This window comes from Oncorhynchus gorbuscha, linkage group LG13, assembly GCF_021184085.1.
Source record: "Oncorhynchus gorbuscha isolate QuinsamMale2020 ecotype Even-year linkage group LG13, OgorEven_v1.0, whole genome shotgun sequence".
Classification (NCBI taxonomy): Eukaryota; Metazoa; Chordata; class Actinopteri; order Salmoniformes; family Salmonidae; genus Oncorhynchus; species Oncorhynchus gorbuscha.
Genome location: NC_060185.1, coordinates 59,086,307 through 59,374,664, shown reverse-complemented (window position 1 = coordinate 59,374,664; position 288,358 = coordinate 59,086,307). Strand labels below are relative to the sequence as shown.

Genomic DNA, 288,358 nt, shown 5'->3' with positions numbered 1-288,358 from the left:
AAAAAGAAATGTGGGATAATGTCTAGATGATTTTTATAGTGGAGATGGCTGGGCTGATGAGACAGTGGATTGCTCAGTCAGATGGATCAGAGTAAATAGGCATTTTAACCTCATAGATTTAGCCGGTGGTAACTTGTGGAATAGACACCGGTTGGAAAGCGGTTTTAACCAATCAGCATTCAGGATTAGACCCACCCGTTGTATAAACTATTGTCACGTTCTGACCTTAGTTATTTTATTATGTCTTTGTTTTAGAATGGTCGGGGAGTGAGTTGGGTGGGTTGTCTATGTTCCTTTTTCTATGTTTCGTGATTTCTGTGCTTGGTCTGGTATGGTTCTCAATTAGAGGCAGCTGTTTATCGTTGTCCCTGATTGAGAACCATATTTAGGTAGCCTGGTTTCACTTTTGAGTTGTGGGTGATTATTATTTTCAGTGTTAGTGTTCGTACCACACGGGACCGTTTCGTTTGTTTCACTTTGTTATTTTGTATTTTTGTTGTATTCAGTTTGTACTATTAAAATGGACACTTACGACGTTGCAAATTGGTCCGATCTCTCTTACTCCTCATCAGAGGAAGACGACGAACGTTACAACTATAGTAATTACTGTAGTGTTTTTGCAGACTAGTATACTGTAGTATTGTCACGCCTTGGTCATTGTATCTTGTGTTTTTGTTATATGTTTGGGTAGGCCAGGGGGTGACATGGGTTTATATGTTGTATTTCGTATTGGGGTTTGTATTAATTGGGAGTGTGTATTATTAGGGGTGTGTCTAGTTAGGTTTGGCTGCCTGAGGCGATTCCTAATTGGAGTCAGCTGATTCTAGTTGTCTCGGATTGGGAACCGTATTTAGGTAGCTTGAGTGCGCGTTGTATTTCGTGGGTGATTGTACCTGTCTTAGTGTTAGTCACCAGATAGGCTGTATTAGTTTCACTCGTTTGTTGTTTTTGTATTTTCAGTTATTTCATGTACCGCATTATTCTTCATTAAAAGTCATGAGTAACCTACACGCTGCATTTCGGTCTGACTCTCTTTAAACAGCAGACGAACTACATTACAGAATCACCCACCACCATTCTCAGACCGAGCAGCGTGTTAACTGGCAGGACCAGGTGGACGTTATGGACAACAGAAGCAAGGAGTATACTACGTGGGAAGAAATCGACAGGTGGGCGGCCGACCCAGAGCGAGTGCAGGAGCCCGCCTGGGATTCCCTACAGCAATGCGAAGAGGGCTACAGGCGAATCGAATCAACGAAAAGACACGTCGGGAAAAAAACGGAGAGGCGCTGGTTTAAACAGGCAGCGACAGCTGGAGCAGCAAAGGGAGGATGAATTATTTGGAGAATGGACATGGGAAGACGTGTTGGATGGTAAAGGTTGTTACACTTGGGAGGAGATATTGGCCGGAAGAGATCGCCTCCCATGGGAACAGGTGGAGGCACTAAGGAGAGCAGAGGCAGCGGGAGATAGGAGCCGACGATACGAGGGAACACGGTTGGCAAGGAAACCGGAAAAACAGCCCCAAAAAAATATTGGGGGGGAGCTAGAAGGGAGAATAGTTATGCCAGGTAGGAGACCTGCGCATACTCCTTGTGCTCACCATTGGGCTAGAGAAACCGGGCAGGCACCGTGTTATGCTATGGAGCGCACAGTGTTTTCAGTGCGGGAGCATAGCCCGGTGAGGCACATACCAGCTCTTCCTATTGGCCGGGCTAGAGTGGGCATCGAGCCAGGTAAGCTTGGGCAGGCTCGGTGCTCAAGAGCTACAGTGCGCCTGCACGGTCCGGTCTATCCAGAGCCACCTCTACACACCAGTCCTCCGGTAGCAGCTCCCCGCACCAGGCTTCCTGTGCGTGTCCTCGCGCCAGTACCACCAGTTCCAGCACCACGCACCAGGCCTCCAGTGCGCCTCGCCTGTTCAGCGCAGCCAGTGCTTTTCTCCCCTCCTGCGCTGCCGGAGTCTCCCGCTTGTTTAGCGCAACCAGAGCTGTTCTCCTCTCCTGCGCTATCGGAGTCTCCCGCCTGTTTAGCGCAGCCAGAGCCTTTCTCCTCTCCTGCGCTGCCGGAGTCTCCTGTCTGTCCAGCGCCACCAGTGCTCCCAGTCGGTCCAGCGCGTCCAGTGCGCATCGCCTGTTCAGCACAGCCAGTGCTTTTCTCCCCTCCTGTGCTATCGGAGTCTCCAGCCTGTTTAGCGCAGCCAGAGCCTTTCTCCTCTCCTGCGCTGCCGGAGTCTCCTGTCTGTCCAGCGCCACCAGTGCTACCAGTCGGCCCAGCGCGTCCAGTGCGCCTCGCCTGTTCAGCGCAGCCAGAGCTTTTCTCCTCTCCTGCACTGTTGGAGTCTCCCGCCTGTTCAGCGCAGCCAGAGTCTTTCTCCTCTCCTGCGCTGCCGGAGTCTCTTGTCTGCCCAGCGCCGCCAGTCGGCCCAGCGTCACCAGTCTGCCAGGATCCGCCTGAAGTGCCAGTCTGCCAGGATCCGCCAGAAGTGCCAGTCTGCCAAGATCTTCTAGATCGGCCAGACAACCGGAATCATCCAGTTCTACCAGCCAGCCAGGATTTACCGGAGCCTACTACCTGCCTGAGCTTCCTCTCAGTACTGGGATTCCTCTCAGTACTGGGCTTCCTCTCTGTACTGGGCTGCCTCTCTGTACTAGGCTTCCTCTCTGTACTGGGCTGCCTCTCAGTACCGGGCTTCCCCTCAGTACTGGGCTGCTTCGGTCCCGGGCTGCCCCTCTGTCCCGGGCTGCCCCTCTGTCCTGAGCTGCCCCTCTATCCTGAGCTGCCCCTCTGTCCTGAGCTGCCCCTCTGTCCCGAGCTGCCCCTCTGTCCCGAGCTGCCCCTCTGTCCCGAGCTGCCCCTCTGTCCCGAGCTGCCCCTCTATCCCGAGCTGCCCCTCTATCCCGAGCTGCCCCTCTGTCCCGAGCTGCCCCTCTGTCCCGAGTTGCCCCTCTATCCCGAGTTGCCCCTCTGTCCCGAGTTGCCCCTCTGTCCCGAGTTGCCCCTCTGTCCCGAGTTGCCCCTCTGTCTCGAGCTGCCCCTCTGTCCCGAGCTGCCCCTCTGTCCCGAGCTGCCCCTCTGTCCCGAGCTGCCCCTCTGTCCCGAGCTGCCCCTCGGTCCCGAGCTGCCCCTCGGTCCCGAGCTGCCCCTCAGTTATGTGGGGATCAGGGTGAGGACTATTAGGCCATGGTCGGCGGAGAAGGTGGATTATCCTAGGACGCGAAGGGGAGGAACTAGGACATTTATGGAGTGGGGTCCACGTCCCGAGCCAGAACCGCCACCATGGACAGACGCCCACCCGGACCCTCCCTATGCTCTTGAGGTGCGTCCCGGAGTCCGCACCTTAGGGGGGGGTTCTGTCACGCCTTGGTCATTGTATCTTGTGTTTTTGTTATATGTTTGGGTAGGCCAGGGGGTGACATGGGTTTATATGTTGTATTTCGTATTGGGGTTTGTATTAATTGGGAGTGTGTATTATTAGGGGTGTGTCTAGTTAGGTTTGGCTGCCTGAGGAGATTCCTAATTGGAGTCAGCTGATTCTAGTTGTCTCGGATTGGGAACCGTATTTAGGTTGCTTGAGTGCGCGTTGTATTTCGTGGGTGATTGTACCTGTCTTAGTGTTAGTCACCAGATAGGCTGTATTAGTTTCACTCATTTGTTGTTTTTGTATTTTCAGTTATTTCATGTACCGCATTATTCTTCATTAAAAGTCATGAGTAACCTACACGCTGCATTTCGGTCTGACTCTCTACAAACAACAGACGAAGTTCATTACAAGTATTTACTGTAGTGTTTTTGCAAACTTTAGTATTCTGTAGAATCTACTGTAGTGTTTTTGCAGACATTACTGTAAAATGTGTGGTTGAGGAAACCTTGAGGAAACCTACTATTGGGTATCAAGGTAAGACCCAGATGCAGACCGTGTCGAAGAAACAATGTTTATTACATCAACAAAGGCAAAGGTACAGGACGGCAGGCAGGCTCAGGGTCAGATTAGGCAAAGGTACAGGACGGCAGGCAGGCAGGATCAGGGTCAGGCAGAGTGGTCAGGCAGGTGGGTACAGGGTTAGGAACCAGGAAGACAAGGGTTGGAAAGCATCAAAAACCAGGAAGACAAGAAAAGAGAGACTGGGGAAAAGCAGGAGTTGACACACAAATGCTGGTAGGCTTGACAAACAAGACCAACTGGCAACAGACAAACAGAGAACACAGGTATAAATACACAGGGAATAATGCGGAAGATGGGTGACACCTGGAGGGGGGTGGAGACAATCACAAAGTCAGGTGAAACAGATCAGGGTGTGACACCTACTGGAGAAAAGAGCACATTTTCCATAACCTGTAGGTAGGTAGGCAGGTAGGTAGGTAGGTAGGTAGGTAGGTAGGTAGGTAGGTAGGTAGGTGGGTAGGTAGGTAGGTAGGTAGGTAGGTAGGTAGGTAGGTGGGTAGGTAGGTAGGTAGGTAGGTGGGTAGGTGGGTAGGTGGGTAGGTAGGTAGGTAGGTAGGTAGGTAGGTAGGTAGGTAGGTAGGTAGGTAGGTAGGTAGGTAGGTCTGAGTTCTGAACAGATAGTTCAGAGCTTCTTCTCTTTTCTTTAATCTGTAGGAAACACAATACATGTTTTACACATGGCATGTAGTTTTCTCACCTATAGTGTGCTGTAGTATTTACTCTACAGTATACTATACAATTCTATATAGTAAGTACTGTAGTATTATATCATGTGGGTATGGCCAGCAACCCAGGCTGTCATTGAAAATATGTGGGGAAATGAGGACAAACATAGTGCCAAGGCATCTATTTTTTTCGAATATAAAAATAAACCTGTCAGTGAGAGAGAGAAAAATAGCCCCAATTTTCCACACAATCGCCAGTCGATCCTCTATTTTAAATGACCTTTCCACGTAAGCAGTTGAGTAATCATTTATGATGAATTGAGAGCAGGCCAAGTGCAGGTAAAGTAAAAGTACTTTCTCATGTTTCTAGAGAAGACAGTATTTAACTAGAAGACAATAGCACAACTCCCTCTTAATGAGCCATTGCGTACAGTAGGTGTCACTCCAGCTAATTGTCACTGTGGCAGATTTGCTCATCAGTGCCAATCCAATTTCCCAGCACAACTACAGCAGCCACATGCATGTATAGAGCACTTAGAGCGCTGTTATACCTGTTCTCACCAGACAAGAGCCTCACACACACACACCCAGGTAGGTAGAGAGACTTGTCAGAACACAACATACACTCCTATGTGTGTGTGTGTGTGTGTGTGTGTGTGTGTGTGTGTGTGTGTGTGTGTGTGTGTGTGTGTGTGTGTGTGTGTGTGTGTGTGTGTGTGTGTGTGTGTGTGTGTGTGTGTGTGTGTGTGTGTGTGTGTGTGTGTGTGTGTGTGTGTGTGTGTGTGTGTGTGTGTGTGTGTGTGTGTGCGTGCGCGTGCATGTGGGTGTGGAGTCCTCAAATGATACGTTAAGAGACATAACATACATTGTTGATATAATTAATGCTTAACAAACATGTATCAGTGTTTTGGGTCAAAAGCCATATTTTGGAATTATACACTATCAAGATATTATGCTTGGTTTGACGTCAGTATCTCTTCACTGACTCCTTCCTTTCTCCTTAGCAAGATCTTAGTCTACTTTGACTCTTTCTACTTCTGTGACCTTCCCTAACCCTCTGTGGTCCAGCAGAATGAATTTGGCCCTCATTACACCCCCAGTTATCCTGTGTCGTCTGTCTGTGTTGACTTGGGGCAGTGACCCAGCACCCCTTCATCTGCTGTGTTTTCCTGGCTATGGTCCTGCTTCACTGAGAACAGGTGGGCTTCCTCCTTCCCTCCTTACTTCCTTCCCTCCATTGAGGAAGGAGGCCGCCATTGTCACTGAGTGACCTGAGTCACTGCTAACCTATGATTCAGCCAAAGCAGCGAACACACGACAGGTCACCCATGCAACTACTTGTTACCAGTATCTTTCAAAGTCCCTGGAATTGTTACAGTATACATTACATTAATTGACAACTTTACAGATTGTAAAGTTTTATGAGTAGATACTTCCACATGGTTTAATAGAAACATACCCAAATATTGTCCAAAACACAAAAGGCACCAACACTAAAAGGAATATGTGTCCATGTGAGCGCATGAAGAGAATAAGGTTCCATTGTTGTGGTCATTTAGTGTGCTTCATTAACATAGTGAGGTTGTCCGTTGGTTAATTACGTAACTTTTTAGGAGAAGAGCTCCAGGCAGTCACTTCAGAGGAATTCATTTTCATTCACATTCATATTTCTAAGTTGCGGCAACCTGGACTCAGGGGTAGACGTAACATAGTAAATGTAAATCTGAGACACTCCAAATGGTATGATATGTTACATTTTATGGTATGTATTAATTTGTGGATGTCCATCATCCATTTCATATGATATGTTATGAATTATAATATGTATAATATGTTATGAATTGCAATTTGTACAATATGTTACGAATTTGCAAAATGCATGACATGTTAACGTTAGCTAGGTGGCTAGGTGGCTAATGCTAACGCTAAGGTTAGGGTTCGGAGTTAGGTAAAGGGTTATGGTTAGGGGAAGGGATAGCTAACATGCTAAGTAGTTGCAAAGTAGTAAGTTGTTGCAAAGTTGCTAAAATTCTCAAGTTGTCCGTGATGAGATTCAAACACACAACCTTTGGGTTGCTAAATTTACACCTTATACGTCCACCCATTCTCCCCAACCAACCATACTACTTTAGTTTTTGCCTTAAATAACCTTCTGTCTTATGTAACCTTCTGTTCCAGAAAAGAATGGCGCCAGTGGGGATGGCTGACATTTTATGGGCTCCTAACTAACTCTGCTCTTTTGTCTGATTTTTTTGCATTGTTTGTAACCTATTTTGTACACAATGTTAATGCTACCGTCTCTTATAACCGAAAAGAGCTTCTGATATCAGAACAGCGATTACTCACCTCAAACTGGACAAAGATTTTTTTTTAATGAGTCTGACATGAAGGATATAATGTTGCTCCCAGACAAGGCCTAAATCCTTGTCATTCGCGTGAAGAAAATAAGGAAATACAGGGGGCAGTGTTCAGGGTGCCTTGTAAGATTTTTTTCAGCTAGTGTGTAACTCGTCTTTACCATCCGTTCTACTGGCCAACATACAGTCACTGGAGAATAAACTGGATAAGCTCCGTTTGAGGGTACCCTACCAACGGGATAAAAACTGTAATATCTTATGTTTCACGGAGTCGTGGCTGAACAATGACACAGATAATATACAGTTGACTGGGTTTTCCTTGCATCGGCAGGACAGAGCAGCTATGTCCAGTAAGACGAGGGGAGGGGTGTGTGTCTATTTGTCAATAACAGCTGGTGCGCAATGTCCAATATTAAGGTAGTCTCAAAATTTCTCGCAAGAGGTAGAGTACCTCATGACAAGCTGTAGACCACACTATCTACCGAGAGAGTTTGCATTTATATTTTTCGTAGCCGTCTATTTACCACCACAAACAGATGTTGGCACTAAAACCGCACTCAACGAGCTGTATAAGGCCATTCATCAATTAAAATCCAATTTTATTAAATAAAATCAAATTGTATTAGTCACATGTGCTGAATACAACAGGGACTGGTGTTTTGCGGGTACTATTTAATGAAGCTGCCAGTTGAGGACTTGTGAAGCGTCTGTTTCTCAAACTAGACACTAGTGTACTAGCCCTCTTGCATTTTTTTGAGTCCCCTAAACCTGTGCATATTTGGAAGGTAGCTAGGAGACTGTAGCTGTGAAAATGTAGGAGGGAGAACCTGAAGGAGACAGGAGCTGTGATGAGAGAAGAGCTGAAGTGAGGAGGAGACGAGTTGGATGAGATTTGGAGGAGAAATGAGATAGGAAAAGAGAGGGAAAGGGAGAGCGTTGGAGGATGTAGGAGATGTGATGAGAGAGAAGCTGGAAAAGAGAGGCATGTGGAGCTAGGGGAGAGAGGAGTTGAAGGCGAGAGGAGACTGGTAGTGTAGTAGAAGAAAAGAGAGAGCAGTTTGAAAGTGAAAGAAATGAAAAGAGAAAGGTTGGAGTGAAGATAGGAAAGTGTAGAGGATTTGGGGTGAGGAGAAAGAAAGGGCTCTCTCAGAAGTCTCTGTATGCCCCCAGGCAGAGCCATCTGGACGACCCTGTGAATGCTTCTCTGGTGCATTTATCAGGCAAACACACAGAGAACAAAGCACCTAATAAACTCCATACCAGGGGGGGATAATTAGCCAGGCGAGAACTCTAAACGAGACCAGATTAATGTCAAAGGATTGCCATTAGTTCTACTTACACAAAGAGGAACTGCCTGGTAGTCAGGATATTGCCAAAAGCCAAGACAAGAATGTTAACACAAAGGATGAAAAATGGCTTGGTGAGTGAGCTAGCCCTTTAATAAGGGGTCTGAGGTGGGTGGATGGTTATATTGGCTCTATACATTGAGTCTACAAAACATTTCCATGACATAGACTGACCAGGTAAATCCATTTCAACGCTATGATCCCTAATTGATGTCACTTGTTAAATCCACTTCAATCAGTGTAGACAAAGGGGAGGAGACAGGTTAAAGAATGATTTTTAAACCTTGAGACAATTGAGACATTGACTATGTATGTGTGCCAGCATCCCTGTGGAATGCTTTCGACACATTGTAGAGTACATGCCCCTTACGAAAAGGGGGTAAAAAGGGTGAGTGGGTGTAACTCAATATTAGGAAGGTGTTCTTAATATTTTGAACCCTCAGTGTATATTGGTTGTTTTCTTTTAAACTGTATACAAGACACTTTGGATTTAGAGGTCATTCTGTGGCTGTTTAAAGAGGAGAAATGGTATGCTTAATGTGTAAAAGAGTTGGTTTTTGTGCGTTCGGGCTGATTGGTTTGTCTTTGGCTATCTTCCCTGGTGGTGTTCCGAGTTTGCCATCTGTCCTGTCACATCGTAAACCTGTCACTCTGTTGAGTGGAGGAGGGAGGAGGATATTCACCAAGCAGCAACATCATACTTGTGGTCTTCGCTCTTCTGCTCCCTACATGGAAAAACTCCCATGTAAACGCACACTTACTAATTCCACCGTCTTCCTTCCCTCTCTCCTTCCCTCTACCTCCCTTTCCTTCTCTCTTTTCCATCCCACACCAGATGGTCTGTATCTCAGAGGCATTTTTCAGGGTGTAAATGTATTGATGAGTTGTCCGTGTCTTTTTCCTTGGGAGTCTGGCATGATACAGGTATTAGGGGTTGAAGAGCCTCACCCTGACATAACCAACCAACCCAGATAAACCTCTACAGCTCCTCTCTCCAATGAGACACCAGAGGCGCTGGTTTACTTTCAAACATCTTTGAAGATAACTTGGCCTCTCTATGATGGGGTATTAAAACATGTCTGGTTGATAGCTTAGCGTGCTGACAGCCTGGAAATACCTTTTGAATGTGTGAGGAGGTTAACGTGCTGAGGTTCCATAGGGTTAGCCAGTGAGGATTAAGCAGTGAAGACTACCTGAGCAATATCAGAGTGGTACAATTCTTTGCTACCTTGTCATTTTTTCCAGATCATGTATTGTGCAGATTGTACAGATCATGCTCAGTATAACAAGTAGGGAATGTAACGGACTGGAAAAAATTACAATACCACACCTGTTGTATGGGCACTCATGCAGCTCATAAGCTTACATGGCAAATGCCTGTACTGCCTTAGTTGGTGCATGCTGTATATGAAGGTATACTGTACATACACTGTATGCTATATCGTATCAAGTTGGGCCTGCTCCAGTTATGACTGATGACATCTAGTTGTGATTATACACAGTCGTTTTTCACCTCTCCTTGGTCTTGTCAACAGGAATGCTGTAGGGCAATGTTGTATACTGAACACACAAATTACACTGGGACTCTTGGGGCAGCAGGCAAAGCAGTGGACTGAATCAACTTTGATCTCTTCAACAATTTTTTGGGGGGTGTCCACATCCACATTAATATTCCAACACACAGGTGGTACCCTGGTGAGGTATCAGGAGGGAGTGCCAAAGCAGCGAGCCATCACCCCTGGGCACGCCCGTCATTTGAAGCCTGACTGTTCCATATTGATGGGGGAAGCCAGCAGGTGTGAAGTGCTGCTGTTAACCTGATTAGAGTGTAACACAGGCTTCCTGTTCATGTACACCTGGCCTGGCTTGTCCTGGTGCCAGTGTATTTAGTACATCTGTAGCAGGCCTGGTCTATAGGGTCATTCACAACAAGGCCTTCACGTAATCATAATACTAACGCAGAAAATTTTTAAAAAATCAACATTGATTCCTTAAAAAAAAAAAAAATTATGTATAGATTTCTACCTTATTTGTCAGTGTAAACATATTCACAAGTTCTTAACCAGCCCCAATGGCAGCCAAAAGGATAAGTGTCATTTGATGCGCATGTGCTACTCAGCATGGTCTTTAAACAACACATTTAATTATTATTTTTTTAAACCCGTCTTAATAGATAAACATCATAACCATATGTATGTGGGCTTTGTCTTGGACCATATACTAGTATATCTAATATTACACTCGTTGTGATATTGCTTGTAAAAGGTTTGCAATTCATCTCCTTGGTTGGCACATGTCTTTCTCCCCACATACTCCCTCTTTAATCACACGGGTATCATGTTGGTATCATGGGTAATATGGCATGAGTATCATGTTGGTATCATGTTGGTATCATGGCATGGGTATCATGTTGGTATCATGGCATGGGTATCATGTTTCTGAAATCCCACATTAGTAAGCACAGCTTAATCACAGTCGCAGATTGTTGAGATGGGCCCATTGTACTTTCTCTTGCGAAACTGGAATGCATTAGTATTGATGTACACCAGCGCCCTGAAGACTTCTGCCCTGGCTCCTTGGAGACACTGTTCCCATCAGTGTGGGGTTGGAGGGGGGATGGGAGAGGTGTGCTGGTTATGAGCGGGCACAGTGCTCTGTGCTCTTTGGCAAATGTCTCTCCTACCTGAGGGAGGCCTGCAACTAATGAGGTCAAACACCAGACCAGAGGGGGGAGAGGCGCTGTGACCTCATTCTGTAAGCATGAAACACACAGAGAATCTTACTGCCGATAGACAGCGGATAGGTACTTACCACAGTGGGAGGCCATTCCTTCTCTTGCTAGAACAAAAGCGGTACCTGCTGCGTGCCCGATCTGGTAGCGACAAACCTACCGTTTCTACTTCTAGAATTGCAATGCTCATCAGTGGCCAACAACTTGACTTGGAGCCAATCAGAGAGCACAATTTTTTTTTGCAATTTTCTCCGTACATCCACAGATGAGCCAGTCACAAATCATATGCAATGTAGGCTATGGAATGGTAGTTAGCTAAGTGCACAGATGCATTACACACAACACGAAATACTTCCTCCAAGCTAGCTAACCATTGTAGCTAGTAAAGAAAATATGCTTGATCCCCTCTGTTGAAGACACTTGGAGCTTATTTTTTTATATTTTCAATGGTATTTTTAACAAACACGCCCCCATAAAGAAAATTATTATTAAAAGCAGGTTCAGCCCCTGGTTCGACCGTGATCTTGCAGAGTTACTCCACCTCAAGAGTTGCATTGGTGAAAGGCTCTGCACAACCATACTCAGGCTGACTGGCTCTCGTTCAGGCGAATGAGAAATAAATGCGCTCAGGCTATCCGGAAGGACAAAGTTAGTTACTTTAAGGAGCAGTTCTCCCTCTGTGGGTCTAACCCCAAGAAGTTCTGGAAAACGGTTCAAGACCTGGGGAATAAACCTTCCTCCTCACAGTTGCCCATGTCCCTTAATGTTGATGATGTGGTTGTTACTGACAACAAGCACCAGCACAAGCTCTTTAATCACCACTTCATTAAGTCAGGATTCCTATTTGACTCAGCCATGCCTCCTTGTCCGTTCAACATTTCCTCATCTCCCACCCCTTCTAATGCAACTATCCCCGATGCTTCTCCTTATTTTTTCCCTGCCCCGCTACAAAGTTTCTCACTGCAGGCAGTCACTAAGTCTGAGGTGCTAAAGGAGCTCCTTAAACTTGACCTTAAAAAAACATCTGGGTAAGGTTGCTGCCCCTATCATCGCCAAGCCCATCTCCAACCTTTTTAACCTGTCTCTCCTTTCTGGGGAGGTTCCCACTGCTTGGAAGGCAGCCACAGATCGTCCTTTATTTAAATGGGGAGATCAAGCGGATCCTAACTGTTATAGGCCTATTTCTATTTTGCCTTGTTTATCAAATGTTTTGGAAAAACCTGTCACTAATCAACTGACTGGCTTTCTTGATGTCTATAGTATTCTCTCGGGTATGCAATCTGGTTTCCGCTCAGGTTATGGATGTGTCCTTGCAACCTTAAAGGTCCTCAATGATGTCACCATTGCCCTTGATTCTAAGCAATATTGTACTGCTATTTTTATTGACTTGGCCAAAGCTTTTGATACGGTAGACCATTCCATTCTTGTGGGCTGGCTAAGGAGTATTGATGTCTTCGAGGGGTCTTTGGCCTGGTTTGCTAACTACCTTTCTCAAAGAGTGCAGTGTATAAAGTCACAAAATCTGCTGTCTCAGCCACTGCCTGTCACCAAGGGAGTACCCCAAGGCTCAATCCTAGGCCCCATGCTCTTCTCAATTTACATCAACAACATAGTTCAGGTAGTAGGAAGCTCTCTCATCCATTTAAATGCAGATGATACAGTCTTATACTCAGATGGCCCCTCCCCGGATTTTGTGTTAAATGCTCTACAACAAAGCTTTCTTAGTGTCCAACAAGCTTTCTCTACCCTTAACCTTGTTCTGAACACCTCCAAAACAAAGGTCATGTGGTTTGGTAAGAAGAATGCCTCTCTTCCCACAGGTGTTATTACTACCTCTGAGGGTTTAGAGCTTGAGGTAGTCACCTCATACAGGTACTTGGGAGTATGGCTAGACGGTGCACTGTCCTTCTCTCAGCACATATCAAAGCTGCAGGCTAAAGTAAAATCTAGACTTGGTTTCCTCTATCGTAATTGCTCCTCTTTCACCCCATCTGCCAAATTTACCCTGATTGACCATCCTACCCATGCTATATTACGGAGACATCATTTATAGATCGGCAGGTAAGGGTGCTCTCGAGCGGCTAGATGTTCTTTACCACCAATGCTCCTTTTAGGACACATCACTGCACTCTATACTCATCTGTAAACTATTCATCTCTGTATACCCGTCGCAAGACCCACTGATTGATGCTCATTTATAAAAACCCTCTTTGGACTCACGCCCCCCTATCTGAGATATCTACTGCAGTCCTCATCCTCCACATACAACACTTGTTCTGTCAGTCACATTCTGTTTAAGGTCCCCAAAGCACACACATCCTTGGGTCGCTCCTCTTTTCAGTTTGCTGCAGCTAGAGACTGGAGCGAGCTGCAACAAACACTCAAACTGGACAGTTTTATCTCAATCTCTATATTCAAAGACTCAATCATGGACACTCTTACTGACAGTTGTGGCTGCTTTGTGTGATGTATTGTTGTCTCTACCTTCTTGCCCTTTGTGCTGTTGTCTGTGCCCAATAGTGTTTGTACCATGTTTTGTGCTGCTAACATTTTGTGCTGCTACCATGTTGTTGTTATGTTGTGTTGCTACTGTGCTGTGTTGTCATGTGTTGCTGCCTTGGTATGTTGTTGTCTTAGGTCTCTCTTTATGTAGTGTTTTGTTGTCTTTCTTGTTGCAATGTGTGTTTTGTCCAATATTTATATTGCTTCCCCCCCGAGGCCCCCGTCACTGCAGGAGACCTTTTGCCTTTCGGTAGGCCGTCATTGTAAATAAGAATTTGTTCTTAACTGACTTACCTAGTTAAATAAAGGTTCAATTAAAAATAAAAACATTGTATTGAAATCATAATTACATCACAAGGAATTAGCTAGTTTCCATGAAAGAGCTGTCTGTGTTAGCTTCTGAGTCCTCAGTTAGCATAGTGAATATGCTAACATTAGGTAGCTAGCGCTACAGAGGGTAGTGCGTACGGCCCAGTACATCACTGGAGCCAAACTTCCTGCCATCCAGGACCTAAATAATAGGCAGTGTCAGAGGGAAGCCCATACAATTGTCAGAGACTCCAGTCACCCAAGTCATAGACTATTTTCTCTGCTTCCGCACGGCAAGCAGTACCGGAGTGCCAAGTCTAGGACCAAAAGGCTCCTTAACAGATTCTACTCCCAAGCCATAAGACTGCTGAACAATTAATCAAATGGCCACCAGACGATTAGCATCAGAGCTACTGTACTATCTGGTTTAAAAGTACTCCTGCTCTAGCTGCCCCAAGATAGACTAAAGCCTTTATCCAAATGTAATGCAGTGTGTTTCCCACAACAGTGCTTAGGTGGACTATATAAGGAAGGCGCAAACATGGACGCCCCAAAATAACTTGGAGAACAACAGTAGAACGGGAACTAAAGGTAAGCTGCCAAACAGGCTTTGGACCATCAGTAGTGGAGCAGTCTGGTCTCTGCCTTGTGTGCCAATTTATTTTCAATCAAATATGGAATTTTTATTAAATCTTTAAAGAAATAAATCATTCTGACATGGTCAGAATGTGCAACCAGCAATCAAAGTGTGTTTGAACTAGATTGGAGGGTTGAGGGGAAAGTTTAGCTTAGCCCCGGGGTCTGTAGCCTCACCCTATTGCTGAATACAGTATGTAATTACTTTCAGTACCGTGTTTACAGACTTAACCTCCCGCCTATGTCTAAACACCACTGCTTTAGCCTGGTTCCCTGAAATGACATGTTGCACAACTACCTCTTAGTCAAATAAACAACTCTCCTTTTCCTCCAAACATGCTGAAACATTCCATTTCATGTTCTGAAGGACTGCAGCACAGGCAACAACCAGTCTCATTTCCAATGTACTGTACAGCTGAGGTTCACTCTTCCATGTTATCTAAGTTGAGCATCTCTTTTATACAGAACGTATGAAACATAAGCCTCAGGCACAGCACTGTAAACAACAAAAACAGAATTCCTCTGAACTTGAGGAATGCAACTTTGAAGAAAATCTGTGGGTACATCTGAGTCAGTTACAAAGTAATTATATGGTCAGAATGTTTGATGGAATGGATCGTGAGACATTAGATTACTTATCGTTTTAGGGTGCCAGAAAAGATAGACAATGAGGGTAGAAGATGGCTTTGTTCTTTATAGACTTTACAACAACAAGGGTAAAGTACTTCCAGGTTCATTAATTCTGGCCTAATCAACCGAACATGACATGACAGTATTTTCACAGTATCCAACGCTGGGAACTCGTACCAGCTCAGTTCCCTTTGACAACATAAAGTGCCATTATTTCAAGATCTCCTTTTTCAAGCCAACTCAATTTGGCAGTTGAAAGGGGGCATCAAACACTCCATCAGGCTAGTATACACATCAAGTGGTCCTCTCTGTCAAAGACAGAGTAGTGTCCTTGCTCGAGTGTTGACTTTCGTTTGGTTCATAAACTCATAGCAGTTTATGTCTAGCACAGCTCCAGAAAACACGGGACCAACTTCAACTGCAGCTGTTAACAAACAACAATCCTCAATCCACCCAGATCCACTCAATCCACCCTTGCAGTCAAACAACAACACTGTAGGAAAGAATCTCAAAACAAAGACCACATGGCCTGTGAATGAATGCTATTGCCATCCATCTCAGTAGGGCATACATAGTTCTACATAGATTCTATCAATATCATGTGAGTTGTGATTGTGTCCCATGGGAGCCACTGACGTAGACTCAGATGAAAGGGGAGCTGGGGCCTTTTTGGGAGAAGGAGAGGAGAAGTAAAAGGAAGTGGATGTGGATTTGTTAGGTAAAGGGGCTCAGGACCCAAGAGAGGGATAGGGTACAGGAGAGAGGCTGATGAGCGTGAGAGAGAGAGAGAGAGAGAGAGAGAGAGAGAGAGAGAGAGAGAGAGAGAGAGAGAGAGAGAGAGAGAGAGAGAGAGAGAGAGAGAGAGAGGTAGGGAGGGAGGGATAGAGAGAGGGGTAGAGAGAGAATAAAGGGAAAGAGAGAAACAGAGGCTAGCTCTGTCACCCTGCTCTACTTTTTTCTCCCCATCGTGGTGTGTCGAAGGCAACATTGTCAGACGCCTCATGGCGCCAAACAGACATTAATTAGCCTCATACTGGGGGACAGTAGCTAGGATCCAACCACCTAATAGTGTGCAGGAAGGGGTGGATACACACACCATCACCACCACCACTCTCCTTCAACTCCACCACCACCATCACCCCTCTCTAGATTAATGGAATGTTCTGGTCCCACTCGCTGTATAATTGTGTTGTCAGGGTTTGTCCTACATTATTGTGTTTCAATGCATTCAGAGGCATGTCTCGGCATGTTTATGGTAAACACTGTTACTAGGAGACAAAGAAAGAGTCAGAAAGGTGTCTTTGTGTGTAACATAAAGGTTGTCACAGGTGAAACAGCTTTGAAGTTTGTCGAATACATTTTTCAAATGTGTTTTACATTTGGAAACTTTATTTTCTGACAAAACACAGGAGCAAAAGAACATCCCACGCAGAGTTCAGTCATTTTGGTAGATGAAAAGCAAACTAACTAAAGTCATGGCTCCTTGTATCATCTGTAATCCCAGGTTTACAATATTGGTTTCTTCAATCAAACAGAGGTGGAAGCAATGTTGTTGCACAACAGTGCAGTAAACACAAACACTAACTCCACTAATTGTACACGTTCCCTTTACCCTTTGAATTGTGGGAAGTGGGAACAGACAGAGTACATTATTTGTCTCTGAAAAATTAGCACCCACCCTTTGTATTACTTTTCTGCTGAGCAATTGCAGTTAGACAGCGAAATGTACTTTTTGGTCCCATCCTCTCTGACTGCTCCTCCTCTCTTTTTACTGTAAATGCTGTCCTCTTTGTCTGAGCTCCTTGGAACAATATTTATCCAGGCAAGTAAGTTCAGAACAAATTTGTATTTACAATGACAGCCTAGGAACAGTGGGTTAACTGCCTTGTTCAGGGGCAGAACGACAGATTTTTACCTTGTCAGCTCGGGGATTCAATCTAGCAACCTTTCAGTTACTGGCCCAATACTCTAACCACTAGGCCACCTGCTAGTCCTGTCCACAGCTGTAATAAGATCTTAATTAAGTGGATCAGTGGTGTATCCCCCCTGTTTGCCTAATGATAGCTGTCCTGGACTCAATGCTTCTAGCTAGCCTCTTTTCAAGTGCCTCGTTGACCTTCTCTGTCAAATACTGCTTCCCTCTGATAACACAGACAGACAATAATAAGGTCAAACTAAATGTTGTTTATTCCAGGTGCATGTGGTGGTTTCTTATGTCATCATCAAATGAAATAAAATTTTATTGGTTTATCGGGTGCAACGAAATGCTTATGTTTCTAGCTCCAACAGTGCAGCAATACCTAACAGTACCTAACAATACACACAAATACCCAAAATAGATGGCGCGTTGGGCTTACCAAAAAGAAAAACTAAGTAATTGAAACAATATCAGTCAATTAGTTGTTTAATAGCCAAAAATATATACAAAAATTGGTCACTACCTGACACCCTGGACCCACTACAATTTGCATACTGCCCCAACAGATCCCAATTGACACAATCGCCATCACACTTCATACTTCCCCATCCCATCTGGACAAGAGGAATACCTATTTAAGAATGCTGTTCATCAACTACAGCTCAGCCTTCAAAACCAAACCCACCAAGCTCAACACTAAGCTTGGTGTCCTGGGTCTGAACCCCGCCCTGTGCAACTGGGTCCTGGACTTCCTGAAAAGCCTACCCCAGGTGGTGAAGGTAGGCAACAACACCTTCGTTACTCTGTTCCTCATCACAGGGGCCCTACAAGGGTGTGTTAAGCCCCTTCCTGTACTCCCATGACTGCATGGCTATGGCTAACTCAATCCTCAAGTTTGCAGACAACACAACTGTGGTAGGCCTGAATGCCAACAACGATGAGAGAGCCTACAGGAAGGAGGTGAGGGCCCTGGCGGAGTGGTGCCAGAAAAATAACCTCTCCCTCAATGTCAACAAATAGAAGGAGCTGATCGTGGACTTCAGGAGACGGCAGAGGGAGCACGCCCCCATCCAAGTTGATGGAGCCGCAGTGGAGAGGGCGAAAAGCTTCAAGTATCTCAGAGTGCACATCACTGACAACCAGGTCCATCCACATAGACAGTGTGGGGAAGATGGCGCAGCAGCTCCTCTTCATCCTCAGGAGTGTGAAGAAATTAATCTTGGCACCGAAAACCCTCACAAACTTCTACTGATGCACCATTGAGAGCATCATGTCTGGCTATATCACCCCCTGGTACAGCAACTGTACCGACCGCAACCACAGCGCTCTCCAGAGGGTGGTGTGGTCAGCCCAATGCATCACCGGGGGCACACTGCCTGCCTTCCAGGACATCTACAGCACCCGGTGTCACAGGAAGACCAGGAATTTCTTCAAGGACCTCAGCCAACTGAGCAGCAGGCAGTTCACCATGCTACCATCAAAGTGCAGGTGCATCAAAGCTGGGACCGAGAGACTGAAAAACTACATTTATTGAAAATTAAATACAGAAATGAAATACAGAACCTGGACAGTAAAATATTTGCACATGATTATTTTTGTCAAGTTGTTCATCATTGCTAGACAGCCATTTTCAAGTCTTGCCATAGAGTTTCAAGACGATTTAAGTCAAAACTGTAACTAGGCAACTCAGGGACATTCAATGTCATCTTATTAAGCAACTCCAGTGTATATTTGGCCTTGTGTTTTAGGTTATTGTCTTGCTGAAAGGTGAATATCTCTCACTGGAAACCAGACTGAACCAGATCTTCCTCTAGGATTCTGTCTGTACTTAGCTCTAGTCTTTTTCTTTTTATCCTAAAAAACTCCCTAGTCCTTGCCAATGACAAGCATACCCATAACACGATGCAGACACCACCTTGCTTGGTGGTGAAGAATTGTCATGTGTGCTCCCCCTCCAGCCTCTAGGTCACCAGGCTGCTCGTTATGGCACACACCTGTTACAATCATTACGCGCCCCTGCGTGACATCAGACTCACCTGGACTCCATCACTTCCCTGATTACCTTCTGATATGTCACTCCCTTTGGTTCCTTCCCCAGGCATTATTGTTTCTATTCCTGTGTCATGTCTGTGCGTTGTTTGCATTTATTATTTTGTATTATGTTGTGTTTATTTAAACAATCACTCCCTGAACATGCTTCCCGACTCTCAGTGCACATCGTCACAGAATAACGCCTCACCTAAGGGAAGCATCAGGGAGTGTTTATTTTTTTGGTTTCGGTGGGAATGACGTTGGGTCTGGGAGTTGCTACAGGTTCCCATGCCTCAGACAGATCGCCAGGCTGCCCTGCCTCCGCCGGCTCGTCAGGCTCTCATGCCTCTACCGGATTGATAGTGTCCCCTGCTTCCACCGGCTTGTCAGACTTTCATGCCTTCGCCAGTTCGCCAGGCTCCCTGCCTCAGCCGGTCTGTCAGGTTCCCCCGCTCCAGCCGGCAACAGGTTCCCGCGCATCAGCACGGGTGACCGGTCCGCTCCTGATCCCTGGGATCGTACCTTTGCTTGGAGTCCTGCGACTGGAGCCGACCACACACCTGGGAGGGTGGACCGTCACGTATGCTCTCTCTCTGGCGCTCTAAGTCACCATGCTCCCGCATCTCAGCCAGACTGACAGGTTTCCCGCACCTCAGCAGAGGAGCCCGGTCCGCTCCTGATCCCCGGGATTGTCATTTTGGTCGGTGTCCTATGGCTGGGGCCATGCGTCGGGGATGGGGTACTGTCACTTGTGCTCCCTCTCCGGCCTCTAGGTCACCAGGCTGCTCGTTATGGTGCACACCTGTCACCTGTGTTACGCGCACCTGCACGTCATCAGACTCACCTGGACTCTATATCACTTCCCTGATTACCTTCTCTATATATGTCACTCCCTTTGGTTCCTTCCCCAGGTGTTATTGTTTCTGTTCCTGTGTCATGTCTGTGCGTTGTCCGTGTTTCCTATTTTGTAATATGTTGTGTTTATTTATTAAAACACTCACACCCTGAACTTGCTTCCCGATTCCCAGCACACAACGTTACAAGAATAGTGATGTGTTGTTCTATTTGATCCAAATATAACGCTTTGTATTCAGGACAAAAAGTGTGGGTTTTTTTGCCATTTTTTTTGCTGTATTACTTTAATGCCTTATTGCAAACAGGATGAATGTTTGGACTACTTATATTCTGTACAGGCTTCCTTCGTTTCACTCTGTCATTTATGTTAGTATTGTGGAGTAATTACAATGCTGTTGATCCATCCTCAGTTTTCTCCTCTCACAGCCATTAAACTCTGTTCATGTTTTAATCTCCTGTATCTTTGTAGTGACTGGGTGTAAATCATAACTGCATCATGGTCAAAGGGATATTCAATGTCTGCCTTTAAAAAAAACCTATCTACCATTGGAAAAGCTCCCTGGTCTTTGTGGTTGAATCTGTGCTTGAAATGTACTGCTCGACTGAGGGACCTTACAGATAATTGTATGTGTTGGGCACAAAGATGGTGTAGTCATTTAAAAATCCATGCTCTGTTATCATGTGACTTGTTAAGCACATTTTTACTCCAGAACTTACTTAGGCTTGCCATAACAAAAGGGGTTGAATACTTATTGACTCAAGACATTTCAGCTTTTCATTTTTTATTAAGAAAAAAAGAAAACATATTTCCACTTTCACATTATGGAGTATTGTGTGTAGATCAGTGACAGAACATTTCTGTAACACAACAAAATGTGGAAAAAGGAACTTTCTGAAGGAACTTTGTTTGATTTAATTTGTTTTGGAAAGGTGAGTACAGCAGTAGTTATATAGCCTTGACTAGAATACAGTATATACATATAAAGTGGGTAAAACAGTATGTAAACATTATTAAAGACTATGACTATGTACATAGGGAAACAGTCTCTAAGGTGCAAGGTAGAATACCGGGTGATAGCCACATAGTAACAGTGGCTAAGTTCAGGGCAGGGCAGTGCTTGGTTGTAGCCGGATATTGCCGGAACAGGAACCGGCACCTCTCAGTTTTGGACAGTTATGTTTTGGAACCCATTTGCCAGGCTCCGGTACAAAAAAATTGAAATGTCAAAATTATAATGAAATCAATCCGACTTAATTCAAGTTGCCTCCTCTGTAATTCTCCTGCCCCCTAACAAACGATGTGAAAATGTTCCTGATATTCTAAGAATTGATTTGTGTTGGGCCGGCCCAGGTTTATGGTTTGTGCAACATTGTAGCCTATAGACCAGGGCTATTCAACTATATTCTTAAAGGGGCCATTTTCCACAAGCAATTATTTTTCGGAAGAAGTGTATAAAAAAAAAACGCACACACACACACACACCAATAAAGCACTTTTCTTCAAATAAAATGTTGCTAGAAGTAATTAGGAAAGAAGGGGAGGGTGCTCAACCAACATGCAAAAACATTTACAATCATTGAAAAGGAAAAGGCACAACACTCGCACACCATTTTTTAATATTTTTTTTAATCATCTGAAAACTAAACATCTCAATGAATAACACAAAGATAAGTCAAATCAGGTAATGCCAAATTCCAGTCTGAAGGAAGTATGCTTTGAATTAATTTCCCTCAGTCATTAGGTTAATTGTTTTTGTCACACTCCCTTCTAACAAGTTATTGTCGGCATCTTGAGAGCCATAGATTTCAGGAATGAGGTCATAATATGTTTTAGCTTAAACCGCTCAAACGCTAGAGCCAAATTCATATGGAGAAAAAAGAATCAACATGCCATATAGCACTAGAAACGCATTACAAAATGCTAGAAAACACATAGACAACCACACTATAGACAACCAGACTAGAGACAACCACACTAGAGACAACAACACTAGAGACAACCACACTAGAGACAACCACACTATAGACAACCACACTAGAGACAACCACACTAGAGACAACAACACTAGAGACAACCACACTAGAGACAACCACACTATAGACAACCAGACTATAGACAACCACACTAGAGACAACCACACTATAGACAACCAGACTATAGACAACCACACTAGAGACAACCACACTATAGACAACCACACTAGAGACAACCACACTAGAGACAACCACACTAGAGACAACTACACTAGAGACAACAACACTAGAGACAACAACACTAGAGACAACCACACTATAGACATCAACACGAGAGACAACCACAATAGTGCTTGTCATTTTGGCACTGAATGTTGGATTTTGGAGGGGATTTTTTTTTTACAGATCCTTTATCAATGTTCAGAATTGATTAAAGGGCCAGTCTAAATTAATAAACAGGATGGATCTGGCCTGCAGGCCGGCAATCGAATTGTCCTGCTTTAGACCAACACGTGGTCATTGCTGTGGTGAGAGAGAGAAGCTCGCCTCCATCTCTGACAGAATTAGAATGAGATTCACTTTCTATGATCTCTCTGCCCTGATAGACATTAGCCTGCAACTCTTATCTCTTCAGCGTTGCACTTCATTATTTATTTCCTTATAGATTCATAGCCGAGGGAAGGGTGCTGAGAAACTGAATTATATTTGCCAAAGTTATAGAATTACTGCTGTCTGTTCAGAAAGAAATGAAATAATTCAGAATACTACACCAGGATTAGGCCTATAATTTAGCCACAGAGAATCAATAGCTTGTTAAAATAAATAGCCTAGCTGTAGATTGTGTGTAGCCCAATCACAAGTCATCGCTATAGTCAGAAATGCGCAGTGAACACTATGCAGACAAAACAGGCCTTTTGCAATATTTCAAATACAATTGAGGGAAAACACAGATTGGAAAGCAAATGGCTACTGCTGAAAAGAGAAGACTAATCTGTCTGTAGGCTACCAAATATGTTATCAACTTCTAAATAGGCCTATTGAGCAAAGATAATTTGTTTTAGAAAGTCAAACAAGAGAGAGATAGGCTTTTGGCACGAGCACATCGGCCATCGCCTGTGAGTGAGCTGCGCATCGATGTAAAACTGGAAAGCTTTTTTAGGACTATAATTTCCTCCTCATATTGTATAATATGTGTGTTTCTCTAAACATAGGCTATTGATGGTTTTTGATGGTTTTCATTATGTAGAATTGCAACATTTTCCCGGACCGTGGGCTTGAAACCTCCTCATGTGTGCAACTTATGCAAGCGTCTCTACTCTACTGCTATATGTAAGCATGCAAAAGCAATTATAATGCACGTGATGCTTTATTATAAAGGTGTTTTTTTATCATGCGTTATGGTACCTCAGAGCCCCCCGAGGTCACCCCCCTCTCGGCTCACATTTTGTTCTGGCACCTCCCAATTCACAAATTAAGCACTCGGGCAGTGGGGATTATTTAACAGTCTGATGGCCTGTAGAAGCTGTTTTTCAGTCTCTGTCCCAGCATTGATGCACCTGTTCTGTTTCCGCCTTCTAGATGGTAGTGGGGTGGCTGAGTTCCTTAATGATCTTCTTGGCCTTCCTGTGATACCGGATGTTGTAAATGTCCTGGAGGCCAGGCAGTGTGCCTCCGGTAATGTGTTGGGCTTACAGTATCACCCTCTGGATAGCCCTGCGGTTGCTGACGGTGAAATTGAAGAGGCGCTGTTGCACCTTCTTCACCACACTGTTTGTGTGGATGGACCATTTCAGGCTGTCAGTGATGTGCACGCTGAGGAATTTGAAGCTTTTCACCCTCTCCACTACGACTCAATCAATGTGTTTAGGGTCATACTCTCTCTGCTGTCTCCTGAAGTCCACGATCAGCACCTTCATTTTGTTCATGTTGAGGGAGAGGTTATTTTCTGGCACCACTCTGCCAGGGCCCTGACCTCCTCCCTGTAAGCTGTCTCGTAATTATTGGAAACATGGCTCACTTGAGACACGCTATCTGAGTCGGTACAGCCACCTGGTTTCTTCACGCATCGGGCTGACAGAAGAAGGGAGGGGGTGTATGCTTTATGATTAACGAGACGTGGTGTGATCATAACAACATACAGGAACTTAAGTCCTTTTGTTCACCTGACTTAGTATTTCCTCACAATCAAATGCCGACCGCATTATCTACCAATTCTCTTCGATCATAATCACAGTCGTGTATATTTCCCCCAAGCAGACACATCGACGGCCCTGAAAGAACTTGATTCGACTCTATGTAAACTGGAAACCAATTATCCTGAGGCTGCATTCATTGTAGCTGGGGATTTTCACAAGGCTAATTTGAAAACAAGGCTCCCCAAATTCTATCAGCATATCACTTGTGCTACCAGCGCTGGTAAAATCCTAGATAACTGTTATTCTAACTTCTGCGACGCATATTAGGCCCTCCCCCACCTTCCCTTTTGCAAAGCTGACCATGACTCCATTTTGTTGCTCCTAGCGTATAGACAGAAACTAAAACAGGAAGCACCCGCGCTCAGGTCTGTTCAGCGCTGATCCGACCAATCGGATTCCACACTTCAAGATCACTTCAATCACGTGGACTGGGATATGTTCCGCATTGCGGCGAACAACAACATTGATGAATACGCTGATTCGGTGAGCAAGTTCATGAGCAAGTGCATCGGTGATGTTGTACCCACAGCGTCTATTAAAACATTCCCCAACCAGAAACCGTGGATTGATGGCAGCATTCGCACAAAACTGAAAGCGCGAACCACTGCTTTTAATCAAGGCAAGGTGACAGGAAACATGACCGAATACAAACAGTGTAGTTATTCCCTCCGTAAGGCAATCAAACAAGCTAAGTGTAAGTATAGAGACAAAGTGGAGTCGCAATTCAACGGCTCAGACAGGAGAGGTATGTGGCAGGGTCTACAGTCAATCATGGACTACAAAAGAAAAACCAGCCCCATCGCGAACCACGATGGCAGGGTCTACAGTCAATCATGGATTACAAAAAGAAAACCTAACTTTTTTGCCCGCTTTGAGGACAATACAGTGCCACTAATATGGCCCGCTACCAAACCTGTGGGCTCTCCTTCACTGTAGCCAACATGAGTAAAACATTTAAATGTGTTAACCCTCGCAAGGCTGCAGGCCCAGACGGCATCCCCAGCTGCGTCCTCAGAGCATGCGCAGACCAGCTGGCTGGTGTGTTTATGGACATATTCAATCAATCCCTATCCCAGTCTGCTGTTCCAACATGCTTCAAGAGGTCGACCATTGTTCCTGATCCCAAGAAAGCTAAGGTAACTGAGCTAAATAACTACTGCTCTGTAGCACTCACTTCCGTCATTATGAAGTGCTATGAGAGATTATTCAAGGACCATAACACCTCCACCATAACACCCTACCTGACACCCTAGACCCACTCCACAATTTGCTTACCGCCCCAATAGGTACACAGACGATGCAATCGCCATCACACTGCACACTGCCCTAACCCATCTGGACAAGAGGGATACCTATGTAAGAATGCTGGTCATCGATTACAGCTCAGCATTAAATACCATAGTACTCTCCAAACTCGTCATTAAGCTTGAGACCCTGGGTCTCGACCCCGCCCTGTGTAACTGGGTCCTGGACTTCCTGACGGGCCGCCCCCAGGTGGTGAGGGTAGGTAACAACATATCCACCCCGCTGATCCTCAACACTGGGTCCCAACAAGGGTGCGTTCTCAGCCCTCTCCTGTACTCCCTGTTCACCCAACTCAATCATCAAGTTTGCAGACGACACTACAGTGGTAGGCTTGATTAACAACAACGACGAGACGGCCTACAGGGAGGAGGTGAGGGCCCTCGGAGTGTGGTGTCAGGAAAATAACCTCACACTCAATGTCAACAAAACAAAGGAGATGATCATGTACATATTCATTCCTTTACACTTGTGTGTATAAGGTAGTTGTTGTGAAATTGTTAGGTTATATTGCTTGTTAGATATTACTGCATGGTTGGAACTAGAAGCGATAGCATTTCGCTGCACTCGCATTAACATCTGCTAACCATGTGTATGTGACAAATAAAATTTGATTTGGTAAATCAGGCCTACCACTGTTGTGTAGTCTGCAAACATGATGATTGTGTTGGAGACGTGCGTGGCCACTCAGTCATGGGTGAACAGGAGTAAAGGAGGGGGCTGAGCAAATCAAATCAAATTGTATTCGTCACATACACGTGTTTAGCAGATGTTATTGCTGGATTAGCGAAATGCTTGTGTTAGCATGCACCACTGTGGCTTCCCCATGTTGGGGATCAGCGTGACAGAGGTGTTGTATCCCATTTCTGTACCCCACACATACAATTATATGTAAGATCCCTCAATTGTGTAGTGAATTTCAAGCACAGATTCAACAAAAGAAGACCAGGGAGATTTGTCCATGCCTCACATCGGGCACCGATTGGCATACCGAATATCGCTTTGAGCATGGCAAAGTTATTCATTAGGCTTTGGATGGTGTATAAATACACCCAGTCTGTAAGGACTGACGCCGAGGATGAGAAGCAGGTACGGGGAGTCAAACATTTAATCAGGAACAGACATAAAACAAGACAGGATCAGACTCAGCATACAGGTATACAAAGACATAAAACAATTAATGCAGAAGCAGGGAACAGAGCAGGGAACCAGACAGATATAGGGGCGGTAATGACAGAGGTGATTGAGTCCAATAATCGCTGATGCGCGTGACGGGGAAAAGGCAGGTGTGCGTAATGATGATGGCAGGAGTGCGCAATGCTGGGGAGCCTGGAGGGGGGAAGAGCTGGACCAGGTGTGACAGTATCCCCCCTCTAGGGGTGCCACCCATTGTTCCACCTGGGCGAGCCTGATGGGCCGGTTGAGGCATGGGCGCTGGACAAGCCTGGCTGGGCATGAAACCCTGACGAACCGGCAGAGGCATAGGAGCCTGACGATCCGACTGAGGCATGAAGGCCTGTTGATCCCGCTGAGGCGTGGGAGCCCGATGATCCTGCTGAGGCGTTGCAGCCTGACAAGCCGGCTGGGCGTAAAAACCTGAAGATCCGGCTGAGGCCTGATGTGGGATGGGCGCCTTCTGAGCCAACTGGGGCAAGAATCTTCTCGAGCCAGCTAGGGCGTGACAGCCAGAAGAGCTGGCTTAGGCACCCCTGGTTCTATTGGTGTCGGGCCCCAGACCAGACGTCACCACCAATCGGAACGTCAGCACTCCTCGATGCTTCGTATGATGGCTTCTGCATTCTGTAAGGACCAACGCCGGGGATGAGAAGTAGAAACGGGGAATCAAACATTCAATCAGGAACAGACATAAAACAAGACAGGAACAGTGTCAGCACAAGGACATAAGACAATAAATGCAGAAGCAGGGACCCGAGTGGGGAACCATACAGATATAGGGCAGGTAATGCCAGAGGCGATTGAGTCCAGGTGAGTCCAATAATCGCTGATGCGCATGACGGGGGAAAGGCTGGTGAGTGTAATTATGATGGCAGGAGTGCGCAATGCTGGGGAGCCGGGGGGAAGAGCGGGAGCAGGCGTGACACCAAGTCACTGCAAAGATACAGGTGTCCTTCCTGGAGAGGAAGGAAACTGCTCAGGGATTTCGCCATGAGGCCAATGGTGAATTAAAAATAGTTAAAGAGTTTAAAATGGTTGTGAAATGAGAAAACTGAGGATGTATCAACAACATTGTAGTTACTTCACAATACTAACCTAAATGACAGAGATAAAAGTAGGAAGCCTGTACAGAATAAAATAGATTCCAAAACATGCATTCTGTTTGCAACAAGGCACTTAAGTAACACTGCAAAACTTTTTGTCCTGAATAAAAAACTTTTTGTCCTGAATAAAAAAGCATTATGATTGGGGCAAATACAACACAACACATCTGTCATGTTTGTCATTTATTATCATGTCTTGTCCCTGTGCTCCCCATTCTGTTCGTTTCCCTCTGCTGGTCTTATTGGGTTCTTTCCCTCTTTCTATCCCTCTCTCTCCCCCTCCCCCTCTCACTCTCTCGCTCTCTCTTCTCTCTATCGTTCCGTTCCTGCTCCCAGCTGTTCCTATTCCCCTAATCATCATTTAGTCTTCCCACACCTGTTCCCGATCCTTTCCCCTGATTAGAGTCCCTATTTATTCCTTTGTGTTCCGTTCCTGTCCCGTCGGTTCCTTGTTTAGTATTCACCGTGCTGTGATTGTGTTTCGCCCTGTCCTGTCGTGTTTTTTGCCTTCATCAGATGCTGCGTGTGAGCAGGTGTCTCTGTCAACTACGGCCTGCGCCTACCCGAAGCGACCTGCAGTCTGTGGCCGCTTCTCCTGTTATTCCCCTCTACAGACTAGAGGGTTTCTGTTAAGTCGCTGTTGGGTCCTCTTTCACCTGCATGACAGAAGGAACCGACCAAGGAATGGACCCAGCGACTTCAGACGCTCGTTACACTGCCGTCAAGATCCAAGGAGCCATGCTCGGCAGACACGAGCAGGAATTGTCTGCTGCTCGCCATGCCGTGGAGAACCTGGCCGCTCAGGTTTCCGACCTCTCTGGACAGTTCCAGAGTCTACGTCTCGTGCCACCTGTTACTTCCTGGCCTGCCGAGCCTCCAGAACCTAGGGTTAATAACCCACCTTGCTACTCCGGGCAGCCCACTGAGTGCCGCTCCTTTCTCACGCAGTGTGAGATTGTGTTCTCTCTCCAACCCAACACATACTCTGAGAGAGCTGTTGCTTACGTCATTTCACTCCTTACTGGCCGGGCTCGAGAATGGGGCACAGCTATCTGGGAGGCAAGGGCTGATTGCTCTAACAAGTTCCAGAACTTTAAAGAGGAGATGATTCGGGTTTTTGACCGTTCAGTTTTTGGTAGGGAGGCTTCTAGGGCCCTGGCTTCCTTATGCCAAGGTGAACGGTCCATAACGGATTATTCTATTGAGTTTCGCACTCTTGCTGCCTCTAGTGAGTGGAACGAGCCGGCGCTGCTCGCTCGTTTTCTGGAGGGACTCCACGCAGTGGTTAAGGATGAGATTCTCTCCCGGGAGGTTCCTTCAGATGTGGACTCTTTGATTGCTCTCGCCATCCGCATAGAAACGGGTAGATCTTCTCACCGGGCTCGTGGAAGAGAGCTCGCATCAACGGTGTTTCCCTGCTCCGCATCGCAACCATCTCCCTCCTCTGGCTTTGAGACTGAGCCCATGCAGCTGGGAGGGATTCGCATCTCGACTAAGGAGAGGGAACGGAGGATACCGCCTGTGCCTCTATTGCGGAGTTGCTGGACATTTTGTTAATTCATGTCCAGTAAGAGGCCAGAGCCCATCAGTAAGCGGAGGGCTACTGGTGAGCGCTACTACTCAGGTCTCTTCATCTAGATCTTGTACTACTATGTCGGTCCATCTACGCTGGACCGGTTCGGTGCTACATGCAGTGCCTTGATTGACTCTGGGGCTGAGGGTTGTTTCATGGACGAAGCATGGGTTCGGAAACATAACATTCCTTTCAGACCGTTAGACAAGCCTACGCCCATGTTTGCCTTAGATGGTAGTCATCTTCCCAGTATCAAATTTGAGACACTACCTTTAACTCTCACAGTATCTGGTAACCACAGTGAGACTATTTCTTTTTTGATTTTCCGTTCACCGTTTACACCTGTTGTTTTGGGTCATCCCTGGCTAGTATGTCATAATCCTTCTATTAATTGGTCTAGTAATTCTATCCTATCCTGGAACGTTTCTTGTCATGTGAAGTGTTTAATGTCTGCCATCCCTCCCGTTTCTTCTGTCCCTACTTTCAGGAGGAACCTGGCGATTTGACAGGAGTGCCGGAGGAATATCATGATCTGCGCACGGTCTTCAGTCGGTCCCAGCCAACTCCCTTCCTCCTCACCGGTCGTATGATTGTAGTATTGATCTCCTTCCGGGGACCACTCCTCCTCGAGGTAGACTATACTCTCTGTCGGCTCCCGAACGTAAGGCTCTCGAGGATTATTTGTCTGTGTCTCTTGACGCCGGTACCATAGTGCCTTCTTCTTCTCCGGCCGGGGCGGGGTTCTTTTTTAGAAGAAGGACACTCTGCGCCCCTGCGTGATTATCGAGGCTGAATGACATAACGGTTAAGAATCGTTATCCGCTTCCCCTTATGTCATCAGCCTTCGAGATTCTGCAGGGAGCCAGGTGCTTTACTAAGTTGGACCTTCGTAACGCTTACCATCTCGTGCGCATCAGAGAGGGGGACAGTGGAAAAAACACCGTTAGGGCATTTTGAGTACCGGGTTCTCGTTCGGTCTCGCCAATGCGCCAGCTGTTTTTCAGGCATTAGTTAATGATGTTCTGAGAGACATGCTGAACATCTTTGTTTTTGTCTATCTTGACGATATCCTGATTTTTTCTCCGTCACTCGAGATTCATGTTCAGCACGTTACGTGTTCTACAGCACCTTTTAGAGAATTGTCTCTAACGTAAAGGCTGAGAAGTGCTCTTTTCATGTCTCCTCCGTTACTTTTCTCGGTTCCGTTATTTCCGCTGAAGGCATTCAGATGGATTCCGCTAAGGTCCAAGCTGTCAGTGATTGGCCCGTTCCAAGGTCACGTGTCGAGTTGCAGCGCTTTTTAGGTTTCGCTAATTTCTATCGGCGGTAATTTCGGTCAAGTTGCTGCTCCTCTCACAGCTCTTACTTCTGTAAAACGTGTTTTCAGTGGTCCGGTTCCGCCCAGGGAGCTTTTGATCTTCTAAAAGAACGTTTTACGTCCGCTCCTATCCTCGTTACTCCTGACGTCACTAGACAATTCATTGTCGAGGTTGACGCTTCAGAGGTAGGCGTGGGAGCCATTCTATCCCAATAAGGTTCATCTTTGCGCTTATTTTTCTCATCGCCTGTCGCCATCTGAGCGCAACTATGATGTGGGTAACCGTGAACTGCTCGCCATCCGCTTAGCCCTAGGCGAATGGCGACAGTGGTGGGGCGACCGTTCCTTTTGTCGTTTGGACAGACCATAAGAACCTTGAGTACATCCGTTCTGCCAAACGACTTAATGCCCGCAGCTCGTTGGGCGTTGGCTCGTTTCGAGTTTGTGATTTCTTACCGTCCGGGTAGCAAGAACACCAAGCCTGATGCCTTATCCCGTCTGTTTAGTTCTTCTGTGGCTTCTACTGATCCCGAGGGGATTCTTCCTTATGGGCGTGTTGGGGTTAACAGTCTGGGGAATTGAAAGACAGGTTAAGCAAGCACTCACGCACACTGATGGCGCTTGTCCTAGTAACCTCCTTTGTTCCTGTTTCCACTCGTCTGGCTGTTCTTCAGTGGGCTCACTCTGCCAAGTTAGCTGGTCATCCCGGTGTTCGAGGCACTCTTGCGTCTATTCGCCAGCGCTTTTGGTGGCCGACTCAGGAGCGTGACACGTTTCGTGGCTGCTTGTTCGGACTGCGCGCAGACTAAGTCGGGTAACTCTCCTCCTGCCGGTCGTCTCAGACCGCTCCCCATTCCTTCTCGACCATGGTCTCACATCGCCTTAGGCTTCACTACCGGTCTGCCTTTGTCTGCGGGGAAGACTGTGAGCCGCCAATAAACGAGGATTAAGAGTCCAAGGTATTGTTGCGGCCAGAGAGTGTGGCTTTCCACTCGCAACCTTCCTCTTACGACAGCTTCTCAGTTGACTCCGCGGTTCATTGGTCCGTTCCGTGTCTCCCAGGAAAACAATGTCGCTGTGATTTTTCCGCGACATCTTTCGCGTCCATCCTGTCTTCCATGTCTCCTGTGTTAAGCCCTTTCTTGCACCCCCGTTCGTCTTCCCTCCCCCTCCCGTCCTTGTCAGCGCACCATTTACAAGGTACATAAGATCATGGACATGCGTTCTCGGGGGACGGGGTTCAATACTTAGTGGATTGGGAGGGTTACAGTCCTGAGGAGAGGAGTTGGGTTCCGTCTCGGGACGTGCTGGACCGTTCACTCATCGATGATTTCCTCCGTTGCCGCCAGGATTCCTCCTCGAGTGCGCCAGGAGGCAACGGTGAACTGTCATGTTTGTCATTTATTATCATGTCTTGTCCCTGTGCTCCCCATTCTGTTCGTTTCCCTCTGCTGGTCTTATTGGGTTCTTTCCCTCTTTCTATCCCTCTCTCTCCCCCTCCCCTCTCACTCTCTCGCTCTCTCTTCTCTCTATCGTTCCGTTCCTGCTCCCAGCTGTTCCTATTCCCCTAATCATCATTTAGTCTTCCCACACCTGTTCCCGATCCTTTCCCCTGATTAGAGTCCCTATTTATTCCTTTGTGTTCCGTTCCTGTCCCGTCGGTTCCTTGTTTAGTATTCACCGTGCTGTGATTGTGTTTCGCCCTGTCCTGTCGTGTTTTTTGCCTTCATCAGATGCTGCGTGTGAGCAGGTGTCTCTGTCAACTACGGCCTGCGCCTACCCGAAGCGACCTGCAGTCTGTGGCCGCTTCTCCTGTTATTCCCCTCTACAGACTAGAGGGTTTCTGTTAAGTCGCTGTTGGGTCCTCTTTCACCTGCATGACAACATCACTGAGTATCACTCTTCATATTTTCAAGCATGGTGATGGCTGCATTATGTTGTGGTTATGCCTGTCATCGGCAAGGGCTAAGGACTTTTTTCTGATAAAAAGAAACAGAAAAGCACAGACAAAATCCTAGAACTGCTTTCCAACAGACACTGGGAGACAAATTCACCAGAACAATAACCTAAAATACAAGGCCAAATCTACACTGGAGTTACCAAGATAACAGTCGTTACTTACATTTTCTTGAAAATCGATGGCAAGACTGGAAAATGGCTGTCTAGCTAAGATCAACAATCAACTTGACAGATGTTGAAGAATTTTAAAACGAATAATGGGCAAATATAGAATAATCCAGGTGTGCAAACCTCATAGAGACTTAACCAAAAAGACTCAAAGCTGTAATTGCCGTCAAAGGTGCTTCAACAAAGTATTGACTCAGGGGTGTGAATACCCATGTAAATGAGATATTTCTCTATTTAATTTTCAATAAATGTGCAAACATTTCTAAAAACATGTTTTCACTTTGTCATTACGGGGTATTGGGTGTAGATGGGTCATTTTTTAAAATTGAATTCAGGCTTTAACAACACAATGGGGAAGGGGTATGAGTACTTTCAGAAGGCACTGTGTGTACTTCAGGCTTCCATTCAAACAGCGACGCACTCTCACTTTGGGACGACTCTCAGTGCAATGACTTATAAAGTATTTCGAGCCAGTGATTTCAAGTCAATGTAAAACAATGAGAATGTTTTATGTCATAAACTTACAAAGTATTGTCACCTTTGCAGAAGCCCATGTTTTTACAGAACACACCAACCTTTCTGTTGCGTGCTGACATTTCAGATCCATGTGCCAGTAGTCTTTAGTTTCCCCTAATTCTAGAAAGACAAGGCACAACAAAACCTCAGCACATTTCTGGTAATCTTAGGGAAATGAATCCCTGTCCCGTTGGTAAGAGGATTACATTCTAGTAGAGGTAATTATTGACTTGACTTCTGGGAATATAAGACTATCTACCCATGATAATCATTCCATCATTTCTCAGAGAGCAAGATCTTTAGATGTCAGTTTCCCTAACCTTTTTTTGTGGAAGGACCTCTTGTAGTCTTTCCTGTAAAACCCTCATTGTCAGTTTCCAAATATTCATGTGGGGAAGTTTAATGACGAAGGAATGTAAATGTCCCTTACGTCAGATCAGATGTGCTCCAGAAAGTGTGTCATGCACAAATATGCATATTGAGTGGGACAGTCGGATATAAAGTACGTCACTGAATATTTCTGGGGGACATAAAGGATTACTTGATGGATTTAGCTTTGTTTCATTTCCACCCTAAAACAAACTGGTCATTTCTGTACACGAAGGGGGAGGACAACTCACTGGGCACACCGAGTCATTTCAATGCGAAAATGTGTGTAATATTTGTTTGAGACGTTGATCAATGAGATTTCAACCTTTATTCACCCACTCAAAAAGACAGCCAGAAGTTTGGTGGGAAAACAATGTCTGATTTTTGGTTTAGTTGTCATCTGAATGTGTTATCATTGCACTTTCAACCATTTAAAAGCACAACATAGTTCAAATGGGAATACAGTGTCAGATGTTCTGTATCAATACAACAACTGAACGTGTTCTCACTGTGCTTCATCCAATTGCACAACTAAATGACCTGGACTGCAGTTGAGATTACATAGTGAAAGTGATCAATGCCGTTCGAGATTCTGTTCAGATTATTATAGCAATTGCGAAGATCTCTACAGACCTGCAACCTTTGCAAGCTATCTTGAACATGCTTTCTATGATTACATTAGAAGACATTTATAGTTAAAGTAACCTTAAAATATGGCCACGGATGTGTTACTAATTTTAATGTTGAATAAATACTATTACACTATTACAGATATACACTATCGTTCAAAAGTTTGGGGTCACTTAGAAATGTCCTTGTTTTTGAAAGAAAAGCTATTTTTTGTCCATTAAAATAACATCAAATTGATCAGAAATACACTGTAGAGATTATTTTAGTTGTAAATTACTATTGTAGGTGGAAACGGCAGATTTTTAATGGAATATTTACATAGGCGTACATAGGCCCATTATCAGCAACCATCACTCTTGTGTTCCAATGGCACGTTGTGTTAGCTAATCCAAGTTTATAATTTTTAAAGGCTAATTGATCATTAGAAAACATTTTGCAATTATGTTAGCACAGCTGAAAACTGTTGTGATGATTAAAGAAGCAATTACAACTGGCCTTCTTGAGACTAGTTGAGTATCTGGAGCGTCAGCATTTGTGCGCTCGAGTACAGGCTCAAAATGGCCAGAAACAAATAACTTTATTTTGAAACTCGTCAGCCTATTCTTGTTCTGAGAAATGAAGGCTATTCCATGAGAGAAATTGCCAAGAAACTGAAGATCTCGTACAATGCTGTGTACTACTCACTTCACAGTGCAGCGCAAACTGGCTCTAACCAGAATAGAAAGAGGAGTGGGAGGCCCAACTGAACAAGAGTACAAGTACATTAGAGTGTCTAGTTTGAGAAACAGTTTTACTGACTCATTCCATGACATCTCTGAAGGCTCAGATGCCTGCTCTGAAATGCAAAATGGCCTGTTCCTCCTGGCTTATGCAACAGTTGTGGCTGTGTCCAGTCCAAGACTGCTGCCTGCTGATGTTGGAGCAATTACGCCAATAGGCATCAGCTTTCCCCCGTGCCTGCCATTCCAAGTAGGGTTCTCCAAGCCGGTAGATAATGTGTGTACAAAGCAGCCATTATGAGCGATGAAAAAATACCCTACCCACTGAGTGCCGGCTTGTCTTGGACCTTGTGTCTCTTTCACAAATAGTTTCCACAGCAGGTCAATAGCAGTTGCTTGGACGCTGGATTGGTCACCCAGGCCTAGCCGAGGTTGAGCTTAAATCAACGAGAAAGGTGTCTGATTTTATGCCTGAGCTCAAATCATCTGCACCCTGAGCAGTATTTGTTTTGTTTTAAGACGATATTCTTGTAGGTATTTGTTCTTGGTCAGCTGAAGGTGTAAGCTGTGTGACATTTTCTGTGATTCTTTGGATAATGCGTTACTCTAGGTTAAGAATGTCTTCTGTACAATCCTTTTATGTGTATTTGGGCTTATTACAATGTTTTTTTGTGGTAAATAATACTACTTTACATTAATTTAGCAAAGCTTCTGCAGGAAACATAGGAAATCAAAATCATACTGACTTACAGTAATATGTTTTAGGAAGGTCTACATTAATAATAAGGTCAGTTTAGACTGTTTGTGACTGTGCTTATGGTGAATGTATACACTAGTGAGTGGAGCGGTGGTCTAGGCTATTAGTAAAGTCAAAGGCCAAGAAATATAAGACTTGCGAGGAGAATCCAGTTACGAAAAAGTCAAGTGATAGTGTCTCTGATGCATGCTACATATATACTGAACAACAATATAAACACAACATGTAAAGTGTTGATCCCATGTTTCATGAGCTGAAATAAAAGATCCCCATAAATGTGCCATAAACACAAAAACGTATTTCTCTCAAATTCTGTGCACACATGTGTTTACATCCCTGTTAGTGAGCTTTTATCCTTTGCCAAGATGATCCATTCACCTGGCAGGTGTGGCATATCAAGAAGCTGATTAAACACCATGATCATAACACAGGTGCACCTTGTGATGGGGACAATAAAAGGCCACTCTAAAAGGTGCAGTTTTGTCACACAACACAATGCCACAGTGTGCCATTGGCATGCTGACTGCAGGAATGTCCGACAGAGCTCTTGCCAGAAAATGGAATGTACATTTTTCTACCATAAGCCACAATGCCATTTTAGAGAATTTGGCAGTACGTCCACCCGGCCTCACAATCACTTGCTGATGTCAACGTTGTGAACAGAGTGCCCCATGGTGGCGGTGATGTAATGGTATGGGCAGGCATAAGCTACAGACAACTAACACAATTGCATTTTATTAATGACAATTTGAATGCACATAGATACCGTGATGAGATCCTGAGGCCCATTGTCGTGCCATGCATCCGCCGCCATCACCTCACGTTTAAGCATGATATTGCATGGCCCCATGTCGCAAGGATCTGTACACAATTCCTGGAAGCTAAAAATGTCCCAGTTTTTATACGGCTTGCAAACTCACAAGACATGTCACCCGCTGAGCATGTTTGGGATGCTCTGGATCGATGTTCCAGTTCCAGCCAATATCCAGCAACTTCGCACAGCCATAGAAGAGGCATGGGACAACATTACACAGGCCACAATCAACAGCCTGATCAACCCTATGTGAAGGAGATGTGTCGCGCTGCATGTTGCACACTAGATACTGACTGGTTTTCTGTTCCACGTCCCTACTTTTTGTAAGGTACAGTGCATTCGGAAAGTATTCAGGCCCCTTGACTTTATCCACATTTTGTTACGTAACAGCCTTATTCTAAAATGTATTAAATACATTTTTTCCCTCATCAGTCTACACACAATACCCCATAATGACAATGCTAAAACAGGTTTATAGACATTTTTGAAAATAATTTACATAAGTATTCCGACCCATTGCTATGAGACTCGAAATTGAGCTCAAGTGCATCCTGTTTCCATTAATCATCCTTGAGATGTTTCTACAACTTGATAGGAGTCCATCTGTAGTATATTAAATTGATTGGACATGCTTTGGAAAAGCACACACCAGTCTATATACGGTCCCACTGTTGACCGTGCATGTCAGAGCAAAAAGCAAGCTATGAGGTGGAAGGAATCTTCTGTTGAGCTCTGAGACAGGATTGTGTTGTGGCACAGATATGAGGAAGGGTACCAAAACATTTCTGCAGCATTGAAGGTCCACAAGAACACAGTGGCCTCCATCATTCTTAAATGGAAGATGTTTAGAACCACCAAAACTCTTCCTAGAGCTAACCGCCTGGTCAAACTGAGAAATCAGGGGAGAACGGCCTTGGTCAGGGAGGTGACCTAGAACCTGATGGTCACTCTGACAGAGCTCCAGAGTTCCTCTGTGAAGATGGGAGAACCTTCCAGAAGGACAATCATCTCTGCAGCACTCCAACAATAAGACCTTTATGGTATAGTACACCAGATGGAAGCCACTACTCAGTAAAAATGCACATGACAGCCCGCTTAGAGTTTGCCAAAAGTCACCTAAAGGGCTCTCAGACCATGAGAAACATGATTCTCTGGTCTGATGGAACCAAGATTGAACTCTTTGATCTGAATGCCAAGTGTCATATCTGGAGGAAACATGACACCATCTCTAAGGTGAAGCATGGTGGTGGCAGAATCATGCTGTGGGGATGTTTTTCAGCGGCAGGGACTGGGAGACTAGTAAAGATCGATGGAAAGTAGTAATGATCGGAGCAAAGTACAGAGAGATCCTTGAAGAAAACCTGCTCCAGAGCGCTCAGGACCTCAGAATGTGGCGAAGGTTCACTTTACAACAGGACAACGACCCGAAATACACAGCCAAGACAACGCAGGAGTTGCTTTGGGACAAGTCTCTGAATGTCCTTGAGTGGCCCAGCCAGAGCCAGGACTTGAACCCGATCGAACATCTCTGGAGAGACCTGAAAATAGATGTGCAGCGACGCTCCCCATCCAACCTGACAGAGCTTGAGAGGATCTGCAGAGAAGAATGGAAGAAACTCTCCAAATACAGGTGTGCCAAGCTTGTAGCATCATTCCAAAGAAGACTCGAGGCTGTAATCACTGCCAAAGGTGCTTCAACAAAGTATTGAGTAAAGGGTCTGAATATTTATCTAAATGTAATATTTCATTTTTTGTATTTCTATAAATTTGCAGAAATCCTAAATACCTGTTATTGCTTTGTCATTATGGGGTATTGTGTGTAGATTGATGATATATATATATATATATATATTAAATTTTTATTATATATATATTTTAACATTTACATTACATTTACATTACATTTAAGTAATTTAGCAGACGCTCTTATCCAGAGCGACTTACAAATTGGTGCATTCACCTTATGACATCCAGTGGAACAGCCACTTTACAATAGTCCATCTAAATATTTTAAGGGGGGTGAGAAGGATTACTTTATCCTATCCTAGGTATTCCTTAAAGAGGTGGGGTTTCAGGTGTCTCCGGAAGGTGGTGATTGACTCCGCTGTCCTGGCGTCGTGAGGGAGTTTGTTCCACCATTGGGGAGCCAGAGCAGCGAACAGTTTTGACTGGGCTGAGCGGGAACTGTACTTCCTCAGTGGTAGGGAGGCGAGCAGGCCAGAGGTGGATGAACGCAGTGCCCTTATTTGGGTGTAGGGCCTGATCAGAGCCTGGAGGTACTGAGGTGCCGTTCCCCTCACAGCTCCGTAGGCAAGCACCATGGTCTTGTAGCGGATGCGAGCTTCAACTGGAAGCCAGTGGAGAGAGCGGAGGAGCGGGGTGACGTGAGAGAACTTGGGAAGGTTGAACACTAGACGGGCTGCGGCGTTCTGGATGAGTTGTAGGGGTTTAATGGCACAGGCAGGGAGCCCAGCCAACAGCGAGTTGCAGTAATCCAGACGGGAGATGACAAGTGCCTGGATTAGGACCTGCGCCGCTTCCTGTGTGAGGCAGGGTCGTACTCTGCGGATGTTGTAGAGCATGAACCTACAGGAACGGGCCACCGCCTTGATGTTAGTTGAGAATGACAGGGTGTTGTCCAGGATCACGCCAAGGTTCTTAGCGCTCTGGGAGGAGGACACAATGGAGTTGTCAACCGTGATGGTGAGATCATGGAACGGGCAGTCCTTCCCCGGGAGGAAGAGCAGCTCCGTCTTGCCGAAGTTCAGCTTGAGGTGGTGATCCGTCATCCACACTGATATGTCTGCCAGACATGCAGAGATGCGATTCGCCACCTGGTCATCAGAAGGGGGAAAGGAGAAGATTAATTGTGTGTCGTCTGCATAGCAATGATAGGAGAGACCATGTGAGGTTATGACAGTGCCAAGTGACTTGGTGTATAGCGAGAATAGGAGAGGGCCTAGAACAGAGCCCTGGGGGACAGCAGTGGTGAGAGCGCGTGGTGAGGAGACAGATTCTCGCCACGCCACCTGGTAGGAGCGACCTGTCAGGTAGGACGCAATCCAAGCGTGGGCCGCGCCGGAGATGCCCAACTCGGAGAGGGTGGAGAGGAGGATCTGAAGGTTCACAGTATCGAAGGCAGCCGATAGGTCTAGAAGGATGAGAGCAGAGGAGAGAGAGTTAGCTTTAGCGGTGCGGAGCGCCTCCGTGATACAGAGAAGAGCAGTCTCAGTTGAATGACTAGTCTTGAAACCTGACTGATTTGGATCAAGAAGGTCATTCTGAGAGAGATAGCGGGAGAGCTGACCAAGGACGGCACGTTCAAGAGTTTTGGAGAGAAAAGAAAGAAGGGATACTGGTCTGTAATTGTTGACATCGGAGGGATCGAGTGTAGGTTTTTTCAGAAGGGGTGCAACTCTCTTTTAAATTATATATATATTTTTAAATCAATTTTAGAATAAGTCTGTAACATAACAAATGTGGAAAACGTCAAAGGGTCTGAATACTTTCCGAATGTACTGTATCTATGAAACCTAATCACTTGAAGAAAATAGTTTCTGAGTATTCAGCAATTTTCATATTCTGAGAATAAATCATCCTTCAGAAACATTGACACAGCTGTTCTTGCAACAGTTGATTATTTGATGAACACCCAAGATAAGTGATTCACACATACTGTATGTAATAGCTCCAAAATTACTCCGATCTAAATACTAAGACATACTCTGTGCCAGAGAAGATACAGACAGATAGACTACACATTGGTCTTATTGAGTGAAAAGAGTGATAGATGTTGCTATGACCGAGGGTGCCAAAATTCCAGTGCAGACAGACATTGAGTCATAGTGGTAACCTATGCCCTCTATAATGCATTACTTTGACCTGAGCCCATAGCCATTTCACATGCAGCCTGAGAGCATCAGTGGTATGGAGATAATGCGGGGAGGCGTTGGGCCTCGTGGGGTTAATCAGGTTATTTAAACTGCTGTTTATTTACATTGTGGTGTGATGATGTTCTGGTTCTGGCCTGGCAGCCTCAGTGACAGCTGAAACCTGCAGGGCTTTATTTTCCCACGAGCCTCCTTCACTAATCTCACCCTGCCTCCATTCCTTCCCTTTGTTCTCCGCTCTGTCAATTACTCTGCTCCCTTCATCTTTTCTGACGGACCCAGAGCTCTCTTTTTGGACAGCAGGTTTCCAACGCAGATGGGTTTATAGCGCCACTGGATTTACATCACTCCCCCACTACACAGTTCAAATAAACCATCTCTCTTTCTTGACACTAACACTTACAGATTAATCATGTTCAGGAAAAACAAATGAAATGGACCCTCTGAGAAAAAGTTCACCTCTGATTTGGTGCTGCATTAATCACTTGAATGTGTTTTGGAGGATCAAGTGGACTAAGATGACGTCCTTCCTACCACAAGTCACTTACTGTCTTACAAGTGTTGGTTATATTCCAGAGGGCCAAAGGGGTTCTCTCAGCGACATGAATGATTCTGGAATGTTCCTAATTCTCGAATGCATCACAGAGTAAAATCCCAAAACACCAGTAAAAGTAGTAAAAACACATAAAAAAGTAGCCCAGGTGATAAAACTACTTGGCATCCCAGATAAGGACACATCCCTATGAACATACCAGAGAAATGTTCCATATGTTCTCTTTGTACATACCACAGAACGTTCTTCCTCCTGCCTGAATCTGTTATCACCATCCATCTGGGACTGTTGACAGCCTGATGATAAGAAGTACAGGGACATGGCAGGATGACATTCAGCCATGGATTCCTTTACTTACATGAACAAACCTGGAGCCCGAGGAAAGCTGACTTTTTCAACCCAAGCCAATCTGACTGACCCTGCCTCTGGATCTGGAAAAAGCTAACTAAAACAAAAAGCTAACTAAAACAAAAAGCTAACTAAAACAAAAAGCTAACTAAAATAAAAAGTTATCAAGTATCTATTTCCTTTGTGGATTTTATGTAAAGTTTATATAATTCAAGTAAACAGTGACTACAGAGTTCCATGAAGTATATATTTGACGCATTTACAATTTCAGCTAAATATGTAAGCTGATAAATGTGGATGCACTGTATGTTTTAAGAAATGCACTTTATATCAGGGTTCCTTACATAACCTCAACAACCAACCTGCTCACTTAGAAAACCTCAAAATAGTACAAATCCTTGGCAAAAATGTGCTGCTATAAGCTATAACTTACATAACATTCTTTGTGAGTGTCCTTCTCATCACGCATTAACCCACTCACCAAAACCCAGCCATATTAATGATGAGAATTATGTATGTAAATCTACTGAGGCATAAGGCACGGCATGTGTACAGTCGTGGCCAGACGTTTTGAGAATGACACAAATATTAATTTCCACAAAGTTTGCTGCTTCAGTGTCTTTAGATATTTTTGTCAGATGTTACTATGGAATACTGAAGTATAACTACAAGCATTTCATAAGTGTCAAAGGCTTTTATTGACAATTACATGAAGTTGATGCAAAGAGTCAATATTTGCTGTGTTGACCCTTCTTTTTCAAGACCTCTGCAATCTGCCCAGGCATGCTGTCAATTAACTTCTGGGCCACATCCTGACTGATGGCAGCCCATTCTTGCATAATCAATTCTTGGAGTTTGTCAGAATTTGTGGGGTTTTGTTTGTCCACCCTCCTCTTGGGAATTGACCACAAGTTCTCAATGGGATTAAGGTCTGGGGAGTTTCCTGGCCATGGACCCAAAATATCGATGTTTTGTTCCCCAAGCCACTTAGTTATCACTTTTGCCTTATGGCAAGGTGCTCCATCATGCTGGAAAAGGCATTGTTTGTCACCAAACTGTTCCTGGATGGTTGGGGGAAGTTGCTCTCGGAGGATGTGTTGGTACCATTCTTTATTTATGACTGTGCCCACTCCCTTGGCTGAGAAGCAACCCCACACATGAATGGTCTCAAGATGCTTTACTGTTGGTATGACACAGGACTGATGGTAGCGCTCACCTTGTCTTCTCCGGACAAGCTTTTTTCCTGATGCCCCAAACGATCAGAAAAGGGATTCATCAAAGAAAATTACTTTACCCAGTCCTCAGCAGTCCAATCCCTGTACCTTTTGCAGAATATCAGTCTACCCCTGATATTTTTCCTGGAGAGAAGTGGCTTCTTTGCTGCCCTTCTTGACACCAGGCCATCCTCCAAAGGTTTTCACACCACTGTGCGTGCAGATGTACTCACACCTGCCTGCTGCCATTCCTGAGCAAGCTCTGTACTGGTGGTGCCCCGGTCCCGCAGCTGAATCAACTTTAGGAGACGGTACTGGCACTTGCTGGACTTTCTTGGGTGCCCTGAAGCCTTCTTCACAACAATTGAACCGCTCTCCTTGAAGTTCTTGATGATCCGATAAATGGTTGATTTAGGTGCAATCTTACTGGTAGCAATATCCTTGCCTGTGAAGCCCTTTTTGTGCAAAGCAATGATGACGGCACGTGTTTCCTAGCAGGTAACCATGATTGAGAGAGGAAGAACAACGATTCCAAGCACCGCCCTCCTTTTGAAGCTTCCAGTCTGTTATTCGAACTCAATCAGCATGACAGAGTGATCTCCAGCCTTGTCCTCGTTAACACTCACACCTTTGTTAACGACAGAATCACTGACAAGATGTCAGCTGGTCCTATTGTGGCAGGGCTGAAATGCAGTGGAAATGTTTTGGGGGGATTCAGTTGATTTGTATGGCAAAGAGGGACTTTGCAATTAATTGCAATTTATCTGATCACTCTTCACAACATCCTGGCGTACATGTAAATTTCCATCATACAAACTGAGGTAGCAGACTTTGAGAAAATTTATATTTGTGTCATTCTCAAAACCTTTGGCCATGACTGTACAGTCTGTCGTCTGCCTGGTGTACTGTAGCATAGAACAGATCAACACTGCTGCGGGTTTCTGGTACGTCCTAATGCCTCCTTCTGTTTATGTGTTGAATGAGATGTGGGAGCATTTGGTTAAAAGGATTTTAAATGGTTCTCGCTAAGATAAACTGTTTTGTTAGAGAGTTGAAAGAGTTTATTAAGAGAACTATTTTATGTGACAGTGCAAATCATAGACAAAGGACATTATGGTCTGCTTACGTTCGTTCTTTCCACTGTTCCTGACCTGGTTCAGACATACAATCTATACTCTCATGCGGAATCTTTACACTGCTCATATGCATGTAATATTAAGTAACACTTTATTTTCAGGTACACTTATATTGGCCACTAATTTGTTAGTATATAAACATCTATATAAGTAGCTTATATGGCTTTGTTATGTCTTATTATCCATATATTAGGCCCTAATTATACTGAACAAAAATATAAATGCAACAAACATGTAAAGTGTTGTTCCCATGTTTCATGAGCTGAAATAAAAAATCCCAAAAATGTTCCATATGCACAAAAAGCTTATTTCTCTCAAATTTGGTGCACAAATTGTAACAACGTTCGTCTGTTGAAAGAAGAGAGTCGGACCGAAATGCAGCGTGTAGGTTACTCATGACTTTAATGAAAGAACGCTGTACATGAAATAACTGATACTAACTACAAAAACAACAGAACGGAACGTGAAACTAATTACAGCCTATCTGGTGACTACAACACAGAGACAGGAACAAACACCCACGAAATACAAAGCGAAACTCAGGCTGCCTAAATACGGTTCCCAATCAGAGACAACGATAAGCACCTGACTCTAATTGAGAATTGCCTCAGGCAGCCAAGCCTATACCACACCCCTAAACAGCCGCGATCCCAAATGATACAAACCCCAATACGAAACACAACATATAAACCCATGTCACACCCTGGCCTACCCAAACATATAACAAAAACACAAAATACAATGACCAAGGCGTGACACAAATGTGTTTACATCCCTGTTAGTGAGCATTTCTCCTTTGCCAAGATAATTCATCACCTGACAGGTGTGGCATATCAAGAAGCTGCTTAAACATCATGGCCATTACACAGGTGCACCTTGAGCTTGGGGACAATAAAAGGCCACACTAAAATTTGCAGTTTTGTTACAGAACTCCATGCCACAGATTCCTCAAGTTTTGAGGGAGCATGAAATTGGCATGCTGACTGCAGGAATGTCCACCAGAGCTGTTTGCAGATCATTATATGTTCATTTCTCTACCATAAGCTGCCTCCAACGTTGTTTTAGGGAATTTGGCAGTACGTTCAACCGGCCTCACAACTACAGACCACATGTAACCAGGCCAGTCCAGAACCTCCACATCTGGCTTCTTCACCTGCGGGATTATTTGAGACCAGCCACCCGGGCAGCTGATGAAACTGAGGAGTATTTCTGCCTGTAATAAAGTCCATTTTGTGGGGGAAAACTAATTCTGATTGGCTGGGCCTGGGCCTGGCTCCCCAGGGGATGGGCCTGGCTCCCAAGTGTGTGGGCCTATGCCCTCCTAGGCCCACCCATGACTGCGCCCCTGCCCAATCATGTGAAATCCATAGATCGGAGCCTAATGCATTTATTTCAATTGACGAATTTCCTTATATGAACTGTAACTCAGTAAAATTGTTGAAATTGCTGAATGTTGTGTTTATATATTTTTTCAGTTTAAGTGATTTGTTATTCAAACACTGTAAGTCATGTTAAATATGTGATGAAAAGAGTTCTTAATGTTTTGTCCACTCATAGTACATGAAAGTACAGTTGCTAGTTGTATACGTCAAATGTTTTACTTGCATGGTGGCTGTATGGAATATGAGGGAAGGTGTGCCAATGAGGTCATTTCTGGAAGAAAATTATACAAGTAAAAATATGGTCAGTTCTGAGTGGGGAACACCTATTGAGGTACTATGTTCTTATTAGTCCCACATTGAGACAGCTTACTAAGAGTCTGTTTATTTTGTAACTTGATAATTATTAACTATAAATATGCCTTTACTAAAGCTAATAATTAGGATATTAAGGATTGGCCACTACTACGTGACTTATAATGTTTGAATAACATATCACTTGGAATGCATTTCAATTAACAGGTGTGCCTTGTTAAAAGTTCATTTGTAGAATTTCTTTCCTTCTTAATGCGTTTTGAGCCAATCAGCTGTGTTGTGACAAGGTAGGTGTGGTATACAGAAGATAGCCCTATTTGGTACAAGACCAAGTCTATATTATGGCAAGAACAGCTCAAATAAGCAAAGAGAAATGACAGTCCATCACATGAAGGTCAGTTAATCCAAAAAATGTCAAGAACTTTGAAAGTTGCTTCAAGTGCAGTCGCAAAAACCATCAAGCGCTATGATGAAACTGAGTCTCAAGAGGATCGTGACAGGAAAGGAAGACCCAGAGTTACCTCTGCTGCAGAGGATAAATTCATTAGATTTGCCAGCCTCAGAAATTGCAGCCCAAATAACTGCTTCACAGAGTTCAAGTAACAGACACATCTCAACATCAACTGTTCAGAGGAGAATCAGGCCTTCATCAAATCAAATCAAATCAAATTGTATTTGTCACATACACATGGTTAGACGATGTTAATGCGAGTGTAGCGAAATGCTTGTGCTTCTAGTTCCGACAATGCAGTAATAACCAACGAGTAATCTAGCTAACAATTCCAAAACTACTACCTTATACACACAAGTGTAAAGGGATAAAGAATATGTACATAAAGATATATGAATAAGTGACGGTACAGAGCAGCATAGGCAAGATGCAGTAGATGGTATCGAGTACAGTATATACATATGAGATCAGTATGTAAACAAAGTGGCATAGTTCAAATTGGCTAGTGATACATATATTACATAAAGATGCAGTAGATGATATACAGTACAGTATATACATATACATATGAGATAAATAATGTAGGGTATGTAAACATTATATTAAGTAGCATTGTTTAAAGTGGCTTGTGATATATTTTACATCAATTCCCATCAATTCCCATTATTAAAGTGACTGGAGTTGAGTCCGTGTGTTGGCAGCAGCCACTCAATGTTAGTGGTGGCTGTTTAACAGTCTGATGGCCTTGAGATAGAAGCTGTTTTTCAGTCTCTAGGTCCCAGCTTTGATGCACCTGTACTGACCTCGCCTTCTGGATGATAGCGGGGTGAAGAGGCAGTGGCTCGGGTGGTTGTTGTTCTTGATGATCTTTATGGCCTTCCTGTGACATCGGGTGGTGTAGGTGTCCTGGAGGGCAGGTAGTTTGCCCCCGGTGATGCGTTGTGCAGACCTCACTACCCTCTGGAGAGCCTTACGGTTGTGGGCGGAGCAGTTGCCGGTACCAGGCGGTGATACAGCCGCCTGGTGCTCTCGATTGTGCATCTGTAGAAGTTTGTGAGTGCTTTTGGTGACAAGCCAAATTTCTTCAGCCTCCTGAGGTTGAAGAGGCGCTGCTGCGCCTTCTTCACGATGCTGTCTGTGTGGGTGGAACAATTCAGTTTGTCTGTGATGTGTACGCCAGGGTCTCGAGCTTGATGACGAGTTTGGAGGGTACTATGGTGTTAAATGCTGAGCTGTAGTCGATGAACAGCATTCTCACATAGGTATTCCTCTTGTCCAGATGGGTTAGGGCAGTGTGCAGTGTGGTTGAGATTGCATCGTCTGTGGACCTATTTGGGTGGTAAGCAAATTGGAGTGGGTCTAGGGTGTCAGGTAGGGTGGAGGTGATATGGTCCTTGACTAGTCTCTCAAAGCACTTCATGATGACGGAGGTGAGTGCTACGGGGCGGTAGTCGTTTAGCTCAGTTACCTTAGCTTTCTTAGGAACAGGAACAATGATGGCCCTCTTGAAGCATGTGGGAACAGCAGACTGGGATAGGGATCGATTGAATATGTCTGTAAACACACCAGCCAGCTGGTCTGCACATGCTCTGAGGGCGCGGCTGGGGATGCCGTCTGGGCCTGCAGCCTTGCGAGGGTTAATACATTTAAATGTTTTACTCACCTCGGCTGCAGTGAAGGAGAGTCCGTATGGTTTGGTTGCGGGCTGTGTCAGTGGCACTGTATTGTCCACAAAGCGGGCAAAAAGTTAGGTTTTCTTTTTGTAATCCGTGATTGACTGTAGACCCTGCCTCATATCTCTTGTGTCTGAGCCGTTGAATTGCGATTCTACTTTGTCTCTATACTGACGCTTAGCTTGTTTGATTGCCTTGCAGAGGGAATAGCTACACTGTTTGTATTCGGTCATGTTTCCGGTCACCTTGCCCTGATTAAAAGCAGTGGTTCGCACGTTCAGTTTCATGCGAATGCTGCCATCAATCCACGGTTTCTGGTTTGGGAATGTTTTAAACATTGCTATGGGAACGAAATCTTCAACGCATGTTCTAATGAACTCGCTCACCGAATCAGCGTATTCGTCAATGTTGTTGTCTGATGCAATACGAAACATATCCCAGTCCACGTGATGGAAGCAGCTTCTGTCTGTAGGCAGGCAGCAACAAAATGGAGTCGTGGTCAGCTTTTGGTCAAATGGCTGCAAAGAAACCACTACTAAAGGACACCAATAAGAAACAGAGACTTGCTTGGGCCAAGAAACACGAGCAATGGACATTAGACCGGTGGAAATCTGTACTTTGGTCTGATGAGTCCAAATTTTAGATTTTTGGTTCCAAGCTGTTTCTTTGTGAGAAACAGAGTAGGTGAACGGATGATTGCCGCATGTGTGGTTCCCACTTTGAAGTTGTGATGGTGTGGGGGTGCTTTGCTGGTGACACTGTCTGTGATTGATTTAGAATTCAAGGCACACTTAACCAGCATTGCTACCACAGCATTCGGCAGCGATACGCCATCCCATCTGGTTTGCGCTTAGTGGGAGTATCATTTGTTTTTCAACAGGACAATGACCCAACATACCTCCAGGCTGTGTAAGGGCTATTTTACCAAGGAGAGTGATGGAGTGCTGCATCAGATGACCTGGCCTCCACAATCACCCGACCTCAACCCAATTAGGATAGTTTGGGATGGGTTGGACCATAGAGTGAAGGAAATGCAGCCAACAAGTGCTCAGCATGTGGGAACTCTTCAAGACTGTAGGAAAAACATTCCAGGTGAAGCTGGTTGAGAGAATGGCAAGGGTGTGCCAAGCTGTCATCAAGGCAAAGGGTGGCTACTTTGAAGAATATAAAATATAAAATATATTTTGATTTGTTTGACACATTGTTGGTTACTACATGATTCCATATATGTTATTTCATAGTTTTAAAGTCTTCATTATTTATCTACAATGTAGAAAAATTGTAAAAATAAAAAAACCTTTGAATGAGAACTGTATATACATATGTGTAAACTCTGAATTATTGCCTGATATATGTACCTTAAAATAAAGATTTACCGAATATTACACAAATCTTTCAGGTTAATACGGGTTATTTTCAGGATTTGAGAATTACCAAACCTTGAAATGGTTGTGCACAATCTTGTTCGACAGTTGTTAGCTACTGGAATTGAAACAATGCTTATTCTATCATCAATAAAACTGTGATCTGTTCAATGTTAAGAGTTCTTCAACAGTGTTCTGAACTAACTACATTTGTCATGCAGGTGAAAGAGGACCCAAAAGCGACTTAACAGAAACAGAGTTTATTCAAGTCCAAACAGAAAACGACAAATCCTGAATCCTTAACAGGAAATGTCCAAACAGGGAATAACAGAAATCCTCTAGTCTGTAGAGGGGAATAACAGGAGAAGCGGCCACAGACTGCAGGTCGCTTCGGGTAGGCGCAGGCCGTAGCTGACAGAGACACCTGCTCACACGCAGCATCTGATGAAGGCAAAAACACGACAGGACAGGGCGATACACAATCACAGCACGGTGAATTCTAAACAAGGAACCGACAGGACAGGAACGGAACACAAAGGAATAAATAGGGACTCCAATCAGGGGAAAGGATCGGGAACAGGTGTGGGAAGACTAAATGATGATTAGGGGAATAGGAACAGCTGGGAGCAGGAACGGAACGATAGAGAGAAGAGAGAGCGAGAGAGTGAGAGAGGGAGGGGAGAGAGAGGGATAGAAAGAGGGAAAGAACCTAATAAGACCAGCAGAGGGAAACGAATAGAATGGGGAGCACAGGGACAAGACATGATAATAAATGACAAACATGACAGTACCCCCCACTCACCGAGCGCCTCCTGGCGCACTCGAGGAGGAATCCTGGCGGCAACGGAGGAAATCATCGATGAGTGAACGGTCCAGCACGTCCCGAGACGGAACCCAACTCCTCTCCTCAGGACCGTAACCCTCCCAATCCACTAAGTATTGGTGACCCCGTCCCCGAGAACGCATGTCCATGATCTTATGTACCTTGTAAATAGGTGCGCTCTCGACAAGGACGGGAGGGGGAGGGAAGACAAAACGGGGGTGCGAAGAAAGGGCTTAACACAGGAGACATGGAAGACAGGATGGACGTGACGAAGATGTCGGAAGAAGCAGTCGCACAGCGACAGGATTGACGACCTGGGAGACACGGAACGGACCAATGAACTGCGCGGAGTCAACTTACGAGAAGCTGTCGTAAGAGGAAGGACATAGTGGAAAGCCACACTCTCTGGCCGCAACAATACCTTGGACTCTTAATCCTGCGTTTATTGGCGGCTCTCACCGTCTGTGCCCTGTAACGGCAAAGTGCAGACCTCACCCTCCTCCAGGTGCGCTCACAACGTTGGACAAACGCTTGAGCGGAGGGAACGCTGGACTCGGCAAGCTGGGATGAGAACAGAGGAGGCTGGTAACCCAGACTACAGAAACGGAGATAACCCGGTAGCAGACGAAGGAAGCGAATTGTGAGCGTATTCTGCCCAGGGGAGCTGTTCTGCCCAAGACGCAGGGTTTCTGAAAGAAAGACTGCGTAGTATGCGACCAATCGTCTGATTGGCCCTCTCTGCTTGACCGTTAGACTGGGGATGAAACCCGGAAGAGAGACTGACGGACGCACCAATCAAACGACAGAACTCCCTCCAAAACTGTGACGTGAATTGCGGGCCTCTGTCTGAAACGGCGTCTAACGGGAGGCCATGAATTCTGAATACATTCTCAATAATGATTTGTGCCGATCTCCTTAGCGGAAGGAAGTTTAGCGAGGGGAATGAAATGTGCCGCCTTAGAGAACCTATCGACAACCGTAAGAATCACAGTCTTCCCCGCAGACAAAGGCAGACCGGTAATGAAGTCTAAGGCGATGTGAGACCATGGTCGAGAAGGAATGGGGAGCGGTCTGAGACGACCGGCAGGAGGAGAGTTAAATTAGTCTGCGCGCAGTCCGAACAAGCAGCCACGAAACGGCGCGTGTCACGCTCCTGAGTCGGCCACCAAAAGCGCTGGCGAATAGACGCAAGAGTGCCTCGAACACCGGGATGACCAGCTAGGTTCTGGCAGAGTGAGCCCACTGAAGAACAGCCAGACGAGTGGAAACAGGAACGAAAAGGAGGTTACTAGGACAAGCGCGCGGCGACGCAGTGTGCGTGAGTGCTTGCTTAACCTGTCTTTCAATTCCCCAGACTGTTAACCCGACAACACGCCCATAAGGAAGAATCCCCTCGGGATCAGTAGAAGCCACAGAAGAACTAAACAGACGGGATAAGGCATCAGGCTTGGTGTTCTTGCTACCCGGACGGTAAGAAATCACAAACTCGAAACGAGCGAAAAACAACGCCCAACGAGCTTGACGGGCATTAAGTCGTTTGGCAGAACGGATGTACTCAAGGTTCTTATGGTCTGTCCAAACGACAAAAAGAACGGTCGCCCCCTCCAACCACTGTCGCCATTCGCCTAGGGCTAAGCGGATGGCGAGCAGTTCACGGTTACCCACATCATAGTTGCGCTCAGATGGCGACAGGCGATGAGAAAAATAAGCGCACAAGGATGAACCTTATAAATCAGACTGGAAGCGCTGGGATAGGAATGGCTCCCACGCCTACCTCTGAAGCGTCAACCTCGACAATGAATTGTCTAGTGACGTCAGGAAAACGAGGATAGGAGCGGACGTAAACGTTCTTTTAGAAGATCAAAAGCTCCCTGGGCGGAACCGGACCACTTAAAACACGTCTTGACAGAAGTAAGAGCTGTGAGAGGGCAGCAACTTGACCGAAATTACGAATGAAACGCCGATAGAAATTAGCGAAACCTAAAAGCGCTGCAACTCGACACGTGACCTTGGAACGGGCCAATCACTGACAGCTTGGACCTTAGCGGAATCCATCTGAATGCCTTCAGCGGAAATAACGGAACCGAGAAAAGTAACGGAGGAGACATGAAAAGAGCACTTCTCAGCCTTAACGTAGAGACAATTCTCTAAAAGGCGCTGTAGAACACGTCGAACGTGCTGAACATGAATCTCGAGTGACGGAGAAAAAATCAGGATATCGTCAAGATAGACAAAAACAAAGATGTTCAGCATGTCTCTCAGAACATCATTAACTAATGCCTGAAAAACAGCTGGCGCATTGGCGAGACCGAACGGCAGAACCCGGTACTCAAAATGCCCTAACGGAGTGTTAAACGCCGTTTTCCACTCGTCCCCCTCTCTGATGCGCACGAGATGGTAAGCGTTACGAAGGTCCAACTTAGTAAAGCACCTGGCTCCCTGCAGAATCTCGAAGGCTGATGACATAAGGGGTGCGGATAACGATTCTTAACCGTTATGTCATTCAGCCCTCGATAATCCACGCTGGGGCGCAGAGTACCGTCCTTCTTCTTAACAAAAAGAACCCCGCCCCGGCCGGGAGAAGAAGAAGGCACTATGGTACCGGCGTCAAGAGACACAGACAAATAATCCTCGAGAGCCTTACGTTCGGGAGCCGACAGAGAGTATAGTCTACCTCGAGGAGGAGTGGTCCCCGGAAGGAGATCAATACTACAATCATACGACCGGTGAGGAGGAAGGGAGTTGGCTCGGGACCGACTGAAGACCGTGCGCAGATCATGATATTCCTCCGGCACTCCTGTCAAATCGCCAGGTTCCTCCTGAGAAGTAGGGACAGAAGAAACGGGAGGGATGGCAGACATTAAACACTTCACATGACAAGAAACGTTCCAGGATAGGATAGAATTACTAGACCAATTAATAGAAGGATTATGACATACTAGCCAGGGATGACCCAAAACAACAGGTGTAAACGGTGAACGGAAAATCAAAAAGAAATAGTCTCACTGTGGTTACCAGATACTGTGAGAGTTAAAGGTAGTGTCTCAAATTTGATACTGGGAAGATGACTACCATCTAAGGCAAACATGGGCGTAGGCTTGTCTAACGGTCTGAAAGGAATGTTATGTTTCCGAACCCATGCTTCGTCCATGAAACAACCCTCAGCCCCAGAGTCAATCAAGGCACTGCATGTAGCACCCGAACCGGTCCAGCGTAGATGGACCGACATAGTAGTACAAGATCTAGATGAAGAGACCTGAGTAGTAGCGCTCACCAGTAGCCCTCCGCTTACTGATGGGCTCTGGCCTCTTACTGGACATGAATTAACAAAATGTCCAGCAACTCCGCAATAGAGGCACAGGCGGTTGGTGATCCTCCGTTCCCTCTCCTTAGTCGAGATGCGAATCCCTCCCAGCTGCATGGGCTCAGTCTCAAAGCCAGAGGAGGGAGATGGTTGCGATGCGGAGCAGGGAAACACCGTTGATGCGAGCTCTCTTCCACGAGCCCGGTGACGAAGATCTACCCGTCGTTCTATGCGGATGGCGAGAGCAATCAAAGAGTCCACATCTGAAGGAACCTCCCGGGAGAGAATCTCACCCTTAACCACTGCGTGGAGTCCCTCCAGAAAACGAGCGAGCAGCGCCGGCTCGTTCCACTCACTAGAGGCAGCAAGAGTGCGAAACTCAATAGAATAATCCGTTATGGACCGTTCACCTTGGCATAAGGAAGCCAGGGCCCTAGAAGCCTCCCTACCAAAAACTGAACTTTTTCAAATGTCAAAAACCCGAATCATCTCCTCTTTAAAGTTCTGGAACTTGTTAGAGCAATCAGCCCTTGCCTCCCAGATAGCTGTGCCCCATTCTCGAGCCCGGCCAGTAAGGAGTGAAATGACGTAAGCAACCCGAGCTCTCTCTCTAGAGTATGTGTTGGGTTGGAGAGAGAACACAATCTCACACTGCGTGAGAAAGGAGCGGCACTCAGTGGGCTGCCCGGAGTAGCAAGGTGGGTTATTAACCCTAGGTTCTGGAGGCTCGGCAGGCCAGGAAGTAACAGGTGGCACGAGACGTAGACTCTGGAACTGTCCAGAGAGGTCGGAAACCTGAGCGCCAGGTTCTCCACGGCATGGCGAGCAGCAGACAATTCCTGCTCGTGTCTGCCGAGCATAGCTCCTTGGATCTTGACGGCAGTGTAACGAGCGTCTGAAGTCGCTGGGTCCATTCCTTGGTCGGTTCCTTCTGTCATGCAGGTGAAAGAGGACCCAAAAAGCGACTTAACAGAAACAGAGTTTATTCAAGTCCAAACAGAAAACGACAAATCCTGAATCCTTAACAGGAAATGTCCAAACAGGGAATAACAGAAATCCTCTAGTCTGTAGAGGGGAATAACAGGAGAAGGTGTGCCACAGACTGCAGGTCGGCTTCGGGTAGGCGCAGGCCGTAGCTGACAGAGACACCTGCTCACACGCAGCATCTGATGAAGGCAAAAACACGACAGGACAGGGCGATACACAATCACAGCACGGTGAATTCTAAACAAGGAACCGACAGGACAGGAACGGAACACAAAGGAATAAATAGGGACTCCAATCAGGGGAAAGGATCGGGAACAGGTGTGGGAAGACTAAATGATGATTAGGGGAATAGGAACAGCTGGGAGCAGGAACGGAACGATAGAGAGAAGAGAGAGCGAGAGAGTGAGAGAGGGAGGGGGAGAGAGAGGGATAGAAAGAGGGAAAGAACCTAATAAGACCAGCAGAGGGAAACGAATAGAATGGGGAGCACAGGGACAAGACATGATAATAAATGACAAACATGACAACATTTCTCTGGTGGTAGGACTCATGTGGTGAAAACAGGGCATCTGACAACCACCCATAACCACAGGCCTAAGGCCATCTGACTCACACACACTTCCATCACCTGAGCTTCTTCATTGCCAGCAATTAACTGTCAACATCTGCCTGACATTTTAATTCTATATGGACACGTCAATACTGGAATCCTCCATTCAGTGCCGTCTCTAACAGGGTGTCAAAGCCGGGCATGGACCCCCCAGATAGAATGTGTGCCACCCCAGTTTTGTTTCCCCATCAACATAACAAATGGTATATATATTTCCTTCGGTTTTGCCAATGTAGCACTGCTGGGCCTGCCAGTAGCACAGATCTGGACAAAGGCTATATGATCTGAGGAGGGGTGGGGGAGGGGGAAATAATAATGTCATATTTAGTAGTTAAAATCCAAAAATGCATTCTGATTTGACACCTAGCCATGCAATATTATAAGGAACCGCCTTCATTACTTTGTTTAGGAAGCTCATTGGATCGAGGGGCAGGTTATTTTTTCAAACAGAGAGGGGGGAAAGTTGTTCACTTTTGCAGACAGCTACAGCTAGCAATAGGCTAGCTAGTAGGTAGTAGATTGATTACATTTTGGTTATAATAATTATAGATAGTTGGCTAAGCTTTCAGCAGCATGAATATCCGAAAATGGCTGAACACTGCCAACAGCAAAGAATCTGAGGACCACCATGTCGACAGGGATGCCAAGCTCACAGACCAGCCTGCAGCAGGCCCAACCACCAAGGTTGAGGAGCCTAGCATCAAATCGAATGCTCGCCCATCCCCCAGACTGCCTGCTGACCAACAAGATCGAGAAGAGCCAGGGCCTAGCACCAGCAGCACGAGGGTAACATCATAACAAGCACAAGCACCTCCGTTACCCCACACACTAGCGCCTGACGACCTGTTGAATCTAACAAAAACTGATCCAATGGAAGCATAGTTTATTGTGGCTCGCAGCCTCGCACATTCTTGGAAAGTGAAATCGACACCACAGCCAGCAACAACAAATGGACCCCACTCAGTGTTCTTCAAAGATACAGAGGCCCTTTGTCAACAATGCTGTCTGTGCTGACAATGCTGAAACATTATTATCATTTTCGGGGCATCTACAGCAATGTGTGAAAATTCATTCTCCACCCTTAACAACATACTCAGTGAACACAGACTCTGAACACAGAGCATACTACATCAACAAAAAGCCCAGCTTGTCCAGCTGGCATTTAAGAGGGACCTGACAAGTACATTTCGCCAGGAAGGAGAATTGAATTATTAACTTCTCATGAGGAGCATCGAGGAGGCTGCAACTCTTCAAAATGGAAAGCTACAACCTTTATGGCCCTTTTTTATTCATTGTTTTTTTCCACATGTACGCCTACCGGTTGTTTGGCTCATTTTTGAATGTAATGTACTGTATAGTTTAGTCCTTTGCTTTTTACTTCAACGTGTCTTTTAGATTTATCTGTGATTCTTAAAACCTCTTCGTGATCCCTTAATGTGCCAATCCCATTAACGGGATCGATTTGACAACATCCAGTGAAATTGCAGGGCGCCAAATTCAAACTACAGAAATATCCATATTCAACATTCACGAAAATATAAGTGTAATACATCAAAATAAAGCTTAACTTAATCCAGCCACTGTGTCAGATTTCAAAAAGGCTTTACGGCGAAAGCAGACCATGCGATTATCTGAGGACAGCACATGAAAATCATTTTCCAACCAGGCAGGTGCGACACAAAAGTCAGAAATAACGATATAATAAATGCCTTTACCTTTGAAGATCTTCTTCTTTTTGCAATCCCAAATGTCTCAGTGACACAATGAATGGTTGTTTTGTTCGATAAATTCCTTCTTTATATCCCCAAAATGTCCATTTATTTGGCACATTTGATTCAGAAATACACCGGTTCCATCATGACTACAAAGTATCTAATAAGTTACCTGCAAACTTGATCCAAACATTTCAAACAACGTTCCTAATCCAACCTCAGGTATCCTAAACTGTAAATAATCGATCAAATTTAAGACGGGATAAACAGTTTCCAATACCGAAGAAAAACAACACGGAGGGCGCTGCTGTTCACACGCACCAAAAGACTAGAGACCTTCAGTGTGACACGTTCAAAGAACACCACTACTTCTTCATTTCTCAAAAGAAAAACATTGACCAATTTCTAAAAACTGTTGACATCTAGTGAAAGCCATAGGAACTACAATCTGGGCCCTAATATATCCAATTTCTCATAGAAAAGCATTGGAAAACACAGTGACCCCCAAAAAAGTATATATTTATATACTTTGATAGCCTAGTGGTGCTCATTCTGTTGAGCTGATCTGTGCGTGTTGGTAGGCGTGTACACTTGTATGTAGTAGTGGGGAACAAATGTTTTTTGTGTTATTCTATAAAACAATGGCTGTTGATGTGTACGGCTACATTTCATATACATTTTTGTACATTTGAACATTAGTAGGACCAATCTACCTTGTTTTATTGGAGCTCTAAGGCAATACTAGTTGTGCTTCCAACATGGATTTAAAATTCCCCCTCAGGTATATCATCCTGAAGCTGGGCCTGCCTCAACTGAACTTCCTCAGTTTAGTTTCCCAGACTCACAGTGATTCACCCAAGCATCCGCTATTACTTTTAATGGCTTCAGTTTGATGGGACCTATACACTGAGTGTACAAAACATTAGGAATACCTGCTCTTTCTATGACATAGACTGACCAGGTGAATCCAGGTGAAAGCTATGATTCCTTATTGATGTCACCTTAAATCCACTTCAGTCAGTGTAGATGAATATTTTTTAAGCTTTGAGACAATTGAGATATGGATTGTGTATGTGCGCCATTCAGAGGGTGAATGGATGGGCAAGACAAAAGATTTAAGTGCTTTTGAACGGGGAATGGTAGTTGGTTCCAAGCGGACCGGTTTAAGTTTGTCAAGAACTGCAACACTGCAGACTTTTTCACGCTCAACAGTTTCCCAAGTGTATCAAGAATGGTCCACCACCCAAAGGACATCCAGCCATCTTTTTTTTGTGTGTGTTTTTTTGTTGTTGAATTTTAACCCCTTTTTTCTCCCAATTTCGTGGTATCCAATTGTTGTAGTAGCTACTATCTTGTCTCTTCGCTACAACTCCGGTACGGGCTCGGGAGAGACGAAGGTTGAAAGTCATGCGTCCTCCGATACACAACCCAACCAGCCGTACTGCTTCTTAACACAGCGCACATCCAACCCGGAAGTTCCGGGTTGGATGAGATGGCCGCCTCGCTTCGCGTTCCTAGGAAACTATGCAGTTTTTTGTTTTTTTATGTGTTATTTCTTACATTAGTACCCCAGGTCATCTTAGGTTTCATTACATACAGTCGAGAAGAACTACTGAATATAAGATCAGCGTCAACTCACTGTCATGTTTTGTCTTAGATTGTCTTGTCATTTTGCTTTTCCCTCTGTTCATTTTCCCCCTGCTGGTCTTTTTAGGTTCGTTCCCCTTTTTCTCTCTCCCTTCCTCTCTCTCTTCTCTCTATCGTTCCGTTCCTGCTCCCAGCTGTTCCTATTCCCCTAATCAATCATTTAGTCTTCCCACACCTGTTCCTTATCTTTTCCCCTGATTAGAGTCCCTATTTCTTCCCTTGTTTTCCGTTCCTGTCCTGTCGGATCCTTGTCTATTGTTCACCGTGCTGTGTCTGTGTATCGCCCTGTCGTGTCGTGTTTCCCTCAGATGCTGCGTGGAGAGCAGGTGTCTGAGTCTGCTAGGTTCAAGTGCCTTCCCGAGGCAACCTGCAGTTCTTGATCGAGTCTCCAGTCTGTTCTCGTCATTACGAGTGGAATTATGTCTTATGTTTGTAGAATTACGTTACTGGATTAAAGACTCTGTTTTCGCCAAGTCGCTTTTGGGTCCTCATTCACCTGCATGACAGAAGGATTTGACCAAAGAATGGACCCAGCGACTACAGACGTTCGTAACACTGCCGTCGAGATCCAAGGAGCCATGCTCGGCAGACACGAGCAGGAATTGTCTGCTGCTCGCCATGCCGTGGAGAACCTGGCCGCTCAGGTTTCCGACCTCTCTGGACAGTTCCAGAGTCTTCGTCTCGTGCCACCTGTTACTTCCTGGCCTGCCGAGCCTCCGGAACCTAGGGTTAATAACCCACCTTGCTACTCCGGGCAGCCCACGGAGTGCCGCTCCTTTCTCACCCAGTGTGATATTGTGTTCTCTCTCCAACCCAACACATACTCTAGCGAGAGAGCTCGGGTTGCTTACGTCATTTCACTCCTTACTGGCCGGGCTCGAGAGTGGGGCACAGCTATCTGGGAGGCAAGGGCTGATTGTTCAAACAATTACCAGAACTTTAAAGAGGAGATGATTCAGGTTTTTGACCGTTCAGTTTTTGGTAGGGAGGCTTCTAGGGCCCTGGCTTCCCTATGCCAAGGTGATCGATCCATAACGGATTACTCTATAGAGTTTCGCACTCTTGCTGCCTCTAGTGACTGGAACGAGCCGGCGCTGCACGCTCGTTTTCTGGAGGGACTCCACGCAGTGGTCAAAGATGAGATTCTCTCTCGGGAGGTTCCTTCCAGTGTGGACTCTTTGATTGCTCTCGCCATCCGCATAGAACGACGGGTAGATCTTCGTCACCAAGCTCGTGGAAGAGAGCTCGCATCAACGGTGTTTCCCTGCTCCGCATCGCAACCATCTCCCTCCTCTGGCTCAGAGACTGAGCCCATGCAGCTGGGAGGTATTCGCATCTCGACTAAGGAGAGGGAACGGAGGATCACCAACCGCCTGTGCCTCTATTGCGGATTTGATGGACATTTTGTCAATTCATGTCCAGTAAGAGGCCAGAGCTCATCAGTAAGCGGAGGGCTACTGGTGAGCGCTACTACTCAGGTCTCTTCATCTAGATCCTGTACTACTATGTCGGTCCATCTACGCTGGACCGGTTCGGGTGCTACATGCAGTGCCTTGATTGACTCGGGGCTGAGGGTTGTTTCATGGACGAAGCATGGGCTCGGAAACATGACATTCCTTTCAGACAGTTAGACAAGCCTACGCCCATGTTTGCCTTAGATGGTAGTCATCTTCCCAGTATCAGATTTGAGACACTACCTTTAACTCTCACAGTATCTGGTAACCACAGTGAGACTATTTCTTTTTGATTTTTCGTTCACCTTTTACACCTGTTGTTTTGGGTCATCCCTGGCTAGTATGTCATAATCCTTCTATTAATTGGTCTAGTAATTCTATCCTATCCTGGAACGTTTCTTGTCATGTGAAGTGTTTAATGTCTGCCATCCCTCCCATTTCTTCTGTCCCCACTTCTCAGGAGGAACCTGGCGATTTGACAGGAGTGCCGGAGGAATATCATGATCTGCGCACGGTCTTCAGTCGGTCCCGAGCCAACTCCCTTCCTCCTCACGGGTCGTATGATTGTAGTATTGATCTCCTTCCGGGGACCACTCCTCCTCGGGGTAGACTATACTCTCTGTCGGCTCCCGAACGTAAGGCTCTCGAGGATTATTTATCTGTGTCTCTTGACGTCGGTACCATAGTGCCTTCTTCCTCTCCGGCCGGGCGGGGTTCTTTTTGTTAAGAAAAAGGACGGTACTCTGCGCCCCTGCGTGGATTATCGAGGGCTGAATGACATAACGGTTAAGAATCGTTATCCGCTTCCCCTTATGTCATCAGCCTTCGAGATTCTGCAGGGAGCCAGGTGCTTTACTAAGTTGGACCTTCGTAACGCTTACCATCTCGTGCGCATCAGAGAGGGGGACGAGTGGAAAACGGCGTTTAACACTCCGTTAGGGCATTTTGAGTACCGGGTTCTGCCGTTTGGTCTCGCCAATGCGCCAGCTGTTTTTCAGGCATTAGTTAATGATGTTCTGAGAGACATGCTGAACATCTTTGTTTTTGTCTATCTTGACGATATCCTGATTTTTTCACCGTCACTCGAGATTCATGTTCAGCACGTTCGACGTGTTCTACAGCGCCTTTTAGAGAATTGTCTCTACGTGAAGGCTGAGAAGTGCTCTTTTCATGTCTCCTCCGTTACTTTTCTCGGTTCCGTTATTTCCGCTGAAGGCATTCAGATGGATACCGCTAAGGTCCAAGCTGTCAGTGATTGGCCCGTTCCAAGGTCACGTGTCGAGTTGCAGCGCTTTTAGGTTTCGCTAATTTCTATCGGCGTTTCATTCGTCATTTCGGTCAAGTTGCTGCCCCTCTCACAGCTCTTACTTCTGTCAAGACGTGTTTTAAGTGGTCCGGTTCCGCCCAGGGAGCTTTTGATCTTCTAAAAGAACGTTTTACGTCCGCTCCTATCCTCGTTACTCCTGACGTCACTAGACAATTCATTGTCGAGGTTGACGCTTCAGAGGTAGGCGTGGGAGCCATTCTATCCCAGCGCTCCCAGTCTGACGATAAGGTTCATCCTTGCGCTTATTTTTCTCATCGCCTGTCGCCATCTGAACGCAACTATGATGTGGGTAACCGCGAACTGCTCGCCATCCGCTTAGCCCTAGGCGAATGGCGACAGTGGTTGGAGGGGCGACCGTTCCTTTTGTCGTTTGGACAGACCATAAGAACCTTGAGTACATCCGTTCTGCCAAACGACTTAATGCCCGTCAAGCTCGTTGGGCGTTGTTTTTCGCTCGTTTCGAGTTTGTGATTTCTTACCGTCCGGGTAGCAAAAACACCAAGCCTGATGCCTTATCCCGTCTGTTTAGTTCTTCTGTGGCTTCTACTGATCCCGAGGGGATTCTTCCTTATGGGCGTGTTGTCGGGTTGACAGTCTGGGGAATTGAAAGACAGGTTAAGCAAGCACTCACGCACACTGCGTCGCCGCGCGCTTGTCCTAGTAACCTCCTTTTCGTTCCTGTTTCCACTCGTCTGGCTGTTCTTCAGTGGGCTCACTCTGCCAAGTTAGCTGGTCATCCCGGTGTTCGAGGCACTCTTGCGTCTATTCGCCAGCGCTTTTGGTGGCCGACTCAGGAGCGTGACACGCGCCGTTTCGTGGCTGCTTGTTCGGACTGCGCGCAGACTAAGTCGGGTAACTCTCCTCCTGCCGGTCGTCTCAGACCGCTCCCCATTCCTTCTCGACCATGGTCTCACATCGCCCTAGACTTCATTACCGGTCTGCCTTTGTCTGCGGGGAAGACTGTGATTCTTACGGTTGTCGATAGGTTCTCTAAGGCGGCACATTTCATTCCCCTCGCTAAACTTCCTTCCGCTAAGGAGACAGCACAAATCATCATCGAGAATGTGTTCAGAATTCATGGCCTCCCGTTAGACGCCGTTTCAGACAGAGGCCCGCAATTCACGTTACAGTTTTGGAGGGAGTTCTGTCGTTTGATTGGTGCGTCCGTCAGTCTCTCTTCCGGGTTTCATCCCCAGTCTAACGGTCAAGCAGAGAGGGCCAATCAGACGATTGGTCGCATACTACGCAGCCTTACTTTCAGAAACCCTGCGTCTTGGGCAGAACAGCTCCCCTGGGCAGAATACGCTCACAACTCGCTTCCTTCGTCTGCTACCGGGTTATCTCCGTTTCAGAGTAGTCTGGGTTACCAGCCTCCTCTGTTCTCATCCCAGCTTGCCGAGTCCAGCGTTCCCTCCGCTCAAGCGTTTGTCCAACGTTGTGAGCGCACCTGGAGGAGGGTGAGGTCTGCACTTTGCCGTTACAGGGCACAGACTGTGAGAGCCGCCAATAAACGCAGGATTAAGAGTCCAAGGTATTGTTGCGGCCAGAGAGTGTGGCTTTCCACTCGCAACCTTCCTCTTACGACAGCTTCTCGTAAGTTGACTCCGCGGTTCATTGGTCCGTTCCGTGTCTCCCAGGTCGTCAATCCTGTCGCTGTGCGACTGCTTCTTCCGCGACATCTTCGTCGCGTCCATCCTGTCTTCCATGTCTCCTGTGTCAAGCCCTTTCTTCGCACCCCCGTTCGTCTTCCCCCCCCCCTCCCGTCCTTGTCGAGAGCGCACCTATTTACAAGGTACGTAGGATCATGGACATGCGTTCTCGGGGACGGGGTCACCAATACTTAGTGGATTGGGAGGGTTACGGTCCTGAGGAGAGGAGTTGGGTTCCGTCTCGGGACGTGCTGGACCGTTCACTCATTGATGATTTCCTCCGTTGCCGCCAGGATTCCTCCTCGAGTGCGCCAGGAGGCGCTCGGTGAGTGGGGGGTACTGTCATGTTTTGTCTTAGATTGTCTTGTCATTTTGCTTTTCCCTCTGTTCATTTCCCCCTGCTGGTCTTTTTAGGTTCGTTCCCCTTTTTCTCTCTCCCTTCCTCTCTCTCTTCTCTCTATCGTTCCGTTCCTGCTCCCAGCTGTTCCTATTCCCTAATCAATCATTTAGTCTTCCCACACCTGTTCCTTATCTTTTCCCCTGATTAGAGTCCCTATTTCTTCCCTTGTTTTCCGTTCCTGTCCTGTCGGATCCTTGTCTATTGTTCACCGTGCTGTGTCTGTGTATCGCCCTGTCGTGTCGTGTTTCCCTCAGATGCTGCGTGGAGAGCAGGTGTCTGAGTCTGCTAGGTTCAAGTGCCTTCCCGAGGCAACCTGCAGTTCTTGATCGAGTCTCCAGTCTGTTCTCGTCATTACGAGTGGAATTATGTCTTATGTTTGTAGAATTACGTTACTGGATTAAAGACTCTGTTTTCGCCAAGTCGCTTTTGGGTCCTCATTCACCTGCATGACACTCACCATCAGTATGACCAAGAATATGTTTTCCGCGACGCGGATCCTGTGTTCTGCCTTACAAACAGGACAACGGAATGGATCGCATACCGCGACCCAAGAAAACGACTCCGAAAAAGAGGGAAACGAGGCGGTCTTCTGGTCAGACTCCGAAAAAGGGCACATCGCGCACCACTACCTAGCATTCTTCTTGCCAATGTCCAGTCTCTTGACAACAAGGTTGATGAAATCCGAGCAAGGGTGGCATTCCAGAGGGACATCAGAGACTGCAACGTCCTATGCTTCACCGAAACATGGCTCACTGGGAAGACGCTATCCGATGCGGTGCAGCCAACGGGTTTCTCCACGCATCGCGCCGACAGAAACAAACATCTTTCTGGTAAGAAGAGTGGCGGGGGCGTATGCCTCATGACTAACGAGACATGGTGTGATGAAGGAAACATACAGGAACTCAAATCCTTCTGTTCACCTGATTTAGAATTCCTCACAATCAAATGTAGACCACATTATCTTCCAAGAGAATTCTCTTCGATTATAATCACAGCCGTATATATCCCCCCCCCCCCAAGCAGACACATCGATGGCTCTGAACGAACTTTATTTAACTCTTTGCAAACTGGAAATCATTTATCCGGAGGCTGCATTCATTGTAGCTGGAGATTTTAACAAAGCTAATCTGAAAACAAGACTCCCTAAATTTTATCAGCATATCGATTGCGCAACCAGGGGTGGTAAAACCTTGGATCATTGTTACTCTAACTTCCGCGACGCATATAAGGCCCTGCCCCGCCCCCCCTTTCGGAAAAGCTGACCACGACTCCATTTTGCTGATCCCTGCCTACAGGCAGAAACTAAAACAAGAGGCTCCCACGCTGAGGTCTGTCCAACGCTGGTCAGACCAAGCTGACTCCACACTCCAAGACTGCTTCCATCACGTGGACTGGGACATGTTTCGTATTGCGTCAGATAATAATATTGATGAATACGCTGATTCGGTGTGCGAGTTCATTAGAACGTGCGTCGAAGATGTCGTTCCCATAGCAACGATAAAAACATTCCCTAACCAGAAACCCGTGGATTGATGGCAGCATTCGCGTGAAACTGAAAGCGCGAACCACTGCTTTTAATCAGGGCAAGGTGACCGGAAACATGACAGAATATAAACAATGCAGCTATTCCCTCCGCAAGGCTATTAAACAAGCTAAGCGTCAGTACAGAGACAAAGTGGAATCTCAATTCAATGGCTCAGACACAAGAGGCATGTGGCAGGGTCTACAGTCAATCACGGACTACAAGAAGAAACCCAGCCCAGTCACGGACCAGGATGTCTTGCTCCCAGGCAGAATAAATAACTTTTTTGCCCGCTTTGAGGACAATACAGTGCCACTGACACGGCCTGCAACGAAAACATGCGGTCTCCCCTTCACTGCAGCCGAGGTGAGTAAGACATTTAAACGTGTTAACCCTCGCAAGGCTGCAGGCCCAGACGGCATCCCCAGCCATGCCCTCAGAGCATGCGCAGACCAGCTGGCCGGTGTGTTTACGGACATATTCAATCAATCCCTATACCAGTCTGCTGTTCCCACATGCTTCAAGAGGGCCACCATTGTTCCTGTTCCCAAGAAAGCTAAGGTAACTGAGCTAAACGACTACCGCCCCGTAGCACTCACTTCCGTCATCATGAAGTGCTTTGAGAGACTAGTCAAGGACCATATCACCTCCACCCTACCTGACACCCTAGACCCACTCCAATTTGCTTACCGCCCAAATAGGTCCACAGACGATGCAATCTCAACCACACTGCACACTGCCCTAACCCACCTGGACAAGAGGAATACCTATGTGAGAATGCTGTTCATCGACTACAGCTCGGCATTCAACACCATAGTACCCTCCAAGCTCGTCATCAAGCTCGAGACCCTGGGTCTCGACCCCGCCCTGTGCAACTGGGTATTGGACTTCCTGACGGGCCGCCCCCAGGTGGTGAGGGTAGGCAACAACATCTCCTCCCCGCTGATCCTCAACACGGGGGCCCCACAAGGGTGCGTTCTGAGCCCTCTCCTGTATTCCCTGTTCACCCACGACTGCGTGGCCACGCACGCCTCCAACTCAATCATCAAGTTTGCGGACGACACAACAGTGGTAGGCTTGATTACCAACAACGACGAGACGGCCTACAGGGAGGAGGTGAGGGCCCTCGGAGTGTGGTGTCAGGAAAATAACCTCACACTCAACGTCAACAAAACTAAGGAGATGATTGTGGACTTCAGGAAACAGCAGAGGGAACACCCCCCTATCCACATCGATGGAACAGTAGTGGAGAGTGTAGCAAGTTTTAAGTTCCTCGGCATACACATCACAGACAAACTGAATTGGTCCACTCACACTGACAGCGTTGTGAAGAAGGCACAGCAGCGCCTCTTCAACCTCAGGTGGCTGAAAAAATTTGGCTTGTCACCAAAAGCACTCACAAACTTCTACAGGTGCACAATCGAGAGCATCCTGGCGGGCTGTATCACCGCCTGGTACGGCAACTGCTCCGCCCTCAACCGTAAGGCTCTCCAGAGGGTAGTGAGGTCTGCACAACGCATCACTGGGGACAAACTACCTGCCCTCCAGGACACCTACACCACCCGATGTTACAGGAAGGCCATAAAGATCATCAAGGACATCAACCACCCGAACCACTGCCTGTTCACCCCGCTATCATCCAGAAGGCGAGGTCAGTACAGGTGCATCAAAGCTGGGACCGAGAGACTGAAAAACAGCTTCTATCTCAAGGCCATCAGACTGTTAAACAGCCACCACTAACATTGAGTGGCTGCTGCCAACACACTGTCATTGACACTGACCCAACTCCAGCCACTTTAATAATGGGAATTGATGGGAAATTATGTAAATATATCACTAGCCACTTTAAACAATGCTACCTTATATAATGTTACTTACCCTACATTATTCATCTCATATGCATACGTATATACTGTACTCTACATCACCGACTGCATCCTTATGTAATACATGTATCACTAGCCACTTTAACTATGCCACTTGTTTACTTTGTCTACATACTCATCTCATATGTATATACTGTACTCGATACCATCTACTGTATGCTGCTCTGTACCATCACTCATTCATATATCCTTATGTACATATCCCCTTACACTGTGTATAAGACAGTAGTTTTGGAATTGTTAGTTAGATTACTTGTTGGTTATCACTGCATTGTCGGAACTAGAAGCACAAGCATTTCGCTACACTCGCATTAACATCTGCTAACCATGTGTATGTGACAAATAAAATTTGATTTGATTTGATTTGAGCCAACCGCACCAATGTGCCGGAGGAAACACTATATGTACCTGGCAACCTTGGTTAGCGCTCACTGTGCCCGGCCCGCCACAGGAGTCGACATCCAGCCATCTTGACACAACTGTGGGAAGCACTGGAGTCAAAATGTGCCAGCATCCATGTGGAATGCTTTCAACACCTTGTAGAGTCCATGCCCAGACTTGAGGCTGTTCCAATGGCAAGACAGGTTGCAACTCAATATTAGGTTGGTGTTCCTAATGTTTTGTACAAATATGTAACACAATAAACAAAATAACTTTATGTATAATCAAATTGCAATTAAATCATTTTGTGGTTCATAAAATCATATTCGTCGCCAAACCCACTGGCTCCAGGTCATCTATAAGTCTTTGCTAGGTAAAGCCCCGCCTTATCTCAACTCACTGGTCACCATAGCAGCACCCACCCATAGCACACAATCCAGCAGGTATATTTCACTGGTCATCCCCAAAGCCAAATCCTACTATGGCCGCCTTTCCTTCCAGTTCTCTGCTGCCATTGACTGGAACGAACTGCAAAAATAATTGAAGCTGGAGGCTCATATCTCCCTCACTAACTTTAACCACCAGCTGTCAGTGCAGCTCACAGATCACTGCACCTGTACATAGTCATCTATAAATAGCCCATCCAACTAGCTCATCCCCATACTGTTATTTATTTTTATTTTTTTGCTCCTTTGCACCCCAGTATCTCCACTTGCACATTCATCTTCTGCACATCTATCACTCCAGTGTTTAATTGCTATATTGTAATATGGCCTATTTATTGCCTTACCTCCCTTATCCTACCTCATTTGCACACACTATATATATACTTTTTCTATTGTATTATTTACTGTGTGTTTGTTTATTCCATGTGTAACTGTGTTGTTGTTTGTGACGCACTGCTTTGCTTTATCTTGGCCAGGTCACAGTTGTAAATGAGAACTTGTTCTCAACTAGCCTACCTGGTTAATTAAGGTAAAAAAATATATATATAAAAAAAATACACAATTACATGTTATCTAATTATATCCTGTCCTAATATTATCTAATTTAGAACACAAGCCAGTATTATGTTTTTCACTCTTTTTCTCTCCCCCCCCCTCTCTGATTTGCGTGCCTTTAACTGCCAGGCAGAACCGTGCCTTTCTTATCACTGTGTGGTGCATGACCAGGCCGGCTCCTGCTGGACTATATTGGGCACCAGGGTAACTAATGTCCCAATCACAGTAGAGGACAAGGCTATCACGCAGAGTCAAGGGCCTGCTCCCAAAGTTCCCCCGACAGACAGGGTTTGCATCTCAAATGGCAACCTATTCTCTTTATAGTGCACTACTTTGACCAGAGCCCTATTGGCCCTAAGGGTGCCATTTGAGACGCAGACAGGATGATCTATGGCCCTTCCTGGCCCAGGCCAATTAGAACGGGGCTCCAACGTCTTTATTCGCCTGCCAATGTCCACACTGCCACAGCCATGATGCTGATTTCACTCATATCTCCCAGGACTCACACTGCAGCATATAAATGAATGTAGGCTAGCAGCCAGGGGGTCAATTGGGTATGGCCCTAGCTCAACACCAACAAATCATTCCAATCAAGATTAAAAGGGAAATGCAGGGCAGCGGTATTGGTGGCTGGCTTTAGGACTATGCGGTAGGCTCAGAGCAAGGCGGGAAGGCTGTTTGCCCAGCTGGCTGGCTTTAGGACTATGGATGGTGCTTCGACGCAGCTATGCAGTGAACAGCGCAAAACAGTGCAGAGGAAGATGGCTGTAGATGGCTAGGTAAATGATGTTTAACTTGACATGAAACTAAATTTGAGTTTTTGATCCCGGTGTTGCATAGCAGCTAATTGCTGTATGACATGTGTTTGTAAAATGTTAAGTCCCCTGTTGACTGAGGTGAATGAAGTTACAGCAGCCAATGTAATAATGTAATCAATTTGATTTTTCACTAGTTTTATTGTGTAGAAATGCAGTAAATGAGCTTCAGTCATCACAGAAGTCATCCATGGGGGGTGAGAGCCAGCATAAGTCACATAGCATATATCAACTCAATGATGTCTGAGGCGGCTCAACCCACATGGCCAACTCTGATTGGGCCGCCAGGAGACAGACCCTGTATATCAGTGAGGCTCCATCACCAGGATCAGACATGATGAGTATCCGACAGCTCTCCTCTTCAGGAGTTGATTGTGTTTCCTCAAAATGACTCAGAAGGTCACAGGCTCATATGATGTCACACATGTAGGCCTTGGTGCTGTCCCAGTGGAAGCCTGACAGGGGAGTCTGTCAGTGATCAATGTGAACCAATGTTTTTTTGCGGTCAGCAAGCAGGCGTCTGTGGTCGAGATGGACTGTGTAGGCTTGATAAATCGTTGCCTTCACTGGAACAACAAATGTTTGGAGAGACAGAACCCATCCCCCCCATATCTCCCCGCCTTGCCTTCCAACTCCCCAGGTCAGAGAGACTGTCTGCCTCCCAAATGGGTACACTATTCTCTATATAGTGAGCTACTTGGGTTCTGGTCAAAAGTAGTGCACTCTGTAAAGAATAGGGTGCAATTTGAAACACATCATATGACAATGCTGTGTGCGGGTTACCTCCTTATTTAGTGGTGTTGCTGCTGCTGCTGCTGCTGCTGCTGCTGCTGCTGCTGCTGCTGCTGAGAGCCCAGAGCGTTGAACCGTTGCTTGGCTGATCTGTTTGGGTTTCATGGCATGACTGTCTCTTGGCAGACGAAGGGCTGCATTTAGGCTATCTCTGGCAGGGCCCCTCCATCAGTCCCAACACCGCATCCAGTGGAAGACAGAGAATATAACTAAATGTTTGACTTTGGGATAAAGTTTACTTAGGGCTGTGAATTTGATCTGGGATAGGCCATTGCCAAGTGTACTAAAAGCACACAGACACAATACAGGTGTGTTTCTATGAGATAGGGAGTTTATAATTTCATAAACAGTTGTGCACCTTGTGTAACCGATAAATGTAAACACAGCTATTTTTGGAGCATAAATAATTTTGATTAATCAACTAAAGTGCTCAACTGATGCTCTGTTGAATGTTCTGTAGTATTTGATATTTTTTACTTTTGGGATAACAAACTGAATAACAACCCACCGACTTACAACCTCATTTTCCCTTCAAATCCATCCTGAATGGATGGAGTAGATATCACTACCTTCTTTGGAGATGCATGAACCAGGTCAACAAACATCAACTGTAATTGATTTGGACTTATCCAATTGATTGGAATCCATCTTCATCAACGTCTTCACGTTGTGATAAGCATCAAGTCAAACGGGGCAAATGTTACATTATGATTGCAAAGGATGACGTAAGGTTTGCTTCACATTTCATTTGCTCACTTTTTACTTTCCACACAGCTTTTGAGAGAATAAAGAGGGAGGCTGGTATGAGTGATGAAAGATGGGATGAGAGGATTGGCTGAAGAGCAAAAGGGTATATTCTGATGAAGGCTTTTTGTTCCCAAAATTATTGTAGCATGAATGGGTGGGGTAAAATGTTCTCCTCATGACTATCTTTTACAAGGAACTACTCTGCATGGTAATCTGCGAAGAACCAATGGGTGCATTCATTTATGTCACCCTACTAACATTGTTCGTCCACAAATGTTACAAATAACTTTGATTCAAAAAATATTCATATATAAAAATAATAACAACAATAATAATAATTACAACCAAGACACAATCTACCAACACGTCTACAGTCTGTCACTTTTCATTAGGACTTTATAAGAACCATGGCTTCAGTGAGCTGACTTTAAAATCCTCTTTTGAAAACAATAATTTTGTTTTTGATAGATTCTCAAATACAACAGCGCTCTATTGTTTTACCTTATGGAAGAAAACAGAATGGTGACAATTAATTGAGTACAAATGTATTCCCATCCATTTCTATTTAAAGGTCCCCCTCCATCAATCATATTACTTCCAGATGGGTCAGTGTCTGATTCTCAAGAACTTAAACAATACCTCTGAAGTGCCTAAATTGCCAGAAGGTCCGGAGATGGTCCCAATGTAATATTTATTTCACCACCACTGTGATTATAAGACGTGTGCCCACAATCATGCCATGTCTAGGGTCTGAAGTCAGGAGATTCAATTAATCTGAATAGCCTGAATATAAATGTTTGAAAATCAGAGGCAATGTCTGGGCTATGCACAAATGATCTTACATTGTTAGAATATTTGAGTAAATTGCGCTCTGTCCCAGGCAACTTTGATAATCAGCATAGTAACTCTAATCAACTGGTATCTAAACTTCCACTCCTTTAGGGTTCTTCCCCTTATATTACCCTCTCTTTTATGTATCCCTTGTACAAGTGTTTGATTCGTTGGCTCGCTGTGCATGGTAATGAGATGGGACAGAGAGGGTTTTTAAAAGCTGCTGCTCAACAACATATTGGGAAAGACGGCAAGCAGCGTGAAGTCTGAATGACGTTTCTAATCTGAGCTCTCTGGACCTACAGAGTTGGTGAAAACTCAAGAGTATTCGGAAGAATAGAAATCAAACATTGTTCCTCTTGTCATCTCCTCAAATTAAAGGGCGAATACCAAGATCGTGTCGATTGAGTGAGGTTTCGTTGGGGTATCCAGCCAGGAGGTCCGAATTTGAGGTTCCTTATCAGCAGACGAGATGCATCGTTGTACAACAGCAGCGTTGCTTTTGTTAGTTATTGCCTTATATTCCCTCCACACAGAAGGTAAATATATATTTATATTTGAGCAATGTAAAACTTATGTGAAGGAGCCAGACCCAATTGAAACTTATCGGAAATAGTATGTGTTCAGCGGTTAAACATGTTAATCTGATGGTAATGAGTCAACAAAAAAAAAACGTTGTGCAGCCGAATTGCTCCTGTAATGTATGCTCCTGTAATCTCCAAATCTACTCCCTTTTGGCAACCGTATAGGCTATTGTTGTTCATAACAGTTATATTACTGTTTTTGTTTTGTACAATTGTCGCTTTGTTCGTTTTTATTGCGTTAACCACTCAGCCACAGTCTGAAGCCAGGCGACGTTGTAGAAATGTTATCCTTTTAAAGGTTTTACATTTCACCAAATGAATGATGGTTGTTAGCATTTTATGCGTTGCTCTTTATCTGATTTGTTTGGTTCGCGTGGTTGATGAGAACTGTAATGCCCGGTGTTGAGGAATTGGAGATGACTTTTGATGAGGGAGCATTGAAGATGTGGGTCACACGTTTCAAAGTAAGCATGAGCCTGCTACAGCGGTTCACCTGACCACCTGCATGCGTGTTAAACAGCCCCAGTGGCGGTGTGAATCCACAAGCCTTGATTTACAGTGGAGACAACAATAAAGTTGAATGTTTTACAATTACAGTCCTATTCAATCGTTCTCGTTCTCTTTGTTCGTTTTTCATACAGGTTAAGAACTACGCCTGACACTGTGTGAAGTCGAAAGTCATAACTGATCCGTTATTCTCATTAGAAAATATAGATCTACTGATGGTTAAACGTTCAGACGTGTTCATTTGACCTCTATTTTATTGTAATGTCTGTTTTATTTCATTTTTACAGCCTACAAGTGCAGGTGCACAAGAAAAGGGCCAAAGATTCGCTACAAGGATGTGCAAAAGCTGGAGATCAAACCCAAACATCCTTTCTGCCAAGAGAAGATGATATTGTGAGTCATTTCTGTGAATCATTTCTATCCTGCTTTCTCTCTCTCCTACAATGCTTTTGTCCTCTTGTCTCAGATGTCAGTCACTCCTTGTGCTATTCAGTTTGTTTACCAAATGCACAAACTTTTTAATAAATATTCACTCTAATTTTCTAATCTCATAATATATCAAAGCAGCTGATTGACCTTTTCATATATTTATATGGAATCTGAATGGATATTTTGAGAACCTATTAGCTTAAAGGTGTAACACTTAGTATTTTTTGGAATTTGAATAGTGTATATCTAGTACTAATAGTGGCAGGATAGTGTTTCACAGTATTACTTACCTGCCAGTGTTGTGATTGGTTGTGATATTCGCCTATTGATTTCTCCTGCTGGACTTTATAGCTGTTGTCTAGTGGAAGTCACTGTCATTTCGTGGTTGCGAACATTCCACACTTTTCGCTCCAGTTTGTGAGAAAACAAGCACAGAATAGTGTAGGGAATCATTGTACCATCTAAATCACTGTGAAATATATAATTTCCGATAACAAAAAAATGCTGTTTTTAAATCTGTTTGAAGTCGGTAGACCAAAATGAAAGTTGAGTTGTAAAAACTATATTTATTGTTATTAAACATATATTTCACTGAGATTTAGATGGTACAATGATTCCCTACACTATTCAGTGCTTGTTGTCTCTCGCAAACTGAAATTGAGCGACCCGTGTAGAATTTTTGCAACCAGGAAATTTGTGATTTCCACCAGATGCCACAGTCAGAACAGCTTTCCCAGTTTGACAACAGATGCTGCTCCGGTGGGAGAAATCAATAGGCATCCAATATGGACTTTACCTCTTCAGATATGAGTGACTTTCTAAGGGTTCAAAATGGAGTTGAATTTCCCTATACTGTTGCTTTCCCTTTCCAAAATAGATGCTGATCTCACGTTTTAGTAATTTTCAGTGGAAGTGGTGCTTACTTTTGTAAAAAATAAAAATAATAATCACATACTCTTTCGCCATCTGTAGTTCACTTGAGGTATTGCATAGATGTGTTCCCATGAACAGAAAAACCCAAACCATGAATTCAAATGTTTTTTTGTCCCGCTGTCATGGATTACATTACATTGCTCTTGATTTTATCAAAAGGCCTTAGGGTCCATCCAACAAAGATTTGTTGGCTCCTTGGACCATTAAACTGATCTTATATCCTGGGGCCAATGTGATACATTTTAGTTGAACACCAAACAGTTAAAGCTGGTCTATTTGCATAAAATAGTGGCTGCTGGCCACTGACCTAAGTGAAAAATGAGACTCAGCGGGCTCCGGAAACAGTGCCCCTTCTCTCTGTTGGCTGGCATGGCTCACGTCTCAGAATTTAACATTCTGCGGGGCCACCTCCACTGTCACAGCAGTGCCTCCAACTCCAACCAAGAGTTAGAAATTATCCAAGGCCTCTGTTGGCTGGGCAGGTGAATAATTAATTAAGAAGCAGACTAACTATAAGAGATTGATTTGAAAAACCCCTGCAGAGCTCTGGGCACAACACACAGCACATGTCACGGCTGGCTCAAATGCCATACAGACAGTCTCTCCAACTGCTGCTCTGAATGTCAATGGGTTCATCTAGCCAGGCTCCGAGATCATGTATACCCAGTGCTGTTTTTAAAGCCTGTTCATACAGTAATGTGGATTAGCTGGTTTCTCTTACGCTCTCTCCTTTTGTTCTTCAGTGTCACCATGGAGAACGTGGCGCGCTTCAAAGGTCAGGAGTACTGTCTGCACCCTAAACTGCAGAGTACCAAAAACCTGGTCAAGTGGTTCCGGATCTGGAAGGATAAGCATAGGTGAGAGGTCATCCCACTCCATGATTTGAATGGCCCCCACCAGAGGGCAGTTACTGTCTGTATTTCGATGTAATTTCTATCCTATAGCTGAAATTCTTGTTTAGGTTCTACCTCCGAAGGATGATGCAGGCTGTTTTTTAATACATATTCACGAATTGGGGGTGGGAACGTTGTGGTGATTTCCACATTGAGTGGAGAAATAACAATAACTAACTGACAGCTGTCAGTGTAGCTAGCTAACATGCTAACCTTATCTACCTAGCTAATGATATCTGTTGCTACAGCATATTCAAAATATTAGTAAGCTCGCTAGGCTATGGCTGGTTCTGGAGCTGGATTTGTCATAAGCATTTAGGGAACTTCACCACAGATGGGTAGGGAAAACCACTATCTTTCACTTCGCCATCTATTATCTCCAAGTGTTTTCCATAAATTGTAGCTGCGACTCTGCCATAGAAATACAAAAAATAAGATGAAGCTCCGGTAATATGGATAGACTGAACAGTTTGTACTAGAGGCCAGGGTGACGGCTAAGGCACATTTATTGTAGTGATTTTCTCACAAAAAAAACTGGCATTAATGTCTAGCTACTTAAAAAAAAAAGTTTGTTTTTTATATATATATATATATATTACACACACATTTGACTGAACAGACTGAACCGAATCCATTCGTCGACTCTCACAATGCGACATCTGTCATCAATTTGGGCACCAGGTGTGTCCGTGTAGCTTCTCCCGCTATGGAAAGTATGGTTATCGGAATCTATATAGCTAAGTAATCATGTACTGTATATTTGGCTGTATTTAACAACATTTTCCCTTCTTTCTTAGCAGGGTGTATGAAGCTTAAACCATGGATTATGAGCACAAAGGGGGAAAAGTGGAAAAAAAACGCCATTAATAAGACTGTTTTTATGAAGTACAAGACATAATCCCCGAGCAATCAGTACTTTGTCTTGGAATGAGATTTATCACGCATATAAGAGATTTCTAGTTTGCTGGTGCCGTTTTAGTTGGCCATCAGGCTAATTATTGTTACTCACTTAAGTCATTTCAACTGTAATAATGGTAGTATTTCTCCAATGCCAACGTTCAAGGCTGTTTACCAGTGGAATAGGATATTGCAGGAAATGCTGTGAGGAAGGTCCTTGATGAATCTGGCCCATGTTTTTTGGATAGATGTTTGCCCTTGAACCATCTGTTTGTTCCAAGGACTATTGTATGTTGATGTCTTGTAACAATAAGGGGTCATGGTATTCTTGTTATTGTATACTGGTACTTCTCTATCTTGCTGTGCTTCCAGAAGTGTTAAACACAGCATACTGTATACATGTGTAGGGAATGTGATGAAGGGAATTATTAATTACTCAGACCAAGCACTCAAATGTATGTCAGTCATTTTGTAAATTTGAGTCCATTCAAAGAAGAGAAATTGGACACAAGAAAAACACACCCAGGTCAATGTGTAGTCATTATAGATTTCATTGGTGCCATGCCATTCCCATATGCAATCATTAAGTTGTAGTTTATTATGAGCAGTATATAAAGTCAACCTGTTCATTTAGATCTTGTAAGACATATATTTTCTGTACCTGATATGAACAATTGTAAACAGCAATGGTATTATAAGTTTCCCATTTACTCTCATTTGTATCCTTGTCCTGGTGTTTTCTTATGGTGTAATTCTACAAAGACTGGAGTTCATCAACATGTTTAATTTTTAGAAGAAAGTCTTCATTACCTATGGAAAATAAACATTTTAAGGAATCTCTCATTGTAACCCTCATAAGAATCAAGACATTCAATCATGAAATTGTTTCATAAGTGGTTAATTATAGAGCATGTTCATGATATTATCCAACACTTTTTGAATGATGACCTTTGAAAAGGTGTGCCTGTTTTGTAAGGTATTGATATACGTTGCTACAATGACAGTTTACTTTTTATTTCACCAAACAGAATGCTCAATATACATTTTCTTCAAAGAATGTGCATTCCTCTTGTTTAATATATACATACAAATGTTGTATTCTTTTTGTGAGAATTCTTCTAAGACTTTCTAGTGTAATTTATTGTGTTACTGTTTTGCTATTTAAATGTTCATTCGGTAACAAATGTTAAGTATCTGTGTTTGGACTGACTCACCAAGCACACATTCAAAATATTCCAAGGAGTGTGAATCAACAAGCACAGCAATAAAAAAAACTGTCTGAAAACAGCCCTTTCATTGTTTCCTTGATATTTTATCTCAATTACTAAATCAATATATTTTCACTCCACACATCTATGAGCTTTCAGACAACATATGGATTGATATTTTAGGCTATCCATTGAAGGTGCTATGTGCTCCCCAATGAACTGGGATGGGATTAGCGGTCTTCCAGCAGCAGGATATTATGCTGGCAACTCATCGTGGATAGTTTTTTTTCAAAATAAGAGTCACCATGCAAAAAATATACATTTGTACTCTAGTACAGCACTTCTGTTTTTCACAGCATTGCAACCACACACTGAACTCTATCAGGGAAGTAGTTGGTGAACCAGGCAAGGCAATCATTTGAGAAACCAAGGCTGTCGTGTCTGCCGACGAGGATGTGGTGATTGACAGAGTCGAAAGCCTTGGCCAGGTCAATGAATACGGCTGCACAATATTGTTTCTTATTGATAGCGGTTAAGATATCATTTAGGACCTTGAGCGTGGCTGAGGTGCAACCATGACCAGCTCTGAAAACGGATTGCATAGCGGAGAAGGTATGGTGGGATTCGAAATGGTCGGTGATCTGTTGACTTGGCTTTCGAAGACCTTAGAAAGGCAGGGTAGGATAGATATGTCTGTAGCAGTTTGGGTCATTCATGGTCGAATTGCTGCAAAGAAACCACTAAAGACACCAATAATAAAAAACTTGCTTGGGACAAGAAACACAAGCAATAGACATTAGACTGGTGAAAATCTGTCCTTTGGTCCGATGAGTCCAAATTTGAGATTTTTGGTTCCAACCTCTGTGTCTTTGTGAGATGCAGAGTAGGTGATGATCTCCGCATGTGTGGTTCCCACTGTGAAGCATGGAGGAGGTGTGAAGGTGCTTTTCTGGTGACACTGTGATTTATTTAGAATTCAAAGCACACTTAACCACCATGGCTACCACAGCATTCTGCAGCAATACGCCATCCCATCTGGTTTGTGCTTAGTTGGACTATCAATTGTTTTTCAACAGGACAATGGCCAAACACACCTCCAGGCTATGCAAGGGCCATTTGACCAACAAGGAGAGTGATGGCGTGCTGCATCAGATGACCTGGCCTCCACAATCCCCGACCTCAACCAAATTGAGATGGTTTGGGACGAGTTGTAACGCAGAGTGATGGTAAAGCAGCCAACAAATGCTCAGCATATGTGGGAACTGCCTCAAGACTGTTGGAAAAGCATTCCAGATTAAGCTGTTTTTTTGGTTACTACATGATTCCATGTGTTATTTCATAGTTTTGATGTCTTCAATATTATTCTACAACGTAGAAAATAGTAAAAATAAAGAAAAACGATGTAATGAGTAGGATTGTCCAAACTTTTGACTGGTATATATATATATATGTATGTATACTCCATACTCCAACATTGCTCATCTTAATATTTCTTAATTCCATGTTTTTACTTTTACATTTGTGTGTATTGTGAGATATTACTGCACTTGTTGGAGCTAGAAACACAAGCATTTCACTACACCTGCGCAATAACATCTGCTAAACATATGTATGGACCAATAATATGTGATTTGATTTTGATTTGAGAAATGCAGAAATGTCTGCATCACAAACACTACATGTAATACTGTGGCCACCAATAAAACAAAAACAACAAAAATGAAACACGTTTGGCCGTTTACCTCTGATAGAGACACTGATGAAGAATATATTTTGTCATAGAAAGATGGTTGTCTAAAAGCTGGCTGTACACTACCCGATTTTGTCGCCGATTTAACAGTCCCAGACATGTTTTTGAGATCAGACACAAAATGCACACGTTGTTTCCTACTCGGACGCTCGGCCGTCATCGTCGATCGTTTAATGTAAGCGGCTCAAAGAGTCGCCATCTGAGAGTTTCGATCCCGTCTTTGAGCAGTCACAGACATCCCGGTATTTTCAAGCATGCTTGACTTTTTCCCGCACAAAATCAGCGATGCTCTTGTAGTGTAAGATATGCAACAGCAAGATTTGAGAACGGCGATCAGCAACAGCCAATGAAAGCTCTCCAAGAGAACGAGCCAGTGAGACGATGACGTATCGAATCATCCAGAATTTGTTCTCTCGAGCAAGAGCAATGACTACTACCAGTTTATACTTACGAAAGTGTAAAATCGTTACAGTTCTGACAAGCACCTTACACGCAGTGTTATTCAATTGAAGATGCATTGGCTAGATATTTGAACTCTATACGGCAAACGTGAATGTCTGACTAAAAACGTTTATTTGTCTGCTTTGAGCCACAGCTTGTTCTGGCTATCACATCACATCCTTGTTGTCGAGCAACAGCCACAACAGCAAAAACAATCTGTAGTATTTCTCCCAGTAGATGGCGCACAAACTCTTTCTTTTCGATCATTATGGACAGTCCCAAATTTCAAATCCAAGATGCATCGTATCAGATAAAGTCATCTTTGTTTGAACATTTTAAATCATTTTGAATAAATTTATCCACGATATTCAGGTTCGAACAGTCTGAAAAGTAAAATAATTTAACCAAAAAGGGGAATGAGCAGTAGCCAACATGTTCATGCTATGTATGTTTTAATCATTATTTTCAAGCCGTTTTAATTTGATCAACATGATTTGTGAACTGCTGCGATTGTAATAGACAAGGTGATAACTTGAGTATTTATTCACATGGAAGGTTGTTTGTAAACCACTTTAATTTATGTAATTTTACCTTGAAAACATTTCTAATGAAACATCTAGCTGTCTGCACTGTGACTGTCTCTTCAAAATATGTAATGGCAACATGTTTCTAGCGATTATATCATATGTTATATCATAAACTGGATAAGAGCGTCTGCTAAATGACTTAAATGTAAATGTAAATGTAAATGTAAATAAACTGCTACTGTATCTGACATTCTTGCTTCTAGAGATGTGAGATGCGATGTGGATGGATGAGGAAGTTTTCCGCTTGCTTTACTGGTGGTATTCATTAAAACACAACGTAGAAAAACGTTTAAAACATTTTCCGACGGAACACGAAAATAAGCTATTTGTATTGGACAATTCCATAAAGTCCCTCCCTGTTTTAGTATGTTTGATTAAGTTTGGTGCCCAATTAATACAACCCCGAGCAATGGGAGAGGCGGGGACAAAATTTGGCAGCTTCATCTCTTGTGGGTGTGAGCTGAGACGTTATAGCAACGAACTACAAACGGTATCTGAATTTCAACAAACGGGAACCGAATTGTTTTCAAATAGCTAGCTATGTTATCAATTGTTTGTTTTGCTAATATCTGTTTCATTTTGATCAAATTTGTCGTCCGTTAAGACCTCAATTAAAAACTCAAAACGATAATTGATGGTCATCGCTCTCCGTTCCTGTTGGATTTAATCTGGTAAGGCTCACAACATTTGCTCGCCAATTTAGCTAACATTGTTAGCATGCTAACATTTCCTAATTATTTGTACAGGTGTTTTTGTTTGACTAAATAATTGCATTATTCTGGAGTCACGTCCGCAGGCTGATGGGTATGAATGTGCTAAAACGCCTACTAGCGATGTTCATTTGTTTTAATTTAACCCATTGCCAAGAATTTGATGCTAGCTAACGTTAACTAGGTGAAAAGCAGCTTCTGCCAGTTAGCCTGCTATCATTTAGTATATGCTAACCAGAAAGCTAGCTAGCTTTCCACGGTTAGTCCTGCCAAAGATTGGTTTAATTTCGGTTTCGTGTTAGCTAATACGAATGTTAGACATGACCGCAGTTAGCATTTTCGGTTTCTCACAAATGCTTATTCAATAGTTTATTTTTCTATTGCAATTTAGCAAACGTTACACAGTGAATTGGCTAGTCTTAATCAGACTGTAATACACACATTGTTATGTAAACAGCCTGAAATGAATAGCTACAAAACCGTGTAAATGTTCTTTCCTTTGCAAACCAGAACGTTGAATAGAATGACGGTTGTCTGTGAGGTTTGTCCTTTAGCTGCTTGAAATTTTAGACCCACACAGCCACAGGAATAAAACTAGTTATACGTTATAAAACATCTTTAGTATTGTTTACCCGACTTTTTAGAGAGCTGGTAGGTAATTTTAAGGTTTTATATTGGACATTCGGTTGTTTTATATTGGATATTCGGTTTTCTCTCGTTAGTAGCTATTGAACCAAGGATGCCATGAATTTGGTATAGTCTGAATCAGGAGAGGATGGCTGGAGAACAATCCACACCGGTTTATTTATTTTGATTATCCGAATTTTAAAAAAGTATATAAAATGCACACACAAAGGTGCTGACGGTTCATCTAGCAATGCATGTTAACTAGCTAAATCATATTCAGTGGTCACCATCAACAGGATGCCACAGTTGCATGCTAATTTTATGCTTTTCTTGTTCTGGGTTGACGCTTTTTTTTCTATGTGTGATTGAGTTTTTAATTTGGCTATTTTCTTTAGACATCTGATTAACTTCTGACACGGCCTCTAAAGAAAAACACCAAGCTTATTTATTGCATGGTGGATGCCTGAAATATGATGGAATGATCTCTAAGAATAGTTTGCAATGCGAAAGCAACACAAGTCTCCCTCATCCAACAATACTATTGTGATTAAAATGCATTGTTGTCCTCTGCAATTCCATTTTATTCGGATTAATCAATGCCAAGGTGAATGAAAATGGCCCACCTCAATAAAGCTAACACCAGCTTGAGATTGTGAAGTACTGCAAATATGTGGGATCTGAAGGTCAGCAGCAGTGACGCTCTGATGGAGAGCTATAATTAGGCCATGTCCACGCTGGTGCTATTGACTTAGATTCTACAAACTACTGTATTACAGTTAGGTCTAATCTTTTTTTTATTGTTTTAAAATAAATACCATAATGTTTAACTGCCTGCTACGTTACTGAATGTCATCTCCTCTCTGTCTTCAATTACTTCTATGTCAGACAGATAGTTAATGAGTTTTATCTGCAGGCAAGCTTGTAATGGTACCTTAGCATTTGAGGGAATGTCAGGAAAGGAAAATAAAGTCACTCGAGTGCACAGCCTCCTGCCATGTGAGATTGTTGTTGCTAGAGAATTGTTTTGTGACTCAAACGGGCCAAGCATAACCAAATCTGGTCAGATGAGCCTAGGACAGGACGTCCAAAAGGCCAGAAACCGATGTGTTCGCAGCAGAATTAAACGAACTGGGCTAACCCCAGAGGTTCTCTAAACAGAAAAAGGCGGACGCTAGAATAACTTGGCTTCTTGGAGCCCCTGGGTCGGCCTATGCCTATGTCCGGTAAGAATCCCATCACAAGATAGACCTGTACCCCATAGTGAGGCCTAGGTCTATCTTGTGACCAGATGCTTGCAGCAGATGCGTTGAGGTGTCCTGCCCTTTAAACCTGCTGAATGTGTGTCTGTTCAGATTACCACAGCCTAAACCAGCTGTCCATCAGGCCAGGGGATTTCTCTGCTTGGTGAGCTCTCCTCCTGGTGTTGGATTAGGCTCTCCTTTCCATCGCTATCCCTGGCAGCTTAGATGGACATTGGACAGTCCTGAGGCAGTTTGTGCACCAGTATGAATTATCCCCTCTACATAACTGTTTTTGCTTGTCTTGTGAATCTCTATCAGTTCTTGAATGAAACATTTTCCTATATCGTGTCATGTGATAACTAGACCGATTTTATAAATAAGTTTTTTTTTTTTATTATTGTATAACCTTATTAGTGAAATGTTAGAACCTGAAGTAATGTTTGATATTATCTAATGTCTGTAGGCAGGGGAGTGGTTTGTAAGCACAAGATTAACATGCTGTGGTGAAGCACCGTCTGCCAAAGGCTATATTGAGCTGAGTTTGTTTTCCTGTTGATTGAGTGGAGAGGGCAGTGGAGTTGAAGGCACAAGATCAGTTTCCCACTGTATGTACGCACTCAAGGTCAGAGGGCGTAAGAAGCACAGCAAAGCAAACTTTCAGGACTGATAGGCTCCAAATGAGCTTGGGAGTAAAGTCTCCTATTTGGTACCCGACCCAATGCTTCTTGGATACTCTTAGGGGTGAATTCAGTTGAAATGTTTTGTCAATTCAGGAAATGAGTTTAAAATCCTCCATGTCGAAAATTATGGAAAATTACTACGCTAGCAACAGATTCGGCTCCACCCACAAAGGGTAATGAAAAAGGAATTTCTCATTGAAATGCATTAATTTTAGTGCCGCATTAAATTGCTTAAATACTTCTAGAAAACCTTGTTTTCTATAGTCTTACCGTTGTTATTGTAGGAGTGGACCCGTTGTTTGCAGAGCGCACAAACTAGGCTACGCTAAGTTTTGCTTTATTTATTTCCATTTAAGTGTTGTCAAATTAATTATTTGTCTTTTGTTTGGAGCGCTCCTGTCAATCGTGAGTAAGGACACCTGATTACGCATATAGAAGTAGGACTAGTCTACCTGGCCTGCGCACAAATGTAGGCCTATAAATGTGCCTTATTTGGGGATCTAATACTCTTTCTGATTTGCCTTAACTCGCCATCACTGGAGCTTTTTAAAGTTAATTTGTCTTCACCTCGAACGGCAAGTAAACAAAGTCTCTGTTTTTACATCCATTTACAATGATAATAGTTCATTGTAATCTTTCAAGCTCTCTCCCAATTTATTACCACTCGGCATGAAAGGGGGAAAATATGTCATGCTCTGATCAGACGGAAACATCATAAAATAGGCCTACCTGATTACTTCTTATCCCTTGCACAAAATAGCTTACAGCAGTGTATGTCTGTCTGGAGCTCACTGGGACAGGATACCCTTGAGGGACCAGAATTTTTTTTTTTATACAGTATTGCAAATTTGCTAGCACCAGCTTTGCACTGGACCAAGTTAAGACTTGATACAATTTTGCAAGTTTGTTACAGATAAGCCATGCTTAGCCTTTGTGATTTTTATAGGATATTCATTTTTTCCCAGGATATTTTCTACCTGTGGGCTTCTGTTTGCTTTATTTAGGCAATTTTTAAACATTTGCAATAGAAGCTACTTTTAGATTTGTATCTTTTTTATTTAGATATCATTTTGATTATCATGACATTGATTTTGAGATATGAAGACTTCATTATACATTTTAAATTGTGCCACAAATGTGCATATTAAAATCATAACTGGCACGCAGATCAGTTGAAATGGTACGATAACGTGGCACTCCATATTGAAAAGGTTGCTGACCCATGGTGTAGCCTATTATCAGCAACTTCAGGGACTTAATGGCAGAATCTGCGAAGACTAGCAGCAGCAGGGTCGGGAACAGGTTTTTATCTTCTGGTTAGCCTATTGATCTCTGGCACCCTCTTTAGTAATTTGTCTTAATATTGAATAGCGGTGCTTAAAGCATCAGACAAGCTCAGCAGCCTACATGTGTTTTTTCCAGAGTGGTGCAGCGGTCTAAGGCACTGCATCTCAGTGCTAGAGGAGTAAATACAGACCCTGGTTCGATTCCAGGCTCACAACCGGCAGTGATTGGGAGTTCCTATAGGGCGGCGCACATTTGGCCCAGCGTCGTCCGTGTTAGGGTTTGGCCTGGGTATGCCATCATTGTAAATAAGAATTTGTTCTTAACTGACTTGCCTAGTTAAATAAAAGTTAAAACCTATTTATTTTTGAAAAAGCCGAACAAGTGAGTGTGGCTTAAGACGAGCAGAAAAGAACAGTTGCAGTCAACCGAGACTACTTGTTGAATCACGATAAACCAAAGATGATGTTTGGAGAGATCCTCTCTTTGATATGCTGAACTCTAAACGCACTGCGGTCAACCTGACTACTTTCAGGTGACTAAGATTTTTTTTTTTTGCCGGGGAGAGGCCAAGAACATTATCGAGTTTTTGCTTTGTTTATTTTCCACTGCAGTGTATTTCTGGAGGCTAGAACTGGATCAAGTTGCTACTAGCTGTTGAGCATTTTGAATGTGACGACATTCAAGCAACCCAAAGACTGCTAGTTGGCTAACTATTTTTGAATGAGCCATTCATATCGTAACCCTTCTAGGTAAGGTTGAAAGCAGTGTTATCTAGCCGCCATACATTTTTTTGCTTTGTTTGTCGATCTTCAATGCTGGCTAGCAATGCAATACCAACCTGCTTTGCTGCCCATCCAACCAGTTAACAATGGGCAGCTACCTAGCTAAATATTTCTAGTACAGAAAATGCATTCTTCAAGTTGGATATTAGTAGGGCTGTAGTAAAGGATATATTATACAGCCAGTTAAGATGGCGTTAATATGATTTACACCTACAAATATAGCATGTGCTTTGCTTGGAAAACTTCACTTACATGTTAATTTCAACGTTCTGAATCTTTACTCTTCGTGGTTATTGCTAAACAATGGGCCTCACAACATTGATGACACAAACCTGTCTTCCTCCATTGTATCATTCCAGTCTTTGATCTGCCCAGTGAGGTTTTTGTCATGACTCATTTCTGTGAGGCACTACCCTTGTTATAAATCGGTTGTTACTTCCTTTGAGTGGCAAAGGAGGGATCTTCAGTTTGCAAAGTCATTCTGATGTGCATTTTTTTAAAAATTGTCCCTGTTGTAGTGGGCTCAGGTGAGGTAAGGCTAATTTCTCTGAAGATATTATATTTTTACAAGAATTTCTCTCTTTTGACCTGCTGTTGTTTAGAAGTTGCTATGTGCTAAGCCATGTATTAGTTATTCATTGCCTCTATTCATAGCTTTCGAATATCAACTCTCATTATCAGCCCCCCCCCACAAACACACAACAATCTTTTGAGAATGCTGAAGGACTGTTCCTTGCAACAAAGCATATAATTCTTGTTTTGCGCTGGTACGGAGGTGATAAAGTCTAAGGCAAGCGGGCCAACTCTGCTAAGTTGCAGGCATTTCAAGCCTACACCCACACCTCAAGCCTTCAAACAGTTGACATCAGTATCCAAGATGGAAAATGTATGCAAATGCACAATACATGGTTAGGTCTGCACATGCTCAGACAGTAAAATGGCATTGTGACAGACATTTCACACCTAGGTCGTAACTGATTATCTGTTCCATATTCGAACCTAGTATGTTATCTACAGAACAATAAATTGGCATCCTGTATAAATTTAGGCTACATCAGTGCTGTAAACTGTAACTTATGAATAGGTGCTGATTTACTGAGAGAACTATTACCTTTTTCTCTCTGCCACCCCGGCCTTTAGTTAAATAACAAGCCCTTCTCATTCCTGTCCCCTAAAGAGATCTAGTTATTAAGGAATCAGTCCCGTGGGATGCTCAGGCAACTGCTGTGTCAAAGGCAAGAGTAGCACAGCATCTCCTATCCCCTACTACTACCCCCTATTTTCTCTTTCTACCCATGTTATTAGCACTCAACTTATCGCCAATGGCCTATTTTCTAATTAAGGTCAATGAGTTCAACCTCAGGTCTTGCATTAGGTTCAACTCAGAGGTAGTGTTGACTCTGCAGATGTTGTCTCTGTCTGCTCCTAGCCTATATCCTTTTCCTTCTTCCCTTCAGTCGATATCAGACTGCCCTGTTGTGAAATCTGTTTCTCAGTGGTGTCAATATATCTACCTCTCCTATTATCTTACTTGCCAGTGTCACTTAAGGCTTCCACATGCTTCATTTTGGCTGGCACCTAACTGAACGAGTGTGCTCGCATACTCCCTTAAGACATTCGCTTGAAAAACGAGAGAAAAGTGTCAAATGGTACTGTTTTTCCATCTTGAGACGCCGTAGCCAGTATACACTCCCTCAAAATAGTCAGAATGAATCTAAGATAGCTCAAGAAATCTGTCATTAATTTAGCAGTTTTTGCTTAGTTGCGCAACTTTACCTCTTAGATGTTTGGTGCAGTAATTTGGAAGTGAGAAAATGTGCATGACAACTATCATTGAATCACCCGATGGTTTGGCAAGGGTAGGCTGTCATTGTAAATAAGAATTTGTTCTTAATTGACTTGCCTAGTTAAATAAAGGTTGAATCAAACATTTATTGAAGAATCCCTACTGTTAACCAATGACCTTTGGCTAATGAATTTTAGCTTGCTTCGGAAAATGTAGTGTCCACGATCAGCCGAAAAACCCCTTTGCCGAAGACCAAAATGTTTGTGGTAATATACACACAAACTGTTCCGAACTGTTTTGGATGGGAAGCATGCAGACGCCATTAGAGGTTAGGTGAGGCAGTCACCTCAGACCTACAGTAGAAAGTCTGTCGAGGTGAAAGTCAATTACTTGTGTTTTTAGTTGGAATACATAGTCTCCATTGAGCTCTCTACTTGCTTTCAACACACTGCCGCTGAAACGCTCTATAAAAATTAAACATTTGTTGCATTCACACTTTCAATTCTCTTCAAGTTAAGTAGCCTACTTCTCCTCCCCTAGTTGGGCATACGTGCATGCAAGATTAAGTAGGCCTCGTATGTCCGGTCTCAATGAAGGAGAGTAGGCTGCCTATGCATGGGGCAGTTCCTCCAAGGAAATGTACTTAATAAATATGATGTAGGCTGTAGTTTACTAGAATGCAGGGTTTCTGTTAGGAAAATGTGGTGACAGAAACTTGACAGTCAGCATTAAAATTGACCAAACATTTAAGAAATTTACTGAACCAATATGTATTGGTTGTGTAACCTGATTAGGGTGTCCACCCACGGTTCTCAGAATGCAGAAATCACATTATAGTTTATCTTAACAGAACATGCAACTCCGATGCAACGGCATGTCATTTTTACCAAATTCTAATTAACAATTTCAAAGATGGAATACATAGGTGGTGAGGTTATAAGGCTAGAGGAAGCTAAGCTTTCTCCAAAGTATACTGAACAAAAAATATGAACCCAACAAGTGTTGGTTTCATGAGCTGAAATAAAAGATCCCAGAAATGTTCCACACACACAGCGTTTTTCTCTCAAATGTTGTGTAAAAATTTGTTTACATTCCTGTTGGTGAACATTTCGCCTTTGCTAAGACAATCCCTCCACTTGACAGGTGTAGCATACTAAACAGCATGATCATTGTGCTGAGGACAATCAAAGGCCACGCTAAAATATGCAGTTGTCACAACACCATGCCACAGATGTCTCAAGTTTTGAGGAAGCATGCGATTTGTATTCTTACTGCAGGAATGTCCACCAGAGATGTTGCCAGAGAATTGAATGTTAATTTCTTTACCATAAGCCGCCGCCAATGACCTTTCTAGAGAATCTGGCACAATATGTCCAACCGGCCTCAACCTCAGACCACGGGTAACCATGCCAGCCCAGGACCTCCACATGTCTTTTTCAACTGTGGGATCGTCTGAGACCAGCCACCCAGACAGCTGATGAAACTGTGGATTTGCGTAACTGATGAATTTATGCACAAACTGTGAGAAACCATCACAGAGAGAACTTGTGAAATCCTGAGGCCCATTCTTGTGCCACTTATCCACCGCCATCACCTCATGTTTCAGCATGACAATGCACGGCCCCACGTCACAAGGATCTGTACACAGTTCCTGGAAGCTGAAAATGATCCAGTTCTGCTATAGCCTGCACACTCACCAGATATGTCACCCTTTAAGCATGTTTGGGATGCTCTGGGTCGACATGTACGACAGTGTTCCAGTTCCCGCCAATATCCAGCAACTCTGCACAGCCATAGAGGCATGTGACAACATTACAATGGCCACAATAAACCCTATATGAAGGAGATGTGTTGCGCTGCATGAGGCAAATGGTGGTCACACCAGATACTGACTGTTTTTCTGATCCACAACCCAATTTTTTTGTTTTATATATTTTGTCTGTGTAAATGTAATTAAATTGGCAAAATTATATAGCCTAATTAGCTTACTCCGGTCTATACATAAATAAAATCATTCAAAATAGGCTAATACACCAGAAAGCATGATTTGGCCACAGAGGATCATTTAGCATCTTTAAAAGGTAAAATCTCACAACCTACAGTCGGAAAGGCACGCAATTTGAGCTGAGCGCACGGCAAATACCAAATAGATGATTGTTGAGTTGCGACTGTCAGTGAAAAGCGGAGAAACCTAGCCAGGCATATCGCAATATTTTTAATTAAATCGAAAAACTGTTTGGAAAACGAATGGTAATTTAACCTTCAGTGGCAAGAAAAGGTATGTGAACCCATTGAATTACCTGGATTTCTACATAAATTGGTCATCAAATTTGATCTGATCTTCATCTAAGTCACAACAATAAACACACATAGTTTCTCCAAAAGCTAATTGGAGTTAGGAGTCGGCTAACCTGGAGTCCAATCAATGAGACCAGATTGGAGATGTTGGTTAGAGCTGCCTTGCCCTATAAAACATTCACAATTTGAGTTTGCTTTTCACAAGAAGCATTGCCCAATGTGAACCATGCCTCGAACAAAAGAGATCTCAGAAGACCTAAAATTAAGAATGGTTGACTTGAATAAAGCTGGAAAGGGTTACAAAAGTAGCTCTAAAAGCATTGACGTTCATAAGTCAAGACAAATTAAGATAAATTGTCTATAAATGGAGAAAGTTCAGAACTGTTGCTACTCTCCCTAGGAGTGGACGTCCTGCAAAGATGACTGCAAGAGCACAGCGCAGAATGCTCAATGAGGTTAAGAAGAATCCTAGAGTGTCAGTTATTAAAGACTTACAGAAATCTCTGGAACATGCTAACATCACTGACGAGTCTACGATACGTAAAACACTAAACAATAATGGTGTTCATTGGAGGACACCACGGAAGAAGACACTGCTGTCAAAAAAAACAATGCTGCATGTCGGAAGTTTGCAAAAGTGCACCTGGATTTTCCACAACGCTACTGGCAAAATATTCTGTGGACAGATGAAACTACAGTTTAGTTGTTTGGAAGGAACACAACACTGAATAGAAAAAAAGGCACCGCACACTAACATAAAAACCTCATCCCAACTGTAAAGTATGGTGGAGGGAGCATCATGGTTTGGGGCTCCCTCAGTGCCTGGACAGCTTGCTATCATTGACGGAAAAATGAATTCCCAAGTTTATCTATACTTTTTGCAGGAGCATGTTAGGCTTTCTGTCCACCAATTGAAGCTCAACAGAAGTTGGGTGATGCAACAGGACAACGACCCAAAACACAGAAGTAAATCAACAACAGAATGGCTTCAACAGAAGACAATCCGCCTTCTGGAGTGGCCCAGTCAGTCCTGACCTTAACCCAATTTGAGTTGCTGTGGCATGACCTCAAGAGAGCAGTTTACACCAGACATCCTAAGGATATTGCTGAACTGAAGCAGTTTTGTGAAGAGGAATGGTCCAAAATTCCTCCTGAACATTGTGCAGGTCTGATCTGCAACTACGGAAAACATTTGGTTGAGGTTATTGCTGCCAGAGGGTCAACCAGTTATTAAATCCAAGGGTTCACATACCTTCCCCACCTTGCACTGTAAATGTTTACATGGTGTGTTCTATAAAGACATGAAAACGTAATTGTTTGTTAGTTTAAGCAAACTGTGTCTATTGTTGTGACCTACATGAAGATCCAATCAAATTTTATGACCAATTTATTCAGAAATCCAGGTATTTCCAAAGGGTTCACATACTTTCTCTTGCCACTATATTCGGTAGGTTATTTTTGCACATTTTAATATTGCCTATAGGGCACAAAATGGCAGTGACCATTGCTGCCAAGTGAGCTGCTTCACATGTCTAAATTAACATTGTGGACCAGTTCTTGCGGTAGCGGGTGGGAGTCAGACAGTAAGCCGGGGGGTGCAGGCGGGCGGTTGAGTAAATCAGTCCTTCGCAGACCTCTCTTTCAGAGTAATGTAAGGGAACTCAAGTCCCAATGGAGTCATGCAAGCTTCTCCAATAACCATAACCTTTCAAACTCCCAGGATTTATGCAGATTAAGTGGAAAGATTTAGGAAATTGCGGATATGTCATGATCATTGCTGGTGATTTAATTGTTGAAAAAGAAAAGCATAAGTGAGAGGACTGCTGCTAGGCTTGGCAGATGAAATGCAGAACCGAACAGGAACAATGCACCACCTCATTGACTGATTGTTCTGTCTGGGCTCCTCTCCCTCCCCTAACAATGGCTGACATTGTGGATGAAAAGATTGTCACGCATGATATGTGGGATTAAGATAGACTGGCCCATTCTGTCCAGAAAGCCAAGTACAGGGGGATTTGGGAACATTTTGTCCTTGCTCTGTACCCGTTGTGCCCATCTTCCTATTATATCAAGTCTGTCTGTGACCCTCGCCTAATTCAAAGCAATCTGATTAAGAAGACCATGCTTATTGGAGATTGTACTGGAAATGGTATGTTGTAAAAAGACCACATTGAGTGGCTGGTGACAAAGGGTGCATCTCAAAGCGCACCTTATATAGTGCACAACCCTATAGTCCCTGATCAAAAGAAGTCCACTACATAGGGAATAGTGTGGTATTTTGTGATGCAGACACTCAACAAGGCAGTGAAATTAAGTGGTTGGTAAAGACAGAAGTAGGGCTTCTCATGAGCACAAAAGAGCCCTTTGTCAAGAGGGATGCAAAGTAATTGAGGAGCTGCACTAGTTTCATGTACAGAACAAGAGGGTTTCTTTTGAGTTTTCCACCAAAAAGAGGCCAGGGGCAAGCGATTTATCGTCATCTTGTAGAAATGACTTTCATATTGAATGTAGGTCATTTGTTGCGGAACATGGTGGGTGGCAAGGACTGACTCCATGATAAGAAATTCCATTTTCATAGTGCGATGAATTTGAAACAATCCTCTGATTTATGTGGGCGTGTGCACAGGAATTGTGCAGCCTGGGTCAGAACACGGAAAATATAGTAGCATGACGTCTAATCGCATCCCTTTGGAAGGTGAGAATGACCGTCGCACCATGAAGCAGTGTCTCGAGCTGGGAGTGGGTACTTCATTTGTGTTTCTTAAAGGCCCAGTGCAGTCATCAACCTGAATACATATTTTTTTCTTCTGTGTTTTATATATATTTCCACACTATGTAGTTGGAATAATACTGTACAATTTTGAATGCTGATAATTCCTTTTTACTCTAAGAGCTTTTTTGAAAAGACAGCCTGAAATTTCAGCCTGTTTTGGTGGGATCGAGTCTTGACCTTCCTGGTGACATCATGGGGTGGTAAATTAGTGCTCTCAATAAGACTAAGAGTTCCAAACCTTTGCTAATAGGCTATTTTTGTTTCTTTTTGACCACTTTGTTTTAAATTAATCACAGTAAGGTACTTAATTGTTACCCAGAAATTATGATGTTAAGAACTTATGGCTAGGGGTTCTGCTAGCGGCACCCCTTAAACATTCCGCTGAAAGGGCAGCCCGCGAAATTAAAAAATATTTTTGGGAAATATGTAACTTTCACACATTAACAAGTTCACAAGTGTTCGATAATGTGCATATTTGTATCCAAAAAGCTGTTTACATTGGCACGTTAAGTGCAGTAGTATTTTGCTTCCAAAAGATCCGGTGATTTTGCAGATGGGCACATCAAATCCCAGAAATACTCAATAAACATTGATAAAATATATACTTCTCCTTAATGCAACTGCTGTGTCAGATTTCAAAAAAACTTTACGGAAAAAGCATAGTCTGAGTATGGTGCTCAGAGCCCAATGCAGCCAAATGAATATCTGCTGTGTTGGAGTCAACAGAAGTCAGAAATAGCATTATAAATATTCACTTACCTTTGATCTTCATCAGAATGCACTCCATGGAGTCCCAGTTCGACAATAAATGTTTGATTTGTTCCATATAGTCCATTTATGTCTAAATAGCCACTTGTTAGCGTGTTCAGCCCAGTAATCCATCTTTATGAGGCGCGAGCACAAGGTCCAGTCAGTCAAAGTTCCTTTACAGTTCGTAGAAACATGTCAAACGGTGTATGGAATCAATCTTTAGGATGTTTTTAACATAAAACTTAAAAAATGTTCCAACCGGATAATTCCATTGTCTGTAGAAAAGCAATGGAATGAGAGCTCCCTCTCTCGTGATCGCGCGTCAAAAGTCTGTGACACTCTGCCAGACCACTGACTCAAAGAGCTCCCATTCCCCCCTCCTTTATAGTAGAAGCCTGAAACAAGTTTCTAAAGACTGTTGACATCTAGTGGAAGCCTTGAAGTGTAATTTGACCCCATAGACAGTATTCGGTAGGCCAAGCTTTGAAAAACTACAAACCTCAGATTTCCCACTTCCTGGTTGGATTTGTCTCAGGTTTTTGCCTGCCATATGAGTTCTGTTATACTCACAGACATCATTCAAACAGTTTTAGAAACTTCAGTGTTTTTTATCCAATACTACTAATAATATGCATATATTAGCATCTGGGACTGAGTAGGAGGCAGTTTACTCTGGGTACGCTTTTCATCCATAAGTGAAAATGCTGCCCCCTATCCCAAACAGGATAAAGAAAAACATCTGCATTGAACCGTTTTTAGTGTGAAGCTAGCCTAATTTATGACTCATAGATCGGTCTTATAAAGACATTACTGCACAGTGCAGTTATCGACGCTACATTCATAAGTACAGTCTAGTCTGTTAATATTTTAACACCCCACTCTCTCCCTTGAGAAGGCAACTCCCTTACTTAGCCAACAGGCATTGGCAGCTGGTTAGTTTTCGCAACTTTGTTTTTCTTTATGATTCCTGAGCTGGTGGACTCATTTGGGAGGCCATGACAGGCCAGTAAGCACAGCTTCAAGTTCCACCATCTAGCTTACACTAGCCTAATTTGGAAGAATCCTTGCACCACTGGGCTCTAACATAGCTGTCATGTCTCTCACACCACATGCATGTGGATAGCTTCTGGATGAAATGTCTGTATTAAGGTATTCTCTAGCATGCCAACACTGTAAGCTTTCTGTGGGATCATTTGAATATCTTCATGTATTGTATAGGGCTGGGAATTGCCAGGGACCTCACAATATATTATCACGATATTTAGGGGCCGATATGATATGTATTGCAGTTTTATACTGCATTTCGAAGTTCCAAACATATTGCTCAACATAATTTTGTATGTAGTCTTGGCCAAAAGTTTTGAGAATGACACAATACACATTTTTCACAAAGTTGACTGCCTCGGTTTGTATGATGGCAATTTGCATATACGCAAGAATGTTATTAAGTGATCAGATGAATTGCAATTAATTGCAAAGTCCCTCTTTTCCATGCAAATGAACTGAATCCCCAGAAAACAAGAATGGTTCAAACACATCCTCCGAGAGCAACTTCTCCCAACCATCCAGGAACAGTTTGGTGACGAACAATACCTTTTCCAGCATGATGGAGTACATTGCCATAAGGCAAAAGTGATAACTAAGTGGCTCGGGGAACAAAACATCGATATTTTGGGTCCATGGCCAGGAAACTCCCCAGACCTTAATCCCATTGAGAACTTGTGGTCAATTCCCAAGAGGGTGGACAAACAAAACCCCACAAATTCTGACAAGCTCCAAGCATTGATTATGCAAGAATAGGCTGCCATCAGTCAAGATGTGGCCCAGTGACAGCATGCCAGAGCGGATTGCAAAGGTCTTGAAAAATAAGGGTCAACACTGCAAATATTGGCTCTTTGCATCAACTTTATGTAATTGTCAATAAAAGCCTTTGACACTTAGGAAATGATTAATTATACTTATTATACTTCAGTATTCCATAGTAACATCTGACAAAAATATCTAAAGACAGTGGTGCAGCAAACTTGTGTCATTCTCAACTTTTGGCCACGACTGTATGTGGACACCCCTTCAAATTACTGGATTCGGCTATTTGAGCCACATTCGTTGTTGACAGGCGTATATAATGGAACACACTGCCACGCAATCTCCATAGATAAACATTGGCAGTAGAATGGACTTACTGAAGAGCTCAGTGACCTTCAATGTGGCACCGTCATAGGATGCCACCTTTCCAACAAGTCATTTCATCCTATGTCCGCCCTGCTAGAGCTTCCCCGGTCAACTGTAAGCACTGTTATTGTGATGTGGAAACATCTAGGACCAACAATCGTTAGTCATCTTTTGTAATACTCACTTCTGAGTTCCAAACTGCCTGTCGCTTCATGAAATGGGTTTCCATGGCCGAGCAGCCGCACACAAGTCTAAGATCACCATGCACAAAGCTAAGCGGCGACTGGAGTGGTGTAAAGCTTTGCCCCCATTGGACTCTGGAGTAGTGGAAACGTGTTCTCTGGAGTGATGAATCACATTTCACCATATGGCAGTCTGACGGACTAATCTGCTGGGTTTAGTGGATGCTAGGAGAACGCTACCTGCCCGACTGCGTAGTGCCAACTGTAAAGTTAGGTAGAAGATGAATAATGGTCTGGTCTGTTTTTCATGGTTGGAGCTAGGCCACTTAGTTCCAGTGAAGGGAAATCTTAACTGTACAGCATACAATGATGTTCTAGATGATTCTGTGCTTCTGACTTTGTGGCAACATTTTGGGGAAGGCCCTTTCCTGTTTCAGCATGACAATGCCCCCGTGCACAAAGCGAGGTCCATACAGAAATAGTTTTCCGATCGGTGTGGAAAACTTGACTGGCCTGCACAGAACCCTGACCTCAGTCCCATCGAGCACCTTTGGGATGAATTGGAATGCCGACTGTGAGCCAGGCCAAATCGCCAACATCAGTGCCTGACCTTACTAATACTCTTGTGGCTGAATGGAAGCAAGTCCCCTGCAGCAATGTTCCAACATCTAGTGGAAAGCCTTCCCAGAAGAGTGGAGGCTGTTGGTTCCCCTTTTGATGCTACAACTCCATATTAATGCCATCATTTTGGAATGAGATGTTCGAGCAGGTGTCCACATACTTTTGGTTATGTAGTGTATGTCTTCTGCATAGGGACAAGAAAGCCACAAGAAAAGTTTTGATCCGTCGTGGAAATAAGTGCTGAAAAACAAATTGGCTCCTTAACTTAAAAAGATAGGCAATAAGCTTTGAATTACTTGAGTTTTGGTACAGCCAACTAGTGAAAATAATATTGCGATATTGTCAAATAATATCCAGAGGGTAACTGTATAGATCCCCGCCCCATCACTACTATTGTATATCTGGTGAAAATATTGGTGTTTTTCCAAATGATGTAATGCGTTTAGTAGAACTACATTTCATTTGAACTAGGCTACATGCAGTAATAATAAGCATGTATTTTTTTCCATTTACCCCTTTTTTCTCCCCAATTTTCATGGTATCCAATTGGTAGTTAGTCTTGTCTCATCGCTGGAACTCCTGTTACATCCTCCGAAACACGACCCAACCAAGCCGCACTGCTTCTTGACACAATTTTCATCTTAACCTGGAAGCCGGCCACACAACATGTCGGAGGAAGCACTGCACACCTGGCAACCGTGTCAATGTGCATGCGCCCGGCCCCCCACTGGAGTCGCTAGAGCGCGATGGGAGAAGGACACCCCTTGCCGGCCAAACCCTCCCTTAACCCGGACGATGCTGGGCCACTTGTGCGCCGCCCCATGGGTCTCCCGGTCGCGGCCAGTTGCGATAGAGCCTGGACTCGAAGCAGAATCTCTAGTGGTACAGCTAGCAACTGCAATGCAGTGCCTTAGACCACTGCGCCACTCGTTAGGCCCTATAATAAGCATGTTTTGCTGTTTTTAAATTGGATCAGCTCTTGGCAATTAAGTGGTCATTGTGGCCTTGTAGTTTCAGAACCTAAGCAACTTCTTTCCAACACTTTTGTTCCTTTCTCCCCTGCAGCTTAGCTACTGAAGTCCTGATCAGGATTCGCGGTCTGTCAATGAGGAACTACAGGCTCATCTTTTGCCATAGCCTGAAGCAGCCATAGATGACCATTTGATTCACTGCTAGTGAGTGGTGCTGAAGATAAGGTGAACTACTGGGTGTTTTAAGTGCTAAACGGTGAGTACAGCAACATACACAAGACACAGGTCAAATTGCAGCCTAAAAATCTAATCCATTTCTGTACATTTAACATTGATGTAATATGCTGGTCAGTGTGTGTTTGTCTAATAGGGCACAGATCATTGAAGTCTGTCACTGAAATGGAGCGTAGCTAGTGCTCAAATGCTCCAAGCCCAGGCACCTGCTCCTGTTAGCATTGTAAACATGCCTGTTCTGATGGCTGTCAGACACACTTGCAGTTGACTCTCACTATACTTACATAACCCTCTTGCTCCGAGCTTTGCTGGGCCTGATGGCTACACAGGCAGGGAGGGAGGGTCAGACGGGGCCCGATTAGATTTAGTCAGATTTCATCTGTATAATGCTGGGACCTGCCCCACCGTCTGCCTTGTGTGTGTGTGTGTGTGTGTTTGTATATGTATATCGGCTGGAGAGCACAGCCTGTAACAGTGTATCTGTCTCTCCTCTGTGTGGTTTGGCTCTGGCGGGTGTCCAGACCTTCGGAAACAGCTCGGCTGTGGAAGCGATGAGGAAGAGCCTCTCACCTTCCCCCAGCGACTCCCTGACACCAGCCAGGGTTTTTGGGGTTCCCCTAGATGTGGTGCAGCAGAGCGGCCAGCCAGGCCAGGAGGTCCCCTTACTGGTCAGGCACATCGTAGAGTACATCGAGGAGCATGGTGAGTGGCACACACGCACTGCATTTCTAACTGCAGAGGTATTCCTTAGATAACAAACGGACCTTGTCTAATAACTTATTTAGCGTTTGCCTATCTACTGAGTGTGACACAGGAGAGCTGCATGAATGGGACCTAAAAAATACACACGCGCACTCTCTCTCTGGCAAATGATTAATCTCTTTGAGCATCACATTTACCTTAGAGTATCTTTTTACGTGCTCAGTAAATCCCATTACTCTTCCACGGTGTCTTGCTTTATATAGTTGTGGCTTGTTTTGACAGCTCCTCCAGGTACTTTAGAGAGATTACCTTTTTACCTGTCATAATTTCAGCTTCTTGTATGAAACCCCACTGGAGATGCTTCTACTTGTTCTACATCAAAGCAGAGATGATTTATAGATGTATAGAGAGAGATTAAATGATTATGTGCATTTCTATAATTTGTAAAAATCTGGTCATGTTCTATGTAGCCTAGCCCACGGGGGTGCAAACCACGGCCCATGGACGTAAAAATATATTTTGGGGGTTGGGGGGGAGGTTAATTATGTATAACGTTTTTGTTCTCCAGGCCACAATGGAATATCTGAAACTAGATAGGAATTATGTAGTAACGGACCTATATTTTTTTAAATAACTGCTCTTTTTCTGGGTTGCAACTTGATTTTGACTGAAAAATAAGTCTGTGAATTTAGAAATCCCGACGTGGCCCTTGAGACAGTTTTCCCACCCAGTCTAAGCCACCACAGACCCTGGTTCGATTCCAGGCTGTATCACAACCGGACGTGATTGGGAGTCCCATAGGGCAACGCACAACTGGTCCGGCGTCGTCCGGGTTAAGGTTTGGCCGGGCTAGGCCGTCATTGTAAGAATTAGTTCTTGCCTAGTTTAAATAAAATTAAAAAGCTGAACAAGTTAGCGTGGCTTAAGATGAGCAGAAAATAACAGTTTCAGTCAACCAAGATTACTTGTTGCATCACGATAAACCAAATATGTTGTTTGGAGAGATCCTCTCTTTGATACGCTGAACTCTAAATGCACTGCGATCAAAAAGATGTGCTTCCTCCATTGCGTAACATTTTAGACTCCTTTCTACTGAAAGTTTTGGTGCAGGGGGAAAAAGAGCTAGTCAATCCAACACTGGCATAAGCTGCAACTCCTGAGGCATAAACATCTATTTCGTTCTTATTTTAATGACAGGGATTTTCACTTCCTCCCTCGTTTCAACTTGATTTATCTCCAGGTATATCTCCAGTCAACTGAATGTGACATCAAGCAGACATTGGGTGGTTATGTAATACACCCCCCCCCTCCAAACACACCACCTTTCATTCCCCTGCTGCCATATTAATGATAATTGTGCAGTCCAGAAGTTAATCAGGCATTGAAAATACTTTGATCTGTCTGTTTGCACTCAGAACGGGATGCCATAATTGTGACTTAATGAGACCTCTGTAAACTGCAGCAGGGGCCCAGGCCAGCGAGCTGCTGCTGTAGCCCCAGTGGGGTTAGGGTGGGAATGGAGGGAAGGGGGGGGGGTACATGGCACATACCAGGGTGTTCTGCCTTACAGCTTCCGCCCACCCACTGTTTTCCTTAACCAGGCAGCTCACTTTGAACAAATCCTAGTTGCAGATCTGAAAACAGAGTTGCGGAATGACATGGTGTGCTCTTCCTGGTTGGGAGACTTCCTTGTGTATAGTATCACCCCCTCGCCGCTGCATCTTGAAACAGGAAGCCACTTGCACGACCAACCAACACACATTGAATGGGATAGATGTGGTAGTAAAGAAGTCAATGGAATGCAGACCAGATTGGCGCACATTCAACAAATCTGATCTAACACAGTGGATATTCCTCATCCGTCATGATTTATGTATTGTAACAGGCCCACAATATGTTTACTTGTATATCCGATTTGGATATTTGGCTGTTTTAACTGCACCGCGTTTATAAGTTGTCCCTTTTCAGGTTTAGAAGTGCCCACTAAATGCAAACTCTCATTCGTATAAGCTGGTTAGCATAGCTAGCATACAGAAATGGGTGGTGGTAGTCAGCCGTGAGCATGTGGTGGGGTTGACATCCATACAAGCATTGTTTTCTGATTTTTACCTCAACCTAGTGTGAAATAAACAATAGCCTAAATGTAGGCAAATTTTGCTGAGGGGCAATGAGACTTTTCCCCCATGGCCCTTCCCCCCCACGCGTTTCCATGGCAATTCAATTTTTGGTTGCGTTTACCAAATCTATTGTGGGTAAAAATAACATTCCTTCCTCCCTTACATGTAATATGCCCTGTGATTGAGCTGTTAGTACAACTGCACAAATTATAGTACAACTGAACAAATCTGGGAAATGGTCAAATTTGAGAAATTAGGCCTTCAACTTGATCAGTTTAATGTACTAAAATCAGTGTGGAATCTGTTTGAGAAATTAATGTAGCCATTCTACTCTAAGTGAAAGCTGTACTCACAGTCCTTATGGATATGCTCACAGAGAGGAGTCATTCATATATAACTGTTCAGCAGACAGAGCGAGTGATTGTCTCTGTCGCTCTCAGGGCGTCTGGATTTGGAGGGGCTGTTCCTAGTCAATGGTAACGCGGAGCGGGTGGAGTGGCTACGGCAGCGCTATGACTCTGGGGAGGAGGTGGACCTGGAGAAGGAGGCTGACCTGGCCTCTGCCGTCAGCCTGCTGCGTCTCTTCCTGCAGGGGCTCCCAGAGCCCATCATCCCTGCAGGCATGCAGTCCCACATCCTGCAGCTCTACCAAGGTAAGCTCATCTTAGTCATCCTCATTTTCATCATTATTATTCTCCTCTTCAGTCTTCTACCTCTTCATCCTCCTCCTCGGTTTCTGTTTGTCTGACCTGTACCCCCTATACAGGCGCTACACATAATTCCTTCTATCTTCATCATCCTTCTCCATCTTTTCCATTTTCTCTCTCTCTCATCTGACTCTCTTACTACTTTCTTTCCCTTGGCACCATCTATCTCCAATCCCCTGTTGTGTGTTGTCCAGACTACAGCAGCGAGGAAGAGCTCGCCCGCAACATGAAGTACTTCCTCCAGCAGCTGCCTCAGGTTAACTACAGCCTGCTGCGCTTCCTGTGCCGCTTCCTGTCCAGCGTAGCCTCGCTCCAGGAGGAAAGCTGGAGCGTCGGTGCCCTCGCCGCGGTATTCGGACCAGACATCTTCCAGTAAGGCCAACAACAACACAGCACCTCGCCTATCCATACACCCATACCTCCACAGGCCTTTAGTACTTGTACTTGGCGTTCACTTTTGTTTTACGTGTACATACCTGCATAATGGCAATCTCACGTTGCTGGAATTCTCACAGGAGATGGTGCTATATAAGTGCTTATAGAACAGAAATTATATTTGGTAACATGTTCATTTATATCATGAAATATATAACACACCCTGGTGATCAAGCTTAGACATGTATGCAGCCACGTGAGGGGTTGCTTTGCGTAATAATAGTAAGAGAATCTTCTAAATGAGAGTGTCTGTGGCCAATGCTCTGAAAACAGCCGTGTTCTGTTGACTTAAGGGAGAGAACAGCTGTTCTGTCAATGCCAGAGTCTAATTATTGAATATGATTTTTAAAAAAATCTTTGTACTTACTAGCACCAGTTCTTAGTCATCTGATGTGGAGTCAGATTACTCAAACTGAAGTTAAACTTAAATATGCAATGAGTGACTTTATTGTAAGGTGGGATGGTAGTGATAAAGCTGATCTAAGGTCGTTTCTTGTCTGTATATTGTAGTTCCGACACAGATGTGTGTTTATGACAACAGCTGATCTGAGGTCATATCTTCTAATCTTAGTTTAGACACGGACGTGGAGGATCTGAAGGAGCAGGAGTCAGTTAGCCGCATTCTGGCGGAGCTGCTGGAGAATCAGGAGGAGTTCTTTGACTCGGAGGATGATGACGTTTCCACCACCGACTACAGCTCCATCAATGAACAGGTAAGGACACTCCTATTCTCCCCTCTAGAGATGTTCTATTCTGGGCCATTGTCTTGCGTCAGCGTGTTGATTCTGCCTGCGCTGAGCTATCTCGTATTTCGCAAACAGTATTGGGATAGATCAGAAGTAGTTTGGCCACAGCTTGTTGTCATAACATATAAAAAATATTACCTAGGTTACATCATCTGCTGAACCCAACTTCTGCCTCTAAACAGTCTGAATTAATCTAAGCTAAAACAATAACTCTGTCAATGTTTTTTTTTTTTTTTTTGGTGAAGAAATCTTAGTCGCGACATTTTATATCTAGCAAAGGAGTTTTATACTTCAACAAGCAGTATTCTCAAGATTGTCAATGTGCTTGAAAGCTAGTATAAACTTGCTAGCTGAGCCAGTCACATTTCATATAAAACAAATGGGATGCTGCTAACCAACCAGCTACATTGTGCTGCACACACAATGCTTTGTGCTTCCACCAAAGGCTATCTAGCTAGGTACTGTATTAGCCTCCCGAATCAGTTGCTGCTGCACTCTGCTGACCCAACATTACGATGTAGCGGAGAAACATGCTGCTGATCTACAAAACTGATTTTTGCTAACATTCAATCCCTCTTTTGGGGCAGCATGTCTACAGTGGGGTTGAATCGCGGGAAACCGATTATTGAGATTTCCACTGCCTTTTCCCGGGATAAATAACTGCTTGAAACCAGTAAATTATAATACATTATATGAACAGCATGGTGTTAAATTATATGCAATGTCTAAATCTGGCTTCTCTACTGCCTCTGCATGATGAATCAACACTCAGGGTGGGGACAGACCGCCCATCTCAGTATGGCGCACAGTTCACAGTGCATGTAGACCTACTGTACCTCGTAACTTTTTTTTCTTGTGACCTGGAGGCATGAATTTGCTGCAGCCTTGTCTATGCTACAGTACTATAAAGACCGAATTCACGTCTAATTTACCCATCTCCATCTGGCTTTCGGGGTCAACTTATTTTTTTAATTGTAAGGATTATTTTATTAAATTGCAGCTGCAGGTTAAAAACAACGTTTTCACTCCAATATCAATGCTTTAAATCAGTGATAATCCTAATCCTGATTAATATAGTCCTATATATATAGATGTCCTAGCCTACCTCTTTCAGGTAACTCATTTCAATGCAGTGTTAGCCTTATATGTAGCTAATTAATGATGGGTTAAGCTTCTAACTTATAGCCTCTGTGTCTTGTGCAATATGCAAGCACCGGTGCTCCGCTGGCCTCTCCCCTTAAAAAGCACTTCTTAGCTCTTGGTCACATGCAGGAAAAGCTAGACTAGAATAGTTTGCTGGACGTGATATTTTTTTGTTTTATTTCTCATACCAATAGACTATTCAAAGAGGGACGCAAGCTCTTGTTTACTAAATGTTATATACAGCAGCCAATAGAATTTACAGGTAGTTTGAAAGAAGAGCGAATGCGCGATGGTGGTAGGCTATAGCAGTTATTTATTCAGACCCATAACCATTCAATCTTCGTGAAGAGAAGTGAAAGCCTTCTGAATCTAGTCCTGCATTATTCAAGGATGTCATTAGAATGATGAAAATAAAGGCAACAACTTATTTAATTTACCTGTTGAAAGCGAGGAAGGAATGAAGCAACAATCGTGAGAGATGAGATAGGCTAATAACATTAAGGGAAATATTCTGAAGGTTATACAGTACCAGTCAAATTTGGACACGCCTAATAATTTATTAAGGGTTTAATTTATTTTTACCGTTTTCTACATTGTAGAATTTAATAGTGAAGCCATCAAATCTATGAAATAACACATGGAATCATGTAGTAACCAAAAGTGTTAAACAAATAAAATATACAGTTGAAGTCGGAAGTTTACATACACTTAGGTTGGAGTCATTACTCCAAAATTATAGTTTTGGCAAGTCTGTTAGAACATCTACTTTGTGCATGACACAAGTAATTTTTCCCAAAATTGTTTACAGACAGATTATTTCACTTATAATTAACTGTATCACAATTCCATTGGGTCAGAAGTTGACATGCACTAAGTTGACTGTGCCTTTTAAACCGCTTGGAAAATTCCAGAAAATGATGTCCTGGCTTTAGAAGCTTCTGATAGGCTAATTGACATCATTTGAGTCAATTAGAGGTGTACCTGTGGATGTATTTCAAGGCCTACCTTCAAACTTGGCGCCTCTTTGCTAGACATCATGGGTAAATCCAAATAAATCAGCTAAGACTTCAGAAAAATTATTGTAGATCTCCACAGGTCTGGTTCATCCTTGGGAGCAATTTCCAAACGCCTGAAGATACAAAGTTCATCTGTACAAACATGGTACGCAAGTATAAACACCATGGGACCACGCAGCCGTCCTACCACTCAAGAAGGAGACTCATTCTGTCCCCTAGAGATGAATGCACTTTGGTGCGAAGTGCAAATCAATCTGAAAACAACAGCAAAGGACCGTGTCAAGATGCTGGAGGAAATGGGTACAAAAGTATCTATATCCATAGTAAAACGAGTCCTATATCGACATAACCTGAAAGGCAGCTCCGCAAGGAAGAAGCCACTGCTCTAAAACCGCCATAAAAAAGCCAGACTACGGTTTGCAACAGCACATGGGGATCGTACATTTTTGGAGAAATGGTCTGATGAAACAAAAATGGAACTGTTTGGCCATAATGACCATCGTTATGTTTGGAGGAAAAAGGGGGATGCTTGCAATCTGACGTACACCATCCCAACCGTGAAGTGCGGGGGTAGCAGCATCATGTTGGGAGGGGGGGGGGGTGCTTTGCTGCAGGAGGGACTGGTGCACTTCACAAAATAGATGGCATCATGAGGTAAAAACATTATGGATGTATTGAAGCAACATCTCAAGACATCAGTCAGGAAGTTAAAGCTTGGTCACAAATGGGTCTTCCAAATGGACAATGACCCCAAGCATACTTCCAAAGTTGTGGCAAAATAGCTTAAGGACAACAAATTTAAGGTATTGGAGTGGCCATCACAAAGCCCTAACCTCAATCCCATAGAAGATTTGTGGGCAGAACTGAGAAGTGTTTGCAAGCAAGGAGGCCTACAAACCTGACTCAGTTACACCAGCTCTGTCAGGAGGAATGGGCCAAAATTCACCCAACTTATTGTGAGAAGCTTGTGGAAGGCTACCAAATACGTTTGACCCAATTTAAACAATAAAGGCAATGCTACCAAATACTAATTGAGTGCATGTAAACTTCTGACCCACTGGAAATGTGATGAAATAAATAATGCACTCTATTATTCTGACATGTCACATTCTTAAAATAAAGTGGTGATCATAACTGACCTAAGAAAGGGAATTTTTACTAGGATTAAATGTCAGGAATTGTGAAACTTTTCTTTTATTTGGCGTATGTAAACTTCCGACTTCAACTGTGTTTTAGATTCTTCAAAGTAGCCACCCTTTGTCTTGACAGCTTTGCACACTATTGGCATTCTCTCAACCAGCTTCACTTGGAATGCTTTTCCAACAGTCTTGAAGGATGTCCCACATATGCTGAGCACTTGGCTGTTTTTACTTCACTCTGTGGTCCAACTCATCCCAAACCATGTCAATTGAGTTGAAGTCGGGTGATTGTGGAGGCCAGGTCATTACATTTACATTTAAGTCATTTAGCAGACGCTCTTATCCAGAGCGACTTACAAATTGGTGCATTCACCTTATGACATCCAGTGGGACAGTCACTTTACAATAGTGCATCTAAATCTTAAAGGGGGGGGTGAGAGGGATTACTTATCCTATCCTAGGTATTCCTAAAAGAGGTGGGGTTTCTGGTGTCTCCGGAAGGTGGTGATTGACTCCGCTGTCCTGGCGTCGTGAGGGAGTTTGTTCCACCATTGGGGGGCCAGAGCAGCGAACAGTTTTGACTGGGCTGAGCGGGAGCTGTACTTCCTCAGTGGTAGGGAGGCGAGCAGGCCAGAGGTGGATGAACGCAGTGCCCTTGTTTGGGTGTAGGGCCTGATCAGAGCCTGGAGGTACTGAGGTGCCGTTCCCCTCACAGCTCCGTAGGCAAGCACCATGGTCTTGTAGCGGATGCGAGCTTCAACTGGAAGCCAGTGGAGAGAACGGAGGAGCGGGGTGACGTGAGAGAACTTGGGAAGGTTGAACACCAGACGGGCTGCGGCGTTCTGGATGAGTTGAAGGGGTTTAATGGCACAGGCAGGGAGCCCAGCCAACAGCGAGTTGCAGTAATCCAGACGGGAGATGACAAGTGCCTGGATTAGGACCTGCGCCGCTTCCTGTGTGAGGCAGGGTCGTACTCTGCGGATGTTGTAGAGCATGAACCTACAGGAACGGGCCACCGCCTTGATGTTGGTTGAGAACGACAGGGTGTTGTCCAGGATCACGCCAAGGTTCTTAGCGCTCTGGGAGGAGGACACAATGGAGTTGTCAACCGTGATGGCGAGATCATGGAACGGGCAGTCCTTCCCCAGGAGGAAGAGGTCATCTGATGCAGCACTCCTTCACTCTCCTCCTTGGTCAAATAGCCTTTACACCGTCTGGAGATGTTGGATCATTGTCCTGTTGAAATACAAATTGTCCAACCCGTGCAAACCAGATGATGGCGTATCGCTGCAGAATGTGTTAGCCATGCTGGTTAAGTGTGCCTTATTCTAAATAAATCACAACGGTGTCACCAGCAAAGCACCATCACAACACCACCTCCATGCGTCATGGTGGGAACCACACATGCAGAGATCATCCGTTCAAATACTCTGCGTCTCACAAATTTGACTCATCAGACCAAAGGTCAGATTTCCACCGGTCTAATGTCCATTGCTTGTGTTTCTTGACCCAGCCAAGCCTCTTCTTATTGGTGTTCTTTTAGTAGTGGTTTCTTTGCAGAAATCTGACCATGAAGGCCTGATTCAGGCAGTCTCCTCTGAACAGTTGATGTCTGTTACTTTTACTCTGAAGCATTTATTTTGACTGGTAACTCTGACCTTAGCTCTGCTGCAGAGGATAACTCTGGGTCTTCCTTTTTTGTATTGGCCCTCATGAGAGCCAGTTTCATCACAGCGCTTGATGGTTTTTGCGACTGCACTTGAAGAAACTTTACAAGTTCTTAAAATGTTCTGGATTGACTGACCTTAAGGTAATGATGGTCTGATCTTTTACCTTGTCAGCCCCTACCTTGTCACACAACAAACTGTTTGGCTCAAACGCATTTAGAAGGAAAGAAATTACACAAATTCACTTAACAAGGTACACCTGTTAATTGAAATGCATTCCAGATGATTACCTTGTTAAGCTGTTAAGAGTGTCATCATGGTAAAGGGTTGCTATTTTGAAGAATTTCATATATGAAATACATTTTGATTCAACTTCTTTTTTTACTACATGAATCTTTATTTTATTTCATAGTTTTGATGTCTTCACTATTATTCTATAATGTAGAACATAGTAAAGAAAAAAGAATGTGTGTCCAGAGTCTTAACTGGTGCTGTATATGCGTCCGCCTACTAACTATACAAAAATAGATTTCAAATTCATTTGATACTTAACTCTGCAACAGAATCACATGTTTTCTCCCTGCTTTATCATGGTTTGAATAATGTGCGTAATTCTGGTCCATATAATACAGTACAGTTATATAGTTCACACTCAAAATGATTTGTCTACTGGAGCTAGTTTCATTTATTTACCCAAGAGAGCAGAGCATTGAAAGTATTCAGACCCCTTCCCTTTTTCCACAATTTGTTACATTACAGCCTCATTCTAAAATGTATACATTTTTCCCTCATCAATCTACACACAATACCCCATAATGACAAAGTTAGCATGTTTATAGAAATGTTTGCATGTTTGGTGTGTGTAATATATAAGATGGGAGTATCTTCCAGAAGTACAGCACTCCACCAATCAGGTCTTTTTGTTAGTGGCCTGGCACCACTAACAAACTCTCAGCCTGAGAAACAAGATTCTCTGGTCTGATGAAACCAAGATTGAACTCTTTGGCCAGAATTTCGAGTGTCACGTCTGGAAGAAACCTGGCACCATCCCTATGGTGAAGCATTGTGGTGGCAGCATCATATTGTCGGGATGTTTTTCAGCGGCAGGCACTGGGAGACTAGTCAGAATCGAGGGAAGGATGAACAGAGCAAAGTAAAGAGATCCTTGATTAAAAACCTGCTCCAGAGCACACAGGACCTCAGACGGGGGCGACGGTTTACCTTCCAACAGGACAACGACCCTAACCACACAGCCAAGACGACTCAGGAGTGGATCAGGACAAGTCTGAATGTCTGAGTGGCCCAGCTAGAGCCTGTACTTAAATGTACTGAGTTAAGGGTCTGAATTCTTGTGATAAATTTTTTTGTTTGTTATAAATTAGCAAACATTTTCAAACCTGTTCTTGCTTTGTCCATTATGGGGTATTGTGTGTAGATTGGGGGGGGGGGGATGATTTAATACTATTTAGAATAAGGCTGTAACTTAACAAAATGTGGAAAGGGGTCTGAATACTCTCCGAATGCACTGTAAAACCTCACTCACCCTGCTGCATGGGTTAAAGGCTGAATGCTTGGAGGTAGGGAGCCTGTACGTCAAGGTATAATGGTCTTTGGTTGTTATTACCTAACATAATAATTAACTCCATTCCGCCATGCATGTATTGACTGAAAATATGTTCATTTGAATTTCCGTGATGAGGAAGTAGAGTTTTAACATTATTCCAGCCACTCTGGTACTGCCATGGGAAAAAAAATTGAGATTAAGTAATGGAGATTATGGAATTACTGCAGTGTTGTTTATTCAAAGCAATCAATTGTTGGGGATCATTTTTCCGCCCCAAGCCAAAAACAACTTTTGAGAGAATAGAGAAAGTAAAGAGGCTTTGGGGTGGAGATGAAGTTCCCTTTGTTGTCTGCATGCCTTTTTTATAATAGCCTTCTACTCCCATGGAGATACCAAGATGTGTGTCAGTAGCAAGTGTTCAGTCATGGTCCTGAGCCTGAGAAATGGCTTCTGAATTACACCTGCCTGCCTTTATGAAGTAGCAATGGTTGCTCCAGAAGTTCCCAACATTTTGTGGGAAATTGGGTGCATATGAGCTCCTCTCAGCCATGCCTCCCCCCCACACACACCACACACACACACACACACACACACACACACACACACACACACACACACACACACACACACACACACAGCAGTCTTCAGATCAGCATTAGGCAGATGTGTTGCTGCACCCTCTCAAATCTGGACCGAATCCTCGATTGCGGCTGCATATCTGCGTTCCAGAGGCAGTCACTCTTACACAGGAAACTGACTGATAAGCCACATTCCTTCCATATGACTCTTCTCCCTCTGTTTTGTGACCAAATAGTTCAGAAATGCTATTCAGGAATGGCTTTCTGTTCTGTATGAAGAAATAATGTGTAACCGCTGTGTTTACATAACCATGGTGATGTAGCTGTGGAACCGACACCTGCGGCCATCTCCGGGGATGTCTGGGTTTCCCAACGGACCTCTAAAGAGTGTTAAGACTGACTCTCCAGGCTAAGTCAGGCAGCCAGCAGTGCCTATTCCATCCTGCCTGGCCAGAGACCATAGGGAGTGGGGGGGGGAAGTGCTTCCTTGCCTTCAGTTTCACTGCATTTAATCAGGAGTAGTATAGCCTTGAGGCAGGGTTGGGCTAGTCATAACTGCGAGGGACTGAGCTGTGTTTCTAAGAAAGGTCATCCTGTTGCACAGTGACACTCATCTGAATAAGGCAGGGTCCTCCTATTCTGAGGAAGCTCTGCAGGGTCGATGAGGTTCAGTGTTGTACTGCTGTGGAGTAGGAGAGGAAGTGAAGGTAGGCAGCTAATTGGAGAAGGAAACAGCAACCCAGTTGGAGTTGAGCCAGGGTAGCGGAGGAGCACTTGACAGCTCACAAGGGTCCCTGGTAATTAATCCAGGCATAAATCTCAGGTTCCCTACCAGCTTCTCTCCTCAGCTTCTCCCTACTCTGCTGCTGGAGTGGCTGGTTGTGATGGGGACATTGCCGTTACCCATAGTCTCCCTCCAGGCCTGTTCTACATAAGATACCTTTCCCTTGCCCATTCTGATGAAGATGCTCTACTTTAGCCTGGGATCGGGCTTTCAAAATAAAAAAAATTACAGGCAAGGCATATGGCACCTGTGGGTGCCCTATAAAGTCAGCGCTGCAGATGGAATCGCGGAATCCAGAAATTAAAACTTAGTAGGAAATCAACTATATGTATTGTGAATTCATTTGAAAGATCATGAATTTGCCCAAGTTAATCATAAGACTTCAACAAAATGATTAGTATTTTCCTGCAACTTTTTGAAACAGCACAGAAATGCACCACTTTGTGTAGCCTTTAGCGATGATGCTATTCATAACCTTCTAGTATAGTTGGAAAGGCTTTTCCAAAAACCTTCTCAATTAAATGTTAACTACAAAGTAGCCTATGCCTGGCAGAATGAAATGATCATTTGCAACACAATTGGCCACTGGATTGATGCAAACACTGCAATCACATAAGCGCTAAAGAAACATTGCTAACCAAACAACGGTCTCATGCTGGTGTGCACTTGCATTAAAGGGTAGCTGCAACCAAAAATCAAATTGATTTTATTTTTCCCAGACCTCAGTGGTCTGTGGTTTAAGCATTGTTGTGGACTTAGAATATCCACTTTTGTTTTTTTTCTATAAAATAAAGTTTTTTTTTTTTTTTTTTTTTTTTTAAAGAGCGAAGCTTTAAAAAAATGGAAACCTGGAAAAATTAAACTGAGAACCGCATACCGGCTCTTGCAAGAGTGAAACCGAAGGCAGGGGAATTTGAGTGAATATAATGCTCTCTATTCAATTGTAAATTAGAAAATAAAATATAAGGCTAGACCTCCAATCAATCAACTGATATCACAAAGCGCTATACAGAAACCCAGCCTAAAACCCCAAATGGTAAGCAATGCAGATGTAGAAGCACGATAGCTAGGAAAAACTCGCTAGAAAGGCAGAAACTTAGAGAAGAACCAGGCTCTGAGGGGTGGCCATTCCTCTTCTGGCTGTGCCGGGTGGAGATTATAACAGTACATGGCCAAGATGTTCACACGTTCATAGATGACCAGCAGGGTGAAATAATAATCAGTGGTTCTAAGAGGGTGGAACAGGTCAGCACCTCATGAGTAAATGTCAGTTGGCTTTTCATATCCGAGCATTCAGTTTTAGACAGCACGTGCAGTAGCGAGTAGCACGTCCGGTGAACAGTTCAGGGTTCCATAGCCGCAGGCAGAACAGTTGAAACTGGAGCAGCAGCACGACCAGGTAGACTGGGGACAGCAAGGTCTTGAGGCATGGTCCTAGGGCTCAGGTCCTCCGAGAGAAGAGAAAGAGAGGATTAGAGGGAGTGTACTTAAATTCACACAGGATAAGACAGGAGAAACACTCTAGATACTGGGCCAGACTACACTCAATCATAAGACCTACTGAAGAGATGGGTCTTCAATAAAGACTTAGAGGTTGAGACTAAGTATGCATCTCTCACATGGATAGGATAGGCAGACAATTCCATAAAAATGGAGCTCTATTGGAGAAAGCCCTGCCTCCAGCTGTTTGCTTAGAAATTCTAGGGACAATTAGGAGGCCTGCGTCTTGTGACCGTAGCGTACGTGTAGGTATGTATGGCAGGACCAAATCAGAAAGATGGATAGGAGCAAGCTCATGCAATGCTTTGAAGGTCAGCAGTAAAACCTTGAAATGAGCCCTAGCCTTAACAGAAAGCTAGTGTACAGAGGCTAGCACCGGAGTCATATTGTTTGGTTCTAGTCAAGATTCTAGGAGCCGTGTTTAGCACTAACTGAAGTTCATTTAGTGCTCTAACCAGGTAGCTGGAAAGTAGAGCATTGCAGTAGTCTAAACAAAATAAAACAATGAATGCACAAGGTGCAATTTCAAAATTGGGTCGTGCATCATCGGTTCCTCTTGTCATGTTAGTCATTGCATACCTTAAAGCTATTTATATCTTGTCAGAAATTCGAGATCAACTAGCCCATGTCGGCTAACTTTTTTTGTATATTTTTTGGCCATAGATATTGTTGTAATTTTTTTGTCACTCAAATATCACATGAATACACATTAGACATGGAAAAATGTATAGAAGTGCAAGAAAATTTGCTTTAAAACAGCAAAAACTTTGAACCCCATGACAAAATGTGTAGAATTGCAGGAAATTAGCATTAAACCTGCAAAATTCTCTCCACCAACAAGAGGGTTGTGAACAGTTTGTGTCATGAACAGTGCCATAGAAATAGACGTGAGGGGCCCCTGAGTGGAAAAAGTTTGGGAGCCCCTGCTCTAGCCCTAGCCAAGGTTATGCCCTTTTGTTCCTCACATTGCTGTCTCTACCCACTGGTCCTTAGCGAGCGGGCAGACTTGCTCGGGCTGAGTGGCTAACACACAGAGCCCTCTTTCTGAAACATTTCATCCTTTAGCCACCCTCAACGGGGACATAAGAAACCGTGTGCATCCGGTTTTCAGGGGAAATGGAAAGAGCCTGTGATACGACTTTCGCTTTTGGACGGTAACAAGGTGACACTCCATCTCAACATCACATTTTACTGGATTAGTTGAACAGTGCAGAAGAGAACCTCCCCCGACAGTTTTTTTTCTCTCTCTCTTTGTACCTGAATGCCAAAACATTCTAGAGAGAAATGTGCTCAGTGTTTACCTATTTTGTATACACCACCACACCAGGAGACATCCATGTCTTAATCACTGGAAAAGATCAAAGTTTGAGATTGCTGTAATTGAAAAGCTTACAAACAGGGTTGTCAAACTTTGATGATTTCTAGATTTTTTTTATTCAAATTTTTTTTTAACAGTAAATGATAAATATTATTTTCTTCATATTTGCATATGTTGTAGCTTTGACCCAATTTTACAACTGGAGTTATTGTCTTGTGCCTGCCATCGGTTGAGACACATGCGCTTGAATACAGGGTGGGTGTCATGTTTTGGCTGATAAATGTACTAAAATGAGAATCAAATAGACATTTATACTTTCAAATGGTACCACAAAGATGGAGGTCCACACATCAGAGAATGTTTGAATGGGATTATCTGTTGTAAATTATACTGTCATTCCTCTATAGGAAACCTATTGAAATCATATAAACACTGTACAGTTACTTCATAAAGTATTCATACCTCCGTGACTTATTCCACATTTTGTTTTTACAGACTGAATTCTAAATAGATTTAAATTAAAACAATTCTCAACCATCTACACACAATGCCCCATAAAGACAAAGTGAAAACAAAATGTGTAATTTTTTAAAATAAGTATTCACACCCCTTTGCTATGACACCCCAAATTGAGCTCTGGTGCATTCAATTTCTTTTGATCATCCTTGATGGTACTACAACTTGATTGGAGTACACCTGTGGCCAATGCAATTGTTTGGACAATATTTAGAAAATCACCTGTCTATATAAGGTCCCATAGTTGACCGTACATGTCAGAGCAGAAACTATACCATGAAGTCTGAGGAACTGCCGTAGATCTCTGAGAGAGAATTGTGATGAGGCATATCTGGGGAAGGGTATGAAACAATTTCTACAGTGTTGAAAGTTTCCAAGAGCACAGTGATCTCCATCATTGGGAAATGGAAAACATATGGAACTTCCCAGACTCTGCCTAGAGCTGGGTGTCCGATCAAACTGAGAAACCTGGCAAGAAGGATCTTGGTTGGCGAGGTGAACAAGAACCCATTGACCACTGACAGAACTACGGAGTTCCTTGGCTGAGATGGGAGAACCTGTCAAGGACAATAGTCTGTACAGAACCTCACCAATCTGGGTTTCCAGACAAAAGCTTTCTAAGAACAAGGCACATGACAGAATGCCTGGTGTTTGCAAAAAGGCACGTGATGGACTGAGGCCATTATCCAACAGGATAATGGCCCCCAAGCATAAAGTCAATGAAATTCTGGAATGGCTTCAGAACAAGAGTGTGGAAGTCGCCCAGACTTGAATTCCATTGAAAATCTGTGGAAAGACTTCTTTCTTTCTGTGGAAAGAATTCTGTGCACTGCCGATCTAACTTAACAAAGCTTGAGGAAATCCGCAAGGGAGAATGGGAGAAAATCAAAATGTGTAAAGCTGATAGACCTACCCAAGACTCAAATCTGTATTCGCCGCCAAAGGTGCATCTACTAAGTATTGATTCAGAGGTGTGGATAGTTATGCAAATGAGATTTCTGTATTTAATTTTCAATACATTTGCAAAGATTTCTAAGAAAATGCTTTCACTTTCATTATGGGGTATTGTGTGTAGATGGGTGAGGGGAAATATTGAATCCAATTAGATTTCGGGCTGTAACACAACATGAGGGATGAATACTTTCTGAAGTACCATATATATATATATATATATATAGAATAGACATGTCCAATTAAATTGACCGGCAGCCATCTTTTGTGGTAGTAATTAGAATTGAACATTTCAATTTCAATGGTGTATCAGCTAAGTGGCAGTGGTCTGAAGGGATCAGTCCTTTCTATTCGGGCAGGGACGATACCGATATTGTGATATTCGTTACTATCGCGGCAAGAAAACAAAACAGGAGGTGGGATTTCACACAAAGCCCTAATGTTGTAAACAAATATCATTATGTGTTCATTGCAGAGTCACATTTGTTTATTTTCCATGCAATAGCACACAATATTTTAGACAGCTGGTTTTTAAAGGACCTAATAGTTAGATCTGCTATGTGTTTTCATTTTTTCCATGGAACAAATATTGCAATACTGGTATCATCCCGGCTCTAATTTATATGATTTTGAAAGTACACCTACCCTGTATTTAAGAGCATGTTGTCTCAACTGATGGCGGGGCGGGTACAACACAGAAACCTCCGATGTAAAGTAGGGTCTAAGTTACTAAATGTGAATATGTGGTTGTAGCTTATATGTGATTTTACAAAATAGTTTGACAACCCTGTTTTGTAAGCGTTTTAAATGATTTCAAACTCAACCTTTTATCATTTCTAGTGAATGTTTTGGCACTCTGACTTCCATGGGCAAAAATGTCTGGAAAGTTTTGCTTAAATCAAAAGGGATGCTGTCAAAAAGTGATTGAATTCAAATGGATTTACCCGACAGCCTAGGATATTAGAAATCACATTCACTAGTCAAACTCTGAGGTGTCCTATTCATAGTAACAGGTGACTGTGAAACAATGTTTTCCACCTCTTGAGCTCCCTGCTTGGTACTTTCTGTTCTGTGTGATGACAATTTCAGGCATGGTGGAATTAGATGAAGTCAGCAGATACTGTTACATAATCATCTTTCATGGACAGACTACGGAAACAAATGGTTTTGTATATCTGTCATGATACAACGGGATGCGTAAGATAACGAGCAGCATTGGTTCCGGGAGGGGACATTTGGCTTGCCTGTAACTTGGCAGAGAGGGAGGTTGGCACTTTGTTCTCTTAAAGGAAAAATTCACCCAAAACCACTAATTCCTATAATTTACAGTGTTACATAACACTGTGTGAGAACAATTTATTTTGTCAACAAAAGTTTTGTATAATAAGGTTGGTAGCAAAATGTGTGAATCGTTGTGGAAATCTAGCTAAAGTTAACTACAAAACCCTCAATGCTCTCTCTATGGACTGGCTGGCTAGCTAGGTAACTTGCTAGCAAACGTAGCTGCACACAATAATACCAAAGTCATTATCAGCATGTGAAGTAGCTAAGTATCTTTAATATCGCCTAAACAAACTGCACTGTCAATTTAGGAGTCAATCTCACCATGTTCAACCTGGAGTTTGACATTCGCAATGGCACCATGCAATGCACCCTGGACTGAGAGGCAGACAAATGGGAGAAATGTGTTATACCCTCTGTTAAATTACAACATTTCCAGAGGTACTGGTATCGCAAAATATATGATCAATGGCTTATGAAATCTGACTTGTATGATGTTTTCGCAATCTAAAAGTTGCATTCCTTTTAACTTTGTGTAGTGAGACCGGCTTTATCTCAATGCTACGTCATACTGGCCACATTTCTGCCTGCTGAACTGCAATATCTGGGACCCAAATTAATTGACCCAGGGAATCTATAGAACATTGCTCAGAGATCCACAGAAACTATCATTCAAAATGGGTGATTCTTTAATTGAACATGTATTGACTCATAACTTAATTGAGCGTCTGACCAATTGCACAAGACCTTAGTTCTGGGTTAACCAAGATTACATAATATGAGCGCACATGGCTTTCTTCTTGTTTAAGATATACAGTGCCTTCAGAAGGTATTCACACCCGTTGACTTAAAAAAAAAAATAATAATTTGTTACAGCCTGAATTTAAAATTAATTAAACCTTGATTTTTTTTTTGTCACTGGCCTACAGACAATACCCCATAATGTCGAAGTGTTATTATGTTTTTAGAAAAGTTTAAAAAACTTAAACTGAAATGTCTTTAGTCAATAAGTATTCAACCCTTTCTTTATGGCAAGCCTAAGTAAGTTCTGGAGTAAAAATGTGCTTAAGTCACAAGTTGCATGGACTCCTCCTGTGTTCAATAATAGTCACTACAAAGATACAGGTGTCCTTCCTAACTCGGTTGCCGGAGAGGAAGGAAACCGCTCAGGGATTTCACCATGTCCCCAGTGGTGACTTTTTAAAATAGCTTGTTTTCTCCTATCACAGCCATTAAACTCTGAGGAGGGATCAACAACATTGTAGTTACTCAACAATACTAACCTAATTGACAGAGTGAAAAGAAGGGAGCCTGTTTGCAACAAGGCACTAGTAATACTGCAAAACGTGGCAACTTTTTTTCCTGAATACAAAGTGTTTAGGCCAAATCCTATACAACATATTACTGAGTACCACTCTCCATATTGTCATGCATAGTGGTGGCTGCGTCATGTTATGAGTATGTTTGTATTCGCTATGGACTGGTGAGTTTTTTAAAATATTTTTTTATTTATTTTTTCTCAGGATAAAAAAATAAGCGGAATAGCGCTAAGCACAGGAGAGAACCTGGTTGTCTGATTTACACCAGACACTAGGAGATTAAAACCTAAAAGGCCAACTCTACAGTAGATTTGCTAAAGAAGACAGTGAATGTTCCTGAGTGGCTGAGTTAGTTTTGAAAATCCATGGCAACACCTTAAAATGGTTGTCTAGCAATGATCATCAACCAATTTGACTGCGCTTGAATAATGGGCAAATGATGCACAAACCAGGCGTGGAAAGCTCTTAGAGACTTACCCAGAAAGACTCACAGCTGTAATCGCTGCCAAAGGTGCTTCTACGAAGTATTTACTCAGGGGTGTGAATACTTATGGAATTGAGATTTCTGTATTTCATTTTCAATAAATGTGCAAAAAATTTTTTAAACAGTTTTCACTTTTGTCATTATGGGGTGTTGTGTGTAGACGGGTGAGAAAATACAGTTAATCCATTTAGAATTTAGGTTATATCACAAAAAAATGTATAGTAAGTCAAGGGTTATGAATACTTTCTGAAGGCACTGTAGATGTAAACATTGATTAGCCTATGACCTTAATATTTTGGATAAATGTTCCATGTGTTTGAGAAAAATATTCTGAACTTTTGAGGAAACAATCCACAGAAAATGATTAGAATCAATCCTTTCTACATCTGAATTTGACATGGGAAATGGTTCTAGGTAATTGTCAATGCGTAATAATCATTGTCCGCACCCTGCAGTTTATGAAAAGCTTGTGGAGATAATACAGAAAGTTCCATGGTCTCTAACACATTGTGACCATTTACAGCTGTCAGGCCCTTGGGTTGTAAAATGTGAAGGTTACTTTGACTCCCCATTCATCTGCTAGAGACATTTTTTAAGTGCGAGCTCTTTTTCTGCTCCGATATCTTCAGTATATTTAATCTTTGGAGAAGTGCTCAATGTTCTGGGCTTTGTTGATGTGGATAAATGTGTCCGTTAATCTGTTAGAACAGTGTGAGAATCCTCTCCCCTGAGCTCTTTCTGTTGCTATACTACAGACAGCGGACAGACACCGCTGCCATGACAACACACAACCATTACTCATAACCATCTGCATACGCAATGAGGGACAAGACCCTGAAATGCAATCAGTGGTGTCAGTGAGCTGTTGCCATGGCAATGTGGCTGTGACATGGCAGCAGCAGATGCGGTTGGTGAGCGGGGGAGAGAGAGTAACTCAGCGTTTATGGGTTCTGAAACATCTCTGACTAGGAGGGGTGAATGTGGTGTCTTATGCTGTGTTTACACAGGCAGCTGAATTCTGAACTTTTTTGGCCAATCACATCAGATCTTTTTCAGAGCTGATCTGATTAATCAAGACCTTAGTGAAAGAAAAGAGCCAAATTGGGCTGCCTCTGTAAATGCAGGCAAAGACACAGACAGAATATCTATTAGGAATCATTCCTATTCTCAGTTAGGTTACCCCACCAAGTCTCTCTCCTTGCAATTATAACATTAAACATAGGGCACCGAACAATTTTCAGCCAAGGTGATGAATGGTGTGATCTATCTTTAGATCTTTATGGAACATCTTGTACAATGTAATATACCTCCCACTATATTAGCAGCAGGCTCTGCACTTACTGCACCGACTGCAGTGTCAACGTCTAACGCTAGGTACATTTCAAGGGATGTCAACACCACTGATTCAATAGGACCTATTCAAGGAACAGCCAGCCTGGCCTAAAATGTACAGCAGCAACCACTAATTGGTAATTGTAACAGATGTCTTGGTGTTTATAGTCTCTCTGTGTGTACACTGTACATAGAAAACATCTGAGCCCACATGACCTGTCCTGCATAAGAGATGCTTGCTTTGTTTGCAGACTGTATAGAGTACTAGTCAAATGTTTGGACACATCTACTCATTCAAAGGTTTTTTATTTTTACTATTTTCTGCATTGTAGAATAATAACAAAGATATTAAAACTATAAAGTAACACATATGGAATCATGGAGTAACCAAATATTGTATATTTTAGTTTCTTCAAAGCAGCCATCTTTTGCCTTGATGACAGCTTTGCACACACTTGACATTCGCTCAACCAGCTTCACATGGAATGCTTTTCCAACAGTTTTGAAAGAGTTCCCACATATGCTGAGCACTTGTTGCCTGCTCTTCCTTCACTCTGCAGTCCTACTCATCCCAAACCATCTCAATTGGTTTGAGGTCGGGTGATTGTGGAGGCCAGGTCATCTGATGCAGTACTCCTTCACTCTCCTCCTTGGTCAAATAGCCCTTACACAATCTGGAGATGTTGGGTCATTGTCCTGTTGAAAAACAAATGATAGTCCCACTAAGCGCAAACCAGATGGGATGGCGTATTGCTGCAGAATGCTGTGGTAGCCATGCTGGTTAAGTGTACCTTGAATTCTAAATAAATCACTGAATGTCACCAGCAAAGCACCATCACACCTCCTCCTCCATGCTTCACAGTGGGAACCACACATGCGGAGATCATCCGTTCACCTACTTTGTGTATGACAAAGAATGGGTGGTTGGAGCTAAAAATCTCAAATTTGGACTCATCAGACCAAAGGACAGATTTCCACTGGTCTAATGTCTATTGCTTATGTTTCTTGGCCCAAGAAAGTCTCTTCTTCGTGACCTTATGTAGTGGCTTCTTTGCAGCAATTTTCCAATGAAGTCCTGATTCACGCAGTCTCCTCTGAACAGTTGATATTGAGATGTCTGTTACTTGAACTCTGTGAAGAATTTATTTGGGCTCCAATATGAGGTGCAGTTAACTCTAATGAACTTATCCTCTGCAGCAGAAGTAACTGGGTTTTCCTTTCCTGTGGCGGAAATCATGAGAGCCAGTTTCATCCTGGTTGCATCACCACCTGGTATGGCAACTGCGCAGCATCTGACCGTAATACCCTGACTACACCGGTCGCGTCACAAAATACATTCAGGAATCTCTTATTCAATTATTGCACCCACACTGCTCGTGTGTGTCAACGAGCATCTGTGTTGCCAAAGGCTAAAATAGAAGTAATTCCTATTTCTGACGCAGATCGCGCTGCAAGTCCTGCCTCTCCCATCTCTTCATTTTTCTTTTCTTTTGGAAATGTTTTATTGACACAATTCCTTTAAAAACAGCTCATACATTTTTTACATCATTTACACACATAAAAACGGCAACAAAGCATAAAACACAGCATTTGACAGTTACATTTAAATTTGTTAAAGTACATGTTGTTAAAATCAATGAAAACAACCATAAATAAAAGTACTTTCTTTGTAAAAACATCAAATCTGTAAAAGCCATTTAAAATGTGTGCTGATGATCTAACAAAGGTAAAACATTTTTAAGGCATGAAAAACATGTTAAAAAGTCACTTTGTTAAAAGGCTGTCTTCAATCACTTGTACAGGAGCGGGGTGAGTCCTTATCAAACTCGCCTCATCCTGCTCTCCCGAATAGACCATCGTCCCGTCCTTCGGGGCCCAGAGGAGATCCCTCCCCTAGGCGCATCGCCCTAGGCGCCGCAGCGCTGTCAGGCCGTGGCCGCCGGGACCTAGGGTGTTGTGGGGGACCCTTCGCCTGGGGTCGAGGCCCCCTTCCGTTCGTACCACCCCAGGGCTTCCGTGGCTACCATGGCCACTGCCTGGGGGGTGGTCTCTACGCTTTTCGCTACCAGCAGGTTACGGGAGGACCACAGTGCTTCCTTCAGGCACGTGAGGGTGGGCCAGAGCTTGGTGAAGGCCTTCGGTGGAATGGGCCTTCGGCCCACCCCGTACAGCACGAGCTGAGGTGTTAGGTCCTCCCCTGCTGGTAGACACGATGTAATCAGGGGGCCTGCTTCCTTCCACAGGTCCCTGGCGGCTCTGCACTCCCAGAGCATGTGCCTCACCGACTCATCTTGGCCGCAGCCCGGTCGGGGGCACGCAGATGTCCTCGCCATGCCCCGTGAGTGCATAACGGCCCTGACCGGGAGGATCTCATGGGCGACCATCCAGGACAGGTCCCGATGCCGATTCAGGAGTGCAGGATGGGCCACGTTGCGCCAGACCGTTGTGGGCTCGCCTATAGCGAGCCCGCGCACTGGACACACTGGTTCCCGTTCCTGCACAAGAGAGAGAAGAGAGCGGTGTTTAGTTAAAACCGTGACTGCTTCCTTTTCCAGTTTGAAATGTCTTAAAAATTTCTGGAGCTGGACGTAGTGGGTGGGGAGCAGGAAAGAGACTGGGGCTCGCAGGTCGACTGGGATCAGCCTCAGAGTCCTGAGGTAAGATCCCAGCCAGAACCGTGCGAGGGCCTGTGTCTTGTTATTGACCGGGGAGGTGGCCAGAGTCAGATGTAACGCTGTGTAGCGGCTGCCCAGGAACAAGTAGAGGTCAGGCAAGCCTTTCCCCCCCTTGGACCTGGGCCTCTTGACCACCTCCCTCCTCAGCCTCTCCCACTTGCTTCCCCACAGAAAGTAGAACAGCATCCGCTCCAGGGCTAAAATACTCCTTCGGGGGGGGATAAAAACAGAACTGATTAATAAAAGCACAGGTAAAATCACAGCTTTTATGATTAAAACCTTGCCCTCAAAAGTCAGCTGTCGTAGTCCCCAAAAACCCAGTCTCTGTCTTACTGTCCCCAGGATCCCACTCCAGTTCCCACTCCCTCCTCCCTCCTGGTCAAACTTTACCCCCAGTACCCTTATGTCCGTCAGTTTAACTGTCAAAGGTAGTCTGGTCAAGTCTGGGTCTGCCCACGGTCCGAAGAATTGGGCCTCTGTCTTGTCTCTGTTCAGTCTCGCCCCAGAGGCTCGTCCGTACCAGTCAGTCCTGTCCAGAGTCCTGTCGACGGATAAAAGGTCAGTGCATAAAATGTTGACGTCGTCCATGTAAAATACGCACTTGGCGGTCATCCCCCCACTCCCCGGGATACCCACCCCACTGATCCGTTGGTCCCTTCTCAAGACCTGTGCCAGTGGTTCAATGCAGGCCACGAACAGAAGAGGAGATAAAGGACAGCCCTGACGGACGCCGCAGTGTACTCCCACTGCTTTTGATAAATGCCCGTTTACAAGAATTTTGCTGGTGATGTCCCCGTACAGCAGTCCCACCCAAGCTAAGAACCTGTCCGGGAAACCCATTTTTTGCAGTACCTTAAAGAGGTACTGGTGCGAGACCCGATCAAAGGCTTTTTCAAAATCTAAATTTAGGACTACAAGCCGCATATTTCTGTCTCTCGCATAACAGATGGCATCTCGGATCAGTATCAGGCTGTCCGTGATCTTCCTTCCGGGCACGGCACAGGTTTGGTCTGGGTGGATCACCTCCCCTAAAACAGAAGACATTCTGAGTGTTAAAACTTTGGTAAAAAGTTTACAATCAAAATTTAAAAGGGTAATCGGTCTCCAGTTTTTCAAGTCAGTCCTGTCGTTTTTCTTGTATAAAAGAGTCACGATCCCCACTCTAAAACTGTCGGGTAGTCTGTCGAGGTGTTCGAAGTCAGTAAAAACAGTCAGAAGTTCGTCGGCTAAAACATCCCAAAAGGTCAGATAAAACTCCAAAGGGAGGCCGTCCTCCCCCGGTGATTTACCCCTCTTAAAACGTTTCAGTCCTTGGTCGATTTCTGTCCTCGTCAGGTCTTTTTTCAGGTCGTCCGTGTTGGGTAAGGTCTTGTCAAGATACGTTAAAAGGTCCCCCATTGTTCCCTCGCACACATCTTTTTCCCCAAACAGTTCCCCATAAAAGTCCTCGACCACTTCCTTTATTCCCTCCGTGTCTGTTTTTAAAACCCCGTCCTTGTTTTTCAATCCTGTCATTGTCCTACCCTGGCTAACTATTTTCTTAAAGTACCTAGTGCACTTCTCCCCCCTCTTCTAATTCCCTTTCCTTACTTCTTAAAATAACCCCCTTACTTCTCTGTTCTGCTAAAAGTACCATTTCCTTTTTTACTTCTTTGATTTCTTGGTTAAAATCAAAGCCCTGTTGGCGTAAGTTAAAATACCTTTCCAGTCGCTTTTGCAGTCCCACCATGCGTCTATCTTTTGCTTTGCTTTTTTCCTTTCCTATCTCTCTAAAGAAGGTCCTCGTCCTTCCCTTCACCATTTCCCACCACTGTGCTCGTGTGTCAAAAAAGTCCTGTAGCGTCTGCCACTGGCTGAACTGCTCTCTGTACTGGCTAACTACTCTATCATCTTCTAGCAGGGAGCAGTTCAATTTCCAGGGCCCTCTTCCCACAGTCACACCCGAGGTTAGTGAAAGGGTGCACGTCAGCATTACGTGATCTGAGAAGAAAGCAGGGGTTATTCTAGCATCAGTTGGGGGACAGTCCCGGGTAAACAGATAATCAATGCGAGAGGCTCTGGTGCCGTCACCACTGGTCCAGGTGAAGCCCTCCTCTCTTGGATGCAGGGTTTTAAAACAGTCAGTCAGCTTAAAATCCCTGCACAGCCCTTGCAATAAAACACTTGACCTGTCTACCTTAAAATCCTCTCCTGCCCCTCTCCTGTCTGCTCTACTTAAAACACAATTAAAATCCCCACCCACCACTAGAGGATCCCTCCCTAGCATGTGGGACTGCAGGTCCTCTAAAAGTGCGCACCGGTCATGTTTGTCATTAAAAACCCATCTCTTCATTGGTTTAGAAGCAGGTACCCACGTGCCATCTCCTCATTGGTTATACCCACGTGGGTGATTGAAAGACTAACTGTGTTGCCGGTTGTCCTGGTAATACTATGAAAGTTTAGATGCCAATCACCATATAAGTTCAAAGATGAAAAAGCCTGGAAAGAGGATAGATGACTAGAAACGATTTGGTTGACCGTTTTTATGTATGGCTTAATTGTCGGAGTAGATTTCCTTGTGTATTTCAGGTAAATTAACAACCTAGTGTTTATATCCCAGGACAAATGAGCTAGCAACAGTAAGCTAGCTAAATAGGACAAATTAGCTAGCATGTGCAAGCTAACTATCTAAATTGTCATAAATGTTTAAAGCTTTTCTACCTGTCCCCAAATTAATGTCATTGGTTCAGAGTTTTTATATTTTAACCTGTGTGTAGTGATCGTGTTTGGTGTAGAGGGACAAATTAAATTTATGCACGATGGCGCATTTGCGCAGCCGGTTTGGGTCCTGTGTGAAGCGCTACATAGGGTCGTGCATTACATCCCTGGGGCCAAGCTTCCTGTATGCTGCTGAACAATATACCTATATACTGCTGAACAATTAATGAAATGGTCACCCGGTCTATTTGCGTAGTCTCCCCCCCAACAGCTACTCACTGTTTATTATCTATGCATAATCACTTTACCCCTACCTACATGTACAAATTTACCTCGACTAACCTGTACCCCCACACATTTACCCCCTGTATATACTCTAGCCTCATTATTGTTAATAATATTTGTATTTTTTTATTTTTTACTTGAGTTTATTTAGTAAATATTTTCTTAACCAACAATCCAGTCAAGAAAATATAGTTATGGGCTGGTAATAATTTCACAGTAAGGTCTATACCGCCTGTTCGGCGCATGCGACAAATAAAATGAGATTTTACAGCAGGGGAGTATAGGAGGAGGAATTTTCTGCATATTCATTGTTATTTCGAAAGCTCATTATTTGTATGTATTTTATACCTTTGTTGCCCATCTTTATCAAGGGATCCAATCATTCCGGACCCCACTGTAAAGGGCTGTCCCCGAAAATAACAACAAACAAATCTTGGTTGACTGAAAAGTTGTCTGTACTTTCGACCAATGTGGATTTTTCCGTATAAAGACATACTCTGTGTTTTAATAAAATCAACTAAATTAATTGAGCTTGTCTGATGCTTTAAACTTACTGTTTGAGATATGACTCAACCTGACCCAAGCATTCTCCTCACGCTCCTGCTGGCTTTTTCAGATACTGCCATTACTCTCCTGAAGTTGCCGATAATAGGCTATACAAGGAAACAGCAATGCCAATTTATCTTACCATTTCTACCAATCTGAGTGCCAGTTATGGTTTTCATATGTACATTTTCATGGAACAGTTTCATTTATAATAATGTCTTCCTATCTCAATCTTTGTCATGTGGTTAATAAAAATTGTATCTAAATTGAAATGATACAAACCTAAAGTAACTTCTATTGCCAACTATGTAAAAATGGCCTACATTAAGCCAACAAATAAAAGTTGAAAATATCCCGAAGGAAAAAATATATATACACTGCTCAAAAAAATAAAGGGAACACTTAAACAACACAATAACTCCAAGTCAATCACACTTCTGTGAAATCAAACTGTCCACTTAGGAAGCAACACTGATTGACAATACATTTCACATGCTGTTGTGCAAATGGAATAGACAACAGGTGGAAATAGGCAATTCGCAAGACACCCCCAATAAAGGAGTGGTTCTGCAGGTGGTGACCACAGACCACTTCTCAGATCCTATGCTTCCTGGCTGATGTTTTGGTCACTTTTGAATGCTGGCGGTGCTTTCACTCTAGTGGTAGCAGGAGACTGAGTCTACAACCCACACAAGTGGCTCAGGTACTGCAGCTCATCCAGGATGGCACATCAATGCGAGCTGTGGCAAGGTTTGCTGTGTCTGTCAGCGTAGTGTCCAGAGCATGGAGGCACTACCAGGAGACAGGCCAGTACATCAGGAGACGTGGAGGAGGCCGTAGGAGGGAAACAACCCAGCAGCAGGACCGCTACCTCCGTCTTTGTGAAAGGAGGATCAGGAGGAGCACTGCCAGAACCCTGCAACATGACCTCCAGCAGGCCACAAATGTGCCTGTGTCTGCTCAAATGGTCAGAAACAGACTCCATGAGGGTGGAATGAGGGCCCGACGTCCACAGGTGGGGGTTGTGCTTACAGCCCAACACAGATTGGCAAATTTGCCACTGGCGCCCTGTGCTCTTCACAGATGAAAGCAGGTTCACACTGAGCACATGTGAGAGTCTGGTGACGCCGTGGAGAACGTTCTGCTGCCTGCAACATCCTCCAGCATGACCGGTTTGGCAGTGGGTCAGTCATGGTGTGGGGTGGCATTTCTTTGGGGGGGCTGCACAGCCCTCCATGTGCTCGCCAGAGGTAGCCTGACTGCCATTAGGTACCGAGATGACATCCTCAGACACCTTGTGAGACCATATGCTGGTGCGGTTGGCCCTGGGTTCCTCCTAATGCAAGACAATGCTAGACCTCATGTGGCTGGAATGTGTCAGCAGTTCCTGCAAGAGGAAGGCATTGACGCTATGGACTGGCACGTCCGTTCTCCAGACTTGAATCCAAATGAGCACATCTGGGACATCATGTCTCGCTCCATCCACCAACGCCACGTTGCACCACACTGTCCAGGAGTTGGCGGATGCTTTAGTTCAGGTCTGGGAGGAGATCCCTCAGGTGACCATCCACCACCTCACCAGGAGCATGCCCAGGCGTTGTCGGGAGGTCATACAGGCACGTGGAGGCCACACACACTACTGAGCCTCATTTTGACTTGTTTTAAGGACATTATATCAAAGTTGGATCAGCCTGTAGTGTGGTTTTCCACTTTAATTTGGAGTGTGACTCCAAATCCAGACCTTCATGGGTTGATAAATTTGATTTCCATTGATAATTTTTGTGTGATTTTGTTGTCGGCACATTCAACTATGTAAAGAAAAAAGTATTTAATAAGAATATTTAATTCATTCAGATCTAGGATATGTTATTTTAGTGTACCCTTTATTTTTTTGAGCAGTGTATCACATTGGCTATAACATGGTCTGTCTGTAACAAACTTGAAACATTGTATCAACTGGGTCCAGCCTGAAGCTTATGCTAGCGAACTTGCAACGTTGTACAAAATATTCTGGGCCCTCGAGTTTCCCATACCAGTGAGCTCGTGACAGACACAGCTGTGGAGAAGATGGAAAGCTTAAAGTTTCTTGGCGTACACATCACTGACAAACTGAAATGGATCACCCACACAGACGGAGGCTAAAGAAATTTGCTTTGTCACCTAAAACCTGCGCAAATTTGTAGATGCACAATTGAAAGCATCCTGTCTGGCTGTATCACCGCCTGGTACGGCAACTGCACTGCCCACAACCGCAGAGCTATCCAGAGGGTGGTGTGGTCTGCCCAACGCATTACCGGGGGCAAACTACTCACCCTCCAAGACACCTACAGCACCTGATGTTTCAGGAAGGACAAAAAGATCATCAAGGACATCAACCACCCGAGCCACTGCCTGTTCCATCCCGCTATCATCCAGAAGGTGAGGTTAGTACAGGTGCATCAAAGCTGGGACCGAGAGATTGAAAAACAGCTTTTATCTCAAGGCCATCAATGTTAAACAGCCGTTACTAGCACATTAGAAGCTGCTACCTATAGGCATAGACTAGGAATCATTGGCCACTTTAAGGAATGGAACACTAGTCACTTTAATAATGTTTACATATTTGTATTACTCATCTCATGTACATACTGTATTCTATACTATTCTACAATATCTCAGTCGCTTAATGCTTACATATCTTGCTTTACTCATCTCATGTGTATATAATGTTTTTCTGTACTATTCTACTGTATCAAAGTCCTTTCCACTCTGACATCGCTCGTCCATATGTACAGTTGAAGTCAGATTTTTACATACACTTATATTGGAGTCATTAACTCTTTTTCAACCACTCCACAAATTTCTTGTTAACAGACTATAGTTTTGGCAAGTCGACTAGGACATCTACTTTGTGCATGACACAAGTATTTTTTTTCCAACAATTGTTTACAGACAGATTATTTCACTTATAATTTGCTTTATCACAATTCCAGTGGGTCAGAAGTTTACATACACTAAGTTAACTGTGCCTTTAAACAGCTTGGAAAATTCCAGAAAATTATGTCATGGCTTTAGAAACTTCTGATAGGCTAATTGACATAATTTGAGTTAATTGGAGGTATACCTGTGGATGTATTATAAGGCCCACCTTCAAACACAGTGCCTCTTTGCTTGACATCATGGGAAAATCAAAAGATATCAGCCATGACCTCAGAAAATAAATTGTAGACCTCCAAGAGTCTGGTTCATCCTTGGGGGCAATTTCCAAACGCCTGAAGGTACCACATTAATCTGTACAAACAATAGTATATACAATAGTATATAAACACCATGGGACCCGCAACCGTCATCCCGCTCAGGAAGGAGACGCGTTGTCTCCTAGAGATGAATGTACTTTGGTGTAAAAAGTGCAAATCAATCCCAGAACAACAGCAAATGACCTTGTGAAGATGCTGGAGGAAACTGGCACAAAAGTATCTATATGCACAGGAGTCCTATATCGACATAACCTGAAAGGCCGCTCAACAAGGAAGAAGCCACTACTCCAAAACCTCCACAAAAACTATGGTTTGCAACTGCACATGGGGACAAAGATCGTACTTTTTGGAGAAATGTCCTCTGGTCCGATGAAACATAAATAGAACTGCCATAATGACCATCGTTGTGTTTGGAATAAAAGGGGGATGCTTGCAAGCTGAAGGATACCACCCCAATCGTGAAGCATGGGGTGGCAAGCATCATGTTGTGGGGGTGCTTTGCTGCATGAGGGTCTGGTGCACTTCACAAAATAGATGGCATCATGAGGCAAGAAAATTGTGGATATATTGAAGCAACATCTCAAGACATCAGTCAGGAAGTCAAAAGCTTGGTCGTAATTGGGTGTTCCAAGTGGACAATGACCACAAGCATACTTCCAAAGTTGTGGCAAAATGGCTTAAGGACAACAAATTCAAGGTATTGGAGTGGCCATCACAAAGCCCTGACCTCAATATTACAGAAGATTTGTGGGCAGAACTACAAACCTGACTCAGTTACACCAGCTCTGTCAAGAGAAATGGGTCAAAATTCAGGGAACTTATTGTGGGAAGCTTGTGGAAGGCTACCTGAAACGTTTGACCCAAGTTAAACAATTAAGGCAATGCTACCAAATACTAATTGACTGTATGTAAACTTCTGACTCACTGGGAATGTGATGAAAGAAATAAAAGCTGAAATAAATAATTCTCTTATTTTGACATTTCACATTCTTAAAATAAAGTGGTGATCCTAACTGACTTAAGACCGGGGATTTTTACTAGGATTAAATGTCAGGAATTGTGATAAACTGAGTTTAAAGGTGTATGTAAACTTCCAACTTCAACAATATATATAGTCTTAATTAATTTCTACTTTGATTTGTGTGTGTTGTGTAATTTGTTAGATATTACCGCACTGTCGGAGCTAGAAGCACAAGCATTTCGCTACACCCACAATAGCATCTGGTAATCACGTGTATGTGACCAATAAGATTCGATTTTTAGGCTTTTTGTGCAAAGGATAAGAAGCAGTGCTTGACTTGGGCAGGAGCTCTCTGGAGCTGAGTTCCGGCACCTCAAATGCTCTACTGCTTGAGCTCCCATTCCTCTTTACAGAATATTAGCTAAAAAGTATTGTGGAGCTCCTGCACCTAATATAAACAACACTTTAAATATAAAAAATGACCAGCACCCAAAATGAGTACCGGAACCTATTTCAGTCCAAGTTGAGCACTGAAAAGAAGTAATCAGGTAGGCCTATTTTAGGATGTTTCCACTGGATCAGAGCTTGACATTTTTCCCTTTCACGCTGAGTGGTTATCGTAAGGGAGAGAGCTGTAAAGGTTTTTCAAATGGCCTACATTGAGGAACTATTGTCATTCTCAATGGATGTAAAAACAGAATTTGTTTGCTTGCTGTTTGAGGTGAAAAAAACAACTACTTTGACAAGCTCCACAGCTCATTAGTGGTGGTGTATTAAAGTTATCAGATCCCCAAATGGGCACATTTAAATGCCTACATTTGCGCACAGGCCAGGTCGCCTATATACGTCTATGAGTAATCAGGTGCACATCCTTACGTAACCTTGACAGGAGCGCACCAGACAATAGACAATGACTACATTTTAATTGACTAAACTTGTAAATGGTATGAAATAAACCAAAACGTGTTTCTCAGAAGTGTAGCATAGGTTGTGCACTCTGCAAACAATGTCCACTCCGACAATGAGAATGGTAAGACTGGAATAATATATTGATGCATTAACATAAATTATCATAACCAAACAAACATTGTAGATTAGAAATGATAGAAATTAACAGTAAATGTACTACTGGTGATATGTAATGGGGAAGTGAGACTAAAAATCAAAAGCATACAATTCACACAATGAAGTTCTGAAACAATGAATGTGCACAAATTGGTGGGAGAGAACACATGGAGGGAAGTGCATTGAGCTTCTTGGGCGCTGCATGGTCAAGCCGACGTCTCCATCGGCCGTGTTGCATTTACGATGACATGGCTCTGCAGAAGTCAGGGCATTCATACTTGCGCATTCCAGAGCTGTTTGTTGTGAGGTGAGTTGTCAAGGAAGTGAGTTTGTGTATATACAGGATCTACCGCCCCCCAATCGTGTCAATGCGGAGCTATACAGAGCCCTCCGCATTGTTATAACATATGGGAGGTGCATGGCGATGCGGTACTGAGCTCAATTTGGCCTCTCTGCAATTGTCACCCCCTCCATATGGAGCCTCCGACCACATTTTTGGATAAAGCATAAATCGGCTTTGTCTGGTCCTCTACAATGGATTAGTTCATTAAGAGGTTGAATGTATGTGTGTATACGTGCGTTTGTGCGTGCGTACTTCCGTACACCCATCTTAGTGAACTAATCGTGTGTGTGTGTGTGTGTGTGTGTGTGTGTGTGTGTGTGTGTGTGTGTGTGTGTGTGTGTGTGTGTGTGTGTGTGTGTGTGTGTGTGTGATATATACACAACATACAGTGGGGCAAAAAAGTATTTAGTCAGCCACCAATTGTGCAAGTTCAGTTCTCCCACTTAAAAAGATGAGGCCTGTAATTTTCATCATAGGTACACTTCAACTATGACAGACAAAATGAGGGGGGAAAAAAATCCAGAAAATCACATTGTAGGAATTTTAATGAATTTATTTGCAAATTATGGTGGAAAATAAGTATTTGGTCAATAACAAAAGTTTATCTCAATACTTTGTTATATACCCTTTGTTGGCAATGACAGAGGTCAAATGTTTTCTGTAAGTCTTCAAGGTTTTCACACACTGTTGCTGGTATTTTGGCCCATTCTTCTATGCAGATCTCCTCTAGAGCAGTGATGTTTTGGGGCTGTTGCTGGGCAACACGGACATTCAACTCCCTCCAAAGATTTTCTATGGGGTTGAGATCTGGAGACTGGCTAGGCCACTCCAGGACCTTGAAATGCTTCTTACAAAGCCACTCCTTCGTTGCCCGGGCGGTGTGTTTGGGATCATTGTCAAGCTGAATGCCCTTGCTGATGGAAGGATACATGGCCCCATTCATTCTTTCCTTTACACGGATCAGTCGTCCTGGTCCCTTCTCAGAAAAACAGCCCCAAAGCATGATGTTTCCACCCCCATGCTTCACAGTGGGTATGGTGTTCTTTGGATGCAACTCAGCATTCTTTGTCCTCCAAACACGACGAGTTGTTTTTACCAAAACGTTCTATTTTGGTTTCATCTCCCAATCTTCTTCTGGATCATCCAAATGCTCTCTAGCAAACTTCAGACGGGCCTGGACATGTACTGGCTTAAGCAGGGGGACCCGTCTGGCACTGCAGGATTTGAGTCCCTGGCGGCGTAGTGTTGTTACTGATAGGCTTTGTTACTTTGGTCCCAGTTCTCTGCAGGTCATTCACTAGGTCCCCCCGTGTGGTTCTGGGATTTTTGCTCACCGTTCTTGTAATTATTTTGACCCCACGGGGTGAGATCTTGCGTGGAGCTCCAGATCAAGTGAGATTATCAGTGGTCTTGTATGTCTTCCATTTCCTAATAATTGCTCCCGCAGTTGATTTCTTCAAACCAAGGTGCTTACCTATTGCAGATTGTCTTCCCAGCCTGGTGCAGGTCTACAATTTTGTTTCTGGTGTCCTTTGACAGCTCTTTGGTCTTGGCCATAGTGGAGTTTGGAGTGTGACTGTTTGAGGTTGTGGACAGATATCTTTTATAACAAGTTCAAACAGGTGCCATTAATACAGGTAATGAGTGGAGGACAGAGGAGCCTCTTAAAGAAGTTACAGGTTTGTGAGAGCCAGAAATCTTGTTTGTAGGTGACCAAATACTTATTTTCCACCATTATTTGCAAATAAATTCATTAAAATCCTACAATGTGATTTTTCTGGATTTTTTTTCTCATTTTGTCTATCATAGTTGAAGTGTACCTATTATGAAAATTACAGGCCTCATCTTTTTAAGTTGGAGAACTTGCACAATTGGTGGCTGACTAAATACTTTTTTTGCCCCACTGTATACACACATACATACACACAACTCAGTAAACAAAGAAACGTCCATTTTTCAGGACCCTGTTTTTCAGAGATAATTGGTAGAAATCTAAACTTCACAGATCTTCATTGTAAAGGGTTTAAACACTGTTTCCCGTGCTTGTTCAATAAACCATAAACAATTAATTAATGAACGTGCACCTGTGGAACGGTTAAGACACTTCTTAAGGCTAGGGGGTGGTATTTTCACGTCCGGATGAAAAGCGTGCCCAAAGTAAACTGCCTGCTACTCAGGCCCAGAAGCTAGGATATGCATATTATTAGAAGTTTATAAACTGTTTGTCTGTGAGTATCCTTTGAGAAATTAAGAAGTTAGGGCTGTCCAGAACGAGGGTCGAGTAAAGTGTACTGTTGTGGTTGAGGCGCGTGACCTGAAAACACGCTCCACTTTGTTTTCCTCTGGTATTGAACACAGTTTATTCCATCTGAAATTTGATTATTTACATTTTAAAAATACCTAAAGTTGAATTAGGAATGTTTGAGATGTTTGGATCAAGTTTACAGGTAACTAATTAGATAATGTGTAGTCATGTTGCGGGAGTTGGAACCGGTGTATTTTCTGAATCATATGCGCCAAATAAATGGACATTTTGGATATCTAACGAGTGAATTTATCGTTCAAAAGGACCACTTGTGATTTTTAATGGACATATTGGAGTACCAACAGAAGAAGATCTTCAAAGGGAAGGATTGAATTATGTTATTTCTGACCTTTGTGTTGTGCCTGGCGGGTTGAATTATGATTTCCATGTGTATGTTTGATGGGGTGCTATCCTCAGATAATAGCATGGTTTGCTTTCACCGTAAAGCCTTTTTGAAATCTGACACTGGCTGGATTAACAAGAAGTTCATCTTTAAACCGGTGTATAACATTTGTATGATTTATGAATGATTATTATGAGTATTTCTGTTATTAATAGCGCTGCTATTTCACTGGGTGTTGTCAAATCAATCCTGTTAAACGGGAAGGGATCACTAGTTAACAGTTTACAGACGGTAGGCAATTAAGGTCACAGTTTAGAAAACTTAGGACACTAAAGAGGCCTTTCTACCGACTCTGAAAAACAGCAAAAGAAAGATGCCCAGGGTCCCTGCTCATCGGCATGAATGTGCCTTAGGCATGCTGCAAGGAGGCATGAGGACTGCAGATGTGGCCAGGGAAATAAATTGTAATGTTCGTACTGTGAGACGCCTGAGACCGTGCTACAGGGAGACAGGACGGACAGCTGATCATCCTCGCAGTGGCAGACCACGTAACAACACCTGCACAGGATCTGTACATCACACCTGCGGGACAGGTACAGGATGGCAACAACAACTGCCCAAGTTACACCAGGAACGCACAATCCCTCCATCAGTGCTCAGACTGTCTACAATAGGCAGAGAGAGGCTGAACTGAGGGCTTGTATGTAGGCCTGTTGTAAGGCAGGTTCACACCAGACCTCACCGGCAACAACGTCGCCTATGGGCACAAACCCACCGTCACTGGACCAGACAGGACTGGCAAAAAGTGCTTTTCACTGACGAGTCGCGGTTTTGTCTCACCAGGGGTGATGATCGGATTGAATGAGCGTTACACCGAGGCCTGTACTCTGGAGCGGGATCGTTTGGAGGTGGAGGGTCCGTCATGGTCTGGGGCGGTGTGTCACAGCATCATTGAACTGAGCTTGTTGTCATTGCAGGAAATCTCAATGCTGTGCGTTACAGGGAAGACACACTCCTCCCTCATGTGGTACCCTTCCTGCAGGCTCATCCTGACATGACCCTTCAGTCTGACAATGCCACCAGCCATACTGCTCGTTCTGTGTGTGATTTCCTGCAAGACAGGAATGTCCGTGTTCTGCCATGGCCAGCGAAGAGCCTGGATCTCAATCCCATTGAGCAAGTCTGGGACCTGTTGGATCGGAGGGTGAGGGCTAGGGCCATTCCCCTCCAGAAATGTCTGAGAACTTGCAAATGCCTTGGTGGAAGAGTGGGGCAAAATCTGGTGCAGTCCATGAGGAGGAGATGCACTGCAGTACTTAATGCAGCAGGTGGCCACACCAGATACTGACTGACTTTTGATTTTGACCACCCCCCCTTTGTTCAGGGACACATTATTCAATTTCTGTTAGTCACATGTTTGTGGAACTTGTTCAGTTTGTCTGTTGTGTAAATATTTGTATGAACATAATATTCAACATGTTAAGTTTGACAGTGACAGGACGTTTCTTATTTTTGCTGAGTGTGTATATGTGTATCTGTTTTTCTTTCTTTAAAAAAAAATCTAGGTCGACCGAACAATCAACCAGTAGACTAATTGGGGTCAGCCCCTAACACTGTATTACATAATGTTGTCTGGGTGCACAGTTTGATGGTATAGCTCACTCAGTGTCCTGTCAGAGGTGTCATGTATGATGATACTTAAACATCCTAGCCTACTTCTAAAATGTCCCCTGACCCTTCACTCTCCCTTGCAGATCACTGAGCTCCTGGACGATGAGAAATTAGAGGCATGTGAGGAGCTGCCCCAGGACGGCGAGGGCGAGGAAGGCCCCCCTTCCGCCTCCGAATCCCCCCAACACAGTAACACGCAGGTCACTCCCTCTTCAAGGTAAGATAAGTTGATGATTGACTTTATGATCCTCATGGGGTAATTTGGTTTGCTGCTCTGGGTATGCAAAAATATATCAAGCGTAGACAATTAGGAATAAATACAAAGAAAATTGAAAGGGGCAATTCCTGTGCGATTTATCAATGATTCATCTGTACTACAGCTGGGCGATATGTATCGTGATAAATAACTTTAGCTTCATAAGAAATAACTTTTTTTTTATCAACAGTTACTTTACATTAGTGCCAGGGCTCTATACTTTTTTATTTTTTCCAGTGCCAAGTCAGGACAACTGACATGGTAGCAAATTATTCAAAATAAAATATTTAATCGATCATATCCAGGGAATGTATGTCACATTCCAACCAAGCTGCCTGCTCCACCACAGCTATGTTCTTGTATCTGGGTTAAGCCATAAAGATATCTTATAGTATAATGTCATTGGGTCAGCTCAGCTCCCACATGAGAGTATTACATAATTGGAATCACAATTTCCACAAAATGCTGAGTGAAACGGCTTATTTATTATTACATATCAAATTTTATTGGACACATACACACATTTAGCAGATGTTATTAAGGGTGTAGCGAAATGCTTGTGTTCCTAGGTCCAACAGTGTAGTACAACAGTGTAGTACGATCTAACAATTCACAACAATACACACCAATCTAAAAGTAAAAGAATGGAGTTAAGAAATATATAAATATTAGGACGAGCAATGTTGGAGTGGCATTGACTAAAGTGCAGTAGAATGATACTGCTTTACTCAATTCATATGTATATACTGTATGTAAACATTATTAAAGTGACTGATGTTCCATTGTTAAAGTGACCAGATTCCATGTCTCTGTATACAGGGCAGCATTCTCTAAAGTGCAGGATTGCGTAACCGGGTGGTAGCCGACTAGTGATAGCAATCATGGTGGGAAATGTTCAGGGCTCTACGCTGAATTTTTTTTATAAAAAAAAAAAAAAAAATCCTTTTATTTAACCAGGCAAGACAGTTAAGAACACATTCTTATTTTCAGTGACGGCCTGGGAACAGTGGGTTAACTGCCTGTTCAGGGGCAGAACGACAGATTTGTACCTTGTCAGTTCAGGGGTTTGAACTTGCAACCTTCCGGTTACTAGTCCAACGCTCTAACCACTAGGCTACGCTGCCGCCCCAAGGAGTAAATCATTTGACATTTAGGATGAAAAAAATATATATTTAAGTGTTTTAATGATAAGAAATTACTTAAAGTTAATGAATAAATATTTTAGGGAAGACAAAAAATTTCTGCTGCCACTTTAAGGGGCGGGCCGTTACCATGGTAGAGGGGCACGCCGTCTCTGTCAGACATGCGAATCACTGTTTCTTCCGTAGCAGCAGACATTTGAAGCAAACCCAACTAATATTGAAAAACAACAAAATTATGTAACTAGCCAACTCGACCAACTTTTACATCTGGGCTTTGACTTTATTTTATTTTTTACTATTCCCAAATGTTTTGGTTATTGAAATAGACATTCTTACCTAAAAATGTTTAATCTACCTGCATTTGGCGGGTGTTCATTTCCCACCGTGATCGTAACTATTTTTCAATCGGGTGACTCCACGTGGGCTCCTGACCTCAAGTGTCTACACACTGAGCAAAATAGTGTATTAGATCATAAAGTTTTTTCTCATTCAATGAACTGAGCAAAATGGTGCTAGTTCAGGACCAGGTAGCCATGTAAAAGCTGTGCTGATCTCCACTCTACCAAACGGATGAGTGTCTCCCTTCAAAAGTCCGGAGGTCTAGACATGAAAGATAATCTAAGTCTTTCTGTTGATCTCATCTCCTCCTCGCCTCTATTTGTTTAGTTCCAGTGCACCTGCACCCACTTTGATCTCAGCAGAGCGCCAACAGGGCTATTGAGAGCTCCACCACAGGGCCACCATACAGCAGCTAAATGTCAGACAGGTCTGGTATCACAGGCTTCTTAAATCGTATTAATGGAGAACAATTTCAGAGGAGCGAGTCTGTCATTCCTTTACACAATTGTGTCTGTTTTTATGGCCACACTCCTCCACATTCTGAGCATACTGTTCAACAGACATTACAGGAAGCTACACCAACCCCTCTTTTACCCTACTGCTACTCTGTCCATCATATATATGCATAGTTACTTTAACCATATCATCCTGACTAACCGGTGTCTGTATGTAGCCTCGCTACTTTTATAGCCTCGCTACTGTTAATTTTCACTTTTTTTTACTGTTTTTATTTCTTTATTTACCTAACACCTTTTTTGCACCATTGGTTAGAGCCTGTAAGTAAGCATTTAAGGTCTACACATGTTGTATTCAGAGCATGTGACAAACTTTGATTAGATTATAAGAGCATGAAGAACAATAGGGATTTAAGAGTGACTCATTGTACTCCTGGATTGTTTCAAGAAGTACACGAGGCTGTAAAGATTCACTAGTGCAAAGTAAACAAAATACTTAACATAAAGATCCAAGTCAGCCTCCAATTTAGAGCATTTTTTAAAAAACCTTATTTAACTAGGCAAGTCAGTTAAGAACAAATTATTTTTTTCAATGACAGCCTAGGAACAGTGGGTTAACTGCCTGTTCAGGGACAGAACGACAGATTTGTACCTTGTCAGCTCGGGGGTTTGAACTTGCAACCTTCCGGTTTCTAGTCCAACGCGCTAACCACTAGGCTACCCTGCCGCCCCATAGGCCTCTAGATGTTCCGCTTTTGCTTAGGAACTTTTTTCCCCTAGATTGTTGGTGGTGTAGCTTCCGGTTTAAATCGAAAGCCTCTATCAAAGTGGGTTTGGGTGGCTCTGCCTGGCCCACTTGCCCTGTATTTAACCTTTTACATGGCACATTTTGTGCACTGATAAACATCTACATTGGAACGCAGTGGCTACAGGGTTTGCAACTAACTTTTTTCATCACCCAGTACCGTGCCGAAGTGCAATTTCAACTGTCCCAAACTGAACTTGAACCGTCCCATATTTTTTATTAAACGTTTTTATTTTTTGAATGTTTTGATATGCCAGCATTGATCTAGGTAATTTGCAGTGCTTTTAAAGTAATTGGTTTATTTCGAAGACCGATAAATACAGACTATATTACAAAACCCTTTTTGCATCTTAATGTAAACAAACACCCATTACATTATTAATAATTATAATTTATTAATTGAACATGATAACCACATGCATACAATATATTGGAGAGAAGAATGTTATTGTGAACTGATTACTGAATAAACTTAGACATTCCATTAGACCACCAGCTGCCCCATTTAAACACATCACAACAAAATACAATCGAGAATGCATGTGTTCCCCAGCCTGACGATGCCAAAATCTACCTGCATTTGGCAAAATCTAACAGCCATTCAAATTTTACCAGCCCAAATATTTTTTGTTGTTGCAAAAAATCACACAAACAAAATGCAATAAAACAGATGAGCATGCTTTGTAATGTTTCTAAAACAATACATGTAGTACTAGTAAGAAGTAATGTGGTATATTGTTTAAATACATTTTCTGTGACTTGAGTCTTTTAACCAAAATATTACAGCATTCTGTAATTTAAACAAACTTTTATGCCTTTGCGCATCACTTCTAAAAATGAATCTTGTCACTCTGCTCTTCACGTGAGCACACACAGCGCCATGACCGGCAGTGTTGCGGCGCGAGGCAGAAATACATTGCACATTTTACAGTGTGCATTCGGTTTAGGTCAGGGAGATACAGCCATATTCTCAAGAATACCATAATAGCTAGCCATAGCCTACAGACAATGCAAATGCCACAGCAACTCCCGGCACACGAAACCTCCGCTCCGGGCCTGCAGGCCGCAAACAGGCTGGAAGAAAGTAAAATGTCCATTCTAGTAGGCCTATTTGCCCAACATTGGAATGATATTCTAATATTATACATGTATATTAACCAAAATAATTACAAATGCGATGCCTAGCCAGCGATATCATTGTTTGAATCCTGGACAACCTATCTTACCTCGCTTTTAATAGCCTACAGCCAAAATCCGACCATAGAAAAAAAGCTATGATTTTCTGATATGCCATTTAAACCAACATTTCTTATTCTAACGTCCAAAGGCAGTAAGGCACAATCCTATTTTTGCATCTTCAGATATTCCCTCTTTCTAAGTTTCTACCATTAGGCTGTATGTCCATCTGCCATCTGACACATTATAAAAACTGCTTGCATCAGGTGCGAGTTTGCGAATGGTGTTCTTCCGTAATAGCATTTTGGAACATTCACGCATATGGCTGAGATGAGGGAACATGCACTGCTCAGAAAAATAAAGGGAACACTAACACATCCTAGATCTGAATGAATGAAATATTCTTATTAAATACTTTTTTCATTATGTAGTTGAATGAGCTGGCAACAAAATCACGCAAAAATTATCCATGGAAATCAAATTATCAACCCATGGAGGTCTGGATTTGGAGTCACACTCAAAATGAAAGTGAAACTACACTACAGGCTGATCCAACTTTGATATAATGTCCTTAAAACAAGTAAAAAATTAGGCTCAGTAGTGTGTGGCCTCCACGTGCCTGTATGACCTCCCTACAACGCCTGGGCATGCTCCTGATGAGGTGGCGGATGGTCTCCTGAGGGATCTCCTCCCAGACCTGGACTAAAGCATCCACCAACTCCTGGGCAGTCTGTGGTGCCACGTGGCGTTGGTGGATAGAGCGAGACATTGATGTCCCAGATGTGCTCAATTGGATTCAGGTCTGGGGAACGGGCGGGCCAGTCCATAGCATCAATGCCTTCCTCTTGCAGGAACTGCTGACACTCCAGCCACATGAGGTCTAGCATTGTCTTGCATTAGGAGGAACCCAGGGCCAACCGCACCAGCATATGGTCTCACAAGGGATCTGAGGATGTCATCTCGGTACCTAATGGCAATCAGGCTACCTCTGGCAAGCACATGGAGGGCTGTGTGGCCCCCCAAAAGAAATGCCACCCCACACCATGACTGACCCACCGCCAAACCGGTCATGCTGGAGGATGTTGCAGGCAGCAGAACGTTCTCCACGGCATCTCCAGACTCTGTCACGTCTGTCACATGTGCTCAGTGTGAACCTGCTTTCATCTGTAAAGAGCACAGGGCGCTAGTGGCAAATTTGCCAATCTTGGTGTTCTCTGGCATATGCCAAACGTCCTGCACGGTGTTGGGCTGTAAGCACAACCCCCACCTATGGATGTCGGGCCCTCATACCACCCTCATGGAGTCTGTTTCTGACCGTTTGAGCAGACACATGCACATTTGTGGCCTGCTGGAGGTCATTTTGCAGGGCTCTGGCAGGGTTCCTCCTGCGCCTCCTTGCACAGAGGCGGAGGTAGCGGTCCTGCTGCTGGGTTGTTGCCCTCCTACAGCCTCCTCCACGTCTCCTGATGTACTGGCCTGTCTCCTGGTAGCGCCTCCATGCTCTGGACACTACGCTGACAGACACAGCAAACCTTCTTGCCACAGCTCGCATTGATGTGCCATCCTGGATGAGCTTCACTACCTGAGCCACTTGTGTGGGTTGTAGACTCCGTCTCGTGCTACCACTAGAGTGAAAGCACCGCCAGCATTCAAAAGTGACCAAAACATCAGCCAGGAAGCATAGGAACTGAGAAGTGGTCTGTGGTCACCACCTGCAGAACCACTCCTTTATTGGGGGTGTCTTGCTAATTGCCTATAATTTCCACCTGTTGTCTATTCTATTTGCACAACAGCAGTTCACTGGTCACGATGGCAACACCCATCCGTAGCACGCGCTCCAGCAGGTGTATCTCACTGATCATCCCTAAAGCCAACACCTCATTTGGCCGCCTTTCGTTCCAGTTCTCTGCTGCCTGTGACTGGAACGAATTGCAAAAATCGCTGAAGTTGGAGACTTTTATCTCCCTCACCAACTTCAAACATCTGCTAACTGAGCAGCTAACCGATCGCTGCAGCTGTACATAGGCTATCGGCAAATAGCCCACCCATTTTTACCTACCTCATCCCCATACGGTTTTTATTTATTCACTTTTCTGCTCTTTTGCACACCAATATCTCTACCTGTACATGACCATCTGATCATTTATCACTCCAGTGTTAATCTGCAAAATTGTAATTATTCGCCTACCTCATGCCTTTTGCACACAATGTATATAGACTCCCCTTTTTTTCCTACTGTGTTATTGACTTGTTAATTGTTTACTGCATGTGTAACTCTGTTGTCTGCTCACACTGCTATGCTTTATATTGGCCAGGTCGCAGTTGCAAATGAGAACTTGTTCTCAACTAGCCTACCTGGTTAAATAAAGGTAAAATAAAAAATGTGAAATTTATTGTCAATCAGTGTTGCTTCCTAAGTGGACAGTTTGATTTCACAGAAGTGTGATTGACTTGGAGTTACATTGTGTTGTTTAAGTGTTCCCTTTATTTGCTTTGAGCAGTGTTTTTGTGTACTTGTAATGTTAAATATTCATAGTGTATCAACTTTTAAGCTAAATGTTGTGATCGGTTTCATCCTCGTCTTTACGTTTAAACATTTTATTATGGAACCACTGTTGTATGCATTTGATAGTTTCCCACAACTTTCCCAACATCCCAGACATATGTTTTGGCTGTACAGTAACATGCTGCAGTATACATGAAGTCAGAACTGCGCTTCCCAGCGCTGTTCTGAACTTGAGCACCTTGCAAAACAAGAAGTTGACCCCTCCCTCCTGCTAATTTGGCAGCTTTTGCACATTTCATTTCTGAGTGAGGGAAATACTTTAAATGAAGAGGACTCTAAGTATTTTTTAAGTGAGACGTTGAGGATTATAATAAATACTGCGTTGATGTCGTACAAGCAAGCCAAACACCCTTTAGTCCAAATGTGCAATTTCCATAGAATAAAACTGTCATATAAATTGTCAACGTTTATGATCACTATGTTTGATGTACTGTTACAAGATGACATGCTATCATACCCTGGGTTGTTCTGAACAGAACGAGCCCATGTTTGTTTATTGTGAAGAAAAATGGCTGTGTCACACGCACCTGAATGCGCTCATTACTCCTTTCTATGCGCATCAAAATTACTATCGGTTGATGCCCACCTGACCCAGATTGAGATTTAGAATGGACCGTTTTGGGATTTCATAAACAATGGCGGGGATGCAGGGTTGTGTTCCAACCAAAACGACTACAAGTGTGCTTGCTCTAGCTCATCAACGGCGCAGGAGAAGGAGAACTAGGAGTAAAAGTGCATTGAAATTACTTAGGAACTGTGCACACTTTGGAGAGGTGTGTGTGTGTGGGACCACTTTGAGATCCCAGTTAGTCCTTTCACTCAAACCCTTATAATTTCTTATGTTGTACCTATCCCATATTTTCCATGAATATTCTTAGAATTTTACTGAATGTATCCAGAGTATTTTCAGATGTTGGTATCAACAAATGCGGCAATAAGTACAGTAAATTGCACATAAAATCAACAGTGTAATGTGTGGATTCAGTTGTCAGGTGAACTGTAGTCATGTTTTGGTCTAATAATTTTCCGTAATCTCCTAAGTGTTCCCTTTCAATTGCTACCATGGATATGCATATGCTTTTCAGATTTTTTCTGTAAGAAACATTTAAATTTAGCCCTATCCATATAGGCCCATTCTCACCAGTGTAAAGGTTTAAGGTGATTAAACCCATTAATCCCTAATCCACATAAACAGACAGCCACATGCACCATGGCAGGGGGAAGTGGTCTACATGGCTAGAAAGGCTTGAGACAGTGACACACCCCACAGCACACCGCACATACAGTGAGCTCTAAAAGTATTGGGACTGTGACAGTTTTGTCTCTACTCCAGCACTTTGGATTTGAAATTATACAGTAACTACAAGGTTAAAGTACAGACTGTCAGCTTTAATTTGAAGGGAATTTTCATCCATATTGGGTGAACTGTTTAGGAAGCACTTTTGGTACATAGTCCCCCCTATTTTTGGGTACCTAAAGTATTGGGACAAATTCACTTGTGTAGTCAAAAGCTTAGTTTGGTCCCATATTCCTAGCATGCAATGATTACATCAAGCTTGTGACTACAAACTTGTTGGATGCATTTGCTGTTTGCTTTGGTTGTTTCCAATTTATTTTTGCCCAATTTTAAATGAATGGTAAATAATGTATTGTTATTTTGAAGTCACTTTTTTATTGTAAATAAATAAGAATGGAATGTTTCTAAACACAATATGAAGAGCCAGAGAGCAACGGAGATCAGTTCAGAGAGCAGAGCCACGCGTGTGCACATTTGTTGATATTCTTTGCTAGTTAGCGAGTTACTAGCCCACTTATAAGTATAAGTCAGCAATGGGGAGTTGGTGCTTCCTACAAGAACATAGCTTTTTACCTGACTGGCTTTTCAAAGACAAAATGTGTAGGCTACATTTCAAGCTAATGTCTTAATTAAAGGGGCAGTGTTGTATTTTGAGACAGGCTTGAATATTGTCATTCTCTGTATGCTAACAATAATAAATTGTATTTTGTAAAGTGGTTTCTTGCATCATACAATACAATTTACAGTCACCTATTTGGCCCATGGTGTTATAAATCAAGTAAAAAATGAATTAATGTCAAGCCCTTCATAATGTAAAAACTTTTAAGAGTCTCATGCAACGTAGGCCTGCATTGAACACCACATATAGGCCACGGTAGGCTATATCATAGAAATCAAAAGCTATTTCCAGGTGAAAATGTTATGGGATTTGCTCCATTGGTTTTGTTGGTAGGCCCACATTATGTTCAAATAGCCACAATAGCCTATTAGCTACTGTCTAAAACTGTAAGGGAACACAATTCTCACGTGTATGCTCACAAGACCACACTTGCTCAATGACCCAAAATATTTGAGAGAACATTACATATAAGTGAATCTTTCCCAATACTTTTGGTCCCCTAAAATGGTTGGACTAAGTACAGAAAGTCTGCACTTTAACCTCATAGCCATTGTATAATTTGAACTCCATAGTGCTAGAGTACAGAGCCAAAACAACAACATATGTCACTGTCCCAATACATTTGGATCTCACTGTATTTGTTACCAGTCTTTACTGGTTGTTTCCCAAACCATACACACAATAGACTTGATTTGGACCCACATGGGAGTTGAAAAACAACCATGACACTAGTGGGTTGGCACTCGCTTCTGAGCTATTGTTTTCCCACCCTACTGCTGCAGTGTTTAACACTTTATGGTCTGCCAAACAAGGACCGAGAAGGCCTTTTTCGGCTAACTTGACCTCTCACTCTGTGCCTCCGGCTTCTGAATCATGTCACCAAGGAGTCAGACATGAACTGTGGGGGTGTATGTACAGTGCTTTGGGAAAATATTCAGACCCCTTGAATTTTTCCACAATTTATGTTCTGAAATGGATTAAATCGTTTTTTCCCCCACCTCATCAATCTACACACAATACCCATAATGACAAAGCAAAAACTGTTTTTTAAAATTATTTTTAGCAAATTTATTTAAAAAATAAAAACATCAAATTAAGTTCTCAGACCTTTTACGCAGTACTTTGTTGAAGCACTTTTGTCAGCGATTACAGCCTCCAGTCTTCTTGGGTATGATGCTACAAGCTTGGCACACATGTATTTGGGGAGTTTCTCACTTTCTTCTCTGCAGTTCCTCTCAAGTTCTGTCAGGTTGGATGGGGTGCATCGCTGCACAGCTATTTTCAGGTCTCTCCAGAGATGTTTGATCGGGTTCAAGTCCGGGCTCTGGCTGGGCCACTCAAGGACTTGTCCGGAAGCAACTCCTGCGTTGTCTTGGCTGTGTACTTTGGGTCATTGCCCTGTTGAAAAGTGAACCTTCACCTCAGTCTGAGGTCCTGAGCACTCTGGAGCAGATTTTCACCAATGATTTCTCTGTAATTTGCTCCGTTCATCTTTCCCTTGATCCTGACTGGTCTTCCAGTCACTGCCGCTGAAAAACATCCCCATGGCATGATGCTGCCACCCCCATGCTTCGCTATAGGGATGGTGCCAGATTTCCACCAGACGTGGCGCTTGGCATTCAGGCCAAAGAGTTCAATCTTGTTTTCATCAGACCAGAGAATCCTGTTTCATGGTCAGAGTCCTTTAGGTGCCTTTTGGAAAACTCCAAGCAGGCTGTCATGTGCCTTGTACTGAGGAGTGGCTTCCGTCTGGCCACTCTACCAAAAATCCCTGACTGGTCGAGTGCTGCAGAGATAGTTCTCCCATATCCACAGAGGAACTCTGGAGCTATGTCAGAGTGACTTTCGGGTATTATGTGTAGATTGCTGAGGTGGGGAAAAATTGTTTATTCAATTTTAGGATTTGTCTGAAACGTAACAAAATATGGAAAAAGTCAAGAGGTCTGAATACTTTCTGAATGCAATATATGTGCTTGTCCTGGTCGTTCTGTAAAGGTTAAGGGGATTTGGGTGGTGGCTGGACTTTACATTTACATTTTTGTCATTTAGCAGACACTCTTATCCAGAGTGACTTACAGGAGCAATTAGAGCTAAGTGCCTTTGCTCAAGGGCACATTGGCATATTGTTTACCTTTTCAGCTTGGGTGATTTGAACCGGCCCAAAACTTAACCGCTTGGGGGGATAGGGAAAGGCTTTGGGTGGCAGCTGCTGCAGAATTAGGGCCCAGTCCCAGACAGACTCATGTAGATAGAAGGGTGGAGTTGGGGCAAGCACTGAAATTAACAGAGATTAAATGGCAACCAACAGAATTGGCAGCTGCCTGTATCCCCCACAACTATTGCTGTGATGCCGGGGATTATGCAGTTACAGCTCTGCCTTTGATGGAATTTGTGGTATTATGTAATTTTATAAATGTCTTAAATGTTGTATTTTTTAAAATTCTCTGGTAGACGCACTTGCTTATGAAATCATGAAGGTAGTCATTGATCAACAATAACACTTGATTGGTCATGTACGATGTGGTTCGGTCATTGATAGGTTTGCAAAGCTACTGGTAATTTACCAGAATCTTTTGTAATTTTGGTCAACTATACTTGAATTAAAGTATTCATATACAGTACCAATCAAAAGTTTGGACACACCTACTCATTAAAGGATTTTTCTTTTATTTTACTATTTTTTTATTAAGAATCATAACCAAAAAAGTGTTTACATTTTTTAAATGTATGAGATTCTTCATAGTAACCATCCTTTGTCTTGAAGACAGCTTTGCACACTCTTGGCATTCTCTCAACCAGCTTCACCTGGAATGCTTTTCCAACTGTCTTGAAGGAGTTCCCACATATGCTGATGCAAGTCATCTCCAACCATCTCAATGGGGTAGAGGTCGGGGGATTGTGGAGGCCAGGTCATCTGATGCAGCACTCCTTCACTCACCTTCTTGGTCAAATAGCCCTCATATAGCCTGAAGGTGTGTTGGGTCATTGTCCTGTTGAAAAGCAAATGATGGTCACACTAAGCACAAACCAGATGGGATGGTGTATTGCTGTGGTAGCCATGGTGGTTAAGTATGCCGTGAAGTCTCAATAGATCGCTGACTGTGTCACCAGCAAAGCACAGTCACACCACCACCTCCATGCTTCACGGTGGGAACCACACATGCAGCGATCTGTTCAGCTACTCTGCGTCTCACAAAGACACGGTGGTTGGAACCAAAAATCTAAAATTTGGACTCATCAGACCAAAGGACAGATTTTCACTGGTCTAATGTCCATTGCTCATGTTTCTTGTCCTAAGCAAGTCTATTATTATTATTATTATTATTGGTGTCCTTTAGTAAGGGTTTCTTTGCAGCAATTCAACTATGAAGGCCTGATTTCTCCTCTGAACAGTTGATTTTGAGATGTCTGTTTCTTGAACTCTGTGAAGCATTTATTTGGGCTGCATTTTCTAAGGCTGGTAACTAATTAACTTATCCTCTGCAGTAGAGGTAACTCGGTCTTCCTTTCCTTTGGCGGTCCTGGTGACAGTCAGTTTCATCATGGTGCTTGATGGTTTTTGCAATTGCACTTGAAGAAATGTTCAAAGTTGACTGACCTTAATGTCTTAAAGTAATGATGGACTGTCGTTTCTCTTTACTTATTTGAGCTTCTGTATACCACCCCTACCTTTTCACAACACAACTGATTGCATTAAGAAGGAAAGAAATTCCACAAATGAACTTTAAAACAAGGCACACCTGTTAATTGAAATGAATTCCAGGGGACTACCTCATGAAGCTGGTTGAGAGAATGCCAAGAGTGTGCAAAGCTGTCATCAAGGTGGCTACTTTGAAGAATCTCAAATATAAAATATATTTTGATTTGTTCAACACGTTTTTGGTTACTACATGGTTCCCTATGTGTTATTTCATAGTTTTGATGTCTTCACTATTATTCTACAATGTAGAAAATAGTCAAAAATAAAAAGCATTGAATGAGCAGGTGTGTCCAAACTTTTGATTGGTACTGTATATAAAGAATCATTTGCGTAAACCATCATGTTAAACACCAATGCTATTCACTAAGTTGATGGTTTATATTTAGAATAATGTTTTGCAGCTTTTTCATTTTATTTAATTGTAATATATTTGACATAATGCCACACAGGGCCAGAGATAATTAGATACCTGTGATAATCTGAAGTTCCCAAAAGGGCTACTAGATTTAAAATCAAATTTGTATTTATCACATGCGCTGAATACAACGGATGTAGACCATACCATGAAATGCTTGCTTAAAAGCCCTTACCAACAATGCAGTTCAAGAAATGAAGAAAATATTTACTGAATAAACTAAAGTAAAAAATGTAATAAAAAGTAACACAAAGTAAAAATAACGAGGCTATATAGAGGGGGTGCCGAGTCAATGTGAGGAGGTACAGGTTAGTTGAGGTAATTTGTACATGTAGGTAAGGGTAAAGTGTGACTGCATAGATAATAAACAGTGAGTAGCAGCAGTGTGAAAATGAAAGGGGGGGGGGGGGGTTGCAATGTAAATTGTCCGGATAGCCATTTTAATAAATTGTTCAGCAGTTGTTCAGAAGCATTTTGGACCTACACTTTATTACATAACATCTTTGAAAGATACAAAAATGTTGGTAGTTTACTGGTGAACTTCTAAAGTTTCCAGTAATCTATCCTCCCTTTGCAACCCTAGTCAGAGGGAGAAAGTGCAGGCTTTGCTGACTTGTTTGTGCCGAGCCTTGATAGCCATTAAGCCTGCCAGCGACAGCTCCCATCAAATCTAAATATAAACCTGTTGGACCGTCCATCATACATCCTGTTCCCTGCTCCATGGAAAGTCTTTCATGGGGCACAAAAATAAACTCCAGTGATGAAGACTAGCGTCCTAGAGACACGCTGTTTGGCGAGGTTTGAGACAGGGGAATGTGTGAACAGGTGTTTTCTCCATAATGACTGTCTGAGGGAGGAAAGCAGGGTCACAGACCTCCCTCCTACCCTCCACCTGTCCTCCTTCTCTCACCCTTTCACCTCTCCAACTCATGAGTGTCAGCCTGCGTGCCTTCCCTCACAACACTACCAGGCCAGGCAGCCCTGTAAACCTAGCCAGTGGCTTTGTCCCAAATGTCTCACTTTTCCCTAGAGTGCACACATTTTGACCAGGGACCACCTATATAGGGACTAGGGTGCCATTTGGGACACCCTAGGTGTGAGCGTCAGAACCAGAGGATCAACAGCCCCTGGGTCCAACCTGTTCTCCGTGTCATAGTCCATCTTCTCCAGCCAGACTTGTCCTGAAGAGCCCGTGGACATTATTTATGGGGGCTTTTAGGCCACTGCATGCCACAGAAACCTGCCGCTCTTCTATGTGTCAACGGAACTCTTGCTGTCTCTTTCATGAGGGCGTTTTGAGTGATAGTCCAGCACTCATCATGGACACACAGCCAGATGTTTACATGGTTAACGGCACCCTTCAAGGTGGACACCTGCTCCTGTCGTGGCCTGTGCCGATCAAAACAAGTGCCTCCTACTACTTCTATCCCATATACCCACTCCTAGTATTGGGATCCACTCCTTGCTTTATTTTGAGTAGCTGATCATTTTATGTCCACTGCTCTCAGCTACCTCCCATCCCCTTCGCATCTTAGTTATTTCTTACTGCCCCCTCACGACCTTATTACCTCATCTCACTACCTTGTCAAGGCTATAGGCACCGGCACCATATACTGTATTTCGCATATATTGCTCTGATAGGCAGGTACTACACTGCTTGGAGTATGTCTATGCGACCTAGATAACAAACATAACATATATTATCAGTTCTCAGCCACAGTACTTGGACAGGCTTCTCATCTTACATTCCTAGGAGTTCTGACACACTTTCCACCCAGGAAAGATTACTTTTATCGCAACTTAACTGTGGCAATGATAAATGGGTCAAGCAAGATAGGATTAAGAGCAAACCTGACCCTCTTCCTGCTAGTGGACACAGTGAAGCATTCTCAGAACACATGGCACTCACTGAACTGTCATCTTCAGTTCAGATAGTCCTGTGACCTTACTCAGGATGTATGTGATGTGTAACTGTGTGTGTGTGTGTGTGTTCACTCAGAGACAAACATAGATTTGAGCATGCAGAAGTAAACTGCTCAAGAGGGCCTGTGATTCAGTGTGTGGGTGTGGCCAGAAGCCACCCTGTCCCCCTAGGTGAGCTCCAGTCAGAGCTATTAAAAAGCCAGCCCTGTCAGTGAGCCAGCCCAGTCATTGGGCTATGATTGAATAGGATGTCAGTGGGTACCAAGCAGACATAGGGGTGATGTGCAGGTTATATAAAAGCCAGTGGATGACAGGTGGGTGGGGGGCTGCTGTGTTACAGTCAGTTTTTACTGGCCGTTGGTTGGGGAAGCCTGCCCCCCTCGGGTCAGGTGATTGGCCAGTGGTGTTGGTTGCCCGGTTGCGTCAAGCAGCCCTGTATTTGAGCAGGGTTCTGGATTGTTTACTGCAGCACTTTTCAGCAGAGAGTCCCGAGCCCAACACGACGCAGCAAGCCAGCTGTGGACAGAGCTTTCCACAATATGTACCCAGGGAGTCAGGTTTTGCTCTTCGACCTTCTCATACAGACTTTATCGCCAATAAGTGCTCAGTCTGGATAACCAGAGAACCCACCAAAAAAACGTCAGGCTTGATAAACAAAACAACACGACTAACCAAGCTGAACCGACAACCGGTGAAAATGGCGTGTGAAATTCTGCTGCTCAGGTAAAGCCATGGGGGGGGATTGTAACAGTGTGTGTACATTGTCATGTTCAATTTGAGATGTATTCAGTATGTGGGGATGCGAGGCTATTTGTGGCATATGATGTTTTATGATAACTTAATGCAGCCCCATGGTATCTCTGATGGGTCATGACCGGTTAACCTTTACGGATGAACTTGTTACGGGTTCGTATTACATCGTGGGGGGGAGGGGTGTTTAAGATTGACTGACTAATTCTACAAATCTCACGGGAGGATGCTAGTCTGCGTAACCGACACGTTTAGCTTTAATACACAGAGGTAGTGTATCAAGGGTAAAACAGGTGTTTACGAGCTGAAGAGTGATGCCTGGTAGAGAATGTGTGGGCTTTTCTTGAAGTACCCGCTGAAACTGTGATGTATGGCAAGCACACTGCGGCGCTACTCTCTGCCAGAACCAGGACATAACCTACAGACGCAGTGCTGAGCAGAGAAACTCTGCTGAATCACAACTACCTGGCTACCTCTTCTACTGCTGCGACTCAGCCACTCATACTAGTAGTGTGTGTGTTTACAGTATGTGTTCATATGACAGCTGACTATGGGATGATGAAGCTAAATTGCGGAGTTGGAGGAAGCTTGCGGTTTCCTGGAGCTTTGCCTCTGGTGATCTTTCAGTTGGGTAGCAGAACACTCACTGATCTCTCATTAGAACAGCAATAGACATCAGTAGGTCCTCAGCTGGCTACCTTACTGAACTCCTGTTACCAGTCAGGCTGTGGTATCCTAGGACATCTCTTCATCCGGCACTGTTAAGTAACCTTATTAGTGGAAGGAAATACGGACTGTTAAGTAACCGCCTTAGTCAGTGGACCAGAAGTCCACAATAGGCATCAGCAGTTCCCTTAAGATTCATCTTACTGCAATTATATCCCTATCTGTCATACCATGGTTCTCCATGCTGTGACTAGGCCAGACGCTGTTAAGCTACCTTTATTTTGAAAGGAAAACACTGGTCTGACCTACCACTAGAGCCCTTTGCCCTGAGGTCAGGTCACCATACTACAAAGAGCTATGTGGCAGATTATATGACATTCCTCCTTATCCAAATCACTTTGGCAAAGCTGGTACGGTTATTCCACCTCATTAGGTTAGCCGATTGCGTGAGGCACTCCAGGGCTTTTTAAAAGCTGGTAAAGCTTTTTTTGTCTCTGACTCCAAAAACCTTGGCTGGTGTTCAGTCTGGTCACACAAACTGATTTCTCCACAGCCTGGGAATCAGGCCTGATCTGAGTGAGTCTGATCTGATTCAGAACAAGTAATAGAATAACCCAGAGTGTTTGAGAGGGAGATATGCAGTAACAGATATCCCTGTGCTGTGCTCGCTGGCCTGTGTGGCCACATCCAACAGTGCGCTCTCATTGTTTCCAAGGCAGAGCGAGAAGGTTCGACTTACAGAACATTGCTGACTCTAAAATGACTACTACCTTGGAGTCGGTGAGATGGAATGGTGTTATGTCATCTAAAATTGGTAGACAAATAGTCAACTCTCTTTCTCTATTGATCCATACTGGCAATTTCACTGGCTAAAGTCCAAATGCAGGCATCAATGTGGAGGTGTGCTGGAACTTTTACATGACTCTTCTCACAGGGTCGAGCTGTATGTTTAACTTAACTGTCAGAACAGGAGGTGTGATGGTGGGCGTCTGGGCGTCTGGCCTGTGTGTTGTCTGACAGCCTGAGGCTTCAGTGTTTAATGCCTCTTACTGCACTATCTCACTGTACGGCTCTGTACAGCTCTTCAAGGACACAATGTCAGTCAGTGCGGAATCCGAGCGCTGCCTTTTTCTCAGTAAACAAGAAGAGGGGGAGGGGTGACTGTGTAAATAATTAAAGTGCTATTGATGTGATTTGAGCTGCTGGGCAGATGCAGAGACTGAGGTGTGAGCCAAAGGGATGTATCTTTAACACTAGATAGGGAACACTCTGAATCCTATTGGCATATGTAGGTCCTGTTGGGCCTTGGCTGTGAAAAGCGATACTGGAGATGGACCACACGTTCTAACATTCTATGGCAGGTCTGAGTCTGATATTGCCTACTGTCAGTGGTTTCAAAGCTGTAGCCTAACTAAGGGCCCAGTGGGATAGCATAAGATAGGGCAGGCCAGACGGTCTCTAGGTAGCAGCCATCTCCCAGGTTTAGCTGGTTAATAGATAGGATGAGTCTAACTATACACTGGTGGATGGAACTGTTGACAGGAATATGCCAACACCATACTACAGTTAAACTTTGTGCCTGTTTGTGTGTGTTTGTTTGTGTTGCTTGCGTGAGGAGTTGACCCACCTTGTCAATATCAACCTTTTAGAGCGCCAGTCCCCCCGAGGTGCCCTGTTAGTTGCCCTCACCCCCAAAGGAGACCGCTAAACCCAACACGGCCGTTAACGGCAGCGGGATAACCAGCAGGGCCAGTGCGTTATGCAAGCACAGATTCCTGGCATTGTTTATGAGGCGGACAAGCGCAGACTGCAGAATCAACCGGCCCCTTCTTCTGTCACAAGCAACGGCACTGCCTGATGAGAGGCAGGCTGTGTCCTGTTTGACATTTGCCCACATCAATGGAATGGTCCCTGTTTTTGTGTGGCGGGTACAGAAAGGGGACGCTATTTACAGTAAATGGGGCGCTGCCTACCCGCCAGCCCATCCTGTGTGCCCGCCCACTGCACACCCTTGGCGGTGCCTGGGAGTAGCTATTGAGAGGCGTGAATTGAGTGACATAAGGAAAGAACATGCGTGTGTGCGTGCTCTCATGCAGTACTCTATAGGTGTGTGAACTCCCTTGATACCCGGCCCTTTGGATGTACTTTCCCTCCTTAGGTAGAACTGCTGCATAACGGGCCCAGATTAGGACCCAGCTGAACTGAGGCCATGACCTGATGGGTCACTCCACTGCTCAGAGTTTCCAATGGAATACACTCAGAGAAGGGAAGGTCCTGGTTGACCAGGGAGGACGGAGGCGAGTAGGGGGTACATGATGTTCTAATGTTGCTTTCTGTTTCCTCTCAGTTCACACATCTCCCCCATCAGCGTTCTTCCAGGATCTGCAGAGTAAGTACTTAGTTACAACGTCCCCCAAAAAATACAAATTCTGCCATACATTAATGCACTAAATCAAGTGTGAAATAAAAGGATCCCAAAAAGTGTAAAGCGCTTTCAGGTTAGTCTGGGTCAAAGACATAGATAAAAACCAATTGCTAATCCACCAAGGAGGAGTTGAAGGGAACGGGAGGGGGAGGAGCAAGCCATGTCAACCCATCACCAAACCATTTGCGTCACAAAACATTGAGACTTGAGCACATCCATCACATGACAAGCCTCTGGTTCCTCTGGGTGTAGAGAAGGAGCGAGTGATGCTGTTGACTGGTCGCCACTGTACTGTAGCTTCAGGAGGCTTGCGCAATGTACAACAGCTGGTGGCTAACTCCAGGAGTAGTAGACTAATGCTTTAGCTGGTGGCTAACTTTGGGGCTAGTAATGCATTAGCTATAGCTGGTGGCTAGCTTCAGGACTAGTAATGCATTCACTAGGCTATAGCTTCCAGCTAGATTTTACAGACTACACAGTCCCGTGTTTGTTCACTAAAGCTAAGCCTTTATCAGTGGGTTTAAAATTCAGAAGCCAAAGAATACAGTAGAGTTCAGTACAGCTAAATGAGAAGGGAGTTTTGGTGCTTAGTTCAGATAGTGCTGGATTTATGTATCTCAGGACTCTAGAGCACAGGGCTGTTCCCTTTTTTAGTCAGAGTTCCCTGCTTGACCTTATTAAACGTGCCAGAAAGCAGGAAATGGGTCGCCGAGCGGTTTAACTCCACTGCTAATGTTTCTTATTAGATGGATTCAGAGGGTTCTTACTTTGGCAACAGAAGTTAATACGTTGTGCCTGTGTTGTTTCCGCAGCATTATAGAGCGGACCATCCGCGCCGCGGTGGAACAGCACTTCTTTGACCTCAAGAGCTCCATCGACCAGAAGATCAGCAGCTATGAGAGCCAAGGGTGAGCAGTGAACACACACACTTGTGCTCAATCTCACACTACACGCACATAATGTCCATACACGATGCAAATGTTTTCACACATGTACATGTATCCATGTTCATACGAACATACTCACTTTAGCAACACACACTAACATGCGTTCCCTTGTCACCCATACTGTTGCCTAACACTGGGTGGCAGGCAGCTCCAGAAAGTTAATGTTACCGCAGTGCGATGCTGATAGTTGCTTAGTTAATGACTTGTTTGGTTTCCACAGCGCGGGCCCCAGTGAAAAGCGGGTGATGGGGCCAGGGCCAGTTTATGGCCATGGAGAGGAGGGCCCGTGTACGAGTAAGGAGGGCCCCGCAAGCAGTCCCCTGTCAGCCCCAGAGACAGAGAGCCACTCTGAACACAGCCCACAGGCCCAACAGGTCTGTTATACAGTCAGTCAGTCACTCCAGGTCACTGGAGAGCGACACACACATCCCAGACAAACAACTCCACAACCTCTGGCCGTAAACAGAATATTGAACATTTACCATACCGACCACTGTCGCTGAATAGGGGCTATCACTTTATTACAAGGTTTTGTGTGACCCATAACAAAGATGTCATTCTCTTTGGAGGGCCGAGGTGGTGGGGGACAAGGGAAACCTTGTCAGATACAGACTGTCTTCTGTTCTCACCGAGCACAGCCAGTCCATCTTGATAACATCATCATAGATAAGCGATAAGAGACAATTCCATAAACTTTAGACATCCTACACAGAATCAGATTTAGCCTATATAGCATAAAATTACAGGTCATGGATTGGGGATAGCTCTCCTGGCTGGTAACCTTGGATAGAGGCTGGCTGAACGCTAGATAAAATGGCAGCTAGTTTCCGCTGACATCTGCCCACCCTCTCCAATTCTTCACCACCACAGACCTGGCTGCTGGCTGGGCTCCACGGCCCCTCAGCCCAGAGGTGGGACCCTCTATGAATTGGGCCACCCTCTTTTTAAATAGTCTGCTTGCCCCCAAAGAATGACAGCAACATCTGTTCAGACCTCAAATACCCCTCCCACCCCTCTCATAAATGCATACATACATACATGCATACATACACACACTGTAATCAGTTAAACCAGGTCCATCTCCACCTACTTTGTAAAAAAAAAAAGGGAGGCTGCCCTCCAGGAATTCAAGCTAGCGTCTCATAACTTTTTTATATTTTTTATTATGTTTGCTGTTGATGCAGCCTCTGTTTGATAGTCTACATGGGTACTGTTCCAGGGTACTGTTTCATGTTGGTTTTTATGCTTGGCAAGTGGATGTTCTTCAATGAGTCAATTGTGATCAAGAAATTAGGTCAATCTAATACTTGATATGTTGTTTCTGCGTGTTTTTCCTCCTAGGAGGTCGAGGATTGTGACTCCCAAGGCGCCATCCTGGAGGAGAGTTCTGGAATGGACCTGGATGCCGCAGAGGCTCTTGTAGATGCAGAGAACAATATCAACACTGCCAGGTTGGCTTTAAACCGTTTAACAGTATTGCTACACAGCACAATTACCTCAACTGCTTAAATGCCAGGCTTTGCTGTCTAGTTTATTTCCTGCCTTCCCAGAGAAGGCTGATGGCTGGCATTCAATGAAACGAGCTAATCATACTGTTGTATGCTAATCGGGACTTGGGGATTTTTTTTTTTGCGGTTTTGTTTAGTTATGTACAACACAAACAGCAATAGCATGGCTTTGAAAAGTTTGACTTTGCTGTGGTGAGGCGTTCTTCTGTTGATGAGACTTTCTTGTGCTGCTGAGTGGAGGACACTTGACACGCTGTCTATTCTAATCAGTTGGAGAGGGTTTTGTCCTCCCTCCGCTCATCATGAACATGAAGCAGACGTACATGCACAAAAGCCTGTCGGTAGTCGTCAGTCAGCTGATCAATGGTCATAATGCGTTGTGTTCAATAGCCATAGCAAAAACGCATTTCAAACCGGCCAGTACTCATGTCTCTCCCTCTCTCTCTTGTCGCAGGCAAGAAAGCCAATCCTGTGACAAGATGGACCAGGCCGATCTCATCACCTGTGTAAGTGTCTGACAACCCCTTCTTTTCTTCTTCACATGACTAATGTGTATTGAACACCGTCTAACCCTCCTATTTATCTCTCTCCCTCTCTCACACACTCTCTCCATCCAGGACTCTGATGAGTGTGACCAGAACCCCAACACAGAGGCCAAGGGGTACCCCTACCACCCTGCCACCTCGCACCACCTCCAACTCAGCCGCATCTTCCCCCACAACCAGTGGGAAGGTAACTTTCTCACCGTTGTTGTTTTGTGCTTTATAGACCAATGTTCCACCGGGGACAGTTAGGATAGTGATCGAGTGAAGTTAGTTGAAACGAAACAAAATGCATTTTCAAGTAAACCTGGATGCAAATTATTTGAATGATGGGTTGTGGTAGCTAGGTATGAAAAGTGTGTTAGAAAGTAGCATAAACTCCAGCTGGTTGCCTCAAACCTCGGCTCACGGTGGTGTTCTCTGCTATATCGCTCTCCCTCTCCCTCCCTCCATACTGCATTAGCACCATCCCTAAACCATCTCCCCCTCATAGACTTCACATGTACAGTGCCTTCAAAATGTATTCAGACCCCTTGAATTGTTCCACGTTTTGTTACGTTACGGCCATATTCTAAAATGTATGCTGAGCAGTCTTTTATTGAAATCTACACACAATACCCCATATTGACAAAGCAAAAACAGGTTTTTAGACATTTTTGCAAATGTATTAAAAAATACAAAACGCATACCTTATTTACGTAAGTATTCAGACCCTTTGAGACTCGAAATTGAGCTCAGCAAGGTTCTTTGGTCTGATGAAACCAAGATTTAACTCTTTGGCCTAAATGCTAAGTGTCATGTCTGGAGAAAACCTGGCACCATCCCTACGATGAATCATGGTGGTGGCAGCATTATACTATGGGTTTCAGCGGCAGGGACTGGGAGATTAGTCAGGATCGAGTCAAAGATGAATGGAGCAAAGTACAGAGATCCTGGATGAAACCCTGCTCCAGAGCGATCAGGACCTCAGACTGGTGCGAACATTCACCTTCCAACAGGACAATGACCCTAAGCATACAGCCAAGACAATGCAGGAGTTGCTTTGGGACAAGTCTCTGAATGTCCTTGAGTGGCCCAGCCAGAGCTCGGACCTGAACCCGATCTAACATCTCTGGAGGGACCTGAAATAGTTGTGCAGCGATGCTCCCCATCCAACCTCACCGAGCTTGAGAGGATCTGCAGAGAAGAATGGGAGAAACTCCCAAATGCAGGTGTGCCAAGCTTGTAGCGTCATACCCAAGAAGACCCAAGGCTGCCATCGCTGCCAAAGGAGCATCAACAAAGTATTGAGTAAAGGGTCTGAATACTTATGTAAATGTAGTATTTCAGTTTTAACTGTTGTATTAATTTGCAAACATTTCTAAAAACCTGTTCTTGCTTTGTCATTATGGAGTATTGTGTGTAATTTGTTGAGGGGGAAAGAACTATTTAATCAATTTTAGAATAAGACTGTAACGTAACAAAATGTGGAAAAAGTCAAGGGGTCTGAATACTTTCTGAAGGCACTGTATGCACCTGCAAGGGAGAGGCCATGTTAAGTAGGAGATCTTCATTCTTTCATCCTTCCCTCCCTCTTCCTCCCTCATCTTCTCTCTCTTTAGTAATCCAGGCCTTCAGAGAGACTAATCCAGAGAGCTCTCGCTCGCTCGATCTCCCTCCCGGGCGACCCACTTAGGGCTAGCTGACTCTCTTTGTTGTTAATCACACAATGAGTCAGTCAAGTTCATCACACCTCACCAGTATCTCAGAGTTCCAGAGAGGAAGGCCCGTTAGCCCCATAGAGTAAACCTTCTCCTGCCAGACACCTGCTCCAGTGTTGACCCTTCACTGCCTCATGTGTGTCAGTGCACCACTTCCGCGTGCTGAAAATCCCCAAAACGCCACCCTCAGTAATTCAGTTTATGTGCACGTTATAAGTGCCAAATGATGCACCAGGCCACAAGTGTTTTATGTCTTCCAACTCTCCATCCTTCTCTCTCCTGTCTCTAGATGTGTCCAGAATGACAGTGTGCTTTCCCTGGCCCTATCCCGGGACATTATCTGTATATCTGTGTGTTTGTGTCCTGTCTCTTTAGATCCTGGAGCTATAGTGCTGGCAATGGTAACATTTTTCTCCAACTTATCCAATGACTCATGTTACATTCCGAGACTCACCTGTGTTTATCTTTGTGTCCCGGCCAGACCCAGTGCCAGCCTACAAGTCATGGCAGGACGAGAGTGACTCTGGCGAGGCCCAGCTGTCCCCCCTGGCGGGGCGCATGGTGCCCTTGCCCCACGAGGAGGACGCTCACCCCCTCATGGCCCGCCGGTTCCTGGACTTTGGCCACAGCCAACGGTTCCTGCAGCACTCCGACCCCGACGCAACCTCGCCCACCAAAGCCCACCACTCCCTGGGGAGGTGAGACCACACACACACTGACATATCAGGAATGGTACTTTGTGCAGACATGACAGGCAGCTTTGATGTTTTCCTGTTTAGTTATTCTAGCTGATGAACAGATTGCCTATGGCACATTACGATTATTCGTTATGATTCCGGTACAAGCAGTGTTTCAAGGAGGATATGTGCTTTACACACTGTATGTAGAGCATAGATGGGGTTTTTGCATTGATACTGCAGGTGCAGGTCAACCACCTCCTCTCTCACTTGCCTCCATCGTTGTGTCCCCCTCATCTAGGCCTCGCCGTGCCTCCTTCAGTTCCAAAGAGAGCGGTTTGAGGAACGACTCTGTCTCCCACCAGCTCACCAAAAAACTACAGAGCCTCAAGAAGAAGATCAAACAATTTGAGGAACAGTTTGAGAACGAGAGGAACTACAAGGTAAGAAAAATACTTCAATATGAGGAACAAGTTAGTGTTAAGAAATATTGAATAGTTAGTGTTGCTAGGGTCATACTTCACCATTAGTCGGATACTTCTATTCACTGTCCTCCACTTCCCCAAGCCGTCTCATGGAGATAGAGCAGCTAACCCAAAGGTCCTCAAGTGGATGACAGACCTCACCAAAATCCGCAAACAGTTAAAAGGTAAGAGCAGTCTCTGTGTCTATGGTCACGTTAGGGAGGGTGCTTGGTTCCATGACAGGGGCGGGGTGGGCGGGGCGGGTGAACTTCTGTGTGCCATCCTGTTCCTCCCCTGGGCAGCCTGGTCCTGCCCTGACCCACCTGCTCGCCTGACTGCCCAGTCGTGGCAGAGCAGGGTCAGTCTCACATCACTGCATGCATGCGTGTTAGAGTACACACCAACTGTGGCTCTCACATGTGGCCTTCCTTCACTGTGTTGGTCCATTTGTGAAAGTCCCCCTACCCCCTCCACCCATCTATATCCATTCCATATGAACGCCCCCCCAATCAGGAGATGCAAAGCCGAATAAGTTTCTCTCTCTTCTTTAAAATAAAAAAAAACGGACGTCCCTCATCGGCAGGAAGACCACATCTCTTTCCCAAAGGGTCCCTGAGGCACCAGGCGGTGCTTCAGTCATACAGACGTCACCACCCCTCCTCCTCCGCCCCGAACACATCCCATTTTACACTTGCACGCCCCCTCACTGCCTGTAGACAGGCACCCTACCTATGTAAGTACACTCTAACAGCAGTAAGTAGAAACCAAAAAACACTTCCAACTTGTTAAGTTTGAACTGCAGGTAGACTCTCTCTCTGCCTCTTCTTTCTCTCTTCTTATAGCTCTGTTTTCCTCTCGCTTTCTCTTTTTCTCTACCTCTTACTCTTGTGCGTTCTCTCTCTTACTGTCTCTCTCTCTGTCTCTCTTTCTCTGTCCTTCTCTTTCTCTCTCTCCTTCTCTCTGTCTCTTTCTCTGTCTCTTTCTCTCTCTGTCTCTCTTTCTCTCTCTTTCTTCTCTCTCTCTCTCGCTGTCTCTTTCTCTCGCTGTCTCTCTCGCTGTTTGATGCGCTCCACTGGTCATACAGAAGCATATCCCACAGTCTCAGGGGTTTGGCAGTATGTCATGTACTCTGTAGTGTTGTTATTTGGGTGTGAATTCTGCGGTGAACATCTTTGTGGGTGGGAGTCTAGCCAAAGTGTGAAAGCTGGATTCCTTGAATGGACGTGGTCCTTGAGAACGTCCCTTTTTTGACGTTGCAGAAATACCTCCGTGCAGACAGACTGGTTTGTTTCATTTGCTGTTCATCCATCCTCTGCTGTGGTTTCAGACAAGACCTGTAGTAGTTTGGCATGTTTGTGTGGGTCTGTGGTTGGTCGTCAGGGCTATCCCCTTTTTCGAGTCTCTGGCACACAGACAGACGTGAGGACTCATGGCAGCTGCAATAACAGCCCATCAAGCACCTGCATGCCCACTTTCAACTATGTGAACTAACCTCTCTGTTCCTCAGTCACCCTCACATCTTTTCTTCCCCTCCCCCAGATGCCAAACACAAAGAGGCTGAGCTGACTCCTCAGACGCGGCCACGCAGCAACACCTTGCCCAAGAGCTTTGGTTCCACCCTGGCAGTCCACGAGGTTGTTGAAGAAGCCAAGGGCCACCGGCCCACCAAAGAGGAGACCCTGGACCTCATCCAGCGCCGCGTCAAGGGCAAGAGAGAGGAGGACGGCTGGCCAGAGGACATCAAGGTGAGACCGGTGAAAATGCTCAGTCTTTGAGAGGCCGTAGAGACACTTGGAATAGAACCCTACAGCTGTACAATCCAATGAGTCCTGTCCTCAGACATACATTTACAAGCGTCAATCAATATTGTGCCAATTGCTTATGTTTCCTTTCTCTCCATGTAGAAAATGACCAAGGAGGAGCTGTCGTGTGAGAAGACAGTCCTACAGAAGAACCTCCTGCACTACGAGGGACTACACGGCCGACCTGTGACCAGAGAGGAGAGGCTGGTGGTCAAACCGCTGTACGACCGCTACCGTCTGGTCAAGCAGATGCTCACCCGCGTCAGCATCACCCCCATCATCGCTTCCCCCTCCAGCAAAAGACGCAACCAGACCCTGCAGCCCATCATCGAGGGCGAGACGGCCCACTTCTGCGACGAAATCGAGGAGGATGAGGGCGAGGAGGAGGCTGTAGCCGAGGAGGTCCAGAGTTCAGGGTCGGAGGTGATCATGGCTCTAGACCCAGTGTGCCAGCCCCAGACCAGCTCCCAGAGAGACAGAGACAGCCTGCTCAGGCCCAAGATGGAGGAGACCTCTGGGAAACTGACCCTGGACCTGCGACTGTCCAGCTCCAACGCCTCGTCCATGTGAGCATAGACACACTCGTAAACATCCACTACACTCAATTCACAACAGCCTCCTCAATAATCTTAATACAGTAACCAGTGTAACTCTGCCATGTTTGCTACACATTAACACAACTGAACATCTACACAAACGCGTTCGGCCGTGGAGGTTAAATGGGTTCTGGCCGTCATATGACGTCTATTTAAAGCACTTGGAACAGGGTTCATATCTACTACAGTCGCTGGTCTTAGGAGCTCAAGCAGGATAAAGCAGTAATCTGTTTAGGGGCGTTAGCCAGCTCATAGCCCCGGGCAAGCAGCAGAGAGAGCTGCCAGGCCTGCTCTAAGCCCAGGCAGCAGGGCTGGTTCAGGTGCCATGACCCTAGGTCCTAACCTAACCTGACCTCTGTAATCTGGTCTCGGTATGCCCCGGCCACAGTTTGACCTGCTTCCATGCCTACACAGGGCCACTGCCAGGTCATTTCCTGTCCCTGAACTCACACTGGCTTCCTGTTTTGATATGATGCTCCCTCACTTAGTGTGCTAATGTAGACCTTCTGTATCCCATAGGCCCGAGCTCCTGGAGCAGCTGTGGAAGACCCGGGCAGAGAAGAAGAAGTTGAGGAAGACTATCCGCGAGTTTGAAGACGAGTTCTACCAGCAGAACGGCAGGTTGGTACACAAACAGTCCTACAAACAGTGGTGCTGAAGCTTTAGCACCTGCGTCAACAACAGTCTTGGTGACCGAGGAAGAGCTTGAGATGATTGGTTGAGTGGTCTCAGACAGGAGCCCTGTTTGATCCTAACTTATTTACAACAACTGCTTGTTTTGTTTGATTGTGCAACCCATTGGGATGCAGTGAACGGGCCCGTATCCAACTGGTGTCTCAGACCTTCTCGCTCTCCCCCTACAGGAATGTCCAGAAGGAGGACAGGCTCCCCATGATGGATGAATACAAAGAGTATAAACGGATCAAGGCCAAACTGCGTCTGCTGGAGGTGCTCATCAGCAAGCAGGACTCCTCCAAGTCCATCTAAAGAGGGAGCGGCCACCCTGCTTCCCTCCCTTCATCCCACCGGACACAGAGGGTGAACTGCCTCACCCCGGGCATACATGTCACCCCTACATGATGGCCCATACCCCTCCCCATCCCTTATCAACCATCCCCCTACCTGCACCGCTGAGGGAAGGCATGTCCGCCACCGTGTCCCGCTGCTGTCTCACCACCACAACCCATCTGTTTCTACCACCGCCAGCTCATGTACAGTCAAGGGGTCCTCACTGGGGACTCTGAGGGAGAAGAGTCACATCTTCATTCCACCAGTCAAGACTCAACACACCCCTTTTTTTTTAACTTTCTGTCAGTTTCATTTGGAGGAGTTCCCCCTTTCCTTATTAGTTTTGTTTTTCTTGTAGCCCCCCCCCCTGAACTTTTCACGTACGGTAGTTTCTCATACTGAGAAATCATATTGGAGAGGACAGGAGCTCTGTTTTGTAGCGCATTTTAGTCACCTGGCCACCTGTTTAGACGTAACAAACTGAACTCTCCCTACCTTGGAGCGAGGAGACTGGTCATCCTTTTTCAGACATTCAGACTCACATGGATTCAGTTGCCCGAACTCGATCTTCATCCTTCAACACTGGGACGCTTTTGTGTTTCGTCTGAGTGAGTTTTTGGGAGAGAGAGCGAGAGAGAAAAAAAAGTCATTACTGTGTATGTGTTCTTGTAAATCAATATGTACACACATGTTTCTATGTTACAGTATGTTGTTTTTCTTGAATGCAGAGTAATTCCTTCTTGGTTTTGAAAAGAATCTTACTGAGTTAGTGTGTTGTTCCATTCCCTTTGCCACTATGGAAACTGGAGTGAGTTTTATCAGCTGGGACTGGTTGTGCTGTTCCTTTCTCTTAGTTTTTTCAAATATTTGGATCATCAGTCGTCACTGAAAGGAGTTTTGGCACACCAGGTGGGCGGGACAGCCAGTTAGGTGTATCACTTAGTGTTCCTGTACCTTAACCGTCTCCGTTGTCTGGCAATATATATTTTCAATATTTTCAATCTATATTTTGTTTTCTACGCGTTAAAGTTCAGTTGCGGATTGGATCTTTGTGCAAGGTGTCCAGAATGGGGGGTGGTGGATGGGTTGTGAGATTAAAGCTAAGGTAGTTTCAACCTCATCAGTATTATGCTAAATACAGCATATGGCAATGTTAGGGCGTGATGTACGGTTCCTAGCCCTGTTCGATGGACTTTAACCTAGCGTTCCATCCAACAGTCAGTGGACCACCTCTTAGTATGGCAGACAGACACTCCCAGGTGCCCAGTTATACAACCAAGTGTGTTGACCAACACCCTACTGCCACACAGCCAGTATTTAACCCCCAGTGGTGTGTGTGTGTGTGTGTGTGTGTGTGTGTGTGTGTGTGTGTGTGTGTGTGTGTGTGTGTGTGTGTGTGTGTGTGTGTGTGTGTGTGTGTGTGTGTGTGTGTGTGTGTGTGTGTGTGTGTGTGTGTGTGTGTGTGTGTGTGTGTGCTGATGGACAGTGGTCGGGCGGACCAAGTAGATCCGGCTTCTTGAGGACAGCCATAGATAAGTTATCGCCATTTGGCTGCCAGTCAGTCTGGAGGTCCGGTCAGCCCTGTGCCCAGGTTAAGATGACAAACAGTCCTCATGTCATAATCTCCTTTTAGTCACTGGGGAATGTGAACACCAGCTAAAAGAGTTGTCATGCATCCCATGTCCAGTGTGAGGTAAACTAGGCGTCTTCGTCTAAGGTTCCACTTTAGTACGCAGGACGGTGTCCCAAAGGGAAGTTCCCGAGCCGAGAACAGGATCAGCTGACTTCCTGGCTTGTAACAACTTGTCACAACGTCGAGCTACTGTATGTTGTTGCACCAAAAGTTCAACGTGTCCTTGGTTAGCGATCACTGACCCACTGCAAAAGATCTACTTTCCTTCAATCTAGAGTCACACAATGTCAGGCAATTGCTGTACACGTTTTCTCTGGTGCTAAGGGTCTCTCTCTCGCTGGGTGTTGGTTGGTTGGTAAATGTCTATTTTTCATTATGGGATATGTCCCATAGTGAGCCAGAGTGTTTGACCAGGCAATGTAGAGCCAGGTCATTGTCAGGTCCTGGGGAGTTGTCTGACCACAGGGCTCTGAGAAGGCTTTACCACGGCCAAGCAGAACCAACAGCACCTTGACCCCTGACAATTTACGTCAAGGGTCAACTTATTGATGTCTCTAGAGCCCGAAAGCTCTTCTGGGCTTCAATATAAAGGTCACATACAACAACAACAACAACAACAACAACAACAGAGTCCAAGTTTTGCATATTTGGAATGAGGTGCGTCTGGTCTGTCGGCATGATGCCGCCTCGGAGTGCTGTCGCCTGCCACTCCTTTATGGTCATTGATCCTAGCCTTTGACCCCTAGCTAAACTAGCAGGCAGCCCAGAGGCAGCATCACATCACTATCCTTCAGAAGCTCTCTGGACTTGACAAAACCAAGCAGGAGCTTTCGAGTAGAGCAACGACCTTTCGTCTGTTCAGTTGACTAGTTCTAGTCCTGGCAATTAAATACAAAAAACCATTTGATGTTGCAGACTAAATGTCTCTGCACATTAGGGTGGGGAGGGGAATTAGTGCTGTTTGCTTGTTTCGGAATGGGAAGGCACCATCAGTGGCACCAACTGTAAGGATCTGCATCTGCTTCAAGAGGTGGAATAATGGAGTATATTGTCAGTCAGACCAACACACCAAGAATATAGGGAATCTAATTTTGCCTGAAGGATGTTTGCGCTGAACCAAGAGTTTTGCCTTGGTCCCTCACTGGGTCAAAACCAAGTCATGTAACCTTTGTTTGAGTTGGCAGGGTGTGGTGTATGTATGGGTGGACAGTGTGGGGAGGTTCTAGAAGTTATTTGCACAGCATTCTGAGAATGCAGCCCTTGTTTTGTTTGTCTATTTGTTCCTTGTTTTAGAAGCACTACTTATATCTGAAGGATGAATGTCAGAATTTAAATTATTTCTAACACATTTGGCCCCTTGTTTCAATTTCTGTGATGTTCAAACTTGAGAATGTGTTTTTTTTTTTATTACCATTATTTTGTAATTTTTAAATGTGCCCCTCACTAATACATCTATACAGTGTAGTACCTCTGTATTGGCTAATAATCTGCTATGTTTTTGTTTTGTATAAGCTAGTCTCAGTAGTTCGCTTGCATGGCAAAGATTTGTATTGTTTCTATTTTTGTGCCATGAAGATGAAGCAATAAATGAGCATCAATGGAATGTGGGGCCTTGTTAACCCACTATGTGCATTTTCTGAGTATATGGCTGATTAATGTTTAATCTATATTAATGGGACTAACTTGGTCTGCTGTTTTTTTTTTTTTTTTTTTTACCTTGCAGACCAACCCATGAAACTGTCACTTGACTAACTGCTGTGAGAGTTCCAACGCGACTCAGTTTTCTGTCTGCTAAACCAGCATTTTTACCACTTGTTGTCAGCATAATGTTTTCTGGGGCACTGCTTTAACCAAATGAGAAGAGATTATCAATGTGGTGACAATGATCGAGGTATATTTGGACCAAACATTCCAATTTGTATTATTTTAAAAGAAAATAAATGTGAAATTGGTCGATCGATTTTGTTATTTCCATGTCAAATTTAAGGGCTTTTTTTAACTCTCATTTTGTGTTGTGCCTGCAACAAGTGGTAAAAATAATGTGAAGCCCACAGGCTATAAGGATGTACACTGACCCTGTTCATAGCCCCATGTCATCCCACGCATGTTTGTTTTTCTTGCCCATGGAGCCGGTGGCAGGTTGCATCAACTGACTAGCCGATCAGCCACTGGCTCCCAGAGCCTCCCTATCTATATGTGGAGCTGTGTTTTACATCTATATGTATCTATAAATGTTTTTGTGAATGCTTGTTTTCCTTCATTTACACATAATAAAGTACAATCAGTAATAATGTATATTAAAATGAAATTTAAAAAATATATAAAATATTGTAATTTACATGCCTCATGCTGAAGTTGTCTTCAAACTAATGGGAAAGGTTACTTAAACCAGATTCACAATTGAAATACAAGTCAATATAGTTTATGTATGTCAAAGTATACTGCACCCAATATCGCCCAGTATGCATGCAATAACTAGCTAGGTGGTTTGCAGTTGAGTCTGGTGAATGCGTTTTCATGGAGGACAGAGATGGTTGTGAGGGAGGGCTCACAATGACCCGGCAGAATAAGAGTGGAAAAAATCCTGAGTCTGCAAAGAACAGAGGTCAGCACGCGAAGCCGCAGTTGGAACAAACCCAAACAGTGATATATTACACCCTATACACATAAATCCATCTTCATGGGCACCTGAATTGCCATAGCACATGTTGATCAGCAGACCATCTTTAGGCTTTATCATGTGCATCTTTAACACGATTTAGTGAATGGTCAATGATTCCCTGAGCCCCCAAAAAACATATTTCATTGCCTGGCTTTCACACACTTCTAGAATGAGCATGGCCATGTCTTTTTCGTTTTGTTACTGCTGCCCTCTAGTGTTCACAGCCAACACTAACACTTAGGTAACACTTTATCAAGAGCTTTGGTAATGCTTAAAACATACCTTCAGGAGCTTAAGCGCAATAAATTCATAACATAAATGAATTGCAAAATTAAAACATGTAGTACACAAACGGGGACCACTTTTGGCTCGTGAGCAACACTTTCAAAACAAAATTATGAAATTATATGAAAGTTTGAGAGGGCCTCTTTGAAGAGTCTGCCTAGAATCTAGGCCCTAGATGGTCAATAGCTGTGGTGTATCCATTACCACTTGCAATGAAAACTGTTTACCATTTAAGAAGCAAACAAGCTAACAGCAAATGGAACAAAACAGGAAGGGACTTAGCTGAATTTGTCCAATAGAAATTAGTTTCCATTTGGAGTAAACGGTTTCTGTTAACTTTTTGCAACAGAACTGACAATGAATCCACCCCAGCTCAAACTACCAACTGCAAAAGTTAACCCTTACCCACGTTTCATATCCTCAAACCTAACCTTAAATTTATGTCCACACAGGATGTCAACCCTGACCCTAAACTTAGCCATAACCCTAATGTCATGTCCACAACCCAGCTCAACCCTCCCTGACCCTAATTTATGATATGTACACACTATGGGGTTGAAATAACACTGAAATTGTGCAAACAATGATAATACCCTTTTTGTGTAAGAGCTGTTTTTTAAAGCCTGGAATTTCAGCCTGTTCAGGTGTGATGGAACTTTTGGCCCACAATCATAATTTAAAAATGTGATTTGATTATAAAAGAACAATGACTGGTCGTCTGGGTAAGAGGGTGGGTTCTAGACCATCCTACCAGCCAATCAGGGCTGTGTATGTAAGTATCTTCAAATTTGTTCCTAACACCCACACAATCAGACTGAGCATTTTAAGGGGCCAAAGGAGGCTCAGGAAAATACATATTGGAGTTTGAGTTATTTTAATAAACAGTGATTTATTAGATATACAGAGATGATTTTAAAAATACAATTACAAAGACTGCTTTAACCCTAGTATGTATATTTGATCCCTGTGGGAATGGAGCACACAACTTTGGTGTTTCAACTTGCTAGTGTGCCATGCTCTTTTAATGGATACATATATCGTTGTTGAATTATATAATATATCATAAAAATAATGACACCAAATCCATATGTTTTAATTCATATAGCTATTTATACTAACACACAGTCCCTACCAGTCTTGTGTTAATGTTCAGCACAGACAATGATTCACTTAAAATGAAAGGCCATTTTTGTCAGTCATAAACTGAGCAGCCAAAGACATATGAAGACGGTCAGGCGGAATGGACACAGTCGGTCCATGCAGGGTTTTGGACACTCATGGTTGGTAGATCTAGGCTGGTGTCCTTAGGCTGGCTCAGTGCAGATCCCTGAGTGGTCCAGCTCAGACATGGGACCCTGTGACTCAGCTGTGAGAAGTTAAGGAGGATGCAGTCTGGAATTGTCAGTGATGTGTGGCAAGCTAGTAGAAATGTTTGAAGTTTTACCATTACCACCAATGGAGCGATTATCCCTACATTCCGGGTCACAAGTGGCCTGAAATCTAATGTACAAGGCCACAAACATGGCTGTTAATGGCATTCCCTGACAACAGATGTCATTGTAAATAAGAAGTTGTTCTGAACTGACTTGCCTGGTTAAATTTAAAAAAGATGTTATCCTCATACACTCCCAGTCACAAATATATCTCTCATCCACCCTCTTAACGCCATCTTACAATGGTGGCTCACATAGTCAGCTGCATAGTCCAAGTGAATTAAAAAGCCTGGTTAGGTTATATGTTATGATGAGAGGCAGATGTTCTATACATTATAATGATCAATGTACCCACGGTAACCATGTATCCACTTCTTGAACATGCGAGAAGAAAAATGCTCAAAGGGATTCTAGGTGGCCATAGTACACACAACAAATGCTCATTAAAAATGATATTTACTATAATTTAATATCCACAATAAAATAAACTTTAGAAAATAGTTCACCGATCTTGATATAATATACTTAATATTATACAAGTTACCTATGTCCTGCATATTTCAACATCGCTCTGGGGTGGCTAAGTACAACCATAGTAAACCTATGGATTGTGCAGTAAATAGTCATTTCAATCAGAAATACCAGAATCTCTGAACAGAATGACAGTATATGCGAGGAGTAGAAAAAGACAGTAGGGGTCAATTCCATTTCAAGTCCAGAGATTCATTGAAAAGTGCCTTTGTTTATTCTAATTTCACATTTCCAATTCATAAAATGAATTTAAAAATGCACTTCCTGAATTGATGAGAGCTGAAATGAAATTGAACCCAACCCTGGTAAAATGTGTTGAGCTTGGAATAATGTTAACCATAATTATCGTTGCCTGATGCAGAAGTTGTAGTCTTTTGGTTATGTTACAGGAAATTAGCTTTATACAATACAAAAAAAGTGCTATTGCATCCATTCGTTGACATGATGTCCATTGTCTAATGTTTTTGCGTCAATTTGGCACATATCCTTCAGATACACAAGGTTTGCAAACAAACACTCAAATACAGTATGAGAGAGCATTATGGCACATCAAGTAAGCAAAGTCAAGACTGACAGCATATTGGCTTATCACTTTGCAAATATGTATCTACAGTGCATTTAAAACACCACATTAACATGGTCCCCCATTGTGCCCAATTCCAATATGAGGGGAAAAAAACATGATCGATTCCAAATTGGAAATGGTATGCATTTGAGGCATGTGGCTCCCGGTGAATGCTGGTCCAGGTTGGTCCTCCAAGTCTGTCTTGAGTTCCTCCGACAATTATGTCAGGTGGTATTTAAAAGAGAGGACCCACTCAGGCTGCAGACAGTGAGAGAGCCTGTGGGCAGCACCTTGGAGTCTGCAGTCCACCCATGGCTCTCCAGTAGAGAACAGACAGACTGACTGACTGACCTCATGATCATCCGTGCATTTCTACAGCAGTAACACGACATGGCATAGCAAGAGCCCATGGTTGGTTTGAGAGGCCTCTGTTGGCCACAGTGTCGTTTCCTCGGCCAATCAACAACCTTCTTCTTGGTCATAGCTCATTAAGTCTATCCCTTTCAAAAAAGGCCAGTTTATTCTCCCTCTCTGTTCAGTTGTAAAGGAGTATGAGGAGAGTGTGGCCCTCCTAATACTAATCTAGCTAAATTGGCCCCTGTGAGTCTGCAGGACAACAGTCTCCCTCCAGCCCTGCTTGACCCAACACATTGGCATCCAGTCTTAAGACACTCTGCTTCAGGCAGCATTGTTGAGTCTTGGGGCCACTTTGACCATGGAAGCCAATGTTCCCCCCACTCTCTTTCTCCCTCTCCTTCTCTCTATGGCAGCCCAGGCTCATGCTCAGAGCCACCTGTCAAGCTAGTGTTGGTTCAAGGACTTGATCGTGAAATCAGACGTCCGTATGCGCATCAGAGTGGCTCCCTTTGGCTGCTGCGTGTGGCTGTGGGGTCCTGTAGTCGGGGGCTGATAGTCATAAAGGCTTGTCTATGACGGATACACCTGTACGGGGAGATAACAGAGGACTTCATTCTTCAGATCAGAAGGTCCCGAGTTTGGATGCATGGACAAGCATTTGAATAGGGGGTATGAAAGGTCAAAGGTGAAAGGTTACCTGCATAGCTTCGGCCGTTGCTCATGTTGGTGGGGATGAGGCTCCACTTGTCTGTGGCAGGGTTGTAATACTCCACTGAGGAGAGGTTACACGAGCCGTCGTCTCCTCCGATCACATACAGCAGGCCGTTTATGGCACACACTCCTGCACGAACACGGGGGAGAGGTTAGAGACACGCACACACACACTATGCCCAAATATTCTGTATTTCATGGTCTCTAGTGTGTGTGTGTGTGTGTGTTAGGCTACTTACCGGCGTTCCTCCGGCACATGTTCATGTCGCACACTTGTTTCCAGGTGTTACTAGGGGGATCGTACACCTCCACACTCTTCCTCACCAGGGGCCCGTCGTGGCCCCCCGCCGCATACAGCTGCCCGCTCAGCACCCCAACACCTACAAACACCACCGCACACACACACACACACACACACGTCTAGTTAGATCTCTTCACACATAAACACGCTACAGATGTTCGCCAGCCATAACTGTAGTCCATTAATAACCCGCAAGCTGGAGCTAAGTATCAGCTCCAGTAGTTCTCTTGTGAACAGCACCCTCTACCTCTATGGCAGTAATCTCATTTCAGTGCTCATTCGGTTTAGATCGCTGTATACTAGGGTTGGGTGATGTTAACCTTTGTCCTATCGTGATTATGTACCCATACAAAATTGTGATGCATACGAATGCAACTGGACGAATGGTGACAACAGTTTATGATGAAAGCCTGGGCAGAGGCTAAGCACTAGCAAATATTTTCTAACATTCCTTTCTGGTGGAGAAGAACAGAGTTGTGTGTGTGTGTGTGTGGGGCGCACCTGGTGGAGTAGTGACTATCCGTAGTGAGCTAGGTTATAGGTCTCCATCATGGGCTGGATAGAAGTAGTCTACCGTCTTCAGAACTGGATAATAATTGCTTTATTTGCCTCATAAAATAATAGAAAAATAAATAATATGGTTTGTTCTCTCTCATAAAGCTATGATTGAGAATAGCCTATGCTATAGAGACTTTCATTCTTGTTACTCTTGAAAGCCACAACTTTAGGACAACACCTTCGTGGGTTAGAATAGACTATAAGCTACTGTTCATAACTGTAACTTGTGTGATATGCCTAGTAGGAGGATCATTTATTGGCCATTTTGTTTTCAACCTCACATGGAGGGTTTTTCCCGCACGGATAACTTCTTTCTTAATAAGCTTAAATTTGATTGAACTTGTCATTCGGTTTTTCTACAGGCTACTGATATAGCTTTTTCTCTCTCATTATTCGTCCCCTGGCTACCTTGTGTTTTTAGGCTTATTCAAATAACTTCGAACTCCATTAAATTCATTGTTTGATCGGGGGAAATCCATGCATAAAACGATGAAGTGTAGCCTTCTGTCATATTCATAGCCTATCGAATTGAGAGAGAAGAGAATATAGGCTACATTTTTCATTAAGCAGCTAGTCAATATAGTTAAGGAGTCTCTGTTATTAACACAAAATGCTTTAAAATGTTTAGGCTATAGCCTAATGCCCATGCATCCAACAGAGAAACAATATTTTCTGACTAGACATTTGGAGCTGCTTTGGTGGAATTTGATGTCGTCACCATCGAAGATGGCTGTCAATTATCGTGGATATTGTAACATCGCCCAACCTTAACATATGCTCATGCAGGGAAAACATTGCTTGTAGCGCATTAAAACCAGATTGGGTGAATATTGAGTTGTAGGTATTAATATGGTGGTGCTGTTCCCTCACTGCTCCTGCTGCCAGCTAGTTAGTTAGCAGTGTAGTCCTGGATGAACCCAGGCAGCATCACCAGGGATCAAGGGGCTGCATTGTGTTGGTGCTACTTCCTCTGCTCAGCTGAGCAGACTGCACAATGAGCACAGGAGATTCATTCACACTCACAACAACATTGACTGAGAGACACAGAGACCCTCTCACAATACCAAAGTTACCAGAACGAGAGGGAAAACACACAATGGCGCTCTTGAAAAAGAGAGACGCACAGCTACCATCGCAAGAGAATATGATTTAAAAGACATTTCCTATTTCCAGGAATCTCTGTAGGTAGTAAATGTTACTGTGTGAGGTTAGTTGAGGTCTAGAAGCCCATTATAACTCATATGCACACACACAGTACCAGTCAAAAGTTCAAACGCATTAAGGGGAAAAAAATTCTAAAAATTAACAAGGCACACCTGTTAATTGAAATGCATTCCAGGTGACTACCTCATGAAGCTGCTTGAGAGAATGCCAAGAGTGTGCAAAGCTGTCAACAGGGCAAAGGGTAGCTACTTTGAAGAATCTCAAATTCAGTTACTGCATGATTCCATATGTGTTATTTCATAGTGTTGACATCTTCAATAATATTCTACAATGTAGAAAACAGAAAAAATAAAAACACTTGAGACAGAGAGACAGAGAGAGACAGAGAGTAGTGGGTCAAAAGTTTACATACACTAAGTTAACTGAGCTTTTAAACTGCTTGGAAAATTCCAGAAATTGATGGCATAGCTTTAGAAGCCTCTGTTATGCTAATTGACATTATTTCAATTGGAGGTGTACCTGTGGATGTATTTCAAGGCCTACCTTCAAACTCAGTGCCTCTTTGCTTAACATCATGGGGAAAATCAAAAGAAATCAGACAAGACCTCAGAAAAAAATTGTAGACCTCCACAAGTCTGGATCGTCCTTGGGAGCAATTTCCAAACACCTGGAGGTACCACATTCATCTGTACAAACAATAGTATATACACAATAGTATATAAACACCATGGGACCACGCAGCCATCATACCGCTCAGGAAGGAGACGCGTTCTGTCTCCTAGAGAAGAACGTAGTTTGGTGCGAAAAGTGCAAATCAGTCCCAGAACAATAGCAAAGGACCTTGTGAATATGCTGGAGGAAACAGGCACAAAAGTATCTATATCCACAGTAAAACGATATCGACATAACCTGAAAGGCCGCTCAGTGAGGAAGAAGCCACTGCTCCAAAACCACCATAAAAAAGCCAGACTACAGTTTGCAACTGTACGTGGACAAAAAACAAAAAAAATCATACTTTTGGGAGAAATATCCTCTGGTCTGAGGAAACAAAAATAGAACTGTTTGGCCATAATGACTGTCGTTATGTTTGGAGGAAAAGGGGGAGGCTTGCAAGCAGAAGAACACCATCCCAACCGTCAAGCACAGAGGTGGTAGCATCATGTTGTGGGGGTGCTTTGCTGCAGGAGGGACTGGTACACTTCACAAAATATATGGCATCATGAGGTAGGAAACTTACGTGGATATATTGAAGCAACATCAAGATATCAGTCAGGAAGTTAAATTGTGATCGCAAATGGGTTATTCAAATGGACAATGACCACAAGCATACTTCCAAAGTTGTGGCAAAATGGCTTAAGGACAACAAAGTCAAAGTATTGGAGTGGCCGTCACAAAGCCCTGACCTCAATCCTATAGATCATTTGTGGGCAGAACTGAAAAGGCGTGTGCGAGCAAGGTCTATAAACCTGACTCAGTTACACCAACTCTGTCAGGAGGAATGGGCCAGAATCACCCAACTTATTGTGGGAAGCTTGTGGAAGGAAGGCTACCCGAAAAGTTTGACCCAAGTTAAACAATTTAAAGGCAATGATACCAAATACTAATTGAGTGTATGCAAACTTCTGACCCACTGGGAATGTGATGAAAGAAATACAAGATTAAATAAATCATGCACTCTACAATTATTCTGACATTTCACATTCTTAAAATAAACTGACGATTCTAACTGACCTAAGACAGGGAATTCTTACTAGGATTAAATGTCAGGACTGAGTTTAAATGTATTTGGCTAAGATGTATGTAAACTTCCGACTTCAACTGTGTGTAGGTGGGTAGGTAGGTAGGTAGGTAGGTATGCATGTATACATAAATGTATGTATACATACACATACATACCACACACACACACACACACACACACACATACCACACACACTCAGCAAAAAAATAAACGTCTCTTTTTCAGGACCCTGTCTTTCAAAGATAATTGGTAAAAATCCAAATAACTTCAAAGATCTTTATTGCAAAGGGTTTAAACACTGTTCTCCATGCTTGTTCGATGAACCATAAACAATTAACGAACATGCACCTGTGGAACGGTCGCTAAGACACTGACAGCTTACAGACGGTAGGCAATTAAGGTCACAGTTATGAAAACTTAGGACACCAAAGAGGCCTTTCTACTGACTCTGAAAACACCAAAAGAAAGATGCCCAGGGTCCCTGCTCATCTGCGTGAATGTGCCTTAGGCATGCTGCAAGGAGGCATAAAGACTGCAGATGTGGCCAGGGCAAAAAATTGCAATGTCTGTACTGTGAGACGCCTAAGACAATGCTACAGGGAGACAAGAGGGACAGCTGATCGTTCTCGCAGTGGCAGACCACGTGTAACAACACCTGCACAGGATCGATACATCCGAACATCACACCTGCGGTGTAACTGCCCGAGTTACACCAGGAACGCACAATCCCTCCATCAATGCTCAGACTGTCCGCAATAAGCAGAGAGAGGCTGGACTGAGGGCTTGTAGACCTGTTGCAAGGCAGGTCCTCACCAGACAATCACCGGCAACAATGTTGCCTATGGGCACAAACCCACCCCCACTGGACCAGACAGGACTGGCAAAAAGGGCTCTTCACTGACGAGTCACGGTTGTCTCAACCGGAGGTAATGGTCCGATTCGCATTTATCGTCAAAGGAATGAGTGTTACACCGAGGCCTGTGCTCTTGAACGGGATCGATTTGGAGGTGGAGGGTCCGTCATGGTCGGTGTGTCACAACTTCATTGGACAGAGCTTGTTGTCATTGCAGGAAATCTCAACGCAGTGCGTTACAGGGAAGACATTCTCCTCACTCATGTGGTACCCTTCCTGCAGACTCATCCTGACAAGACCCTGCACCATGACAATGCCACCAGCCATAGTGCTCATTTTGTGTGTGATTTCCTGCAAGACAGGAATGTCAATGTTCTGCCATGGCCAGCGAAAAGCCCGGATCTCAATCCCATTGAGCATGTCTGGGACCTGTTGGATCGGAGGGTGAGGGTTAGGCCCATTCCTCCCAGAAATGTCCTGGAACTTGCAGGTGCCTTGGTGGAAGAGTGGGGTAACATCTCACAGCAAGAACTGGCAAATCTGGTGCAGTCCATGAGGTGGAGATGCACTGCAGTACATAATGCAGCTGGTGGCCACACCAGATACTGACTGTTAATTTTGATTTTGACCCCGCTTTTGTTCAGGGACACATTATTCCATTTCTGTTAGTCACATGTCTGTGGAACTTGTTCAGTTTATGTCTCAGTTGTTGAAACTTGTTATGTTCATACAAATATTTATACATGTTAAAATGCTGAAAATAAAAGCAGTTGACAGTGAGAGGACGTTTCTTTTTTTGCTGAGTATGCATGCATGCATACATACATACACACACACCGATTGTTACAATTTATTTCAGACAGATTATTTCACTTATAATTCACTTTATCACAATTCCAGTGGGTCAGACGTTTACATACACTAAAACAGGGGCTTTTTACTAGGATTAAATGTCAGGAATTGTGAAAAACTGAGTTTAAATGTATTTGGCTAAGGTGTATGTAAACTTTACTTTATTTTAAGAATGAAGATGAACCAGATTTGTGGAGGTCTATAATTTAGTTTCTGAGGTCTTGACTGATTTTTTTTTTCCCATGATGTCAAGCAAAGAGGCACTGAGTTTGAAGGTTGATCTTGAAATACATCCATACACACCACCTGTGGATGTCGGGCCCTCATACCACCCTCATGGAGTCTGTTTCTGACCATTTGAGCAGACACATGCACATTTGTGGCTGGCTGGAGGTCATTTTGCAGGGCTCTGGCAGTGCTCCTCCTGCTCCTCCTTGCACAAAGGTGGAGGTAACGGTCCTGCTGCTGGGTTGTTGCCCTCCTACGGCCTTCTCCACGTCTCCTGATGTACTGGCCTGTCTCCTGGTAGCGCCTCCATGCTCTGGACACTACGCTGACAGACACAGCAAACCTTGCCACAGCTCGCATTGATGTTCCATCCTGAATGAGCTGCACTACCTGAGCCACTTGTGTAGGTTGTAAACTCAGTCTCATGCTACCACTAGAGTGAAAGCACCGCCAGCATTCAAAAGTGACCAAAAGATCAGCCAGGAAGCATAGGAACTCAGAAGTGGTCTGTAGTCACCACCTGCAGAACCACTCCTTTATTGGGGGTGTCTTGCCAATTGCCTATAATTTCCACCTGTTGTCTATTCCATTTGCACAACAGCATGTGACATTTATTGTCAATCAGTGTTGCTTCCTAAGTGGACAGTTTGATTTCACAGAAGTGTGATTAACTTGTAGTTACATTCCCTTTATTTTTTTTAGCAGCACATATAAATATACACATATATATATATATATATATATATATATACACACACACATACACTAGCGGTCGACCGATTAATCGGCATGGTCGATTAATTAGGGCAGATGTCAAGCTTTCGTAACAATCAGTAATCTGCATTTTTGGACGCCAATTACATTGCACTCCACGAGGAGACTGCGTGGCAGGCTGACCGCCTGTTACGCAAGTGCAGCAAGTAGCCACGGTAAGGTGCTAGCTAGCATTAACTTATCTTATAAAAAAAACAATCAATCTTAACATAATCACTAGTTAACTACACATGGTTGATGATATTACTAGTTTATCTAGCCTGTCCTGCGTTGGATATAATCAATGCGGTGCATGTTAATTTATCATCGAATCACCGCCTACTTCGCCAAACGGTTGATGATTTAACAAGCACTGTCGTTGCACCAATGTGTACCTAACCATAAACACCAATGCCTTTCTTAAAATATATATTTTTAAACCTGCATATTTAGTTAATATTGCCTGCTAACATGAATCTATTTTAACTAGGGAAATTGTGTCATTTCTCTTGCGCTCTGTGCAAGCAGAGTCAGGGTATATGCAGCCGTTTGGGCCACCTGGCTCACTGTGTGACAACCATTTCCTCCTAACAAAGACAGTAATTCATTTGCCAGAATTTTACATAATAATGACATAACATTGAAGGTTGTGCAATATAACAGCAATATTTAGACTTAGGGATGCCACCCGTTAGATAAAATACGGAACGGTTCCGTATTTCACTGAAAGAATAAATGTTTTGTTTTCAAAATGATAGTTTCCGGATTTTACCATATTAATGACCCAAGGCTCGTATTCCTGTCTGTTTATTATATTATAATTAAGTCTATGATTTGATATTTGATAGAGCAGTCTGACTGAGCGGTGGTAGGCAGCAGCTTGCTCGTAAGCATTCATTCATACAGCACTTTCCTGCGTTTGCCAGCAGCTCTTCCCTGTGCTTCAAGCATTGCGCTGTTTATGACTTCAAGCCTATCAACTCCTGAGATTAGGCTGGCAATACCATAGTGCCTATAACAACATCCAATAGTCAAAAGGTATAGGAAATACAAATGGTATAGAGAAATAGTCCTATAATTGCTATAACTACAACCTAAAACTTCGTAACTGGGAATATTGAAGACTCATGTTAAAAAGAACCACCCGCTTTCATACGTTCTCATGTTCTGAGCAAGGAACTTAAACGGTAGCTTTTTGCTTTTTTCACATGGCTCATATTGCACTTTTACTTTCTTCTCCAACACTGTGTTTTTGCATTATTTAAACCAAATTGAACATGTTTCATTATTTATTTGAGACTAAATTGATTTTATTTAGGTATTATATTAAGTTAAAATGTAAATGTTCATCCAGTATTGTTGTAATTGTCATTATTACAAATATATATATAAAAATCTGCCGATTAATCGGTATCTGCTTTTTTGGGTCCTCCAATAAATAAACTCATAAATCGGTTACACATTCCATTACACATTCCATAGATTCCCTGGACTTAAAGTCACAACACTCCCATGGCTTATGTTTTCTCTGTGGACACTGACGATGCGAGTGTAGCACAGGAGGTTGGTGGCTCCTTAATTGGGGAGGATGGGCTCATGGTAATGGCTTGAGCGGAATTGTATCAAATACATCAAAACACGTGTTTGATGTCAATCCATTCGCTCCCTTCCAGCCATTAATATGAGATGCCTCCTGTGGAGTGCAGTGTGTATGTAGGCCACTGAGAGGTGGCACTGCATACTTCGAGACAGAAGCTACTGTTGTGTCTGTGAGAAGGACAAGAGAGGGTTGTTAATGCTGAGGTCTGGCCTGTACCTGCTCCGCTACGTCTGGTGCTCATGTCAGCCATGTAGCCCCACTGGTTACTGACTGGGTTGTACTCCTCCACCGTGCTGAGACACTGGCGCGACGCCCCATCGTAGCCGCCCACCGCATACAGCTTCCCTGTACAACACAACACACACCCACTGAGGAATACAACAAGGAACACGTACAAAGAGATGCTGAATGGACACCCACTGCCAGAAACACAACACCCACACTGATAAATACACAAGCACAGATACACACAGAAGCTCTATATAGACACTGAAGCATTCACACACACTGATATACTGTAGACAGACAAAATGAGAAGTTCACAAATAGCACTGTTGATACACACACACTGTTCTTCTCTTACCATCTACCACTCCCACTCCGACGCTGCTGCGTCTCGTGTTCATGGGAGCAACAAACATCCACTCATTGGTCTTGTAGTTGTAGGCCTCCACTGACGACAGGCCTGAGATGGAGGGAGGGAAGGAGGGAGAGGAGAAAGCTCTAATGTACTGAAAGCAGGACACAATACTCAAATGAAATGAGGCCCAACACTAATGCCCTCTCCTCTCTGCTCCAGTGTATCAGTATAATCAGATGCGGTTGGGGTGACATCACCACTGTGTCTAACCATACAATCTAGACATTCATTCTGGAGGCACTACTGCGCCCTGCTCCATTTAGTCACACTGTAACACACTCCGCTGCCCCTCAAAGGCCTGCCGGAACACTTAGAAAACACACAAATCTTGGGACAGTGGTGACAAAAAAAGGGGGGGGTAAGAATAGGTACCTGTGCTCCCGTCGAAGCCCCCCACGGCATAGAGCAGGTCCCCCAGCACGGCCGACCCAAGGGTGCTGCGTCGCTCTTGCATGCTGGGAACTGTAGTCCACTGGTCCCTCACCCCGTCATACACATCCACCGTCCTGACTCGCAACGAGCCGTTGAAGCCTCCCACCGCGTACACCCTCCCTGCCATGAACACCACACCTGATAGAGAGAGAGAGAGAGAGAAAGAGAGAAAGATATTGGCATAAATCTCTTATCCCTGCCTATTAGTGCATACATTAAAGCAGGCCTATTCAATTGGCGGCCCGTGGGCCGGATCTGGTCCATTTATCAATTTAAAATGGCCCTTTGATCAATTCTGAACATGAATTTTTTTTAAATCAACGAGAAAAGGGCCATGTTTAGTTCCAAAAAGAGCCCTAGTTCAATATTCTCCAAATGGGAGAATCTGTTATGCATCACTATATTGGATTACTCTAATATTGAATCCTTCTGCTCGGCAGGATACATTCTGATTAAGAATTTCAGATTAGTCCCGTGAACCGGGTAGTGCTGCGGGTGACCCCCTTAAATAGCTGCCGCTGCACTACTCCCACCTCTTCCTTTTCTCGGCTCATTCCAAAGATGATTAGCTTGGTAAGGGCTCTATGTTAGAGTCTATAAGGGCAGAAGTATACCCACAGCTATTCAATAACTTGGAGCAGCTAGTCTCTCCATCAAGGTGCTTTGTAGTCCCCCCACTCAGTTTGGCTTGTGCCATCTCGTTTGGGTTTTGTCCTTGTATTTAGCCTCTTAGTGATCCCTTCACGCTCCAATCCCATTAGCAGGATCGATTTGACAACATCCAGTGAAATTGCAGGGCGCCAAATTCAAACTACAGGAATATCCATATTCAACATTCACAAAAATATAAGTGTAATACATCAAAATAAAGCTCAACTTAATCCAGCCACTGTGTCAGATTTCAAAAAGGCTTTACGGCGAATGCAGACCATGCGATTATCTGAGGACAGCGCCCCGCATACAAGCACATGAAAATCATTTGCGACACAAAGGTGCGACACACAAAAGTCAGAAATAACTATATAATAAATGCCTTACCTTTGAAGATCTTCTTTTTGCAATCCCAAATGTCTGTGACACAATGAATGGTCGTTTTGTTCGATAAATTCCTTTTATATCTCCCCAAAATGTCAATTTATTTGGCGCGTTTAATTCAGAAATACACCGGTTCCAACTCACCCAACATGACTACAGTATCTAATAAGTTACCTATAAACTTGGTCCAAACATTTCAAAAAACGTTCCTAATCCAACCTCAGGTATCCTAAAAAGTAAATAATTGATCAAATTCAAGACGGGATAATCTGTTTCCAATACCGAAGAAAAATAACACGGAGCACGCTCCTGTTCACGCACACCAAAATAGTAGGGACCTTCAGAGTGACACATGGAATGAATAGCACTACTTCTTCATTTCTCAAAAGAAAAACATCGACCAATTTCTAAAGACTGTTGACATCTAGTGGAAGCCATGGGAACTGCAACCAGTTCTCATAAATAGGGTTTCCCATAGAAAACCATTGGGAAATCCTATGACCTCAATTTTTTTTCCCCCTGGATGGTTTGTCCTCGGGGTTTCGCCTGCCAAATCAATTATGTTATACTCACAGACATTATTTTAACAGTTTTAGAAACTTTAGAGTGTTTTCTATCCAAATACATCAATTATATGCATATCCTAGCTTAGTAACAGGCAGTTTACTTTGGGCACACTTTTCATCCGGACGTCAAAATAATGCCCCCTAGCCTTAAGACTTTACTTGTGACAGTGGTTCGTCCTTTAAAAGTTGCAGCGTACTGCGGCATAGTGCCGCAGAATTCTATGGCACGTTATTTTAGTGTGAACCACTGGTACCATTAATGCTAGTTAGACCACCAGAGGGCATCTTTGAAAAGCATTTGATAGCCTTCAATAGTGGCTGTACTGGAGAATTTAAAACATTTTTTTGTAAGAATATAGTATATGGGACTGATTAAGAAATGTTGCTTAATTAATTAGATTAATATTATGGTGTTTCTTTACCAAGAAAAACCCTCTGTGTTTCCGTTAGGATGGAATGGAAAATATGGCACTGTACAACGTGACGGTTGGGTGTACAGTGCTGGGCTATTTAGCTAAAGAATCCTCATATCATGTGGGCATGCAGGAGATCGGGGTTCAATTCTCTGACGGGGAGGAAGGAATAGGCTGTCCCTGTAAATAAGAATTTGTTCTTAACCGACTTGCCTAGTTAAATAAAGGTTACACTATAATATCCTAATTCAAGTCTAACCAACACCCAAACAGAGATTCAGTGAAAATAAAAATCTAATTGATTTATCAAGACCAGTCCTCAGAGCAGTGTATAACATTGCAAAGAATAGTTGTAGGCTTTTGCTTCAAATCCTATTGCTTCTAACTTCAATATGCTCTTTAAATAAATAAGACCTACACCACATTACTCAACATTGATGAGACTCAAGTTGCCTGCGGTAAGCCTACAGTATATTGAAAAATTATGACGTCTCTCTGCCAATAATATATTTAGAGCACTGGAGGATATTTCTGTAATTCAGTGATATGTATTCCCATAGTATTTTCTTATGGATCCACTAAATAAACATCGCATTTTGAAATAATATTTTTATCATTATTTTATTAACGAAAGCATAAAAATGCCATTATTAGTTACACTGTTATAGTTTGAACGTGCAGACTGGCACTAAGAAAAGAACAGCGGGAACGTTTCCCTAGTCAGCGCCATTATTAGTGCGATGCCCCTTAAAGTGTTGCCAGTCCCTCCCTTCCCCATGGGCCCGGCTCTGCGGCCCATCCCGTGCCATCTGCCCTCGTGCCTTGAACCTTGCGGGCTTTCAGTGGATACAGCTGGAGAACTGCAAGGCAATCCCATTGTGCGCCACACTCGGGAGCCATGATCAATATATATTGTCCTGCTAATAACATGGTTAATAATATATCTGTGTGAATGTCCAATGAGCTTTTATAAAATTCTAAACGAATGATAATAAATCGCTTTGTTTAAAAAAATAACAATATTTTGGAGATGATTTCATTTTCAAATAACATAAAAATGAGCAAGAAAAAGGCCATTCTTGAACATGGGGTGAGACATTGTTACTAACTTATTATTTTGAATAATTTATTTCAGTTTTTAGAGGGACAGAAACCAAAAAACTACAGCATGAGTCTACTGGACAAGGATGGCACGGGTATTGAACCAGCATCTGTAGCAACACAGCTTGCACTGCTATGCAGTGTCTTAGACCGTTGCGCGACTCAGGAGCTGTACAGCGTGACTGGTCAGGAGTAGCCTACACTACTACAGTAAGAGCAAAATAATCCTAACTAAATTAAATAAAAACCTTAGTGTAACAATAGTTTTAGTAAGTAATACCGAAGTCGTGCACAATTACCAGTTTCTATTTAGGTTTATGTCACCCATTCATTGTCAGTGACTCAGTAGGACCCAAAAGCATGATCAGTTCTCTAACTCCCCCTTGCGCTGGTCTGGAGCAATGAAGTGTTGACACAGGGTACTGTACTAAACCACAAATTACCTCTAAATCCCACAGCATAATCACAAATCAAATCAAATTTATTTATATAGCCCTTCGTACATCAGCTGATATCTCAAAGTGCTGTACAGAAACCCAGCCTAAAACCCCAAACAGCAAGCAATGCAGGTGTGGAAGCACAGTGGCTAGGAAAAACTCCCTAGAAAGGCCAAAACCTAGGAAGAAACCTAGAGAGGAACCAGGCTATGTGGGGTGGCCAGTCCTCTTCTGGCTGTGCCGGGTGGAGATTATAACAGAACATGGCCAAGATGTTCAAATGTTCATAAATGACCAGCATAGTCGAATAATAATAAGGCAGAACTTTTAGTGGAGCAACTACTGTACCAACCTGGGCGATACCCGATTTGGTCAACCAGTATTACGGAGCTGAGGGTTTGTCCTAGTTTTCTGTGTCTTGTCTGTCGACTGGAATCCTCCCGGGGGAGCCTTCGGGCTTGGGGACCACACCTAACCCTGCAGGATCGGGAGTCGGTGTATGTTTCGCTCTGGCGGGCTTGCAGTTCTCCCCGGAGAATGAGTCACGTGTCCCTAGGTACACCACACTTCTCCCTCACAGGGAGCAGCCATCTTGCCTAGACTCTTGTGTGTTCCACAGTGAACGAACTATGCATTAGCTAGCTTAACAAGAGGAGACCACTGCAGGACTAAGCACACTCTTAACATCCTGACAACACCCCCACGTATAGTACAATAAACTAACGTGGCGTGAGTTACAGCCGACTCACACGTACAGTGCATTCGGAAAGTATTCAGACCCCTTGACTTTTTCCACATTTTGTTACATTATTCTAAAATGTATGAAAACATTTTTTTCCCCTCATCAGTCTACACACAATACCAAAGCAAAAATATATTTTTATACATTTTAGCAAATATATAAAATATTCTAATCCAATTTGTAAGTCGCTCTGGATAAGAGCGTCTGCTAAATGACTTAAATGTAATGTAAATGTAAACTGAAATATCACATTAACATAAGTATTCAGAGCCTTTACTCAGAACATTGTTGAAGCACCTTTGGCAGCGATTACAGCCTCGAGTCTTCTTGGGTATGACACTACAAGCTTGGCACACCTGTATTTGGGAAGTTTCTCACATTCTTCTCTGCAGATCCTCTCAAGCTCAGGTTGGGATTGGGAGCATCGCTGCACAGCTATTTTCAGGTCTCTCCAGAGATGTTTGATCAGGTTCACGTCCGGTCTCTAGCCGGGCCACTCAGGGACATTCAAAGACTTGTCTCGAAGCCAAATGCTGAGTTGTTTTGACTGTGTTCTTAGGGTTGTTGTCCTGTTGGAAGGTGAACCTGCACCCCAGTGTGAGGTCCTGAGTGCTCTGGAGCAGAGTTTCATCAGGGATCTCTATGTACTTGCTCCGTTCATCTTTCCCTCGATCCTGACTAGTCTCCCAAATCCCTGCAGCTGAAAAATATCCCCACAGCATGATGCTGCGACCACCATGCTTCACCGTAGGGATGGTGCCAGGTTTCCTCCAGACTTTACACTTGGCTTTCAGGCCAAAGAGTTCAATCTTGGTTCCATCAGACTAGAGAATCTTGTTTCTCATGATCAGAGTCCTTTAAGAGCCTTTTGGAAAACTCCAAGCAGGCTGTCATGTGCCTTTTACTGAGGAGCAGCTTCCGTCTGGCCACTCTACCATAAAGCCCTGATTGGTGGAGTGCTGCAGAGATCGTTGTCCTTCTGGAAAATTCTCCCATTTCCACAGAGGAACTCTGGAGCTCTGTCAGAGTGACCATCGTGTTTTTTGTCACCTCCCTAACCAAGGCCCTTCCACCCAGATTGCTCAGTTCGTGGTGTTGGTGGTTCCAAACTTCTTCAATTTAAGAATGATGGAGGCCACTGTGTTCTGGGGGACCTTCAATGCTGTAGAAATGTTTTGGTACCCTTCCCCAGATCTGTGCCGACACAATCCTGTCTCAGAGCCCCAAGGACAATTCCTTTGGACACATGGCTTGGTTTTTGCTCTGACATGCACTCTCAACTGTGGGACAGGTGTGTGCCTTTCCAAATCATGTCCAATCAATTGAATTTACCACAGGTTGACTCCAATAAAGAAGTTGTAACATCTCAAGGATGATCAATGGAAACAGGAAGCACCTGAGCTCAATTTCGAGTCTCAAAGCAAAGGGTCAGAACAGGGCTCCGGGCAGCCGAGCTGAAATGGAGGAAAACTCGCCTCCCTGCGTACCTGGCATCCTTTCACTCCCTCCTCTCTACATTTTCCTCCTCTGTCTCTGCTGCTAAAGCCATTTTCTACCACTCTAAATTCCAAGCATCTGCCTCTAACCCTAGGAAGCTCTTTGCCACCTTCTCCTCCCTCCTGAATCTTCCTCCCCTCCCCCCCCCTCCTCCCTCTCTGCAGATGACTTCGTCAACCATTTTGAAAAGAAGGTCGACGACATCCGATCCTCGTTTGCTAAGTCAAACGGCACCGCTGGTTCTGCTCACACTGCCCTACCCTGTGCTCTGACCTCTTTCTCCCCTCTCTCTCCAGATGAAATCTCGCGTCTTGTGACGGCCGGCCGCCCAACAACCTGCACGCTTGACCCTATCCCCTCCTCTCTTCTCCAGACCATTTCCGGAGACCTTCTCCCTTACCTCACCTCGCTCATCAACTCATCCCTGACCGCTGGCTACGTCCCTTCAGTCTTCAAGAGAGCGAGAGTTGCACCCCTTCTGAAAAAACCTACACTCGATTCCTCCGATGTCAACAACTACAGACCAGTATCCCTTCTTTCTTTTCTCTCCAAAACTCTTGAACGTGCCGTCCTTGGCCAGCTCTCCCGCTATCTCTCTCTGAATGACCTTCTTGATCCAAATCAGTCAGGTTTCAAGACTAGTCATTCAACTGAGACTGCTCTTCTCTGTATCACGGAGGCGCTCCGCACTGCTAAAGCTAACTCTCTCTCCTCTGCTCTCATCCTTCTAGACCTATCGGCTGCCTTCGATACTGTGAACCATCAGATCCTCCTCTCCACCCTCTCCGAGTTGGGCATCTCCGGCGCGGCCCACGCTTGGATTGCGTCCTACCTGACAGGTCGCTCCTACCAGGTGGCGTGGCGAGAATCTGTCTCCTCACCACGCGCTCTCACCACTGGTGTCTCCCAGGGCTCTGTTCTAGGCCCTCTCCTATTCTCGCTATACACCAAGTCACTTGGCTCTGTCATAACCTCACATGGTCTCTCCTATCATTGCTATGCAGACGACACACAATTAATCTTCTCCTTTCCCCCTTCTGATGACCAGGTGGCGAATCGCATCTCTGCATGTCTGGCAGACATATCAGTGTGGATGACGGATCACCACCTCAAGCTGAACCTCGGCAAGACGGAGCTGCTCTTCCTCCCGGGGAAGGACTGCCCGTTCCATGATCTCGCCATCACGGTTGACAACTCCATTGTGTCCTCCTCCCAGAGCGCTAAGAAACTTGGCGTGATCCTGGACAACACCCTGTCGTTCTCAACTAACATCAAGGCGGTGGCCCGTTCCTGTAGGTTCATGCTCTACAACATCCGCAGAGTACGACCCTGCCTCACACAGGAAGCGGCACAGGTCCTAATCCAGGCACTTGTCATCTCCCGTCTGGATTACTGCAACTCGCTGTTGGCTGGACTCCCTGCCTGTGCCATTAAACCCCTACAACTCATCCAGAACGCCGCAGCCCGTCTGGTGTTCAACCTTCCCAAGTTCTCTCACGTCACCCCGCTCCTCCGCTCTCTCCACTGGCTTCCAGTTGAAGCTCGCATCCGCTACAAGACCATGGTGCTTGCCTACGGAGCTGTGAGGGGAACGGCACCTCAGTACCTCCAGGCTCTGATCAGGCCCTACACCCAAACAAGGGCACTGCGTTCATCCACCTCTGGCCTGCTCGCCTCCCTACCACTGAGGAAGTACAGCTCCCGCTCAGCCCAGTCAAAACTGTTCGCTGCTCTGGCCCCCCAATGGTGGAACAAACTCCCTCACGACGCCAGGACAGCGGAGTCAATCACCACCTTCCGGAGACACCTGAAACCCCACCTCTTTAAGGAATAACTAGGATAGGATAAGTAATCCTTCTCACCCCCCCCTTTAAGATTTAGATGCACTATTGTAAAGTGACTGTTCTACTTGATGTCATAAGGTGAATGCACCAATTTGTAAGTCGCTCTGGATAAGAGCGTCTGCTAAATGACTTAAATGTAAATGTAATGTAATGGGTCTGGAATACCTATGTAAAGAAGGTATTTCTGTTTTTTTATTTTTAATATATAAAATTTAAAACCTGTTTTCGCTTTGTCATTATGGGGTATTGTATGTAGATTGATCAGGCAAAACATTTCTTTAATACATTTTAGAATAAGGCTGTAACGTAATAAAATGCGGAAAAGGTCAAGAGGTCTGAATACTTTCCAAATGCACTGTATAAGCAAAGATTGAGCTAACGTGTGTGTGTGTGTGCTCTGCCCCTCCTCCCACGATCAGGCAGTTCATACCCAATTCACGTCTCCTTTCCTTCAGTCTCATACACTAAGGCTGTTACTGTAGGTCTATAGTATCTGACGTATACAGTATTGCACAGTATAGAGACTTAGTAATATCCCACTGTTGGCTTCACTTTCACAGAGAAACAAAATAACTATTATTGTGTTTCATTGTGAGAGATGTGTACCCCTGCCTACGGGGAAGCACACTCTGCCTGCATGACCCGTCTTGGGTTAGATCACGCACGGAGAGTGGTTAGAGAACCTAACAGTTGTTTGTTCTGAACCTCCTTTGGAGAACACATGCCTGGAGGGGATGAGGGCCCCAGTACAGTACTACGCATCTGAAGACCATATTCCCCCCTCTGACGTGATGAGTCGCCACGGCAGCACCCCTTGGCCACTTTGGGGGCCCCCTTCAAACTTAGTACGGCTGAAGAGTTGATCTGCCTCAAACGTACGGCGAAAAGCCTGCGGGAGAAAGTGAATGCTTTATGTGGGGGTGATGACGGCGACGATGCCCTCTCTCTCCGCGCTACAGACGAGTTGGAGTTGGGTGACAGTGCTTCAGTGTTCCGAGCACATCAGGGATCGACCCAGTCCACAGCGCCATCTGTAGCTGGGAACACTGCTACAGAGGCACCCCCGGTGGTGAAGGAAGCAACACGGGAGATTTTAGCGAGAGTGACTATCGCCCTGGAAGAAGCACCATCTGAGCTGCTCCTTATCCCCATCTGCCCCCAGCCTCCCTGACAAGGAGATCATTGGCAAGGTGCCTCGCCTCAAACCAGGACCAGAAAGAGTAAGTGATGAACGGCTGCAAAGCACTTTCGGTACCCTCTCCATCATGGTGCACCTCGTAAACGCGGCTACGATGCTGCAATCATACCTTGCCCTGCTGATCCCTCGCATCCCAGGGGTTCGTGATGAGCTTAAGGAGGTCACAGAGGTGTCAAGGCTACTCCAGACAGACATGGTATGTGCCAACGGCAAGGCTTCGGCTTCAGTGATGACTTCACACCGCCATCTTTGGCTGACAGAATCTAAACTGCCACCGCTAGTTCAGAAAACATTCTTGAAGCTCCCCTTCACACCAGGTTCCACCTTTGGGCCAGGGGCCAACAACATCAAGCAGACTACAAAACTGCGTAAAAATAGAGACTTTGCAGGAGTTCTAGGTAACTGGGCTCCCTACCACCACCGCCCCTCGGAGGAGCTGAAAGACAGGGCAGGATGTCCAGAGGGCTCCAGCAACTTCTTGGCCACCCTCCTCCCCCACTGAAACAGCAGGGGCAGGGAAATGGGAACCAGCGTTTTACACCACAAGGACAAGAGTCGTGACCACCCTTACAAGCAGCGGCATGCGGCTAAGAAGGATGGGCCCCGGCACCCCTCCTGGGGTGCTGGCGGTCGGCCTCAGCGGTCTCACCCAGGCCCAAAGGGCAAACTGGGAGATTTAGGTGGAGTCTCCCTGGGTACTGGGCACAGTCCTGGGGGCATACAAACTCCAGTTCTAATGCCGAACGCCCTCCTACAGGGGCATCTTGGTCACCTCGTGGCACGCCGGTTGGAGATGTCCTTGCTCAGAAGCGAGGCTACAATCAAGAAGGTAGAGCCACTAGAATGGCTGGGTGCGTTCTACTCCAGGTATTTCATAGTGCCGAAAAAGGACTGCAGCTTTCGGACGATCCTGGACCTGCGCGGCCTCAACAAATGTTTAAAGGAGCTCAAGTTGAAGATGCTCCCGAGACGACCATGGTTCAGCCTCCTGTTGTCCCTCCTCTCTGGGACCCAATGGCAGCTGCTGCTGAGACCCAATAAATTGGGAAAGTCTAGGCATTCAGGACAAGTGGTTAACAAGCTGCAGAATGCCAGGGCTTCCTCCACTAACGCGTCGTATCAAATGCGGTGGGGCATATTCTGTACTTGGTGTGAGGGTCATAATGTTACCCTCAAGTCGTGTGATGTACAAACGGTTTTACACTTTTTTACAATCACTGCTAGATGCGGGTCGAGTGTCATCTACTTTCAAAGTGTATTTGGCCAGATGGGCATCCAGCACTTTTGCTAGGTACTATCAAGTCAATGTTGCTGCCGCAAACAGGTCGGGATGGATGTTGGGTGTTGCCTCCACGTCGCTGGAGGGGGATAGAGGCAGCTGTTTAAGGGGGCCAGCCACAGCACTACCCAGTACATGTGACTAATCTGAAATTCTTAAACAGAATGTACCCTGCCGAGCGGAAGGATACCATATTGGAGTGATCTAATAGCTCATGTAACTGTAATTACATACGTAACCTTTTCCTGTAGTCCGGCCCATTAAGTGCTGTCAATCAATATCATCCAACATAGCAGTTACAGACAAATAAGAAATGCTAACAGGGGTAGAGGGTCTGTCTGCCCGCTTATCTGCTCTTTCACCGCAGATGAGATCACTACACTGCCTGATACACCAGAACGTGTTTTGCACTTAAATCAGCAGTGAGTTAAAAAACACTATGGACTCAGTTATGGCCAATGTTCCCTCTAAACTGCGGGCGTGTGCGCGGCTCCCCTCGGATTGCCGCACAGAAGAAATATGAGCCTGAGCAAAGAAGTATGACATTAAACTTCATTCAATGTTCCACAGCTTTTCCCTTTAGTTAACACTATGAATGTTTCGCTCTACTGTGGGGGAAAAAAAAAGAGGTTTCTTGCAGCCTATGAGAGCAGCCTAACCAGGCTGTATCACATCCGGCCGTGATTGGGGTCCCATAGGGCGGCGCGCAATTGGCCCAGCGTCTTCCGGGTTTAGCCGGGGCAGGCCGTCATTGTAAATTAGAATTTGTTCTTAACTGACTTACCTAGTTAAACAAAGGTTGTTGTTTTTTATTACAAAAAATGTGAGCTTAGGCAGGAGATATTTGCTTTTCTCCATGATTGCCCCCACAAGAAAGCCAACACATATCTAGCAAATGATTGATGAGGAGTTCGTATCAGATGGGGGGGGGGGTTTCAGTGACATCTTCATTCAATTGAATGGACTTCATTTGGGACTACAGGGGAGGGATAAAACAGTTATTCACATGACTGAAAAAAAAACGAATTTATTTCTCTTTATAAAGTAGTTTATTTTCTCCTCTGATTTTAGCCCCCAAAAAACACTACATTTCTCTACACTGCGCAACTATATTCAGTCATCATCAGTACAGATCAATGTCAAAATTTTTAGACAAACTGAAAGCTAACTTTGCAATGAGATTTGATGAGTTGAAGTCCCCATTGAGCTGGTGCAGTTTGTTACAGGAACCTGTTCTCTACTGATGCGCTGGGAGAGAGCCTTCTCCACAAAAACTAGTCAACTGAGATATGCTGTGCATAAAAGGTTTCTGTGTGTAAATGAAAACAAAAGATGAAGTTATGTACGTAAAACGAACAGGAAAGTAAAAAATAATTAATGTGATCCAGGTCAACTGCGTTATAAGTACAAATGCATTCCATTGTTTAAGCAATTTGATGCACAGAATTAGGCTAATCTTGAAGCACTTAAAATTCACTCTAAATTATTTTTTATTTTATTTAAATAAAAGTGCTTTATAAGATTATAATCCATAATTATAATGCATTGTTTTTATACCAGTTTTAGGAAGAGTAATCCCATGTAGAAAATGTCCCTGTAAATAACCTTTCCAATCTGGCCCCCATAATATAATAGTTGAATAGCCTTGCAATAAAAGGCTTTTAGGTTTCCCCAGCAGACCAGAAATGTCAGAGGGGAGTGTGTAATTTCAGAGGTAATAGAGACCAGAGTGTGTTTACCTGCTCGACAGCGTCTGGATGGCAGGTCAGCAACCTGGTACCAGCGGTCCTCCTTGAAGTCATAGCACTCCACACTGCGGATGGCTTTAGGAGCCTGACCACCACCACTATCATCACCTAACACACACACACACACAACAAGAGGGGTCCTATTTAGCTACATGTAACAGTGTGTGTGTATAAATAACAGTGTGTGTGTGTCTGTACGTGTGTGTGTATGCGCGCATATGTGTGTTGTCTGACCTTAGGCAGGCTGATAGGCGTGCGTGGGCGTGTACGGTCAGTCTTGATCAGGTGGCGCTGATCAGAGGGCAGGAGGTGGTACTTCATGGCCTCTATCAGGAAGTCCTTGCAGATGTTGTTGTTTTTGATCAAGGCCTCCTCCTCCACTATCTACTCCACGGACACAGCACAGTGAGCACACGCAAAGTACAGACAGGAAGACAATACAGCCACATGAAACAAGCACAATGTGTACAATATTTTCAAGTTCACCATCTGGAATAAAACATATACACCGGTTTTCACATCTCACAGTATGATTTCTATGCTGGAGAATTTGGGAGCTTGATTCATTATTAATGCTATGTGAAAAAACAAGATGAGTGGTGGTGATGAGTGTGACCCACCTGTACCAGGTAATCTCTGGACAGTAGTGGCAAACGAACGTGCTCCATCAGCTTTGGCATGTGCTCCAGACGAGCTTCCTTGTTGTGTTTTATCCATGCAACCATGGCCTCAAACACCTGAGACAGAGAACACAGAGTTAATTACATTTACGGGGGAGGACAAGAACTGGATCTAACCGGTGCTGTGACTCCCCTCTATCTGAACACACAGACAGCCAGCCATCTGCCATCTCTCTCTCTCTCTCTAGCTCATCCAACCTGCTCAGTTCCCTGAATTTAGATGGGATCAGAACCGTGATTGAAGAGACAGGAGACAGGGGCAAAGACATTAGAAACAGGGCTGGTGTCATGTTGGTGTGTACGTGTGGGTTGGCTTTGCTTTGTATACACATTAGCAAGTGGAGCATGAGGCCTGGAGTGGGTTGGTCAGCACTGGCAGCAGCAGCTCTCTCTCTCCCTCTATGGTAAGTCACTCTGGGACGGGGATCAGGCTGTTTGTGACATGGCTGTCCTCTACTACAGCAGGAGTGAGTCATGAGGAGTCTGTTGTTATGGTGAGTGTCATCTGAATAAGACCAGGAGGAGAGAGCTTGAGAGCCTGAGCTAATTCATAGCACAGATAGTGGAGTTCCTGGAATGCACTTGTCTTGCATAGTAATTGGAAGTGAAGTACTCTTCATAGGATAGGTTAGGATAGGAGTCTGCAGTGTGTGACTGAACAGAAGCAGAGGGAAGTTTGGGATGTTCTGGTGGCTGACCTTCTCCTCTGTGGACACTGTGAGTTTGTCGCTGGAGATTAGACTGCACACCTGCTGTAGAGACAGGCCCATGAACTCCTCTCCCAGCATCACCTCTGAGAAATGCTGCTCTGTTAAACAAACACAAGCACATGGTTAAGCAACACAACTAGGCTTCTCACAGAATCTTACACCCCTGAGAAATGACAAAGGTCATCAGCATATGGCCAGCAAGCTCCAGTAGTTTACCACGTCTCCACAATGTAAGGTCAAATTTGATATACTCAATCTTGACAGCTAGCTGGGATACTGGGCTTTAGAAGAAGAATGTCCATGCAAAACAGGACAAGGGTAATATCTTCTAACAGTAGTCTTAATCAAGAAATTCCAAAGGTTTTTTTCTGGGTAAAAAATGGGTGTTGTGGTGGGCGTGGCAATGAGCGCGGTCGGCAAAGATTTTAGAGCCCCCATTCTTGGCAATGTAGAGATTTTTTTTTAAATTCCACAAGTTTCTCCATGCAGCTGAGAATATATTTAGCCGTTTAAAGCGAATTGCAGTTTTAAAGCGAATTTCCTACAATTCTACACATTTTGCCATGCAGCCGAGAGAAAATGTTGCCATTTTAAAGCTAGTTTCCTGCAATTCTATGCATTTTGCCATGGATAATGCTATGTTCTTCTGCTCAAACAGAATAACAAAATGAATACTGATAAATTTATTGTTTTTTTTTTTTTTCAGGTTCTCCCCGTCTAAGCTTTTATTTTGGTGATTGTTGGTTCTCAAAAATTATATTATAAAAATATATATAGGTCCATTATCTGGTTTTAGTCCTTTGAATCCTCTGAAACCATTTTTCCATCCCGAAAATATATATTTTTAAATTATAATAAAATTACCATTTGGACTTAGGTGACCGGAAAAAAAGCTTAGGCGGCCCGCCCAAGGATTAGATTACAGTGGTAGAAAGTAGCCTATCATAAATGCCAACTTTGTACAGTATAGGATTACCAGTATCACAATACAATAAAAGAAGTATGGCAAGGAAAGAAAACCTGAAGCGGGAAACAAACATCATTATGTTGTCATCCAGTTACATTTGTTTAGTTTTCAAGCTACAGCACACAATATTTGACATAAAGCAGGTTTTTGAAGATCCAAAGAGTTTGGTCTGCGCCACGGTTAAATTTTTGCCATGGAAAATCGAGTATTGAGATTCTAGTTTTGCCTCAAGCCTTCTGCAGTTTGCTTTTTAACTGCCTTCTGACCAAGACAGAGGCCAGTTTCTCCATCCCCTCCCCTAATTCCCACATGCTCTGCCTGTTAAATCCTAGAAGTGAGGTGGGAGTCCACTCACCAGCATAGGCATGGGACTGGTTGAGGAGCTGTGTGCATGTGTGGAGGTCAGCAAAGGCTCGAATGCCCAGACAGTTGGTAGAGTGCAGCTGGCTCTGCAGGAACTCACAGCACACCTGCCTCACGTCCATAAGCTGCAGGAGACTGGCTGCAGGCAGGAGTACCTACAGAGACACACCTTAGGTCAGAACACAGAGCAGGAGACACTATAGACAAAACAGACGTCTAAGCAACCCACAAAAGGGAGAGAGAAAAGAGAGAGCAGGCCCCATAAAAGACACAATCATCAGGACAACTAATAGAATACACAGTAGCAGGGAACAAATCTCATTGTGCTTGTTTTTCTAATGCCAAGCAAATCTCCATGTTTTTATTTAGAACTCAGAGGATTTTAATATTATTGAACGGTTTGAAGAATATTTTGGAGGCAGACTCATTCCAATTGAATTCCAGTGTTAGAGTTAATACCAAAGTAGAAGCCAACCGAAACAGAGGCCAGACTCAGAATGGACAAAGGGCCGGAAACAGCCAAATATTTACTAGGATAAGGGCTTAAACTGGGAAAAACACAAAACAAGGACAGCAGGGATATACAGGGGAACTCTGCATCCCTGGCTGTTTCTCAGACTTTAACCGGACAACTGGAATAATATGTACTGGTGGTATATGTTGGTCAATTCTAAAGGAGCCATTTGGCTTCTCTGGTTTATTAGCCTCCATCCTGCCAGTCTGTTGGTACTATTGTGTGCTTTAACAGGCAGCCCAGCGCTCCCATTTGCCCACATCCCCACGCAGTGCAAACACATAGAAACTAGGTCACTTAGCTCGGCTCTTCTTTGAAAAGCCCTGTGATTATTCATGTTTTTGCCTGTTGCCCTTAGGTCTGAACAGGGAGCTACAGGCTGACTATTATAGTGGGTGTTTTACGCAGCTGTGGTCCACACATTCTGAGAGAGCCCACACAGAAAGTACTGTAGCACCACACACACACAATGAAAAATGATCCAGTCTTATGACGAGACTTGGATGCCATTCTAAAACACACACACACGTCTAAGCAGGCATGTTGCAAACACAGAGGATTTCCCCTTGCTCCATGCACATTTCCTGAGCTAATAATAACAGGAAATACCCTGCCTGCTGAAACACTGGCCTCACCAGCAAGGAAGGAGCAGACTGTCAACGCAGGAGAAAGGGAAAGGCCCGGGTAGGTGAAGACAATTCTATGCCACTTAAACAGCCAGTAAATTGTAAGAGTCCAATGAAGGAATACAACAGCAACATGAAAGGATCCATGGAATCCAATGCTGTACTCGGTTTAACTTGGTTGAGACACAGATGGGGACGCTGTAGCTCACCTGAACATTGTTCTCTGTTACTTCAATCTCAGCTGTATAGATATAGTCCACCAGCTTCCTAAGTGTCTGACCATCCACATCCCTGATCTCCACCTGCTGGGCTTTGCTCTCACTCATGTCCCCTGTCCACCACACACATAGTGAGAGAAACCACTTGAGAAGGTTTTATGTGACAAGAGGAACACAATCATCTCACTGTTGCAATAAAGCGGGCCTCACTTTCACAACATTTTTCACTTGACCCATTACTTTCACAATGATGACAAATGTAATCTATACACACAAATGCATAACATACACTATTTACCTTGAACTATATGAAGTGTAACAATACCTGTGAACATGGCACAGAAGTAGGGGCTGCAGGAGGCTAGCACCAACTTGTGAGCTGGCACCTCTATGTTTCCCGCCACCAACAGAACGTCGCACAGCATTTTCTTACTGTAAACACAAAAGATCCGAAAGGGTGGCTGTTAATGAACGGTGTTTTCAACAATCATCATACTGATGATTTCTTATTAACTGTCAACTGGATGTATAAATGCTCCCGCTGTGTGCCAAGGTCATTGTATTAGGTAATTGCACAGTAGGCTACTTGGTGCCAAGAATAGGCTGTTATGTATAATGTGTAGGCTATTAATGTGTATAATGAGTTATATTATCAACACATTACAATACTTATTTTCAATGATGGAAAAAGGGGATACTATGGAACTAGATCATTTCAGCAAGCCATGACACCCACCATCTCAAATTGTTCTGAAATCGATTTTGTACTTAGAAACAGACCCCACGCCAATCCGACACCAACAACATCCAGCCGTGATTGGGAGTCCCATAGTGCGGCGCACAATTGGCCCAGCATCGTCCGGGTTTGGCCGGGGTAGGCCATCATTGTAAATAAGAATTTGTTCTTAACTGACATGCCTAGTTTAAAAAAGTGGAGGTTCCGTGGGTGGGTTTTAACAATGTCTTTGGATTACTTGTGTCTTACTCACTAGCCAGGTTTCCATCCAACCTTTTTATGCGAGTAAAGTATGTGTCAGATCAAAAATGTCATGATAAGCCTGATGGAAACATAAAATGTTTTGGTAAACTTTCCAAATGTTGACAAAACAAAATAAGCTAGAGAAGGTGGGAAATGTAGGTGGAAGTAGTTTTATGAGCAAATATTGATATAATAACCATCATATCAAAGTAAACTTGTTTACTTGTTTCGCAATGACATGTTGTGTGGTCCTCCCACTATGACTCGTTGGGAAGGAAAGCATGCAGTTTCTTAGGCTTCAGGCTACAGAAATAAATTAGGATTACTTCATTGTTGGCTTTAGAGCTCGCAAGAAAAGCTTTTCACTGTACTTTTGCATGTGACATTAAAACTTGAAGATTAAATAAGTTATAATGAACTTCACAGGGTGGTGAAAGTGCAAGGTGATGAGCTTGATGCTCCTTTCCAATAAGTATTGAGGGTCTTTCTCTGGTGACATGATCATCGATGCTTGGCTGCCATTTGACAAATAAAGATTCTCGCTCTTTTGTCCATAATAATCTCATCGTGTAGGCTATAGGTGTGCTCTAGCCAACAGCGCTATCCGCTCACACGGTATCAAATCTAATTGTATTCAACATTCTGGCTTGAAGAGAATTAGAGAGGTCCATTTCCAGACTTTAGTGTATTTAAGAAATTTACTCATCTGTGTCCTGGCAAGGGTGAAACCAACCCACCTCCTTAAGTCATTCATCAGCTGAAAAGCCTTTCTCATATGGGTGTGGTTGAAGGTGTGCATCCCTGCATCCACTGCATCCTCCTCGGAGTCACAGGTTGGCTGCTGGACACTAGATTCTTGACTGGTCAGGGATAAACTGGACATAAATAGACTTACCTAGCTAGGATAGCTCAAAGATCATTAACCTCAGTCATAACCCTAGCGGATTAAACTCCACACCATGGTGAAGGAGTGGAGCAGAGACCTGGCTTTGTGGAATCTAGCTCGGACTACATCGATTCGCCCAGATTCAATACACACACAAACACACACACATACACATACACCACCGTTCAAAAGTTTGGGGTCAATTAGAAATGTCCTTGTTTTTGAAGGAAAAGCACATTTTTTGTCCATTAAAATAACATCAAATTGATCAGAAATACAGTGTAGACATTGTTAATGTTGTAAATGACTATTGTAGCTGTAAAGGGCAGATTTTTTAATGGAATATCTACATTAAATTCCCAATCTGGCCCTCAAACCATCATGGTCACCTAATAATCCCCGGTTTACAATTGGCTCATTAATCCCCCTCCTCTCCCCTGTAACTATTCCCCAGGTCGTTGCAAATGAGAACATGTTCTCAGTCAACTTACCTGGTAAAATAACAGATAAATAAATTAAAAATTAAAAAACATAGGCATACAGAGGCCCATTATCAGCAACTATCACTCCTGTGTTCCAATGGCACGTTGCGTTAGCTAATCCAAGTTTATCATTTTAAAAGGCTAATTGATCATTAGAAAACCCTTTTTGAATTATGTTAGCACAGCTGAAAACTGTTGTTCTGATTAAAGAAACAATAAAACTGGCCTTCTTTAGACTAGTTTGAGTATCTGGAGCATCAGCATTTGTGGGTTCAATTACAGGCTCAAAATGGCCAGAAACAAAGTACCTTCTTCTGAAACTCGTCAGTCTATTCTTGTTCTGAGAAATTAAGGCTATTTCATGCGAGAAATTTCCAAGAAACTGAAGATCTTGTACAATGCTGTGTACTACTCCCTTCACAGAACAGCACAAACTGGCTCTAACCAGAATAAAAAGAGGAGAGGGAAGCCCCAGTGCACACCTGAGCAAGAGGACAAGTATATTAGTGTCTAGTTTGAGAAACAGACACCTCAAGTCCTCAACTGGCAGCTTCATTCAATTGTACCCGCAAAACACCAGTTTCAACGTCAACAGTGAAGAGGCGACTCCGGGATGCTGGCCATCTAGGCAGAGTTCCTCTGTCGGTGTTATTTTACCCATCTTAATCTTTTATTGGCCAGTCTGAGATATGGCTTTTTCTTTGCAACTCTGCCTAGAAGGCCAGCATCCCAGAGTCGACCTCTTCACTGTCGATGTTGAGACTGGTGTTTTGCGGGTACTATTTAATCAAGCTAACAGTTGAGGTAAAGGGTGGCTTTTTGAAGAATATCAAATATATTTTTATTTGTATAACACTTTTTTGGTTACTACATGATCCCGTATGTGTTTATTCATAGTTTTTGATGTATTCACTATTATTCTACAGTGTAGAAAATAGTACAAATAAAGAGAAACCCTTGAATGAATAGGTGTTCTAAAAACTTTTGACTGGTTGTGTATGTATGTATGTATGTATGTATGTATGTATGTATGTATGTATGTATGTATGTATGTATGTATGTATGTATGTATGTATGTATGTATGTATGTATGTATGTATGTGAAACGGCTACCTATGTTTGTACTCTGTAGTTGTGTTCCTTTCTTTGTTTCCTGAAATTCACACTTTTCAGTAAACGTGAATCAAATACACCCATCGACTGTTTGCTCATTGCTGTAAAATGGCAACTCCGCGCAAATTCCAATTAAATCTCAACAAGGAAACAGTCGGTAGTTGTATTTGTTTAAGGTTTATTGAAAAATTAGAGATTTCAGCAAACAAAAAGGCTCACAACTACAGAGCACAAACCTATGTACACGGTAGTTTCATAATTTAATTTTTTTTGAAGTCTTGACTTTGGGCGAATCGATGTGGTCGGAGCTAGTCATCAGAAACTTCCTTCACCGTGGAGTTAAGTCAACTGTCGTCACCCCGGCTTGTACAAAGATAGCATTAACAAAATACAACTGTAATTTCAAAAGATAATGCTGGGTTCTCACTGCTCAATAACTGAGCAAAATATATTTTAAAGGACAACGTATAGTAACGTATGCTTCAGTACAGTGGCTACAGTTTCTAGGTGGCTAACGCCTGTACTGTGTGCTAACACAGAGAGTACAGTAACGTTACTAGCAACTGATGTGTTGGTCGTTAGTTACCTAGCTGGCAAGGTAGTAATTTGGCAGTTATTATCTTTAGCTATGACTTGGTTACTAGTACCACGATATAATAAGTATGTGTTACCCTTATTGACAAACTAGAAGATAGGTACAGCTGTCCCGGGCTTGCTTTTTGTTCACGCTGTTCGCGTAGCTTGCTAATGTTAGCTAGCTACATCAGCATAAAAATGCGTGCAGTACAGTAGTTCGCTAGCAAGTTAGCCAGCTATTCATGGAAAATGCCAAATCTCTATAAATCAACTTGCAAGTTATATCCGACAACAGCTGTACGGTATTCACCGGAAGACTACACTTACATCACGACTCCTCTGACAACTTACCCCAACGTTGCACAGTCCATGATATCAGATATGCTGCATGAGTTGTACCGGGGTTGGCTACGGGCCCATGCACAAAATGAATCGTTCAAAGTCCAACACAACACTCACTGCATGAGGTGGCTTATCGAATCTACACTTATTCATTAGCGGACAAATAAACCTAGCTAATAAGCAGACATCTTGTCATGGTTACTGCTCATTTCCTTTCTACCCTAAACTATTAACAAAATGTGTTATTTTCTGACTGAGCATGAAAGGCTAGAGAATGTGTTTCCCAGTCACTGCTGCTTCATCCTGCCCCATTTTCAATCGACAAAGCTTTGTTCCACCGGAGGAAAATCTTGGTTCTGCTTGCTCCCGCGTTGCTAGGTTACGGAGTGTCTGGACGATGAAGAAGGATCCAATCAAGCAATGGTCGTTGTCGATTACAAACTAGCAAGCCATCAATTAGATAACGTGGTAATATATCAACATAATATAGAATATTGATGTACTAACTAATTACATATGAGTTAACATTAGGCCATTCAAAATAGTTATCGCCCAAAGTTTTAGCTAGCAAAAATGTGGAAGCTTATTTAGGGCTAGAAGTGTGAGGGTCTATGACAGTGAATTTGAAATGTGAGAATGTAGGCCTAATGTGTTTCACTTTTTTTTTTAGAAAGTCATCGTTGTTTCAAGGTTGCTTAAAACAGCATGCATACTACATTACAATAAAATTAGCTCACACACAAAACATAGCTTTACATTTGAAAATAATGAAGAATGTAGCTATAGGTTTAAAACAAAAGATATTTACTGAATCCACAAACAAATATAACAGTACAGAACAAGCAGTATGTGATACCACAAACTGGAATACAAAACAAGGATACATATCTTAATGATTCATTGAAAGTTTCAACCTTCCTAACAGGTGGATATTAGGCCAGAGGTCCTCCAAAACACGCACATTTTTCACAGACACTCTTCATCCTTGTAATGACAGGACCACTGGAGCTGGATCAGCACAGTCCGGGGTCACACCTGTCAAAATACATTCGAATAGATCACCATTAAAACAATTTCTAAAAGCCATGCAGTATCCAGGTACTTTCCACTGGCAATTTAACATTTTAAACCAGATAGCCATTCACCGTTTATCAGCAAAGAAATGCTGCCCTCCTTAGGCTGAAGACAAAAACATACAGAAGTTCCTTGACTGAAAATAAACACTGAATTAATATAATTGTGTAGGTCATATCCAATTACATGTATGTAAATAGAATGCCTCTAATAAGTAAATGAGTACAAAAAGTAAAATCACCATAGCCGTTCCAGTGCCTTATAGGAACTTTCCTCATCTTGATCCAATCAATCCCTTGAGATCCTCATCAACCAGCAGGATTTATGAGGAAGAATGTGCCATCTATCCATTCTGTGGAAGAAAATAACATCTTAGAAATTGTCATCCAGAAAGGCAAAAATGTGTTTCTCAGTGAAGTGAAATAGGCCCAGGAATATTTCAATGATGCATGTTTGAACAAGGACCATGTGGTTATAATTACTAATCACAACTCGTCATGGAAGGGGGGTAGAATGCAGGACAAGTACCTGTCAAGTGTGTGATGTATTGTGTACAGCCAATCCTTCAAAAATAAATTGAACCAGTCATTTAACCAAAATGAACCTAAGCTACTATGGAAAATACTTTTAGATGCAAGACTAGGCCTAGGGCAAAACTATAGAAGCTGTTAGAACAGGACTAATTGACTTTTCAATGTAAAATGGTTGATAACAAAAGCAGAACACACAGGCAAAACACTGAGTTGGTGAGGGAAGGGATACTTTATGTACCGCAAATAACTGAAGTGTCAAACCTTGCAAATAATACGCGGTTCTCTTTGCTTTGCTTTGCTTATAATTATCAAACAAAAAAGGTCCAGAATCACACCCAAGCTTGAATTTTTAGGTTGTTGTATTTACACTGTTAAGATAAGAGCTGAAGACACCAATTTCCAGAAAGTACAAATATAATAGATTTACTTATCTGGAATTAGTGATGGACTGTTGACCTATTGTTCAGATGCATGCATGTTTGACCAACATGTGAAACCCTGACTGTAGTACAGAGCTTAACCCCTCAATGGGACTCCATGTTAAAGATCAAATATTGATGTTATGTAATAATGTCTTGTGTATAAAGTATTGTAACAAACCTGATGTCTTATGGAAGCATATCCTATGGACTTTCAGCTGGAATTCTACAGCTTGGAGTACCATGGAGATTCCCATGACGTAGAGGATACAGTTTAGGTATCTCCAGCCTATTTGTTCACTAAGGGTGTTGGAACAGAGCTCAAGAATGACTTTTATGAAGAAATAGACATTCTGGAGGTAATACGTATATGTTGAAAGATATACAAAATAGTCTATTCATTACTCTACCAAATCTGATTGATTGAATATAAAATAGTTTGCCTTGAATAGCTATCAAAACAAGAGTGGGTAGAAAATAAGAGTAAAGAATACATTCAGTAAAATCTAGGAATTAATTTCAAGGTGCTTAAAAGTACAAACCCTGATTACGTTTTCCGTACCACAGCAGGTTACTTACTGTTGTTTCATACCCTAAGTTATACCTTATTTAATTCAAAGTACCAAATAAGGTCTTTTTTGGACCATTCCTCTTTGCAAAACTGTTTCATTTCAGCAATATTTTTGGGATGTCTGGAGTGAACTGCTCTCGAGGTCATGCCACAGCATCTCAAAATCGGGTTGAGGTCAGGACTCTGACTGGGCCACTCCAGAAGGTATATTTTCTTCTGTTGAAGCGATTCTGTTGTTGATTTACTTCTGTGTTTTGGGTCATTGTCCTGTTGCATCACCCAACTTCTGTTGAGCTTTAATTGGCGGACAGAAAGCCTATCATTCTCCTGAAAAATGTCTTGATAAACTTGGGAATTCATCTTTCCGTTGATGATGGCAAGCTGTCCAGGCCCTGAGGCAGCAAAGCAGCCACAAACCATGGTGCTCCCTCCACCATACTTTACAATTGGGATTAGGTTTTTATGTTGGTGTGCTGTGCCTTTTTGTCTCCATAGATAGTGTTGTGTGTTCCTTCCAAACAACTCAACTGTAGTTTCAACTGTCCACAGAACATTTTGCCAGTAGCGCTGTGGAACATCCAGGTGCACTTTTGCTAATTTCTTTTTGGACAGCAGTGGCTTCTTCCGTGGCGTCCTCCCATTAACACCATTCTTGTTTAGTGTTTTACGTGTCGTAGAGATGTTAGCATGTTCCAGAGATTTCTATAAGTCTTTAGCTGACACTATAGGATTCTTCTTAACCTCCTTGAGCTTTCTGCGCTGTGCTCTTGCAGTCATCTTTGCAGGATGGAACACTCCTAGGGAGAGTAGCAACAGTTCTGAACTTTCTCCATTTATAGACAATTTGTCTTACCGTGGACTGATGAACATCAAAGGCTTTTAGAGATACTTTTGTAACCCTTTCCAGCTTTATGCAAGTCAACAATTCTTAATCTTTGGTGTTTTGTTCAAGACATGGTTCACATTAGGCAATGCTTCTTGTGAATAAACTCAAATTTTGTGAGTTTTTCTATAGGGCAAGGCAGCTCTAACCAACACCTCCAATCTCGTCTCATTGATTGGACTCCAGGTTAGCGGACTCCTGACTCCAATTAGCTTTTGGAGACACTATGTGTGTTTATTGTTGTGACTTAGATGGAGATCAGATCAAATTTGATGAGGATACATTTTTTGCAGAAATCCAGGTAATTCCAAAGGGTTCACATACTTTTTCTTGCCTTGTTACTGAATTCCTTTGTGGTTCTACTGTCAAATAGAACAACTGGAACGCTTAGATAAAATCTGTTATCAGAATTTGAAGTAGTTGAGAAGTGAGACAATGTTCATGGTAACAACTATAGCATAATAACCATACTAATGATACAATTATTTATTAACATATAAACTAAATGGGAATCACAAATCAAACTAAAACAAATAGCCTACATTTCGGGAACAGCAGCAGTGAACCTAGAATACTTTAAAAGTACGACCTAGTCCTTACAGCCTAAATACTGCATCGAGACTTTCCTTTGAGACCAAACACTATTGGGAAAATGTGATCATATACTTTGGTATAGTGCCGGGGCAAGTAATAATATATTTTATGGCCAATATAACTTCAGTTGCCTATTAACTAATTAGATGCAGGAAATGACTAAAATCAAGTTCACTGCAATTGACTACATGACTAGTCAGTCAAACATGGGGTCCCATATTAATAACACGCCAACTTAAATCCAAATATTTAAAACAAAATTCAATTTACTTACAACACATTACCTAAAGAAAAGAAAATGCACTAACAAGCAAAGAGACTTGGCTATTTAACTTAATTTCAATAACATCTGGGCAAAATGCAAAACTGCAGTCCTCCACTGCTCAAAACAAAATAGCCCAAAGGAGTAGTCCTATTACTTGTGGACAATGGACATTTAGACCTAAGTTATTTGAGACATTTTGGAGTGAAGACATCTGCCTTCTAGTGCTCTGTAGTTGCTATGGGCATGAAGACCGCTGTCTAGAAATTTACTGGGCATTCTGAAGGTATTCACACCCCGGGACTTTTTCCACTTTCTGTTTTGTTACAGCCTTATTCTAAAATTGATTACACTGTTTTGTCCCCCCCCCCCTCAGTCTACACACACTACCCCATATTGACGAAGCAAAAATCGGTTTGACATTTTTGCAACTGTATTAAAAAAAAACTGAAATATCACATTTACCTAAGTATTCAGACCCTTTACTCAGTACTTTGTTGAAGCACCTTTGGCTGAGATTACAGCCTCAAGTCTTTTGGGGTATGATGCTTCAAGCTTGGCACACCTGTATTTGGGGAGTTTCTCCCATACTTCCATTCTTCTCTGCAGATCCTCTCAAGCTCGGTCAGGTTGGATGGAGAGCGTCGCTGCACAGCTATTTTCAGGTCCCTTCCAGAGATGTTCGATCAGGTTCAAGTCCGGGCTATGGCTGGGCAACTCAAGGACATTCAGAGACTTGTCTCGAAGCCACTCTTGCGACGTCTCGGCTGTGTGATTAGGGTCGTTGACCTGTTGGAAGGTGAACCTTCGCCCCAGTCTGAGGTCCTGTGCTCTCTGGAGTAGGTTTTCATTAAGGAGCTCTCTGTACTTTGCTCTGTTCATCTTTCCCTTGATCTTGAATAGTAAGGATTGTGCTAGATTTCCTTCAAACGTGACACTTGGCATTGAGGCCAAAGAGTTCAATATTGGTTTCATCAGACCAGAGAATCTTGTTACTCATGGTCTGAGTCCTTTAGGCATACTCTAAGCGGGCAGTCATGTGCCTTTTACTGAGGAGTGGCTTCCATCTGGCCAATCTACCATAAAAGCCTGATTGGTAAAGTACTGCATAGGTTGTCCTTCTGGAAGATTCTTCCATCTCCACAGAGGAACTCTGGAGCTCTGTCAGAGTGATCGGGTTCTTGGTCATCTCCCTAACCAAGCTCTTCTCCCTGATTGCTCAGTTTGGCCTGGCGGACAGCTCTAGGAAGATTCTTGATGGTCCCAAACATCCTCCATTTAAGAATGATGGAGGCCTATGTTTTTGGGGACCTTCAATACCTTCAATAATAATTTGTTGATACCCTTCCTCAGATCGGTGCCTCAACACAATCCTGTCTCGGAGCTCTACGGGCAATTCCTTTGACCTCGTGGCTTATTTTTGCTCTGACATGCACTCTCAACTGTGGGACCTTTAATAGACAGGTGTGTGCCTTTCCAAATCATGTCCAATCAATTGAATTTACCACAGGTGGACTCCAATCAAGTTGTAGAAACATCAAGGATTATCAATGATAACAGGATGCATCTGAGATCAATAGCAAAGGGTCTCATAGCAAAGGGCCTGATACTTATGTAAATAAGTTATAAAATTAGCTAAAATTTCTAAAAACCTGTTTTCACTTTGTCATTATGGCGTATTGTAGGTAGATTGATGACAAAAAATATATATTTTATCCATTTTAGAATAGGACTAACGTAACAATGTGGAAAAAGTCAAGGGGTCAGAATACTTTCAGATTACACTGTAGTTATGAAGGTAGAGACATCTGCCTCAAAGAGTATCTGTAGTTAGTTGCTAGATGGCCAAAGTAACTCTAGCTACCTATTTAGGCCAGCTTTAAATAGTGAATACTGTAGTAACTTTCCTGTCTGAAACACTTGGGCTCAGTATTCAGTCACTCTTGTGCCATTATAGAATGTTTGGTCAGAACAATGTTATTAAGAGTTCATTTTTACTAGGCAGTGATGTAAATGGTCTCTCCTACATTTAAGTAATCTTCTCCTTTCCCCCTTCTGAAAAATATCTCTGCTTTAAAATCACTACAAATGAACCGGCAAGACGGAGCTGCTCTTTTGAGGTGTATCTGTACTTTACTATTTATTTAACAACTTTTACTCCACTACATTCCTAAAGAAAATGTACTTTTTACTCCTTACATTTTCCCTGACACCCAAAAGTACTTGTTATATTTTGAATGCTTAGCAGGACAGGAAAATGATCTAATTCACACACTTATCAAGAGAAAATCCAAGCTCATCCTTACTGCCTCATCTGACACTCACTAAACACAAATGTTTCATTTGTAAATTATGAGTGTTGAAGTGTGCCCCTGGCTATCCATAATTATTATTTATTTTTGTATAAATCAAGAAAACACTGTCTGGTTTGCTTAATAAGAAATTTGAAATGATTTATACTTTTACTTTTAATATAAGTATATTTTAGTGATTGCATTTACTTTTGATTCTTAAGTACATTTAAAATCAAATACTTTGACTTTTACTCAAGTAGTATTTTACTCTGTGACTTTCACTTGAGTCATTTTCTTTGAAAGGCATCTTCACTTTTACTCAAGTATGACAATTGGGTACTTTTTTCCAGCAGTTAGTAGGGGGATGGGACTGCTTTGAGTGAGATTTGATGCCCCCCCACACTAGTTGCCATAGCCACCAACATATCCATTTTGAGACCTTGCTTCCCTCCCGCCACGGGGTTCCAGCAGCCTGCATTTCTTGCTTGGTGAGGGCTTTTTCACCTCAACTTTATGGCCATTAATGGTGTGGAACTAAAGAACAACTGCTTAGTCGGCATAATCATTATCTTTGAAAAACAAAACCCTCTTCTTACCAGTTTGATTATTGCTAATAACCTCTGCCTTCTCGATAGTGCCAAACTGAAAGTACTCGTTCAGTAGTTCATTCTCTGTAGCTTCTATAACCACCGATAAATGTTTCTTAATGTTTGCCAGGGTCTCCCGCATCTTCACGTGCCACTGGACTTTTCTGTTCAACATTGTTGAAAACCAGGGCATGAGCCCGCGCGGACATTGCAGCGTCTGCCTCCACAACACTAGCAGTTACAAAACCAGACCGCAGTATTTGCAGGTTCTGAATAACTACGCAATCTGTTAGCTCGCCATACTGTTCAAATGGTCATCGTCAGTGGTGTAATCATTTAGTCCACCAACAAAGAGCTTGCAGAGTTGATTTTATGTCTCCAGTATCTTGCTTTGATTATGCTATGTCAACACTGACTTGACAGTGCTTCTCCCGGTGTCTAAAATGTCAGATGTATAGATCACCGAGGGAGACAGATGGTTGGGGTTGACGTAATGAGTACAGGTCTCCTACTGGCAAACTATTGTAAATTGTTGGTATATTTGGCCTATTATAGTACAAAAGTATCATTTTGACAGCAAAACGGGTAAATTCTGACATTTTATACATTTCCATAACCACAGACCTAATATTTGTGCACATTGGTAAATTGGAATATTCTAAATTAAAAATCAGGCCTGTGATGTAATTTGAAAAGGACAACCTAGATTTATATGTAATGGTATGGAGTAGTTGTTTTTGGCTACCTGTGCAGCAAAAAAAAATGGGAGTGTTGATCGACTGTAAAGCAGATGTACTGGAGAAAAATCACAATACTCACTGCCATTATCAAAACAAACTAGTGTCAGACATGTGTCTATTGACATGGGATATGTTGTTATCTGCAAAATCCTTGTCCCATTAAAAAAATAATCTGATTATAAATCAAGAATCCCCTTCATTGAAAATGTGATTTTAAAAAAGCTTACAATATTAGCAAGAAAGCTTTTTGGTATTGGCGTAACACAGGAAATGAGAGGGCCTAAAATAAAAATGCATGCCTGTTGGCCACTTAGCAGTCCCAGATTAGTCCATTCCTGAACAAGAAAGTAACCAGTGATGGTATGTCAGTAGGGTATGCAACTACCTCATGATAGAACTGTGATCCTGAATGATCTGAAGGTTTAACTTGATTCTCTTTTGAAACAAGAGGTCAGAGTGGTTAAAATTGACAATAAGCACTGATTGCTTTCAAACATTAAAAACTTTAATACAGCCAAGAGAGTTAGGCTCAATAGCCAACTAATATTTAAGTAACATTCCACAAAACTGCATTGCTTTGCAAGGTATTGAACAGCACATCTTGGATGGAGAAAAGCATTTGGAGGTAACCATTAAAAAAAGTATAATAATACAATAACCATAAGTACTTAATACTTTGACACGAAATAGTATGATCTTAAAAACACAAGCATACACTAAGACTGCTTTCAAATCCATTAATACCCCTGAGTTTCATGTTGCTAAAGCAATATGTCTTGTTATTAACCTGGCTGGCACTAATGACATACAGTATCATACCAAAGTCTTGGAAGCAGCGACGTTAACTACAATTAAATAAAAAAATATTGAAAGGGAATCACTACACTACATTGACAAGTCAGAAAGTTGAATTGGTAATAATGTGTCCATCATGTCTTTAGTAGCGCCGCCTAGGGGCAATGGTGTATTCTGGGTGGAGGGTACATCAGGGTGGGCGAGGGGCACGAGTACTTTAATAAAATAGTAGCAACAAAGAAATGGGCAACTCTGACCCGTGTGTAAATGCAGGTCATTGAATCAGAAAATCAGAACATTTCAAATTATTGGGTCAAATGTGGCCAACGGTGTTTAATAACCACCATATCCACCCCTGCCATAACCACTGGCGCCTCCACGGGAGTACGGTGCTGCGCTCCTGCCTGAATAATTACCACCTTTCATTGCACCATAGCCGGAGGACTGCTGTCCGTAATCTTCGCCAAAGTCATTATAACCGTTCCCACCATAACTGCTCCCCATTTGATCTCCATAACCTCCTCCGTATCCCCCTTGGTTACCGTAACCACCTCCATTGCCGTAGCCGCCACCGTAGCCGCCATCATTTCCTCCATAATTACCGCCATAGTTGCCGTAGCCGCCACCTCTTCCGCCGTCGTAGCCATTTTGAGACCCTCTCATTCCTCGCCCGCCTCTTCCCCGACCACCGGCTGACTGCATCTCTTGCTTGGTGAGGGCCTTCTTCACCTCCACTTTGTGCCCATTGATTGTATGGAACTTCAGCACCACTGCTTTGTCAGCAGAGTCATTATCTTCAAAATAGACAAAGCCAAATCCTCTTTTTTTGAGAGTTTGTTTGTCACTGATTACTTCGGCCTTCTCAATTGCCCCGAATTGAGAGAAATAATCATTCAAATGGTCGTCTTCTATGTCGTCTTTCAACCCACCGATAAATATTTTTTTTACTTTGGCGAGTGCCTCTGGCCTACCGGCATCTTCCCGTGCAACGGCCCTTTTTAACTCCACGTTGGTACCATCGACGACATGTGGCCTGGCGGCCATGGCTGCATCGGCCTCCTCCGCGCTTGAGTAGGTTACAAAGCCGAAGCACCGGGACCTTTGTAGCTGCTGGTTCTGAACCACTACGCAGTCGGTTAACTGGCCGTACTGCTCGAAATGTTGCCGAAGTCCATCGTCTGTAGTCTCGACGTTCAATCCACCGACAAACAGCTTACAAAGTTGGTTCGTCATGATTACTAGCCGAGTTGTTATGGCGCAAATACAATTTAACCTGACAAAATCGTATCCCTCTTTGAATGCAGCTGACGCAATGACGTCGACGTAGGATTGGTAAAATAAATCACCAGTCCTGATTGGTTATTCCACTCAAATCCCACTATTTTATTCAAATAGCAGTTTTTCTAATTTGTCAATTGACTTGTTGAATCAAAAAGACAATGCCTATTCCAAACACATTTCTTTAAAAAATATATATTTAAAATTCGTCTAGTTAGCTGGCTATGTTCTTGATCGTGCTTTGTAGTATATACCCCAACACTTCATTCCAGTGCCCACGCATTGCACATTCAATTGTCAGAAAGTGGGCACTCCTGAATAAATGGTGTGCAACACACCGATTTCTATATGCAATCTTGCCATGGACACACCTAATTCCAGCTATTTATTTTTTTACATTGTAGAATAATGAAGACATCAAAACTGAAGTGACACATGGAATCATGTAACCAAAGTGTTTTAAAAATCTAAATACATTTTAGATTAAGAAACCAACCTTTGCCTTTACAGCTTTGCACACTTGGCATTCTCTCAATCAGCTTGGTGTCACCTGGAATGCATTTCAAGTAACAGGAATTTATTTCCTCAATGCATTTGAGCCAATCAGTTGTGTTGTGACATGGTAGGGGTGGTATACAGAAAACAGCCATAGTAAGACCAAGTCTGTCTTACAGTAAGGACAACTCCTATTAGCAAAGAAAAACATTTAAATACGTAAAACGAAGCACTGATGAAACTGGCTCTGAGGACCGCCACGGGAAAGACGGAATTACCTCTGTTGCGGAGGATACGTTCAATTACCAGCCCAAATAAAATGTTTTGAGTTCAGACAAGCCTACCTGGTCCAATTGCTGCAAAGGAAAAAAGGAATACCAATAAGAGATTTGCTTGAAAGTGCAATGGACATTAGACCATTGAAACCTGTCCTTTGGTCTGTTGAGGCCAAATTTTTGATTCCAACTGCTGTACACATGTGGTTTCCGCCATGAATGTGGTGTGGTGTTTTCCTGGGGATTTTAGAATTCAATTGCTTAAATAGTTTTTCAACAGGACAATGACCCAACACACCTCCAGACTGTTTAAGGGCCATTTGACTAAGGAGAACAATTGAGTGGTGCATCAGATCACCTGACCTCAAACCAATAGAGTTGGTTTGGGATGAATCAGACTGCAAAGTGAAGGAAGAGCAGTCAAGTGCTCAGCATATGTTCAAACTTCAAGACTGTTGGGAAAGCATTCATGAGGCTTGTTGAATGCCTGGAGTACACAAATATCAAGGCAGAGGATGGCTACTTTGAAGCTAAAATATAAGTCGAGTCATTGTACACTTGACAAATCTATGAAAGCTGTCATATTAACACCATTCTACAATACAGAAAACAGTCAAATTAAATGCTTGAGTATATCCAAACTTGACTGGTACTGTACATTAGAAACCTGCCCCATTAATGGCATACCCGCATTAGGGCTGAGAATTGTCAGGGACTAGACATCACAAGAGGTACTGTGAATAGATACTCGTTTTATTGCAAACATTACTAAACATGGTCAGCTGCAAAGGGACAATACACAGAAAGAAATGCTCAAAACAAATTGGCTACCTTCTCTAAAATATGTAGAAGCTAACTTGAATTAACAAGTTAAGAGTAACTAATTGTTATTTGCAAACATTTGAGTAAAGAGTGCAAGCCCTAGGCTATAACTCCCATTCAACACAATGTTCTTCAAACCAGTTGTACATTTTCCAATTTAAAACTTTTTTTTTATATTCAAGTGATGAATACATAGCATGGCAAGGCCAACAATGCAGTGTCCATTTTTCCATAGTTACACGAGCTAACATTCACACCAGTCTTCCTACAAAGGGTAAGAGAACCAAAGAAGTCAATTACACCAACCACCTAGATTGACTTGACACAAGTAGATAGCTGCTGGCCACTGCAACCAGATTTTATATGGGCACATGGTCGCACATGGTCCTGGTATTCCAAAACACCTGCGGCAGTGGGACAGCTTTAGCTGTGCCCCCCACCACCGGTCTTGATGTAGCCAAGTCGTTGCCAGATTGGTTTCCTGGCAGCCAGGTCACCATGGCTACCTGGCAGAGAGAGGAAGAGTAAAGAATGAGACACTCCAGTTAAACCATCATGCCATGACAGGAGGTATGCCTAACGTGCCAGTTTACAGGTTCATTAATGTATAATGCGCACTTAATCGCTTCAGCCTCATTTTAGATGTAGGACCAAATGCGTTCAGTAAACACTTAAACTAAGATGCATAGGGCAAAATAAGAGCGACTATGGATAAATGCAAGAACTATAAATAAGTGACAGAGTACATTTCAGTACCATATCTGAATACTTGACCAACACAGTAAAGACAGGTTGATTTACATACCTAGTTTGCTGGATGTGATCCTAAAGAGATATTTCAGAATCCTATGACAAGCGACCCCAGGTATTGCACGGGGTTCCTGTATAAAGTCAAACTGATACTGCTATTTTGGCGTAAGTGGATAACAGTATGAACACCTAAATGTAGGAATCAAAGAAAATGAGCCCCCAGGTGCACAATATTCAAACGCCTGGTAAAATGGAACAATGTTATTGCAAACCTACAACGCCTTCATGCATTGGCCATGGGCAAACTGCGATCCTTCACCCAGGAAGTGTAATGGAAGAAATGCCATGAAGCTACTAAAGGTCAAATATCACATAATATAACCAATATCAGAAGTGGACTTATGGCATCCTAGTATAATGAATAAATACTAGCTAAATTTGTTTAACTTTTTATTTAAAATGAACATACATATGCATACCAATGCTTAACAATTGTAGTTTGATGTTCAGACAGATTATACAATATACATGAGATGTACGTAGTAAATTAAAGGAACATTCAGCGCATAGCTGAACGCTGTGTGTAGGGAAATTACTAACGTACTTCGTTAATTTACAAAACATTTTGGCAAGAAACTTAAACGTTTAAACTAGATCCGGCCCACCAAATACGCGTACCCAACAACCTATAGGCTAGTGGACAGAATACACATTTACATAGTCAGCTAATAAATCCAATTATATAGCACATGCGTCCCAATCCTCTAGACTAGATCCATGGGAATTTCCTTACTACTTGCTAAAATGTAGATAAGAGAAAGTATAGTATCAAAACAAAATGCAAAACTAACCTAAACACGAATGTACGCATACGTAAAATAAAAAGCAGGTCAACTAACGACAGCTACACGCCCTCATTTTGGAACATAAATGATAAATGAATTTAGCAATCGAACGTGTCCTATAGCAAGAGCTGGACGTGCAAATCAGGTTCTGGGAAGTGATCTTCCTACCTGTTTGGTTTTGAGGTCTTCTTAAATGATTTGGTCTCAGTGTCCGCATTTTGCCAAATGCCCGTGGACTGAATTTTGAGTACGGCTTGATGATCAGACGGGTATGTGTGGAGATGTATTTTCAAATAGTCTGTCGTAGCCACCGGTTTAGTAGCCGCCATACGCCCCTCTGCTGTAGCCACCTGCACCGCCTCGGGGGGCGTAGGGAGCAGGGCTCCTACCAGCGTAGTTGGTGGCGCTTTTCATGGGCCCATAACCGGAGGACTGCTGGCTGTACCCACTGCCAAAGTCACTGTAGCCATTGCCGCCACCATAACCTCCCATCTGGTCGCCGTAGCCACCTCCGTAGCTTGCGCCTCCCCCATAGGCCCCGCCGTAGCCTCCACTTCCGTAGCCACCGCCATAGCCACCAGCACTGCCCCCGTAGCCCCCACCGAAACCACCCCCGTAGCTGTCGTAACCACCTCTGCCGCCTCCGAAGCCATTTTGTCCTCCTCTCATGCCTCTTCCTCCCCTTCCGCCGCGGCCTGTAGCCTGCATCTCCTGCTTTGTGAGGGCTTTCTTCACCTCCACCTTGTGCCCATTGATGTTGTGGAACTTCAGCACCACTGCCTTATCGGCCGAATCGTTATCTGTGAAGTGAACAAACCCAAACCCTCTTTTCTTTCCGGTTTCCTTCTCTGCGATAACTTCGGCCTTCTCGATCTCGCCGAACTGGGAAAAATACTCATTCAGATGTTCATCTTCGATGTCGTCTTTCAGGCCCCCGATGAATATTTTCTTGACCTTGGCGAGTGCCTCGGGTTTACCGGCATCTTCACGAGCGACCGCTCTTTTCAACTCCACGTTGGTGCCATCAACGACATGTGGCCTTGCCGCCATTGCTGCATCTGCCTCCTCAGCGCTCGAGTAGGTTACAAAGCCAAAACAGCGGGACCTCTGTAGCTGCTTATTCACAACCACAACGCAGTCCGTTAGTTGACCGTACTGCTCAAAATGCTTGCGGAGCCCATCATCGTCGGTATCTACGTTCAATCCACCAACAAAAAGTTTGCAAAGTTGAGAGGAGTTATCCATTTTCGACAGGAACGACCGCGTTGCTCGACAGAAACAAAAAAAAAGCACAGGCAATGCTTAAGGGTGGAGTCAAGGAATATAATCCAGGCTTTATTTATACCGACGTTATAGTGACGTCATACTACAGCAACACCGTTACGCCCCTTACATTGGTTTTGTTCAGGAGGGTTAGTATGTAGTAAACGCTGCGCAGAGATTATGTGATCTATAGATTACGTCAACCGCCAAAATACTAGCACCAAAGTAATTCATATGCAGGACAGATTATCGTATTTCCCGCAGCCCCTTAGTCCCCAATTGACCCTCGTGAATAAACAGATGATCTTTTGTTCTTGTGTGGGTTGGAAAGGCGTTTTGAAAATTAAGTGTATATTTATGTTGTAGTTTAGGTTTATGCTGTAGTCCTTTTTTTATGTGTGACTAACTTCGTTCACTTTATTGTGATTTTGCGAATTTATACCCACCATTCAATTGAATCAAATCACGTTTTATTTGTCACATTCGCCAAATACAGCAGGTGTAGACCTTACAGTGAAGTGCTTACTTACATATAAGCCCTTATTAACCAACAATGATTTAAGAAAAAAATAGAAACGTTTTTTTTTAATGAAAATAAAAGTAACAAATAATTCAACAGCAGCAGTAAAATAACAAGCAAGGCTATATACAGGGGGTACCTGTACAGAGTCAATGTGCGGGGTCACCGGTTGGTCGATGTAATTGAGGTAATATGTACATGTAGGTAGAGTTAAAGTGACTATGCATAGATTATAAACAAAGAGTAGCAGCAGCGTAAAACAGGGGCCTGGGTAGCCCTTTGATTAGCTGTCCAGCCACCCTAGCCATAGGCCTTTTGGACCTAGACTTGGTGCTCCGGTACCACTTGCCGTGCGGTTGCAGAGAGAGCAGTGACTAGGGTGGCTGGAGTCTTTGACCATTTTTAGGGCCATTCCCCTCCATGTTTCTATCCCTTAAAATTGCCTGTATTTATTGCATCATAAAATGATACCTCAAGCCAGTTTCCAACAAGCTGAATGGAGGGGTTGGTTGTTTAGCAACAAAACTGATGCGTGCACAACTATGGGGCAAAACAGACATGGTTGGCTTACATTGTTGACAATGTAAACCATATTTTGTCTCCAATGTTTATTGAAAACAGAAATAAATGTGCACAATGAGCACTTGTTGTCTCTCAAATATATCAGTAATGTTGTTGGTTAGCTAGCTAGTGATTTTTGCCATATTAGCATAGACGACATCAGTCAAAACATCTACATAATCTAAAACTGCAATGATGCAGTTCCTGATTTAAATTGAAAAGACTGATGTATTTGCACAACAACAAAGGTATCGTCTGTGGTCAGCGCCTCAGACAATGGCATGGTATCACCCTATGCTGCTGCTCATTTGTGTTTGAATGGGGGAGGACCCCACTCTCTGGAGATGTGAAAATGTCTTTACCCGGGCAATCAAGACTTGTAGTGACTCCAGTGTTCAAACTATTATTTTCACTGATCACAGGTAAGCAGCCTTCATCATGTACATTGTCGTCTTGAGGTTTATTGAATGTCCCTGCTGGTCCCATATTCCTGAAAGAAACAGGCCTCTGGCAAACAATTGTGGCAAGTCTGGTCAATTTGGCCAATTCAAGTGCAAATTAGTTTTGTAGCAAATAAATTACAGAAACCTATGAACACCTGGCAAACAATTCTGCAAAACTTGTGGCAGACATTGTACTGTTTGCTGAAAATTTGCTGCAGACTCATTATGAATATGCAAATTACATCAGGTTTTTGTTTACTTTGTATATTAACTTGCTTCTCACAAAGTACACTAAACTAAATGTACTAAATATGTACTAAATAAACTAAACAGCATGTATTAAATCTCTTAACAGATCAAAATAAATCCAATACAATTTGAAATTAAAAGAGCAAAGACTGAATATTTCCGAAATGAATTGTTTATTTAATATTTTTATGTATACTGAACATTAATATAAACACAACATGTAAAGTGTTGCTCCCATGTTTCATGACCTGAAATAAAATATCCCAGACATTTTCTATACACAGGAAAAAGCTTATTTCTCTCAAATTTTGTGAACAAATGTGTTTCATCCCTGTTAGTGAGCATTTCTCCTTTGCCAAGACAATCCAGCCACCTGACAGGTGTGGCATATCAAGAAGCTGCTTAAACAGCATGATCATTACACAGGTGCAGCTTGTGCTGAGGACAATAAAAGGCCACTCTAAAATGTGCAGTTTTGACACACAACACAATGCCACAGATGTCTCAAGTTTTGAGGGAGGAATGTCAACCAGAGTTGTTGCAGGAATGTCCACAAGAGCTGTTGCCAGATAATTTAATGTGATTTTCTATACCATGAAGCCACCTCCAACTTAATTTTTGAGAATTTGGGAGTATCCAACCAGCCTCACAACCACAGACCATGTGTATGGCGACGTGTGGGCGAGCGGTTTGCTGATGTTAACGTTGTGAACCGGGTGCCCCATGGTGGCGGTGGGCTATGGCATGGACAGGCATAATCTAGGAACAGGAACCTTGTGTGGTGTTGGTTATTCACCCAATGTTCACGGGTCTGATGGACCCACAACATTGGGTTTTTAAAACAATACAGCCATAATAATTTATGTATAGACAGTAGATGTCGACTTAAAATCAATTACAAGCAATATAGACAGCATAGATGGTTAATATTTGCCATTTACCCCTGCGAGATCACATTTATCAATAAAAGCACAAATATTTGTTGAAAATTTGATTTTTGTGAACACAAATCAATTATAATCGAGACATGAGTGGAATAAATGTTTATCTTGAACAAATATAAAATTAAAACAAGGTTATCACTATTGATGTTTATTGCTTTGAACTGAACGAATTGGAAAGACACATTTTACATGCAGTATTTTATGGAAATGATCAATGAGCCCCATTGAACACAAATTAAGGCCGGTCTACACACCATTTACATTTAAGTCATTTAGCAGACGCTCTTATCCAGAGCGACTTACAAATTGGTGCATTCACCTTATGACATCCAGTGGAACAGTCACTTTACAATAGTGCATCTAAATCTTAAAGGGGGGGGGATACTTATCCTATCCTAGGTATTCCTTAAAGAGGTGGGGTTTCAGGAAGCCAGTGGAGAGAACGGAGGAGCGGGGTGACGTGAGAGAACTTGGGAAGGTTGAACACCAGACGGGCTGCGGCGTTCTGGATGAGTTGAAGGGGTTTAATGGCACAGGCAGGGAGCCCAGCCAACAGCGAGTTGCAGTAATCCAGACGGGAGATGACAAGTGCCTGGATTAGGACCTGCGCCGCTTCCTGTGTGAGGCAGGGTCGTACTCTGCAGATGTTGTAGAGCATGAACCTACAGGAACGGGCCACCGCCTTGATGTTGGTTGAGAACGACAGGGTGTTGTCCAGGATCACACCAAGGTTCTTAGCGCTCTGGGAGGAGGACACAATGGAGTTGTCAACCGTGATGGCGAGATCACGTGGGGGACAGAGTTTTACTCTGTGTGTGTTGCAAATGTATTTCTTGCACTTGATGCATGTGTACTGGGTCTTCCTGTCCTTCTTGGGTCCACACACACATCACAGCATTTATTCTTGTTGCAATCTAGAATGATGAAAACACTTAGTTCAGGAATTTTACTAACATCTCACTCACATATATAGTTACAGCAGGCCAAGGTAGGAGAGTCAGACTCACACGCAGCATCACTCACACTTACTTCTGGTATTGGAGTTGTTGGCTCTGTGTGTCGGGCGGATGGGGCACCAGCATCCTCCTCACGAAGGCTGCAGAAGCTATGGTCCTTGGGATATGTTGCCACCTCTGGATTTGTGGTCTTACCAATGCCTCGAGAAAGAGCCGTCTTCTCTGGAGTTTCTCTGTTCCAATATGGGTTCAGCGCCATCCAGATGACAAACGTGTTGTACACCGAGATGTCGAAGAATATCACAAGTGGGTAGCGTAGGGTTCTTATTTTGCTGGTGTAGCCAGTCACCAGCGTGTCTAAATTGTCCACCCCTCCTTTTGTGGTATTGTAATCTGTTATGATTTCAGGTTTTTGATGTTCCTGGCCACAGATATCCCATCCCTATGCAGCCTACTCATGACTACCACATGTTTGCCTTCCTTTGGCACATAGGACACTAGGGACATGTTAGCCATGAACACAAACTTAGAAGGATTGATAGGCCTGTTCTGTGTATTCAACAGCTGAGGTGGGAGCTCTGGCTTGTTTTTCATACTGTTCCTACCATTGTCAGCTTCATCCTGTCCCAGCTTGTGCAAAGTAAAAAATTAGACTTAATGTCCTTCAGATGGATAACCACCATCCGCATCAGCCCTGATTGCATCCTTATCACATTAGCAGCCATGCGTGGTGACTCATTCCTTGGGCAAGAAAACACATTTTTTGAGATCCATATTTCTCCTCCTACAGGCTGCTGATGAGCTGGTTGCTGAAGGGCTGGTCCTGGGGCTGGCTGAGGGTCCATCTCATCCTCTTCTTCCTACTCACTGTCACTCACTGTCTCTTCTTCCAACTCAATGTCTCTGAATTGACAGTGCCACGCTCGTCGAAAGGAATGGACCAGGGTGCAGCGTGTGTAGAGTTCCACATAATTTAATTGAAACTCACCGAACTAACGAACGAACTAACGAACTAACGAACTAACGAACTAACGAACTAACGAACTAACGAACTAACGAACTAACGAACTAACGAACTAACGAACTAACGAACTAACGAACTAACGAACTAACGAACTAACGAACTAACGAACTAACGAACTAACGAACTAACGAACTAACGAACTAACGAACTAACGAACTAACGAACCCGCTACTGGTGTGCACACAGGTAACTATCTGTAGACAAGATCTCACAAAGCACAATGAGGAAATGGCTGCCTAAATATGATCCCCAATCAGAGACAACGAAAAACAGCTGTTTCTGATTGGGAACCATACCAGGCCAACATAAACCATTAATCACCTAGATGAACCACCCTAGTCACTATCACGCCCCAACCAACAGAGAATAAGACAGAGACATGATCCTTATATTCAGAAAATTCTTCATCTTCCAAAGTGGAAGATGTTTCCTCCATACTAGCTTCTCTCTCTGCAAAAATTATTTTTAAGGCCCTCTGAACAGAGATCATTTTTTACCATACTGATTGGTTGTGGGATGGAGCCATACATGCAAAGCTATGTATTTGTTGTGTCCCTCCCCCAATGTGCACCTGGCTGGGGTAGAGTGTGGGAAAATTCATTATTTTGAAACATTGCAAAAAAAGTCTATCAAAATAATTGTATGGTAATGACTTAATGCATGTTCCTGCCAGACTTTTTTACAAGAATTGTGTAGTTTCACACACTACAAAGGGTAAAGAGTGCGAGAAAAGCGGGTGACAGGCAGGGAGACAGACCCGCTATGTTGAAACAGCAGGCCCAGGGAGGAGGAAGACAGAGTGAAGGCACAAAGCAAAGCTTTTTGTTTCATTACAGCACATACAGTGGGGCAAAAAAGTATTTAGTCAGCCACCAATTGTGCAAGTTCTCCCACTTAAAAAGATGAGAGAGGCCTGTAATTTTCATCATAGGTACACTTCAACTATGACAGACAAAATGAAAAAAAAAATCCAGAAAAATCACATTGTAGGATTTTTTATGAATTTATTTGCAAATTATGGTGGAAAATAAGTATCTGGTCAATAACAAAAGTTTCTCAAGACTTTGTTATATACCCTTTGTTGGCAATGACAGAGGTCAAACGTTTTCTGTAAGTCTTCACAAGGTTTTCACACACTGTTGCTGGTATTTTGGCCCATTCCTCCATGCAGATCTCCTCTAGAGCAGTGATGTTTTGGGGCTGTTGTTGGGCAACACGGACTTTCAACTCCCTCCAAAGATTTTCTATGGGGTTGAGATCTGGAGACTGGCTAGGCCACTCCAGGACCTTGAACTGCTTCTTACGAAGCCACTCCTTCATTGCCCGGGCGGTGTGTTTGGGATCATTGTCATGCTGAAAGACCCAGCCACGTTTCATCTTCAATGCCCTTGCTGATGGTAGGCTTTGTTACTTTGGTCCCAGCTCTCTGCAGGTCATTCACTAGGTCCCCCCGTGTGGTTCTGGGATTTTTGCTCACCGTTCTTGTGATCATTTTGACCCCACGGGGTGAGATCTTGTGTGGAGCCCCAGATCGAGGGAGATTATCAGTGGTCTTGTATGTCTTCCATTTCCTAATAATTGCTCCCACAGTTGATTTCTTCAAACCAAGCTGCTTACCTATTGCAGATTCAGTCTTCCCAGCCTGGTGCCGGTCTACAATTTTGTTTCTGGTGTCCTTTGACAGCTCTTTGGTCTTGGCCATAGTGGAGTTTGGAGTGTGACTGTTTGAGGTTGTGGACAGGTGTCTTTTATACCGATAACAAGTTCAAACAGGTACCATTAATACAGGTAACGAGTGGAGGACAGAGGAGCCTCTTAAAGAAGAAGTTACAGGTCTGTGAGAGCCAGAAATCTTGCTTGTTTGTAGGTGACCAAATACTTATTTTCCACCATAATTTGCAAATAAATTCATTAAAAATCCTACAATGTGATTTTTTTCTTCTCATTTTGTCTGTCATAGTTGAAGTGTACCTATGATGAAAATTACAGGCCTCTCTCATCTTTTTAAGTGGGAGAACTTGCACAATTGGTGGCTGAACCTCACACTCAACGTCAACAAAACTAAGGAGATGATTGTGGACTTCAGGAAACAGCAGAGGGAACACCCCCCTATCCACATTGATGGAACAGGAGTGGAGAGGGTAGTAAGTTTTAAGTTCTTCGGCATACACATCACAGACAAACTGAATTGGTCCACTCACACAGACAGCATCGTGAAGAAGGCGCAGCAGCGCCTCTTCAACCTCAGGAGGCTGAAGAAATTTGGCTTGTCACCAAAAGCACTCACAAACTTCTACAGATGCACAATCGAGAGCATCCTGGCGGGCTGTATCACCGCCTGGTACGGCAACTGCTCCGCCCACAACCGTAAGGCTCTCCAGAGGGTAGTGAGGTCTGCACAACGCATCACCGGGGGCAAACTACCTGCCCTCCAGGACACCTACACCACCCGATGTTACAGGAAGGCCATAAAGATCATCAAGGACAACAACCACCTGAGCCACTGCCTGTTTACCCCGCTATCATCCAGAAGGCAAGGTCAGTACAGGTGCATCAAAGCTGGGACTGAGAGACTGAAAAACAGCTTCTATCTCAAGGCCATCAGACTGTTAAACAGCCACCACTAACATTGAGTGGCTGCTGCCAACACACTGACTCTGACTCAACTCCAGCCACTTTAATAATGGGAATTGATGGGAAATGATGTAAAATATATCACTAGCCACTTTAAACAATGCTACCTAATATAATGTTACATACCCTACATTATTCATCTCATATGCATACGTATATACTGTACTCTATATCATCTACTGCATCCTTATGTAATACATGTATCACTAGCCACTTTAACTATGCCACTTTGTTTACATACTCATCTCATATGTATATACTGTACTCGATACCATCTACTGTATCTTGCCTATGCTGCTCTGTACCATGACTCATTCATATATCTTTATGTACATATTCTTTATCCCCTTACACTGTGTATAAGACAGTAGTTTTGGAATTGGTAGTTAGATTACTTGTTGGTTATTACTGCATTGTCGGAACTAGAAGCACAAGCATTTCGCTACACTCGCATTAACATCTGCTAACCATGTGTATGTGACAAATAAAATTAGATTTGATTTGACTAAATACATTTTTTGCCCCACTGTACCTATTTTAGCTGAATCGACAAATTCAATTGATTAGATTACTCTGTCAATGAAAAATATTTTGTACAAAATCATGTATATGTAGACGTTTGTAAGGCGTTCATTGTAAGATCTTTCATAATAAACTTACAAGCAAACGTTACACTATTTCTAAGTGACGTGAACGCGTCCAGCAGTTTGACACCTTCTCCATACAGTCCATGTTAATTCATTGCTTTATTTTATGGCACTTAGGAAGAGTTAGTTGACATGGTGAGAGGTATCAGTTGCTTCTCGAGGCTTAATTATGGTACTTATCACCCACCATACACCCATACTGCCCTCCCTACCACTCACTCAGCAACAACCTGCACCACTGCCTGACAGCATCAGGTCACATTGAAATATATATATTTTTAAGAGATATGCCATTTCGGCCGCGGTGCAACTATGAAATAGCCCAAAAACCTCGAACCCGCGATCAATACATTTTCACCCGCGAAAGTAGCCAAATCGTGGGAAAACTGCAAACATGGAAACATTGGTCCAGTGTTGCCAACTCTTCAGTAAGGAAAGTAGCTATTGGCTGTCCTAAAAGTCACTAGAAGTTGCTAAATTACGTAATCGCATAATTTGCATAATTGGCCATGTGCATGTAATTGTGATGGATGCTGTGGGAGAGACAAAAAGTGAGTAAAAAACACCGTAAATATGTTTAGAACTACAAATTAACTTTCTTCTGTCGATTCCTGTTTTTTTCAATGTCACAACTCCAACCCTCCTCCTTTATCCTGGCTTGGGACCGGCAAAAGTGACCCAAAAGAGACACTGGCGGAGTTACTTCGTTTTTTAATGAAGTTTTTTACATTTACATCCCAACCTGAATGTAAGCCAGGGCGGGGTCAGCCAGCTGCGGCTTCCGGCATGCGCTATTCATTTGCAGTCTGGGCACGGAGGGATGAACATTTCCTGCTCTGACTGGGCCGTCTGTGAGTGCTTTGGTACGGGGGTGGCTCCAAAAGTCTCCAATAACACCAGAAAAAGTCGCTAGTAGCTTTTTTGAAAATGTGTCGCTAAGAGGGGTCTGAATACTCGCTTAAATTAAGCGACCAAGTCGCTAAATTGGCAACACTGCATTGGTCACCACGCAGACTAACAGACATCTCATTATCGCTCGCGATATTTGGCTGGCAAGAAATTCTAAACGCATTTCATGGGATGTCCGAACTCTGACGTCAGCGAATTGAACAATCATTGGGCTGCAGGAGAATTCAAATCGTCTTGTGTAAGCGGTCGAAAAAAACGAAGATTTGAATTGTGGTGGTTCTGTTCCCTTTTGACTGCATGGTGGCAAGGTATGCTTACTAGCTAGCTAAATATGAAAAGTAATTTTACAATCTCTTGCTAGTTATCCTCTTACGATCACATTTCCGAGGGTAACTGTATTTGTGTAATCAACAGTTAGCGTGCAACATAGTACTAGCTAGATAACCTATGTCGTGTAAGTTTATTTAACGTACTTAGCTAGCTCATCAGGATGAAAAAGCTGGCTAATGTTAGCGTTTATCAGTCGTATGCTGTATTGTTAACTAGCAAAAGCAAACACAACATTGCGTGTATACAATTGTTTTATCCCGTTTCGTGCCGACTGAATAGGACCTAATTACCGAGTCCAAGTTGTGGAACAGTAGTTAGTTAGTCTTTATCGATTGTTTTCAACTAGGTTTAGTTCAGGGTATGACTTTATTCCACCATTAGGCTAATAGCTATATTTGTCATCCTCGTTTGTTGTGTTCATTTAATCAGATATGATCACGGAGTAGCCACATTCTTTACATAATTGAACAACTATTCCACCTAAACCCATATGAACCATCGCTGGGCATAAATGGGTGTCCCACAATCTCAATAAGTGCTCCAGTTAAGTTTCTCTCCCTTTTACTTCCCCCTCAATTGTGAAAGATGTGTACTTCAGGAGACGATGAGATCCAGCGACTACAATGCAAGTTGAAGGAAGCAGGCCAATATGGCCTTCAGCTGCTGGATGGGCAGCTGGATCTACAGAACAAACTGGAGGAGCAGCGGGTAGAGATGACCAACGCTGTGGAGGTGATCATTCACACTGGGCAATGACTGACATCTCTAAAGACTGCTGTCTTCTTGACTGTTGATGAATAGGCTATGACAGTAGCAGTTTAACTCATTACAACATAAGACAAACTGCTGCCCATAACAACTACTAATCATCCTTATATTTTATGACATGAATCTTGTTACACCTGATATTACAGTAATGTTCAGCAGGGTTTGGATGAGAAAGCAGATGGAGTGGGTTGATGTATGAGCTTGTGTGTCTATTCTCAGGCCCTGGAGCAGGAGAAATACTCCCTGCAGCGGGAAGTGGCGCTGAAAAGCCGTGAGCTGGACAGCTTGCGCTCCGACCACGACTCGATCAAGAGCCAACAGAGGCTGCAGTGGGAGCAACATGAATCCCAGCTGGAGAGGAATCATGCTATGAAGCTCAATGAGTGCAAGAACACGGTTGGGGAGCCATTGATGTGTTTTTGATTACCTGTACACCATTGGCTGGGGGATATGCTGAGTCTAGGCAAGGAAAAAATAGCATGCAAAGCAGTGGTGGAAAAAGTACCCAACTCTCATACTTGAGTAAAAATCCAGATACCTTAATAGAAAATGACTCAAGTAAAATTATACTTGAGTAAAAGTATTTGGTTTAAAATATACTTAAGTATCAAAAAGTGTAAATAATTATATTAAGCAAACCAGATGGCACCATTTTCTTGTTTTCATTTTACAGAAAGCCAGGGGCACTCAGATATAATTTACAAACAAAGAATTTGTGTTTAGTGAGTCTGCCGGGTGATAAGTGTGTGATTTTTGACTTGTTTTCCTGTCCTGCTAAGCATTCAAAGTGTAACTAATACTTTTGGGTGTCAAGGAAAATGTATGTAGTTAAAAGTACAATATTTTCTTAAGTAATGTAGGGAAGTAAAAGTAGTCAAAAATATAAATAGTAAAGTACAGCTACCCTGGAAAAATGACTTTTGTAGTGCTTTAAAGTATTTTTCCTAAAGTACTTTACACCACTGATGCAAAGGTACTTCTTTTGTGTGGAATTATGCACACTGAAATCATCTCTGCTAATGACATACTTAATTAGGAGTTGCCTTTGATGCAATACTTATTTCTTGACAATACTATGTGTGCCCAGTCAATGTAGTGAATGGGATATCTGTGGTTGGCTGTAGATGGAGAGAATGAGATCTGAACTGGATGAGGTGCAGCTGAGTGAGAAGCAGCTGAGGCATAAACTGGAGCTCCAGACAGAGACCCTGAGCATCAAGATGGAGGAGCTACGATCTGTCACAGAGCGGACTCATGAAACCCTGTCCACAGAGATGATGGAATTGCAGGTGGAGAGGATGGAGCTTGAGGCTGCTAAGGTGAGTACCCTACCACACTGTCTAAAGACATAATCTCAGGAGCCCAGGACTAAATTATTGCATCGGATGCTCTATTAAGTTCTGGAGTCAGATGTATGAGAAGATACTACCAAGATTAGCAAAGTCTCCACCCCAAGTCTGTTGGCCAAATATACCCTCTCTTCTGAAATTTGAAAGATGTGAACACCTGCGTAATCATGTTTTGGCAAAATTATCGTTATCGAAAAAATCTGCAAACTGGAAAAAAGCTCCTTAGTCGTCTGATCCCGCAGTCTGTTGACAGACGCTACGCTCCACAGCTGGGTGACATGTCCTAAAAATCATATCTCAATTTTATTTATTTTTTAATTCAAAAAAAATAATTGTGTGTATTTTTGTATAAATATTTTCTCTAAGCTTTGTTGTAAAATACAATGCATTTCAAACAGTCAGCAATAATCTAATGAATTCAGGGCTTGTGAAATTATACCTAGGCTAAATTTAGCCTTCCATAAGCCTAACTAATGTAATTATTTAATCAAATTAGTTTAACCTGCTTTTTTGCAATAACCACTGATCTGGCATTTAAGTCTGTCTATGAAAATGCCCTCTTTGTTACAAGTTTAACCAGAACCCTGCATAATGCACATTCACTTCTTGTTGCAGGCATTATTGAAAATTAACACGGGTATCAAAAACAATCTCTCAAGCACAAGCCCACATGCTAATGAGTAGTCAGTATATCTCTATAGCTATCTTTTATATTTCAAGTTTAGCCAACTTTCATCTAGCCAATCAACAAGGCAGAGCAGTTGAATTGTTATGAACACCGAATCGATGTTCATTGAAGTTAAGACATTAAAAAGGGTATCAATAGAAAGGAAAACTTCTCCTCTATTACAGTAAAATAACCACTTGTCAGAGTGGAAGAAGTGATCTCATCATTGTTGTTTGAGTGGCAGGGGAAGAGCTAATTTATTCTAAATCAGGCCCAGCCCAACTCCGATTCCATCCGATGTGACGTGCATCTGTACACGGGAGATTAGTATAGGCCCATAAAGACTCTGCTTAGTTTACTTTTAGCTGATTTAAATCTCGGTCGACAATGATTGCATGTGGTACAGTATAGGTAGTCATTTTAGTTTTTTGTCCACTCAGGATACCTTGGAGCTGGCACTTCAGGAGGCCCAGTACAAAGAGCAGCAGCTGGAGCTGACTAACACAAACCTTCAACGTCAACTGGAGAGAATCAGTGAGGAGAAAGGAGAGTGTGAGAGAGAAGCTGTCTCCTGTTTCAACACCTTGGAGGTAAAGATCATAATCTTCAGCAGTTTAGGTTGTGTATATCATGCATACATTGCACTAGTCATTCATGCTAAGGAGACTAATGTGTTTTCCTTTTTGTTTGCTTTAGAAAGCCCGAGAGGCCAACCAAGATCTCCAGATTCAACTGGATCAGCTGTTGCAACAGGCACAAGATCCCAACAGCAAGGGAAATTCTTTATTTGGTGAGGTAGGTACTATATTGCCATCTGTCTCCGTAGCAACTTTAAAATACATTCAAAGACGCTTTCGCCACATGCACAGGAGACAACACGTGTAAAACAGTACAGTGAAATTCTTACCTTGTGAGCTCTTTCCCAAAAATATAATAATAATAATAATAATAGAATTAAAAACCTCAAGGACTACGATGAGGGTTAAATACAATGAGAGTGCAAGAATATATACAGTAGTGTCAGTACCTTTGTCATTGTGCTGGAGTTGTTGAGGTGGGTTTATACATACGATGTGACTGGTAGTAGGATTTACATGTAAACAGGGCTGGAAAAGGGACTGGTAGCAGGAATATATAAATACTTATGGCTACAGCAAACAGTTGAAGTCCGAAGTTTACATACACCTTAGCCAAATACATTTAAACTCCGTTTTTTTCACAATTCCTGACATTTAATCCTAGTAAAAATTTCCTGTCTTAGGTCAGTTAGGATCACCACTTTATTTTAAGAATGTGAAATGTCAGAATAATAATAGAGAATAATTTATTTCAGATTATTTCTTTCATCACATTCCCAGTGGGTCAGAAGTTTACATACACTCAATTAGTATTTGGTAGCATTGCCTTGAAATTGTCTAACTTGGGTCAAATGTTTCCGGTAGCCTTCCATAAGCTTCCCACAATAAGTTGGGTGAATTTTGTAACTGAGTCAGGTTTGCCTCCTTGCTCGCACACGCTTTTTCAGTTCTGCCTATAAATATTCTATGGGATTGAGGTCAGGGCTTTGTGATGGCCACTCCAATACCTTGACTTTGTTGTCCTTAAGCCTTCGCGCTTCACGGTTGTGATGGTGTTCTTCGGCTTGCAAGCCTTCCCCTTTTTCCTCCAAACATAACGGTGGTCATTATGGCCAAACAGTTGCATTTTTGTTTCATCAGACCAGGGGACATTTCTCCAAAAAGTGCGATCTTTGTCCCCATGTGCAGTTGCAAACTGTAATCTGGCGCTTTTATGGTGGTTTTGGAGCAGTGTCTTCTTCCTTGCTGAGCGGCCTTTCAGGTTATGTCGATGTAGGACTTTTGTACCTGTTTCCTCCAGCATCTTCACACGGTCCTTTGCTGCTGTTCTGGTATTGATTTGCACTTTTCACACCGAAGTACGTTCATCTCTAGGAGACAGAACACGTCTCTATCCTGAGCGGTATGACGGCTGCGTGGTACCATGGTGTTTATACTTGCGTACTATTGTTTGTACAGATGAGTGTGGTACAGTCAGGCATTTGGAAGATGCTCCCTATGATGAACCAGACTTGTGGAGGTCTACAATTTATTTTTTCCTGGGGTCTGATTTATTTTGATTCTCCCATGATGTCAAGCAAAGAGGCACTGAGTTTGAAGGTAGGCCTTGAAATACATCCACGGGTACACCTCCAAATAGGCTAATTGACAATTTGAGTTATCAGAAGCTTCCAAAGCCATGCCATAATTTTTTGGAATTTTCCAAGCTGTTTAAAGGCACAGTCAACTTAGTGTATGTAAACTTCTGACCCACTGCAATTGTGATACAGTGAAATAATCTGTCTGTAAACAATTGTTGGAAAAATGACTTGTGCCTTACACAAAGTAAATGTCCTAACTGACTTGCCAAAACTATAGTTTGTTAACAAGACATTTGTGGAGTGGTTGAAAAATGAGTTTTAATGACACCAACCGAAGTATGTAAACTTCCGACTTCAACTGTATACTAGTGGTAATATATACATGTAAACAAGAGTAATAGTGACTAGTAGCAGGATAAATGCTAATCAATGGACATCAGCGTAAAGGAGTAATGTAATCCTAAATCATTTTACCAGTAGTGTAGGTTGTCTGAGTGTGTAGAGACCTGTGGATTACCCTAGAGTCAGTGTGGATAGTCTGAGAGAGGGAAGGTAGTAGTTGTTAGCCATTTTAAGTCTTATGGTCAGGGGATAGAAGCTTTTTAGGAGTGTTTGTCTGAGCTGGTACCGCCTGCAGGACGGGAGCACTGAGAACAGTCCATGTCTTGGGTGGCTGGAATATTTTTGCAGATTTTCGGGCCTTTCTCAGACACCGCCTGGCATGTACTTCCTAGATGGCTGGGACCTCACCCCCAGTGAGCCTCTGTAGGGCTTTCTGGGGCGGGCGGTGCAGTTGCCATACCAAACGGTGATACAACCAGTCACGATGCTCTCAATGATGCAGCTGTAATAGTTGCTGAGGATCTAAGGGGCAATGACAGATCGTTTCAACCTCCCAAAGGAGAAGAGGTGTTGCCGTGCCTTATTCGCGACTTCTGGTGTCAGAGGGCCTTGTTAAGTCCTCTTGATGTGGACACCGAGGAACTTGAAGCTCTTGACCCTCTCCACTGTGGCCCTGTGGCTGGGGGTGTGCACCCTCCTCCTCGTTCTGTGTTATAGAGCCTCTTGATTTATTTTTAGCTTGAAGACAAACGAGCAGAGATGGAGAGACAGCTGATCAGTATGAAAGTACAGCACCAATCCCTTCAGAAGCAGCATGCCGTCTCCAAACAGCAGCTCCATCGTATGAAGGTACGATTAAAAACATTTAAAAAAACGTTTTTGTATGTTAACTCGATCACCTAATGACAATGTGAGACTGACCCGAGGTAGTCTTGGGATTCATTAATGTGCATTTCCCTCATGCATGATCCTCCAGGTTCAGATAGCCACACTCATGCAACTGCAAGGCTCTAGGACAGATCCTGCCCAGCTGGAGCGCCTGCAGTCGATGCTCTCAGAGAAGAACAGTGAGATTCAAGCCCTCATTATAAAACTACGTCGCCTGGAGAAAGTGGAGGTGAAGGCCTGTTTGTTGTCATTTCAACTAAAATCCTGTACACTACAACATGTTATAAGGCAACAGATTCACACCGTATGAAGTGAATGTTGTGCAGTTGTCACAATTGTTGGTTACTGTGTCTATGCAGATGACATGGAAGGCACAGCCCTCTTCAGCCCCGGTGGAAACAGACAGTGGGGATGGGACATACTACACTGACCTTCTGAAAATGCAACTTTCGAACGCTGTGTGAGTTATCGCTTGATTTAGGGCACAGTCAGTATTTACATGCTGGGTGGGTGATGACCTTCAGTTTGCCCATAAACATTCCACATTTAAGTTTTGGCTTACAAATGTTGAGATTAGAACTGTCGTACCTGCATCAGTGTTTGATTTGTGTGTAGGAAGGATGCAGAGCGACTGGGGGATGAGTTGTCTATGCAAAGGATGAAGTCACTCTCTGAGAGTCAAAGAGCACTGGAGCTGGAGAGGAAGCTTTTCCGTGCAGAGAGTGCCCACAAGCAGAGCCAGAGTGACAACATCATGCTGCAAGTCAAAGTGGAAGCGCTCCAGTTGAAATATGAGCCCAATGGTAAATGAGCCTATATCGTGACGTTTCACCTGGTCACAGTTGCAGTGATAACTTACATGTTTAAAAAATGTGACATTAGGTAAGAGATAAAAATCTATTTTATGCTGTCTTCAGAGGTGAATAGAAAACATATTCAGAAGCGCAAGCGCGAGAAGCTCCCTGTAGACATTCCAGAAGTGAAGAAAGAGGAGCCCATGGTACTGGAGCTCCCCAAGCACATGAAAGAAGAAATGGAAGCAGAGGCCCACCCTTTTACAGAGGAGAGGCTCACCGTTGCCCCTCTGCAGCCCCCCAACAACCCCAAGCCTAACTCTACCTTGACCCGAGACAGCAAGTGTGTGCGCATCTGCGAGGAGCCCCCAACCACTATCCCCAACCCCCCCAGGTCAGTGTCCCCATGGTCCTTCAGACTCCTGTCTCCTCTTACTGTGTCAACTTCAGTTTCTTTTCGTCTTCCTCTTCCTGAGCTTTGTTTGGGCTCTCACCACTAGTCCACCATTGCCTACCCTTCCCTTGCCTTTTGGGAGGGCTGTCACGGGGAATAGTATTATACTTTCTGTGACATTTGTCCTACAAGGCTGACTGCCTGGATCAAGGCTAGAATTGCTGTTAGCTGAACACAGTTGTAACTTACTGTACCATGAGTCAGTGTGTTGATCTTCCTTTCCATGTATTGGTGCATGTAAATTTAGGTACTAGCAATGGTTTAGTCTGCTGCCAGTAGGAACAGTTTCAACTATGTTGATCCTTGTCTTTGCACTTTTTGAAATGTAATAAAACATGTAGAGTTAAGGTAAACAGTTTAGGTCTAAACGGATTGATTGACTGGTGTACCACGTAGGCCTAGAACATGTCTTTGTAAATGAATCCTTTATATTTTACTAAAATTGATAACAACCGGGTTGTAAATGTAATCTGTATGGCTTTGGATTTGGCAACACCTTCACACAAATGGAATGGTTTGCCTTTTAGGTCTCTATCAGCTGACTGTAAAACCATGACTGAGGAGCTGGAGATGGAGAAAGGTGAAGAGAACAGAAGGGATGACAAGAAAAGGCTGAAATCTCAAGTCATCCATGTTTCTTCGCAGAAAACACTGGAAAACCAATGTGCTCAGCAGTAGACTGAAGTCTACACTTTTTATATTCCTTCAATCAAATACTAACATTAGAGTGTATTTTAAAATGTTTTTTTAATACATTAATAAAATGAAGACAATCTGGATTTCTGTCTGATAAATGATCTTCTATTCTAATAGTGTTTAAATTACAGAATTGGTCAGGAGAATTCTATCAAATTAGTCTGGCCTTTTTTTGTTTAAAATGTTATGGGCCAGAGTGCCACCCCAGAGTGGACCAATGTGAAATTTGGCTAAAGATTTTCTATGAGGTCTGTGTTTGTAGGTTACATTTTGGTATGATAACCGCTTATCGGAGGTTGCTAAATGTTGTTATTAATGTTATGGCAGCTATGCGCTTAGTTGGGCCAACTGGCTTGATGGTATGAATTGTTATAAGATGCAATCTTCTCAAAACAAGCTATTGATGTGTTATTTACTTCAGTATACAACACACAAGAAAATATAATGACATCTCTATGGTCCCACTGGGGGGGTCAAAGGTCATACATGTATGCATTTTATGGGTATAAAATTGCATTCACCATTTTAAAGTACTCAACTGGGTGAGATTTCTGTGTTGACGGATCACATGATTCCATCAGGTGGGGTCAGACAAATAATTATAGTCGTGAGCAAACATTCCATACTGTAGGTGGCAGTAAATCGCCAGCCTTAGCTTTATACCTTTTCAAACACTAGGTGGCAGTAAGCACCCTTTAAGTTTGTTTGCCAATTTATAGAAGTAGTAGAAGAAAATGGACCACTTTGAAATGGAGATGGCCTCAATGATTGATAAACACAGACTAAAGGGGTGCTGTTTGAAACCGCCGTGCCTCCGTCTTGATACTTCCCCACCATTGTTTAAAAAAAATGGAATCTATATAGAAATGCATTTATAAATGTCAACTTTTGTTTTTACCAGCAATCCAGGGTTAATATACAGTACCAGTCAAAGTTTTGGACACCTACTCATTCAAGAGTTTTAATTTATTTTTACTATTTTTGAGATTCTTCAAAGGTGCCACTTTACCTTGACAGCTTTGCACACTCTTGGCATTCTCTCAACCAGATTAATGAGTTTGTCACCTGGAATGCATTTCAATTAACAGGTGTGCCTTGTTAATTTGTGGAATTTCTTTCCTTAATGCGTTTGAGCCAATCATTTGTTTTGTGACAAGATAGGGTTGATATACAGAAGATATAGAAGATAAAAGACCAAGTCCATATTATGGCAAGAAGAGCTCAAGTAAGCAAAGAGAAATGAGTCTATCATTATCTGAAGGTCATCATTTTATGAAGGTCAGTCAATCCGGAAAATTTCAAGAACTTCGAAAGTTTCTTCAAGTGCAGTCGCAAAAAACATCAAGCGCTATGATGAAACTGACTCTCATGAGGATCGCCACAGGAAAGGAAGACCCAGAGTTACCTCTGCTGCAGAGGATAAGTTCATTAGAGTTACCAGCCTCAAAAATCGGCCATTAGCTGCACCTCAGATTGCAGCCGAAATAAATGCTTCACAGAATTCAAGTAACAGACACATCTCAACATCAACTGTTCAGAGGAGACTAAATCAGGCCTTCATGGTCGAATTGCTGCAAAGAAACCACTACGAAAGGACACCAATAATAAGAGACTTGCTTGGGCCAAGAAACAAGCAAAAGACATTAGACCGGTGGAAATGTGTCCTTTCGTCTGAAATTTTTTTTGGTTCCAACCGCCGCATCACTGTGAGATGCAGAGTAAGTGAACAGATGATATCTGCATGTGTGGTTCCCACCATGAAGCATTGAGTAGGAGGTGTGGGGGTGCTTAGCTGGTGACACTGTCTGATTTAGTTTGAATTCAAGGCACACTTGTATCAGTGTGGCTACCACAGCCTTTTGCAGCGATACGCCAGCCCATCTGGTTTGCGCTTAGTGGGACTATCGTTTGTTTTTCAACAGGACAGTAACCCAACACATCTCCAGGCTGTGTAAGCTATTTGATCAAGAAAGAGAGTGATGGAGTGCTGCATCAGATGACCTGGCATCCACAATCCCCCAACCTCAACCCAATTGAGATGGTTTGGTATAAATTTGACAGCAGAGTGAAGGAAAAGCAGCCAACAAGTGTTCAGCACATGTGGGAACTCCTTCAAGACTGTTGGATAAGCATTCCAGGTGACTACCTCATGAAGCTGGTTGAGAGAATGCCAAGAGTGTGCAAAGCTGTCATCAAGGCAAAGGGTGGCAACTTTGAATAATCTAAAATATATTTAGAATTGTTTAACACTTTTTTTGGTTACTACATGATTCCATATGTGCTATTTCATATTCTCGATGTCTTCACTATTATTCTACAATGCAGACAAATTGTAAAAATAAAGAAAAACCCTTGAATGAGTAGGTGTGTCCAAACGTTTGAATGGTGCTGTTCATCATTGGGCACTGCCTGTGCGCTCACAGAAACCATAATGGGAGATATAGTGCATTCGGAAAGTATTCAGACCCCTTGACGTTTTCCACATTTTGTTACGTTACAGCCTTATTCTAAAATGTATTAAATACATGTTTTTCCTCATCAATCTTAACACAATACCCATAATGAAAACTTGAAAACAGTTTTTTTGCCTACATAAGTATTCACTTTTTGCCATGAGACTCAAAATTGAGCTCAGGTGCATCCTGTTTCCATTGATCATCCTTGATGTTTCTACAACTTGATTGGAGTCCACTTGTGGTAAATTCAAATGATTGGACGTGATTTGGAAAGGCACACATCAGTCTATATAAGGTCCCAGCGTGCATGTCAGAGCAAAAACCAAGCAATGACGTTGAAGGAATTGTCCTTGGAGATCTGAGACTGGATTGGCTGAGGCACATATCTGGAGAAGGGTACCAAAAAAATGTCTGCATCATTGAAGGTCCCCAAGAACATAGTGGCCTCCGTCATTCTTAAATGGAATATGTTTGGAACCACCAAGACTCTTCCTAGAGCTGGCCGCCCGGCCAAACTGAGCAATCGGGGGAGAAGGGCCTTGGTCACGGAGGTGACCAAGAACCCGATGGTCACTCTTACATAACTCCAGAGTTCCTCTGTGGAGATAGGAGAACCTTCCAGAAGGACAACCATTTCTGCAGCACTCCACCAATCAGTCCTATATGGTAGAATAGCCAGATGGAAGCCACTTTTTAGTAAAAGGCACATGACAGCCCACTTAGAGTTTGCCCAAAGGCACCTAAAGGACTCTCAGACCATGAGAAACAAGATTCTCTGGTCTGATGAAACCAAGATATAACTCTTTGGCCTGAATGCGAAGTGTCACGTCTGAAAGAAACCTGGCACCATCCCTACAGGGAAGCATGGTGGTGGCAGCATCATGCTGCGGGGATGTTTTTCAGCAGCAGGGACTGGGAGAAAATATGAAGATCGAGAGAAAGATGAATGGAGAAAAGTACAGAGAGATCCTTAATGAAAACCTGATCCAGAGCGAGCGCTCGGGACCTCAGACTGGGGCGAAGGTTCACCTTCCAACAGGACAACAACCCTAAGCACACAGCCAAGACAATGCAGGAGTGGCTTTTGGACAAGTCTCTGAATGTCCTAGAGTGGCCCAGCCAGAGCCCGGGCTTGAACCCAATCGAAAATCTCTGGATCGAACTGAAAATAGCTGTGCTGTCCAACCTGACAGAGCTTGAGAGGATCTGCAGAGAAGAATTAGAGAACCTCCCCAAATACAGATGTGCCAAGCTTGTAGCGAGTCAGATTCGAGTCACAAATATGATGACTTGCAACTTGACTTTATCTTTAACATCAATGACTCGTGACTTGACTTGGACTTGAGTCTTATGACTCGACCTGACTTGATACCCTCGCCAAGCCCAAATATAAAAAATGATGCTATTAAAAAAAGTGTGCAGCGCATCAACTCTTCATTTAATGGATTACAGTTTGAATCGGACAGCAGCCAATCAAATTGTGCCAGCTGAGAAAAAGTTGTGCGTGGCAGTGCAGAGGAACGTCGGCTGGGGGAATTCAGATGGAGACCTTGGAAAGATGATACCCCAAATTATTATTTTCGGATGTAAAGACAACGCTGTATCAACAAAAAATGGATTGCAACTTGCAAAACATACAGGAAGAAATTTACAGACAATTTCCAACTTTGTTCGACATTTGAAGCTGCACAAAGAATGCTAAGTTGTGGCTAATATAGCCGACAGCTATATATTTCATTACTTTACTAGTGTATCATGTAGGCTAGCGTAAAGTTAAATCAATGAGCCTCCACACAGTTAGTCAGTGTGGGAATGTGACCATTGCACCCAAGATTGAGCTACAACTGGCTAGGCAGTTGGTAGCCTAAATCCTGCCTGATGTTACTGCTGTTCCTAAAAAGCATTGACATACGCTTGCCTACTGTAACCACAGAGAGAGTGTGTGTGTGCATGTGCATGTGCATGTGCGTGTGTGTGTGTGTGTGTGTGTGTGTGTGTGTGTGTGTGTGTGTGTGTGTGTGTACAAGCCTACATCGCCCGATTGTGATCTTCGATAGTCGATCACTATTGGGGGGGGGGTCTTTCTCATAGCTACCATATATTTCCATGGAAATATAACGTTTATTTGGAAAGTAATAAAAATATAGATATTTTTAAAAGCATTCATGATTTGAGTAAATGTAATATACTAACTATTACTCTTGTTAAAAATATATGGTATTACATTAGGTGAAGAGCACATTGACTTGTTTAGGACTCGAAACTCAATGTTTAGGACTTGAGACTTGACTCGGACTTGCCTGTCTTGACTTGGGACTTGAGTGCTAAGACTTGACACTTACTTGTGACTTGTAAAACAATTACTTGGTCCCACCTCTGGCTTGTAAGTGTCATAGTCAAGAACACTCAAGGCTCTAATCACTGTCTAGGGTGCTTCAACAAAGCACTGAGTAAAGGGTCTGAATATTTATGTAAATGTGATATTTCAGGGGTTTCTTTTATACACTACCTTTCAAAAGTTTGGGGTCAGTTAGAAATGTCCTTGTTTTTGAAAGAAAAGCTCATTCTTTGTCCATTAAAATAACATCAAATATTTCTAGAGCTCCAACCTTTTGATCTGAAGGGCACTGACATGATGACTTGACCTCATTTTTTTCTCCAAGTTCTGATGCCATGTTCAAAACATCTGGGAACTCTGAAATCTCTTACTTTCGACCTTAGTGCATTCAAATTAACAGGAATTCTGAGATAATCGTACCGCCTGGGAAAAATCTTTTTGAACTGTCATTCAACTCGAAAATCCAAGTCAGAAACTCTGTTATCTTTCAAGAGCTCCGAATTTCTGACTTGAAGATCCATGACGTCATGACCTCGTTTTTTTCAGAGTTCCCAGTTGTCTTGAACGCACCATCAATAGGATGTCTATGGACATTTCACAATCAAATTTGCTCAACTTACTCAACAGGTTAGGCCAATTAACGTAGCAAGTTAGGGGACTGAGTATGTTCTCCTAAGATACTTCGAAAATCACTTTGTATCGAAGTGGCGAGAAAAGAGCCCGTCCCCAGATAGGGTACACTTGTGCTTCCTCGCCATCAGACGGCTATCGAGGAGGGGAGGACTTTCTACATTTGCCAACTAAGGAATTTGAAACACTCATCGACCACGGTTTCCGGGTCACGGAGGAGAGAGGACGGACTAAATTAAAACATCCCTATGAGAAATGTAATGTAATTGCTTCACAGGGATCATACAGGGGGATCTCCATTAGCCAATCCGATTGCATATAATTTGAATACAAGGTACATGCTTTTAAATATGATTGGCTCCCGGTCGTGAAGACAAGTATTAGACAAGTACTGTGGGAGTGGTCTAGTTGCTGTAAGTATGTGAGATATTAGAGAGAGATAGGAATCCCATCGGACAATGAATGGAAGACGCCCCACTAAGCAGACTGTCTACCAATCGCGTTTACGTTGTCATCCCGCGTCACTTGGTTGTTAAGACAATCGTCTCGCAATCTCTTCTCAAAATCAGAGTATGAGTCGACTAATCTTGTAATTTTGTAGTTCTTATTCACTAAATTTATGCTAATGTTGGGTTTTTGAGCTAGCACCCAATTGATTCCCATTCGCTTGCCTTGTCACAGAATGCATTGTGCAAAATGGACATTAATGCGAATCCAATAGAGTTTCCCATCTCCTCAAAAGTATCTCTGGGCGCATCAACGTTACACGTCCATGCTGACATCTGGAATGGTGCAGTTGGGTAAATAAATAGTGCAGTGCGTCGAAGTACTCGTGAATTGTATTGGTTACCCTTTGCTGTGTCATATCAATATTGCCACTAATACATGAGTTGTGTTACCTAGCCTACAGCCAGTATGTTGATCGGATGCCGGAGAGAAGGACGTCAATCCACCAGACTGAAGGTAGCACTCATGCTCTTAGTATTCATTTGTCAATTCGTCCATGTTCTCAGCGAAAAGGTGAGTAATGATGAATTAAATAATTATTGACCTATACTAATTGTTATACTACTTAATAAATACAATGTATTAGTGTAGCCTAGCTGATTATGATAAGCCTGTACAAGAGTCTGATACAATACCCGTTGCCCTATAGTCTCCCTCTGCTCTGACTGTTGTGGAGAGCCCTGAGGCCAGCCTGGAGGGTGAGGAGGATGCCCACGTGGAAGAGGGAGATTCTGAGGATTTGGATGTGTTCCATCCAACAGATAAGTGGAAGACTCTCAAACCAGGTGATTGCTAAAGCAGAAACGCACATGTGCCTTTATTACACGGTAGTGTACTGGAGATTAAGGTCTATGGCAGAATCAAAGGTATTCACTGTACAATTTTGGCATTGTTCAGGTCATGGGGTCCCAAGGGGCTCTCAAGTAAGGCTCAACCTCCAGACTGGACAGAGGGAGGTCAAACTTGGGGAACACCAGACTCTCAAATACCAGATAGATGGACAAAGGTATGAGTTGAGGATCCTATTGAAATTTGTATATCAAGCATATGAAACACCGTCTAAAAACGTTGCCATATAGCTATTGTACGTTATAGATGGCCACACACACACACACTACTATGTTTGCCTGAGATTACATCAGACTCACTACAGTCTTTGCTCTCTGTGAGTCAGACAGGGGAAGGAGAACACACAGGGCCCATCTGTCAGTGCTGAGGAGCTGAAGAAGGCTATGAAAAATATCAAAGAAGGAGTGGATCCCAAAACCAGTGACAAAGAAGAGACGGTTTGCCCTGATTTGATGGATCTGTAGTTTCTTACCACAGTGGAAACAAGTGGCTGTGATAAGAGCCTAATGCATCTGTGATCCCATCTGTCTTTGATTGTTATCTTGGTCCCAAACCTGTGTGTATGTGTTCAGGAGGCTCTCAGGGCCCAGTTTCATACCATGGATGAGCTGAAAAAAGACATGGTCAGGCTAGACATGCTGATGGAGTCAGACTTCCAGATTATGAGTAGACTGGTGTCCCAATTCAACAGCTCTAACGCCACTGTGGAAGAGAAGGTTAAAGCTCTACATGACTTAGAGTACCTTGTTCATCAGGTGAGGCCCCCCAAGCATGGGATGTTTTTGTATATACCAAGAATCGGGGAGGAGAAACAACACCTCTTTTACATAGGTTAACATAAACACACAAAATAACTTTCATTGGATTCTAGTAATGGAGTTATAATTACGGTTTCCTTTCTTGTTATGTCTTGTCAGGTGGACAATGCACAGAACCTGGCATCTAGGGGAGGGTTGAAGCTTGTGGTTGATGCATTGAACAGCACAGACTATCGACTTCAAGAGAGTGCTTCTTTCGTTCTGGGATCAGCTCTATCAAGGTATAGCAGTCTTCATTAACCCATTTCCAACTGTCGAATTCTAAATACCAGCCAAAAGACAGCCTGTTTTTGTTTGTATTTGTGTGTGTGTGGTCAGTAACATTATCATTCACTATCTTCTTTCTAGTAACCCGGTGGTGCAGGTGGAGGCAATTGAAAGTGGTACCCTTCAGAAGCTGTTAATGTTACTTGCCACTCCACGACCCATGTCTGTTAAAAAGAGGGCAAGTCCTGTTCCCACATTATAAAATTCACTCATAATACATTTTTATTTTAGAATCAGTCCAGTATATCTAGCAGGATTAATAGTCCCGTCTTTAGCAGAGACACTCGATGGCTTTCAATTTAATGCTGCAAGGTTTCATCACATCTGTCTTCAAATACGTTTTAGAATCTGAACAGAATTTAGCTCTTACAATCACTTGTAAATAATCATTTTCTTCCTGGCACTTAACTAAGGCTAATATTTGCCTGTATACAGGCGTTGTTTGCTCTGGCCTGTTTGCTACGTCACTGCCCCTTTGCCCAAAGCCACTTCCTGAAGCTGGGTGGGCTGCAAGTGTTGGGGGATATTTTCCGAGCATCTGGAGGTGGGGCTGTCCGTGTGAGGATTGTAACCATACTCTATGATATGATCAACGAAAAGGTGAGGGGTGCTCTTTACGAAAACCTTGCCAATAATACAAGGCTAGTCTTGTGAAATCAAATGTATGTGAATGGCATGAATGTCATTCTCTATTCTAGGAGCTGATCTCTCAGACTGGACTTGACCCCATCCCAGATGCATCTCACAATGAGCGTTTGCGGCAGTATGCGCAGGTCTCCCTCCAGCCACTTTTGGCAGAGCAAGGCTGGTGCAGTCTGGTACCTGAACTGTTGGCCTCCCCAGAGCACGACTGGAAGGAAAAGGCCCTGAGAACTATCCTGGCCATGATGCCTCACTGCCAGACTCAGTATCGAAAGGATTACGCCCTGTCTTTCTCCCTCAGCGCCCTACAGGAGCAGTACCAGGAGCTGGTGCTCACAGAGCAGGTCCTCGGTGACGAGGATGGGTACTTTGGGGAGATCCTGGCTCTGTTGGAGACTGTGGTGCTGAAACTGAAACAAGTATAGGGCTTGGTGAAAACCCTTATCAAAGGACAATTTAAAAAACAAGGATGTAGGATTACAGAAATGCGTTCGAAGTTTTGCGGCTGTGTGATAGGGTCAAATCAAATTTGATTTGTCACATACACATGGTTAGCAGATGTTAATGCGAGCGTAGCGAAATGCTTGTGCTTCTAGTTCACAGATTTGCAAATCACAAGGTTGCCTTTCGTTTGCTTAGCCTTCCTTACACCTTTTTTCTGCATCTGTGATGCATCATGCCTTGGCTTGTGTCTCAAAATAAGGCTTTCCAGTCCTCCCTGAGGAATGCATTCAGCTGGGCTAAAAGACAGTATTTCTCCTTATACGGCATTTGTGTTCCTTGTTCAGTGTCCTCCATCTATCTTGTTAGTGGATTGTCCACTGTGATACTAGTGTGCCTAGTCAGTGCCTGCTGTAAGCAGTAATGAAATCTGAGCTATTTCCATACTTCCCTATGGGGTTTCATGAGAGACTGTACAGGTTCATGTTTCGTCATTTTATTAGTTTAAGGGTTTCCACTGATTTGGAAAGCCAATGTCCAGTCAGTGATACTCTTCATTGCACTGCATCATTGCGGCAGGAAGGAAAGGCATCCAGAGAGAATTCTTGTGCCTCGCACATGCCTGCATGCTTGACCAAGACTTTCTTGTGTTTGAACCTGTCAAAAAGAGATGTGTTCTGTCAACTGCTTAAAATAGAAGGTTCAAATGTGGCACCTTCAATTCCAAAAAGCACGATTGAATGTAAAATGGTAAACAGAAACTTTGAGAATTATTGAGCATAATATTGAGTCTAGCTCTCAAATACACACAATTTATTCTAATGATTTGAAATGTCTTAACTGATGTCTAAGTTATTTGTTTACTATGTATTTTGTTTACTTGTTTGATAAGAATAAATCCATTGGGTAAAGGCACTGCTAATAATCTGCCTTAAACTGAGACTTTAATTTTTTTTTTTACAAACCCTACAAAATATCTAGCCACTGTCCGTAGATACGATGGGTGTGTAGGAGGCACATCTCCTTATCTGTTTTTAGAACAAAGTAACAAAGTTGCCTCACCAAAACTGTGGTGATATTGGGAGGTCAGTGTCATTGATTCAAGGTGCACCTGCGCCATCTTATTTGTACATGTTTCTGGTTAATATTGTCTTATTCATGTAATGCCCAACCTTACTGTTTTGTCTGTCTCCAACTTTGCCAGTTTTTGCTGGTGACTGAAGTGGCTCAATGACTGCATCAATCTTTGATATTCTATAAGGAATTATTATCTTTCAGAAACTATTTACAGTAAGTAAATAACCTCACCCTTGTGCTTTATACTTACATCTTTAGTCCATAACAGGACATGTATAGCCTATAGTAGGATAGAATTGTTCCTATTATACCTATCAAATGTATTTACAGAAGGTAAATATCCTTGTGCTTTATACTTCCATACAGTACCGGTCAAAAGTTTGGACACACCTACTCATGCCAGGGTTTTTTAGTTATTTTTACTATTTTTTTACATTGTAGAATAATAGTGAAGACAGTAACCAAAAAACTGTTAAACAAATCAATCTATTTCATATGTGAGATTCTTCAAAGGTGCCACTTTACCTTGACAGCTTTGCACACTCTTGGCATTCTCTCAACCAGCTTCACGAGATAGTCACCTGGAATGCATTTCAATTAACAGGTGTGTCGCCTTAAGTTAATTTGTGGAATTTATTTCCTTAATGCTTTTGAGCCAATCAGTTGTGTTGTGACAAGGTGGGGGGGTAAAACAGAAGATAGCCCTATTTGGTAAAAGTCCATATTATGGCAAGTAGAGCTCAAATAAGCAAAGAGAAACGACAGTCCATCATTACTTGAAGGTCATCATTACATGAAGGTCAGTCAATTCAGAAAATGTCAAGAACTTTGAAAGTTTCTTCAAGTGCAGTCGCAAAAACCATCAAGCGCTATGTTGAAACTGGCTCTCGTGAGGACAGCGACAGGAATGGAAGACCCAGAGTCTGCTGGGTCTCTGCTGCAGAGGATAAGTTCATTAGAGTTACCAGCCTCAGAAATTGCAGCCCAAATAAATGCTTCACAGAGTTCAAGGAACTGACACATCTCAACTGTTCAGAAGAGACTGTGAATCAGGCCTTTGTGGTTGAATTGCTGAAAAGAAACCACTACTAAAGGGCACCAATAAGAAGAGACTTGCTTGGGCCAAGAAACATGAGCAATGGACATTATCAAATCAAATCAAATATATTTATATAGCCCTTCGTACATCAGCTGATATCTCAAAGTGCTGTACAGAAACCCTGCCTAATACCCCAAAAAGCAAGCAATGCAGGTGTAGAAGCACAGTGGCTAGGAAAAACTCCCTAGAAAGGCCAAAACATAGGAAGAAACCTAGAGAGGAACCAGGCTATGTGGGGTGGCCAGTCCTCTTCTGGCTGTGCCGGGTGGAGATTATAACAGAACATGGCCAAGATGTTCCAATGTTCATAAATTACCAGCATGGTCGAATAATAAAAAGGCAGAACAGTTGAAACTGGAGCAGCAGCACGGCCAGGTGGACCGGGGACAGCAAGGAGTCATCATGTCAGGTAGTCCTGGGGCATGGTCCTAGGGCTCAGGTCAGTTGAAACTGGAGCAGCAGCATGGCCTGGTGGACTGGGGACAGCAAGGAGTCATCATGTCAGGTAGTCCTGGGGCATGGTCCTAGGGCTCAGGTCCTCCGAGAGAGAGAATTAGAGAAAGCACACTTAAATTCACACAGGACACCGAATAGGACAGGAGAAGTACTCCAGATATAACAAACTGACCCTAGCCCCCCGACACATAAACTACTGCAGCATAAATACTGGAGGCTGAGACAGGAGGGGTCAGGAGACACTGTGGCCCCATCCGAGGACACCCCCGGACAGGGTCAAACAGGAAGGATATAACCCCACCCACTTTGCCAAAGCACAGCCCCCACACCACTAGAGGGATATCTTCAACCACCAACTTACCATCCTGAGACAAGGCTGAGTATAGCCCACATAGATCTCCGCCATGGCACAACCCAAGGGGGGGCGCCAACCCAGACAGGATGACCACATCAGTGAATCAACCCACTCAGGTGACGCACCCCTTCCAGGGACGGCATGAGAGAGCCCCAGTAAGCCAGTGACTCAGCCCCTGTAATAGGGTTAGAGGCATAGAATCCCAGTGGAATGAGGGAAACCGGCCAGGCAGAGACAGCAAGGGCGGTTCGTTGCTCCAGAGCCTTTCCGTTCACCTTCCCACTCCTGGGCCAGACTACACTCATATGACCCACTGAAGAGATGAGTCTTCAGCAAAGACTTAAAGGTTGAGACCGAGTATGCGTCTCTGACATGGGTAGGCAGACCGTTCCATAAAAATGGAGCTCTATAGGAGAAAGCCCTGCCTCCAGCTGTTTGCTTAGAAATTCTAGGGTCAATTAGGAGGCCTGCGTCTTGTGACCGTAGCGTACGTGTAGGTATGTACGGCAGGACCAAATCAGAGAGATAGGTAGGAGCAAGCCCATGTAATGCTTTGTAGGTTAGCAGTAAAACCTTGAAATCAGCCCTTGCTTTGACAGGAAGCCAGTGTAGGGAGGCTAGCACTGGAGTAATATGATCAAGTTTTTTGGTTTTAGTCAGGATTCTAGCAGCCGTATTTAGCACTAACTGAAGTTTATTTAGTGCTTTATCCGGGTAGCCGGAAAGTAGAGCATTGCAGTAGTCTAACCTAGAAGTGACAAAAGCATGGATTAATTTTTCTGCATAATTTTTTGGACAGAAAGTTTCTGATATTTGCAATGGTATGTAGATGGAAAAAAGCTGTCCTTGAAATGGTCTTGATATGTTCTTCAAAAGAGAGATCAGGGTTCAGAGTAACGCCGAGGTCCTTCACAGTTTTATTTGAGACGACTGTACAACCATTAAGATTAATTAGACCAGTGGAAATTTGTCCTTTGGTCTGAGGTCCAAATTGGAGATTTTTGGTTCCAACCGCCGTGTGTTTGTGAGACGCGGTGTGGGTGAATGGATGATAATCCGCATGTGTATTTCCCACCGTGAAGCATGGAGGAGGAGATGTAATGGTGTGTGTGTGCTTTGCTGGTGATACTGTGATTTATTTCAAATTCAATGCACACTTAACCAGCATGGCATATCGCTGCAGAATGCTATCTGTTTTGAGCTTAGTGGGGCTATCATTTGTTTTTCAACAGGACAATGACCCAACACACCTCCAGGCTGTGTAAGGGCTATTTTACCAAGAAAGAGAGTGATGGAGTGCTGCATCAGAAGACCTCGCCATCACAATCACCCGAACTCAACCCAATTGATATGGTTTGGGATGAGTCGGACCGCAGAGTGAAGGAAAAGCAGCCATCAAATGCTCAGGAAAAGAATTCCAGGTGAAGCTGGTTGAGGGAATACCAAGAGTGTGCAAAGCTGTCATCAAGGCAAATGGTGGCTATTTGAAGAATATCACTTTTTTGGCTACTGAATGATTCCATATGTGTTATTTCATGGTCTTGATGTCTTCACTATTATTCAGCAATGTAAAAAAAAACATTCAAACCCTAGAATGAGTAGGTGTTTCTAAAATGTTTGACCTGTAGTTTAAGGTCTTCGTCGTATCTGAGCCTAAACCACAGCCCAAGCAGCCCTGGACTTGCCCACTGGATTTCCTTTTCCAGTGGCTGTGGTTGAATCCTTCCTTCACTGGCTATCTGTTGCGCAGCATTTGGTCACTTCTTGCTGAAATTGAAATGCTGTGTGTTGAAGTACTTGCAATTGAGTTGAGGACCTGCAGCACCCATCACAATATATCAGATGGCATATCCACCTTTAAAGACTTTCAGGGCAATTACTTTAGACTGAGATGTGAAGTTCCAAGCAGAAATGTTGATTGACAAGAATAAAATGCTCCCTCCAGTGACGACTCTAGTAGGCTTATACACATGGACTACTGTATATTCTTAAAATTGACAACATTACCAGCAATTATGCATGTGGTTATAAGAATGAAGATAAACAATAATAATGATTTTGAAAAATTGGATAACTTGACATACTCAACTCTGTCACAGTCTCACAACCCTGTTATGATCAAACAAGTACCAGGGTTGAGTGGGAAACTCAAAATGGCCAAAGCTCCTCATTTGGTGACGAAAGGGAGACCACATGGCATGCATGAAATTAAGAAATTAGAATACTATTACTTATCTTTATTTCATGTAACAGAGTTGAGTTGTTGAGCTCGACGACCCCAATCTAACAATACATATCGATGAAATATAGATATCAAATCATTTGATCACTTTCGTGTCTTTGCACCAACAACACCTCTGCCACGCTGATCCTCAACATGTGTGCCCCACAAGGGTGGGTGATCAGCTCCCTCCTGTACTACCTGTTCACCCATGATTGCGTGGCCATGCACGTCTCCAACTCAATCATCAAGTTTGCTGACGACACAACAGTGGTAGGCCTGATTACCAACAACGACGAGACAGCCTACAGGGAGGAGATGAGGGCCCTGGCAGAGTGGTGCCAGGAAAATAACCTCTCCCTCAACGTTAACAAAACAAAGGAGCTGATTTTGGACTTCAGGAGACAGCAGAGAGAGCATGACAGGGCCACAGTGGTGAGGGTGAAAAGCTTCAAATTCCTCGCAGTGCACACCACTGACAACCTGAAATGGTCCTTTCACACAGATAGTGTGGTGAAGAAGGCACAACAGCACCTCTTCAACCTCAGGACGCTGAAGAAATTTGGCTTGGCCACTAAGACCCTCAAGAACTTCTACAGATGCAACATTCAGCGCATCCTGTCAGGCTGTATCATCGCCTGGTATGGCAATTGCACCATCCGCAACTGTAAAGCTCTCCAAAGGATGGTGCGTTCAGCCCAGCGCATCACTGTGGCCACACTGCCTGCCCCCCAGGACATCTAGAGCACTTGGTGTCACAGGAAGGCTAAGAAGATCATCAAGAACCTCTCACCTGAGCCATGGCCTGTTCACCCCGCTACCATCTAGAAGGCGGGGACAGTATTGGTGTATCAAAGCTGGGACCAAGAGACTGAAAAACAGCTTCCACCTCCATTACACACTCAAATAGTCACCACTAGCTGGCCTCCGCCCAGTACCCTGCCCTGATCCTTAGTCACTGTTACTAGCCGGCTATCACCTGCTACTCTACCCTACTTCTTAGAGACTGTTGCCCTAGGTACATAGTCAGTGAACACTGGTCACTTGAATAATGTTTACATACTGTTTTACACACTTCATATGTGTATTCTAGTCAAGGCTCATCCTATATAACTACTGCTGTACACACCTTATCTATCCATATACTGTCAATACACACCATTATATAAATACAGTATATAAACTCAGCAAAAAAAGAAACGTCCCTTTTTCAGGACCCTGTCTTTCAAAGATAATTGGTAAAAATACAAATAACTTAACAGATCTTCTTTGTAAAGGGTTTTAACACTGTTTCCCATGCTTGTTCAATGAACCATAAACAATTAATGTGCATGCACCTGTGCAAAGATTAAGACACTAACAGCTTACAGACGGTAGGCAATTAAGGTCACAGTTATGAAAACTTAGGACACTAAAGAGGCCTTTCTACTGACTGAAAAACACCAAAAGAAAGATGTCCAGGGTCCCTGCTCATCTGTTTGAACGTGCCTTAGGCATAATGCAAGGAGGCATGAGGACTGCAGATGTGGCCAGGGCAATAAATTGCCATGTCTGTACTGTGAGACGCCTAAGGGAGACAGGACAGACAGCTGATTGTTGTCACAGTGGCAGACCATGTGTAACAACACCTGCACAGGATCGGTACATCCGAACATCACATCTGCGGGACAGGTACAGGATGCCAACAACAACTGCCCGAGTTACACCAGGAACTCACAATCCCTCCATCAGTGCTCAGCCTGTCCGCAATAAGCTGAAACAGGCTGGACTGAGTGCTTGTAGGCCTGTTGTAAGCCAGGTCCTCACCAGATATCACCGGCAACAACATTGTCTGTGGGCACAAACCCATGGTCGCTGGACCAGACAGGCATGGCAAAAAGTGCTCTTCACTGATGATTTGCGGTTTTGTCTCACCAAGGGTGATGGTCGGATTCACGTTTATCGTCAAAGGAATGAGCGTTACACCGAGGCCTGTACTCTGGAGTGGGATCGATTTGGAGGTGGAGGGTCCGTCATGGTCTGGGGCAGTGTGTCACAGCATCATCGGACTGAGCTTGTTGTCATTGCAGGCAATCAATGCTGTGCGTTACAGGGAAGACATCCTCCTTCCTCATGTGGTACCCTTCCTGCAGGCTCATCCTGACATGACCCTCCAGCATAACAATGCCACCAGCCATACTGCTTGTTCTGTGCATGATTTCCTTCAAGACAGGAATGTCAGTGTTCTGCCATGGCCCAGAAATGTCTGAGAACTTGCAGGTGCCTTGGTGGAAGAGTGGGGTAACATCTCACAGCAAGAACTGGCAAATCTGGTGCAATCCATTGTAACGGATGTCGTCTGGAGATAGAGAGGAGGACCAAGGTGCAGCGTGGTAAGTGTTCATGTCTTTTTAATAAATAAACTGAACACTGGAACAAAACAATAAATGATGTGAACAAAACGAAACAGTACCGTGTGGCCCAAACACTCACACTGAAACAAACACCCACAAACCAAAAGTGAAACCCAGGCTACCTAAGTATGATTCTCAATCTGGGACAACAATTGACAGCTGCCTCTGATTGAGAACCATACTAGGCCGCACTCAAAAACCAATATAGAAAAACAAACATAGACTGCCCACCCCAACTCACGCCCTGACCTTACTAAAACAAAGATCAAAAACAAAGGAACTAAGGTCAGAACGTGACATCCATGAGGTGGAGATGTACATAATCATTTCGCTGCACCCACAATAACATCTGCAAAATATGCATACACAACAATACTATTTTATTGTATTCTTGTTCTTCCGACACAGCACACACTCAGTGGTGTAAATGTGGCCATCGCTTCCACACACAGTATCAAACTCTCTGGAGCCCTTGCTGCCTTCGTACACCTCGTACTGGGGCTATTTTAGGGAGGGGAAGGGCAGTCATTACTTTAATAGTGCTTTTTACAGACACACCCTCATATATATATATTGTAAAGACATTGTTTCCATAGAGTAACTCTTTCCTGATGTATCTCACCTCTCCAGGCTGTGGGGGTGTCACTTAGTGGTGAAAACTGTACAATTGAAGAAGAAAGTAAAGGGTTTTCACTTTTTCCTTTCAGTATGGATAAAAGGTTGGCTGATTGTTCAGATGCATGTTGCTGAACAACTGTGAACAGATGCCTTTTTGTTATTGATATTTGAAACAAGAGATAACATTCTACTTCTTTAAAGACCTTATAGTTTTCTATTCTTCTGGGAAGGTTTTTCCGCTAGATGTTGGAACAAGAGCATTAGTAAGGTCAGGCAATGACGTTAGACGATTTGGCCTGGATTGCAGTCGGCAGTCCAATTAATCCCAAAGGTGTTCAATGGGGTTGAGGTCAGGGTTCTGTGCAGGACAGTCAAGTTCTTTCACACAAATCTCAACAAACCATTTCTGTATGGACCTTGTATTGTGCACAGGGGCATTGTTATGCTGAAACAGGAAGGGGCCTTCCCCTAACTGTTGCAACAAAGTCGGAAGTACAGAATCGTCTAAAATATCACTGCATGCTGTAGCGTTACCATTTCCCTTCACTAGACCTAAAGGGCCTAGCCCGAACCATGAAAAACAGCCCCAGATTATTATTCCTCCTCCACCAAACTTTGCAGTTGGCAGTGTGCATTCAGGCAGGTAGCGTTTTCCTTGCATCCGCCAAACCCAGATCTGTCTGTCAGACTGCCAGATGGTGAAGGGTGATTCATCACTCCAGAGAACACTACTCCAGAGTCCAATGGTGGCAAGCTTTACACCACTCCAGCCAACGCTTGGCATTGCACATGATGATCTTAGGCTTCTGTGCAGCTGCTCGGCCATGGAAACCCATTTCTTGAAGCTTCCGACAAACAGTTATTGTGCTGACGCTGTTCCGACCGAGGACAGCTGATTTTTACACGCTACGCACACCAGCACTTGGAAGTCCCGTTCCGTGAGCTTGCGTGGCCTACCACTTTGCGGCTGAGCCATTTTTGCACCCAGAGGTTTCCACTTCACAATAACAGCACTTACATATCACCGGGGCAACTCTAGCAGGGCAGAAATGTTATGAACTGACTTGTTGGAAAGGTGGCATCCTATGATGGTGCCATCTTGAAAGTCAATGAGCTTATCAGTAAGGCCATTCTATTACCAATAATTGTCTGTGGAGATTTCGTGGCTGTGTGCTCAATTTTATACACCTGTGAGCAACGGGTGTGGCTGAAATAGCCAAATCCTCTCATTTGAAGGGTTGTCCATATACTTTTGTATATATAGTGTATGTACATAAAACTAGGAATAAAGTGACTAGGCAACAGGATAGATAATAAACAGTTGCAGCAGTGAATGTGATGGGTCAATAAAACGTGCAAAAACTATCAATACAAATAGTTTGGGAAGCTATTAGGTTAAGTATTTAAATAACTATTTAGCAGTCTTATGGCTTGGAGGTAAAAGCTGTTCAGGGTCCTGTTGGTTCCAGACTTGATGCATCGGACCTGCTTGCTGTGCGTTAGCAGAGAGAACAGTCTATGACGGGTGGCTGAGCGCCTGGTATAGAGGTCCTGGATGGCAGGCAGCTCGGCCCCAGCAATGTACTAGGCCATACGCACTACCCTCTGTAGCGCTTTGCGGTCGGATGCCAAGCAGTTGCCATACCAAGCAGTGATGCAGCCAGTCAAGATGCTCTCAATCGTGCAGCTGTAGGAACTTTGAGGATCTGAGGGCCCATGCCAAATCTTTCCAGCCTCCTCAAGGGGAAGAGGTGTTGTCGTGCCCTCCTCACGACTATGTTGGTGTGTGTGGACCATTATAGATCCTTAGTGATGTGGACAGCGAAGAACTTGAAGCTCTCGACCTGCTCCGCTACACCCCTGTCGATGTGAATGGGGGCGTGCTCGGCCCTCCGTTTCCTGTAGTCAATGATCAACTCCTTTGTCTTGCTGACGTTGAGGGAGAGGTTGTTGTCCTGGCACCCGCTTGCAGGTCTCGGACCTCCTCCCTGGAGGCTGTCTCATTGTCCATCTGTGATCCAGCCTACCACAGTCCCAGGGTCCTTAGGTTAGAGATGAGCTTGGAGTGCACTATGCTGTTGAACGCTGAGATGTAGTCAGTGAAGAGCATTCTCACGTAGGTCCTTCTCTTATCCAGGTTGGAGAGGGCCATGTGGAGTGCAATAGAGATTCCTTCATCAGTGGATCTATTGGGGTGCTATGTGAATTGGAGTGGGTCCAGGGTGTCTGGGATGATGGTGGTTGATGTAAGCCATGACCAGTCTTTCAAAGCATTTCATGGCAACAGATGTGAGTGTTACGGGGTGATAGTCATTATTACAGGTTACCATGGCGTTCTTGGGCACAGAAGTATGGTGATCTGCTTGAAACATGTAAGTACTGTATTACAGACTGGTTCAAGGAAAAGTTTAACATTTCAGCGAAGACGTGTACCAGCTGGCCAGCGCATGCTCTGAGTATGCATCCTGGTAATCCGTCTGGCCCTGCGGCCTTGTGAACGTTAACCTTTTTATAGATCTTACTCACATCAGCTATGGAGACTGTAATCACACAGTCTTCCGGAACAGCTGGTGCTCTCATGCATGGCATAGAAGGGATTTTGCTCATCCTCCAGGCTCGTGTCACTGGGCAGCTCATGATTGAGTTTCCCCCACAATCGCCCAAGAGCTTGTAACCAATTGAACTAGCACAAAACTATTAACATTTGAAGAGTTGCCTGATAATCCCCAAAACCTCATTGATCTAAGTACAGAATACTTGAAATATTCAATGTAAAAAAGATGTATGTTACAACAGCTTGTAAGTGCAGTTGCTAGTTGGTTATGATAATGGCACTCACCAGAGAGAGAGAGAGAAGCATGGTAGAGCAGAGCAGTAATTGTCAGCTTCATGGTCTCTGTGAAGATATGGCTTGGAGCTTGTGAGTCTGCAGATTTGTGTTTCCCTTGCCATCTAGTCTTCTTTTTTATATGGGGCTTTTGACCTGTCGGTCAAACACCACTTCTCCCACCTCTCCATCTCTTTTGCCGCAGAGCAGTGAGTTGGCCAGCAGAGGCCAATGTTGATGTTCTCCAATCTATTCGGTTGCTTCCTCACCAAAAAGTACTGCAGTTTGTGTTCTTGTGAATGTGTTCTGTTTTCATTTGCTCAATGCTTATTTAATCTCTGCTACAAAACTAACATGGAATATATATCTTCCCTTTTTCAATGAATGTTATCAAAATAGGATATACATATTTCTGAAGAATAAGTATTTTTCTATTGTGTCTGTATATGCAAACCCCAGTTTCACTACAAACTACCAAAGTGAACGACAGTTCAGCAGTAGATAATGAGAGACTTGAATGACTGGAAAAAGTTGGACTTGCTTCCTGAAGAGGTCATTTGTGCTTTGAGACAGTAACAATGCAGCATGTCAGTTATCCTTTGTCAATGTCATTTGTAGTCCCTAAATTAAAATGCGCATCCACAAACGACTCCATTAGATAGAAAACCAAGTCTCAGAAGACTTTGTACATTTTCAATTGAATAAGATGGTAGTGTATATTTTAGAATGAACAGACGAATCCGAGTAGGCTTAGTATGTACTGTAGGTTATTCATTTCTAAGGCATCTTTACAACAGGTCACATGCAGCAGGCTTTCTCTGAGTTCCTCTGATTTGTTTTATTATCAGATGACTTTGGGGGCAGGCTTGTTCAATGAATGTTGGTATGTCATCAAAGAGTTAAGAGGGAGGATTTCTTGGGTCAAATTTGCATTTATTTTCTTTCACAAAACTTTGACTCAGTGAGGTAATAGATGGCACCAGTGAACCACTGTAACTCCAGTGACACTTATTACAACTACGTCGTTAATACAGTAGCCTATGTCAAAACAACTGTCATCAAAATTGCAACACGGATATGATGATATACTCTCCGATTTGATAATATGGGGGCCTAAAAGATAGATAGAGAGTGCTGCTTTTGATCTGAAAACATCAGTGGAAACTACTTGCTATCTTGCACACTAGTTACAATACATACATTGAACTTTAATATTTACCTGATTTCATGCAACGATAGTTATAATATGGTAAATGTTTTTTAATTGACTCATGTCCACTTGCTGGGCAAACCTCGATTTCACAAGTGCAAATTCACTGTGCCAGTTTGTTTTGCATGCCCGATTGCATGGCCCGAGGACCAATGGAATGGTCTAAAATGTGTAAACTTCGGCCACTTGGGGCACCGGCCATGCAAAACTAACTTGCCCATTGAGAAGGCAGAGACCAATAGAAAGGGATGGGAATAACATATGCTTTAGTAAGGTAGGTTTCTTACACAGGAGGTTGGTGGCACTTTAATTGGGGAGAACGGGCTTGTACTAATGGCTGGAGCGGAATGGTATCAAATACACCATGTGTTTGATGCTATTTAATTTGCTCTGTTCCAGCCATTATTATGAGCCGTCCTCCCCTCAGCAGCCTCCACTGGTTTCTTAGCATGGTTGTCAACTGTACAGCAGACATGGGACGTAAGTTACAGAAAATAGAGTGTGTGGTGGTACCTGCAGAGAAGTACTTGGGACTGTGAGGTTTTACTGCAGAAGAGCTGCAGGGGGTGTTGAGTGGTAGTGTTCTGTCCTCCCAGACCGGTTGGCCTGGAGTAACATTAGAATGGGATAATTAGTGGAATGGGGCGTTCTTTTTTTTTACTGATGGCTAATGGTTGGCAGGGTACTTTTCTTTTTTCCCAGTTTTGTTTTTACCGGAATGTTATGTACATAGGTAAGGTGCGCCGTGACTAGCCTCACAGTCCAGTACAGTAGGTGGCGGTGTAAGCACCTAAAAGCTGGATGCGATCCGCCAATCTGATCCCCCTAAAGAAGAAGAACTAACCCGTTTACGTCAACGTTCGTCTCTGCGCTCGCTCCCAGAAGCTAGCTAGCTAATCACCTCGAGACGGACGGTGGAATCAAAAGTAGTGACAAGAAGATGGCGGAGTGATTGGGTTGCGCTTTGAAGGAAAGCAGCGACCCTTGATTGTCCTGAAATATTATACGAAGAAAGGAGAATCGCATCCAAATTGTAGGTAGCTTCGGAAATTTGACAAACAAGAAGAATATTGCCCCTCTTGCGGAGGTGGTTCAAACAGATCGAACGGAATTTCGCAGTTCCACTGGTGTGCTAACGTTAGCTAGCTTCCCCGAGGCACTGGGCGACGGACATATTAGGCACGTTAGGAGTGTTTTCAGAAGAATCGTGTTCCCTTTTTCGTGATGTGTTGGTTTTATTTTTTCCAAGATTTTTTACTAGCTAGCTAGCGAATAACCCCTGAAAATAACCACTGTTCTAGCTAGCTGGCTAACGTTACATTGTTTCAAGTACATCGCCCACGAGCAGCCAGGACTTCTGTGTATGTTCTGATAACGAGCTGGCCGAGAAGGGAAACCGACGGCGCAGTCCCAGAAAATCCTATTTTAAACTGATCAGGAGTTGCTCGTGATTTTGAGGATATGGCAAGCAGCAGCGGCTCTAAAGCCGAATTTATTGTCGGTGGGAAATACAAGCTTGTCAGAAAAATTGGATCTGGGTCATTTGGTGACATATACCTGGCGATCAACATCACAAATGGAGAGGTAAAAAAAACATTAAAATATACATTTGACCAAGTGGGTAACTGTTAATGTTAACTAGCTAACCGTTTAGCTCTGTCAATCAACAGCCTAGCTGACTCACCGAGATTTAACAGGGGTATATTCGTACGGAAAAGGTTTACCGTTTTAAGAACCAACCGAAACGGGGAGTAATTGTGTATTTGTCCATTAGAAAATCTAGTTTTCGTTGCAAAAGTTTTCCGTTTGGAATAAACGTTTTGCAACAGAATTGGCCGTATGAATACATCCCAGTAGATTGTTTAGCTAGCTTCAACTTGCCTTGTTGAAATGTTGTTAAACGATGCTGAATGCTAGCTACGTTAGCCTAGCTAGCCAACTGTCATCTAAGATAGTAGATATTGGTTACAGCAAACCGTGTAAATGACGTTATTTTAGCATAGTAAACTAGGATGGCATTAATACATTGGTTTGCCAATTAGGCTACTGGAAAGTAACTTGGATAGATTGTACTAAGCTACATAACTGATCATTTTGTATTGCAGGAGGTAGCTGTAAAATTGGAATCTCAGAAAGCCAGACACCCACAGTTGTTATATGAAAGCAAACTGTACAAAATCTTACAAGGAGGAGTTGGAATCCCACACATAAGGTAATATACACGTAAATGTATTTTGAACACAGTTTAATATTTGAGATGTATGTGAAAATGAGTCATATTTGTCTAACATTTGTACAAAGTTACATCTTGCCTGCAAACACATTTCTAGTTTACTTTACCATATGCCAGCTGGCGCTACAAGCTAGCTCGTATAACTAACGTTAGCTGGCAGTGCTTTCATCTCATTGGCTTCATTATTTTCCTTGGTCTTGGCTTATGGAAACGTTGCACATTTACTTTTTACCGTCAAGATTATTCGAACGCAACATCCGCCATGAACCATGTAGGGTTGTTCACTGTTTCAGCTTTTAAGAAATGATCATGCAATCAAAAATTCGTGGTTGGAAATGGCCGCTCCTCTTTTGTTTGTTCCAACATGTCTTCCTACCCTGTTAGAAAATGGCGGCTCAGCGCTTGCGAAAACAACTATCTGGGCCTAGTGGTTTTGTCTCCTCAAGGTGACTTCATAACGTCAAACACCTTTAAGTATTTTATTTTAGGTTTTGTCGTTTACAAGGCCATTGAAGAGTGAGACTTTGGTAAATGACTTGGTTCACAGACACTGAATTTAGAATCGAGGCTGGCTGTAAACTGGATGTGCACTTTTTAAACAGTAGAACTGAGTTGGGAACCATATTTTATAATAAATATGTTGAAAGGATGAGTAACGTTACTATCAGTGAAACGTGTTATGTATTTTGTTTAGTTGTCATTTATTATGTGAATTTAGGGTGTTGTGAGAAAATACACCACTTGTTTGCATTTGACTTGGAAAATGACATAAGGATACTATTACTAATGTGTGAATTAATTAAGCCGTTAAAGCTTCTGAACAAATACACAATCACGTTTAAGTTTTGTACCTATTTGTTTTGATATGCGAGTAATGGCAGTCAATGCTATTTAATGCTGAATAGTTAATGCTCTGATTTAAGCTGGACTGTCACAGTGGTGATGGTCAAGCTGGTCATTAGGCTCTGCTGCTTCAATGATTTAATGGAAGTAAGATGGGACTACTGGCCCTGCCATGAGCCTTCTGGATCAAATTTCTCCCACGTGAACTCACGCCATTCCATAGGGATGTAGGGGCTTCTAACTATTTATGCACTACTGAAACATGTGCAGTAGACATTTTGCCACACAATTTGTATCTGCTATCCTCTCCAGGTTCCTGCCCTGGGTATTAACCTTGTAATGAGTAAGGGAACACTGCCCTAAATGAGCAAGACAGCTTTGGTGATTAAGCAATAAGGTAAAGAGAATTTCAGAATAGGACATGCTAACGCCCTTAGATACTAGTGCAATAAGTATGCAGGCTAGTTTCACAGCTTACTTCCTTGGTTATGCAGTTTAATCAAAGCCTTTGTGGGCAGGTTTGCTTTGTGGTGGTGTACCCTTTGGACTGCCTGGATAAATAAGAAAGGGGGTTGTACAAGAGGGTGCTTCACGCTTCCTCTGTACAGTCCTAGTCGGTTGTTTTTTCAGGTACATCATCAGCATGTGGCTGGTGCACCTGTCTAGTTCTTCGCTTGGGGCAATTCCTGTTATGGAACTCGCCTGAGGGTTCTGCAAACATTCTGGAGAACTGGCACCACTTAATTGACCTCAGGTTTTATGTGGTGGTGAGCCAAGTTATTGACATGAAAATAATTCCATTCTATTACTGCCTAGTGAGTTTGTGCAAGCAACTTTCACTTTAGTAAAAAAAAAAAAGACCAACAGATAAAGTCCACTGGAAATGTTTCCAAATGCCATCTGTGTGTTAGTATACTGTAAAGTCTCAAATAACCGCCTGTCCACCTAAAAATATTTTTTTAGAGATTGATGCTCCCGTGCAGCACATGGGGATTTCATTTTGAGTATTAAATAGCTCCCAATGTGTGTATGCTAGAGACTTACCGTTTCTTGTAAAATAAATATATATATATATATAAAATAAAAGTGAGGTATTATGCTCACTCAGCTGTGCTTCACAAGTAATATAACAAATGACCTTTTAACGGTGTGATAATTATACCTCATGTAGCAATATAATTTCAAAATGGTCTGAGAAGAACAACATTGGCAGGGCGATTCATGCATAGCCAATATGCAGTGATAATGTATTGGGCCTATAGCCTACTGTCGTGGTTCCCAAACCTTATTCGGTTGATGTACCACCAACTGAATTTTGCTTTACCCGGAGTACCCCTGAATTACCCAATCATGTGCATTTTACCAGTAGGCCTATGGTCTCATGAGTCTTCTCAAATACCCCCTGTGGATAACTACTCCCAGGGGTCCTAGTACCCCTGGTTGGGAACTACTGACCTACTGCACAAACCTCACTGCTGCATAACTCTTTTTACCAAAGGTGCATAGACTTCCATTTTTTAAAGTAATGTATAAAAAAAATCTGGGTGGTAGATCTCAGCTTACATCTTGACTCATAAAAGGTTGGCAACCACTGCTTTACAACATTCATAACTATTTGAGAAACAAACAAACCACCATTGGAAGATTACTCTCACGGGCACAACAATGTTTGTTTCGCTCTATGACACACAAGATTGGCGGCAGTTGCCTGAACTCTGTCGCAGCCCTAATTCCGACAATATCTTCTAACAACCGACTGTCTAGACTGAACAGTTGGCTCTGCAAACTGTCACCAATTTCGAAAGGGGAGACTCCAATCAGCTCCGGGTTCTTTATTTTTGACTATTTTCTACATTGTAGAAATGATAGTGAAGACCTCAACTGAAATAATACAAGGAATCATGTAACCAAAAAAGTGTTCAACAAATAAAAATATATTTGAGGTTCTTGAGAGTAGCCACCGTTTGTCTTGATGACAGCTTTGCACACTCATTGCATTCTCTCAACCAGCTTCATGAGGAATGCTTTTTCAACGGTGTTGGGAGTTCCCACATATGCTGAGAACTTGTTAGCTGCTTTTCCTTCACTCTGTGGTCCAACTCATCCCAAACCATCTCAAATGGGTTGTGGTTGGGTGACTGTGGAGTCCAGGTCATCTGATGCAGCACTCCTTCTCTCCTTCTTGGTCAAATAGCCATTACACAGCCTGGAGGTGTGTTGGGTCATTGTCCTGTTGAAAAACAAATCATAGTCCCACTAAGCGCAAACCAGATAGGATGGTGTATTTCTGCAGAATGCTGTGGTAGCCATGCTGGTTAAGTGTGGACCTTGGCATGGTGGCTTATTGGTAACCTGGACTCTAGAGCTGCACTCTGTGGTAGCTACATACCATGTAGACCTGTTTTGTTAGGTAACTCCAGTCATGGAGCCCTTGACTGTTGGCAGGTAAAGGGGGAGGATTTTGAATTTGCATGAATGAAAGCAGTGGTGATCAGCTGGTCCCTCTAGCAGAGACTGGGACACAGGCATTTAAAGAATACTTGTTACATTTTTATTAATCTTGCATTAATGTGCAGGGCAGTATAGAATTTGAGGCCAAGTGAGTAGTGTCACATGTTGTAAAGTGCTATTTTGAATTTAGCTGTGTTAGAATTTTGGAAAGGTTGTTACTGTAGGACCAAGCAGGGAGATTACAAGAACTCAACTTTTTCAAAGCCAGAAGAACCTGCTGAACAAGCCCCACCTACCCCACACTGTCTGTTGCAATTGTATGGCTGTGTTATAATCAACAGAAAGGGAAGTCTTGTGCTTGTGCATTCTCTCTTGGGTCCATTGAGATTGAAACCTTGCTCTTTTATTAATTCCACCTTCAAAAAATACAGGGCCCATCTGTTTCTTTCCATAATTGAGTCCCTTTTTGTAGTTACATGTTGGATTGGGTCTCTTAAGCTTGGGTATCTACTGATATTATGCCCTTATTTCTCTTGTTTTTGTTTTTGAGCAACAAGCTGTTGGCCTCCCTAAAAGAGGAAATTTGTCTGAGGCCTGTAGTTTCCTGTAATATGTTTGTCTGAGCAGTTTTTATGAACAGTATTCAACTAGAGGATTGCTTTTTGTGCCTGGACTCTAATTGACTGTAGTTTAATGTGTAGCCTAGATGACATACACATTGTCTGTACTATTTTATATGGTTTGAGTAAAGAGTTGTCTGCCATGGTTCTTTGTATTGTCTTTTTTTCTCTGTCTTTCTCCATGTTGCCTATATGTAGCAGCACACCTTCAGCATGTCAAGGTACATGGTTTATCAGCATATTGAGTTTTTCCTGTTTTCTGTTCTGAAGATTGTCATGTTTTAAATTGTTCTGTATCTGAATTGTCTATGACCTGGAATATTCCAACATGGAATTGTTGATCTTACCCACCTCTAGAGCTTTGCATAGGCCTACCACATTTTATCACCATACTTTTTGGCAGCCAGATGTTGGCTGTTACTCATGTGCTTGGGAGGCTGTGTCCAGGGGGGTGTATAAGGGTTTTGAAGTGCAGAGTTTGGAACTGTTTGCTTTATTCAAGGTACATTTGCTCTGCTGCCATCATGGTGGTCTTTTGAAATCGTGCTGTTGACCAACACACTTACAACACACTCACACTTGCTCGACATTAATGCTTGTCCTTTTGGCTGGAACAAGTGAAAGAAACAAGAAATATAGATTTGTATTGTCCAAATGAAGTACAAAAAAATTACATCAACCTATTATTACTATAAGAATTAATTGTATCAGAGAGGCCAATATTGGATTAATATTCAAATACATTTTTCGTGTACATAAATAATGCCTATATGTCAAAGTGTAGATGATATGCATATTGGCTACAGCCTCATGTCCAAACCAATGCTGACATAGGGGAGGGCACAAGAAAATGTGGCCAAAAATGAGACCAAATATAGGCTATAAACGGCAATCATGTTTGACAACCAATAATGAAGGATGATTAACATTAACGTCTAAATGCTTGATTCTGTCGACATACTGAAGGCATGGGTTGTTCAGATGGTCACAAGACCGGCGAGTGAGGGACTGTCGGTGCCTGTCGCGCATAGCACATCACCCACTTTGAATCTGAGCGGAGGCGGTCACCATTTTGAAACTATTTAACCATTAACTTAATTGTTTAAAACTTGGACCATTTGTCATTTTATGAAGACTGTATTACCTTGTTTCTAAGTAGCCAAGATAAGACTATAGATGTGTTGAGGGAATTATTATATAAACATTTAGGCCTTATGCAGTCTTTCTCATGCTATATTAGTTTTAATTTTATTTTTTTTTTCATTATTCAGCAGCCAAAGGCATAGTCCTAGTCGTAAGTCCCCTTTCTTAATTTTAATCTTTCATGTACCTGATCGTGCGTGCAGTACAACTTTGAAAAAGGTGTTTTAAGCTTATTGCATTTTGGAACATTCCCGCATAGCCTACAGCCATATGCACATTGAGCTTATAATGTGAAAATATATATTTTTTAGCAACATTTTAAGCTAAATAGTCTGTTACATCAACTTCAATGGTAATTAAAAAATATATATAATAATTAGGTGCAGTGGTTGTATGAATTTTGCATCTGTTGTCCCAGAACTGTCCAATGGTCTGTTTTTGAACTATTTTATGAAGACATAAAATGTATTTGATTTCGATGTTGCAATATTCAATAGGCCACCAAGGGAGGCCAACTATCCTCCAGGAGATCCTTAAAGGGCTTTGTTGAATTTAACTACGTGTGTATATATATATATATATATATATATATATATATATATATATATGAAGCCAATAGGCAGAGTTTAGCCTGTTTTTGTCTGATGCTCTATGGTAAAAAAAGATAGTAGGGCTAATGCATTTTATTTTCTAAAGAGGTGTCTGGAAATCCTACAATGTCAAAGTTGTTAGTAGTCCATTTTTAATTGTTGGACAAGTGAAAAATCATCCCTACTTGTCCTAAGGACAAGTGGCTAAAAATATTATTGTCAAGCCCTGCCTCAGCTAATTCCAAAAGATCTGTCAGAGCAGAAAAATGGCAGTGTGGACTCTTGCAGGGCCCTAATCGGTTTTATTTTTTAGCTTGACTGTTAGTTATTCCTTAAATTCCGCTTGCTCAGGTTTCCGTTTACCCCGTTCAGGTTTTCGCTCTCAATCTACGTTTATTTTTATAGCATCTAAGTTGTTTTTCTAAGTCTGCAAAAATGCTTAAACCACATCAGGAGACAACTTGAGGTCTGTGAAGAACGTGAGAAATTTGGATTTTGGGGTGTAGTTACCCTTTTTAATTCCAGTTCTCACCAGTAAGAGGTTATTTAGCTGTGTTTTTGTAGTGCACGTGATGGTAGTTTGCTGAACAATGTACCCACTGATTGATGTAATGCAGATGTTTTTTCCTGCCAGATAATAGGGATGTAACGATTCACTGATTGGCATCAGTTCCCGGTTCAAATTTGTAAGATGGATGTAGCACGCATCGGTCCGGAAATGGTAATTTAAAAAAATTACGAATCGCCGATTCACTCCACCCCCCCCCCCTCATGTTTTTACTTTCTACCTTCCCAAATTTACCTTGTGTTTTGTGACAACTGATGCGTCCTCTCCTTAAGTGTCGAACTAGGCTTGTAACTGTGAGTCATTGATCAAGTCATTTTGCATGCTGAACAACCCAGGCAATATCAGTAGCCTAGTAGAAGAGTGAGCGGCTTCGTGCGCTGATCAAACGAGTGGTAGGCCGCATGTCACCTTCAGCATTCAAATGTTTAATGGCTTAACTTCTTAAGCCCACCCGACACGCAGGCGCCCCATCTGGAAATGCAAATGCGCTACTCTAAATGGTAATTGCACTCGTTAAAACTCAAACGTTCATTAAAACACACATGCAGGGTACTGAATTAAAGCTACACTCGTTGTGAAACCAGCCAACAAGTCAGATTTTTAAAATGCTTTTCGGCGAAAGCATGAGAAGCTGTTATCTGATAGCATGCAACACCCCGAAATACCTGAAGGGGACGTAAACAAAATAATTAGCATAGCCGGCGCTACACAAAACGCAGAAATAAAATATAAAACAATCATTACATTTGACGATCTTCTTTGTTGGCACTCCTAGATGTCCCATAAACATCACTATTGGGTCTTTTTTTCGATTAAATCGGTCCATCTACACCCTAAATATCGATCTATGAAAAGTGTGTGATCCAGGAAAAAACAGAGCTTTAAAACGCAACGTCATTTAAAAAAATTAAAGTCGACGATAAACTTTCACAAAACACTTCGAAATACTTTTGTAATCCAACTTTAGGTATTAGTAAACGTTAATAATCTATCAAATTGATCACGGGGCGATGTGTATTCAATAGCTCCACGTCTTGAACTCATGGTCGAAAATTTCTCCTCCAAAACATCCTGTCGGAGACCGGAAGGAATGGGCTCTCTCTTACTCGTTTGACCAAGAAACAAAGCCCAGGCAATTGACAAGACTGCTGACGTCGTGTGGAAACTGTAGGACTTGCAACCTCACCCCCATGTAATTTGGTTTCCCATAGACGATACATGCAAGTGGCGCATTGATACTTTTTCCAGTTTTCAGTGATCAGTATTTCTTGCGCTTTTCGATGAAACACAGGCTCTGTTATAGTCACAGCCGTGATTTAACCAGTTTTAGAAACGTCAGTGTTTTCTATCCACACATACTAATCATATGCATATACTATATTCCTGGCATGAGTAGCAGGACGCTGAAATGTTGCACGATTTTTAACAGAATGTTCGAAAAAGTAAGGGGTAACCTTATTATTGGAATCGCAACTGGCATTTGCTTGGTTATTGTAATCAAATGCGCTGTTAACTTTTAGGCTACATTAGATTTGATTTTAAATGTTCTGTTTCACCATCAGCAATAGTTTTGTTTGTTTTGCCTTAACCTCTTGCGCCGAGCCATCCCGGATCCGGTATCGTGACTACAGCCTCAAGCTCATTACCATAACGCAACGTTAACGATTTCTAAAAATCGCAAATGAAATGAAATAAATATGCCTGCTCTCAAGCTTAGCATTTTCTTAACACTGTTATCTCAGATTTTCAAAATATGCTTTTGAACCATAGAAAATTAATCATTTGTGTAAGAGTGTTGATGGCTAGCTTTGCATGTAGCATAGCATTTGGCACGCAACATATTCACAAAAACCAGCAAAGGAATCAAATAAAATAATTTACCTTTGAAGAACTTCAGATGTTTCAATGAGGAGACTCTCAGTTACATAGCAGATGTCCAGTTTTTCCTGAAAGATTCTTTGTGTAGGACAAATCGCTCCGTTTTGTTACTACACATTTGGCTAACAAACCGAAAATTCAGTCACCTAAACGTCGAACTTTTTTCCGAATTAACTTCTTAATATCGACCGAAACATGGCAAACGTTGTTTGAATCAATCCTCAAGGTGTCAAATATCTCTTCATTGATATGCCGTTTGGAAGCATGGTTTTCTCAGAATCCCATGGAAAAATACCAGCAGCTGAGTTTTGCGCACCAATTTCCACGCAGGACACCGTGCGGACACTTGGCAAATGTAGTCTATTATGGTCAATCTTCCAATGATATGCCTGCAAATACGTCACAATGCTCCAGACCCCTTGGGGAAACGATAGAAAGGGTAGGCTCATTCCTGTCGCTTTCACAGCCATATAAGGAGAGAATGCAAAACGTAGCCTCAGAAATCCTGTTCATTTCCTGGTTGCAGAAGCATCTTGGTTTTGCTTGAAGCTTTTGTTCGAGGGCACTCACAGTGAAAATCTTTGCAGTTCTGGAAACGTCAGAGTGTTTTCTTTCCAAAGCTATCAATTCCATGCATAGTCGAGCATCTTTTCGTGACAAAATATTGCGCTTAAAAGGGGCACGTCTTATCCAAAAAGGAAATACGGCCCCTAGAGTCTGAAGAGGTTAAACAATCAGTGTATATGGTCATTTTTTGAAATACTGGGTTAAGTTGATAATTTCATAACGGGAACAGCAATTGCTTTTTCTAGGTCAAAGCAGGAGGAAAATAACTTCCAAACAGTCTAAACCATTCGAGAATGAGATGGGTGAAATCTAAAGTTGTTCTATAAATTCGCAATTACATAGCGAATGTATATATATATATATATATATATATATACATTGGCTATGTAATTGTGAATTTAAGATAAATATTCATACATTACTAGCTCAAACACTTTGTAGGATTTGTCCTTGCAATTGCGGCTGACCAGGATTTTCGGAGCCATGTTGCAACCCGATCGGCAGGATTGAACAGAGCAAGTGAGTTTGCAAATATGCAAACATAACATTGTCTCATATGGCAATGCAGTGTCAAATAAATTCTTACCTTTTCTAGAGGCTCCTTGAAATGCCTCATCAGGTCTGCGACACGATTGCCAAAGGTAAGAAGGCTGGCCGGGTCTTCTGGCCATGTGTCAGGGTTTAGCACTCTGAAAGACTCAACTGGGGTCTGGACACCCTCGTCCTTAAGCAAACCACCAAACCTGGCTTTGAGATCATCCACGCTGATGTTGATGGCCGCCTCTGTGCTGCTTCAGCTGGGGATTGGTGAGGTCTGTGAAGCCTTTTAGATTCCCCTTCAGTCTTATTCCCTTTAACAGGAATAACACACACAGATACACGCACACATACCAACACCATGAAATGTATGTCTCTCTCCCATATATTTTTTTTAAAGACCCCTCCACTGCATTTCCCTCCTTAACCTCAACTCTTGTCTATTTGGGCAACGAATACATTGATTCTCACACTGAGAATCTGTCTCAATCATCAATTTGAATAATTGATTTCTCTTACATCCTAACAAGCTCTCATCCTAGCACACCTGGAATCTCCTCTCATCACCCTGCTGCTGAGCAAGCATGATCTGGATCTTCTCCAGCATGCCTCCTGCCTTTGCCCTAAGCTTTAGTGCTTCCAGTCTGGTCACTGTCTTCCTCAACTCAGATGTGGCTTGGGGAGGTTCAGGTCATTCCTTTACAGGGTGAGGATCACTCCTCAAACAAGACACGGTCCTTGTCTTGTCCATGCCACAGGAACACTTTGTGGGCATGGGGGATCCAGGGAGTTCCCTTGTTGCTAGATGGTGTGTAAATATCCACACTGAGCTCTTGACCAAAAACATAAAGAGTTCCCTGTTTGGAATTACAGCTAAATCTGATAGAAGACTTATCACTTCAGAAGATTGTACACGACAGACACCATTGGCTCTTTCTTCTGAATGGTCAGTATTGCCAGCTCTAGCCTGTGAAAGTCAGAACAATCGTCCAAACAATTCAGTCTTCCCCCCTGTCTCTTGTGTCAACAGAAAACAATAATTATGTGGTATTTACCTTTCCAACACTTAGAGCGCGCACACACAGTATTTAGCATTCTCTGCTAGCAAATAAAACAAAATCATAGGTTTGTAACTAATACATTCTGTTGCATACAGTGGATTGGTATTATATGCCCCCTGCCTCTCTGCAGGTGGGAAATCACTCCCCCACAGTGGCCCATGCTCACGGAGGCACCATCTGCCCTGAAGGAGATGCACTTCTTCATCCATGACCCTCCATCCTCCTCTCGCATTTGGTGTTGGATATATTAGTGTCTCCATTTATTAGATCGGCAAGATACTTTGCGGCTTTCAACTTCGCTGACAGGCTCTCTTATGTCAGCAATTTGACTGATCATCTCCGCACATCATTGTCGTATGTGGGATTAATGTCAACTCCATTTTTGTGGTGTATTCTGATTAGCAGCCCAAATTTGATGAAAGGTCTTTCTTTCGCAAATGAAGTATGCAATGTTTCTTTATTTTCAGCTGCCTCTTCTCCTCAGACAGCAGCACTTGACTCCAAGGCTGTTGACGTGACAGCGGGGGTCACGGCAGCTTTGCTAACGTTGGTCACGGCAGCTTTGCTAACGTTGGTCACGGCAGCTTTGCTAACGTTGGTTACAGGGACTTTCCAACTATATTCAATGTGCGGGACAAAATTGAGGTTATGATTAATAAGTTGGAGCTCTTTTCTGTCTGCATTAACAAGGACAACACACAGGTCTTTCCATTATATGATATTTTAAAAAAGTAATTTTTTTTGCAAATGAACTCAAGCTTTACTGACTATGTCAAATGTGATAAAGCGAAGCACCTGAGTGAGTTGTGCTCAATTACGCATTTACTTTCCCGGAACGGATAATCATGCCCTCCCTCCAGTCCACTTACTGATATCTGAACAAGAGAGCCTCATCGAAATTGCAAGAAGCGGTTCTGTGAAAATTGAATTGAATCAGAAGCCACTGCTAGATTTCTGGATTGGGCTACGCTCAGAGTATCCTGCCATGGCAAATCACGCTGTTAACCTCTGGGATATGTGGGACGCTAGCGTCCCACTTGGCCAACAACCAGAGAAAATGCAGAGCGCCAAATTCAAAAATTCATATAAAAATCTAACTTTCATGAAATCACACATGTAAGATAGATACCAAATTAAAGCTACACGCGTTGTGAATCCAGCCAACATGTCAGATTTCGAAAAGGCTTTTCGGCGAAAGAAAACAATGCTATTCTGTGAGTATAGTACCATAGTAAACAAAATAACATTTCAACCCTGCAGGCGCGACACAAAATGCAGAAAAATATAAATCATGCCTTTGACGAGCTTCTTTTGTTGGCACTCCAATATGTCCCATAAACCTCACAAATGGTCCTTTTGTTTGATTAATTCCGTCCATATATATCCAAAATGTTCATTTATTTGGCGGTTTGATCCAGAAAAACACATGTTCCAACTTGACCAACGTCACTACAAAAAAATCTCAAAAGTTACCTGTAAACTTTGCCAAAACATTTCAAACTACTTTTGTAATACAACTTTAGGTATTTTTAAACGTAAATAATCGATAAAATTGAAGACTGGATGATCTGTGTTCAATACAGGAAGACTACAAACTCAAGCATGCTTTCTGGTCTTGCGCCTCTATCAAACAGTACACATTACACTTTCAAGATTGCCGTACTTCATTACACAATGAAATAACCTCAACCAATTTCTAAAGACTGGTGACATCCATTGGAAGCGGCAGGAACTGCAAGCAAGTCCCTTAGACATCTGGATTCCCAATGAAAACTCAATGAAAACAGGGTGACCTAAAAAATAAAAACTTTTAAAAATCAGAATGGTTTTGTCTGCTACATAGGTTCTGTTATACACAGACATGATTCAAACAGTTTTAGAAACTCCAGTGTTTTCTATCCAAATCTTCTAATAATATGCATATCTTCTGGGGATGAGTAGCAGGCAGTTGAATTTGGGCATGCTTTTCATCCAAAATTCCAAATGCTGCCCCCTATCCTAGATAAGACACTGATGCCCTTTGCAACCGCGTACCTATGTGAGTGGATTCTCAGCCCTCACTAGCATGAAAACGAAATACAGGCACAGACTGTGGACTCTTACTCTTATGTTTAACTGTGTAGTGTGTGTGTTGCAGGCTTACGATGGCAACAAAAAGAAAACATTTGAGTGCACTGACCCTGGTGCTAGAGGGGGTACGCAGCTGGAGGTTGAATGTTTAAAGAGAAAAAAACAAGTTTGGGAACCACTGGTTAGAATGTCAATGTAGGCTGTCCTGTAAAGATTTCCCTTCACTGGAACTAAGGGGCCTAGCTCGAACCATGAAAAACAGCCCCAGACCATTATTCCTCCAACCCAAAACTTTGTGCTTTGCACTATGCAGGAAGTGTTTTCCTGGCATCTGCCAAACCCAGATTCGTCTGTTGGGCTGCCAGATGGTGACGTGTGATTCATCACTCCAGAGAACACGTTTCCACTGCTTCACAGTCCAATGGCGGCAAGTTTTATGCCACTCCAGCCGATGTTTGGCATTGTGTATGGTGATCTTAGGCTTGTGTGGGGCTGCTCTGCCATGGCAACTCATTTCGTGAAACTTCCAACAAACTTCTAGTGCTGGCGTTGCTTTCAGAGGCAGTTTGGAACGCTGTAGTGAGTGTTGCTACCAAGGACAGACGATTTCTACGTGCTTTACGTGGTCCTGTTCTGTGACCTTTTGTGGCTTAACACTGTTCGGCTGAGCTGTTGTTGCTCCTAGACGTTTCCACTTCACAATAACAGCACTTACAGTTGAGCAGGGCAGAAATTTGACAAACTGACTTGTTGGAAAGGTGGCATCCTATGATGGTGCCATGTTGAAAGACACTGAGCTCTTCAGTAAGTAATATTTGTCTATTGAGATTGCATGACTGTCTGCTTGATTTTTATACACCTGTACGCAACGGGTGTAGCTGAAATAACCCAATCCACTAATTTGAAGAGGTGTCCACATACTTTTGTGCATATAGTCGTTCCCCTACAATACCTCCGTTTGGATTCTTGGACAAGATGGTTGCCTGGCGGCTGCTGGTCTGGCAGTGTACTGGAGAGGTGTTGGGAATCCCCCTGACCTCTAATGGCAGAGCTGTGAGGATTACATTTGATTACTCTTTAACTTCTTGACGCACCCATCCCTTTAGCGGGATCATTTTCATCAACACCTGCTGAACTGCAGCGTGCCAAATTCAAATTAAATTACTAAAAATATTTAATTTTCATGAAATCACAAGTGCAATATAGCAAAACACAGCGTAGCTTGTTGTTAATCCACCTGGTGTGTCAGATTTCAATACAGCTTTTCGGTGAAAGCATAACAAGCGTTTATGTAAGAACATCTCTCTTAGTAGACAAAATATTACAAACACTAGCAGCCAAGTAGATTGGTCACGAAACTCAGAAAAGCAATAGATTAAATCGCTTACCTTTGATCTTCGGATGTTTGCACACACGAGACTCCCAGTTAAATGTTCCTTTTATTTCATAAAGATTATTTTTATATCCAAAATGCCTCCATTTGTTTGGCGCATTATGTTCAGAAATCCACAGGCTCGAGCGGTCACGACATCGCAGACAAATTCCAAATAGTTATCCGTAATGTCCACAAACATGTCAAGCGTTTTTTTCTAATCAATCCTCAGGTTGTTTTTAAAATATATAATCGATAGTATATCAACCGGGACTGTTGCTTTTTCAATAGTAATATAATATATAATAATAATAATAATATAATAATAATAATAATAATATAATAATAATAATAATATATGCCATTTAGCAGACGCTTTTATCCAAAGCGACTTACAGTCATGTGTGCATACATCTTACGTATGGGTGGCCCCTGGAATCGAACCCACTACCCTGGCGTTACAAGCGCCATGCTCTACCAACTGAGCTACAGAAGGACCAGGGAGAGACTGGCTGCCCCACTCTGTTGCGCAAGCAAAACTCTGCGAACACCCAGCTATCCACTGACGCAAAGTTCTTTCTCGCTCATTTTTCAAAATTAAAGCCTGAAACTAACACCTTGAGGAAGCCATAGGAAAATGAATCTGGTTGATATCCCTTTAAATGGAGGCAAGGCATCCAATGGAATAGAGAGCGTTCAGAAAAAACGTCACTTCCTGGTTTGATTTTCCTCATGTTTTCGCCTGCAATATCAATTCTGTTATACTCTGTTTTGACAGTTTTGAAAACTAGAGTGTTTTCTATCCTAATCTGACAATTATATGCATATTCTAGTTTCTGGGCCTGAGAAATAGGCAGTTTCAAATGGGTATGTTTTTTTGTGTTTTTTTTGTTGCCAAAAACGAAAATCCTGCCCCCTACACTCAAGAAGTTAACTAGCACCAGGCCCCGCATGAGAAATGAAACCACCCTGTTAATGATACATTAAGCCTCCCTCTGTAATTCACAAGAGTTTAAAATCAAATCAAATGTATTTGTCACATACACATGGTTAGCAGATGTTAATGAGTGTAGCGAAATGCTTGTTCAGGGGTTGTGATGGGGTTATGATGAACCCTATGCTCTAACTAGAAAATGCTGGTCATCTGTGAATAAAGCTATGCTTCTGGAACAACTGGTTAGATCTAATTGCTAAACTCTATATATATATATAAACTCCACCCTCCACAAAATGTTTGGCTATGGTATTGACCTATGACCACACATTGCATTACCTTTTTTATGTTGCGTAGGCCTAATAAACTACTATGTACAGTTTCCATAACTGGGGCGGCAGGGTGTCCTAGTGGTTAGAGCATTGGACTAGTAACCGGAAGGTGGCAAGTTCAAATCCCCGAGCTGACAAGGTACAAATCTGTTGTTCTGCCCCTGAACAGGCAGTTAACCCACTGTTCCTAGGCCGTCATTGAAAATAAGAATTTGTTCTTTAACTGACTTCCCTAGTTAAAGGTAAAACAAATACAAATAAACTTTTGTTATGGGTTAGCATGAATATTGTGGCTGGTGCTGTCTTGCAGGTGGTATGGCCAAGAAAAGGACTACAATGTCCTAGTGATGGACCTGCTGGGACCCAGTCTGGAAGACCTCTTCAACTTCTGCTCGCGCCGTTTCACCATGAAAACTGTACTAATGCTCGCAGACCAAGTAAGGCTTGGTTTCATCATTGCTCCTTATCTTTCACTTTGGCCCCTTTGTCCATTTGCTTTTTACATTTTTTTTTATTAAGTTTAACCCAAGACACACATTTTCTTGCTGCAAAAGGGAGAATGAATAAAAATCTTAAAGTAAACCCAAAGTTTCAAGACAACATTTTCAAGTTCTTACGTTAACTGATTGAGAGGTTGCTGTTTTTTGCTCCACAGATGATCAGCAGAATCGAGTATGTGCACACAAAGAACTTCATTCACAGAGATATCAAGCCAGACAACTTTTTAATGGGTATTGGCCGTCACTGTAACAAGGTAAGCTTACAGCAGTTTCCCCGTCCTGAGATGCATTATGTTGACAATCTCTGACCTAGTTAGTGCCTTTGTTTTATACAACGTTGTGTGAAGTGATACAAGTAGCCCAAATGATCTTGTTTTTGTACGCTTTGGTGGTGCCAAGTATTCTTTTGTAGATAATCTAATCCTCAGTGAGGCAAATCATGTGATTTATTTTCTTTGAATAGGCTACGTGTCCTTGGTAATGGCCATTTTAAGGCTAATTGTTTGTGGTTGGTTTAGTCCACATGTTAAGGATGGAATGGTTTTGGTAGACACATTAAGGTGCTTTTACGACCAGGTAATACAAGCCATCAGGTTTCTTATAGTTGTGGATCTCTTTCAGATCATAGACAGGTGTTAGTAAGACAACCAAAAAAAAGGCTTCTGCATGATGTGTAATCTCAACTATTCTTTTCCCCCCTGCAGAAAATAATTAAGGCGTTTTTGTGATTCTTTTTTCATATACCAACTGTATTCAAGTTGCCTGATTTGTATTTTGTTTTTAAATAACTTACTATTTTGAGCCCTTGCAGACAGGCAACATTTGGCAAAGTTAAAGCAGGAATGCGTGTGTTTTACCACATACCTGTCCACGTGAACTGTGGAGGTTGTTAGTGTTATGTGATATAAACTTATCAGTCAGCGACAGGCTAGTCTAATCAAAACGAAGCAGTACCTTTTGGGTACTCGAGCGTTGAAGCCTGTATTACCATTTCTGGCAGTGCTGTCTGGAATAAGTGTTTACCATTGTGTGTCTGTGTGAATGCCAGCCTCAAGCTTTTTTTATTTATTACATACACATGAAATTGTCACTTTTTTATTTTCTTGTTATTTTTGGTTTTTTACTAAACTCCACCAACATTTATATAGGTGCACATACAATCCTTTTGGACTGCAAGCTCTGACACCCAAGCCCGAGAAGTCTTGCGTAGGATGTGCACTGAACTCAATGGATGGGAAGACATGGCAGAGCAGTAGCTTTTGCGAACCCCACTCTATCCTCTTGATGTTTAAATCAAATGCCTTTCTCTTCACCTGAACTCACTCTGCATTCTGCTTCCAACCTGCTCTTCTACAATGGTGCTTATTGTACCCAAAAGCCTTTCATTCAGTTAGTGTGTTTATGAAGTAGTCTTCATTTGGACATAGTGCCATTGATGTAAATCTAACATTTGACTAACAGTAGAGTGAAGAGCAATAGTTCATCTTTAACCCCCCCCCCCCCCTCCCACACACTCTTTAATAGATTGCAAGTGTACACCTCGCCAAACAATAGTTTTTTCCCTATGGTTTGGAGAGTGATACTCAGCTTGGCATCATTGTAAACTAATTGCTTGTTTTGTTGCTTTGTCCTGGGCTGCTCTATTGGAATCTAAGAGCCACTATCACAAAGGCTGTCCTGTCATGCGTCTCTTGCAGCTATGCTAAATCTAGCCCATGCAGATGAATTCATGCTCCTTTCTGACTGCACGCTTATCCTCTGTTTTGTGCTGTAGAGCTGCTCATTGCCAGATTGGGCTTTTCCAAAGTATTCTACCCTCTTCCTTACTGAAGGTTTCCACCGTTTCCAAGCCATCAGGATAAACTTTTTAAACAATTATTTGATTCATTGCTTCCTGTGAGATCTCAAGGAGGTAGTGGGGTTGGGTGGCTGCGTTTTTCCCCATTTTTTTTACAATGCTTTTTCACACATTGTTAAATGAGTGCCCATTTTAGGGAATGGCCTTAATTATTTGCCTCCTATTTTAACCCTAGTTGTGCCAGTAAGTCAACTGCATATTGTGTTCTGTACTCAGACAGACTGTTACTCCAAATTTGTTTAATGATTATTGTAAAAAGCACTTCTACTGGTGTGGCACTGCTAGCGTTAAATGCTGCAATATCAAAAAGCCACTGCAACGTCAAAATCGTGAAACAGGTTTTGAAATAAGTGTTTGCTTTTTTTTAGCAAGATAAAATAACTTAGGGTTTTTGCAGTTATATTGTCTTCAGTTCCGCCTCTGAATGAAATTGGTGTGGCAGTGTGGGCTGTATATTCTGCAGGACCCCCCTCCCATCTGCTTAGCCTAAATACTGGCTTGCAACTAAGCCCAGGCTTGACTCCTCTAGGAAGTCCTCCCATCGTCTGACTCCTCTCGGATTTTTAGCTTATATACTTGCTGGTGGACGAAGGATGGCCTTGGGCTTTCTCTCCCCCTCCCATTTTCCTACCTCTCCTCCCGTTCTTTTTCTGAGCCTTGGTGTTGCCTGTCTGCGCTGGCCTTGTGGGGTTGTCAGCTATCCTGTTTGATGCACTGCACCCTCTATTGTTTGTTCAGTGTTTAGAATCTCCAGTGGGGAAGAGGAAAAGAAGCTTGGCTGTTAGTTCTTCTCAGGACCCATCTTTCTCAGGATTAAACCAGGTCTGAAACCACAACCGCCTCTTAATACTCCCCCAAATTCTTATTGTTTATTTTTATTTTTATTTTTTTAAACTTTTTAAACTTTACCTTTTAAATTTTTTTTTTTTACACCATTTAGAAGCAGTACTACTACTTTTTATTTGATTTGGTCAATATTTTATGACCACTGTATTGGCATTACACCAGACACACATGTTAAACAGATCTAGAGATCAACCTCTTATGGCTGCATCCCCTGTTCTCAGTTTCTGCCTGAAGACACCCTAATCTAACTGCCTGTAGCTCAGCCCCAGAGGCAAGGATATGCATATTCTTAGTATTATTTGAATGGAAACATTCTGAAGTTTGTGGAAATGTTAATTGAATGTAGGAGAATATAACGCAGTAGATCTGGTGGAAGAAAAGAGAAAGAAAGAGCATACGTTTTCTGTTTTTTATTGTTGTAGCATAATCTTTCACATGTACTAGAATAGAATGCTGGAGATAATTTTGATGGATAACACAAGAGGGCAACTGTAGGTGTGCAAAGTTTCAGACTGATAACTTCAGGAATGGGTGAGCTACATGACATTTAGCATGAAGTCACCCAGGTTTCCCACACAAGTTGTCCAAATGTACCCAAGTGGCCGAATTGGTGAAATTACCTATAACTATATACTACATCTCAAAAAGCAATTCTATCACACACAAAAAATATATAAAATTATTAGAATAAATAAATAAAAACAGTACACCCTTTGGAAGTCCTCTACACAATATTTTGCTACCTGTGCCATGTCCCATAGCAGTCTCTTTCTGATGTAAAGCAGATGCAAACTGAACAAGTGGTGCAGGTCATGCGACACAGAACACAACGACGCCCCCATGCTGTGCCCTTTTGGCCCGGAGGCAAAGTCATGCCTGCAGTAATGAACTGTGGCATATGAACACCACTGGAGGCAGGAGTAGAGGGGGCAGAGGTAGAGCGGGCAGCTTGGCACCAGGGGCTCCCGGTCGGAGTCGCTGTGAAAGAAAACATTAAAGAATATATTTGTATGAGCCTTTTATCATCACATAAAATAAACATATGTATTGTATAGAGCAGAGGGAACAGTCACTAAGGTGAAGTGCAGTTCCTTTCAACTGCCCTCCCCCGAAAAGCACTCAATGGCTATTTCATATGGAAATGGAGAGGAGTAGCAGACACAGTGGCCATGTGTGTTTGCTGTTCTACTCCATTCCATTTGAATAATTTTATATATATATATATATATATATCTGACATGGAATATACACTGCTCAAAAAACACATCCTAGATCTGAATGAATAAAATATTCTTATTAAATACTTTTTTCTTTACATAGTTGAATGAGCTGACAACAAAATCACACAAATTATCAATGGAAATCAAATTTATCAACCCATGGAGGTCTGGATTTGGAGTCACACTCAAAATTAAAGTGGAAAACCACACTACAGGCTGATCCAACTTTGATGTAATGTCCTTAAAACAAGTCAAAATGAGGCTCAGTAGTGTGTGTGTGGCCTCCACGTGCCTGTATGACCTCCCTACAACGCCTGGGCATGCTCCTGATGAGGTGGCAGATGGTCTCCTGAGGGATCTCCTCCCAGACATGGACTAAGGCCTCCGCCAACTCCTGGACAGTCTGTGGTGCAACGTGGCGTTGTTAGATGGAGCGAGACATGATGTCCCAGGTGTGCTCAATTGGATTCAGGTATGGGGAATGGTCGGGCCAGTCCATAGCATCAATGCCTTCCTCTTGCAGGAACTGCTGACACACTCCAGCCACATGAGGTCTAGCATTGTCTTGCATTAGGAGGAACCCAGGGCCAACCACACCAGCATATGGTCTCACAAGGGGTCTGAGGATCTCATCTCGGTACCTAATGGCAGTCAGACTACCTCTGGTGAGCACATGGAGGGCTGTGCGGCCACCCCACACCATGACTGACCCACCGCCAAACCGGTCATGCTGGAAGATGTTGCAGGCAGCAGAACGTTCTCCACGGCGTCTCCAGACTCTGTCACGTCTGTCACATGTCCTCAGTGTGAACCTGCTTTCATCTGTGAAGAGCACAGGGCGCCAGTTGCGAATTTGCCAATCTTGGTGTTCTCTGGCAAATGCCAAGCGTCCTGCACGTTGGGCTGTAAGCACAACTCCCACCTGTGGACGTCGGGCCCTCATACCACCCTCATAATTTGCAAATAAATTCATTAAAAATCCTACAATGTGATTTTCTGATTATTTTTTTTTTCTCATTTTGTCTGTCATAGTTGAAGTGTACCTATGATGAAAATTACAGGCCTCCCTCATCTTTTTAAGTGGGAGAACTTGCACAATTAGTGGCTGACTAAATACTTTTTTGCCCAACTTGTGTATATATACACACACCTAAACAAACCACACATTTCATTGTAAATGGCAAATTCTTTTTTTTTTTGGCAAAAAAGAAAATATTTAAATATCATGAAACTGCATTAGCACTTACCCGTCCAGAAGTACGTCCTGTCCTTGATGAAACGGCTCCTGTTTGAATCATAACACATAACACATAATCACATAATGATTCCTCAAACAAAAAAATCTATCTGTTTCCGGATCAATCTCTTCTATAATCTGGTGCAAATCTGTAGACTTGGACTTTGCTTTTCCTCATTTATTCACCATGTCTTCAATAAAATCGTTGAAAATAATACTTTCCAAAATACTGCTGTGTGTAACAAGCGTCACTGCAACTCCTCTGATAGGCAAGGCGAGAATGGAGTTCGTTACACGTGCGTTTACAAACAAGGAATGGTGCTCCAACCCATAACCATCACATACTGGCGTTTACCTCAGCTCATTGGCTATCTACCCAGCTAGATTTCAAGATCAGTGGTCATTGGGCAGAAATACAGTCAATCAATGAAGCTTCGCTAAAATAATTGGTGTGCAATGAAGTCATTGCTCTTTGTCTTCAAATCAGTTCACTTCGGTCAATACTCCCCACAAAAAAAACAATCATGTTTGGCTGTGTTGCAAACATCCAGAGGAATGCACTGAAACCAACCATGACTAGATAAACGATTGTCTACTGTGTGTAAGTACGTCAAATGCTCCGTAAAACATTGATAGAGATGGAATTCACGGCACAAACGGTTTACAAAATGTTTCGATTTAGGCTATAAAAACTGATTTTATCAAAGAAAACGCCACTTCATTTGATCACTGGGACCCTCAGGAAGAGAAATAAGAGCAAGATATCATAATGTAAGTCGTAATTTTACCTTCAGATGTGACTGTAAACTGTCATGGCGGAATTTTTTTTGTTGATTGCTCTTCTCAAACAAAAGCATGGTATTTGTTCTCTGTAATAGCTATTTTAAATCGGAAAACAGAGTTTGATTACCTATATTCTAATCTTTTGAAGGATGTAAGACACTTTCATTTTCAAGAATGTTTAATGGTACGACGTTATATTTTTAGTTGTCACTGACATTTCCCCTGATGTTGATCCCTGTGCGGGTATCACAGCCATAAGAGGTTTAACACCAAATCCAGATGGCAGGGATCTGAGAGTAGGTGGATAAAGGACATGGTGACTAGTAGCGGAGATGATGTTGAATTTTCTAGGTTATGATTATTTTATATTTTTTTTGAAGGGGCACGGTCTCTCATTTGAAGTGGTCATGGCGCTAATTGATATTTTGGATGCTTTTCCATTTCCTTGGCGCTGTTTCACTGAGTTTTTAGTGCCTGCTATACACAAGATTATTTTATCTTCTTGGTTTCCCAAATTATCATCACTCTCTGGGTTTTAGAATACTCAACCAAGGAAAATATCAGTCACTAACTCTTATGACTAGTGTGTCCATTTCAAGGGACCGTGCTGGCCAAAACAAGCTAAAATTGAGGTGAGATCACGGCAATTTGTCAAGTTCCTAAAGATTTTCTGTCTGCTCAGTACAACTGTAGCTACTTGGTTTATATGACTTGCACCATGGCATTACAGAGAAGGGATAACTGGGCCATGTGGCTGTGAAAACTGCTGTGGTGATTGCCAGTTGCTCTGGAACAGAGGGCTATGTGGCAGCATTCGAGCTGGTCTGAACCAGCTGCCTGTTAAGACTGCTGCTGACTTCACAGGCTGCCTAGCCTGGCCAGCTGTTGGCCAGAAGCCAGAGGCACAGTGAGCAGAAAAAAAAGGAGTGTTTGGAAATACAGGGCCTGAAAAGCCTGAATGAGGACCTGCGCGGCAGATGGGTGGGGTTAGGTTGTGTGCTCGCAGACCTACAGTTGGAAGAGAACTAGACTGTGCTTGAAGGCTAATTACTAGTATGGCTTTGCATAACCAGAATCCTCAGTCAGAAAATGATGATACATACTTTGACTTAGCTTTAAAAGTATCTAGATTTGTTCTACTTCGTTTCACAGTTTGGTTTGTTAGGATGGGCCTGTTGAGTCAATATGGCTGTTTTTAAGATTAATGGTTCAGTATGTTGACAAAAATTGGTCCAGTAGGAACCAAAATCCAAGGAATCGTAATGACTCGGCATGTTAGAGCTGATACCAACAACATGTATTTTGAAGGTCATTGGCCTGTGAGATGAGCTCCTAAGTATTTTTTGCAAGGTAACTGACACCGAACAGGCCACTTTTTTGTGAAAAACACTAAGGTTGTGTATTTGGACCACATTTTTGATTGTTCAAATTATGAAACTAACTTTCAGCAATCCTTTGACTGTATGCATTGTTTGCATGTTCTGTAGGTTCAATAGTTGACCGATGTCTTACCAGATAGCAGCTTACTTCAATTTAAGGCATTCTTGGTTTACTGTTTAAACGAAGTAGGTTTAATGGAAGCTCCCATGCTTTTGTTCTTTGAACGCTGGAATATGCCACTCGCCTTGCTACATTGTGTATTTATCGACTCTCAAATGTTCCATTCTGCCTGCAATAAACTTCCTATTGAACAAAACGTACCTCAGCACGGAAGAAAAAGGCTCACGTTAATGAATAACGTGGTAAAGTGAGTGTTAGTTTGCAGCAAGTGGACTCTTGTGTGTGGCGCTGCCTTTTCTCCTGACCAGACTTCAGATGGAAGCGTCCAAATAAAGTTTTATGGTTGGCGTAGCTATTTGTCTTGACAACAGGAAATGTTTGAATCCCTGGCTGAGCCAAGCAAGCAGAGGCATGGCTGAGTGGATCCGTTTAAATACGACTGCAGCCGTCAAGTCAAACACTTCTGTTGGGCGAGGCATTTTCTCAGGGACTGCAACCTGCAGTTGTGCGTGGGCAGTAGAGTGGAGTAGTATGGCAGGCAGTCCACAAATTTAGATGTCATTCCGATCCAAGACAGACTTTTGAAGGCTGACACTTTCAACAACCTTAGAGGGCTGTTAGTAGGCAGGGAGAAACGTTCTTCAGTTTCCTGCAGAAATTCAATTTGCCTCAGACTTTGACCCCTGGGTGTTTTCCTGATCCTGCCGTCATATGGCCAGCATTGTTTTCATAGATAACAATGAGGGGCCTTGAGAAAGGCTGCTTTTCTAGTCAAATGGTACACCAGGCAAAGCAGGAAATTGGAAGAATAGACCCATGGTCTCACAGCTCCAGTCTCCAATTTTGTCAATCGCTCTTCTGAATCGGGATAACTTTAAAATGTGTTGTATTTTTTATTTTTATTTCTCCCCCCCCCCCCCCCCCCCCATTTTACAGTTGTTCCTCATTGACTTTGGTCTTGCCAAAAAATACCGGGACAACCGGACACGACAGCACATACCCTACAGAGAAGACAAAAACCTCACAGGCACAGCTCGCTATGCCAGCATCAACGCACATCTGGGAATTGAGCAGAGGTAAGAACAGTTCAGCACACGGTAATATATTTCAGCCTTGCTGGATATTCTCTAATCTTCCTCGTTTGTATAGGCCACAGTGGCTAGGTTCCTAGAACTTATTATGTTGGTTAATGGGTCTCTTTCCCCACTTATCGGTATCAACCCATTGTTTTATTTTGTGGTGTGAAGGAGCTGAAGGTCTGGAAGTTGGTACATATCAGCTGTTACAAAAGGCCTTGAGATGAATGTGAAATGTGTTGCGCTTGAACCAACAGAGATCTATTAGCTCTGTACATGTACTGAATGAAATGTGTTTCTTTCCAGTCGCCGAGATGACATGGAGTCGCTAGGATACGTCTTGATGTATTTCAACCGAACCAGCCTGCCCTGGCAGGGACTAAAGGTAGGCCAGGCAGGTACTCTAGGGCCCCCTGTCCACTAAATAGGTGGTTAATATTTAATTCACTCGCCACAGCTTTTCCTGCTACTAGGCTTTTTTATTTTAAATTCCCCTCCCCCAGCTGTCTCATAACATCAATTTCAGCCGCTTTACCATTTTCATGACTTCACATTGGATTAATTTTTTACTCAAGCTGAATGGTTTAAGTAGTTTTGTCCTCTGACAACTTCGGGGAATCAATTTAACATTGTGTGATGTGGCTCTTGCATTGCAGGGTAGCTTGTTAGTGAGTCTTACTAGTAGATTATCCCTAACTTTCCATTCAAGTTGTAGTTTCCTTGAGGTCAGCTACTTCCCAGAGGTTCCACTAGCTACCTTATTTTTAAATGCATATATCCTGCAGAGAAATGGGGTGCCTCGAATGTAGTTTTATGCTCTTTATTGTAACCTCACCTAGACTTGCATTTACAACATAATGTACCTTTTCCCTTTATTGACATGACAAAAATCAGTGTGAGTGGGGCTCTTAATTTACAATGAGCAGGGTTAAATGGGGTACAGAAGGCCTGTGCTTTGTCTAATTTACATGTAACAGCAGCCTGCAGTACTAGTGCTTGAAACTCAAGTCCTCGGCAAGGTGTTAGGTCCAGTGCCTTCAGAAACTGTTCATACCTCTTGACTTTTTACACATTTTGGTACAGCTTTTATTTTTTATTTAACATTTTATTCAACTAGGCAAGTCAGTTAAGAACAGTCTTCTTTACAATGGCGGCCTACCTGGGCCAAACCCGGACGATGCTGGGCCAATTGTGTGCCACCCTATGGGACTCCCAATCACGGCCAGATGTGATGCAGCCTGGATTCGAACCAGGGACTGCAGTGACGCCTTTTGCGCTGAGATGCAGTGCCTTAGACCGCTGCGCCACTCGGGAGCCTCAATTTAAAATTAAAATGCTTTTTGTCACTGGCCTACATACAATACCCCACAATGTAAACGTTTTTAGAAATTTGAACAAAAATATAAACGCAATATGTAAGGTGTTGGTCCATGTTTCATGGGCTGAAATGAAAAGATCCCAAATGTTCTATACGCACAAATATTATTTTCTGCACAAATGTGTTTCCCTGTTAGTGAGCAGTTCTCTTTTGCCAAGATATGCCACACTTGTCAGGTGGATGGATTATCAAGAAGCTGATAAAAAGCATGATCATTACACAGGTGCACCTTGTGCTGGGGACAATTAAAGCCCACTCTGAAGTGTGCAGTTTTGATACACAACACAGTGCCACAGATGTCTGATGTTGAGGGAGCATGAAATTGGCATGCTAACTGCAGGAATGTCCACCAGAGTTGTTGCCAGAGAATTTGATCTACATTTCTCTACCATAAGCCACCTCCATTGCTTAGGGAATTTGTCAGTACTTCCAAACAGCCTCACAATCGCAGACCATGTGTAACCATGCAAGCCCATGACCTCAATCTTACTTCTTCACCTGTGGGAGCATCTTAGACCAGCCACTCGGACAGCTGAGTTAACTGATGAGTATTTCTGTCAGCAATAAAGCCATTTTTTGTGGGGGGAAAGTACCCAAGTGGGTGCCCCTGTCCAGTCATGTCCATAGATTAGGGCCCAATTTATTTCAATTGACTGATTTCCTTATGAACTCCAGCTCAGTAAAAATGTTGTTTTTGTATTTTTGTTCAGTATAACGAAAAGCTGAAATGTCTTGGGTCAATAAGTACCCCTTTTGGTTAGCCTAAATAAGTTAAGGAGTAAAAATGTGTTTCACAAGTTACATGGAATCTGTGTGCAAGATTTGTGAATGACTACCTAATCTCTGTACCACACACATACAATCATCTGTAAGGTCCCTCTGTCAAGCAGTGAATTTCAAACACAGATTCAACCACCAAGACCAGGAACGTTTTCCAATGCCTCGGAAGAAGGGCACCTATTGGTAGATGAAAACAGTGTTATGTTTTGGGTAAATCCAATACAACACATTGAGTGACACACTCCATATTTCCAAGTGTAGTGGTGTTGCATCATGTTATGGGTATGCTTGTAATAAGGACTGTTGGATAAGAAAAGGAATGGAGCGATGCACAGGCAAAATCCTAGAGAAGTACCTGGATTAGTTTGCTTTCCATCAGGACAATAACCTAAAGCACAAGGTCAAATCTACACTGGAGTTGCTTAAAAAGAAGGCAGTGAATGTCCTGGATTGGCCAAGTTAGTTTGCACTTAAATCTACTTGAAAATCTATGGTTAAGACCTGAAATGGTTGTCCATCAATGATCAACAACTAATTGACAGTTTAAGAATCTTCTATCCAGAAAGGTGCTTTTGCAAAGTATTGACTCAGAGGTTTGAAAACTTATGTAAATGAGATTTCTGTATTTAATTTGTAATAAATTAGCAGAGAAACTTGTTCACCTTGTCATTATGGGGTATTGTGTGTAGATGGGTGAGATAGCTCATAGAGCATTTTGAGTTCAGGCGTAGAATGTAACACATGACTTACCTGGTAGAATGCTAAATGGCATATATTATTATTATTATTATTATACAAGTTCAAACCTGGTAGAATGAGGGTTAATAAAAACAAAATGTGCAATAAGTTAAGGGGTATGAATGCTTTCTGAAATACCTTCAGCACCAAGCCTTTCTTTACATGCATACAGCCCCAATTGCCCTGCCTAGCGAGATGGACTAGGTGGCGAAACACCACTTGTGTACACACACTTGACCCACGAGTAGTCTATTACAGAGTAACGCAACTTTCTCTAATGACCCAATATTTCCCTCAGGTGGCTCTTTCAGTGCTATAAATCACATCAGGCCAAACAAATTCCTTATTCTGTTATGTTATGAGCCACTGATCTCGCCGGGGATGAAGGAAAACTGCAAAGGGTAGTGTTAAACTGTGGTGCACAACATTTTCATTTCTCGCCCACATGTTCCACAGGCTGCCACAAAGAAACAGAAGTACGAGAAGATTAGCGAGAAGAAGATGTCGACTCCAGTCGAGGTGTTGTGTAAGGTGAGCGTGTGAAACCATAGAACGGTGTTTCCCAAACTCGATCCTCGGGACCCCAAGGGGTGCATGTTTTTGCCCTAGCACTATACCGCTGATTTCAAATGATCAACTAATCATCAAGCTTTTGATCATTTCAATCAGCTGTGTAAAGGGATTCCACTGTGTTAAATTGATGAACTCTGTGACACGCCGTGCCGCTATTTTTAGTCAGGTTCACAGGGACAGAACGGTAGATACTATGGAAGTCCAGAGATTACTGGAGTCCACGAGTGGCCACATCAGCAAGTGAAGTATGTGCCTTGTAACGGGTGAAGGCTTTCTCTCTGTGTACAAGAGCAGAGATATGGTAGCTGGAGGTGCTAATCTAATCCAGTCTTTAAATAGTGGTTGTTATGCATAGCCTTGGAACTGAAAGCATAGTGGCCATTGGTCATTAAAATACTTAAGTAGCTGGCTGCGAGTGCATGCTCAAGCCTTGCATTAGGCTGTGGAGTGACTTGTGTAACCTCACAATCACTTTTTTTCTGTCAGTAATTGCCCTTATTTTTACCAAAACACATCTTAAAGAAATTGATTAGGCGCTGACTGTCATTGTAATGTATAATAACCAAAACAGTTGAGAAATGGATAAGTAGATAACATTCGATCTCCTACTCTTGTTTTCAGGGTTTCCCCGCAGAGTTTGCCATGTACCTGAACTACTGCCGTGGGCTGCGGTTTGAGGAGGCGCCTGACTACATGTACCTGCGTCAGCTGTTCCGCATTCTCTTCAGGTGCTCATCATTTCTCAACCTCTACCTCTGTCCCCAAGGGAGCTGAAACACGCACACCAAGTCATGTTTTTTTCTTCTTAGTGTTGACACACAATGCAGAACAACGTTGTGTTAATAACAGATTGTACTAATGTTAATGGTGAAGTGTTCTTTAAATTTATTTTTTTAAACGGCCTACAGCAGTTCGTCCTATGTTTTGTCATCTGTCTGCTTTCATGCATGTTTAAGGCTGAAAACAAATTCAGCCTTAACAGTAAAGTGGTATTTTTAATAAAGCAGAGCTGTGTGACAATGTCTGAACATATTTGTGTGCTTGTCCAGGACCCTGAACCACCAGTACGACTACACGTTTGACTGGACAATGTTGAAGCAGAAAGCAGCACAGCAGGCCGCGTCCTCAGGGGGACAGGGGCAACAGGCACAAACCCCTACAGGCAAGCAAACTGACAAACCCAAGAGTAACATGAAAGGTTAGTAGCAAAAAGCCAAGTGACGTTTGGAGTGCAAAAATGGAGACACCAATTGCTTTCATTTTCGTTCCCCCTTCAAAGTGGTAAAAAAAAACAAGTGGATTTGGAACATTCTCTCCCACCAGATTAATGAGAGAAAAAAAGTGTTAGTTCGAGGAGGCCCCCAAAAGATGGAGAAATTCAATTGGTCTGTCTTGCAGATGCAAAGACGTCCTTGGGAAATTTGACTACTAACTTTGTACCCAAATGTCTTTATTCTTCTCTGGGACAAAGGGGTGGCTTCATCACCTTCTTTGGATGTTAAAATCATAGTGATTTCGCTCTTTTGAATGAACCCCTTCTCTTAATGGGATGTATGATTCACTCTTTCTCGCAATCATTGTTCCTGGATCTAACACTTGTTAATCTTTATTGGAATGCTCTAAAATACTTGGTTGAGCAGGAGTGAGATTCTAACCACATACTAATAAAGGTTTCATACATGTTGGTGCAATGGTTAATAAATTGCTATCTGTTTTCATGTGTAATTTTAGTGCTCATGTGATGTGACTCTTGAATGACCTCTTTTAATTCCAGTCGCCCCCCTCCCTCTCGTAGAGGGTATCCCGGGTGCCCAGGGTTGATGGTGGAGGAGTCAAACCAATTTTTCAAAAAACCTGAAGCTGTTTTCATCAGGTGACGACTAGGATTTCCACAGGGATTAGGCTATAGCCCATTTAGATTTGTAATCTCTGGCATGAAATTGCAGGGCGGCCTTGTTGGATACCAACTACCTGACCTGTATTAGATTTAGTGGTAAAAGGCACGTTTACTTCAAGTCAATGCCAACCCCCTATTACTTAAAACCACCACTAATAATATCTGTTGCATTGGCTTCATCAGACCTCACTGCTCCGCACACACCATGCGTTTATCCACACACTGCATGGAGGACTCTAATGAAGCCCTCCCTCCGTTCCATGTGTATTAGTCCATGTGTGCCAGCTTGGTTCAGACGGCTTAGGCAGGGCTGAATTAAGTCCTCAATACACAATGGTTGTCATCTGAGCTATGTGGATTAAGTATTTATTATTAGACCAAAAATGTTTTTGGGGGTTGAGTGCAGGTTAATTGCAGAGGGGGGAAAAGAGCCCGATGTATGTTGGTGACATGACACGGATGGTGCCCCCGAGAGGGCTCAGTGTATCAGTCCTGCTCTTCCCCAGCACGCCAGCCCCTCTGACTTAGCAGAGAGGCTACCATTTTGTGTGATGTATTGTTGGTAAAATCTTGTCCCAAACAAGGCTTCCGGTTGCTTAGGTTTACTGATGGTTATAGTTTTTCTTGTATGAGATGCTTTCTCCATGATGTCAGGCAAATCCTCTTCTGCCCCTCTCCGGGCACGACTAATGACTGTGTTCGGTCTCCACTCTGCCGAGAAGAGCTTTGATAGCCGTTAAATATGAAATCAAAGCAGGAGGACACTCTGTCCGCCCTCCTTTCTCTTCCCCTCTCTTTCAAGGCACATCCCACAATGATGGCAGTGAACAAGTGCTGTGAAGAGGCTAGTTTCTAAATAGGATTTGCTGATGACGTGGTATTGGTCTAATCCTTTGTGCACTGTCTGTTTTAGTATGTGGACTCCATGCGCACAGTTGAGCGCTGCTTATGTGCCTTCCCTGCAGGGGTGGAGAGATCAAAGTTTTCCCTACGTAACTGATTTTTTTTTTAACAAAAGGTCCTTTTTATTATTTAAGGGACCCCCTGCTCACAAGCAAAGCTATAAAATGTATAAAAGGACATCTCTTTCTAAGGTCTGGTGACGGTTATTTGTTCTCTGCTACTCTCTGTCCCTTTAAGATAACACTGCAAGTGAAGGGTGCTGAGTAGCCACAGCCAGGAATTTAAATAGTCAAGCTCCGGCGTATTGGAGCTTGAAAGAACTTGCTGGGTTTCTTGGATACCAATTTGACTTGGCCACTCTGTTAGCCTTGTAACAATGGAAACCTTGTTAATGCGAGTTTGCGTTTCAGCCCTCTATTGCTCCATTGCCTTGTATTATATGATAGTTGTTTAGAGCATGCCACGTTGATATAATCAGGCAAACGCAAGTAGCTAACGCTCATAGCATACTCCATTGACCCAGGCCTTTACTCTTTGAAACATATTGATCATCACATGGTCATTTTAGTGTCTGTGTAGGGCCTAAAATGTCATCGTCATGTTGCTGTGAAATCTCCTAAAGGATATTTGCTGTATTAGAAGAGGCGTGTTCTATTAATAGCTCGCATATGGAGAATTGAGCTGCCCTTTCACCCCTGTGAGTGTGACTGGTCTGTTACATCAGCTGGCCCCTCCACTCCCAACGAAACGAAATACGGACACTTGAAACGGCAAGGATCTCCTTCATATCCGTGTGTTATATTTTGTCATCGAACCAGTGACTCACATTGACGTCCCATTAAATACGCGAGAGGTCCAGAGCGTTTCATGTGTAATTCAAGAACCATTACTTTTGCTTATTTCTCGGACGCATAGATCCCTCTGATGGCTCTCTGAACACACTCCCATGTAATGCCTGCAGCGAAACTGCACCTTTCCTTTGAATCCTACCACATCGGAGAGAATTGCTGTAGCAGGAGGTGACTCGGGAGCGTTTATGTCAAATTCTTCTCATATCACTCAGATCTGACGAGATCACGTCCAGACTTGAGCTGCAGTTATCTAAACCCACTCGGTGAGTCTCGGGAACGCATCATCAAGGTGTGAAGGCTTGCTTGAGGAAGACAAAAAGATTGTCAAAGCCCATTGAGAAAGAGTGAGGAATCCTCACGCATCTTAGTGTTACCTAATCCTGTTCTGCCCATGTTCCTATCCTTTGGATTGGCGCCTCTAAAGGCCAGCTGCTGAGCTGCATGGGTGTGGCTATGGAGAGGGAATACATGTCATTGGGTAATGGCTGTCTGTAAAGATTACTTCTCACTGCAGTGAAGCATGATGAGAGGTTGACTCACACAGGCAAATCACATCCTCGTTTGTCTTTTTAGAAGTGTTTTTGTTGTCTCGGTTGAACTAAAAGTAGATTTTTTTTTCTCCACAAGACTCATTGTTTCCTTATTCGCTTTCCACTTGTATTTCTGTCTATACCCACTCCCGGTACACTACACAGCTGCTGTTGTCTCCTGCACTAGTTGTGAACCTTTTTAAAGGTGGTGGTGAATGTCTTCATTACAGGAGTCTCAGAGTAAATGTTTGATTCCCCGTCTCAGGCACTCTGCAGCAGTGGGGCCGAGCTTGCTGCAGAGCGGGACTGATGACTGGGCACTTTTTTATTACAGGGCTGGAAAACTGCCGTCATTTACTTGGCTTTGTTGATAGCAGTCGCTCAACCCTTTTTTTTTGATGAAGATAAACCGTTCCACTTGATGTGTAACCTATGGCCTCTTGTCTCTTTGTCTCTCTCTCGCTCTTCTCGTTTCTCTTGCAGGTTTCTGAGCAGTAAGACAAAGAAATGAAGACGAGTGGCCGTAGCAGGATTTGCCTTCCAATCACACCCCGGATTCCAGGATCAAATTCACCAGAGCCTGCCAGGCATTGTGGGCAACCCTTTTTTCCTGTAAAAGATCTGTCGTTCCATATACTATATATGTAATTGCTCTATATAGATAACATGCTCTGCATATATCTATATATTGGTATGTATATACTATATCCACACAGAAAGCCGGCTTGGTATGGAATTTTACGAAGCTGTAGCTGTCTCTATTGTCCTGTCCCTGAAGATTTTTTTTGTTTTTTTGTGTGTTTCTTCAAAACTGAAAATAAGACATGGTTGGCTCACTGTGGATGTTATTGTGCACATTGCAATACTTTCCCCTTGATACTTTCTCCCTCTGAGAGCTGCTGCTCGGGTGCCTGCCTCACCTCATGGCCCCCTGTCAGAGCAGCTTTGTCCCCATTCCCTCAGTCACCGAGCGTGGCATGATGACCCAGACACACGTCAGTCAGATTGAACATTTTGAAACGACAATTTTCTCTTCAACTTTTTTTCCCTCATTTTCAAGCAAAATGAAAGATGTAAACGGAAACTGTTCTTTGTTATGAATGAATCCTGGGTATTTACTAAGCAAACATTGGATTTATTTAGTTTCTTTTCATAAAAAGGGTAATTAAGATTCTGCCTGCTGATATGTGCTAGAAGAGCTTCAAATGTGAAGATGAAAACAATTCTAGTGACTACTAGGTTCCTCTTTAGAACGCTGCATTAACTATATTGTACTTGGTATTCTGAAGTCTCAAACAATGAATAAAAAAGATCAACTCCACAAAAGCATATTCATTATAAATTAGGCACCACTTGACTAAACCTGTTTGGAAATTGCTTATTTAAAAAAAAATGACTCAAATTATTTTAATTTTGATATGTTAATGTCAATCGACAAATGTCGTTTTTTTATTTTTTTTATTCATTGAGTTGCTTTGATGGATGGCATCAATGTTCCGTTTTTGAGAGGACCTCACACCACCCACCCTTTGGTTATCATTTTTATATACATACATATATACACTTTTTTTTTTAAAGAATCAGAACCTACTTTTTTCCCCTTCAGTTTTAGTTGTCTTTCCCTGTATTGAATGGATCATTTTGGGGAAAGGGTGTTTTTGTTTCTTCTTCCTGCGACGAAGCAGAACCTCTTGTAAAATATTTTCTCTCTGCAACTAGATTTCGCTGCTACTTAGAGTAGTGACATTTTTTCCCCTCATTTTCGTTCTTTTTTTATTGCAAAGAAAGGTTTGGAGGGTTTAATTTCTGTATACTTTTGAGTCTTGAGGGAAGAATAATTTGGATTTCTCACAGCCTTTGGTCAAGACATGCACACTAGTAACTGTTTCTCCCCCTCCCTAATAATCCCCCTGACCCAGCTTTAGCTATTTTACAGCTGGACATTCTATAAAAATGTAATTTATTCCCTTTAGCATGTCAGAATAAATTTAAATGACTTGTCAGAATCACTGTCAAAGTCTCTGTAATTTGAAGAAAACACAGACTTCTTCCTTAGGCCCAGATGATGGGGGGGACTACAATTGGTCTTTCCATTTTCTTGTCTTTACACACGTGTTGACTACCACACAACCCTCGTATTGTGAGAATTTTTTAAATTTTGACATCAGCAGGGTTGGGGATGGATAGAAAGGAAAGATGCAAAGGATTTGTCTAAAGGTATTATCACTTGATGCAAAGGGACAAATTTGTGGAAAGGTATTGCTGTAATCTAGAAAAAGCAGTTCCTGTGAAATATTGTTGGGGTGGTGGGTAGTTGTAGGTGCCTGTGGTGGTGTTTTGAAGAAAAGATCTTCCCGGATTTATATCTGTAAATATTAAAATGGATTAAAATAGCTGTTGTGGAAAATTGTTTTTCTACAACTCGTAAAACTGGCTGAAACAAAGAATTGTGGCTGGCAGCAAGTCTTCACTATGGGACTCACTCTTCTTCATTCTATGCAATAGTAAAAAGTGTCAAAGGGGTTAGTCGAACAACCGAGAAGCGCATGGAGAACTACACAATGGATTTAGGGACAAAGTGCAATGCAACAAGGTGTAGA

At 43.2% G+C, this 288,358-nt stretch overlaps 8 protein-coding genes and 1 pseudogene across 22 annotated transcripts; 5 read left to right on the top strand and 4 right to left on the bottom strand.

Moving 5' to 3' along the window:
• Nucleotides 1-70,935: 70,935 nt before the first annotated feature.
• Nucleotides 70,936-76,240, top strand: LOC123993218 (C-X-C motif chemokine 14-like). Of its 2 annotated transcripts, none has more exons than XM_046295119.1 (4): nucleotides 70,936-71,249; nucleotides 72,089-72,194; nucleotides 73,907-74,020; nucleotides 74,857-76,240. In XM_046295119.1, the coding sequence occupies exons 1-4, from the start codon at nucleotides 71,183-71,185 to the stop codon at nucleotides 74,870-74,872; spliced, it is 303 nt and encodes a 100-aa protein (XP_046151075.1). In that variant the 5' UTR covers nucleotides 70,936-71,182; the 3' UTR covers nucleotides 74,873-76,240. The 2 variants fall into 2 exon arrangements, with proteins under 2 accessions (XP_046151075.1, XP_046151074.1); XM_046295118.1 differs by having other exon boundaries at nucleotides 74,854-76,240.
• A 3,147-nt stretch (nucleotides 76,241-79,387) lies between these two features.
• On the top strand, nucleotides 79,388-165,216 carry LOC123993216 (protein FAM13B-like). 4 transcript variants are annotated; one of them, XM_046295114.1, is made up of 21 exons: nucleotides 79,388-79,610; nucleotides 95,914-96,075; nucleotides 96,575-96,755; nucleotides 99,313-99,525; nucleotides 99,774-99,951; nucleotides 100,586-100,727; nucleotides 133,563-133,696; nucleotides 151,936-151,977; nucleotides 152,826-152,921; nucleotides 153,181-153,334; nucleotides 154,302-154,411; nucleotides 154,923-154,974; nucleotides 155,086-155,200; nucleotides 157,192-157,408; nucleotides 157,689-157,830; nucleotides 157,955-158,036; nucleotides 158,435-158,584; nucleotides 159,391-159,596; nucleotides 159,756-160,219; nucleotides 160,769-160,870; nucleotides 161,113-165,216. In XM_046295114.1, the coding sequence occupies exons 3-21, from the start codon at nucleotides 96,605-96,607 to the stop codon at nucleotides 161,234-161,236; spliced, it is 2,874 nt and encodes a 957-aa protein (XP_046151070.1). In that variant the 5' UTR covers nucleotides 79,388-79,610; nucleotides 95,914-96,075; nucleotides 96,575-96,604; the 3' UTR covers nucleotides 161,237-165,216. The 4 variants fall into 4 exon arrangements, with proteins under 4 accessions (XP_046151070.1, XP_046151071.1, XP_046151072.1 ...); XM_046295115.1 differs by lacking the exon at nucleotides 151,936-151,977; XM_046295116.1 differs by lacking the exon at nucleotides 158,435-158,584.
• A 1,478-nt stretch (nucleotides 165,217-166,694) lies between these two features.
• LOC123993215 (kelch-like protein 3) lies at nucleotides 166,695-199,217 on the bottom strand. The gene is given in 16 exon segments (XM_046295113.1): nucleotides 166,695-169,308; nucleotides 169,421-169,564; nucleotides 169,674-169,814; nucleotides 177,701-177,829; nucleotides 178,068-178,169; nucleotides 178,497-178,694; nucleotides 190,408-190,512; nucleotides 190,515-190,524; nucleotides 190,651-190,800; nucleotides 191,037-191,153; nucleotides 191,795-191,904; nucleotides 193,129-193,291; nucleotides 194,486-194,607; nucleotides 194,820-194,926; nucleotides 196,211-196,333; nucleotides 198,882-199,217. Coding segments are annotated over 16 exon segments (1,770 nt in total). The 5' UTR covers nucleotides 198,902-199,217; the 3' UTR covers nucleotides 166,695-169,279.
• A 438-nt stretch (nucleotides 199,218-199,655) lies between these two features.
• On the bottom strand, nucleotides 199,656-208,939 carry LOC123993214 (heterogeneous nuclear ribonucleoprotein A0-like). Its single transcript, XM_046295112.1, has 3 exons — nucleotides 208,227-208,939; nucleotides 200,188-200,298; nucleotides 199,656-199,907 (listed from the first exon to the last, which is right to left on the bottom strand). Exons 1-2 carry the CDS (start codon nucleotides 208,855-208,857, stop codon nucleotides 200,255-200,257), a joined length of 675 nt encoding a protein of 224 aa, XP_046151068.1. The 5' UTR covers nucleotides 208,858-208,939; the 3' UTR covers nucleotides 199,656-199,907; nucleotides 200,188-200,254.
• LOC123993804 lies at nucleotides 205,372-208,208 on the bottom strand (annotated as a pseudogene).
• Nucleotides 208,940-210,404: 1,465 nt separating the features above from the next.
• Nucleotides 210,405-213,413, bottom strand: LOC123993213 (heterogeneous nuclear ribonucleoprotein A0-like). The gene is made up of 2 exons (XM_046295111.1): nucleotides 212,258-213,413; nucleotides 210,405-211,000 (listed from the first exon to the last, which is right to left on the bottom strand). Exon 1 carries the CDS (start codon nucleotides 213,332-213,334, stop codon nucleotides 212,405-212,407), a length of 930 nt encoding a protein of 309 aa, XP_046151067.1. The 5' UTR covers nucleotides 213,335-213,413; the 3' UTR covers nucleotides 210,405-211,000; nucleotides 212,258-212,404.
• An 8,326-nt stretch (nucleotides 213,414-221,739) lies between these two features.
• On the top strand, nucleotides 221,740-230,768 carry LOC123993212 (protein Spindly-like). Of its 3 annotated transcripts, none has more exons than XM_046295108.1 (12): nucleotides 221,740-221,881; nucleotides 223,155-223,301; nucleotides 223,557-223,733; nucleotides 224,462-224,656; nucleotides 225,794-225,943; nucleotides 226,050-226,148; nucleotides 228,592-228,702; nucleotides 228,830-228,970; nucleotides 229,101-229,201; nucleotides 229,357-229,544; nucleotides 229,659-229,929; nucleotides 230,517-230,768. In XM_046295108.1, exons 1-12 carry the CDS (start codon nucleotides 221,861-221,863, stop codon nucleotides 230,665-230,667), a joined length of 1,752 nt encoding a protein of 583 aa, XP_046151064.1. In that variant the 5' UTR covers nucleotides 221,740-221,860; the 3' UTR covers nucleotides 230,668-230,768. The 3 variants fall into 3 exon arrangements, with proteins under 3 accessions (XP_046151064.1, XP_046151066.1, XP_046151065.1); XM_046295110.1 differs by lacking the exon at nucleotides 221,740-221,881 and adding an exon at nucleotides 221,973-222,193; XM_046295109.1 differs by lacking the exon at nucleotides 221,740-221,881 and adding an exon at nucleotides 221,974-222,547.
• A 5,443-nt stretch (nucleotides 230,769-236,211) lies between these two features.
• On the top strand, nucleotides 236,212-240,558 carry LOC123994033 (nucleotide exchange factor SIL1-like). Of its 2 annotated transcripts, none has more exons than XM_046296513.1 (10): nucleotides 236,212-236,909; nucleotides 237,013-237,072; nucleotides 237,266-237,401; nucleotides 237,514-237,622; nucleotides 237,791-237,902; nucleotides 238,038-238,220; nucleotides 238,383-238,504; nucleotides 238,632-238,728; nucleotides 238,986-239,150; nucleotides 239,249-240,558. In XM_046296513.1, the coding sequence occupies exons 2-10, from the start codon at nucleotides 237,025-237,027 to the stop codon at nucleotides 239,615-239,617; spliced, it is 1,341 nt and encodes a 446-aa protein (XP_046152469.1). In that variant the 5' UTR covers nucleotides 236,212-236,909; nucleotides 237,013-237,024; the 3' UTR covers nucleotides 239,618-240,558. The 2 variants fall into 2 exon arrangements, with proteins under 2 accessions (XP_046152469.1, XP_046152468.1); XM_046296512.1 differs by having other exon boundaries at nucleotides 236,214-236,909; nucleotides 237,013-237,129.
• A 12,115-nt stretch (nucleotides 240,559-252,673) lies between these two features.
• LOC123993210 (casein kinase I) lies at nucleotides 252,674-288,151 on the top strand. 8 transcript variants are annotated; one of them, XM_046295101.1, is made up of 12 exons: nucleotides 252,674-253,473; nucleotides 253,995-254,101; nucleotides 269,399-269,525; nucleotides 269,744-269,842; nucleotides 272,185-272,268; nucleotides 277,969-278,108; nucleotides 278,415-278,493; nucleotides 281,461-281,535; nucleotides 282,199-282,305; nucleotides 282,627-282,739; nucleotides 283,352-283,450; nucleotides 286,242-288,151. In XM_046295101.1, the coding sequence occupies exons 1-11, from the start codon at nucleotides 253,351-253,353 to the stop codon at nucleotides 283,396-283,398; spliced, it is 1,101 nt and encodes a 366-aa protein (XP_046151057.1). In that variant the 5' UTR covers nucleotides 252,674-253,350; the 3' UTR covers nucleotides 283,399-283,450; nucleotides 286,242-288,151. The 8 variants fall into 8 exon arrangements, with proteins under 8 accessions (XP_046151057.1, XP_046151056.1, XP_046151059.1 ...); XM_046295100.1 differs by having other exon boundaries at nucleotides 282,627-282,775; XM_046295102.1 differs by lacking the exon at nucleotides 283,352-283,450 and having other exon boundaries at nucleotides 252,679-253,473; nucleotides 282,627-282,775.
• The last annotated feature ends 207 nt before the right edge of the window (nucleotides 288,152-288,358 follow it).

Coding starts and splice junctions, on each gene's coding strand:
- LOC123993218 (XM_046295118.1), top strand. CDS start 71,183: ATGCATCGTTGTACAACAGCAGCGTTGCTTTTGTTAGTTATTGCCTTA. Junction 71,250..72,088: donor ATATTCCCTCCACACAGAAG/GTAAATATATAT, acceptor TCATTTTTACAG/CCTACAAGTGCAGGTGCACA. Junction 72,195..73,906: donor TGCCAAGAGAAGATGATATT/GTGAGTCATTTC, acceptor TTTGTTCTTCAG/TGTCACCATGGAGAACGTGG.
- LOC123993216 (XM_046295114.1), top strand. CDS start 96,605: ATGAGGAAGAGCCTCTCACCTTCCCCCAGCGACTCCCTGACACCAGCC. Junction 99,526..99,773: donor CATCCTGCAGCTCTACCAAG/GTAAGCTCATCT, acceptor TGTGTTGTCCAG/ACTACAGCAGCGAGGAAGAG. Junction 133,697..151,935: donor CAGGTCACTCCCTCTTCAAG/GTAAGATAAGTT, acceptor GTTTCCTCTCAG/TTCACACATCTCCCCCATCA.
- LOC123993214 (XM_046295112.1), bottom strand. CDS start 208,857: ATGACGAACCAACTTTGTAAGCTGTTTGTCGGTGGATTGAACGTCGAG. Junction 200,299..208,226: donor CGGCTACGGCAACTATGGCG/GTAATTATGGAG, acceptor TTTCTTCCACAG/AATGGATAGATGGCACATTC.
- LOC123993213 (XM_046295111.1), bottom strand. CDS start 213,334: ATGGATAACTCCTCTCAACTTTGCAAACTTTTTGTTGGTGGATTGAAC.
- LOC123993212 (XM_046295108.1), top strand. CDS start 221,861: ATGCTGTGGGAGAGACAAAAA. Junction 226,149..228,591: donor GAAATTCTTTATTTGGTGAG/GTAGGTACTATA, acceptor ATTTATTTTTAG/CTTGAAGACAAACGAGCAGA. Junction 228,703..228,829: donor AGCAGCTCCATCGTATGAAG/GTACGATTAAAA, acceptor ATGATCCTCCAG/GTTCAGATAGCCACACTCAT.
- LOC123994033 (XM_046296512.1), top strand. CDS start 237,025: ATGTTGATCGGATGCCGGAGAGAAGGACGTCAATCCACCAGACTGAAG. Junction 237,903..238,037: donor CCAGTGACAAAGAAGAGACG/GTTTGCCCTGAT, acceptor GTATGTGTTCAG/GAGGCTCTCAGGGCCCAGTT. Junction 238,221..238,382: donor TAGAGTACCTTGTTCATCAG/GTGAGGCCCCCC, acceptor ATGTCTTGTCAG/GTGGACAATGCACAGAACCT.
- LOC123993210 (XM_046295100.1), top strand. CDS start 253,351: ATGGCAAGCAGCAGCGGCTCTAAAGCCGAATTTATTGTCGGTGGGAAA. Junction 269,526..269,743: donor TACTAATGCTCGCAGACCAA/GTAAGGCTTGGT, acceptor TTTGCTCCACAG/ATGATCAGCAGAATCGAGTA. Junction 272,269..277,968: donor CTTTCTCAGGATTAAACCAG/GTCTGAAACCAC, acceptor CCCATTTTACAG/TTGTTCCTCATTGACTTTGG.